At 41.4% G+C, this 240,558-nt stretch overlaps 6 protein-coding genes across 27 annotated transcripts; 3 read left to right on the top strand and 3 right to left on the bottom strand.

Moving 5' to 3' along the window:
• Positions 1-1,381: 1,381 nt before the first annotated feature.
• On the top strand, positions 1,382-67,654 carry MYBPC3 (myosin binding protein C3). The gene is made up of 34 exons (XM_054200455.1): positions 1,382-1,538; positions 10,511-10,777; positions 12,159-12,254; positions 12,520-12,606; positions 12,754-12,902; positions 13,884-14,001; positions 15,352-15,400; positions 16,633-16,677; positions 18,971-19,027; positions 23,940-23,963; positions 24,712-24,878; positions 25,717-25,849; positions 26,083-26,085; positions 26,528-26,652; positions 27,270-27,375; positions 31,377-31,543; positions 31,929-32,094; positions 33,035-33,141; positions 33,469-33,498; positions 33,661-33,797; positions 35,361-35,438; positions 36,680-36,839; positions 37,927-38,031; positions 41,640-41,828; positions 43,873-44,007; positions 45,233-45,400; positions 46,891-46,979; positions 54,612-54,807; positions 59,947-60,086; positions 60,853-61,012; positions 61,577-61,713; positions 64,324-64,510; positions 65,631-65,673; positions 66,280-67,654. The coding sequence occupies exons 1-33, from the start codon at positions 1,514-1,516 to the stop codon at positions 65,639-65,641; spliced, it is 3,813 nt and encodes a 1,270-aa protein (XP_054056430.1). The 5' UTR covers positions 1,382-1,513; the 3' UTR covers positions 65,642-65,673; positions 66,280-67,654.
• An 8,240-nt stretch (positions 67,655-75,894) lies between these two features.
• Positions 75,895-153,412, bottom strand: MADD (MAP kinase activating death domain). Of its 15 annotated transcripts, none has more exons than XM_054199043.1 (36): positions 153,333-153,412; positions 138,992-139,184; positions 135,587-136,201; positions 132,579-132,882; positions 132,108-132,239; positions 130,751-130,864; positions 129,965-130,045; positions 128,128-128,184; positions 127,228-127,406; positions 126,382-126,617; positions 125,851-126,007; positions 124,760-124,863; positions 123,694-123,887; positions 122,770-123,101; positions 121,976-122,115; positions 120,623-120,724; positions 118,630-118,689; positions 118,069-118,171; positions 116,883-117,069; positions 116,558-116,708; positions 113,928-114,134; positions 106,161-106,258; positions 105,740-105,823; positions 102,637-102,795; positions 101,743-101,851; positions 101,131-101,193; positions 100,624-100,744; positions 99,356-99,461; positions 95,998-96,108; positions 94,933-95,040; positions 94,681-94,845; positions 93,326-93,398; positions 91,317-91,423; positions 85,687-85,756; positions 80,730-80,776; positions 75,896-79,012 (listed from the first exon to the last, which is right to left on the bottom strand). In XM_054199043.1, the coding sequence occupies exons 2-36, from the start codon at positions 139,051-139,053 to the stop codon at positions 78,905-78,907; spliced, it is 5,046 nt and encodes a 1,681-aa protein (XP_054055018.1). In that variant the 5' UTR covers positions 139,054-139,184; positions 153,333-153,412; the 3' UTR covers positions 75,896-78,904. The 15 variants fall into 15 exon arrangements, with proteins under 15 accessions (XP_054055022.1, XP_054055018.1, XP_054055021.1 ...); XM_054199046.1 differs by having other exon boundaries at positions 122,770-123,050; XM_054199041.1 differs by having other exon boundaries at positions 124,760-124,867; positions 125,852-126,007.
• Positions 153,413-155,684: 2,272 nt separating this feature from the next.
• NR1H3 (nuclear receptor subfamily 1 group H member 3) lies at positions 155,685-185,077 on the bottom strand. 3 transcript variants are annotated; one of them, XM_054198727.1, is made up of 11 exons: positions 184,925-185,060; positions 184,224-184,319; positions 183,866-184,033; positions 167,744-167,991; positions 164,660-164,926; positions 161,564-161,772; positions 161,140-161,319; positions 160,643-160,742; positions 158,983-159,096; positions 158,033-158,127; positions 155,685-157,630 (listed from the first exon to the last, which is right to left on the bottom strand). In XM_054198727.1, exons 4-11 carry the CDS (start codon positions 167,859-167,861, stop codon positions 157,484-157,486), a joined length of 1,230 nt encoding a protein of 409 aa, XP_054054702.1. In that variant the 5' UTR covers positions 167,862-167,991; positions 183,866-184,033; positions 184,224-184,319; positions 184,925-185,060; the 3' UTR covers positions 155,685-157,483. The 3 variants fall into 3 exon arrangements, with proteins under 3 accessions (XP_054054702.1, XP_054054703.1, XP_054054701.1); XM_054198728.1 differs by lacking the exon at positions 184,224-184,319 and having other exon boundaries at positions 184,925-185,059; XM_054198726.1 differs by lacking the exons at positions 183,866-184,033; positions 184,224-184,319 and having other exon boundaries at positions 184,925-185,077.
• Positions 185,078-185,182: 105 nt separating this feature from the next.
• ACP2 (acid phosphatase 2, lysosomal) lies at positions 185,183-194,410 on the top strand. The gene is made up of 11 exons (XM_054201358.1): positions 185,183-185,355; positions 185,448-185,543; positions 185,614-185,700; positions 187,898-188,050; positions 188,387-188,485; positions 188,651-188,740; positions 190,982-191,114; positions 191,190-191,278; positions 191,903-192,009; positions 192,241-192,416; positions 192,499-194,410. Exons 1-11 carry the CDS (start codon positions 185,263-185,265, stop codon positions 192,633-192,635), a joined length of 1,260 nt encoding a protein of 419 aa, XP_054057333.1. The 5' UTR covers positions 185,183-185,262; the 3' UTR covers positions 192,636-194,410.
• An 88-nt stretch (positions 194,411-194,498) lies between these two features.
• Positions 194,499-215,018, bottom strand: DDB2 (damage specific DNA binding protein 2). Of its 5 annotated transcripts, none has more exons than XM_054201349.1 (11): positions 214,902-215,018; positions 208,713-208,896; positions 205,733-205,863; positions 204,550-204,741; positions 201,688-201,854; positions 199,872-199,971; positions 198,288-198,465; positions 197,461-197,606; positions 197,019-197,183; positions 196,657-196,702; positions 194,499-195,972 (listed from the first exon to the last, which is right to left on the bottom strand). In XM_054201349.1, exons 1-11 carry the CDS (start codon positions 214,905-214,907, stop codon positions 195,722-195,724), a joined length of 1,566 nt encoding a protein of 521 aa, XP_054057324.1. In that variant the 5' UTR covers positions 214,908-215,018; the 3' UTR covers positions 194,499-195,721. The 5 variants fall into 5 exon arrangements, with proteins under 5 accessions (XP_054057324.1, XP_054057323.1, XP_054057322.1 ...); XM_054201348.1 differs by lacking the exons at positions 201,688-201,854; positions 214,902-215,018 and adding exons at positions 203,569-203,714; positions 214,488-214,504; XM_054201347.1 differs by lacking the exon at positions 214,902-215,018 and adding an exon at positions 214,488-214,504.
• Positions 214,309-235,847, top strand: PACSIN3 (protein kinase C and casein kinase substrate in neurons 3). Of its 2 annotated transcripts, none has more exons than XM_054201356.1 (11): positions 214,309-214,470; positions 226,718-226,801; positions 228,333-228,433; positions 228,875-229,031; positions 229,531-229,766; positions 230,172-230,327; positions 230,886-231,061; positions 231,874-231,994; positions 232,465-232,601; positions 233,728-233,888; positions 235,532-235,847. In XM_054201356.1, exons 3-11 carry the CDS (start codon positions 228,380-228,382, stop codon positions 235,645-235,647), a joined length of 1,314 nt encoding a protein of 437 aa, XP_054057331.1. In that variant the 5' UTR covers positions 214,309-214,470; positions 226,718-226,801; positions 228,333-228,379; the 3' UTR covers positions 235,648-235,847. The 2 variants fall into 2 exon arrangements, with proteins under 2 accessions (XP_054057331.1, XP_054057332.1); XM_054201357.1 differs by lacking the exon at positions 214,309-214,470 and adding an exon at positions 214,750-214,774.
• The last annotated feature ends 4,711 nt before the right edge of the window (positions 235,848-240,558 follow it).

Genomic DNA, 240,558 nt, shown 5'->3' with positions numbered 1-240,558 from the left:
AGTGTTCAAGCCAAAGCAAAGAGCAGAGATTTCCTGACTCCCAGTGAAATGCCTCAGGCACAGGATAGTAGGTCAAAACCATATCACGCTAACTTGTGCTGCACTGGAAACAAAGGTAATGGAAAATGTACATAGGTCACATCCCTCCCATCTTCCTCACTCATATGTAAAAAATTCCTTCAGGGGAAGGAGAGGAAGTATTTGGCCCAAAATCAGGAGAGGCAGCAGCAGCCATTCTTGCATGTTCACATTTGTCCTATCGGTCTACCCAGAGAGTCAGATGTGAAAGAGAGATGCAAAGTACAGTCACTGATGGGTTTTTTGCACACTCTATTCTGAGCTCCCTGCCAAAAGCAGAAATCCTTTAGATTGAGGTATTTACAGGCTAGTAAAAACAGAAAAAATGAAACCCACATTTTTTTAAAATTCTTTTTTCAACACTAGTAGTAGCTAAAATGTGCTAAATGCTTGGCCTACAGAGATTCTCTGATAAAGCTCAAAACTCCAAATGAGATAAACAAAAGTGACAGGAAATGGACATACCACCAAGTCAATAAAGGGATGACTGTTCACAGTTATTATTTTGACATACGCCAAATGTATGAATGAAGCAATGACTAGAGTATGAAATGGCAATACCAGAGTAATTTTCTAGTGAGATTTCCCCCAGATCTTTTCTATATAATTAAGCAAAATTAAAACTTCTGGAGCTATCAAATAGAACTTTGGAACTAATTTTTAAATGGTACTTAAAAGAAAAAAAAAAAATACTTGCCGACTTGTCAGTTTTCAAGAAATGTTTGTTGTGGATCAAATGGGTGGATGGGGAAGGAGGACTGAAACTATTTAAGTAGTATCAAGCTTTCTAGTTGTGACTGTGGATGTCAGGAATATGTAAGTGTCTCTGAAAAAAAAGTTCTTTCCTGAAGGTACACATTTAGTTCTACAAACGCAGTCTTCGGTAGAAGAGAAAAAAAATGAAACAAGAAAAAAAGCCCTCTGAGAGTCTGTTCAGTTCTGACCAAATTGTAACAGTAACAAAGACTGAAATAGGTAGCAAGAATGCAAGCAGATACATAACATACTTAGAGTAAGTACAGAACCCGCATACCAGAAATGTAACTATCAGATCTACTTTGCTGAATGTGTTATAAACATGTCAGTATAGGAATTCTTAATCTAACATATACGTGAAGCTGAAAAATGTACTGTACGCATGTGCAACATCAGATTGTGCTCTGGTTTGTACCAACAGATCAGTGGTAGCCAGTCTTGGGTGGTTTGAGCTCTCTGGCTCCTGGAACTTGGCTATATTTATCCCAGCTGATGTAGCCTGTCAAGTGTGCCCTGCTGCTGATAAGGTGCCGTAGTTGACAACAGTGGGGGATCAAGGGGGAGGAGCAGGATGGGGGCTTCTGCTGAGAGTTTCTTTAGGGGGTCTCAAAAGCCCTGCAGTCTCATTCCCATTTAGCTCGGACCCTGCTTTCTAGATACAATTGGGAGCAAAGTGAAGATGCCAGAGCCTCTAAAGAAAACAGGTAAGGATCATAACAGATGGACAACAGCTTGACTGAGAAAAATGTGAGTAGCTTTTGTATGCTAGAAAAATGAGATGCCTCAGTGGAAAAAAAAATAGAGAGGAAAAAGAGACAGTATTGTGTGAAGTTATGAATATTTGAAATGTTGAGTGATCTTGCAGAGAAATCAGTAACTAGTTTGGCAACCCTCAGCCACAGAATTTTCTCAAGAGACTTTGGATCAGGAAAGAATAGAAGTGAAACATGTTTAACTCTTGGATTCTTTTCATTTCTCATTTCTTTTCCCAGTCACCTTTAGGACTCTGAAAAAACACTTACAGTCTCTCTCTCTTGGGCAGTTAGGCAGTATAAACCTCTCCTGGTTTGCTTTTGGTTTTTTTGCCCGATACTTTCAAGGAAGTGTAAGAGGCAAACTTTGATGGTATTTTTTGTTAGTGAAATCTCTGGGAAAATGAAGCAAATGGCACCTGGTTCAAAGCTTACTCTTTCTTATTCTTCCAGCCAGTGACAGTAGAGCTCTAGGAAAAAAAGAAGACATAGTACTGTAAAGAATATATGTGTATTTCTTTTCACTCACCTCCCTCTATCCTTTCCCTGTGAACCAGAAGATTACTAGCCATTTCCAGAAAGCCAAGGTCACGGTGCCCAGTGCAAGTCTTGCTCCACTAGAAAAACATCAGGAGAAGATTTCAGACTTAGGAAAGTTCTAATTTAAAATTGAGAAATAAGGAATCACTCAGAGGCTGCCCAAATAGGAAAGAAGGGAAGGCCTAGGATGGGGTGTAAGGTGCAATGAATGTCTTTGAGAAGGAGGAAGGGAGCTTGGGAAGCAGAGGCAGGGAGAGTTTAGCTTCAGGACACCTGTGTGTGGGTAGAGGAAGATGTCTCAGGAGCACCTGGTGTCCACAATTAAGTTTGGAAAAAAAGTTGTCAAAAGCTGAAGTTATGATTGTTTGAAAAGTGTGCATACATCCAATACACAGGGCTTGAGAAAACTGTACTAAATCTGGGATTCTTGACTTTTAGAGGTCTCACTTCACTGATCCCAGTGTACACCCAGAATCACCACTACCTGAATGTACAGTGCAAGGTGCATGCTTTTTTAAATACATGCAGTTTCCAGAGTTAGTCAATAATAGCTGTTGATACTTATTAATGTAGGTCTGTGTGCTTTGCAAAGGACTGAATAGGCATCAGTCTCCTGTTAGGCTGGTCGATGGGAAAATCTCCTGTGGTCACCACAACAAAAGAAGAACTTGTCAAGAAGAACTTTCCTTTTGGCCAAAATATTTGGAATCAGCCACTGCCAGAGGCAGAGCAAAATCCAGGCCATATCTCCCATTAAGAACTGCAAAGCACTAAAGCATGATTAACTCCAACAAGATTCAAGTTTCCTCTGTATGATAACTCTAAAGCAACAGTGCTATCACCAATCCTTCAGTTTTCTCACAACTATTGCATCATTTGATGTTCTTAAAGCTGCAGTTTCTGAAATCAGATGGAAGTAGAATCATACATATAAAAGTATATGCCAGACCTTGTAATTGTAGAGAAAACCTTGTAAATATAAGTTGTAAAGGTTCAGCAACCACCCCCAAATAAGACATTCATACCCATCTTCTGTTTTTAAAGCCACGTGATTTTGGAGATTCATTGAAATGTCTAATGCTTGTGATTGACATTGCTGGCAAAAAAATATATGATGGAGTAGGCAAAATTTGACAGTGTCATCAACTCTGCATTGTGATTTTTGATTTCTAATGGTTTAACTGCCTTTAAATTAACATTTTCAGTCTCTGTAGATGAAAGGCAACTTCTCTGTTTGTAAAGATGCCCACCTTTGCTGATAATGGTGAAGAGAAATTCTATTCCAGCTTATTTCTCCAGAGAAATCTAACAGGTGTCTAACATCACTAGTCCTACACAATTCTTATGAACAAACCAGCCCAAACACTATGATTATCACGGCAGGGGGAGGAAAAGCTCTTGTTACCCACCCTGACTGAGACAGAACCAGTCACATGCTCCATAACTTCTAGAGGGGATCTTCTCATTCTCCCAAGAAGCATTAATCCCTTTGGTTTTCTATTCCACGTTGTTTATATATTCAATCCATTTCAAGATGGAATAACATTGCGTGCAATATCAGAAGGGCTGAATAATCATCTAGCAATTCATACAAAGGAAAATGCTTTATGCCAGAGAATGATCAGATATATTCTGCTGTTTTAACAAACCTTTTAACATGTTATAAAACAAACACAACAAACAAACCAAAACCCCACAAAACGTAAAGCAGTGAAGGAAATTTTCCAACACTCTTTTACTTTAAACTGCCCAACTAAAATACTTCAGGATAAGGCACTGCCCTATTTATTTACAGGATACCAGAAGAACTGTCATAGCTTTCCAGAAAATGTATACACTCCCCAAGAGCAACAGGATTTGGAAGGCCTGTGGCAATTTAGTGTCAGAGCGAAGAATCAAACATTGGAAAAGATCACTTTTTGCAGGCTTCTGTTGCAGAAATTTTGTGTTCTTCTCCCTCTGATTTAAACATTTCATAGTTAATCTCTGTTCAAAGGCTCACTTTTTGGAAAGTTTTGGTAGCTCTTTTTGTTGTGAAAATTCAGAAAGGTTAAAAAAAACCCAACCATTTCCCTAACAATATTTTGTGACATTAAGAGGAAGCAGCTGACCTTTTAAACACCAAATTTAGTAGATAAATGGGACTTAATGGGAAACGTGTGCACTACTATATCTGGAAAAGGAGAAGTCTGGTATTACTCAACTTCTCTGAAAATCAGTCAATTTTTATTCACGTATTTTATAGATTGAGGAGTCTAGATTTTGCAGTTCAGATTAGGAAATTTTATCAAGAGTTTATAAATAACCTGGCTTGTAAGTACACAGAGGCCTTTGGCATTAATAATAATAATCGATGTTGCATAATGAAGAGTAGAGCGTAGAATTTTAGTTTGAACATAAGCGCATCGTTTTACATTTGCAAGCACCTAGCACGGTAAAGTACTGCTCCATGATAATGAACTTCTGTGCACTACAGTAATACAAAACCAAATAATAATAATTCATATAGATATATTTTCCTCTTTTGTAAGTTAAGATTCAAAGCAAGCTAAACATTATTATCCCCACTTTACAGAAAGTATGATGGATGCATAGAGAGAGACATGACTCTGCTCAGTGAAACTATTCCTCGCCTCTTGCTCATGTTACAGGAATTTACAATCTCAGCTGCTGAAGTAGGCAAGGAATGATAAGATTGAGTATTTCAATAGCTTTTGGATCACGGAATGATTAAGCTTGTAATTGCAAGAAGCCACTTAGGTCCTGACTGAGGAATGTGTAGCATCTTTATATAGTTCCTCAGCAAGGAATTTACAAGCTCCACTACTGAAGTCTGCTTATCCACAGTTTGGCTTTTAACTCAATGGAAGAGCAAATGGTATAAAAGGAAAGCCAGATGCCAAGTGTAAGTACTAAAGCAAAGATAAATTTTCAACATGAAGCCTTAACAAATTACGGAATTCCAAAAGCTAATACTACTTTTCTAATATTAATTGAATACACTGGACAGATACATATTTTAATACCAAATACACAGGATGTGCAGAAAGATAACTCAGCTTTGTGGGAGAAAAATTGTGACACTATTTTTTCTAATTACACTCATCAAAGATATCCGCTGGAGTTTGTAGCACGTGCATTGAACTAGGTATGTTAGATTCTCCTAAATCATTTATGCCTTTAACAGTTTTTATTTCAGAAAGGCAGAAATATCATTTGAAAGCCTTATCTAACACACATTCTCTTTAAGTGCTGTCATAGTGCTGGGCCAGACTGGCCACTAAAACAGCTTATCTCCCTCTCCTCCCTGTACAGATCAAAAATAATGAATGATGAAGAGCTGAAGTCAAAGCCACCACTCTGAAAAGCAGGATGAAATAAAAATAAAATAAAATAATAGTTAAAAAAAACAACAAAAAACAAACACAAAAACCCCCCAAACCAACAATAAAAGAATGGCTTTCTATCACTTTATCTAGTTAAAATCACTCTTGTGGAATCCTTGTTTCTTCCTCAGTTTCATTTCACATACTTCATGCATGCTTTGAAATTCACTAATTTTAGGAAAAGATTTTCACCTAATGTTTGTGATTCTTAACAAGCCTAATTATTTAGAGAATGTGGCTAGGAATTTAAATTATTCCAGGTATTTAAACAGTATTTTAATATACATCTCATCTCCATTTTTTCTGGCAATAATCAAATAGGAATGTCTCTTCTAGCTTCTAATACTTTTATTCTTATTAGAGATACAAGAGTACTTAGTAGCTACTTACTAACAATTTGAAGCTGTACAAAGGCAACAGAAAACCAGTCTGCCACAAAACACTTACAAAATAAAAGCCCATTAAATAGATAGATAATTCAACAAGAGAGGAAAAAGGAAACAATGATTAGTACAATAGATAGTGACCTGGGTAGCAGCTTAGCCATTTTCTAGGTTTTTGCATAGAAGAGTATGAAAAAGTTTTGAAGCAGAATAGTAAACTAGGTTGATGGTGGATGTCAGAAGGAGATTGCTTCAAAGCACGTCAGAAAGTAAGGGAGAAAGCATGAAGATGCTATGGAGATTTAATAAACGTCAGCAGTAGGAAAGCAAAACATTAGGTTTTATTATTTTATTTAGGTGAAAAGTGAAGGAAATTTGGTTTAGAACTTAAATTATTTCATTCTAGTTTAATGTGGCCAAAAGCAAATGTATTTTATATTTCTTCATCCTCCTGATTGAAAGACTTATTAATAAATTATTATCAAAATGCAATCTGATCATGGACCTCCAAATAAAGCTTTTTATTACTAACTAATGAAGCTGTAACTCGGGTACCATACATGGTGTATGGCGTATGTGTACATCTTCAGCTGTTAGAAGACTTTTAAAGGATGGATGCTGCACACGAGTTCTGGTAGCAGCAGCATTAGCCACCAAAAATATTTCTGCATCAGTACTGAAGACGACACACAGCCCGCTTCCTGTCTGTCTGGGGTAGAAATTTGCTGTTTTACATTACTCAGAAGTTAAATTAAGTTCTTTGCATTGTGGAAGTTTGAAGTGATTAAGAAGGTCTGGGATACGAGAAGTGTTGAAAAATGGGTTAGTACAAAGTGGTTCTAGCCTCATTTTCTTTCATTAGCTCTACATCCCTCTTCTCTCCCCATGTAAAAACTCCCCACAGCAATTCCAGTTACGTGCCCATCCAGTTCCATCCAGTTCCAACACACACACAGAGCACCTATTGCTCTCCTTCCCTTCAATAATTCCTGTCGTCATCAGCACTGATAACTCATGTGCATCTCTGTCCTCTCTCCAGAATTACCATAGTATGTTAGTACTAATGTCACCTTTTCCTCCCTTTATGCAGGGTGGGTTAGAAATTACTGGGAAGCAGAGAGTTAACAAAGTGGGAGGCAGAGGACATGGGCTACTTGGTCATCAGGTGCCTCAGCCCAGTGGCTTCTAAGTGCATGTTCAACTGGAGTCTGGATAAACATGTGATAGTGCCTGAGATCTGTCAATGCCTGACAGGCACAAGACCTGTAAGGCATTCCACAACATGACGAGAGGTGTCACAGTTGTTGGGTTTTCCACAGCCTGATGGTGGTGGTTGTATCCAAGAGTGTTTTGTGTATGGGATGGATATATGGAAATCAGAGGGGCATATCGGGGTAGAAGCCAAATGTTGAAGTGAGAGAGATTGCCAAATGGGGAATGAGTTTTTGATAAAGCAGCCAAAAGTGAGGTTCTCAGGACAGACAAGAAGTTTTGAATGGTGGTGTTTAGGAACATTCCTAGTGAGGAAAATAGCTGTATTAGATTGGTATAACTGCATGAGAAAAAAAATCTGCTGGTGAACTTGGATTTACATGTTACTTAAAGTAACAGCCACAATGAAGGAGACCGGGAATAGCCGATCTCTCGCTTTTTTCTGTTAAGCAGCCCGTTTTTCCCCCAGAAGGAAAAATGATGGCATTCTCTTCACGTGCTTATTCAGCAATCTCACTTCTGCAACAAGTAATTTCCTGTAAAATCTCCAGCTGTACATGGCTACTTTTCCTTTGCAAATACGAACAGTGAAAGATGAAAAGGAATAAAAATGCATACAGAGAGACACTACTGTGGACACTGTCACCCACTAATTCTGGATCTCAAGTGCAGGAAAATGACTCAGGGTCTCCTGTATCTGTGGAAAAGTGGGTTCTCAACAACTGTTCCTGCAGGCCTTTATTCACATGGGAGATTTTTGGCTTTTCCAATTTTATGCTTTAGTGATTCACAATCATTTAAGTCAGAACTGAAATAAGTCTTTTGGCAGGAAAGGGAGAGAGAGAAAAAAAAAGACAAGGACACTTACTTGTAAACTTCTACATATGTATTTGGATTTCCCAAAAGTCAGAAATATTATGTGGTAGTGGAGATTTCTCACTGTGCAAGTGGTTCTGGCCAACAATCTGTTTTTGTTGAGTCATCTAAAGTAAATGTAAGAAACTTAATCACTTTGCAGGGCGTGCAGCAGATCAGAGAGTTACTTCCAAGTATGCATGTCTTGAAACCCTGCCATTTGTAGGCTGGAACCTTTACAGGCCACATTGCTGTTAAGTAATTAGGATATTTATAGATTCTTTTGTGCTTAAATAGAAGAGCGATGATGATAGCACTCAGAGACGAAAAACATGCCTCTTTGCTGCTTTATCTCTAGCGTCATAAGGAGAGGAACCAGTAGTAGGTATTTCAGGAATGGGTTCCAGAACTGACCTGGCTCCATGCTGTGCGGTAACCTGGCCACTTCTACATGTCTTTTGAATTCTGTACATCAAACCTGGTGTCTACAATAACTCTTCTACAATTATTCATGATACACTGCATCAAAGAATACCCTGCATCAAAGAATACCCTGCTGTGTTATTTACTGAAGTACAATACTATATCAAAAGACGTGCAACTAATAACAGGCATTTAAGTATCATGCTATAGCATAGAGCCCTATATTCTATGCAGTACTATATTCTGTTTAAGAACAATTACACCACTTACAGGCCTGAGGCTAGAAAAAACTTAAATAAAAGCTACAGGGACATTCAACTCCCAGACAAAATGTCACACAGTTACATCTTAACATGGAAAAAAAGCATGCAGAATAATACAACAGGAGCTCAGTCTAAGCTACTAGGCTCAGTGAAAAACAAAATTGTTTTTTCAACAAATATGTAAAGTGCAGGGAAAAAAGAAAGAGAAAAATGTAATTTAGGTTTTTTAGAAAACAAAGAGAGGCAAAATACAATACATACTAAATTCTAAAAGTATTTGTAATTGACACTTTAATTGATGTTTAAGCAGGTTTGAGTCCTTTGAAAACCAATGGAAGAAACGTGACTTGTATGACTAAAGTCCAAAGGCCACCAAATGAAATCTTCACAGAGGTAGCTCCACTGAAGTCAATTAACGCCACAGGAATAGGGATTTTGTGGAATGAGCAGATGGTATTACCAGGAATATACCATTTATACTAACTAAAGCACCTGATTGATTGAACATGAGTGTAAACTACTTCTTTTAAATATTTCCATGTCATTTTCCCTTCATTTTTATAAATCAAAAGTTTAAAGCTAATTATAACCATCTTGTGGTGTTTGGAAGAGTTCTTGTTGCTGCCCAAGTAGAATAGCCATAGACAATTTGCCACAGAGGTGACAGATAATTAGATGTGATGGAATCACCAACATTTTATAAAAGCATGGTTATGAAGGGGTAAGTCAATAAAAATATGCCATAATGATGTATAAAAAACATTCAGTGTATAAATCATCATTTTAATTACTGGTATTTTTATAGATAAATGTAGCTCACAGCAATTAGCAAAAAGATAACAGATTTCATTAAGACCAAAACAGAAACATAAAATGAAAAACTTGATTCAAAATAAAACTGAAGAAATCTAAATAAATAAATCAGGGTAAAGAAATTAGTGAAATAAGTTACCTTATTAAAATCTAATCTTGAGAAAGATTAGGATACTCATGGACCAAAATCACAATACATTGCTTGCTTTCCAAATTCCTATCTCTTGTGCTATTTTGATTACATATGAACTGAAACATCATTTGGTTTATGGTTGTTCCCCCCGTATACTAATAATTTCATTGGTTCTCATTATAAGCATCATAAGTGCTTCTCAACACATAGAGGAAATATTTTGATGCACCTTGTAATTAATTAGAAAACTAGTTGTTGTAGAGTGCTACGTAGGGAAGTACTCTAACTTTTAATGCTGAACTAAATATTTGAATGCAAACAACAATTGGTATTATTTTAGCTTGGATAAAATTACAAGGGCCATCATAGGAACGTGCATCCCTTTCCACTAAAGCCTTGATCAGTTAAAACAGAAGCACCAAAATGAACCATTAATCCGTTGTAGTATATTAGGACACAGGTCACTGCACAAACTGTATTTTTAAGGGAGCTGTATTAAGCAACTGTTAGGACAGAATTAATATTTCTAAATAAAACTGCATGTCAAATTAATGTAGAGAGCTTGATATGTAAGAATACATTTCAGGCCATCGTGTCATAGATCAAATCATTAACTTATGAAAAATCAGAGCTCATTATGGGAGAAAGAAAGAAGATGATGGACAGTGAGATGAGTTTGCTATACATTCCATTTCATTGCATGACAATATGGAGAAGATATGACATCTCGGCGAGAGACAGAACTCGATAAACACAAAGACAATTAAACTACTTCTCTATGGAAAGTGTTGTAATTTATATCTTGCATGGGCAGAGGGGAGAGAAAGGAGACAGCTGTTGCAGCCACAACAGCTGACTACACTAGATATGCCACAACTGCAAAACAGATTTTAGTGATCCCTCTCTCTTTTTTTAGTTTCTGCATTTACCAAGAAGCCGAAGACAACAGAGGTGACAGCCGGAAGCACAGCTGTGTTTGAAGCAGAGACAGAAAAAGCTGGCATCAAGGTGAAGTGGCAGCGAGCTGGCACAGAAATTACTGAAAGTGAGAAATATGTCATCAAGGCAGAAGGAAACAAGCATTCACTGACAATCAATAATGTAGGAAAAGAAGATGACGTGACATATGCTGTAATAGCTGGAAGTTCCAAGGTGAAATTTGAACTCAAGGTCAAGGAACCAGGTACAGTGTTCCCTAAGCAGTACATCTCTGACAAGCACACATTGGTGATAGAGATACCAGGATACCAAAGAAGGGACAGTTTTCCTGTATACCTTATATATTGATGCCTCAAAACAAGCCTTTTCTAAACAGCTACACATCCAAGTTGGGGAAGAATATACACTACATTAGTTAGAATAACATTTAGTTCTTTCCAGTAAAAATTGACTTGAAATTTATTTGGATGAGATACAATGGGACACCTTTTAACAATAAAAGTGGTAGAATTTGATATTTAAGTATTAAAATAATACCAATTTAAAATCACGCTGTTTTCTTTCAAGACGCAAACACAGTTTAGGGTAAAAGGCATAAATTTTCTGAGAGCAGGGTTGACTCATGTCCATATGTTCACAGATACTGTCTTGTTTTTCAGACCTTACTAAGATTAGATTGTTAAAGAGTAACTGGATTACCCATTATTATTTTCACAAACAATAATGATTTCAGCTCTTCATTATCAAAAAAATGGAAGCTGCCCCCTAACCTCCCCAGACACAGCCACCTCCCTTTGTGACAGTGGAGCCACTCAAATTAGTCATCACATGACACAACAGGGCCAGAAATGCCTGGTGGAAAAAACATTGCAAACAGCTGGGAAATTGCATGTGGGACTTGTGTGAGAGGTAAGCGAGGCCCTTTGAAAGTGGCTCCACTACCTATGGGAAAAAAAATAATCTTGCTGCAACTGATCTGTTTCAAGAAATTCTACCTCCCTCCATCTGCCCCAGTTGCTCACTCCTACTCTCTTTTTATATATTTCTTTCTCCATTGTGCCAAACACATTTGCCTGAATTTGTCTGTGAGGTCATGGTTTAATTGAGAGGCCATAAACTTCCATGAGACAGAGGAAGGAATGATAGATGGATTTTTAATATACTTTCTCCATATTGATTACTAGCAGTGTCTAGAGCTGTTCCCAACCCACACACAGCCATAGCATTTGGAACATTGCATTCCAACAGCAGAGTTAAACAAAATCTCATGATCAAGCAAATTGTTTACAAAAATAATAATTGCATCGTTTTTCATTACCTTTTCTATTTAGGCCACTGAAGTTAACATCAAATAATAGCGTTACTCATCACTGAAGTTTCTACACATCAAGACTATAGAATTTAAAAATCCAGGCTTCAGTTCTTTTCAAGCTCAGCAAAAGAAAGAGCCTCATAATGCAGCTTCAGTAGGCCCCTTCTTCCAGCACATCCTCTAAGTTCTAGAAAAACATAGCTAATTTCTCTGCATTTCCTAACATATGGTAAAAGCTGTTCTTTTGCAAAACTTCTTCAGAAATGAAATAGAAACATGACTTTCTCTAATCTTGGCTTACATTCATTTCCAGAAAAGAGTGAGACAGTCACTCCTGCTGAAGCTGCTCCAGCCCCAGCTGTCTCAGAGTCGCCTGCTCCACCAGTAGAAAGCTGCCAAAACACAGAAGGTAACAGAGAACTAAAACTGTTATCAAGTCTGGTTCATTAACGGAAGGGAAGAACAGGAACAGGGAATCCTTAGAGTCAGTGAGGTAGAGACAGTAGCTGAAAGGAGACCACTAGTGATGAATGACAGACAATAAAGAGCAAGGAATCTCAGAGACAGAAGAAACATATTGAGATATTTTGAAATGACTTAACAAATTCACTATATAGGCTGTAACAGAAGCTGATACAAAAAGTTCTAACTCATAATTCTGATGTTTATTTCAGCTGCATCTTCTGTCACTCAACCAGAAGAGCCTGTGGACCCTATTGGGCTCTTTCTGATACGACCCCAGGATGGAGAAGTTACTGTTGGTGAGTAGAAAATGTGAGTCAAGTGATGTTTGTAAACTGTATCTGTTGCTTGACTATTTAGCTGGCCACGTACAGGATGACAGCACTGATATAACCGATAAATCAAACACTATTCATAATCTTATTTTAACATACTTCCCTTACAAGGTGGAAACATCACGTTCACTGCCAAAGTGGCAGGTGAGAGCCTGCTGAAGAAACCATCAGTGAAATGGTTCAAAGGAAAGTGGATGGACCTGGGAAGCAAAGTGGGGCAACATCTCCAGCTACATGACAATTATGATCGAAATAACAAGGTACGATTGGCAGAGTAAGGTTCTCAGTCTTCCAGACGCTAATCTTTAATCTGGGGAAAATATAAGATAATATAGGAATGCTTTGATATTAAAGTAGCCAAAGCTACGCACAATGTTGTACTTATGCACAGAAGTCTATGTTTTGACCATGATGACAAGAGACAAGCACTACTTACAGACTCTTGCATACCTTATCTATGATGAAGTGAGAAAATGTTTGGAGGACTAGGGGAGCAGTTTTGCACTATCTACTGCAGGATTCCCTCCATCTTCCTCTCAATTAACAGATACTTCTTATATTTAAGACAAAACAATAAATCAGACAGACATTTAAGTATGGTCTATCTTGGTTATAATAGATCAAGCGTTCAGCTATTAGTGTTGGAATTTATTGTTCTCTTGCATTGTCTAGACTACTTTAAATAGCTGAGTAAGACCCATTTTTACCAAAAATGCATTCAAAGATACACAAACAGGAATGCAAGAGAGCTTGTACCATGACTTCTCATCCTGTGCGGTATATGAAACGCTACCACCCTCTCCTGGATGGAACAGAACAGACTTGCTCACATTAGCCACTCCTTTTGTTGAATTTTCAAATGTACTGTATATGTTCTGGGTAGAGGCTGTACTTGTTTAATGAGCGCTCTATTTCTGTCTCCAATGTACATGCAATTAGTACATGTGATGACTGCACACACCAGTACACCAGCATAGTTTGCTAATATAACATTGTATCCTCTGGAAGACCTGTACTGATAATACTCTAGCTGTTCCTACTCAATTAGGGGAGCTATATGTAATTTTTATGACAGTAATGATTTACACGCTCAGGAGGTTCCTAATTCTAAAAGGACACAGAGGCATATTTCATCCCTTGTATATTTCTCTCCATGCCTTAATACGCTGTATTCTCTTTCTCTCTCTGTTTCACCATTTTATTTTCTAACTTACTAATTGTATCATTGGTGTCTTTTCTAGGTGTACACCTTTGAAATGGAAATCATAGAAGCAAACATGACTTTTGCAGGAGGCTACAGATGTGAGGTGTCTACCAAGGACAAGTTTGATAGTTCTAATTTCAACCTGACAGTCAATGGTAAGATGAATTCCTGCCACCTTCTTTGTTCCTGTTATTATTTTTTTACTTCCTGTATACCCACCAACAATTCTTTCTGGTACATAGGAGCAACTAGACAAACATAGGTACAGGCACACTTACAGAGGCCAGCAGGTGAGGACTGGGATGGGTTGGCAGAGACATATAGCATTAGAATTAACACTTGGATGACACTCAGGTCAGAACTGTGGTGCTCTTAAAGAAAGCACACAGAAAGATGCAAATCAGCCCAACTTTTCTTCTGATTTTAGATCCATTCTTTCCACTAGAATAAAAGTGAAGTCTTTGGCAAAAGTTCAGTATTAAAAATGGATAAAAGAAAAGAAAAAAAAGGGGGAGAAATGGAAAGATTTATACCAATGACACTATCATCAATTCCTTTCTTCCCGATAAATTCAAGTCATGCAGAAGCACCTTGTGATATAAAATTGTTTTAAGATTAGATGAACCATTTTACATAACACATGGTGCCACTCTCACAACTGCTATACAAAACCTTATCAGCAATTGAAAAGGGTGTACATTTTAGCATCAATTCCCCGTCGTGTGGAACAGTTTAGGTAAAACAATATCAGTACAGACTACCTGAAAGAGTTGAACGTTTGGACCATTTCCTGTTTCAGTGGCTCTGTTGAAGGGACTGCATCAGTAATTTGCGTCCAGCAACCAATGAGCCTGATATGCAAAGACAAAAGTTTATTGAAGGTACTCAATCAGCAGTGTTCATTTTTGAAGTTTCACTAGTTCTCTCTAGGACTCACAAGACTTAGGAGCTGTGACTGAGAACAGTTTTTCTCCCAGTAGCAGCAGTACTAGGTGTATTTCATACCAACAGAAGCTTAGAACAGAGTAATAAAGTTCTCTCTATGTAACATCCTCAATGGAGTTTCTGTACATCTCTACATATTTCCAGGAATTTACCTTTGCTTTCAGAAGACAGATTACAATTTATTAGTAGTAATTATTAAGTTGATATCCAGTGGTTTTCTCACTATGGTTTAAAAACCCTTTGAAGTCAGTACTGAAACTAAGATTTACAAGAATTGAGAAACGAGATAAGATGGTTCGTGATGCTGCAGGTTGTTATGAAGCATGAGACAGAATTAAGTTATACATGAAACACTGGATGTTGAAAGCTAGTGAATTAGTGAAGGCCACATGTTTCAAGATGATACTTCAATCTTTTAATATGTAATTGATCACAATTTACAATATAAGAACTTCAGGAAAAAAATGTCTGCAAAGGAAAAAGCTTTAGAAATAGCACTGTATTTTTGCATTATTTTGACTTGCTTTCCCATTCTTGTTTGTCACTTTTTGTTACATCAGAAGCACCAATACCTGCAGACTTGGACATTCGTGGTGCCTTCCGACGCACGTGAGTGTGTAGTACTTATGATGATCAGATTATACTTCCATGCAGAATTCATTACTTTTCTAGACAAAACTAACTAAAAGCACAAAGATATGGGTATCTACTAAGAAAATATTTCTATTAAGAAAATATTTTTACTGTTCAAATACAACTCCTAGAAATCATCTAAGACAGTTTAGACTTTGTACTAGCACAACAATAATGCTTATCTTCAATTATGCAATTGATAATGTGTAGAATTCTACCAAGAACTTCAGCACTTTTTATCCAGACCTGTAAAAAGCACTCCAGACGTAGAACAACAGAGGAAAAGAATCTGTGTAGTGCCTAGCCTTGATTTGGTCTGGCTTGAGGAACTACATGTACATTAATACAAACATTTGCTAAACAAAGAAGCTGAGTTTGATGTGAGCTCTGTAAGCGCATATCTCTGATAGCATTAATAAAAGCATTTTGATTGTATTTGTTTTCATGTTCTATAATTATATTAATTGAATGAAGACAATGATACTGTAAGTGTCTGTGTAAAAACTCAGATCTATGTAGGTCTTAGATATTAAAGATTGCAAGGTGTTGCACTGGTGTTGAAAAGGCTATTCTGTAATACAGTCTGAATTGATATAAGACTTAATGGAATAATGTTCCCTTCTATTAGTAAAATTTGCAAAATTGGTTGGCTTTTTTTTTTTATTTAGACATTAACAACATGTGGTTTTTCACTGTTGAGTATTTCTTCTCCCTTTGTGTAATTCAGTTTCTGATTTAGTTTTCATATATTTTTTGCAAAGTTAGTAGACCAAGAATATTCCTACAGACATATATTTCTCTAACATAGGACACAAATCGTCTGTGGCAACTCCTTGAGTTTTTCACTAACAGTGCTATTTTTATATGAGTGGTTTTTTATTTAACATTCTATCAGAAAGAACTAAAAAAGGCTTGCAGAATTACAGTCAAATCCATCTATAGGTAGCTGACCAGCCTCACTGTGATGCCTATTAAATAGAGGATACTCAGTACATAGCTGCATTGTGTTATTTCACTGCAGTGAAATTAAGCTTCAAGAGTTTGTCTTCTTGCTAGCACAATTAAAAGAATTTAGAATCTGTTTCAGAGTGAGCACAGTGTGAGCAGCTTCAGGCTGTTCAGATTTTCAGTTTCTTCTGTAAGAATGGAGCCAAATTTTGAACTGAACTGCTTAAATCTGAAGCTTTGTCTTTGATACCCTCACTCAGGAGCCTGGCAGGAGGGGGGAGACGGATGACTTCAGCCTTTCTCAGGTAGCCATTGTCTGTGTCAGAAGACAAATTCAAACCTAACAATGAACTGTCTCTCTCTGCTTAGGAAAAGGAAAACAAACAAACAAACAAATAAACGACAGAACTAGCTGCAGCTTAAATTCCAAATAAGTTATTGTTTATAGTATGAAGTATTTATATGAAACGAATACATACAAGTAAGCAGTCATATAAGATGAGTATAAATAATGAAAAGAGTAGTTTGACAGTTCAGTGAGAGGCAGATTCATCTACGGAGAAGGCATATGTTTGGCAAGTGGCATCTTCTCACCATTGTTAGAAGAAAAAAGTAACTTCAAATTACATGCATGTCTGCCCCCCCTGTTTTACATGTTTTCCTCTCTACTGAGCACATGCTGACTAAAATTGCAACTGCTCACAGAAACGTACCAACACACATGCATATGAAAATCTGTTGTTTCCTGGCACACTCTTTATCCTAGTATAATTAAATTTCTCACCCTATCCCTTTTGGTCCCCAAAGTCTTCCACCATAATGAAAACAGGAACTCTCAGATGAGACTTGGCTCTGTGCATGTTAAAGCAATTATTAGGGTCTCATGCTTCAGAAAAGCTAAACATTGATTGCTGGGCTTTCCGGAAAAGCTGATTTAAAGACCACCTGGGAAGCAATAAGGTGACTAGTTATTCTCCCAGCTGTAGATTTTGATTTCTTGCATATTTGATCACAAGAAACCCTTTTTGAATTTGGGATTATACTAGTGATTTTTTATGTACATTTTATGCCTGCAAACATTGAAAATCTTCTGAAAATTAGAGGGAAAAGTGGCCAAAAATACACTTTTCTGTTTGAGCATTATCCACAGAAAATTATCTTTTCCAGTAGTGTACTATCTTGAAAGTATTCACAGAAGTAAAAATGGTACTTTCTTTCTTAATAAAAAGATCTCTCCTCACAACACATTCAAAATTATACCAATTTAAAATTGTTACTTTTCTCACTAATCTTGCATTGTCAAGCAGCACAAGAAGTTTGGCACTCATTTCTTTTTCATTTTATTAACAGTATTGTTAAAATGCCCATCATTTTTCTGTTGAGGCTGTTTTCTTACTTTTTAAAATATTTATTCCTACAATACTGAGTTTTCCTGACATTCTACAGACAGACTCATTTTCTCTAAAGCAACTAGCACTGTGTATTGACAGAGACAGCATCATGGGCTACCACTACCACCAGTACAACTGAAAAGAATAATTTCTGTGTATAAAACAATAATTAAATATAAGGTGTTGCTGCTGGAAGAATCTGAATGCTGTGAGATGGCATCACCAGATTCATATACTCAAGACAAAAAGATGTCAAGGACCAGCTGAACATTGATGATGGGAGAATGACTGAGATGAAAAAAATACATTTTGACTTTCTAAACCCTGATGAATGCAAAAAAGACCTGTTTTGTTTTGCTAAGTTGAATATCAGTAGTCATGAAATCCAGTGTAACTCCCAGTACTTTTATATCAAGTCCCTGAAATGACTTTTTAGGAATTAAACCCAAAGAAGTGATTTTAGTGACTTTACACTAAGTTTTCAGAGTAGAGCTGTACTTCAAATGTTCAGAAGCACAGCTAAACTACATTTGATTCAGAACACCAAAAATAACATTGTGCATTCCATCTGAGTTCACCATACGTAACAGAAAGATTTACAGATCAAAAAACTCCTGCTTGTTGCTTCTTGTTCTCACAAATCAATTCATCATCACATTGCTTGCCATGATGCTTGTTGAACAACTGCATATTGAATCTTATCTCAAAATCAAAGCCAGATCACAGAACTCCTCTTTAGCTCTCTCAAGCACCAATGATGTGACACTTTTTTCAATATAATGAATTCCGGAATCAAAAAGAACCTTAAGAAACACTTACAGCTGGGACAATACTAGAAAATGAAGTGATTAGATTGTAAAAAGTCACGCAAAAAGGTTGGTTAAATACTGCCCCACACTGATAATTTCCATATTTCTGAAACTAGAGCTTTCCAAAAGCACTAATGATTCTAAAGGAAAGCTTCTGCAACACCTTTATGATAATGAATACATTCCAGATCAATATGACCAAGTTTATACCCTGTACAACTTCAGCCATAATCAGTACAGAAAGAATACAAGTTCATTAAATATATTTCTTAAACCTATATGAAGACAAATATGGACAAGGAGTCCCTACAAAAAAATATCATCTACATAATGATATAGTCTCACAAGCTATTCCCATTTCCTTCTGAAACTAATTGTGGTTTTCTGTTATTATACAGTACCGAGGGACATGAAGAAGGTGGAGAGTTTAATTTTAGTGCCTTACTGAAAAAGAGGTAAGAATTCATAGCCTTAGAGAAATAAAGTAACAAGCTTCTGTTGAACACCGCTGAAAACACTAGAACTAGAGTAATTGAAAGTTTCATAAATTCAGAATTCTTGTGGTTTTCCTAAAGCAGCTCTAACTGGAAAAAGGATGACAGGTACTTATGGCAAATTCCTCAAACAGTCAGCATTTACTGCATTTTTGCAAGGTTTATAATGGAGAGAAAAAAAAATATGAAAAAAAAAAGATTGAGCTTTCCCAAGACAGAAAAAGCTAGGAGCAGGGTGATTACATGCTTCCGCCAGCACTTCTCATTTAAAAAAAAAAACAAAAAACAAAACAAAACAACAAAAAAACCACAACAATTTACAACACCTGTCTATAATGCTGCCTTATTAAGAATTTTCTGTCCTAAGTTTTCACAATACTTCACATCAGAGAGCTGGGAGGACGAGTGTTTTTATTGGATATCTAAATGTTACTATTACACTACACAACCATATATTATGTATTACATAGCTGTTTATCACATATATAAAAAGATAGTCTATGTTGTATAAATGTTATGTTAATTTTTTTTTTTACTCTTCTGATTCTAATTCTTATTTCTTGCTTTTACTTTCACTTTTTTGGTGGAATTTCATCTCTCATTCTCATCCTTCCTTACCGCACCTGTTATCATAACCTGTCTACTTAATGTTTTTTTACCACCACCTTAATCTGGATGTTTTGGATTCCACTGTTTCCAACAGAGAGTAAGATTTCTATTTCATTTTATTATAAATGCATGGGTCAGACTGAATAGAAGAACTATTTAGTTTGAAATAATGCATGCATCTTTATCTTTCTTACATGTAGAACGTGGCAAAATTTAGATAGTATGAAAGAAAATTACCAGCCACCAATATGTGAGACAGAAATGCTTTTAAACAATTAGAAGTTAAAGATGGACCATTCAATACAAATCAATCTATTTCTCTGAATGTTCTTTGTTTTCCACCATCACTTTCTTTTATAAGCACTTTTAAATTGTCCTTGAATTTCACGATTTTCCCAATAACACACTGCTTTAAATTCCTATTGTCGCAGAAATTAAAATCAGAAAAATCCTTTGCATAATATGCCTGCTGGTGCCTGTCAAATATGTGCTGAAGTTTAGTTCCATCCATCCTTAAACATGTTAACTAAACGTATTACTGAAGTCACTTATTCCATAAATGTACAGGCTTCTCTGTTACAAACCATTTATTTGTGTTCCAAGTAAAATTGCCATTGCTCTTTATCATCCCATTACTCCAAGCATGCTTCATTCTGTTTACTGCCCTTGGCCATTCACTCTGTTTTTCCAGCTCCTGAAGTTACTATAAACACTTGTCACTAGACTCATGTTTTGCAAATCTAAACTTACTCAGTTTAAGTTTTCACAGTCAACTACTTGAGATGAATGTTGCTGTAAATCTGTGTTCAGCCTCTGCCCAGGTATTGGTATCACTATTTATAAAAAGTGTTTTATCTTCAGAAAGAGAACAGGATCATGCAGGCATCTGAATTAGCTCGGTTATGGCAGGTAATAAAGCCACAATAGCCTCATGTTTCACTCAGCTTAATTCACCCAAATTTCAGTTGGGCAAAAAAGGTCACTAAGCCCTGTATTATGCAATATGCAATGTATCCAACTAGAATTGAATTCTTGCTTTGCAGTAACACTACAACCAGAAAATTTTTGTAATTCTAAAGTAGGGAAAATATGCTCTCTGAATAATGGCAGTAATCAAAACTGTACAGGTTTGAGAGCTCAAATAAAGTAGTTGTACACAAGTTCTAATTTCTATAGAAAATGTAAGGCAAAAAAGAATTCTGATCTCTTTTTAAAAATTTCAAACAAATCGAGGCCAACATGAAAATATTTGCATAATTTCATACAGTGACTCCAGCTGGAATGAAGTGCTAAGTACTGTGAGCCCCTCTCCTAGTGCCTTTCCCTTCTGCTTCCATAATTAGTTTCAAGCAGTGACAGAACTCTAAAAAGTAGTAAACATGTCCAGTATTTCCAGAAATGTTCAATTTGTGGACTTAACTATTCATTATTCATTAGGCTAGAAATATAATCCATTAAAAGAATCTTACAGATTTCACTGTATTTTATCAGTGTTTTTGACCTTTCTTGACTTACAAATCTCTGTATAGTGAATTTAAGCATACTGATAAATTCACTGCTCCTAGTTGTTTTTCAAAGCCACTTTAGAAGTAATTTGTGGATCCTTCAGGCTTTGCACACCATAGGTTGAAGACCACTCCTATAGCAATGAGAATGGACAGGCATAAAAACTCACCATGGAATGAAAGTATTCTTCATTAAAATAGAACAGAAAAAGGGACCTCAGGCTGAGGAACTCTCAAGAGCCATTCTTTTACCACTTCTGCTTCGTCCCACCTCATTTACAACTGCCCCTCAATCCAGAGGTAATGAGCATTCCCACTATAATAAAGAGAGCTTCATTTAATACTGTATCTCCTATCACTGTAATTTAATTAACTGCTGTTGACATACAGATGTCATGGGCCAAGGAGAGGTCATTGGGAAGAGGAAGGGAACAGCTGTCACAGAACTATTAAATGGGATAGTGAGCAGAGACCTTGAAGGAGGTGACAGCTGACAGGGTCCAATCAGTTGACAGTAATGGGATAGGAAGGAACCATCTCTGGGATGTACAAAACTATTTTTAAGCCCTCCACATATGTTTAAAACATATCAGCTGCATATTCCATTTACAGCAGATTCACTAAGCTGCATCTTAATGCCCCCAAGCACATAGTTAACCTATGAGGTGATCAGTCCGAATAAGGATCCCCAACATCGGGGAGAGTAACATAAGGGTTAGAGAAACTTCAGGAGTCCAAGGGCTCTATTACTTTTTATACACTGCTTAGTTCCTGTTGGTAGTGGACGAGTACAGCTTAACTGTACTGACTCTCTGTTAGTACAGTTAGAAAGTTTTAACAAATACAAAATGGTGAAAAGGAGTCCTGGGATGGGGAAAGCTTTGCTCAGAGACAAAGACATTTTTTTCTTTTCTTTTGCAGAACTCAATTAAACACGATGAAGATTACAACCTTTAGCTTTTAGTACCATTTTACATGCAATTTACAAGCCTTTCCTTGTAATTAGAAAAATATTCGTATTTCCAAGGAAGAGACTATACTCTTGTTAATGATCAAATTTCTTGTATTTCAGCTTGCATACGCCAAAACAGTATTGACAGATATAACAATGGGATGACACTGAGTAATGGAAAAGCTAAAGCAAGAATTAAGGAAGTCTTCTCAGTAGTGACATATACTAGACTGTGGAATTGCTTCCAAACTGGAAGATTTTTCTCATGATGTATTTAAAAATAACTCACACAAAATATTTTTAAAAACTCCACAAATAATCCTACCCGCAAATTTTCAGGTAAAGGGGCGTATACAGATGAGCATATAAGTAGGCAGACAGAGAGCACACCTATATTTATATAATGCCTGAGGGAAAATAATAACATTGGAATCTGTTAAGTCTTTCTTATTTCGTATGATTTGATATTTCCTTTGAGATAGACAGAACATTAATTGCACTAGTACAAAGAACACAGCACGACCATAATATTACATATGCCTAGTTTTATGTATTTATGTATCTATTCCAATTTACATGCATTTAGAAATATTTTAGAGTTGCTCATCTTGCAACTCTAAAGAGTTGGTCTATTTGGCAAAAAATAGATCAAAAAATCTTGGTCTATGTGGCAAATCAGTTCAATTGGCCTGGCTTCTGCTAGGCAAAACTACAAACCATTTGTAGCTTCCCCAAATTAAATGATAGATATATAGAGAAGAGGAATCATGATTAAATTTGTGGGTGATGTTGATGCACCGTATGACAAACCAAATACCCAGTAGGCTGCAGTTATCGCAAGGAGTCCAAACTTCAGATACACCTATCAATTCAATGAGTGTCAGTGAGGTCTTAGTGAGTGCTAAACCACTCCAGAGATATAAGATATTGCATGCCATATTTCAGTTCAAACACACTGAGCTGAAATCCTCTTCTCTTGCTTCCTTTCTGTTCAAGAGCTACGAGGGTGCTGGAAATCCCAAGCCTGGACTGCAGTACTTTTATAAACATAGTACTCTCTTTACAAGCAAGCCTTTTTTGGGCAATAAAAGGAGTACCAGAAATGTTTGGTCTAGACTGTCTATACCTGCTGTCTAGACTGACTACAGCCATGCTTTTTTAAGTAGTAATATTCCTCACAGACTAACGGGGGACTGTTCTTTTCCTGAAAAAAATGAAAATATGGCCAATAATCCTCCACTTTTCTCCGCATTACCTGCTGCATAACTTGGGTGCATGATGGGTTTTAGCACTGAACATGTCTTCATTATAAGGGTGTGTTCTGCTGCACTGGAATCTGCTTGGTTCTGGTAAAGTCAGAAACAACAGCCACAGGAAGTTCCTTTTCCTAAAGAAATGTCCTAAAGAAAATGTTACTTCTGTCATCCTTTCTCTGATTACCAAAATGCAAACTATGACAGGCAACAACTCCATGACGACAGGACAAAGTAGAGCTATTTTGTAAGGCAATCAGCCATAATTAGGAATAAGCAGCAGTGCTTACACTTCTCATATAAGTTGCAGAGTAGAACTGTACAAAGTGTGGGAGTGAGTTTGGTTTCATTAGGGAACAGCGTTTTTCTTAAGCTTATTTTAGAGCTTTTGCATGAGCTCCTTCATCTCCCTACTAGTGAAGCACAGGCTTGTTCTGCTGAAGGTGAAGACGATATCCATGGCTCTTTTGTGTTAACACATGATGCCCTTTTTCTTTCCCATCGGGATGCTGCATGTTTTTCCAAACGGTTCTCTGCATCATTCTGGAGTACAGCAGCTTCTTGCGCTCAGTAAATCGGTAAGGTTACACTAATTTCTTTTTCTAGTTATGGCCTTTTAAATAAAAAATATGATGACAGAAAAAGAATGCCTTTCCCAAAGCCAGACAACCAAATATTCACTTGGTTTTGCTAAACCAAACATTAATTCTTCCATAATCACTAGTTCTTTGGTTAAACTATAAAATTAGTAGTCCATTGTAAATATTGTCTTGTTTGCCACTAGTCACCAATCTACGTGCCCTTACGTTTTATAGATTACTATAGCCAACAATTATCTTTACCATAGGTGATAAATATTTTAATAATCTGTGATTCATTTTAGCAAAGAGAAAATATGTCCTGAGTAGAAAAGGACTTGTTTCTTATTAACAGAAACCAACTGCCGTATTTCTAAAGCATTCTCCGGATATCAGTTCAGTTCCTTGCTTTGCCACGTTTTGTGTATTACCATGACAGGAAAATAAGTCTCCTCATGTTTCCACTACCCATTGTTAAAGAGAAGTTAATATTTATTTTCTTTGGCTATTAGAAAGTAAACCCTTTAGAATAGTGATTGGATTTTAATCACTGTATATAGACATATAAGTAAAACTAGTCACCAGTTTTATATCATTATTTTAGGCAATAATATATAGCAAAAAGTTAGACTGATAAATTTTTTATTAAGAAATGGCTTCCTCTAGCCAATATGTATCTCTCCAAGCCTATGGCTGTTTTTAAATCCTCTCAATAGTGGCATTCAGATACTGTAATCCTTTTCTGCAGAGGTGAAGCAAAATGTGAATCACAATCTGATGTTGATGTCTGGGAAATCCTGAGGAAAGCTCCTCCTTCCGAATACGAGAAAATTGCTTTTCAGTATGGTATCACAGATCTGCGTGGAATGCTGAAACGCCTCAAACGCATAAAGAAGGAAGAGAAAAAAAGTACAGGTTGGTGAGCTGTATTTATTCCAAATATATGTGTTCATATCTTCTTATTTGGGAGTTCTTCAAATATTAACATAAGCTAGACAGCAGCCAGATACAAGAGTGTGGGAAATAGGAGTTTCCTATTTCAACTGTTACACAGTTTTTACATGTGAAATGATGATTAACAAAGATTAAAGCTAGGCCCAAAACTCTGAGCTACCTTGCTTGGAAACTCTGGATATTCTGAACCTGCTCCTTTTACTAGTTTCTTTGACTCTGCCCCTTATCTTACTCTGAACATAAAACAACAACACTCCCCCCCACCCCCAAAACTGGTCAGTATGTCAGGCATCAGTGATACAATTAAAGAATTTAATTTCCATTGGGATGATACATTTGAAATTCTTGAGCCTTTTCTACTCCTGTGAAATAGTAATTACCTAATTTTAACTAATTTGTTTTAAAAGTCTGAAATAGAGAAGGCAAGCTGCCATTCATTAGTACTGAGAAGAGCGGTATCATTTTCCTACATGAGCAGATGTAGCTGTAACTCTGTTTATGATATGTTGAAGTACATATCACATCTGATTTAGAATATTCTACTTTGCTTGTTTTAGTTTATATCACGTGCTTTTCATCCTATGTTAAGTAAAACAGAAAACAGACAGGATGAAAAACAGACAGAAATGGCAGAAATGCAAACGGCGATGCAGAAAGTAGGGAAGGTTTAAGATGATAGTAAAAAACAGGAAAAGGAATAAAGATTTACTTTCCTGAGAGAGAACATAAAAAAAAAAGTATAAAAATTACTAAATTATTATTTAAAAAAAATTAAAATAAAAATCATTCTTCATCATAGCGTTCCTCAAGAAACTGGATCCAGCTTACCAAGTGGACAAAGGGCAAAAGATTAAATTAATGGTCGAAGTTGCCAATCCAGATGCTGATGTGAAATGGCTGAAGAATGGACAGGAGATCCAAGTGAGCGGCAGGTAAACTAGAAATACAGGAAATCCGAAAATAAATAAGCTACAGCTTGGATAAAGTGGAAAAACTAGCTTTTCTTAGAAAGCAAGCAATAAAATAGGGAGAAATAGGAGCTGAGAAAGAATCTACATAGTGCTTTGGGTCAGGGTCAGTTTGCTGTTCTCATGACTTTTTCTTTTTCTTTCCATTGCTCTATGTATCTACACGTGGAACTGGATGCTTACATCTACCTACTTAGCAAGTAAGTCTTCAGATTATATTCTGATCTTTATGTGTGTATCCAGGGTTCAAAATTATTTTCTTGTGATATGGGATATACTTCAGTGTAGCTTGTTTGTAAAAAAACATTTCCAGTGATTTTGTGCTGAAGCCATCACAAAGCATTTTTAATGGCAGTCAGGTTTGTTGTATGGCTAGATGTTAGAAAAGCATCCAGCACCATTCACAGCAGTTTTTATGTCTCACATTTGTATAAAGATTTCTCCGTAACTTCCTATGCTAGTTTTTCAAACACTACTGCTGCCCACTGCACCAGGACAGAGATATAGGGCTTGAATCTTAACAAACCTTGACACTGATGACAGAAAAAAAGTAGGAGCCTTTTTATCTGCCAGACAGGAGAAGACAGTGACTGGGTCCAAAAGAGTTACTCTCCGATAATTACATTTAGATTCTCTTTTCAGATATATTTTTGAGGCTGTTGGGAATAAGAGAATACTGACCATAAACCACTGCTCTCTGGCCGATGATGCAGCATATGAATGTGTGGTAGGGGAGGAGAAGAGTTTCACGGAATTATTTGTAAAAGGTAAGCAATGGTAGCAAAAGGAAAGAGATCTCCCCTAATATTTAGAATTACTGTCACCTTCTCTACTTTCAGATTTAGTTAATCTCGTAGGAAAGGAAATTGTCAAACACGAACAAGTTCTGACATCTATTGAAGTAGATATTTTTCTTACTGTTAAAGGAAGGAAAATTTTCCCTATAGCTGCAACTAAGAAAGCACAGGAAAACAGCACAGTAACAGTTACCATTAATTCTCATTTGGAAAGTGATTTACATCTTCCAACAATAGGTCTAGAAACTTACTTTAAAAATTTGATTCCATTCAAGATAAACATGTGCCTCAAGCTCTACAAGCAGATCAAGCAGTACAGAAAAGCAATGCCTCTAGTTTAGAATTTCAGAATATATATGAAAACTAATTAAACCTATGTTTGTATGATGTCTCATGAAGCAAAAACCAAGAAGTCATTCGATAATATTGATAATGTGATTCGGCATAGTAAATTTTCAGTTCCAACACAGAGAGCATCACCATGTATTTAGCCAGGGGTTCTTCCTGTGGAGTGTAGAGTGGTGAAATCTACCTCTGGTCTTCAGTCTCACAGAATACTCTTTTAATAAAAGTCTCTTCATTTCCAGAACCTCCAATCCTGATCACTCACCCACTGGAGGACCAGATGGTGATGGTTGGAGAGAGAGTGGAGTTTGAGTGTGAAGTGTCTGAGGAAGGAGCTACTGTGAAATGGTAAGGTAGTAGAAAAGGGAAAAAAAAAACCCAAACAATACGAAACCACATCCCTCCATGGGACATTCTAGGACGAGCATTTGCGGACAAGAGTTGTGGAATAAAAAGGAGGAAGGCATCCTACATAACTGTTTTCAGGAAAAGATTGATCCTCCTTCTCTATGTCAAACATTGAGAATCTGGCAGAAAACAAATTAAGTATAGATATTTCATAGTGTCTCTAGAATTTCTCGTTCAGTGTTTACAGGATGCTACTGAACTGCCAAGCTGTTAGCTTTAAAGTTTTCTAAACACTTGACAGTAGTGTCTAACTATTGCCCAGAGTAATCAGATCTGTACTGCGATGAGTTTGCTGTATTTTATGGAATTTTCTGGTTTTCTCAAGTGTAGTGACATGGGTTTTTTAAAAGTATTTTTTCTTAGGTAAAAAGTTAGCGTCTCTTGAGGGACAAGAGACAGCAGAGGGAGAGGGAAGGTCATTGACTTATTTTAACATACCTGTTGTGGTGATCCTGCAAAGCCAGCCATTATGCACACGCAGCGAGCAGGATTAAGAGACAAACATTTAGACCACAGAGTCCATTTTGTTGAGCGTTCCAGCTGAGCAGAAGCTGGAAGGCACACACTGCTTGGGCAGGCACAGCAAGCAGTGCTCACATACCGAGCCTTACGCACACTGTTCTCACTTCATTTTTCTACCAGATGAAATTCTCTTGTGCTTGTTAACAGCTTCAGGCACATGGTTATCAACTGTTCCCACAATGCCCATTACATTCCTGGAAAGTGCCAACCGCTCATCTGCTCTCCCAAAGGAAGGAACTGGGAATTTAAATAGAGCCCAAGAGCTAATACAGCATATGCATTACACTATTAAAGCCACATGCACAGGCACACACATGCTATTGTTGAGGAACTGCTTATAAATGCCTGGTCACAAGAGATGGGGACAATCAGATCTGTCCCTCTCAGAGCACAGTGCAGCTGCCACACTTTGATCCTATGCCTTTGAACAACTCCCATACATCTTGCAGAGCTGGTATCTGTGGGATGGGCATTTGGTGTGACAAGGGCAAACCAGCAGCTGTCTCAGCCTGAAATGCAGCAAGTGGTCAGAGAAACTCGTCAAATCATAGCAACATAATTAGACACTTACACTGTTTTATTAATTAAGACTCAGTCAATGATCTTTGGCAACAAAGGGAACATTTTGGACAATGGAGAGAAGTGTCCAATGGAGAGAAGTGTCTTCATACTGAAGCACAGTATGGAGAAAGAGTTCCAGTTTTATGGCTCATGAGGGAAATGCTCAAGAGTTTAAGCCAAGTAACAGGCACTAACTCAGGGCACCTGTTATATCTCTTGCACCCTTTAAGCCTGGGATATGAAATCACAAGCACACGAACAAAAGCAATTATGTGACTTGCACAAGACAGAAATAAGGCTTACAGCCTCTTGGGCACGGCCATCAGACTAGGGCTTGGAGAATTCATTATGTGGGTCTCTTCATAGTAATCAGGAAAGAATGTTCTCTTGATCACCCGGAAAAGTCTCACATTATTATTATGCAGTACTATGGAATAGTTATTTCTAAACTTCAGATGGTCTTGGAAATAATATAATTCTTGAAGAAAAATATGTAATAAAATACATAGTTTTGACCTGATTTTTCCATCTCTGAATGCCGGATGTATCATCTTATCAGCTCCCAATGAAAACAAACTATAGTAATGTAATAATAACAATAAATCTGTGTGTCCCCATTATCACATAGTACCTATATCAGTGGTATCTCAGAAGACATTAACCAATTTATCCTTAGAATCTAAGCAGGAAATAGGAAAGCATTTCCAGACAGAGGAAAGAGGCATTGAGTGAAAGTTGAGAACAGATATTTGATCTTGCAGATATTCGGGACTTGGATAGACTAAACCATGTCTGACCTACCTATTATCGGACTAGTTCTGCTTCAAGTGTGAGGCTGGACCAGATGACCTACAGTGGTCTTTAAACCAACACTTCCATGGTTTTTGTGGGTTTCTTTTTTATAATCCTGTAATATTACCTTATATGAAGTTTTTCACTTTTCACTGCAGCGGTGTATTATTTTAAGCCAAATGATATCTGGGAGTTCTTTTTTGAGGTTTACAGTTTTATCGCTCCACCATCTGTCAGTACACCCCTCTGCACTCTACTCATACACAGCATCAGCAATGTGCTAGTCAGTAAAACAAACACAATTTAAATATACTATTCCCTTCCCAGGGATTTAAGGCACTAGGCATTGCAAATAGTCTATTTTCATTATTTAGACAAGATTTCAAGAGATCTCTTTCTTATCAATGGCTGAATAGAATATTCAGATATCTTTCATGAGCCACATGTCGAAATACATCACAAAAAAATAAATTAAAAAGTTCAGCTTTGGAAAACCAGCCACAGTGCATGTGCCTGGTTTTGCCACAGCAGCATGTTGAACTTCTGGATTACAGTCAATTTTCAGCGTTTCAGCAAAAGTTTACGCATTGCATTGTAGCACTTGTTTCACAACTAATCTGCATGAATGAGATCAGTCTTAGGAGACCATCTTGCTTGTAGCCTCAAACTCTTGCCACTGAGCAAGCAGAGGAAGTATTATCCTGACATAATGTTAAGCCCTGTGTTTCATGGAGCTGTTATGGGCTTCCTCTGTTTCCTCCCTTACTAGTGCCGTAGTCCTATGATCTGGTAGAGATGCCAGTATTTTTCTAAACCAACTATAAATTACAATAAGTGGTGGTGTAAAGAACAATTAGGATGGAGTAACCTGTAGGTATGCTGAAATGCAGTTGCAGCAGGTACTAGATTAAGTAGGTACTTAGATTAAGACACAAGGTGTAGGATTCCTGTCCCTGCTTAAAGTTTTGATCTTGTGATTTACTTCAGCAGACTCTAACAGAGGCAAAAGGTTTTCTTGAATACATCTACCTAGAAATTAGAGCTATAGTATTTTAACGAGTCCCTAAATAGAATTTCAATTTGCTATCTTGTAAACTCATTTGTTAAACTGAATAGTCACTGGTAACAAGTAAGGGAAATAACACAAGATAGAAAGAAAATTCTTACTCTATTAAAAGCATAACATCTTTTCTATTTCTTTTTTCACATGAGTAAGTATGAAAGAGAAAAAAAAATTCATTTACAAACTGCATCAGTATTCAAATAACATAATATATTCAAATAATAATGAAAAATATAAAATATTACAAAAGGAATAAATTGAAGATATTACAAGTTATTTTCTTGTAGCCTGTTTATGTTATTTAGGATTATGAACACGAAATCTTTAAAACGTCTTATGCATTTTGGTGTGCCCTTGACTAAACAACATGAATCCTCTCTGCTTGTTTCCCTTCATGACGATTAGAAATTACAATAATTAAATTTCCTCCCAGGCTGGATGGCAAAGCTTAATTTAGTAATGTCTTAAATATACTATGGCATCCTTCAATGGAAAGGGCTACAAAATCCAAAATACATCTTCATTTAAATCCATCCTAAAATTTTCTTCTTTTACCGATGCCCATAAACCATTAATCTATAACAATTATAATTCAGATCAGGAAAATTAAGACTTTAGGTCATTTCCCAGCAAGTCCCATTTACCTTATGGCAGCTTTTAAGATAGTAAATTCCCTGCTGGTGAAGTGCGTCTTCATCCCTGTATCTTCTACAGCATTTAATATACTTTCATGTTTATCTATAGCGTATAAATAGTAACAATCAAGTAATTCCTTGTGAGTAAACTCTCCTGAACCAGAAGTAAAACACCTAGTGAAAATTAATGCCCAAGCTAGAAGCGTTTTGGTTCCACTAACATTTGTGCAATGGTGTCTTTTTTGCTAACTTAAACCCTACAGAGACTGGATTTATTTTGTGTTTTCCGATCTTTAGTAACATTGACCTGATTCTTACTCTCCTCTTCCAATCATAGAAAAATGACTCAACACTATTTGGCATTGCAGGGAAAAAGATGGAGTTGAGCTGACACGGGAAGAAACATTCAAATACCGATTCAAGAAAGATGGAAAAAAGCAGTATCTAATTATTAATGAGTCAACCAAGGAGGATAGTGGACACTACACCGTGAAGACCAATGGTGGGGTATCAGTCGCTGAACTAATTGTGCAAGGTAGGCACAGGTAATATTACAGAACCAGAGAAGCTGAAAAATGAAAACAGGCTGAAGGTAACCTTCTCCAGGATAGTTCATACGGGTAGCATAATCTTCATGCCAGCAAAAAAAGACGACTTAATAAGGGGCATAAGGTTTGATAAAGGCCTCAAGGAGAACTCAGACCTGTGTGCCGGACGTAACAGATACCCTGATAATAACAGGTGCTTAGCTCTCAGTCCTGTTAAAGCCTGCATGCTGTGGATTTCCCTTCATATTTCACCCTTCCACAAACACATTGCTCAGCACGAGCCTTTTCTACTCAGTAAATCCACACTAACTGTCTACTTAGAGAGCTATTCTGATTTGTTGATGTGTGTATCGATTATTCTCACAATATCAGAGAAAAAGCTGGAAGTTTATCAGAGCATTGCGGACCTGACAGTGAAGGCACGTGACCAGGCAGTCTTCAAGTGTGAAGTTTCTGATGAAAATGTGAAAGGAATCTGGTTGAAAAATGGAAAGGAGGTGGTCCCAAATGAAAGGATAAAGATCTCCCATATTGGCAGGTTAGTCTTGTTTAAGAAAACAGGTACAGGCTTGGGTATTGCATTACAATCCACAGGAACTATTTCTCAGGGGATAGGAATATAAGTCAAGACTTTGTCCTGGCTCCCGCTAAAGGAAAAAAATTAAAAACCTTCTCATACGCAATCAACATATAGTGACAGACTTGCTTTGGTATGTGTATAGTCTTTCTGTGTTGGTACATTTTGCATGTATGGCATCAGTGGTATATCAGCAGAATTCATTCTCCGTTTTCATTAAGATTTCATATTTTCTTGTTATTCAAACAATCTAGACAACATATTGTTGATAACTTTAAAATTAGCAGTAGTTTTTAAGGGAGATTAAGATAGCACTTATGTATAAACCCCTTCAGAAAAAATTAGTGTTTATACTAACACATAAGTTACACAATTCTGTGCTTAGCAGTCTAACTACTACTAGAAATGGAGATCAAGAAGATTCAGAAGATACACAAGCATTATGTGTTAAGTAAAGTCTTCCTTGATTCGCCTTTCTGTATCCTGTTTTGAATTTACAATAATACATGGAGTGAACATCAATTTTTAGCTTGTTTTTCCATAATTTATTGTAGTCACAACATGATCAAATGAAACCAGTCAGCAGTGTTACAACTGCCCCAGTAATAGTAAAGGACTTGACTAAAGCAGAGGAACTGCTTCCTCTATTCAGACTAGACTACACATCTACCTTGACAAGAAAAATCCATTCATAGACAACATGCTGACATAGATGTGCTTGAATACTGAAAGTAAAGCAGTCTACAGCCCTGATAGTTGTTGACTTGATGTTAGGGCAAGTGGAGAAGAAACAGTAATGTCTGTTAATAGCCTACAGCCTGCGCCTTGTCTCTTGAGACAGCCCTGTTACTCCTGGGGAGGTAAGGTAAGGGAGTGGAATATATTTTTTTCATGTTTCCAGAATCCATAAGCTAACTATTGAGGATGTCACACCAGATGACGAGGCTGATTATTCCTTCATCCCTCAGGGATTTGCTTACAACCTTTCTGCCAAGCTTCAGTTTTTGGGTAAGTTATCTTAGAATACGTAATGGGAATTCCAGAGGGATAAAAATGATGGCATTAATCATGGTTATACCAGGAAAGAGTATGCAGAATCACTTTCCTGATACCTCAATATAGGCACATTCTTTTCCCTGTTATTTTGTGTTATCATTATCACATTGTTTTACAAAGCCTGTTTTCCAGTTTATTGCATTGATTTGTTGATGTTTATGCCTTATGAGGTTTTAATGATGAATAGTTTTAAAATTACTCTATGGGTGTGGATGCTATGTAAATTCTGTTTTCTGATCTATTTCTCCTACATCCCTCCCCACGTTTTTTTCCCTGCAGAGGTCAAGATTGATTTTGTACCACGAGAAGGTAAGAATAGCCGTCAATTTATATGCAAGTAAACATGTTTTCAATATCAAAAGAAGCAGTGTTTTTTAATTTTTAATTTAATGCATGAATATTCACTTTTTTTTTCTCCATGCAGAACATTCAAACTATATCTAAAACTTATTTTCTCTGCCCTTGCTATAGAACCTCCCAAAATCCACCTCGACTGTCTGGGCCAATCCCCTGACACTATTGTCGTGGTGGCTGGGAACAAATTGAGATTGGATGTTCCCATATCAGGAGATCCAACACCCACTGTCATCTGGCAGAAAGTAAACAAGGTAATGTGTAACCTGACACAATGTCTGAGGCAAAGACGTTAATTTTCTTTCTCAAATCTTACTTTGATTTACAATTCTTAGTTACAAGTATTTTCATCTTCCTTTGAATTTTATATTTTTTAAACCTCAAGAAAAAAAATATGTAAATAGCTGCAATGCAGTTGTTTGGTATTTAGCTGTTTGTGTGAGAGTCATCCTGAACTGTTCTTTTTCTGAACTGTTGCCTGTTTTTCTATTCTAAAAGAAGGTACTGAATATATATGAGGAAACATACATACATGCAGACAGTAGGACACCATACAAGTTTATTCTCTTCCTACCTCAGAGAAAAGAAATAAATGATCATTCATCCCCATCACCTTCACCTGTTAGGATGGACATGTTCTGCACACGGCAGCTTCTTTTTAAAAAAAAAAAATTTAAAAAAAAAAAATCTTTCTCAAGAATTCTAGACTCTGTGAAGAAAATGTCTTCTTAGCAGACCACTGGTGTAAAACTGTATTTGATATAATAAAAATAGAGTACACTTGCTATTTGTGTTATCAAAGCAATTACAAAACATCAAAGAAAGAATTTAGAAGCTAGATACAAAATGTTAAGTGAGCTTCCTTTTTAGTTATCTCAGACCATCCCCACCCCTCACCATCTGTGGGCTCTTGAGCTATAACTAGCACAAAACACAGCAATACTTTGCATAATATTCTACAGCATCATTACACTGCCCGTAGGCGTAGATGTAGACAAAATAATATTGCCAGTTATATTAATTTCCCAGTCTCATTTCATCATTATTCTGACGCATTCTTTTTTCAGGTTAGCATATTTAATAATACTTGGGACATTTTTCTGCAATGCGGAATTATTGTGGAAACAAACAAAAAAGCCACTTGTCTCTCATTTGGGAACCACAAGAAATCGCCTCTCTCGTACACAAGTTTCTCTGATAAAATGACGACTGGGTATCAGACAACCCCTAGACAGTGTTATTTCTAAGACATGAGGTCTCAAGATATGAGTAAAAGAAACCAGTCTTGTTTTGAAGGATGTATAGTATATACTTACTAATGAAATCCTAAGCAAACAGTAGCACAGCTTCAGAATACTTTATGCGTTACAGACCTGACTATATTTCCTAGTGTTAAAACATGTACATCAACTTACTATCCAATTGCTACAGAAATAAGCAATTCTTTTTTTTTGTAGTTGTACAAGATGAGTAACTAGTACCACAGGACACAGACAGATTCACAACCAGTTACAATTCTACTTCAGGAATGTCACGCATCTTTGTTTGTTAAGCCGTAAATTTGGTTTTGCTGACTTAGCCTTCCCTTAATTCACTGCAGTCTGATACATCTATTTCTATTTCTGCTTTTTACTTTCGTATCAGTTGATTTCCTTCCCAGGCCTGCTTGCTGCCTCACTTTGCTCTTCGCTTTTCCCACACCTCTATATTCAAGCCCTCTAACAAACCTACGGACTCTTCTCCATCTTGCAGAAACAGCTTTATTTCTCTGCTCAGAAAGACTTGGCTGACTTTCTGCGGTTTCTTTGCTTATCTAGAAAAGTGACCTTGTTCGAATCAATGAGGATTCTGTGACTCCCTCAGAAAATGGCAGTGATTTAAATACTGATAGTAAGGTAAGATCCTTATTATTTATGCATACACAAAAATACGTTTAGTTTTTTCCAGATAAAAGGGCCTATTCAGAAGAAAATAAAATTAAAGTCAGTAGATACAAAAACTGGTGAAGCAAACAGCACAACACCTTGCCTCAAAATGAATGAGAAACACTTAGAATGGGCACAAGAGATTTAGTAAGATGCTGATCGAGGAAATCTCTTTTTAATCACCATCACATGGTGGCTGGATTACAAGGAATTAAAGCAGTTATTTGAAAACTCTTTTTAATATATTCATGAATGTTTATCACTCCCCCCACCACCACCCAGTAACTTGTAAGCTTCAATAATAGCTATAGGAAAAAAAAATGACAAAAATCTTACAGGACACAGAGAAAGATGACAATGGGTCAAGAGAGCGGACTACGTACGTACAAAACAGCGAAAGAGGATTCCTTTTCCAACAAGTTTCCTTTTTGTCATAAATAACTTTTTTTTTTGCTAAAGTAAAAATACATTACATTTATTATGCACCAATAAACCTTTCTCAGGGTTAGGATTCTGCTGTACTAGTCACTATTCAGGCATATAAGCTTTCTAATGGTTCCTGTTCTAAGTCTAAAGATGTGTGGGCACATAAAGAAGAAAGGAGTGTGTTATAAATTCACAGCAAAGTTGTGGTCATTATGTTTAGACCTCAGCTCAGAAAAGAGTAGAAAGTTACCCCATATGACATTCTTGAGTGACAGAAATCATACCAATGCCATTAACAGTTACAGGAAACATGGTAAATTTTTTAGAGGGAAATTATTCAAATCCATGTTATCTGATGCCAAACGTAGATACTGTTGATCAGGAAAGTTTGCTCAGCCATTTGAATTTGCAAACCTTCTTGAATTTATACAGTACCCAACTGTTATCCATGAAACTCTTTCAGTTGATACTAGCAGTTATCCCAAGTAGGAATTTGAGGAAGTACTTAGTAACTTTGAAACAGAACTGGGTATGTGTAACTAGCGATGAATCTTAATAATCTGCAGACATTCAGAACCAATTTTCCCAAATGTTATTTGTGTGAGCCACTTAATCTATATTTTCTCTCTTCTACATACAAATAGAACTTGAAATACTTTACGGCTTTTCAATAATTTTGATAATATTCAATGATTTGAAGTTTTTCACCAGCTTACATACATGCTCATCAGGCTGTCCCTGGCACAACTTACAATGACTTTATTTGTTACTTTCACTGCCCACAGCTTCTGTTTGAATCTGAAGGCAGAGTTCGTGTGGAGATGCATGAAGACCACTGTGTCTTCATCATTGAAGGAGCAGAAAAGGAGGACGAGGGAGTATACAGAGTTATAGTTAAGAATCCAGTGGGAGAAGATAAGGCTGATATCACAGTCAAAGTTATTGGTAAGTGAAGGAAGGAAACAACCAGAGCATGAAAGTATCTTGAGTTCACTGAAACTCACTCGTCTCTAAAACTGAGGCAAGTTCTGACTTTAGGTTTAGAAAAAATAGAAAAGGATCATAACGGCAGGAATACTACCAATCACAAAATTTGGCAGAAGTATTTTTCACAGGTAGTTGCCTTCTGTGTGAAAAGGTAAGAGAACAACTCCCAGTAGAAATCCATGTATTTCCTTTTTATGTATTTCCAGTTTCAGGTGATCCTATCATTTTACAGATGACATTCCCTTCTCAGGTATATGCTTCATGCTTGTCTGAGATAAGAAAAATTTCTTGTCATTTTGTTGTGGTTTTTGTTGTGTGCTTTTAAGCAAAGATTACTTCATCCTCTAAGCAGTAAATGGTTAATGGAATAAAGATACATAATGTATCTGACATAAGATAAACAGATTGCCACTGTGAGTCACAGAAGAGCTGGGGGGAATATGATTTTGAGTCAGTAATTTTTGTAAATTTTTTCATAATATTTAACTTGTTTATACCCTGCCACACATATGACAAAAGGTCAGGTTATAAGCAAACTTAGAAAAGATAAAAGAAAAATATTTTCACCTACAGAGTTAAAACTTAGAATTCACTGCTTAGGATTTATGAAAGGTGTAAAGAGACTTAGTATTCACCTAAATTAGGATATTTACTATGAATATCTCCAAAATACCAAAGTATGCGAGACATGCAGCCATTATATTCCATATAAAGTTTATTATAGAGAAAATAGGAAACCCTGGAGCAAGCCTCTTCTTTTTGTTCAGAATTACCTTGTAACCTTACATTTTTGCAAAAAGTTGATTGTGTCTGGGAAAAACAAAGGAGCTGAATAATCAAATGGTATTTAAAGGAAAACCGACCTAACACAGAAGCATCAAAGAGCAGGATTCACTCAAGACTAAAATAATACATCCTTGGTTTTACCTACTGTTGCTATCTGACAAAGCTGTATCAATACAATACAGAAAAAATGTTAAAGAAAAATATTTCATTGACTTGTACACAGAAACTGAAACAGTAACAACTCTCACACTTTCTTCAGATGTTCCTGACCCTCCAGAAGCTCCCAAGATCAGCAACATTGGAGAAGATTACTGTACTGTGCAGTGGCAACCTCCTAAATACGATGGTGGGCAACCAGTACTTGGTAAGAAGTGCCAAAATATAAAGTCCCCAGCAGCCTTGCCACATTTTTGCTGCTCCTTCAAAATGGCTCAGAAGGATTCTCTATGTTTATTCACTCTAGGAAGGCTGACCCTCAAAAACTAACTACTCTAATATGTCAAACCAGTCTAGATTCTGGCCCTTCAATTTTAGGGAGAGAGTGCCCCCTACCCGTGCTATTTGAATCAGAGAAATATTTCAGCAAATAAATGACCAAAGCACAAGAAGGCGATACCAAAAATAGTTAAAGCTAAATATTCTCATTCAAGACTGAATTTTTAGGTCAGTATACAGGCCTTTGGACTTACCTAGGAATCCCAAAACAGATCTATGGCCACCTCAGCCATTAACTCCAGCAATCTGCAATCTGAAACACTCATGCAATACATGTTTTAGAAAACTACTTCAGATACAACCACATACCACGAGTCACAAAATACTTTTCAATAATTTTAATTACCTTAAAATCTTTATTAAAAACTAGAGGCCAAATTTATCATATGAGGCCAGAAACTAGCAGAAGGAATCAAGAATATCACCGATACCATTTTACATTCTCTGCAGAGCACGGTGGTTTTTTAGAGAAAACTCCCTGTGATCCTCAAAAGGAAAAGAAAATAATACAGGATCTTGGCCAATTTTAGGGAAAAATTCCTCTGGACTCCAAATCTAGTAATTTGTTTAATAAACAAATTTTCTTTTCAAATAAATACACTGAAAGCTATATGGACCCCCATGGGGATGCCAGGGCTAGAAATGTTCTAAAAGTCTTTTAACCCCCTGCATAACATCTGGAAGAGAGGAGTTTGCACCTGCTTTTGGATATTTGGACTTCATTCACTTTCACAAGAATAGAGTAACCTCATTCAATTCAACAGAAGTTATCTGTGCAGGAATAAATAAGATACTACTGGTACAGTCCTTTGTGGTTTCATCTGTTCAGGAAGCAAGCAAGAAGTTAACAATGTAAACTTATGTACAAAGATACATACCAGTAGCTGTCTTGTTACCACGGCCAACCCACCCCCCATGCCACCCTTGACTATGCAAAGACCATGATTTGGTTTTGTAGAGTTTTCAGGACACATATATTGGAAAGTTCTTTGTTTTGTTTTCACTGTCAACGAAATGATTTTGTTAATGTTCCACTAACAACTCTTTGCACTACAGGAGGAGGCTTCTTCAGTTAACACAGGACTGTACTACTAATAGAGCTACAATAGAACAACGGGAGGGGAAGCCAGGAATAAAACAGTGGGGGGGGGGGGGGGGGGGAGCCAAGATGCAGCACTATCCATTTAAGTTTTAAAAGCAAGTTAAAAAGGTAGGGGAAAAAGGCATATGTGTTCTTATGTGTCTTCACATTGTTACAGATGGCAGATGGCATTGTAGGCAGTCTGCTACAGTCTTTATTAGCTATATCCAACAGATATAGAAAAGAAATTAACACCTCATCTTCACTGTTACGCAAAGCTTTCATGGGGTCTCGTTGTACTTTTTATATTGCTAAAGCAGTATCTTTATCTATGATACATTCTGTGCATTTTGTGAAATAATCTGCTTTACCAAATGTCACCAATAGTACCAGTATTGTCTTTTTTACCTCTTTTTTACTTCCGCCCCCACCCCAAAAAAAAAAAAACAACCAAAACTGGAATTCTGGTATGCCACAGTGAAGAAGCGTCTCAGTCTGACTGGAAACTATGTATATCTGAAATGGCAGAAAAGCAGAAACTGAGTTGCGGAAACTTCTCTTAGTCTCACAGACCCTGGTGGAAAAAAAAAAAAGCAAAGCAGGAACATGTCAAAGGAACCATAGGTTCTTTGCTTACAGCATTTAATCCCGTTTAAAAGCTACTGAAAACAAGCATGTTAGAAGGAACTTTATACATTAGAAGTGATGATACAGCCTGTCAGCTCAAAGGTACTTCCACCACTCATTTCCCAAAACATTCTATAGATTCCCATGCTCTTACAATTCAATGTAGACAGAAAAGGCTCCTGATGCATGATGTCTGTGCCTACAACATGTTAGCAAATGTGTCTGTTGTCCTCCATCTCCCTTTAGACGCTGTAAGTGTGAATCATACTTCCCAGGTGTACCAAAGGGATATCTGAAAGTTCGATAGCCTCAACCTCTGTGAGCAGCAGGGACTGAATCACTGACCTACACACCTCAATTCCTAAGTCTTTACAATATGTTTGCTATAGTCTTATCTTATTGTAGCTGACCACAGTTATAGTCTACATATCCTCTGTAGACTACGCGTAGAAACAGACATACAATACATAAAGATACATGGTACGTGTAAATCACTATTCAGTGTATTTTCTGATTACTCACTCCATAGTAAAAAAAAAGAAGAGCTTTCAAAACAAAATCTGTTTAAAAGAAGTCTACATGCTTCATATCCAGGCATACCATCTGCAACACAGAGAAGGAGCAGAAATTTAATATAGCTAGATGGAAAGAAACAGCTGATAACTCTTTTGTAACAGGTCACTGGAAAATAATTTATACTACAAGCATTTCCAATGTGATGTACCACCATCCTCCATATTAAGAATCAAGAATCATAGATTCCATTCGTAGTTTTGGAAAACGAACAGTTTACCTTTTAAACCGGTATCCCAACCTGACTTAGTTATTCTGAAAAACAGCGTGGTAGTGTGGGAAAGGCTGTGGATGTTGAGGGGGCAAGGGAGATGTACTAAGGACCTGGATTATGGACATACAGACTACACCTAAACTATACTACAGATTTGTTCTGCAGTGCATCCAGCTCTCTTGGGTCTCTATAATCATACAGGTTCACTTTCCTTCCCAAGGGAATTAGAGAAAAAAAAAATGCTGCATGGCCTGGACTCACTCCACTATAGGGCTGAAACAGAGCTGGGATCTGCACAATCTGGGAAGCCGTCTGCAATTCCACTTTAGCAATGGACCCAGAGATCTAACATAAGTTCTTTGATAAATAATTAAAAAAAAAAAAAAAAAAAAGGGAAACAACAAACTGTTCTTCCAACTATTTTTTTGCTTTGTGATTTATGCTGTTAGTCAAGATTAGTGAATTGCAGCAGAATATAAGAAAGAAATTATTTTTCTGACTCTGTCTCATCTTACGCATTTCAAGGCACTTTCTCCTTCACTGAAAGGGCTTTCTGTTGAACTGCTGTCTCTCACGCATTTCTCTGCCATTAGGAGTGAATGACCACATTCTGACCAGAAAGGATTTCCCATTTAAACCAGCTCTGCTATTATCTCTATTTTGCGTACATCTAAATACCTTAATAGTAGTGTATAGCACGCAAAATGTGTTTAAAGCCTAATACCAGACATAGACAATTCTAACTAACTTCTACTCTGAGAAGTACAATCGTTCTGGTAAGAATGTCAGGTAGAAGGAAAGTAATACAAAAGGAAACTGCAGGAAAATACCACAGTGTCACACTACTCGGTTATATACAATAATTGTGAATCACATTTGTCTCTTTTCTGCCATTGGAAAAAAAAAAAAGTTATTTTCTTTTTTCCTGCATGTAAGATAATAATTTGCAGTTCTTTTACATCATAAGAGCTATCCTTTCCAGGCTACATTTTAGAGAGAAAGAAGAAGAAGAGCTATCGATGGATGAGACTGAACTTTGACCTTTTAAAAGAGCTAACCTATGAAGCCAAGCGAATGATTGAAGGAGTAGTTTATGAGATGCGGATTTACGCTGTGAATTCTATTGGCATGTCCCGGCCAAGCCCTGCCTCGCAACCCTTCATGCCAATTGGTGAGTTTTACCACACTCTATATTATTTCTAGGACAAAACCAAGACAAGACAATTTTCACCCCTTTTCAACTGCCCTTATACGTAAAAAGAATGTATTAGGAAAGACCATCAATCACCGCAATATTCTATAATCAACCTTTCCCTTTGTAAACTTCCTCTTCGCTATCTCTCATTCCCCTTCCTGAGAAGCACAGAGGTTCCAGTTTCATGAAATTGCTGATGAATTTTTAGTTGTTATAATTAGAAGTGTGAGAGTCAAGCTGTATCTGGAAAGGAGGAGAACTAATTGTCAGAAATTTCCCTGTCCCTCTCAGCTTCCCCCATTCCCTTATGAGTGCAAATATCACAGTATCCCACCCAGTACTCCCTTAATCCTGGCCCTCTCCACAGCTAAAAGGATAGCTGATTAAGAAAATATTTGAGGAATGATTTTCTATAAATAATCCTTCCCAACACAGCAGTGCAGTGTCTCCTGCAGTCCCTGAGCAAGGAGCAAACTAAAGGAGTCCTCAGGAAGCCTGCCTGCTAAAAGCTTTAGAAAGAAGACCCACAAAAATACAAATAGCTGGAGATTAAAATGACTAGAGTTGCCAAATCTACAAATATCAGCGAAGGGGGACAGCCTGGTGAAGGAGATAATGTAAAAGCGGATGATGCAGTGAAGGGGTCAGAGGGAAAGGATGAACTGCAAGAAAGGTCTCTTAATTCTGGATTTCAAACACACAACGGCTGGTCTGCAACAAAAGAAGGCAAACAAAAACCATCAAGCGGAGCTGCTGAAAAAAAAGGTCCAAAGTTTTCATGGGATAGGCAGAGTTTTACTTGATGAAGGATAAAATTCACACATACTGCTTCAGAGAAGAAGTCTGGGGTTTTGATCGCGTACTGTGTGGTTGTGTATGCTCCCAGCTGCCTTTGCCTCCTGGGTGCTGTTCACAGCCCTTGCTGCCATTTGAATATGAAAAAATTTAACACAGCTACAGAAAGGAAACTGGGTGATATTATTATTTTTTTTTACAATAACTTTGGAAAATAACATCAATTTCAATCAGTTGCACAATTTATAAACCTGTATTTAACTTACTTTATATAAGAAATATTTCTAATATGTAAAATCCGTTATGTATATTCAAAAGATGTTCAGTTTATAATATGTATACAAAGACTATGCCAAACATACATTTCTTTAACATGACTACTTTTATGCCACGTAGACTAAATTTTATGTTCCAGCATTTCAAATGTTATTTTGAAAAAGTTATCTTTCTGTTTGCTTTTTGGAATCAATTACTTCACATCGGCATTTGTATGTATTTGTGATTCTCTAGTAAGGGCTCTTCTTGATTGTGTTTTAATTAGTAGACTACAGTCATGCTTAAGTAGACTGCATTTAACTAGTAGTCTTTCTGAACTATGGACTTAGAGAGCCATGACACTCCTGTTCTGAAAAGATATGAAACAGCTGTATCTAACTGAAGTGAAAATTTTTCAGCCCCAAAATATTTTTCTCAGGCATGTCTCTATTACAAATGTACAAATCAGAACTAGTGTTTCTGTAAACATGTAGTCAAAACTTTTGGTCATTTTCTCCACTGTTGGAGGAAAGTAAGTGAAGTCAGATTTAGCCACTGATCAATTTTGTCCTCTGACAATATGGAATTTGTCTAATTATAATCAGGGTGTAAGTACAGCATACAAATTGTACGCATTTTTATTTCTAAACTTTTCTGCAGACTTCTGCTGACAATTTCACTCCCTTCTACAACTTTTTTTTTCCGTTGGCTTTTACTTGTAAGGGAGCATATGGGAATAAGGACTACTATCTTAACCTCTTGTTCCCCTCCCTATTATAGGAATCTCATGCTGCTCTTTGTATTAAATGAAGTATTAGGTCTTACACCTTTTAACTGAGCTTCAGTTGAATTTATTTTATTAAAATAGATAGTGGTATATTTCAGCTGCTAATCACTCCTCCTATAGCCGTTGAATTCTCACAGTTATATTGCTATTCCTCAGAATTTACTTCTATGTATTTCTTTATAGCTCCTCCAAGTGAACCAACTCACTTTACAGTGGAAGATGTTTCTGACAACACTGTTACCTTGAAGTGGAGACCCCCCGAGCGGATTGGAGCCGGGGGATTAGATGGTTATATTGTGGAATATTGCAAAGAGGGATGTAAGTAAGCACTAGTACTAGGCAGCAGTAACTGAACGTTATTAAAATACTACAATTGCAATAGCTTCACTGCAATATCCCGATAAATTAACCATATCCAGTATCATTAGATTTGAACTCTAATCTATGACTAACATCCTTGCAAACCATCACCAGACTTACCATGACATGATTGTAAAACCATGAAAGTCACATCAACTGTAACATCACCTTCACAATCATTATAAACTTTAATGCAGAAAAGTACTATAAAAATACCAGTGCTGTTCTATAGTCACTACTAAACTTTTGTAGCATTCACAAATTGTGTATTCCTTAAAACCAATATAATAACATGACTGTAACCACATCAGTCAAACTTCCAAGTAACTGTTACCTTATCTCATTTAATACTTGTGGTCTGATAATAGAGAGTGCAACTGCACCATATCTACAACACTCAATTTACTGTGATGCTACAACATAACATTTATGCCATAAAAATCAAATAACAAATTTATAACCATGTCAATCACAAAATTTTCCCTGATACTAAGCTCAATTGCCATATAACCTAAACTAGGGTTTTTACAGGGTATAATTTATCCAGAAATAATTTCTAGTCTTTAATGAGATAGTCATGGAATTACCAGAATTCCTATGTCATCGTCATAGAAGAATGACTTTATCAGTCATACTTCTGTGTCATTAGAAGAACTAAGGAAGCCCTAAGAATTCTGTTACAGTGTCAATTGAGAAGTTAATAATCTCTACAGCTATGTGCTCTGTTATTGTTTTCAGCATATGTGGCTCTCACTAGTCTGTTTTGACACCCACAGGAGATAGAATTTTGGAAGTATTTCTAGCAAGAAAGCAAAGGCTTAATTTATATATATATATATATTTAAAATAAGTCTATCCCCTCACCTCTTGCTAATGAAAATAAATGTAGAGAAGCCCCACAGCTCTAAGCTCCAGAAAACAGAATGCCAAGGGAACTACCCAAAGATGATTCCCTTACCCTTAGCTATTTTGAATAAACAAAGTGCATACATTCCTTAACTCCATGTGTAAGCACATCTTCTAGATCCAGAGTTCTTTTTCCAGCTTAGTTTATTCCCTTTTAAGTGTGGTATGCCAAGTTAAATTCATTTTACCCTAATAACAAATTTACTGGCAATTATAGACAAGGCATCAGTTTGGAAAAATAATATAATATTACAACATGCAAACTCTGTACTTACAGCTACAGAATGGATTCCAGCTCTTCCTGGCCTAACTGAGCGCACATCTGCACTGATTAAAGACCTGGTTACTGGGGACAAACTTCATTTCCGTATAAAGGCTATAAACTTGGCTGGCGAGAGTGGAGCAGCAATAATCAAAGAGCCCGTTACTGTTCAAGAGATCCTGCGTGAGTATCTAGACTGAATAAATCTTATCTATCTATTTCCTCTGGTCAAAATTCTAATTATGTACACATGCAGACCCAGGGAAGTAGTTGAGGCACCATCCCTAGAGGTATTTAAAAGACGGGTAGACATAGAGCTTAGAGATATGGTTTAGTGATGGTTTTTGTCAAGAGTTAGGTTGATGGTTGGACTAGATGATCTGAAAGGTCCCTTCCAACCTAGGCAATTCTATGACTCTATGATTCTTCTGTGAATAACACCCAAACAGCTCTTTCACTTTGACTAGGTGCCCAAAGTCTTATGATTCTGAGAACATTACTATATCATCCAGGTCTTGCACTTCTAAAGCACAGCTTCTTACTATCAAAACATAGACATTTCACCGCTTGTAATGGCACTGTTAGCATTTAAGAGATGTATTTTTTTAATATTTAGCGCTCTGCTGCAAAAGCTGTTATATTACTGCAAAATTACCGTGATGGCTGTAGCAAGACATCTATTTAAATGAAAGCAGTTATTGTACTCAATTGTCCTAGGTTATTAATTAACACCCTGTGTATCACCCAACAGCAGTAGATCATAATTCACTTGACTGGAGTCCAAAAGATATCAAGAGCTGCTAATAGTGGATTCCTCAACCTTGACTCACACTAAGTGTCTGCCAGAGTCTCGCTGACAGTAAAATGACTCAGTGTAAATGAAACGAATTTGTAATGCATCTAAAAAGTAAATGGACATGAAGACAGATACTCCAACTGTACATTAAGAAAATTCTTTCCATAAATGACTAGGAAAAGAATAATGAACACATGGAGAACATAGAAAGCTTTCCAGTGTGGTAGAGGAAAGCAGGGACTAGATGAAAGAACATGCAGTAAGGTCCTCTTTTTGTTAGTGAGAAGTAAACTGCCACAATGTGACTCCACTCCTTCCACCTCAAAGAAGGAAGTATAACTGAATGACTGTAGAAAGGTAAACCAAATCCATTGATTGCTCCACTTTCTGAGTAAGTCCATAAAAATGTCCAAATGGCAATTTACAAGGAGCTGTAGTATCAATACAGTAATAGATTAATCATAGTTTATAATCACCCTTTTACTGCAATACCCTCTTTTGTCTCATCCCTTCTACTGAACTGATAAAGTTCTCCAAAGAAACAAAGTCCACATAGAAGGATTACATACAACAGAGGTCACCCAAATCTGGCATTTCAGATGTGACAGAGTTTCACAAGTCCTGCTGTCACTGTAACCTGCGTGGTTGTAAATATATAACTGAGATTTGCTACTAAATTTGTATCCAGTAGCTAAATACATTTGAAAGTCTTTAGAGAATTAACTACTCCCTAACTGTATAAACAGTGTTTGCACAATTTTCCTACGCTTACAAGTATCCAAGCCTCTCCTCTTGGGTGTTTTGTCTTATTTGTACTATAAGTAGTATTTCAAATTATTAAAAGCTTTGTATTTAATGTACCAATGCTTAACTGCAGAGCGTCCCAAAATCTGGTTGCCACGCCACCTCAGACAGACTCTGGTGAAGAAAGTGGGTGAGACAATCAATATTGTCATCCCTTTTCAGGTATGTATCGGTTTCTATTTTGTCATGGTTATTTATATTTACTTACCTAAAGCAGTTTCCCTTATGCAAGTTTCTATTGCTTCACTGCTTAAGCAGTATTACATAAAGTATGGCTGATGATGTAAAAAACCCTCTCAAAGGTTAAAGAAAAAAAAAAACATCACTCTCAGTCACAATTTTTTTTTTTTTTTTTTTTTTTTTTACAGTCACAGTTTCTTCTGTAATCCCTCCTTTTGGTGAAGGAGAAAAAGTAGGTGCTTTAAGTAAGTGCAAGCCCATTCTTGCTTATTGACTGTAGGATGCATCTTAAGGACAGAAGTATACAAAAGCATAAGAATTCAACCAACTACTCTTCCAGAGCCAAGGTACATGATCAAGGAATCATGGAATTTCAGAGTTGGAAGGGACCTCTTAGAGATCATCTAGTCCAACTCCCCTGCTAAAGAGGGACTGCCTAGAGCACATTACTCAGGACTGCATCCAGGCGGGTCTTAAAAGTCTCCAGAGAAGAGGACTCCACAACCTCCCTGGGCAGCCTGTTCCAGTGCTCTGTCACCCTCACCGTAAAGTTTTTTCTCATATTTGATTGGAACTTCTTATGTTCCAGCTTGTGCCCGTTACCCCTCGTCCTGTTACTGGGAACCAATGAAAAGAGTCTGGCTCCAACCTCCTTAAAACCACCTTTTAGATACTTGTAAACATTAATAAGGTCTCCCCTCAGCCTTCTCTTCTCCAGGCTAAAGAGTCCCAGCTCTCTCAGCCTTTCCTCAGAAGGGAGATGCTCCAGTCCCTCAGTCATCTTTGTTGCCCTACGCTGGACTCTCTCCAGTAGTTCCCTGTCTCTCTTGAACCGGGGAGCCCAGAACTGCACAAAGGATTCTAGTTGTGGCCTCACCAGTGCAGAGTAGAGGGGGAGAATGATCTCCCTGGACCTGCTGGCCACACTCTTCCCTATGCAACCCAGAATTCCACTGGCCTTCTTGGCGACAAGGGCACATTGCTGGCTCATGGATAGTTTACTGTCTACCACGACCCCCAGATCCTTTTCTTCAGAGCTGCTTTCCAGGAGTTCTACCCCTAACCTATACTGGTGCCTGACATTCTTCCTCCCCAGGTGCAGGACCCTACACTTGTCCTTGTTGAACCTCACTAGGTTCTTCTCTGCCCAGCTCTCCAGCCTGTCTAGGTCATGCTGGATGGCAGCACGGCCCTCTGGGGTGTCAGCCACCCCACCCAGTTTGGTATCATCAGCGAACTTGCTGAGGGTACACTCTGTCCCCTTGCCCAGGTCGTTGATGAATATATTAAACAATACTGGTCCAAGTATTGACACCTGGGGGATGCCACTGGTTTACAGGCCTCCAACTTGACCCTACTCCATTAATCACAACCCTCTGAGTCCTGTCACACAGCCAGCTCTCAATCCACCTCACTGTCCCCTCACCTAGTCCACACTTCCTCAGCTTCCTAAGGAGGATGTTATGAGAGATAGTGTCAAAAGCCTTGCTGAAGTCAAGGCAGACGACATTCACTGCTGTGCCCTCATCCAGCCAACCAGTTATAACATCATAGAAGGCTATGAGATTGGTCAAGCACGATTTACCCATGGTAAATCCACGTTGACCACTTCCAGTAATTTCCTGCTCCTGAACGTGCTTGGATATGACATCCAGAATGAGTTGCTCCATTACCTTCCCAGGGATGGAGGTGAGACTAACCGGTCTGTAGTTCCCTGGGTCCTCCTTCTTGCCCTTTTTGAAGACTGGAGTGATATTGGCCTTCCTGCAGTCCTCATGAACCTCTGTTCTCCATGACCCTTCAAAGATGATGGAGAGTGGCCAAGCAATAACATCTTCCAGCTCCCTCAGCACTTGCAGGTGCATCTCATCAGGGCCCATGAACTTATGGATGTCCAGATTGGCCAAGTAGTCTCTAAACTGATCTTCCTCTCCTGGGGAAAACTCTTCCTCTCTCCAGACCTTCCCCCTTGCCTCCAGGGCCTGGGATTCATGAGGGACAGCTTTAGCAGTGAAGACTGAAGCAAAGAAGGCATTCAGTAGCTCTGCCTTCTCTGTGTCTTCTACCACTAGGGCGCCCATCTTATTCGTTAGCAGGCCTACATTATCCCTAGTCTTCCTTTTTCTATTGATATACTGAAACAACCTCTTCTTGTTATCTTTAACCGTGGTGGCCAAGATGAGTTCTGCTTGAGCTTTGGCCCTTCTAATTTTCGCCCTCCATAGCTTCACTACATCTTGGTATTTTTCATAAGTAGCCAATGCCCTTTTCCAAAGATCATAAACTTTCCTTTTTTTCCTGAGGTCCAGCCAAAGCTCTCTATTTAGCCAGGCTGGTCTACTTCCCTGTCTGCTCATTTTTTGGGACTTGGGGATGGCCTTCTCCTGTGCTTTTAAGAGTTCCTCCTTGAAGTAAGACCAGCCTTCCTGGGCACCTTTGCCCTTCAGGACTGTCCCCCAAGGGACACTCTCAACCATGCTCCTAAGCAGGCCAAAGTTCGCCCTTCGGAAATCTAAGGTGGCAGCTCTGTTGGCTCCCCGCCTTGCTTCACCAAGAATCGAAAATTCTATCATTTCATGATCACTCTGCCCAAGATGACCTCCAATCTTTACATCCCCTATAAGACCTTCTCTGTTAACAAGCAGCAGGTCCAGTAGGGCACTTCCCCTAGTTGGCTCCCTCACCAGCTGTGTTAGGAAGTTGTCTTCCACACACTCCAGGAACCTCTGGGACTGCTCCCTCTCTGCTGTGTTATATTTCCAGCAGACATCTGGGAAGTTGAAGTCCCTCACAAGAACAAAGGCGAGCGATTGCAAGACCTCTGCCAGTTGCTTATAGAATATTTCACCAGCCTCTACATCCTGGTTGGGGGGTCTATAACAAACTCCCACCACGATCTCTGGATGTTACTGGGCAACTACTTTGCCAAAAGTGTGTATGTTAATTTCTGAAAGGCTGACTACAAGAACCAGAGTTTGTACATAAACAGAATACCACAATTGGCCTTATATAGAAACTATGTGTATACAAAGAATAGCTTTGATATTACTGTACATGAGCTCAAGGTGTAAAAAACACAGCATGCCGAGGATTATCAAGAGTAACTACACATGCCTCTACAGCATGCATAAAATTGCTAATATATACACACAGAATGACCTAACCAGTTACCCTGTCTTTGCATTTTCTACAACTGCATAAGCAACTATAATGACCATTCGTAAAACACCTGATGCATTTTTTTCAGATGCAAGACTATTATATCAATACAGTGAAAGAATTAGTGTGTGAAAGGAAAAGGTTTTCTGAGTGAGACATAGAAAAAGAAATTGTCAACTGCAGATTCTGGCTCTGACAGAGATATCCTCAGTAATAATAGATATATCATTTAATCTAGTCTTCATTTATAATTTGAAGAAACTAAAATTTCTTTGCTGTCCCCAGTTGATACTTACAAAAATGTAATCACTGTTATTAGTGAAGAGTTTTGAAATTCTCATGTAAAAGATGCTGGAGATATGTAAAACTTCTTTTCAGTAAGGGAGACATATATGCACACATTACCCATATATCCATATACTTTCATTTGGGCAGTACCATTGGGGGCAGGGGGGAAAATCTATATGAAAACAAAATCTATGTTAAATAAAATAGACGTGTCTTTTGCCGTGTCCTTACGGGGTTACATGAAAAGTTGCTTTTTCACAAAGACATATCTAATCAGTAAACAGCTGCAAACTAGTTGCTGCCCTGAACTGCATGCTTGCACTACTTTCAGATAATCACATGCTCATTCTTTTCTTTCATGTTTCTTCTCTACAAAATTGCTAAAATGGCCCCCTCACTGAAGTCTAGCCACATGCAGAATTCAAGGTTTTGCATCTGATATTTTTGAGTTATGTAAGTCTCAAAAAAAAAGTAATTAAACAGATATTTTTTCCTGCTTTGATGTCTGAGTTGAAGAAAAATTGCGCAAAATTGACAAGAGGTCCCATAAGAAGAGTAACTGATAAAGTCCTGCATTTTATAGATTTGTGCCTTATGTCCCCTATACCACCATCTTCTCAGCATAACCCCGCACCTCTTTTGCTTAGAGCAGCCTCATTGCAATATTCCCAGAGGTTTGGCAGTTCTTTACCCTGCTCCCCTCAGTAGTCCTAGCTGACATGTCCTCAATTCCCCGGGCCAGAGAAAAGTACATGTAGCAACTAATCCAGAGCTTCAGTTGTCCTGCCTGATCATTCAGCTGTTGCCAAACAAAACGGGTAAAGACCAAGTCTTCCCTGACTTTTCCGCTGTGGGGACACTAACTGAGGTTTCAGTATTTCACCCTGTCATCAATTTTCACAAAACTGTACTAAACTAATCTTAGAGGTTTCCAGTCCACTGTCGAATTTAGCTGAAATGAACCAACTGATTCAAAAGTTCTTTGAGTGTCTGACAGACAAATCGTGTTGGTATAAACTCTTGTCTCCTAAAGGCTAACAAAAAATGATAAAAATCTATCCATCAACACCAAATCTTAGCCTGAGAACAAAACCAGAGGATTTTAATTCAAGAGGTATTTTTTGAGTGAATTAAATTTGTAATAGTACTGAATTGCAGCTATAGCTACAATTCTTAATACTGTAAAAGCTATTTGGAATTTGCAAAACTGAGGATCTCTCAAAAAAAAAACAAACCAAAAACAAACCCAAAGCAAAAAGAACATTTCACTTTACATTTTGAAAAAGTTTAAATCATCAAAATCACTAATTATTTTTATTGAAGAAAAAGACTCTAAGTAGATATGATTGCCATCTTCAAGTTACAAAAAGGATACAGGAGAAAACACATGAACACTGCAATTACCATGAACCCTGAGCTAGGGAACTTGAGCAGGCAGAATATTATCTAGCTAAATTGTAAATCAGTGTCTTCTGCTATTTACAGTTTCTGTACAACCCTACCAGTGACCTCTGTGGTCACTACTTTGCCATTTAACACTGAAATTCTATTAAATACCTTGTCAAGTTATCCTGGGCTAATTGCTATTTGCAAATCTATTCAAATCTTTAGATTAAAATGTACTGAAAAGAACAAGTACAACATTATTACTAACCCTTTTCTGTTGAGTGCGTTAACCTGGTGGGACATTATGCTGAAAGAAGGGCAATCAGCGCATTCTTGTTTCAAAGTTAACCACATGGGCACATGATTGAAGGGATATTATGTCTTATTAGTAAATAAGAGTCAGAGTATTACGGAGCAGTCTTCTTGCCCATCATATATGTGGGAGTACAAACATCCAAAAGCCTTTAAATTGGTTCTTTGCTTGCAGTAAACTCCCTGAAGTTTCCCTGGTGTGTTATTTACCCACTCTGTCACTCACTGTTCTCTCTCAAATTACCTATCACACATTGCAGAAATACAATCCTCTGAGATAAGTATTAGGAACATGCTTTCTATCTGTTTGTGCTTTTCACAGTCTATAAATATAAGAGTATATGAAAACCAACACTTCGAATATTTGCAATCTTTCACTGGCACTCATAGCACCTCAAAAAAGGAGCTGCTGTGAGTGAACATATCTGACTAGCCACACTAGAACACCAGCAGTAGCAAAACTTGATTTATAGTCAAGATATTTCTTATAATAAAGATAATGCTATGGTATCTTATGCCCATTTTTACCCAGGTATTTAGGGCCAGATCCTCTGTTTGCCTCATTACTCAATCCATCAAGAACTATTAATTCTTGTAATCAGTCTGAAAACCTAGCCAGATATTTGCCTTGACAAATTAGAAATTTAAATAAAATTTCCATATATAATTATATAATTTTAAGTAGATTGGTTTTATTTTGAAAGCATCCCCATAGCCAAAATTTTCAAGCAGAATCCTGATATAATTTTAAAATATACATATATGTGGAAAGTAAAATAGAGTCAGTCAAGTTCACCAGTACTCAGACATGGACACGGAAAAGAAATCCACCACATCCTTTTACTTGTTCAAGAATTTCTACTCTACTTTCCTTCTAATAGGTTTTTGTAAGGCTTCTATGAAATGAGACCAGGGTCAAAGTACACTAGAACTGGACAAAGTAATCTTGTATCTAATATTTCAGAGCCACAGGCCTGAGGTGACTATACTCCTTGGCAGAAAGGAGTAAGAAAATCAGTTAGCAGATGGTGAAAATGGAAGATCCAAAAACATTGTTCATTCAAGGTTTATTATCAGCCCTGATGTATTGTAATTGATTTTACATCTGACGATTTAGATGCCAGAGGAAAGAGCATCTATTACAGAATAGCAATTTCATGTGTTTTACAAGTCCTCTAAGTGTAATTTTGGACAGATCTTGGCCTGACTCTTATATAAGTTACACAAGAAGTAGGGTTTTTTTCCTAATACCCCAGAAAAATAAAATGCTGCTGCACAGATTTTCTGAGCAAATACCAGACAAAACTGAAACAAAGATGCAGCAAAGCACAAAGATTTATTTTTATTCTGCCTACCTTTAGGCACCTAAACCAAGAGTCTGAGTAGCCTAATCTCCCACTGTAGCCTAAGGAAAAAGATACTCTTACACAGTCTAGCTCTAGACACCCAGTGAATTGAGGAGCCTTCTAGAAGCCCTTTGTCTGCTGTTTACTGGAGGCAGAGGGCAGTAAATGTCCTAATTTCAGTGCCTTAGACTTCAGCTCCAGGGCAGCCTAAGCAGACCTGGCTGCTGGCTTGGATGGTCTCCCTTTCCCTCCCCACCCATTTGAGCTGCTCCTAGCATTTGTCTAGCCCTGTGCTGCACTGTTTCACCATGTTAACCTGGCAGAAACTTAAAAAACACCCACCAAGTTATTTTCTGCTAGAGTAACTATAAATACAGCTAATAAATACGATATGACCATTTTCTGTTTCGTTGGGACTCTTGGTTTGGAGCCATACTGTGGAAGTAGTACTCAACTTTTGAAGAAGTAAATATTATCTACCAATTTTCCCGGAAATGGCTGCGTGGCAGTGATGCAAACCACAGATATCTTACTGATTCCACAACGTGATCTTCCATGGGTATAACAACACTGACTGCTTAGGTTGACAGTCACCAAAACAATTTTTGCAATGCAGAAAGAATTATACAGTAAGTTTCACATCCCAAGACTTGAAGATTATAACATTTTTTCAAAAGATTTTAAAAATGTCTGGGGACAGAGAATCAAATATTTTAAGAAACAGAGGAGAAGGAGGAAAAAGAACAAATAAAATCCTCAGATATTAAAGACTTCTGTTACTTAACCAGAGCAAGCCAGATCAACTTCACAGATGCCTGGGAAAGAGTACCAGCCCAGCAGAAGTATATTTTTTCTGGATTTGTTCTCAATATAATTTCAGTCTCTTCTCTAACTAAATGGCATCCTCAGGGCACGGTGCCACTAAACCACACAGACAGGAGCAAATATATGTCTGCAAGAAAAAAGAAACTGGAAAGTAGTTAGAGAGTTTACTATCTCAACTCTGCATATTAAATTAGGCTTTCTAGATTTATAGATCACTAAAAACCAGAAAAAATAAAAATGGAAATCTATTATAGCCTAAAAAAAAAAAGAAAAAAAATAATCTTTTTTTTCTCTTCAGGGTAAACCAAGACCCAAAATCATTTGGATGAAAGATGGTAAAACTCTAGACTCCAAAGATGTGGGAATTCGGAACAGTAACACGGACACAATCCTCTTCATCAGAAAGGCAGAGCTTCACCACTCAGGAGCATATGAAGTCATTCTTCAGATAGAAAACATGACTGATAAAGTTGCAATAACAATGCAAATCATAGGTAAGAATCTGACAACATCAAAATTAAGCATATCATACAAAAGAAAATAGTGGCCAATCCAAAGATCCAGCTACCTCAGAAGCCCTTCTTTGACAATGGTTGATAGCAGATGACTACAACAAAGCTTAGCACAGGGCTACCATGTCACTTTATTTTCCTAGTATACTTTCCCAGCTTGAAATGACCTGTGTCCTAGAGACTTTCTGAGGGGAAGGGATTATCTGTGTGTCCCATAGCTCTTGAGGGATTTTTTTATTGCATCGTTTAATCCAGTCAGTTTTATAATCCAGGTCTTGTTTCAGAATCCAAATAAACTGAAATTCCTTACAAAAGGGTAAGTGCACATACAACTTCCTCTTTGTTTTGAGTATCTCTCCTGATAATCCTATTTGATGTCCATACAGCTTTGTATGAGGGGAAAAAAAACAAAACAACAAAACAGGAATAGTCATTTATTCACCTTTTCCATGCTACTCATGATTTTATAACCTTCAGTCACATTCTCCTCAGTTAACTTCATCAAGTTTTAGACTCTTTATTTTCAAAAAGATGCCATTCCATATCTTTGATCATCTTTATCACCCTTCGTTCTATCACTTTGAGAGTGATAGAAGGAATTTGAGAGTTCTAGTGTTCTTGAGAATAGTCATATTGTTCTCAGGGTAGGAAATATGAACCTGGAATGGATATACTCTTATTGGGTTTCTTCAGCAGATAAGGACACTGAAGATAAAATCATTGCACTAATACACCTCTACTGTTCAGAGAATTAGGAGTGACAAGACACAGTCCTATGAACTTGGAAAATTCACATTTAATGCCTTACTCTGTTAAGAGCATCTAGTTAGCTTGAGGCTTAGTGAAGGTTTATTCTCTATTATACAATTTCTAGTCTCTTTTCTAGTGTCATTTTAAAGGAATGCACTGCCAAAGTTTCAGTAACTTCCCTTGGGCTTTTGTGAGATATATTCTGAGATCTTGCCTACTCAGATTTCATTAACGTTCAGCCAGAGCTCTTCTATTTCTCCTCATTACAGCTCTACGTAACATTCTTGATAACTGTTTTTATTTCTCTTTCCCCACTCTTTCACACTGTCATCCCAAATTTCTTCCAATGTATCAATACAGTTTTAGAATATGTATTTTGGCACAAAAAGAGTATTTAAACACAACTGCTAATGCTTTGGAATTAAAGATGTAATGCTGACTGCATTCTGCTTAAAGTTTTATAAAATAATGTTGGCAGAATGGGTACATAGTGGTGCCAAGAGCAAACAAGAAAGACATGATAAATTGGAGCAAATATGTCTTAATACCATCAGCGGCTTCTGCTCAAGAGGATGGCTGCAGTTCTGCAACAGCAAAATAAGTAAATGGCAGCTACAACAAAGTAATCCCAAGGGACTCGGATAAAGGGGAGCAGTGCACCCTACACACCAAAATACCTTTCTAAAATTGGTTAGTGACTCTAGATTCTAGCACATTGCTCTTACAGCATAGTACCAAGAATCTTCCACCCATTTTTTGGTACTGTAGAAAGGCATACAAATACATACATGCACTATTGCCAAAGAGTTATTTCATACAGAAAATGTATGTCTGAAAAAAAGCAACTGAGTTTATCACACAGATTAATATCCGTCAGAGTTGGAGGACAGGTAATAAACTTTTTACTTCTTGGGCAGCTTGCTCAACTGAAAAGGAATACACAAATTTCATTTAATTCTGGCCAAGAAGGGAAAGGGCTTGTAACAAACACAGGTACTTCTGCACCGAAGGCATCTACCCTGATTCTTGATTCTGACACTCTTTCATCAGAACTATGTCTTTTCAATTCTGTCAACAGTACTTCTTGCTCTCCAGATTTTACATTCTCTTGGCAGGAGAGAAATACAGGTGACTGAGGCACTCTTTCTATACTACTAGTAATGCTTTATGTACTGTAGAATGGATGTGGAAAAGCCAACACTGCTTTCAGAGATATAATAAATCAATCAGTGATCTTTTGAGGTTTCCGTTCATCAGCTAACTTCCTTGGCAAACGTCTACTTGATGAAGGAGTAATGCTTGTAGCTTCAGCCCTTATGTTTTTTGGAGTAAGGCAAGAATGCAGGTAACCAAAAGCTCTGCTGCTATGATGAGTCACCTGTCAGTTCCAAACAGGAGTCGTCACTTCTATTACTGCCATCACCTGTCCTTATTGCCAAAACAATTGCTGTGTTAACTCTAGAGATCAACCAAGTGTGGACTCTTACTATGGGAATAGAGTACATTTCAATTACTTACAGAAAGGTCTTCGATAACGAAAATATCTCCAATCTCTGAAAAAAATATGGTACCCTCAACATTTTCGCCCTCTACATGAATCAATAAACAGCACCTTCCACTATGCCTTCTACTGACCAAAGCAAACCTCAGTTCTATATTTCTGTAGGGTTTTTAACTGGAATTATTTATTGTTCTCATTATTTATTATTTGAAAATGTAAATGTAAATTTCTTTTCTAAAGATCATTCACATTTCATCTCTTCTTCCCATTTTATAAAAGTCAGTAATATGAAAAAATCCTCAGATGAGCTTGTGCTGAGGGTCGCCAAGTATTTCCGCAGAATAGAAATCCCCACTCTAACACAGTGTCCTACAGAGGAAAATAATTTGCTACAGATGCATCACTAGGATTGACTTTTCCCATCCTCTGTTCAAATTACCAGCTAGAGATGTACCAGTTAGTACTGAGAAAGGAATATTCCACAATTCTACAAAGGAATTTTGCATAGGTATTCTTGCAGATTGCATTATCCTATCAAACCACAAAGACCAGGAATATAAAAATCCATTTAGCAAATTTATCCATCTCTACCTTTTGTAAGATTATCCTTTACAAAGCCTTACAAGTGTTGAGGCTTTCAGTACACTACTCTTCTTTATTCCACCATGGGTAGATGTAATAATTTATTTAAAAGGGATTATTTAATACATCATTGAGTTGTTACCACATTAATCTCATAGCAGGTTAAGGCTTAAACTGTTTTTCTGTTCTTAATAAAGTCATACTCTGAAATTGTTCCCCCCAATCATATCTATATCTACGTACATAAACAAATATATAAGAATACACACATACAGACACATTCCTGAAGTCTAACTCTTCCAACAGATTACCGAATTAACAAATGACCTGCCATCCCATTGTTTTCAGTTTTGAAGAAAGGTTCCCAGATAATTGCTTTTAGGTAACTAGGAGCAATAAGGCTACAAAAATCTATCTGTTCAGTGAGGCCTCCCCAAAAGTGTACTTTTTCCTTTCATTGCACCTAAGACTGTGTTTTTCTTCCATTTATCAATCTCTTCCTGTAGGATTAAAACTAATTACCATCACCAAGATGTCCACAGTTTTTGACAAAGCATTGCGTAAGCATTCCTTTAAAAGAAAAAAACAACTGTTGTGTAAATATATATCTGTAGGTAAGCTCACAGGAAAAATACTTGTAAAATTAGGCGGATACTGTGGAGGGTTATAGCAGTAGGTAGACCTGAAAATAATTAACACATTATTAAACATCACAACATCTGTCTACTATTAGATTATAATATACTTACTCAGGGCTCATAGAGCTTTGCCCACTGATACTGTTGCAGTTTTCATATCCATGCAGGTATTCATCTCTAGTATCCAAAATTCTTATCTTCAAGTCAGAATAGATTAATTGATTTCTGTATAATGAAGTTACACATCTATAAATATATCTAGCTTTTTTCTTTTACTTTTCCACATCTTCATAAGCAATGCTGTTCTTTTGACAACACATTGCCATTCCCTACTTCAGAATCAGGGAAGAAGAAAGTGGGCTTTAGCTGAAATTGGTAGCTGTTGAGAAACACACAAGATGGCAGCTTTTTCTCTGAAGTGTTAGTATAAGAGAGGAAGGAAGAAGACAATAAATGGAACGAGCGCAACGCTTTCTATATTCCTTATTGAACTTCTAGCTGGCTCCAGTGTTTACGAATTTGAAGGAGGACAAAAAGGGTTAAAGCTAATTACAAGGCAGTCTTTGATTCCAAAGTGTGCCAGTGAAAGGAGAATTAGCACATTATGCTTTCACATAGAAAGACGCTCTTCCCCTAATAACAGTCAAAGGCTGGTTTATTACTGGTTTGCATATCCTTCTTTAAGGAATTAAATTACAAGCAATCTATAATTACATTCCTTTGTGCTTTGCTCATCTCAAACCTACATCTGTCAGATTGCTACTATTTTCTTCATTTTTCCAGCTTAGCTACAAAAAGAGGAGACAGTTTCCACACAGCTATCTAGAATGATCCTGAAGTATCCTTCACTAAATCACAAGACCATCTACCCAGGCCTAATGGTCACCTCCCCAATGTGCCCGGTAACTGCAAGCAACAATCTAACGTATCAAAAAGGAGAACTAGCACCTTCAAGTTAAAACATACAGGAATATTACTTAAAAAATCTAATTTAAACGTTACAGCATTTGACTAAACAGCAGCAGTATAAATATGAATGATCCTTAAAAGAAGGAAAAATGAAAATTATCATTTTATAATATATACTTCCAAGTATCTTAAAATGGACATCGATTTCTGTACCTCTTTGAGAGAAAAGTTATTACAGAGAAACTTCACTAGCAGGCAAGCTGACAAGCACCGAGGCAACAGGAAGAAGAGTCAGGTATAGTCCCAAATGGCTGGCCTTCTTTAATATACCCAGTTGCCTTTATTGTTTATATTACTCTCAGGATGCCTAAATGTCTGAGTTGTACTGAGGTAACAAAGTAATAAAACGGTAGTAAAATAGTTAATCATCACACCCATCCAAACAACACAAATTTCTTATTCCATTTTAAGGAAGAGTTTGCCTGGTTCCTCTGTTACTAATTCTACTGTGTTGTCTATTTCTCAGTAGGTTTCAGGCCTCCCAGAAAAGTTTTAAGAGGGTATTTGAAAATTTCCCAACTTTCCTGTTTACAGTTTCAACTTCACATAAATGAAGTGTACTGCTATGGAACAATTATAGATTGCTATCAAATTCTATTTTTTCCCCTGCACGGGAGGAAATGACAAAGCTCTTGGATCTTGAACCAGAAGCTATGGGTTTTTTTCACCTCTCCTCTGCAGACAAGCCTGGTCCTCCTCAGAATATAAAGCTGGTAGATGTTTGGGGATTTAATGCAGCCCTGGAGTGGACACCTCCACAGGATGATGGCAACGCACAGATCTTGGGCTACACAGTCCAGAAAGCTGACAAAAAGACAATGGTAAGAAATTGCACCAAGTCAGTGACTTTATATGGAGTTTAAACTACTACCTGCTCTGGGAACACAGAGACTTGAGGAAAACAGTTAAATTCATAACCCTCAGTTGTGTGTCCAAGGTGTCCTATGGCATATCAGAGGCAATTAGAGATTGAAGAATAGAGTCTAAAAAGAACCAAAAGGCTAAGTATAGTGCTGTAGAAAATGCCCGGTACAAAATGTAAAAAGAGAGACCTAGACTGTCCCATCTCTTGTGGTGACTGGACAGACAGCTTTAATCAGCAGGTGGAATTATATTTTTTATTTGAAATTATATTTTTCACAAATGCAGGGGAAAACTGAAGGGGAGGAAGGAAGATTTAGACTTGAACTCAGGTGCTGGGCATACTAGGGTATATACTGGGAGAGGTATGTGTGCTAGTCAAACTGGAAGATGTCTCTCTCATGGAAGTCCCCATCAAGTAGTCATGTTTTGAGGACACTTCCTATATCAGGTTCCCCAGGTATGAGTAGGGCTAAAATGTGAAGAGTATATTTTTTTTCTCAAAATGCAAGTATTCATACAACTATCATGCCAGCTAGAAAACAAAAGTAAGAAAACAGATCAGCTGATCTTCACAGAAAGCAACATAATATTCATTTTGCAGGCTAGTGTTAAATACCTGTCTACTTGTCTTTTCCTTGTAGCAAGAAGGATCTCTCTATACAAAAAATAGCACCATGTCTGACCTCTCATAGCATCTTTCTAAACAGTATAGTCTTGTTACAGGAATGGTATACTGTTTTTGATCACTATCGTCGCACAAACTGTGTAGTGTCAGACCTGATTATGGGAAATGAGTATTTTTTTCGAATCTTCAGTGAAAATTTGTGTGGATTGAGTGAAACTGCTGCAACCACCAAAAATCCTGCCTATATCCAAAAAACAGGTAACATATTCTTCAAAACAAAGATCACAAAAGCTACTAAGTACCAGAAGTAATACATTGGTAAATGGAAAAATGCAGTATTACTTAGATGCACCACTACAGATATTTTCATTACTTACTAACTAGCACTTATAAAGTATTTTAGCATCAGGAGCCCTTATCTAGGCAGATCTCCTGCACTAACACGAACATCTGTTCAAAAATATTTAATCACACAGTCTTCTTAAACTATATTATTTTCTTAAAATAATACAACTGGAGGGTTCTATTTATGCTCTGGGGTTAAAAGTTTAAGATATCTGTGGTGAAGACTTCCCCTGCAGACATATGGCTTCCATATTTTTAACAGAAGCCAAAAACCCATGATTGCCAGGACCTTTAACTAAAGTATTAAACTTGAGATGTACTTTAGAGTGAAATGAATTTAAAGATTTGTTATATCATAAATGCCATAGCTTTGAAGCTTCTCTAAGTCATACAGGAAAATTAAATGACAAATAGATTGTACACAAGTCAACAAAATTGAAAACACAGTTCTTACTATTTTGTTTCTTTGAATTGCAGGCACCACTTATAAGCCACCTAGTTACAAAGAACATGACTTCTCCGAACCTCCTAAGTTCACTCACCCTTTAGTAAACCGTTCTGTGATTGCAGGATACAACACCACACTTAGCTGTGCTGTAAGAGGAATCCCCAAGGTACAGATTACATCAATTGTCATTGATACTGTTGCAACACAACAAGATGATGCTTTAGAATTCATGCCAGTTCAGCGTGACTGGAGTGTAACATCACCATATTAAGTAAAGGTCACCCAGTTATCTCCCACCTCACTCATAACTGATGCTTAACCAGAATGCATGATGCAAGCATTGCTGTGGTTGTGCACAGCAGCAGTGGGTAGATACAGTAAAGGAGAAAGAGGACAGGACAGCCATGGCTTATGTTAACCACGAAATTGCCATTATGCAATATAATTGCTTATCTTAACCATGAAATAGCCATTGAAAATGCACCATGTGTACATAAAATCTACCCACTGAAGAAAGTAAACAACAATAACAGTATCTTCTCAAAATGTATATTTTGTTCTCTCCAGTCTTTCAAGAAAACAGCAGCTAACATAATATACTGTTCCATTAATCTAAATGATACATAGGAACACCAGTTCTTCTGTTATGTCAATACATCCACATAACTCTTTGAGAGTCTGAGTTACTTTGCAAAATTAACTAGAATAAGACCTGCTGTCATGTGTGAAGTTTTGGGGCTTTTTTTTTTTTTTTAATCTCACAGGAATATTTTCTCAGTCTAAATATATTTGTTGAAGTCTCTTCAAAGAGTACAAAAAGATGTACTTTTTTTGTCAGGGTCAGGAACAAGCAGTAAAAACTGTATCAGCTAGGAGCTAAATTTAGGTTTCTCAAAAAAGGGAAATAGGCTTTTTGTCTACAGTGAAGGAATTTACCATATTATGACATAATCTCGTCATAAATTTAAATTAGTACAATCACAAAAATTGCAGTATGCTTTTCCCTTCCCCTTCTTGCTGCTTATTTTCAGCTCCTCTCCCTTCCTCATGTCTGTGCAAGGATCTGATAGCTACACAGCAAAACACGCAAGATAATTGCTCAAAGTTCAAATTAACTCGAAAAAAAAAGTGAAAAAAAGAGATAATCTTAATGCAATCATTTGCTACAGTTCATTGGATGAAGGCGCCCCAGAAAAAACTCAAATATGAAATGGAAGCTTACCCACATAAATAGCTGCAAAATAACAAGAGCATTATAAAATAAATTCCATCAACAGTAGGCAAAACCCATCCTCCAGTAGCTGCTGCAGCTTAGGTTCATCATGAAACGACAGTGTTAGTAATGATGTTCCCTCTTAGTTAACTGACATTTTTGTGCATCTGTATCCACTTCATTCTGTTTCCACAGTTTTAAGAAGATTCTAAGATAAACTTTGTATTTTACAGTTGTTAAATACAGTAGTCGCAGGCTTTTGAATATGAGCATGCTAGCTCTTTCTTCCACACTAGCCTGAAGGATACAAACAGTCCTTATCCTTCAGTACGCCTCATAATCTTAAAGCAGCTTTTCCAGATACATTTTTGTACTTGCATTGCCCAAATTAACCTTAACAAACACTTTCTGTACCGACTGCAGAACTCTGCAACAGGTCTTTTTCACGGAGAGTTGCTTACATTGATAGAGCTTTCCAATTCTGAATAACTATAGGCTATCAAGTATACGTCAGATATGATCTGTATGGCAAGAAAAAGTTACCACTTCAAGCAGAGCCAATATTCATGCCCTGGTAGCAGTATTGAAATAAAAGACATATACCCAGAAAGATAAAACAGCTATAGAAAAAGCAGCAAAAAAATTCTAAGGCAGGAAAAAATCCAGCTGACGTCTTTAAAGAAAATTAAGCATGGCAACTTGGATGCACCAAATTGTGTATCACACATCAAAGACACAAGTGATCCAGTAGATTTGAACAGAGTCTACAAAACAGTACGGTAGTCTTATTTTTTTAATGGATGAAGAAACAGAAGATGTTAATTCTGGAAGTAAAACAGATGAATACAGAACTTCGTTTTCTACTCTTTAAAGCCTATTTCTTCATTATATGTACTAACAAGCCTGAAATAAACACAAGCAGTTTGCTTTATATCAGACTTCATTTTCAAAATCTCATCTATAAAAATTAAAGGCACATTTTCAGGTACTGGGAAAAAAAACCACAGTGGCTTGAATTGGTAGAGCGCCAACCCCTTTATTGCTCAGCTGAAGCTAACAGGAACTTTTTGAGATTCCTGAAGCTGTTAAAGATATGCTAAATGGTTTAGAAAATCCTTTCCCAGCCTAAACCTTGGCATCCCAAGTTGACGACCCAACATCCACGGACCTTTATGACACTTCTGCTGTAATAATCTGTGCAGTTTAATTCCCCTCCTGTATGATACTTGAATCATTTGAATATATTTTCATAAGCACAATTAACTCCTGAAGAAAGGAGTTTGTAGCTGGTTTGTAGGGTGTTTTTTTTAAATTGCAATAAAAGAGGGTACAGACCTACATTCTCTACGTGCTATTTGAGAGTAAATACTGAACATATGAATTATTAGTTTCACGAGTTTGCACTGAATGAGGAGAGGTTCCTTGAAAAATTATTAACACTGCTGTGTAATATAGAGGCCTTGTAATGCATAACTCTTTGATAGCTAAATTAAAGCTGTAAGATCAGCCGTAAGTCTTCGATTTTCTACCTTCTATTTTAAAATTCTTCTCTTGTTTCTTCAGCCAAAGATATTCTGGTACAAAAACAAAATGGATCTCTCTGGGGATGCCAAATACCGCATGTTCAGTAAACAGGGTGTGTTGACCCTGGAGATCCGGAAACCCACTCCATTTGACAGTGGCTGTTATACCTGTAAAGCTGTTAACGAGTGTGGTGAAGCTGAAATAGAGTGCAGACTGGACGTCAGAGGTAATCAGATGAATTGTATGGATAACACTAATACTCCAATGAAGAATAATGGATGAGCAACAGATAGATTTAAAAAAAAAAAAAAATCATAGTTCCCTTTTATCTAACTGTGACTTGTTTGGTGGTATACAAAAAGGTTGTTAATTACACTCACTAGAAAGGTTGTGTTTTTCATTCTAAACTGTTATGACAGAATTACGTTATTTACTATGTAATATAGGTCTGAAGGTAGACAGTTATTATACTTCTCACTTAATATTTCTAGAGAAGATACTTAACACTGGAATGGAGGTCTACCTACAAACACTGCATTGTGTATAATTTTATTATCCTTTGTGCCATACTCTCTAATTAAAAGTTTTAAATTAAGGTATTAGCCCTTAGACATATGTAAAACATAGTGCATGCTAAATCACACACCTTTTTCAAACATTGATAGTTTATTTTGTTTGTCAAAAGGGCCAGGAAAAAGAGAGTCACATGTTTATAGCACAGTAAGAAATGTTGACTAAATATTTTTGGTAAAGCCACTACTAATGTATCTATTTGTCAATATGAACCTATATAGCATCACTTTAAATGCTCATCAAAACCAAAAAAAGCTGTGAAAGTGATCTGTGTAACAGCCACTGATGGAGATCCATCTTCAGCACGGCAAGCCTGAAGGTATTTCTACACAGCACAGAGTTCAATATTTTACTCAGTGCTAAGTCAGGAATGTGTACACAGTATACCTTGCAGTGTTGGGCACCAATACCCTCACTGGGGTCTTGGCAGCAAGCAATTTAGCTGCATTAGTATGATGATGAACTCAGACTAAGAACTCTGAAACGTCTAGCTAATCTATGCAGCAGCTTATTAAGACACACTACTTTCAGTTCAATGGCTAGCTCAAGTATTTCTGTTCAGTGCAATACTGTACAGTGTAGACGTGGATCAAAGCTTATTATTAATCACCTTCTGAAACTTGCTTTAGGAACATTAAATCTCCTTGGAAGCATCAGATAAAAGCAATTACTATAAAGTTCCATATTTCACCTTCAGCACCCAGTCTCAATTTAAAATGAGCATCCTTCAATGTCTAATAATATCTTAAATTATTTTTTTTTTCATTCTCCAGCACCTCAGTAAAACCCTGAGCCTCAACTCATCTGCAAGTCAAGGTACGAATCAAAATAATTCAGCTGGATAAAGGAGCAATGGCTTTTTGGTTAAATATAAGGTTAACCAGTCATTACATGTTCATAAAATTTTTTAGATTGGAAGGGAACTTTAAGATCATCTAGTTCCAACCCCCTGCCACAGACAGGGACACCTCCCACTACACCAGGTGTTAGAGACTTTATGGAATTTTTGTAATGTTGGCAGGACGTACATGTGCTTGTTTTGATTTCTGTTTGTTTTTTCAAAAATTATACTAAGATCACATTCCTGCAAGGTAATTTATTTGGTTTATTTTAAAGTCAGGATTTCATGGGTCTCAACCTTTAATATGCTATGCCAGTGTAAAAATGTGCAAGAATAACATAATACTTTGTTGATTTTTTTCTTAACTCACTACAAGCACTCCCTCTAGGACACTTATTTATTAATACAGAGCTAACTAGCGTGAATACGTGTGCATTACTTCAACCAAGCCAGCACAGTTAAAATTACAATACATATAGAATTATAATGTACATTTTAGACTTTTAAAAAATGATATAGCTATAATAAACAATCAGGTAATGTATTTGACAACAAATCCTTCTCCCCATTCTCTGTTGCAGCATTGGAATGGAACTTGAAAAGAAGAAAATTGAAGAAACAAATGAGGGAAAAATTCAGTTACATTTAGGAGTCCTGCTCATCTTAAATGTCATTTAATATATGTGTACTAGGAGGCAGCAGTGTCTTGTAGTGTCCTGCTTACTCAACATATTTTCAGACAATATTTCCTGTTTTCATAGATACATCTGTTTTCATTACATTGCCCCCATCGCCATGTGAAGAAATTCAGGGAAGTCAAGATAAAACTTGTCCCCCATTACATAAATAAGATATGGCTGAAAAAAAAAATAATGAGTTTTGCGGTTACATGCAAACCCAGTCCATTCCTAATGCCTGACACAAATTCCCCACTTCTACAGTTCTCTCCATTTTTCTCTTCTCAGAATTCTGATATTCTTCATAAGAAACAAGTACCTCAGAATAATGAAACACTAAAAATTATTTCTAATATTTAATCACCTTTCATTATACTAATCTCTGCACAATAGAAAGTAACTCACTCCTACTGCTTTTACTGTCAGTGCTTGAAATATTCACCTCAGTACTCTTGAACAGATCTTTGCAGAAACACATCTGAAACACACCATTTTGGAATACCTGGCTAAAGCTACTGTTCTGCTTTATATAGAAAATAGTTTATTTGATAATTACTCACTACTGGTTTTCTAGCTTTTTAAAAGACACCAGCATAGACTTCCAGTTATTAGATGTTTCTGCAACCAATCATAGACATCATACTAAGCTACAGAGACAATCCTGTACCTTAGATGAAACGCTGAAAGATGCAGCCAGGAAGATTATTCGCACATAAATAGAAATTTTCAAAACAAAAAGCTTGTTATGAATGCAATAACTTACAGTCATCAAATATTACTGAAGGCTTTTGAAAGTCTATGAATGGTATGTATATATTTTTGCAGATAATTTTGTCTATCAAATGACACAACAGCATTTCTAGCTTCTCACCTAGTAGTTTGAATAGTATTTGGGGTGGGGTTTTTTTGGACCTGCAGTAGTTGTTAGTAGTTTCTGGCTGGAAAGTACTTTTTCACAATCACAGTACAAGAGATGGTGGGAAGATGAAATTAATCCAGGAAGCATCACCTTTTGGAAGAGTCAACACAAACAACCTGAAGTAACTCTACTCCCCTGTCTCAAGGGGAGTTGCGAGTTGAGACTGGAAAGCATGTCTGACACAGCATGTTAGTTGTACTAAACAAGCAAATATAGCTTCATAATAAAACCACTGATGATAATGAGATGTGTATTTTAATTACTTTATTATGGTATCAGAACAAAGAAGGGTACTCCTCTAAAACCAAAGTCAATGTATCCAAGGTTAACATTTGTCTGTTGCACATTGTTATTATTCAACAAATAAATAAAAAACAATGGAAAATGTGCAAACAAGTTCACATTGTTTTGTACTTTCATTTTCTGAGCAGCACTATTGTTTAAAAAATAAGACACATACAAGTCAGGAACGTCCTGTATTATAAAGAGCCTTTGACCAGAATGCAGTGGACTGAGAGGATCATCTCAGCATCTGTGTCTATTGAAAAGCAGCAACTGAATTGCAAAAGCTTAGATTACAAAGGGCAGTTTACCCTATGGAGAGTTAGGTGCTATACCAAATACATTCTATAACAGAAAGGTGTTTTGTGAGGAGAGTAGACTTTCATGCTGTAACAGGGTACAATACTGAAAGAGTACAAAAATCAAGAGTCACTAAGAAAATGGCATTTTCTGCTCAGTTCTTAGCAGTTCAACATGAGTAAAATGGGGAACAGAGTGCTTTCTCAAGTGAACATTTATTTCACCTCTCAGCTGTGAAATGCAGCATACTGCAAACTGATGCTTTCGCTAGATCTTAATCAATAATTTTTTCATGAAATTTTGTTGTTTAAATGGTCTTCAAGCATGAAATTCTACCATATATATATAAAAAAATAAGTTTCCAGTGCTCACAGATTTACTTCCTGTTGTTTAGAAGTCCTCATACTAATGACAATCAAAGAAATGCCTCCTCAAAAAAACTGGCTGAGACACTATTTCTGGAGTACTTCATGCAGGGTAGCACCAAATAGTTAGAATCAATTCTATAGGGTCTTCTAAGAAAATGCTGTGCTTCTACATGAAAAACACAAATCAGTTTTTAATTTCAAAACTTTCAATGACAAGAAGTGAGCCAAAACCAAATCTGAATACTTACAAAAAAGCAGCAGTCTCTAGTTAGGTTTCTAAAAATTATTCCTGAAAACATGAATTCTGAAAATTCAAAATGCTAACTACTCTTCACACACTGAAAAGGGGAAAGGTATGCCTGCAAGATCTGAACTTTCTGTGATTAGTTCTAGAAGGGTCTTTAGAAAGTTAGAGGTGTTTATTGATGTTTTGCAAGCATATAGTATTTGTTCCATGGGTGGTATTGATCCTGAATGTATAGTTCACTAATTGCCCATTAATTGCATGCTTTTAAGAAATAAATTACTTCCATTCCAATCTGTTTAAAACTACATAAATTCAGCAGTTTCTTCCAAACCTAGCAGGCTAAAACCACAATTTTTCCCCATCACACCTGAAAGACTACTTGACAAAAAAGTGGTTTAACTATTTTTTTTCTGTATGGGACCTCCTTTGATGCAAAAATCAAATGGACTTATCTCTAAATGTCACAGGAAATATTCTTACCCTGTAGTTGTTAAGTACTGTTAGAAAGAAGTGTACAAGGTAAGATCAATAGTAAAAAAATTATTAACATAGCTCACAAAGTTAAAAAATTCTTATCTATTAGCATTCTCTTTTAGCATATTAAGTGCCTTTCACAGCTGACAGCAACTACTATCAAAAACAACAGTCTTATTGAAGTCCTTTTAGTAGTTTTCCCCAAGACAAAAAACTGTTACTGCTCAAGTAGAAGATCCTTCCATATGATATCCTTCCAAGCATAACCTCTTCAGACCTATTATTTCTATCCAGTCAGATGTGAAATTGACTTTTACTTTTGATGCTACCATAATTTCGATTTAAAACCTATCAATTCAGCCTGCTTGCTGCCAGTTCAGTGTACGTGCCTTTCTGTCAAATAAGTTACTACAAACTATATAGCAGGAATGGAGATACTTAGATGCATGAAATTAACGTACCTAAGACTTAGCTGATACATTAGGGATGTTGCAGAGCATTACCAAAGGTACAGTATCATGCTGTACAGAAATAGTCAAGTTAGCCCAGTGCTTCACTTGAACTAAGATACCACTTACAAGGGAGATCAACTAACCCAAAAATATTAAAACAAGAAATATCATATCCAGTACTCCTACTAGCTCGTTCTCTCAGTACGGCACTACCTACTAAACAGATAATCACTCAGCTGACACTTTAGCCCAGGATAACACACATTTCACACCACAGTATTAATTTGTTTGTGTTTCATCCTGTATTTCAGCATGGTTACCTACTCCTGGCAATAGGAAGCTTCACTTAATATTCTTTATAAAAGCCACAAGATAAAATCAAACTGTCAAACACAAGCAAGCCTTACCAGAACTCCTCATTTCCTTTAGTTACTTGAGATTGCCTTAGTGCTCAAATCCTGACCATTATTCTATGAGCAAAAGATAACAGAAAAAGAAGTCAGTGGTTGACCAATGCTTCATAAAATGGAAGGAAAAAAACAGTGTATGAAACCCAGGAAAAAAAAAATAATTCAAAAGCCAAAGCATAATATACATTAGGAAAACCATCTTTTTCTTCAAGTACAATTCTAAAATTGAGTAAAATTCCCAAAGATTGTCACTTTCAAGCCTATATCAACTATTTTCTTACTTACTAATCTGATTTTAAAGCCTTACCCAAATCTTACTTAAAAGGCACAACACTGAGCTTCTCTTCAGGATGCTCACAGACTGAACTTCAGAGCAGTGACAAGGGTGGGGGAGCGTGCCTTAAATGCCAACACCTGAATTTTGCGTAGTGGCTGTAAGCAGGAGTTGAGCAGGATTTAAAATCCACACACATCCCTCACAGGTGGGTGCGGATTAGGATCTCTCAGTACCGCTGGCCAGCTGGCACAGCACCCCCACACCATCCAGCAGCCTCCCCCTCTCCCCGCGATGCCTGGCTTTGTCCCCCCCAGGGCCCAGGGACGCGCACATGGAGGTGTAACGGAGGACCCCCCGCGCAGGGCCGTACCCTGAGGTGAGGGCGCGGCCGGCGGTGCGCGATGGCGGCACCCCGTCACGCCGCTGCCCGCCCGAGGTGGCACGCGGCTGCCGCGCGCCGGCCCGGGGGCCGTTGGGGCGCCCCTAACGGCCGGCTCGCGCCGCGGCGCCAGCGCCCCTCTAGCGCCGGGAGCTCACCCAGCCGCTCGCCCGGCCCTGGTCTGAGGGGTGATGGCCCAGGTCTGTGAAGCCTGAAAAAAAACACTTCAGATGGCGGGGTGAGCACAGAGGATTAAGGTAAAGTGTGCTGGGTTTTGGCCCGTTCCTCTTCCAGTTTTCACTCGGCCGGTTTACACAAAAGCTGTCAAAGGCTGTGTGCAAATTTACTGGTGGTCCCCCACAGACATAATTAATTCTTCCTGTTAACAAACGAGAAGTGCATCAGTTGAAGCTAAAGAAGGGAATAACATGTATGACTGTATTTGGTGGAGCTTATCAAGTTGCAGCCTATTTTGTATTCTGCTGTCATAAATACGTGACTACTAGTTTAAAACTAGCAGGCATATCCATGGTAACGGCTGCAGAATAAACACGCTCATTGTTTCTTTCCTGAGCATTAGATTTCTGACTGGTTAATAAAAATGCATGTAGTGTAAATGCAGGTATATGCTCTAGTACTAGTGCTATTCTTGAGAAAGAGTGCCAGCTACTAAATAGATTTTTATAATATCCTCAATGCAGGTGGATCCTTGTGTGACCACCAAGGGAGGGTAATAAGAAAAAAGAATAATGTTTCCATCAATGTGAGCATGTTGTTGCAGATTAGGTACTGATGCATTTTACTCATTGTAACTGAAGGTACACTAGCATAATTATGCTGGTACAAATATCCTAAAATGAAAAAGTCCTGAATTTTCACACATTCGCATTTGCTACTAAATCACTGCTTGGAAGATCATTCTAATGTTAGGCAGAAATCAAAGTAACACAAAGTAAACTACTTGCATTCAGTAACATGTTTAGAACAATACTGCTTTCCTTAGTAGCTTGTAAACTCTAAGCATTGTTCCTGATGGATTGTTTCAGTAGGGATGAGCACTTCAGTCAATGCCTGACCTGATTTTAGCACAAGCTGAAGATCTGTGCCCCTGCTTTGCTGCTTAAGTTACAATACTTGAGTGATACAGTAGGGTGGAATGCAAATTAAATGGATTGAGCTCAAATTGTCTCAAGAGAATGTTTTAAATGGCAAAAAATGCCTTACCTGTCATGAATTTATCTTCCTGTTCCCTCTACAAGAAGGAACAGTTATGTTTATTCACCTTTTCAGGTTTGTCTAAGCTTATTGTATAAAATTACATATAAAAATTAAATTCTACTTGTTGAAAATTACAGTGAGAGGTCAAAACGTTCCCATTTACTACTGTAACAAAGCTTTTCAATTCAGGGCAAGACAGATACTTAAGACAGCTTCAGCAAAACTGACCTGCAGGTTTCATTCCTTCAAGAAAGGATTATTGTGCTAGCTATTCATTCCAAGGGAGATCTACAATTGAGTAGAATGAGTAAAACCACAAGAAAATACTAGGTGATAGCCTTTTTTCCTTAATTTAATCATACAATGGCCATTCAAATGAGAGCAGTGAGGACAAAGACATTTCTGGAAATCAGAAAAGCCATTTATGTTGCTTTTATCACAGAATTTCTTTGAAATAAAAATCCTATGTGTTTAGGAGAAAGGTTTGTAAGTAACATATCATCTTGGAGCAGGTTTAGAAACACAAGCCATTCCTGTCTCCTTACAAACAAATTTTTTAAGAACAGGCTGGTGAGATTAAAAATAGCCCCACTGATACCTTTCAAGTGCTTCCCAACCATAGAACTCTATTTTAGGGAAACAAAAGCTGTCAGTGAGATACCCTTTACTTGTCTTTGGGCAGGGTCCCCACAGCAGTCTGCATAAGGAACACATCATAAAACAGGATGAACTGGTGAACGTTTAAAAGAAACAGATAAGAACAGCTTCATTTATTAGGTCCTGATATGGAAAAAATAGTCTAGCATCTGCTTTCTGTGCCAGACAGAAATGTTGACAGTAGGCAGCCCTAAAACCGCAGATAACTGTCATTGCTATGAACACATTTCATTCTGTACGAGGATAGCTTCACAGACGACAAATAATCCAAAACAGTGATTAATGCAATATATATAAAATATCAGTGGATATGAAAATATATGGAAATTCATTAAAGGTGAAAAAAAAAAGTGGTAAGTGTGCCCCCTTCTTCTTCTTCACCACAGATAATCATCTGAACTTCATTTTATATTCATTATGGTTTATTTAACAAACATAAAGAATATCATACATAGTTTTCATTGTTCTGCTTAGAACCCTGTAGGACCCAAATGGATGAACCCAGTTTGTGGATGAAAGTAATTTAACCTTCAGTAAGGTTGCATTTGCTTGGTATCTGTCATAATACTAATAATTGCCCCAGTAATCCAGGTCTACTCCAGGGAAGTATGATCACAAAGACTAATTACTAATATAAATCTCAAATACAGCTTTGTTTACTGCTGGTTTTCATATGCCAAACTCAGAAAAAAAAATGCCTAAAAATCTAGGCTTTTCTTATGCTTTGTAGGTCAGTTCATGTATATACCTTAAAAAAACCCAAGTACAGTCGATTTTGATCATTGGAAAGTCCTCAAAAATTTCTACCTGGAAACAGGACTTGTTCTTCCTCAGTGCTATAAGTGTGGTGCTAACAGTACTACATATTTACAAAGCATGATATTTCCTCTTACGCTTTTTTGTTTCCTACAGCACTGAAAAACTATTAACAATTTAGACAATTTGTTAGGTTACAAGTCTGGTTTAGACAAATTTATTTTTAATATAGCCATTTCTAACAGCGTAGGGAAGAACTGCTGCTGGGAGCTATCACAGAACAGCAGAACTAAGGCTGGAAATCTTTTCTGTTCCCTCTATAGCACGAATGAGGCTGAGGGATGAAAGAAAATGGTAGAGAGCTTGGTAAGAACAAGAGAGAGGAAAATTACTATAACTGGAAGCTGGAAGGGGGGCAGGGACTGGTTGAGCAGGAGACCAGGGAAGAGCACAGGTCTGAACTGTTTGGGCAAAGCAGCTGGAGATGGTGGTCAGAAAGGTGAGAAGAATGTATAAAAAAAAACACTAAAGGAAACAGATGGACATGTGATGAGAAACTGTGGTGCAGAACTGAGCCTTACTGGCTGAAGAGCGCGTAGGCTAAGAAATTGTGAGGGAACAGTGAGGAATCCAAGCAGGGAGACAGGTAAAAAGGGAAGAAGAGAGCACTTGGATACCCAGAGCACTGTGGACAGACTAGCATTCACTGGAGTTAATAAGAGAAACTGAAAAGGCAAAAAAGAGTGGAAGGAATGGAAATACAGAACTAGAGTTTTCGTATACTTGAAGGAAGCAAATGTTTAGAATTTTACTGGTGTTTTTCCTGCCACCGTTTGTTCCTTTTTATGTATAGCTATTTTGGGAGAAGGGGATTTCTATTTCTATGTAGGTTCCTAAACCACGTTTATTACTATAGTAACTGTTGCAAATAGAAGCAGGACTGTTTGCCCTTGGCTGTTATATACGTGATTCTTTGTTGGACTGATGCTTTAAAACAAAATTAGTCAATGCTATAACTACTATGCCACAGAAGTTTCAAAACATTGCACACACGTAAACAGAAAATTAACTTATAACTTACAATTATACTCATCACAGGTGAACAGAAAATTAACTTACTATTTTACTAACCTTGATATAAATATTGAGCTGATTTTTATCATATCTGAGCACAGAATCTGCTTAAAAGATGTTCTCTTTAAGTCTGGTTTGTACTCGACTGCACTCAAACCCTATTTGTCATCAACATTAAGCTTTTAAACTTTCAGATACAGCAGTGGAAAGAGGAATCACATACCCACTATTATTTAAAGCACCATCACATTTCCACACTTTTAGTGAAATAGCCACACTGGGAACGCCTGTAGGAACTCAAAGCTGTTGCTCACACTGACCATCTTACAAGAGAGTTACAGCATTTGACTGTACATGAAGCCATTGCTGCGAGCAGAAGTAAAGTAATACTACTGAGCTGTTTGGAAATGTTTTGCCCTTGTGAGAAGCAGATGCCTCTGGCTGAATTGCGACTTTTGGAAGAACAAGAGGCTCTTTGTCATTGCCTTTTGTCTGGCAAGATCCTTGCACAAAGCTGCTGCTTCTTGGTCCTAATTCCCATTTCTTTAGGAGCTAGGTGGTGGTGTCTTTCACCAAAACCTGGCTTGTCTAAGAGCAGTGACTTGGAGTTCCTAAATACCACTGAAGTCAGAGTTTAGCAGAAGCCATTTTTCTCACAGAAGGAAGATGGCACCTCACAGGCAACAGCTTATGACTTTCATCCATTTGGCAATCAAAGGGAACTGGGATGTAAATCTTGCTCTTTGTTTAGCTATTTTCTGTTTAGTTCCGAATTCAGTGGTAACAGGAGTCTATGCCGGGCACAGGGTCAAGCAACTGGTTTGTTCCTGTTCTAGGCAACTGCTTCCTTTTTAACAACACACTCAGTGGGAATCAAAAGCCTTCCTCTGGCATAAACAGCATGATTCTAGAAATATCTTCAATATCTTTGCAACATAAAAGTTCCTAAGGAAGGTAGAATCACAGCCACATTTTTCCATTCACTTTGATCACTATGACAGAACTTTATCTGGAATCAAAATTCTTCATGATTTACATTTACTAGCAATTTAGCTTTTGAATGCCCAGAAGAACATTTTATCTTACAAACTCTGCTGTCCTCAGAGTGTCAAAGTAGGAAGGTGGGGACTATCTAAAGCTATGAATTGGGGTTTAGGAAGTTTTTACAATGGTTTTCTTAAAGTAATGAACCCCTTCCTTCAACAGACACCTTCAAAGTTTTTTCCAGAGATATCTTTAATAAATAACACTTAGTAAGTGCCATTTTTGTGACACTTGCTGATGTTAAAATCTTTAACCTTTAAAATCATAGAATACCAGGTTGGAAGGATCTGGTCTAAACTTTCTTGGCAAAAGCACAGTCTAGACAAGATGGCCCAGCACCCTGCCCAGCTGAATCTTAAAAGTGTCCAATGTTGGGAAATCCACTACTTCCCTGCGGAGATGTGGACCCACTCATATTAGAAACTGACACTGCATTCACAAACAAAACAAGGACATTTATTTGGAACATGACAATGAAGATACGTGATCCAGAAGACAGATAAATTAGTAACCTTAGTTCCACTTTGAAAACTGCCAGGAAGGCTGGTCACAAACCCCAGTGTTTGCAGAGAACACTTAATGGTCATTTTAAAAACCAACTTCCACAAGCAAGGAACTGAGCAGAAAACCAAAGTTGTTCAGGATAAGCGAATACCTTCAGTTTTGAGGCAAGTTCATGAATCTTTGTCATATTTGTGTAAATGCCTTGGAAGTATCGCAAGTGTGAAAATAAAAAGCTTCTAATCTTGAAATACTTAAAAACTAAGACACAGGCTCCTCCTAGTGGTAAAAACAGAAGAATTATTCATTTTGTTCTAAGAATCTTCTAGCACTATTTATTATTACTAATTATTCTCAGTTAGTCTTCCATTTGGTTCTGGGAGGTTTAGAAGCCTCTAAGTTCTTACTGCTGCTAAGGAATTCTTACCTAAAGATCAAAATAAGCTAAGCATGACAAAACACATGCAAATCACTGGTTATTTTTTTTCCTCCAAAGTAAAGTTTATGTACCTCTTAATGCTTAAGAGTGATGAAGTGAAGGTGGAAAGGATGGAAGACTTACGCTTTCACACGAATTTTAAATCCAACCTTCAGATCTGCATTAGGTATCCAGAGAATAGCACTGTATATCTAGTAGCGGAAATACTGCATGGCACGCCTTTGTCTCAGATGAATATGCTACATTCCCGCAGTTAGCAGAACATCTGCCAAGTCACCATCATCAAGTACAAGAAAGCCTTTGTGCATTTCAAAATTTCCTCAATTTTGAAGCCAAGTCAGTTACTCTCACCTGAAGGGCAGAAGCCCAGTGTCAGTCCGCTTGCTGAGGTTGTTACTGATTCTTCCTTGCCACTGAACAGCAAATGCTGTAACTATTTACCCACACTTGCCCTTTAAAAAAAAATAAAAATGAATAAAATCTGTCAAAATGGAGAGAGGGCTATTTTTATTATCAGGCCCTTTAGAAGTCTTATTCTGAACTGAAGTTTCTCATCAGTCTAGAGCATACAGCACTATGTAATTTATGATTTTAAGTCACAGATAAATAACACTCGCAAAAATACAACTTCTACAGGGAAAAAAAGAGCTGTATATAGTAAGTGATACTGTAGATTTAATTATTTTAAACTCCAACCTTCCCCTAATAATTTTAAGTTAACGAGTTTGAATATGTTAATAGGCCTGCTAACATAATATTTACAATTTAAAAATTAATACTGTATACCTCAGTGGGACCCAGTATTGCAGTAAACAGAACATCTGTTGTAAAGCAAAGTGATTTCAGTCTTACCTGTACTTGTAATCTAATAGTATCAAGAATACTACAATTGCTAAAAATTCAGATATTGCTATAAGGAAATTTGCAGTCTAGAAAAAAAAAAAACCAAACCAAACTAGACTAATTTCAGGGTTTCCCAATTTCAGTTTTGCATTTATATTAGGAAAGGATGAAAAATCCTTTACATGTTGCTTCGATCTGCATGTGTGCAAAAACAAATTCAGTATTTCAGATGTGTCTTATTTTACCTATTCATCCTTTTCAGACACTTTTTTTAAAAAAAGTTACATGGATGTTATGACAGAAGAAAAAAGAACAAAAACAACTTTCCTGCTTATATGGAAAGAAATGTAGATTTTCCACTTATAGTCTCTTTTTCATTATTTCATAGATGTATGATGTATTTTGTATATAATTACATTAATTTCAGAATAAGCTGCATCAATAGAAAACCACATGAGGATGAAAACCAGTTGCTGGTTGAATGACATTTTATTTTCACATTCAGACAGCTGTACAGTTTCTATAAATAGATGTTGTACTATAATATTTACATCATTTCCTCACCCATTACTATTGTATTCCACTCAAAATGGTAGATACCCTGACCAAGCCAAAACAGGGTTATTTCTGGGCGCATTTACTCAGAATGCTATGTCAAAACATACAATACATCAGGTTGCATCAGAGCATTTTTTCCAGATATTTTACATGTAACATTATTTTCTCTAGACAGTCTCTCCTCTCAGCATCCTAAGAGCTTTCTGGACAAGTGCAGTACAGTTCAAGAACAAAAACAGGATGCAAAAAACATTCCTATTCAGCCTACTTAAAATAAGGAATGTGATGGATAGTTTTAACTGCGAGAGTTTCATTATACATTAACACAGTATTTGCAAGATTCCTTGATACACAAATACGAATTGGAAAAAAGCAATAGCTTAAAAAAACTGGAGACAGCATAATCCTTTGGGCTTCCGAACATGTTCTGCAGATTGCTATAGAAATGCCTTGTGTATAGTTACAGACCTAAAAACACATGGGTCTGCCATATGCTTCTGCCAATAATGTCTCCAAGTTTTACATTTCCTTATTCATTTTCTAATCCCTGTGATTAACTGCTTTAGATAGTGCTCATATGCATCTGTTAACTCTACTGCTGGGTTATCTACAAGTGTGGCCTAACTCCCATTTGAAAATCCACACAATCCATGAGGTGTCAATGTTTTTCAAATATACTGCCTTCAAAGTTTCTCTCTCCACTTTTCCCACTTGAAAAGCAGTCATCTCCACAGATGGACCAATTTAATAGCCAAATTTCAATTGTCACCTGATATTTTTAAGACTATGGTAGCTAAATAGTTCATCTCTACCAAAAGGGTCTGAAGAACTATGTGACAAGAACTCCATGTTGGTGGGTAAAAATGAACAACACAGAAGGAAAACAATAAAAATACAACATTTAAACAAGATGCAGGACCAGACTGCTTCCACTGTGCACATACCAGAGAATCTGAAAGCAGAAGCCTGCAGTTGTAAAGTGATTCATCTGTAACACGTACCACTAGAAACAAAAACCAACTGAACTCAAGCTGTTAGTCATCTTAAGAAAAATGGAATTCCGAGGAATGGCCAGAGTAGGTCACTCATAGCTGGATGCTGATGCTCAAAACTGTCTGATTAACAGCTCATATAAAAACTCCATTAAGAATGAATTCAGAAGGAGACTGAGCAGTGAAGTCTTAGGTTTTTCTATGGGGAAAGACTTGCAGGGTCATACGTAAATAATCAAGTTCTCATAGAAGACAGTAAAGTGAGCTCCTGGAACTGCAGTAAAAATGGGAGTACTGCACGTCAACGTGCCAAACGGTAGGTATTTCCTGATATCGTGATCAACTGGAAACTGGCCGAGGTGGTTTGCTTTTGTTTTCTGCCTCTTTTCCACGAATGGCAGCCACATAAGAGAAGAGACACAGCACGGAGTAGCAGATCTCATGAGCCTACAGGAATTTAGAAAAGGAGATAATGAAAATCAGATGAGTTAGTGTTTTATAAATTTCACTGCAAATTTTGTATTTTGCTGCATATCTTCATGGGACAACTATTCTGGCTACAGACAAAATCAGGAAAAAGCATCCCATGCTACCTTTTAACTGAGATGGATAGATAAGCCTTGTAACAAATAAAAACCTCTTTTTGGATAAAAACATTAGTTGCGTGATGTATGATTCTAATAATTTTTAAGAACAGTATGCTAAGCTAGAAAGTTGGCCAGCTGGCTTTATAGAAAACATCCCACATATTTGCTTTTGGTCTGTTGTATGAAGCTACAAGAAATTCTCTGAGAGAGCTTGAAGGAACTAATTAAAAAGACTAAACATCCAATTCTGTACATTGACTCATGAGATGGTGGTATTCTTCCTTATTCACAACTATCATTTTATGCTCAAAAGTACAAGGACTAGTAATCCTTGTAATTTTTAACAAACACTATGAATGCATGGATAATACAAGCTTTTCTCTTTTTTTTTTTAATTAAAAAACCCCACAACTCAACATTGCATGTTTCATATGAATACCAAGCAATTTTCCACTACCTTAAAGCAGAGGATTCACATACCATTAGCAAGATTTACAATTATTGCTCTCAGCTGATAAAGTGTGCTATTATTTAACAGAAAATCCTCTTTTTAGCATGACTGGCAGCACAATTCAGTGAAGGTGAGACTTAGACTTAGTTTACATCCTAATTCTATTACTGTCTATTCTGGTGATCTTAAAAGTTCTTGTTCCATAAATTGACATTTATAATCTTTGTAAAGGTAATAAGCATAAAAACGTATTTTGTTGTATTATAGTACAAGTTGAAACATTTCTGTAAAATATAATTAATTTTAATTAAACAGGTTTTTCCTATTAAAAGATACAGCTATCTGCTTCTTAAATTACATGTTCTAAGCATTTTGTTTCTAAAACATTCTTAGCTTCTTCAAGTAATTTTTCTCTCTCCTCTTGAAGAACTGTGAGTTTCCATACAATCACCAGATGTACACACTGCACTTCAGACATAAAATAACTGAAGAAATTTCAGTTCTAATGATAATCATTGGCTTTTATTTCTTCCTCATAAGCCTGATAATTGAACTATTATGTCTAAAAGGACTAAGAATCATTAGCAACTGATGGTGTTCAAAAAATGTTATAAAAACTAAACACTAAACCATAGTAATAACTCACCTAACATGGCAGGGATCGATACTTAATACCATTCTCCTGAATCTCACTGCTTACTTTCATGAGGAAATGGGATTTTTTCATAAACTCAGTTAGCTATCATTTTATGCCCAGGAACTAGTCTCCCTTTCCAGCTGTCCTGTGGATTAGGGATTGTGTTCTGCACTATCTTCAATTTAATAGTTTCACTAGCTCTTATTGTGCTGAAGTTCATGCCAAACCGACTACCTTGCATCTCTATCTATCTTAACAAAAGAAACCACGCTTTCTGCACTACCTGTGAGTTCCTCTAGTTTCACAGAAACAACAATCACCAAGTTTTGTTGTCGTCTTTTAAGGAAAAGTATCATAAAAGAGCAGCTGGTGTTTCACTGCAGTATTAGCGTTGCAAATCCTGCAATCTCAATGTAATTTTTTTTGCCACATGAAAATGAAATGATACATCCTCTAAAGAACTACCAGAAGGCATCACAGTTGACTCACCATTGGCGTCTTGTACTTGTGGCTCACCACTTCTTTAGTTTCAGGAACTAAAACCGGACGGGCAAGAGACAAAACAAAAAGTTCAAAAAACGAGAGGAAAAGGGGAAAGAAATAGCACAATGTTCCCATGGGAAAGGGAAGGGATGCACACAGACAGCAGGCGCAGGTACAGGGCACCTCACTATCCCTCACTTTAGATACTCTTCCTTCTCTTTATTTACATTATATATGCCCTTGAAGATACTGGTAATGTAATAATAAATTACTCAGCTTGGCAAAAATATTTCACTGCTTCTGTTTGGAAAACCATAGTAGATATTTGATGGCTCTTAGAGACTCTGGCTTTTCTCATACTCCTTACTACTGCTAGACAGCAAAATTAATGACAAAATATGCTTCACAACAAAACATGCCTAATGTCTACTATGATAAAACACAAACCAACAATTCCATAGGAATTTGTCAGAATGTGATTCTCAAAGATTTTATCCTTTAGATGTTTGAATCCTTCTCTGCTGAATAACAGATCTCAAAAGAACTGTTGGACACACTGTAGTAACTTAGCGAAATCCATTAAAAAAAAAAAAAAAAAGAGCTGAGGGAGAAAAATCTTCTAAACTTGACGACTGTTTCCCAGTTCTATTTCGAGAGTTTCTCAAGACATTCTTTCTCCTGTCTAGGATGTCTGTGATGGTATTTACTTGACATACTCACTGCAAATGTTCATTGCTTTTGAACAAGCTGCCTTAAAATAAAATACTTCAGTTACATGTATTCTGAAAATAACCAGGCTTGTTGATTTCTAGAAGACTTTATATAATAAAGAGGATTAGGGCACTGATGAAAAAAAAAATCTATTATTCAGAAAATTTCATCATGCTCCCTTGCACTGCCCCAAACTAACAGAAAGGAAACAGGCATAATACAGCTAAAGAAAATTTGCCTTTTGTTCTCACTGTGGAATGCATAAAAAAGGAAGCTGTAACCATCCCATTAGTGTGCATTGCATCCGAACTGTGCCTTTGACCTACTCTTTGTCTACAATATTGTTGTGAACAGATACCATGGGAAATCACCAGGAAAGAACAAAGACCACACTAAGAACATACAAATGGCAAATTTAAAATGTTAAGATCAGTGGAATACCAAGACCAACTTTGAATACTTCCCTTCCAGAATAGCTGAAATTTGCCATGGAATTTCTGTGTCACAACAAAAAAGTTTAGAAGAAGCAATACAGAATATGCAAAACCAAATCATACCAGGTTCATAAAGGAAGGGTAAATGTTTTATTACACATAGTACTAGTGACAAGAAAAGAAAGAGAGGCAGATGAGTTCAGTATGAATAACTAGGAAAAGTCCACAACAAAACCTATCCATGCATATGTCATCTTTTCAACTATGATATGACATGGCTAAAGGCTGGAGAGGGAGACGGAGCACACTCTAAGGGGCCAAAATTAGGCAGTGCAGACTGGGTTTGAGAAAGGATTCTAAATATAAACCAGTGCCTACTACTTCTTGTATGTTATGGTATCGTCATTATTGAAAAAAAATCTAGTGAAAAGTACAGAATATGATTGTAAAACATAATATACTGTTTTTGCTTAATTTTTCAATTTTCTCTTTTCTTGGAGTTGGCAGTTACATTAAGGACTGAGAAACAGGGGAAGTGCACACCCAGGCTGCACTGCCCCAGTGATACCAGTGACTAGAGTTGGGGAGATAAGGAGGTGCACATCCAAGCTACCTTACCCGTTGGCACCAGATGTTCCAAATTAACTTCATGTCACCAGGGCATAAAGGTGGGAGTGAGGCTGGTGCACAGCCAAATAGGGTAGGGCTTTTACAGCTGTGTAAGTCTCACTGCCCACTGGATAGCATACAAATGGTTCATATACTCTTCAAAAAGCAGGAAGGGAAAGCTGTAAGGACCTTGTGCCACGAGGGAAGGAGAGAAGGGAAGCTGTAAAGTCCTGTATCATAATCGAGAATAGGAAGAGAGGGAACAGGAGAGCACCTAGGCAAGGTACTGTCTCCCCACTTCACAGTCAGTAAGTTGCCTCGTTTTTAAGTAAAGTAATCCTTCACAGTCCTTCCAATAGGGAAAATTCTCCTGAGAGGACTGAGTTAGGAAGAGTAAAAAGAGTGGGTTTGGATTTACACTCAGAGAATTCAAAGCACTACTGCTGCAGAATACAAAGAAAAAAAGAAGAAAGAAAAAAAAAAAGACCCAAGCCTCAAATGAAGAGATTAGCAGAACCACTTTTCTTCTAACATTAAAAGTTATTCCTGATGCTGTTGAACTAAGCAGATGAAGGGAGTAGATTATTAAGCACCATCCTGCAGCCCTTGGTCCTGTGAATGAAAATATGGCGCTAACATAGAATGAGTTTAGGGGACATCACTTTACCTGCTGGAGAATGAAGGTTTTCATAGCAGCGGCGGTGAAGGGGCCACAAGAAAGTAAAGCACAAGTACACAGCAGTAACTCAAATTCCAGAGGGAAGAGCCTTACATTTCCTCACTTACTTAAATCTCCACTTCCATTTGTGGGCAACAATTCCTGCACTTCTGCTTTCATCCTGCTCTGAAATCACAATTCCAACTTTCATGCTGCCATCTAAACCCAGCATTAACACAAACAAACCTTAAATTTTCTGCTGTGATATCACTGAACTTTGAGCACTCATGCTTGGCAAGATCAAATAAACAAATCTGCATTGAAGTACTTCCCACCAGACTGGAGTATGCATGCTTACCACTCTCTACCTTCCTACAAGGAGATAGTACTTCAGTATACTCCCACTATAATGAATCCAATTGCAAGGTGCACAATGTTTAAAACAGCTAAATAACTTCATTCTTAAGAATTCCACGCAAGTTTTTGCTGCATGCTGCTAATTTGCTAACAGTAAACTAACACATTAATTTCTCCTGAACAGGATAGATTGGCATATCTTCTCATCTTTGTAACAATTAATAAAAAGCAGCTCTGAGGTAGTCTCTAATCACTGCACAAGAAGAAAGCTTAGCTCCCCTGCAATATCTTTCTTCCTTTCTTCATTCTCTTTATTAGCTGGATGGGCAAATTGTAAATCTCATTTGGCACATTTAAATTGGTTCTCATCTGTGACCTCTATTTTGGGAGGAGGGTATTTTTAATTTAATTGGTTTAATTTCTCAGGTTTTGCTTGTAGTGTCCAACTCTCAGTTTATTTTTAATTACTTCTTAAAATTAGCCTTTCACAAGTTCCGTATCACAATTCTAGCTTTTGCAATAGGCCCTTGATTACAACATTTTCTGTAAAAACAAAATTATTTTTCTTGCAGTTATTACAGTCATTATTTAGGGGCTAAATGCTGTATTACAGAGTTATCAATAGAAGTTGTCTGAAAATAAGTTAAACACTGTCTTTCTTCTTGTGCAATATAAATAAACTATTCAAAAAAATACTTGGAGTTAAAACCGGTTAACAAATGATTGAAAATTCATTTCGTATCCAAGTAATTTTTTTAAGTTAAATATTTCAGAAGCTGAAGCCGTTCTTTAAGCTAATTTTATGGCTTCTGAACTCTCATCTTTGTAAAACTCATCAATAATCTTTTACAGCCTTAAGCAATTTCTGTAAGTAGTAAAATGAATCACGCCCATCAGGGTGAAAACATGGTATCAAAGGAATATATAACCATAAAGTGCAGACAGCTTCTGATCATCTAAACTATTAAAAAATTTTCAGGGTTTAAATACACTGATCTGATCATTTGAACCATGAACAACATTTTCAGAAAATGGGAAAAAATTGTTCACAAATTCAAATTCCAAATTTCTGGGAGATTAATTTATGGCAAACAACGAGCAAACTGTAATAGTCAGAAAGGCTTTATCATTGGAATACCGTATAACTTTGTATCACAGAAATGAGACAACACAGTAATATGGACAAAGACATCAATTCCAGCAATCTTGTATTAATTGTCTTTTATGTTCTTAGAGAGAATCTCTTAGCCAGAACATTCTATTCACAGCACCAAAGAACAGTGGAGAGTCTTGGTAAAGGGAGCTGCTGATTTAGATTTTGATGAACAGCCAAAGTATGGATGCTGATCTACTATGAAAGGAATGTTGTAAATTTTATCTTCTTTTTAAATGTTTCACACATACACTTAAGACCTAGACAAATGTCTCACAGATGGGTGGAAGAATAAACCAATACACGTTTGGGGACTATTTCAAGAGAAGTATGTGGATCACTCTTCCGGAGAGCTGCATCTGAAGTCACTCATTTTTTTTCAGACACTAGTTAAGTATAGTGCGACTGACACTAGCATTGAATAGTGACCCAGAATTCTCCTCAAACTAGACTGTAGGCAGATTATATGCAATAGCAATAACTGGCCAAAATAGCACAAATTCTCTATTCCCCTTAACCTTCACTTTTCCACTCTTTACCAGTCATGCTCTGAAACAAAAACCACAGGATAAACAAAGTGCAACCTGACAAAAACATCTTGTGTTCTGTACAAGAAGAATGAAATTCCACATAGAGCAAAGAGGAAACTTTGCAATTAACAGTAATTCTTTGTAATTCAGTGTGTTGAGAAAGACCAACTATAAGTCCTGCTTAAAAACGTGGTTTCTCAGATCAAAAAGGAACATACCAAAGAAAATGCCTACACACAGCCAAGTTTAACTTGTTTTGTTTGCTTCAGAAGACTCAGGACACCATCTTTGTCTATTAACAAAAAGCACCTAGGCCACAAATCTTAATATGATGAAAATTACTGTGTAAATTTTTATGTTAAGTCACCCGTCTCTCAGTTAGGCAACCTCTCATATGCAATCTACATTTCTCTCCCATCTTTGAAACTGCAGTGCAACTCTGAATCTGAAGACTGGAAATTTGAGTTACTGCCATGTGAGTACAGACCTAATATCAAAATAATGTAATTACCAAATTCCTCCAGGACAAAGACTCCTCGCACAGTATTGCACTTTTTAATGTGATTCAGCTCTATGAAAACCTACAAAAACAGGAGAAAAAGTAATATAAAATTAGTCAGGTTTGTTTGGTTTTTTTAAACTAAAAACCAAAACTAAACAAAAACATCATCACAGCAGATACAACCTGAAGTGTTGTAGCATACACTACCAGTTCATTTACAGTTTAATATATAAATAAAGGGTGAAATAAATAGTCAAAAGACAAACTTGCCACAATGCTAGAAATCAACAAATAACTTAAAAGTGCTAAGAAGCGAAGACAGCAGAAGATGAAGTACCTTCCGCTCCTTGCAGGAGGAGAAAGCATGGAAGAGAAACGAAGGAGTTAGTAACTCTGACATATCCAACATTGCTACCCCTTCAGGCACTCAAATGAGTTATTGCAAAAAGAATACCAACACACCTGAAATACAACAGAAGAGGGGGACGAGAAAAAAGCTGGCTCCCAAATTTGGCACGATTTGTAGCCTCTGATCCACCCCAGTTAGTTTCCGCCCCTCCATGCATCCTCCTCCGGCACAGAGGGCAGGTAAGGGGCACTGTACTTCCCACCCTGACACTGATCCTCCTAACCTATTCAGGAGTCGAATTTAATCTAAAGAGGAACCATTAATCTTCCTTCTCCCTGAGAGCCTTGCCGTTTAAGATTTTACTACAGTTTATGATATATAATCTGCATACTTACTCTTGGAACTGTCTCCTTTAACAGTCAGTACCAGTTTTCTGCTTTAAGCAGGATGGGAGAGTTTGGACCCTTCTCTATTGTTTGCTCAATTCACATATGGCTGCTGCCAGCTGAGCAGTCCTTTAGAAAGCAAAGCTGCTTTAAACTTATGTTTTACATACGTGAACCCCAAAAGGCAAAACAGTTGAACTACACGACTAGGTTTTTCAGTCTAGAATCTAGATGCCAAGATTGCATGAATAAACAAGTTCTCCGAGCATAACAAGTTTGTTCAATATCCAATCTATGTCAAGATACAAAACAGTTCCTTCTTTAATGCACATCTCCAAAAGGGCCAGAGTCAGTACACAGACATAAGAAGCTGTAGAAAGTACTATAAGGAATCAATTCCATATTCTGGTTTCTAATATACTTGCTTTTTCAAGGCAACAGAGACGCTAAGAGTAACATTGCCCTAAGATTCAGAATTAGTCTATGTCCAATACCTTAGAGAGACCCTTGCAAGACTATACTACAATAGTCTGGATTGATACTTTCAGTGTTTATACACTTACAGCACCATGATCTCGCGACCTTTTTAAAAAAAAAAAATATTACTAGAGAAACTTCATCGTCTTGGAAAGAAGGGAAAGGAAAACTCTGCAACCCTCTTGAATACAGTATTGGCAACACTCATGTAATCATAGATGATATGCTACGCAAGAAAAGCAAAAGAAGACAACACCAGAGACTGTTGTGTTTCTTTTTAAAGACACAGGCGTATCTGTACCAATAGAGATCAGTAAATGCACCATACATCTGACAGAAGTCAGGTTGAGGTTCAAGTCAAAGGGGTTTTATTACTATTTTTATTGGCAGAGAACTAGCAAACAGACCCAGGGTATTTTTTGCTCAACATAAAAAACTAAACTTCCACTCACTTAATCAGAAAATCTGAAGTGTGCTTTCTGCTTACATTCAAGGACTCAAGGGAAAGGAGACTTAATACCATCTTTTTTGTTTGTCTGTTTTCACCCATGTTCTATATCAGTTTAGTTGGTCAAAAACATTTTCTTTTTTGAGGAACAGTTACACAGTAAACAAGTCAATAACAGAACACTTTCTTTATTGCACTTAGTTTCCTTTTTCTGTAATATTTTCTGTGAAAAGTTTTTGCTAGTAGTCTAAAGTACAAAATTCAGAAACTCAAAAGAAAGACTCAGGTGAAACACTGATTGTTTTATCTGGTAACAGTAAAGCTGCCTGAAAGACTTGACTGCCCCAGGTGCTCGTGATCTGAGTATAACGTTAAGGAGTGCTGCATTCCCACAAGAATTATGAGCAAGATGAAAATTGAGTTTGTCACAATTACAGTAAGTTACCCATTTTCAGAAGACATACAAGTTGATGGGCAATTTCTTGCTATATTGTTTAAGGGATAGAGATGCTCTCCTCTCACTCAGTTAGAAAACAAGCATAAAGGAAATAACAGTTACTTACCCTAGAGAAACTGTGGTTCTTCAAGACAGAGCATTCAGTGTGGATCCTACTGTAGATGGGCATGTGCTTGCTGCATTTTATTAAACTTCCATCTATTTTTGACACAGATGAATTCATAACAGGGACAGAGTTACTGAGTCCCAATATTATAATGGAATTTGTAGGTATAAACTCAGAATACTCTGCCAATGCCACAAGTACACTTGATTTCTCCCTATTCCAAAGGACTTCCTCTGACCTGCTAGGCACAGATGGACTTGAACATTTTTTCTTCTTGAACGTATGTGCACTGCTGGCATGATGAGATAATTTGTGAACACTAAAGACAACTATCATGTATCAATAATAGGTCGGCCCACCATGCATCTAAGACATTTCCTGAGGAATTCACAAGGTGATAAGAAAGTATACACACTGCAAATCAAGAGCCTTCAAAAACAGTTTCATGAAAGCATTCTAACACTGAAGCAGTATGTTCAGTCTTCTCAAGTAGGTCAGAATAGACTCCATATATCTTTTTTTTAACAAAAAGTGGAAACCCCTCTTCCTATGTTCTAAATGTATTATTTCTATGACATCCAACCAAGCAGAGCAACAGAAATCCCTTCTGTTAGTAAGCTGCATTGCTGAAAAGAGTACTTGGAAAGAGGGCCAAGAACAGGGCCTGTATGTGGAGTAAGCAGAGGAAGATGAAGAGAAAGCTGTGCCTGATGAGGTCCTGTAGGCAACTTGTTGGTCAGTAGCCCCATCCAAACTCAATAGAAACAGAAAAAGCCATTTTCAACACAGAGATACGGCTGTAGGATCCTGTTTTTAATCATGCTCATATACGTATTCTGAAATCGACTGCCTTCGGGAGCAATTCATTTAATTTATATGAAAATTGGAAAGGACAATTCATCTATAATAGCAAACCTTTTATCAAGAAAGCAGACTGGTGGATGAGTGTTAGAATAAGAATGCAAACATCCTTTAGCTCCACAGATTATGAAATTGGAGGGGATTTTTTTTTTGTACGGTGCAACTAGTAGGAATCCTTTGTTGTTACAGTTGTCCATTCTATACAGACCCTCAAATGGCAGACTTTTGATATTTGTCTAGACACTTTGTTTTGAGAAGGAAAACATGGATAAGTCTTAGCTTCACTAAATGGTACTGAGCACCCTTGCTAGCTGGCAGTGTAAATCTAACAGACCAAGAATTAAACATATTGAATAAATGAACTGTATTTTCCAGAACTGTACTTGTTTCAATATCCATCTTCAATAATGGAAACTGATCTGGCTACAGCCTCATTGGAAAAGTGATGAAGAGGAGGAATATTCTTTCAGGTGTGGGAGACAGATGGCATATTTCCTGGGTCTGACCTGCACAGACTGTCTTCCAGAAAAGATGTAGTAATTTTCATCACAGACAGCAAATTAGAACACCATTCTCCGTAAGGAAGGATATGATAAAGCTAGTACTCTAGGAGTGCTGGTGGTAGCACAGGACTCAGTATCTGTTGTACAAAATTCAACTGGTAATGGTCCTTACAGTCATTTAATAGCAATCAGTACTATGTTTCCCTAAGGTTTCTTTCAGGATGTCATTCCAGTCTTTCAGAGAAAAAAAAAAGGCTTTGAATTTAAGGACAAGGGTACGTTCCTGGATTTGGAGTTCTGCTTTTGGACAGATGCGTGTGTGCTCACTATTTGCTTAACACTGGGTGTCTTTGTCTCATGAAGATGCCTGTTACACTTCAGAAACCATGATGATGATGATGAGGCAATGTCCTGGTCTAAGGTAAAACAGAACCAATTTTCACTAATTTTACTTTTCAGTCGTTTCTTCTAACTGAATTGTACTTTCTGAAATTAACGGCCTATTTTTCAGACAGTGTCTGCTTCTAACAGATAATGCCTAATGTTTCTAGTTAATACTTTACTCACTACAAATACATATATGCCTGGCTGTTTGTTTATGAAATGGAGTCATCTCCATAGACTGTTCAAGAAATGAGCATTTTGAGCTCAACATCATTTTTGACTGCTGGCAGAAGAAAAAACAGGAGAAGCAAACAGAATATTCCCTGTGGTGTGTCCTTACCTTAGGGCAAAGTAATTTCTACCACATCCATCTCTAATGGTATCAAACTGTTGCCAGGGTTTCATTTTCAAAGGCTTTAGACCTGCCATTTCCAATAACTACAAAAATCCATTCTGTACTACCGATGAGTTCCTCTTGCAGCTCTTTGTATTTCAGCATAGCCAACAAAAAGTTAAAATCTATTACTAAGTCAGGCAGACTGTTCCATCACAGAGTAGGTTTGAAATACTACAGCAGGCCAACTCTAGTCCAGATTCTACCCTGGTAATAGACAGGAAGAAAACCGAAGGAGGTTCACAAATCTCCACTCCTTATACTGGCACATACGAACTCAAACTTATGGTGCTGCTGTGACCTTGGGAGAAGTATTAAAGATTCTGAGCATGTGTGTTTGAGATGCACGTGCACTCCCAGTGGGATCTACACTGATGTATCCTCAAAGAAGAACAAAGCTTGCGTGGGGAGAAAAGTCTCGTCAGGAGGAAAGGAAAAAACACTCCACAGAGGACTGACAGAAGCTTTTCTTTCTCTCTTTCTTTCTCTCTCTCTCTCGCTCACACACACTCTCTCTCCCCCCTAAAAATTGATTCTACTGTCTAGCATAGCATGCGTTAAATACCATATGCAAAACAAAAAACACAAAGCAAAGTAAAAAACAAGGATCAAAGGAAGCAACAGAAACAACATCCAGAGAAAGGAAGAAATGACAATTCTAATTGTGTTTCCTCTATGCCCATAAGATCTGCTATTTGGAAGGAAAAAATAATCAGTAATTTTTTTCTTATTCTTGTGAATTACAGCAAAAACCACTTTCCCATTTTATTTTCATACTAAATTCTACAGATGATTCCTCAAATTTTAAAGCAAGACTAAATATGATGCAGAAGGTTGCCCTCTGTACCTACAATATTCAAACACTGTATCTTTAAGGTTGACTGCTTATGCCATCAGAGTATGTTCACAGTGTGATGCATTATGGCAGTTTAGATTACTATTGATCATTTTTTCTGTCCCTTAATACACTGCCTACCATTTGTTTTGTGCTTAGACAATTCAGACCATCAGAAACAAGAAATTGAAACCTGTGTCAACGTTTTTCTTCAGCTGATTATAGTTTTCCTGAGGATATTAAATTTCAGTGTATTTTTACATACATATATATGTATTTATATATGTGTGTGTGTTTGTGTGTAAATATACATATGGGTTTTTTTACCCTCATCACGCTATCCCTTGTCCTTGTTGATACTCTGGGAAGAGGAAACACATATACAGGCGTGCTGCAAAAAGCTTCATGCTCGCAGTTTTCTCATAGATTTCCCTCATACCTGACTGTGCATAAATTTCAGGTTAATTCCTTCCAGTGTGACCTGAAGAAGACCTCCTTCGCCAGTTTTCATATCCTGCACAGGGAACTCGCCACCCAGCTCAGGGCCTGTGATACGTTAATAACAAAAAAAAAAAAAAATCAAAGAAAAACAAAGAAAGAAAAATATCAAGAGAAAGAACGAATAGAAAACAGATAGCCAAGTCATGATATGTGTAAGGGAAATATAAAACAATAAAAACATAATTTCCATTTGAGGTGCATAATGAAAGAACACTACTAAGAATAGCAGGGAGCATTTCATAGAGTCTACTCACAAATGACAGCCTTCTGAGAACCACCAGACTTTTAAGTATCATAACAAATTTCATCCTGCTTACATGAAGGGACATCGATGTCAGCACAGACTGTATTTATTGTAGTTCATATTGGGGTTTTGTTTGTTTGTTTTAAATGCCACATTTCATTTCTGGTTGGCAGAACACTGCAATCATATAACACCACTGACAGCACAGTCTTAGGTTCAAACACATAAGCAAGCACAAACTAGGCTTTCGTTTGTGAGCTTGATGATTTTGTGTGATATTGTTTTACGCTTTCAGCAATGAAAAAGTCAACGTGGTTACAACAATGACAACTTAATAGAGGACATTAATAGATGACAATCTAGGCATTTTCATCTAGTTTCTTTTGCATCGTTCAGCAAGAAAATGCTTTCTTATAATGATTTTTAAAAAATTATCATTTGTGCAGAAACGCTGAACTCTGGAGAATGGCTTTCAAACACACTTTTAAAACTTCATTATTGCCCAATTCTTAAAATAGCTTTCAAAGACGCTTTTGCCTCCTCTACCCTCAGTGAAAGTCCAGCCCTTCCTCCCTCTCCTCAAATTTAACTGGACTAATGGTAGGAAAAAGAAAATGATGTCTCTTCCAAAGCTCCGACAGCTAACTGAGGGCTGAACACTTAGGATGCTAGATTTAAACACAAGTCATTTTCTCAGTCATGCTGGTGACAGTTATGAGTACAAAATGTAGATCCCTCAGATATGGCATTAAGATACACCTAAAATAGGCTTGTACCTCAAAGCATGGCTCCCAGAGTTCTAGAATCCACTTGAAAAAAAATAAATAGTTGCAACAAAAAATCAACCTTGAAAACGTGAAACCAGTCATGTCCCCTTGAACCTGCAAACAGACTCCAGCAAGGGAGAAACAACCATCTTATGAAGGTATAAAGTAAACCACCTTCATGTTTGTTACCCAGATACATGCAGCACCTGCTGCTCTGAGGACTAAGAAAAATGTAAAATTGCCTTCCCAAGAACTCTATCTCCCAAAACTGCAAATCCACTTTTCTAGGGTTTTTTTGACTCAACAGGAAAAGGAATGTGGTGTTTACCAAGAAAAGTTTCACCAGTATTATTATACTATCCCGTTCCAGAAGATGATGCAAAAATAAGAAGATTGTCTACACTGGAGAAGTTATACTGATACACGGACATTGGGTTAACTGCACCTTTTGACTTGCGACAGTATTTTCCAATACAGAAAAGATTTGTGCACTGAAGTCTACAGAACGCTGCAGATTCATCACTGTAGATTCACTAACACAAACAAGCATATTTATTAGCCTCCGTCTTCAACACAAAGTGGTCGAAATAGTTCTGTGTCTCAATCAGGAATATAAGGAGTAGCTAGCCAGCCAGGAAGAGAAAGTGAAGCTGAAGTTTCATGGTCTTTTCTAGTTATCATTTTATTGGCAGCTAGTCCTCCTTACATGTAACTCTTCTTTATACAGGTGTTTTGTTTTGGTTTGTATTTAGAGTGAGGTATATGGGGGCAAGCTGACTTTACCACTAAGTCTGCTATGCACACACAGATGATGTACAAAGCTACCCTAAGATTTTCAAGTAAAAGGAAATTATGTTCAAAAATGTGATTAGTAAAAAAGAATTTTGTTGATTGCAGATTAAACAACAAACATTCCCAACAAGCAAAATCTTGTACCTGGTTTAATGCTTTGCTGTCTTGCTGCTGCTCGCTCCATACTGTCTTTTACACAGTAGTATAATTCTCGACACTAACATATAAAAGAGTAATACAATGTTAATTTTCCAAATTACTAAGGGAAAAGAACAGAAAGATTCTAAGATTCTACAAAAAGAACAAGCCCCATGTGGTGCGTAACAACAAAAAGCCTATACAAGTTCAACCACAGCTAATTACTAGATGGTATTTATATTTATTTTTCAAGTTGACAGCAGAACTATTTCATAGCACAAGCTAGTGAAGAGTTCATGGCTTGGCACATGCTCATGAGCAATCTAAGTTTACTCAGTTTACTAGTGTAGAAAAAGCCTCAAAACAATATCACAATCTCTCTCTTTTTTTCAGCTTCCAGCAATCAATGCTACTGGTCATGCTTATATGATCTATCAATTTCCTTATGCCATATTCTTCTATTCATCTTCCTCCAGCTCCCCTCTCTAGTATCAAATAATGGTTAAGCCATAATCTCAGAGCAGAATTTAATAACATTTTCTATCAGAAGCTCAAGATACATATAATTAATTTTCCAAGTAAATTCTGTAGCACACTGCCTTTGTGCTCCTTCCATTTGTATTCACACCTGCATCATGATGACCTGGTCTGTGTAAAATGAACTTTTTGAAGCAAAAATCTAATCCTTTTGTATATCTCAAAGATAATAACCTTTCAATATATTACTTGCGTTTACAAACCTTCACCTTTTGTTTGCTGGTCATTGTGTAGGAATTACTGGAGTTCTAAGAGTTACTGGAGTTTCCGTAGTAGGTTTAAACGATTTCTTTATATGTGCAATTAGTCATAAGGAGAAGAAAAGGGCTTTCATATTAGTGGCGAATGTAGGCATATATGAAATAAAAATCAAACAAGGGCACATGGAGAGAAATTTTTATCTGTTTGTTCAGTTTGGGTTTGTCATTAAAAATGACATAATTAAATCAATTATTAAGACATAGTTTTATTTAGCTTTTCCCCCATGAATCTACCACAATATTTTTACTGCCTTTATAAGCCTGCAAGCTAACACAATATTTAGTTATACTGATGCTTTCCTCCTTCTAACTGAAAAAAAAACAAGTAGAAGCTACACATTTAATTTCTTAAATTACATCCTGCTGTACTATTGTCTTCAGGTAAACGACAAGGCATAATGCCAGCTTCAGATGTCATTGCTGTTAAGCAGCCACTGTAGTTCACTAACCAGTGCTGGAGAGAGAATGCTATTTTTTGATTAGACGTGGAATATGACACACCAAGGATTTGCTTGTTCTATGCAGTTTTCCCTGAGTATTGTGTGTATTAAAAACAATGCGTACCTTCTTTGTGTAGAACTTGTTCAGCTGTGTCTCCTGACCATTCCTCCGCCAGAGGCACAGCACTTTTGTTTTGGGACAGTAAGTCATGTTGATGAGTTTCTCATACCACCAACGTTCATACACGGTTCCAATGTTGCTTCTCAGCACAATGCAATCATCACATACCTGGGAGCACACAATATTACATAAGATTTCCAATGTTATTTATTGAATGCTATCTGTTGCATTAATATTAATTATTCTTGTCTCTACCTCCATGAAAAATATGTCTCCTGTTGTGTCTGTCCCAGCATGTACTACAAAAGTCTGCTTCTTGATGTGGCGGCTGCCGCTGGGTCTCACAGGGAGTTCCCGTCCATTCTAGATTAAAATAAAAATGCCATCATTAATGAACTTTGAAACCAGTTTCTCCTGATCTATAGGAAGAAGTCCATTAGGTGACACTAGAAGTATTTTCAACAAACGAAAGAAAAAAAGTATTTTAAACGCAGCTGATCGGAGGCAATTTTGGACAAAGCCTTAAGCAAGATACTCTAGAAAGTTTAGTTTCAACAACTGTGAAAAGTTTAGTTTCAACAAGCGTGAGTGAGTTATCACAGCATACAACAACGTTCACGCTGGTACCATATTCAGTATGGGACAGTGAGGGGTCTGGGTTCCAGTCACATTGCAGTGAACTGGTCTGCTTTTTCTCAATTAGTTATAAAATAGCTTTGTGTCCTTTCTGTGCATAAAATTAAGTTTCAAATGTAAAAATGCTTTGAAAAATTAGCTTCCAAAGGGCCTAACTTGCATCCAACCCGGTGACGGCTGTGTTAAAAGATGGTTAGTTTTATTAACTTCAGTGTTAACCTATATTCTTAATGAGCATTACAGGACATAAGGTTTATTCTGCACAGCAGCTGATAGTGGTAACAGTTTGTATAGAAACTGATTGCTACAAGTCTTATAATGACCTATAAACTAATGGAAAACTAAACATTTGTTACAGCCATAGCAAGAATAAAGGTTCCCGTCCACAAAAGTGGTATTAAGGAAACATTTGAGTTGCACAGAACTGTGGTACTGAAGTGTCATGCTTATATGTATTTGTATTGCAGTTCTAATTGATAACTGCATAACATTATAATATTATAAACAGGGTCATATAATCACAGTCTTTATTCTATACACACGAAGGCATATTTAACAATTCAATTTAATTATTTTTAATACTTTTAAATTAGTGTTGCAGAGCACTTATAGAAGAATTTTCAGATAGCTTTTTTCCTCCACTGTAGCTCCCACAGACATATCATTCATCACTGTTTTACTTACCAGATTGGCAAGCTTGTCTAGAATATCATTTATTTGCTGGCTGTGCACCAATCCAATATGTGATTTTCCCATTAGACGACGCACCTTTTTCCTAATATCGTTCTTGTTCACCTAGAAAGCAGACATAAAGACAATTACTTACTCAGGCTCTACAGAGGGACCTGGACAGGCTGGATCGATGGGCCAAGGCCAGCTGTATGAGGTTTAATAAGGCCAAGTGCTGGGTCCTGCATTTTGGTCACAACAACCCCAAGCAACGCTACAGGCTTGGGGAAGAGTGGCTGGAAAACTGCCCAGCAGAAAAGGACTCAAGCGTGCTGGTGGACGGCCAGCTTAACATGAGCCAGCAGTGTGCCCAGGTGGCCAAGAAGGCCATCAGCATTCTGGCTTGTATCAGGAATAGTGTGGCCAGCAGGAGCAGGGAAGTGATTGTGCCTCTGTACTCGGCACTGGTGAGGCCTCACCTCAAGTACTGTGTTCAGTTCTGGGCCCCGCTGTACAAGAGGGACATAGAAGTGCTGGAGCATGTCCAGGGGAGAGCTACCAGGCTGGTGAGGGGTCTGGAGAGCAGGTCATATGAGGAGAGGCTGAGGGAGCTGGGCATGTTTAGCTTGGAGAAGAGGAGGCTGAGGGGAGACCTCATTGTCCTCTACAACTACCTGAAAGGAGGTTGTAGAGAGGTGGCTGTTGGCCTCTTCTCTCAAAGTGAATAATGACAGGACCAGAGGAAATGGTCTGAAGTTGCGGCAGGGGAGGTTTAGATTAGATATTAGGAAGAATTATTTTACTGAAAGAGTGGTCAGGCACTGGAACAGCCTGCCCAGGGAGGTGGCTGAGTCACCATCCCTAGAGGTATTTAAGAAACGTCTAGATTTGTCACTTCAGGGCATGCTCTAGTGGCAGAGATTGTAGGTTGTTTGGTTGGACTCGATCTCAAAGGTCCTTTCCAACCATGAAGATTCTATTCGATTCTATTCTATTCTTTATTCATAGGCAGCAACTCCTATCTCCCAAAAATCAACATATCTTGGTTTCCATTGCTAAGACAGCAAAACAACTGATCTCCAGCTCAGTCATCCTAGGGCCTCTTCCGCCCAGCAGCAGCAGAAGTTGCACGGACACGGCTTTTCCCAGCTACTGGGCAAGTGATACTGTGCACAGCAGATTTCCTGCCTACTCTTGTGCAACAAAGTAGGCCTCACTTCACAGTTACTCTTCAACAGTTACTCCTTCACAGTTACTCCTCAACGCCACAACAGTTACCCTCCACTTCCAACTAACAACATCAAAAGCTTCAGTTCTCCATGGTGCCACTTATGGGATGGGTCTCATCTGCCAGGCTAGCTTTTCCACCTCTTCCTCTGCAAAGAGTTGATTTAGTCAACTGTTGATCCCTCAACACAAGAAATACTAACACAAAGGCATGATATCTTTCAGAATTCTCACTCTTTCACAATCAGTTTCCTGATTATTAGGCCAGGGCTCTAACAAACATTTCCAGATAGTCCTCAAACAGTACCAAGTTCCTCCCGAAGACGAGCTGCAAGGAAGCTCAGAAGCAAAACATTTCTGCCCCAGATGCGGTTTCCAAAAGCTATTATGTATGCCAGTCATTGATACTAAAGTCTTCAAAACAGTACACTCAAGTTTGATCGCTGATTTCAAGCTAGATCAGACGTTATTTTACCTTAATGCTATGGAGTGTACAAAACAAACTCAACCTGCTTCCTTCCTTTGTCCAGACATCTTTGTACTTGAAAGAAAATATTTTTCGAGAATTTTTTAGGTAAAAACTATTAGGCTCTGCTGTCCCAAAACAAAAAATAAATTAAAATACCAGGGTGTTGGGTTTGGAGGATTATGCTTCCTTTGACAGCTCAGAGGAATTCACCTCGCTAGTAAAAGAAGGCCTTCCAACTTAGTGGGTTCTACTATAAGCTGCCCTAAGATGAGATACTTTGATGCAGTCTTTAGTCTCGTAAAGCCTTCACTCTAACTGCTCGAAAAACTTCTATATGCAAATAATATATACCAAATTCTAGATCCACTGCCTTTCATCCCATTCATCCCAAAACTGATAATGGAGGGGGGGGGGGCAGGGAAGCAACCACAACAATAACAAAAAAAACCCAACACCCCACAACCCTTCTTTTGCTCAGTTCTTCATGCCATCCTCACTCTTGAGCATCTCTGAAGATGTACTGAAAGAAACAGTATTTTTATCACAACTCTTGGATCCCCCATATTCCCTTTTCATCTATAACCCATAGACCAAAAGTGATACCATTTCCAAAGGCATAATATCCTGTTTGCCTCCTTATGCCTTTCCACCAGAAAACTGTTTTCTTGGGGATCTGGCGATTTTCACCACACCAAAGACACTCTTTCCATCTGGGACTAACTCTATCAACATCTCTCATGAGACAGCCTTTTGAAATCAACGTTATTTGTTCTCCTCTTTTGCATCCTTTGATGACAGTTACTGCACTGGCTATTATTACTTCTGCTTTAAGTACTGCAGGGATGCAAGTCCTAATGGCCAAATCCCACAGTCATCTTCTGAAATAAACTCAATCCAAATATACTCAAATTCCATCTTAAAACTTACCCACACATTTCATTTGTATTAGGAAAAATCAATACATTCTTTCTCTCTGCCCACTCCCTTACTGTCAAGCTGCTACACTGGACAGCATAGTGCATCAAATCTGTTACAGGTAAAACCATGCAACTAAGCTAGTTCTAACCATGACAAAACTTTTAGAAGATTTCTTTTCCAGTGACTTTGAGGGAGGATTTGGATTACATAAGAAATTATTCAAATTAAAAGAAAGATATTGCTAGTAGCCACCTACAGCATTAAGATGCGTATGCACAGCCCACTGAGATAAAAAGCATTGCTTGCTAGTAACTGCAAATTTCGTATGGAATTATTGATATACATATTCACAATCTGCCCAAGTTCTCCTTTTACCTCTGACTTCTCTAAGAAGATTTGGAATTTGCACCTGCAAGGAAATCAGATTAGAAGGTGGTCTCTATTTAATTTATAACCCATACTCTTGATAATAAGAATGTCCTCTAAAGGTACTAGTAGGGCTAAAAAAAATTATATTTTAAATGGCAACGTATACGCATACCCATGGCATAGAGCTGCGTAAACTCAGACAACATATCTCAAAGAATTTCTAGGTACTGAAGCAATTTTTTTCATTAAGATCAGGAGATGTTTTGTAACATTTTTTTGTACTTCACTGTTCTGAGCTCTGTGAACAGAGATGTATGGTTTCAAGACACCACCAACAAAATATACTGCTTAAATCTGAACAGCGATCTATTTAAGAGAAAAAGAAGTCACCTTTATCATAAGCATATAAGCAATCATATTATGCAGCAGTGTAGCCAGCAAGCGGTCCTCGTCATCCTCCAAACGCTTTCGATCATGTTCTCCCAGGGAAAGATACCTGCAAGAAGAGCTAAATCTGAAGCAGACTCACAGGCATCCTTCATCCAATTCACTAAAGCACTGGCAGAGGACAGAGCACTATTTGTAAAGTGCATGGCAAATAAAACCTTCAAAAACGCTAAGCCAAATGTGCATTTTCCAGTAAAACACTATGATCACTAATCAGACATTTCCATTAATTATTAACTAGTTGAAGTAAATAACATCTGCTCAATGGGAAAGTTCTCAGTGGTCTGCTGGTCTTATCCATTTCCTCTTTTCTGCAGTCACAGCTCCATGACAATTACAACTGCCAGAAGAGGAACATACAACTCAGTACAAGAGCTACCCGCCTTTAGAGCTTAAATGCATCTGCAAGGCAGAAGTAAACTGAGGAAGGAAGCACACAGGCACCCTCTTTTTCCAGTAAGGTAGGTAGTTTGTGGAAAAAGAAACAGTTTTCAAACTAGCAACCCCAAAAAGCAGTTCTTATTTTGGCTACTAGATCCCATGTTACATGAGAGCAGGGGTGTAGGTGGTACAGCTGCAGGTGGTAAAGAGAGCAGAGAATGACCAGATATTAATAGAGTGAGGAAAAGAAAAAAAAAAGCAAGCAGGTAGTGAAGACTGACACCTTAGAAGTAGTTTAGCTTTAAGCAACCACATAGATATTTCTAGAGAGTGGTTCCCTCATGTTTTGTTTGTTTGTTTCTTTTAACTACAAACTGTAAAGTAAAAACACCTATAAGTGACTTTGCATTTTGAGAAAGCTCAAAATGCAGTTTCTGAAGACACTTAATTCTTTCATGTTACGTCAACACACCAATATCTTCCTTTATTCCAGAATATAGTCATCTTGCCACAGAAATCTCTTGCTTTACTACTGATCTAGTCTATTCCATCTATTCATAGTGTGATTATGCTTACATTACCCATTTCTCTGGAAATATCACTTCCCCACAGGAGTTAAAAAAATTATGTCACAAACAAAGATAGTATTTCAGTATCAGGAGATACTTGCCAGCACAGAGACAAAAGGCTCGCTTTGCAACAATCTGGTATAGTAACAAGGTTTACAAAGTGACAATAGCATATTCAGCAGAATTAAAATAATTTTGGTTTTACTATTTCAGCCCGAGGTGAAACAATGAGGAGGAAAGAGGTTTACTTAAGAACTTTACCTGTCAATCATCTCCTGAGGTCCCTGGTCCATCCCCATTCCTTCTCTCTCTAACATCACAGCATCCAAAAAAGCATCTTCCCAGAACTGCATCTGGTCCCACAAAGTTGAACGCTCTTTGCCTATGCAATGTATACAAAAATTGAGCATTTATTCCATTTACTCCAGTCAAATACTTTAAGATTAATTCTTGTTCCTTCCCACTCCTTGAAAATACCATAAGCCAACACACAATTAATCCATATTTAAAAAAAAAAAAAAGTTTACTTTTAAACCACAAGCAATATCACAACTGAAGAAAAGTATAAAAGAGAAGACAAGGCATATCTCATTCTAATTCATGGCATCATCTTTTCAAACCCTTACACAATAGTACCTCTCATCTCTATTGTTTAAGGAGTATATCTTCTTCCATATACTGTTAACCCTGCCCGAAAGAGACAGGAATATCTCACACAAACACAGATCATGGCAAACACACAGAGAAGTGGAAAGATAAGATTATTACTCATAGAGAACGTTTCCATTGCAGCATCCTCTAACTGGTCCCAGACAGATCCTTTATCCCTACCTGCACCATTCCAAGCAGGTAGGAACGATAAATGGAAAGGATGAAAAACAGAGGAAAAGAGAGCTCTTGATTAACAGCAAATCCAGATTAAATACATTTCAAAAAAGCCAATATACTCCTAATTCAAGGATACACTCAAAGGCCCTTGGTATTCTGAGTTTAGTAGCCCTCTGTTCAATGACTTAAGCTGAAGGATCTTTTTTCCAAGTCAGTCATACATTTTAGCGTTCCATGCATAGCCAAGTTCCTTCTCCCCTTTTTCCAACGGTTTAAAGAATTCATATTCAAGAACAGCAAAAGACTTGGACAAACTACCTTTTATGCAAACTACACCACTCACACTCATCTCTTACTCTAAATCAACGTCCCCAGCAAAATCTTCGGCTTTACTCTGAATGGCCTGATGCCCCCTCCTATTCTACCAGTATGAACAACAGTAAGTGGTTAAAAACAGTCTCTGGGAATGTAAAAATTCCAGTCTGCCCCAGATAAGACTCCACCTGAACTTCAATCTAAAAGATCCCTTCCCCACAAAAAAAAATAGTTTACCCAAAAGTCCTTCATAGAGATAGACACGTTGGTTCCCATCCTCTGGACCTCTCCCTGGAGTACTGCCTTTGCTCTCCTTCACACTCTGCTTCAGGTTGTGAGACTTCGCCTGAAAATAATACAAGAGGTGTCAGACAATTTAACTCTGTGCCCTGCAAGGCTGTTTCTTGCAGTCCACTGTTGTGCTTAACAGATGCAGTTTGCAAGCTATATTTCATAGATGCTTCTCCCACAAATGTTCACAAAACAAATAAATTACTCTGGTCAAAGACCAAGGTAATAGACTTAAAAGTCCAGAATCAGGCAAAGGAAAAATAGAGAGACAAATAGAGAAATCGAAACACAGAGGAAGCAAAATGCTTCCCTGAAGGAAAACTGAGACAAAACAAAAAATGCAAATCCCAGACTAAAGAAAAGAACAGTTAAACCTCTTCTGTCATTCCCCGTAAGTTTGCCCAAATTCTAATAGTAACTCTTTCCCACTGTTTAGGAAATAGCTCAACAGCACTGTCATTTTACAGATTGTGAGGAATGGAGGAAGAAACACACAGCCTTCTCAGGACTACACAGAAAATGAACATTCACAAGCAGAATAAGATTACCTGAGCTCTCTCACATTCAGCCTTTATAGGTTTTTCTTTCGTTTACTGTGAGAGATGTAAACCTACTATTCCCAAAAAAACATGCATTGCACAGGAAATGAAGAAAGGTACATGGATCCATACAAAATTACATCTTTAATATTTTAATACTGTAAGTCATTGCTGATTGACCCTTAGAACAGAATCAGAGATCCTCTTCCACACATACACACACATCAAACTGATTACTGTATAAGATTTAATTTAAAAAAAAAAAAAAAAAAGAAAAAAGGAAAGCCTGCAATGCCCTTACAAAGATAGAGCTAGTAGCGGAGTTTGTCTCAATTTCACTGTCTGACACAGTGCCCCTGGATCCTGTCAAATTGCCACCATTTTCCACACTTGGGCCATCACCAGCATTGCTGCTCAAGTCACTGTCTGCTCCTAATGTCTCTCCGGAACTGTTACTAACCTGTGGGGAAAAATAAAGCAGTTACCTTCAATGGACAAAGACACTGTGAAAACAAAAGTTGTGAAATGTTTTTTCTTAAGGCACAAAAAAAGCAGCAGTACAACTGAAGGCCACATTTGTCTTCTCTCCTTCAGTAACATCTTTTCCTCAAACCACACTCTGCAGAAAAAGATGGAGAGAGACTCAAAAACCCCTTCACAAAAATCACAGAACTGTTTAGGTTGGAAGGGATCTGTTAAGATCCTCTACAGATGAGGATCTTAAGGATCTTAAGATGAGGATCTTAGTTGACCCCTGCTCAAGCAGAGTCAGCTAGAGTACGTTGCTGAGGACCATGTCCATTCAGATTTTTAATATCTCCACAGATGGAGAACCCACAACCTCTCTGGGCAAAGTGCTCCAGCATTTGACCACTCTCAAACTAAAAAAGTGTTTTCTTATGTTCAGATGGAATTTCCTGTGCTTCAATTTTTTGTACTGACTGCCTCTTGTCCTGCCAGTGGGTACTACTGAGAAGAGCCTGGCTCCCTTGCCTTCAATCCCTCCCATGAGTAATTTATACCCGTTGATAAAATACTGCCCTGTCTCTTCTCTTCTCTGGGCAGAGTCCCAGCTCTTTCAGTCTCTCCTCTGACAAAAGATGCTCCAGTCCCTTAATCATCTTTGCGGCCCTGAGCCAGACTCATTCCAGTAAGTCCTTATCCTTCTTGTACTGGGGAGCCCAGAACTGAACATAATATTCCAGACGCAGCCTCACAGGTGCTGAGTAAAGCTGAAGGATCACCTCCCTCAATCTGCTGACATTGCGCTTCCTAATACAGCCCACAATACTGTTGGTCTTTTCTGCCACGAGGGTGCATTGCTGGTTCACAGTCAGCTTTGTTGTCCACCAGGATCCCAAGGTCCTTCCCAACAAAGCTGCTTTCCAGCCAGTCTCCAGCATGTACTGGTGTCTGGGGTTATTCCTCCCCAGATGTAGGACATGGTATTTTCCCCTTGTTGAACTTCATAGATTCCTCTCAGCCCAGTTCTCCAGCTTATTTAGGTCCCTTTGAATGGTAGCACAACCATCTTGTGTGTCAGTCACTTCTAGATTTTTTATCATCTGCGAACTTGCTCTGTACCGTCATCCAGGTCATCAGTGAAGATACTGAACAGTATTGGCCCCAGTACTGACCCCAGGGGTACACCACTAGTGGCTTGTCTCCAGCTGGACTTTGTGCCACTGATCACAACCCTCTGGGCCCAGTTCAGCCAGGTTTCAGTCCACCTCACTGTCCACTTACCTAATCCATACTTTGTCAGCTTGTCTATGTTACAGGAGACAGTGTCAAAAGCTTTACAGAAGTTGAGGTAAACAACATCTGCTTCTTTTCCCTCATCCACCAAACTAGTCATCTCATTGTAGAAGGCTATCATGTTGGTTATGCATGTTGCCCCTTCGTAAATCCATGATGACTAGTCCCATTCACCCTCTTGTCCTTCATGTGCTTGGAAACGTTTTCCAGGAAAATTTTCTACGTCATCTTTCCCAAGGACTGAGGCTGGCCAGCCTGTAGCTACCCAGATCTTCCTTCTTGCCCTTCTTGAAGAGTGGTATTTGCTGTCTTCCAGTCTTCAGGAACCTCTCCTTATCACCATCACTGTTCAGAGACAGTCGAGAGAGGCCTTGCAACAACATCAGCCAGCTCCCTCAGCACTTTTGGATTTATGTATATCCAGTTTGTTGAAGTGCTCCCTAGCCTGGTCATCCTCCAACATGGGTAAGTCTTTCTTGTTCCAGACTTTTCCTCTGGTCTCAGGGGCCTGGGATTCCTGAAAGCCAGTTTTACTGGTAAAGACTGAGGCAAAGAATGTCCTAAGTACCTGGGTCTTTTCCATCTGTCACCAGCTCCCCTGCCCCATTCAATGGCAGGCCCACATTTTCCCTAGTCCTTTCTCTTGCTGCTTATGTACTTGCAGAATCCTTTCCTGTTTCCAGAAAACAGGGCCCATATTGGCTCTCCTAACGCTATCCCTGCAAGATGAGACAGCACATGTATACTCCTCCTGGGTCACCTGCCCCTGCTTCCACCTCTTGTATACTTCCTTTTTACGTCCGAGTTCAGTTAGGAGCTCTTTGCTCATCCATGCAGGCCTCCTGCTGCCTTTGCTTGGTTTTCTACTTGTCGGGATGGACCTTTCTTGAGCTTGGAGAAGGACAGACTTGAATATCAATTCACTCTTCTAGACCCTTCTATCTGGGGGATAGATCTGGGGGATGCTATCCCATAGAATACAATTTCTAGGTCCATGAGAGAAAGAGAGGGCATTATTCTTGTTACAGGCTGGGAAAAGATCATGGAAAGCTAGATATTCACAGGTATGCAGCAGTTTTAAGACAAGAAAAACAACAAAAAGGAAGGTTCCTTGGGTTTTATCCCTGGAATATGCCATATCAGATAACATGGGATAGGGAGAATACACATGCTTTTTTTACTGAATGCATTCCTGCTACCTTTTCCCTCTAGGCCCTATATTTGATCGGAAAGCAAGCAGATGTTTTGATACAATTCAAGTGCTTTAAGCTAACGCATCAGAAAGTTTGTTCTTGGTTTTAGTGCATCAAACTATCTGCCTTTATAGATGGTTTATACACAACTAAGGGATATTTATAGAATTATTGCAATCCACCAGTTCCATAAATACACCAATATGTAGGAATACATAACAGCAACAAGCACCATATATGGAGGAGGCAATCTGCTAATAAAGCACTATGTATGTTCTGTCAGACACACATGCCTGCCTCCCACTCAGAGGGTCTGGAGAGAGAGCTCATAGACATACACTATGCATGCATGACAGTATGCACTCATACCACACAAAATCTAGGCACAAAATGCCCTCCCCCACTTCAGCAAGCAGTGAATCACATCAAGATTTCACTTTGGGCATATCCTACCACTGTGCTAACTTCAGAATCCTGGCTTGTACTTCGGACCATAACCGCTGGTCCTCCACTGGGAACAGCGTCAAAATCACTCTTCTGCAATCAAAACATATAAAGGACAGGAAGAAAAGTCACATTAGTTTTTATCATAAGGAGAGAACATAATTTCCTATTCCTTTGGGGTCTTGAATTACACACCTTATTATTTAGCCAGCCAAATAAATAGAAACTACTGCCTGCGTGTCAAAAAGATCACGGGGTCACACAACTGAGGAATTCGCAAAGATCAGTCCACTACAGGAAGGGGGGAAGAAATTTTACTGAATGAGCCTTTCAAGAATGCTCAAACCCTAGAAGTCTTCCCACAATTAAGCAGTGACAGAAGAATTCTCTCTCTTACCACATAAATAAAGCAAGCATAGGAGCCACTGACCTGAGAACCTGAGGCCAAACTGAGGCCACTGTCTGCACTGATTTGGGATTTTTTCTCATCTGTTTCTCCCAAATCGAAGTGTTTCACACCTTCTGGCCCTGAACAAAGGAAAAAGTAAATCATTACTGTACCAAGAAAAAACAGTCCGGAAAAAACAGTCCAAAAAAACACGTCCGAAAGCAGATGATAGACTGAAAGCAGGAACAGTACCAAGAAAACAAATTTGCTTTCTCATTCCTTTAACTTTTTTTTTATTCCTTGGTACTGCAAACAACAAGGACAGCAGGACACATCTGCCATTCTTCAAACCTGAGTTCAAATTTTAAATACACCAAAGGCACAGTCCAGGAGCGACTATCACTAAACTTGCTAGCCATTCAATAGAGAAAAGAGGACAGACAAAGGTCAAGGAGCTTCCAGTTACAATAACACATGCAGAGCAGTTGCCACTCAACTCTAGGAAGCCACCTCCTTTATTCTTGGTAACAAAGAATACTTATTTAAAGTTAGAATCCTGTTTTGAACAGCTAATTTGCTCAAAGTGTTAGACTGAGTTTGTTAGGTTGCCCCCAGCAACTATCTAGACAAAAATCAGGCAACACATGACAAGAACATAAACAGCAACAATTGGTGTTACACCAGTAGGAATTTCAAGGAAGAAGCTCGTATGATGCTGTACTTCACAACATTCCCCAATTACATTAACAAATGGCTCTCCAGAGTTGGCAATCACATAGGTCAGTAGTGAGAGAGGGAATCAGCAAGCCTTAGGTCATGCATTCATTAACCCACCAATCCAAAAACAAAAAAGGGGGAAAAAATGGATAAAGAACTTTATGTTCAATTTCCCATGCAGTTCTAGAATCATATCATCAATTGTCCTCTGATGGGATGGCAGAAGGAAGAGAGAATGATGGAGAGGTAGAGCCTGAAAAGAACAAGGTAAGTAACGAGGCAAGAAAAGAATGTGTTATAGGTTGTACACAGAATGTCACTACTCTCAGAAAGGGGAAGAGACTGAATGCAACACTTCTGCCATATCCATATCTGCCAACTATTCAGTAACAGGAAGACATGATCACCAGCTGGAATATTTGTATTATAGACCCATGACTATATCCAGTATCTCTGAGCAAACACTGCCGCTATCTCTTATAACCACTGATCACAACTACCTGGGAATTATGAGCATGTTTCTATTATATGTAATATTAGAGAGGGTAAGACAGCGAAAAGGAAAGAAAAGGGGAAGGGAGGAGAGAGAGAGAGAGAGAAGGATAATATACAAAGATTTGTGGGAGTGAGTTTGAGATGGTATGTAAACTCATGAATAGCAAAGCCATAAGCGGGCTGTGCAGACCATACTAGTTTACTACTCAACCATCAATTCTCCATGTGAAGTGTCTTACAGAAAGTGTTCTTCATTTGTTATAGCATTCCGCCTCTAAATCCGCATGCCTTAGTTACTGTAAATCAAATAATCACAGATTCTAACAAAGAGAAAGTATAAACAAGAAGAAAAATAACTAAAAATATCCTTTCTAAGAATTTGGAATCTTATTTTCCACTGAAATATACATTGCTCACTTCTAGAGGTTTATTTCCACTCTTTCACTTAGCCACCATTTCTAGCTCTGAATAACAATGCAGCAAGACGTTTTACATCTCATACTACAGCAAGAATACTAAACTTCAGATGTGTGTTTTAAGCAATTTAAGAGTTCCCTGTCCCAACGTATAATTCAGTTATATCTGACTTTTAAAGCAAGTGAAACTGACTGACGCAGTTCAGGTATTCGATAGCTGTGGGCAATACTGGTAACTGAGTTTAAGGAGCACAATAACAACCATCACATCGTTGTCACTATTTAGAGGCACTTACAAACCTCCTCTTCCCTTCTTTATGGGGTTGTATGTCTAATACACATAAAACGCTAAAACCTCCATTTATTCCTCCCAACGTAGGCACCCACCTGAAAGGCCCAGTTTGGGAGAGCAGGTGTGCGGGTGTGCTAAGCCTCTGTCTCACACACACTCCTGCCTCAGCAGAAAGCAATTCAGATCTTAAATGTAGGAAGCTGTACTGCAGAGGTGCCCCATTTGCCCCATTCTCTCTGAACTAACTCCAGATGCTTGCTTGTATTTAACTGAGGAGCCTAAAACTAATGCTGCAAATCCAGGCCTAGTCAGAATGTCGCAAACTTTCACTCTTTCATCTTAGCTATTAATCCCCCCCAACCTCCAGTCTGTAAAAGGGGCATCAGCTCTGCAAAGTAGAAACTACAGTTATGGTTAGGAAACATCTACCACATCATGTTTATTATAAACTAGCGATTGTCCTTATGTCATATGTCCCTATTTACAACAGTGATAACAAAAAGAGCAAAACTTTGTGCTACGCCTCCAAATAATATATATTCATTATCATATTTCAATAGATGTTAAGATTTGTGTAGATTTAGACTACTATTTAGACTCTGCAAACAGCCTCAGACTATTTCACTCCTTTAACATGGTACATAAAAACCAAAATCAGGTTGATTCCTTATTATGAGGCTATTCTCTAATAGCCATCAATAAATACAATTCTTCACATACACCTTCTCTCTCCCCCTCAGAGTCATTTCTTGTTGCAGGCTGGTTGGGGTCATAAACCGTTCATAAACAAAATTTGCCATCCCATGGCTTGAAAGAAGAGAGAATTCTTCATTCCAATAACATTCAATCAATCAATCAGTATAGTTATGTCAAAGACTTGTTAAACAAAACCCTCTTTAACTTTTAAGAAAGGAGATGGAATATCTTAAAATCCTTCCATATATGATACAGTGAGGATGCAGAATATCTGCTTCCTCTTTTTTGAAGAAGGCAACATTCAGGGGAGGAAAAAAAGAAAGAAAAAAAAAAAAAAGAGAGACATTTGAACAGAATTTCCCCAAGGCAAACTGATCTGTTTGATCTCCTTTATAACACAGACTTTCTTGATAGACGTTTGTTTTTGTGGGCATAAAAGCTGTGTGCCATAGATGCAAGCTCACCCTGCACCTGGGGAGTTGGCAGTTATGGGGAGGCTGGAGGAGTCAGTTTCTACAATTTTTTATTTCCTTACTCGTTTTTTCCAAAGATTTTTGCTTTTTCACTTCCTGGTGCTTGTTCCACAATTCTACCCAAGATGCATTGAAAGCAGGAGAGAAAGAGAAAGAGTCAGCGGCTGGTCAGACAGGTGAAAATGGGGAAAAAAGTTTGAAACAAAAACCCCACCCCTTCATCTCAAAAAAAAGAGGCAGAAATGTACGACAACTACTGAGTGAAGGGTTAATTAACACCATTTTACAAGAAATCAAAGTTAGGAATCGAGCGCTGCATCATCTCTCATTTACAGAATTCAAATGTTAGAGATGACTTCATACGGGGAACCAACTAAGGAAAAACAGCTATTATGAACACATATAATGCAATTAATCACCTTTCCTGAGAAAGGCCTTTAAGACTGTCAGATATTTATTCCTCCAAAACGTAGGCATCACAGAAGCTCCAATTAACGCAAACATTTTAATGTCTCTAGCTTATATCATTGAAAGGAAAAGGCACAAAACCAGCAGCAGCAATTCCAAGAAAATTAAAACTCTAGGTTAACACAATATTTAGCCGATACTATATTTTAAAAACTATCACAAAGTTTACAAGCACAAGTTATTTTTGACCTCACAGCATTCTCAATAAATGCTTAGCTCTGCCTATCAACCAGCCCTACGTGCAAAAAGCTGAACTTCTCTGCATCCACCTATTCCTATCAGGGTGTAAAGAATGGAAAATAGGGAAGAAGAAGAAAAATAAGCTATCAGTCATGCTTAACGCCAACTTCCAGAATTCAAATTAGGTCATCCAATCCAATCAAGTCAAGGAATTCCATAACAGAATACGATGGAGAGAAAAGGAAAAAAGTCTAAAGTCTGCATGTGCTCTTTTCATTTGAAGCTTAGACTTGCGACAAAATAGTGATGAGGCACTTGCACTTTTCTATCACTCACATTCCTCAGCCCTCTGAAATGCAGTCATCTTTTCTGCCTAGAAATATCAGATCTTTCCAGGTGCTGGCCTGTTGGCCAGAGGAAACATTACATGCTGACAGGCTGAACTCACCGAACGCTGGGCACCGTCCTCTCTCACTAGCATGATTAAAGCTGGGAACGCTACAGAGGAAGATACTCTTAGAAAAGCAGTAAGGGGAAAAGGAAGGAAAAAGAAGTATGGTGTTCTACTGTTCTTCAAGAAAACTTCCTGAGCAACTAAAAGGCCACTTGAAATACATCAGAAACCCATCCCACCCTGCAAATGGCAGAAATTAGGGCAAGACAGGCTCTAAAAAAGTTCTATTTAGCAAAATGCCTACTGGGCAAAAAAAAATTAAAAAGGATAGTGTTATGATTGTGGAGGAAGGCTACAAAATATTATCGTTAAACGTATCAGGAGCAAGGCAAATGTAGCAAGGGGAAAAAGCCTGAAAGACAGCTGTTAGCCAACTGATTTCTCTATCTGCTTCATGATTGATGGATGTTCCTTCAACTTTCATAAGTATACAGATGGATAGGATAAAATTGCTTATGGATCCAAACAGCATCCAATAGGCTTATCTAGTTGAGCACACACTGACACAGACAACAATCTCTTTAAGATGTACTGAACTTGTTAAAGGTCTTTGAAAACATCTGGCCTCCTAAGTGCTCAGTTTACATGGCTTTACTTTAAAAAATACAAGCTGCAATACCTGCCATTAAATTACTTTTAGCTGACTTTTTTTAAAAGTAGTAATGGAAGCTTCATTAAGTACTGACACTTTCGTTAACATTTACTGCAAGTATGCAATAAAACCAAACTAACATAAAGGAGGAAACTATTAACTATCAACTTTAAAGCCACTAGTGTCCTAACAAAAAGGCCAACACTACTGGTGATGACCATGGACCCCAGAAGACAAGAACCCAAGTAAGCAAATAATTGGTGATCTTTTAGGAAACAAAGCATCAGAAGCATCATCTTCATAATGAATTTCCTAGCTAAACAATTAGGTATTAAACCACAGCAAAGATCAATCCTCAACTGATAAAAACCCATCACTCTTCACCTCAGAAAAAAGAATTTTGAATACCAACAGCCTCCTGTGTTACAAGAGAGCATCCTACATACTTCAGAGGGTCACAAGAAACCATAAACTTTCTGAAAAGTGAACAAGAAAAGGGGGTCAAGCAGGAACACATCCACAGAAAACTCTGTGATCCTCCTGGCCGTTGTTCCTGCAGTACAATAAAACCGCATACGTTCAGCTACCATACCTCTAGATCTCAGAGATGCAGTTTAATCGCCACACTAACATACACTTTTAAGGATGGCTACTGCAAACATTGCCATACATAATCTTACTCCATCATGATGATGACTTACTTTTCATTCTAGTGTCTCCTCTTGTAACTAGGTCAAAAAGGTTAGCACCCCAAAATTTGTATTTTGTCTAAACAATACCAATAGATCCATTGAGAGTTTTATTTGCAAATCTGCAAACTGAGGCTCTAAGTACCTTCCAAACTTCATAGAGTCAAGGAACTGCTGAGGTTCAAAGGGACCCCAGGAGATCATCTAGTCAAACCTCCCTGCTCAAAGCAGGGTCAACTAGAGCAGGCCCGTGTCCAGTCAGGTGTTCGCTATCTCCACAGATGGAGAATCCACAACCTTCCCAGGCAACCTGCTCCAGAGTTGGATGATCTTCACATAAAAACATTTTTTCTCATGTTTAAATGGAATTACTTACAAATACTTTGTTATTCCAGCAACACGTAAATGTTTATCAAATGCTCTTTCCCTCAAGAAATTAGTTTGAATGAGAAAGTCTGTATTTCACTACAGAAGGAATTTCAGCCTAGCCATGACTTAACTCTGGTCCTGTATATCCAAAGCATTGTCTTGTACTGATGCTTCCATAACAGAACATAAAGGAACTATAATAGCCAAGCAGCTTTAAATTATATTCCTGTAACACAAGAGAAATACAGAGAAATACCCTTTACTTGTAGATCTCAAGAGTCAGATGAACACGGACACTACATTGTTTTTAGAGCAATTTCTTAAAGACTGACTTGCATATTATTTCATGGTTCTTGGTGACAGACAAAACCAGTTAGAAAAAAAGGCTTCATAAAAAGCATTAAAGTCTTCTGAACTTTGATCACTTTTGGTGAAACCATATACTTCTGGCAACTTAGTTCCATGGAAGACAAGTGGAAATCATTAGAGCATCAGAATCACTAATAAGAATTTACCTGTTGCCTGTCCTTGAAGACTGTGAATTGTTTAAGGCTAATATTCTGGCAACAGTAGTTAATGTAACATATTAAGTAGCACTTCTTTTGAAAAGCAATTCTTATGATATTTCACAACATGGACTGTCTGATCTCTATGATTTCCATTTCTATGAGGCTTTAATTTCATCTGAGGGAAAGGAGCAGTCTCAGCAATGCAATCAAAAGATCTCTCCTCATTCTTTAAAAGAACACTGGCCTAGCATCTGTTTTATTCTTAGTTGTGTCAGAAGCACAGCCTCTGTAGAAGCTTTTCTGCAGAACAGAAATTACGTACTCAGAGCGAACTAAACCACTAAACTGAAATAGTGGAAATCTGAATCTCTTTTTGCTCCCTGATACATTTTCAGATAGAGTGCAAGACTAGTTTCTGAGCAACTGCCTCCATAGATTACCTCTTGAAACGAGAAAGCAAATCAGACCAGAAGGGTTCAGTATCAGTTCAGAAGGACTCGACACCGTTCAGCCTGCAGCTATTATGCGGGCATAAGAATGAATGTCTGCACTCCTGCCACGTAACTGCCCAACACACACATTTTTTTGTCTTACGCCACATACTGCAGGTACAGCCTCACAGTAGCATGCTGCTTTCTGAAGATTTATCTTTCATGCAATAGGCTATAAGCAACAGGCTATAAGAAGCAATGGCTAAAATTTAACATGACGTATTTTTGGAGTTGACAAAGAATTTCTCTCATATGCTGATGCTACTTTTCTCTTGTTTACAATACCCCCCCCCCAAAATATCTGTAAAGCCCTTTTTAGGTAAAACAGTTTAAAGCCTACCTCCAACTTTTTCCCAGACACAGGGAAAAGCTATACCAGCTAAGAAATTATATTGAGAAAATTTCCAGTGGCCAGCCTAGCAGATGCTGTTTAGAACAAAACACATTCTATTTGCTATTACATAGAAGGAATATCCATCAGTCCTGCTCATTGAATCTGTAACACTACAACTAAAATCTTTTTGGCAATTTTCGTTATTAACAGCAGATCCTGGGTCCCACTTCTATCAGGACGCAACCTAGATAATCCACAGGTAGTCAGCAATGATTAGAAAACTTTTGGTTTATGTAGTCCCTTGCACGGTTGCCCTTTCCAAAGTCCTGCTGGCCCTGTTTCCCTTTTGCCATTTCCTGTTGCTTCAAAACATCAGTCACCGAGCAAAAAATAAAATTGTCTAAAGTGTAAAGAAATTCAGAAACAATGAAGATTAGAAAGCTTCTGGGAGAAAACTGCCCTGGATAGTTTATCCAAGAGTAGAGTGAAAACACACATGATTGTTCCTTGTGATCCAAGGTGTAAATGAAGCATGTTACAGCAGCAATGTAGTGTTAAAATGGAGAGAATGCAAATAGAACCTAATGCCAAAGTAGAAGTCCCTCCTGCACTTTACATGCACCGCAATACACACCAATGGAAGCAATAAAATTTTCTTCCTTTAGACTCCTTGTGTCAAACTCCCTTGGACCTTTGCCTGCAGGGCTCAGTGCCTTTGGCATCAGGTGAGGTACCGGCAGCTGCATCGCAGGTTTTGCCTCCACTCTTGGGGATGATGCAGGATCCTTGCCAACTGGGGTGACAGATCCATCCGTTGGACTTCGTTTTCGCTTTTCTGGTTCTTTAAAGAAAAAAAAAAAAACAGCATTGGAAAAAGGAATTAAAAAAGGAAATGAGACCAGGAAAAGGAAAATGAGACAGATGGTCTCACCTAAATCATTAAGCCTGACACTGAAACAGCTCAGTCCCACATTTATTCCCATAGGTCAGCATGGCTTGCAGATAGCCTGCCACACTGGTGGGAACAGTAGCGGAGAAAGCCAGAGTGCTGTTTTTGGGATACTCAAATTATGTCCTTCCTGTGTATTTGAAACCTAGGAATCTTCTTTGACACAGTAACTGTAGTATCTCCTCTGCCGAGTTGTGCAAAATTAAACAGGTCTGCCTAATATACCAAGAATATCACTTCTAGAATATAAGCAAGTTCCTCTCACAGTGAAAAGATGACAAATACAATCATCTTTGACGGGTAACACTAAATGAAACTTCAGTTAGGAAAAAACCTCAAAAAACCATCAGCTATACCTCGTCCATCATTCTCCCAGACTTCCTATAATCATGTGTCCCCAAAGACAGTTTGGATTATTTCTCTGTATCAAACTCCACAGTTTGAATTACAGCAAAACTTTCAGAATAGAATAATTAAAATTAGGTTTCCAGAAAAGAACCTCCTGCAATCCTGCACAAACTGTTCCAACAGTTGATGATGCTAATAGTGAAAATTTCATACCCTAATATCTAAACGTGTTGTACCACTAGACCTTGTGATACCTTTGTCCAGCAGATTAAAGATTCTGCTATCAGCAACACCTTTCCACTCAGATAATAATTGAAAACAATCAACACCTAACAATCAACAGACTGAACGCTTCCATCTTTCAGAGCAAAAGCATTTTCCCGATTCCTTGTAGGTCTTTTCAGAAACCTCCTCAGTTTTTCAAGATGTGGTGATCAGAACTGGAAGCACTACCTCAGCTGTGGGTCTTGTTAGTGACATATCCAGAGACAATACAACAGCTGCATCCCAAACCTATATTCCCAGGTTTACACAGTGCCCCCCTGACACAGTAAACAGTGTGAAGTTCACACAGAGCTGCCATTTTCGGAGACACTGCTTCCTAGGACATAGTTCCCAATCCCGCTATTATTGCCAACTATCCTTGCTCCTAAACTCAAGTTCTTAGTTTGGCCATATTAAAATAAATTAACCACAACCATGCTTTATTAAGATTCAGCTTCCTGTAGACAAATAACCTATATCCATCATGTTCTGTTCACACAGTATGCATCATATGCAAACCGAACCATTTAAGGATTACTAGATCACTACAGTATGTTAAATAACATTAAGATAAGCACTAATCTCTATAAAACATTTCTAGAAATATCTAGACCAACCCACTGAAAACAGCCAAAACATACTACTAAACAGTTAAAATTTTACTATAAAGCAAGATGTCATGCAATAATGACAGAAGTCCTTCACAGTTTATATCAAATTTTGTCTATTGTGACCACAATTAATTTAATGGGTAAACTCTACTTACCATGAAATTATGGCATCACATTAGCAAGACTTCACTCTCAAGCCACTGAGTTTTACATCAGCCACTCTACAGTTTTGCTTAGGATCAGTGTCAGACTAAAAGGCTTACAATTACCATGGTTGGCCCGTTCCCCACATTCAGGACTGTTACACTAGCACAGCCTTCCTTGCTTTCCTCAACATTCTAACAACGATTGGAAATGAACACCTGTAACCCACGGGGCACCTAAGCCAACTCATAAAATCCCTGATGCAAGCCACCCAGAACACCAACTATGAAGTGTTTCATAGATGTTACTCCTCTGCTACAATGAAATAAAAAGCTTTTCATAATTTGAGATTACAGCTGAGTCAGATATTAAGCAGAGAGGTAGCTTTTTGTCATCTTTTGCTCTTTTTCCTTATGCCTGCGTTTTCTTATTTTGCATTAAGGGTCAGATTTTTAAAAAAAGCTGAAAAATAAAGAGGTATTTTCAGGCTTTCCTCTCCAAGTGTACTTAGTGATATAAGAATCATTCTGTAATGTAAGGTGGTTGGTGAGATATAAGTCTCGTATGGTTCCACATTAGAAATATCTTGCTCCCTATTTAGGTCGTCTGCAGTAACTTTCCAAGACTTTGGGTGGGGGACAGTGCTAGATGAAGGTCCACACTCTCAGAATTTCCCCTTCATCTGTAAAAATCCCAGGTTTTGTATCTTGCTGCATAGTTTCCATTTTCAATGAAATATCAGTATGGCCATTATTTTGCTTTGGCCTGGTTACATGTGTGCATGAGAATGGTTTCAAGCTTTGTAAGGTTTCAGTAACAATGGTACAGTGCTCACCTGTTTTGAAAGTGTAAAACCCCTGAAATATGAGAAGCCACAAAACAGCTACCTTCATAATAAGGATCTAGTTTGGCTCATAACCACTGTATTCTCATAAACACTTTTCTTACCTTTGTTGTAATAGTGAGTATGTGCTATCTCTAGCAGGCCAAAAACACTGGCCATGCCCCCCAGGCCAGCATTTGCATATGACTGCTCCAGGCTCAACACGGTGCACTTCAGCAAGTCCAGCATGCCTTTATAAACCTTGCGGCTGACCTCCTGCAATGAAAATCCTATTAGTGTCACTATTTCAGAAGTGAGAAAGTAATTCAAGAACACAAATTCCAAAACTGCTGTAACATCAGCTTTTAGGAGGCAATTTAACAAAAACTTTCTATGAATTTAGCCTCATCAGACAGTAGGTGTAAGGACCCTGCCAAGTTCAGCACTGACCACATCCTGTATGACATCCTGTCGAGCGTCTTCTTCTGACTGGATCGTGCGATTCAGCTTGCTTAGTACAAAGACACGGAGCTGCTCGCTCTCCAGCAGACGTCGGACTCTCTTCATGTTCAGCCAGCCAACACCTTGCCCATCGAGAACATTATGTACCACCTCCTTCAGGAACTGCTGGTTCTCACTGATGGATTTAAGAGGAAGCAGGCAAAAGTCAGTCATCTACTTACCTTGGCTTGCATGGGAAGAGGGATATGGCCAGGACACACAGAGAAATGCATTTCCTATCAAAGCTAAGGTTACAAGAAAAGAAGTTCAAATTAGCTCTGCGTGCTGCTAACATAACTGCACACAGCCCAAGCTCTGTTCTACAGGTGTAGTATCAAATATTTTATTTTGTCCATTATTTCCGATAATAAGCAGTAATCAGATTTTCCTCTAGTCCCTCTAGCTTCTCACCTTCACAGCATTCCTCAGAATCCACAGGAATCCTCTATGCCACAACCTTCTCCCACAGCCGCCTTGTCTGACCTGTAGGTTTTCCTTGAAAGAGGGAGCGCAGCACTACTAATAGTGCTACTGCAGCAGCCTTGGCACATGTACTGCTTCAGTTTGTTTTGCCACAGGGAAGGGAATGGTAAGAAGAAGGGAACTCCTGTGCAACCTGCTGCATTCCCCAGTCTGAACTGCAGTTATTGTTCTCACTTGCCTCCCAACCCCAGCAGCTCCAAGTAAATTCCATTCTACCCATGACTGCTACATAAGAAAGGGAGGAGATGGCACAGGCACAGGTCAGGTAACGTTCTGAGTCCCTTCCCAAGGCTAAGAAAAATGTTTCACATGAATTCATGGAATCAAACTGCTTCATATGACTCAGCTGATCCCCTGCATGGTGCATTAAAAGTCCACTGGCTAGACTACCTTGTTCAGAACAGACTCAATTACAAAGAATAAATGCTGAGTTAAAGTAGGATTTTTTGTCTCAGACACAAAAAAATATGTATGTGCGCTATTAACTGTAAGACGATCTATACCAAAACTTCCCGAACAATAATACGTGCAAGCTTTGGGCCATAGAAAAGTGCTATTTCATTTTCAACAGCTAGACTTCTGAGGAAACACTGGCCAAGTACGAGACCACTTTAACAACACCTTATACTCCAAAAGCAATGAAAAATATTACCTGGAATTGCTAGTTCGTCCCTGAGGCGATGGAGATTCTCTTTTCACTGTTGGGCTGTGCTTAATGACTGAGGACTTTTGATCCACAAGGGCTCGTCTGTTTCCTAAACAGGAGAGGAATAAGGATGAGAGGAAGGGGTGGGAGGAAAACAGTCTGATCCCAGGACAGTAACAAGCAACGCTAAGGTTGGCTAACACACCTATTCAAATTACAGGTAACAGACTTTAAACAAAATGGAAACTCCAAAAAAGCAGCAGCGTATATCATATTCTAGCATCACACATCGGCAGAAAACAGTAATGGGAGTAATGCAGAGAGAAAAAGAGAAGATGGTAATGGCAGCAGGAGGTGAAGGCAGGTAAAGTTTGGCTGCTCTGCATGCAGTTCCACAACATGAACCATCTTCAAATTAGTCACTATATGTAAAAGCATAATGCATTGGGGGTGACTAGTACAGATCATGTGGTACTGGTTACCCAGTGAGAAAGGTAGCCCAAAGTCAGGCATAGGGAATGCTGGAAATTGTTATATCATGCACAGCTCATGCTGTAGGGAACCCACCTTCATTGCTTACTGGGCCAGCTTCAGTAATAATCTCCATTATAGTATTTAACCCAAATACTGGGACACAAAATATACAATTAGTAGTGTACTACAATATCTACACTCCCCACCATCAGCATCAAAAGAATACAACTACCAGCTTCTTCCCAGCCCTCCCTCAAAACAAAACCCAGATGACGCTAGAGCAGGAAGGATGCTTGAAAGCCCAAGACAACAAGGGCCAGTGTAAATAATCTTAGAGATAGTGCTTGACTTGAAATTTGGCATCGTGGAACCAATGTACTGCATCTTCAAGGACATTATTGCACATACTGTATTTCAAGGGCACTATCAAAAACATCCGCATCACTGAGGAAAAAATATCAATGGATGTGCATGAAATAAAAATTAAAAAGGAAGATGGAAAGTGGTCAAACAGCAGCAATGAGATGGAGTCCCAGCATCATTTCCCATTACAGTTAGAAACACAGGGTACCACACACACTTGGTAAGAACAAGTTAATGCAGCAATTTTGTACCTGTACAACAAAGACAAAAACACTTAAAAACCAGTGAAGTGCCCAGTGGGAATCCCAGTGAGCCAGCATGCACACATAAATGAACACAAACACGCACACACACGCGCACACTTGCACATGCATAAAACAGACTGAGCTACTCTATGGAAATCCCATCCTCACATCTGCATAGTAACATTAAAAGCCCTACAGGATTACAATAGTTGACAACAGAACACCAAAGTGCAGAAGATGAGGCGCGAAGCATGAACGTGGAATGGCAAACCCCATCACTGTTTTCTTCCAATGCATGGAATCAGTCATTAAGTTTACCCATGGAAATAACCCTCACATGAAGCAGGTTTCTTATCCAGTACAATTGGACATGAAAATGTAACCAACTGGTAAAAGGTTGTCAAAAACAGCTGTGCAGAGTCTGCTAGTGTTTTCACCATACCAGTCCTGTTCCTCCTCATTTTACACACAGGGAATGATTATTTGTCTCAAAAACAAAGTCCAAAGCAGAAACACAAAAACCAGCTTTTGGCCTTTGTTTCTACAAGGTCAAAGGTCAGCAAAACATCATACCAACCTTCATCCACATCCCTTCCCACTTCCAGATTAAAGTAATCTTTACCGATGAAAATGATGAGGAGGAAAAAAATAAATGAAAAAAAATCAACATATTAAAACAAAAGCAGTAAGTTCTACTCAGATAGAATAACTCAAAAAGTAAAATAAAACCTTTGCCCAGTTTAGCAAGTGAAAAGGTCTCAACACAAAAACACCAGCAGGAGCTCAGTCACCCTTCTGTTATTACATCTGGTACAAGGATGACCAGGCTGTCTAACTCCCCATGGTAAGAGGACCGTTTCTCTAGTGCCCATTCAGACATGTTACCTAGTAATACTGCATGCAAAGAGGAGATGTTCCAATGAAAAGATTGTGCACATAAGTTGTTAGGGATCGATCTTTACTCTGAATGAGATGAAGTATGGTTATAATTTCATTTTGATCAGAATTTTCTATTTAGTGAACTGAAAAGACTATAAACAGTTTTGAAATCCATGTAAACTGCATTCTCCATGGGAGGTTGGCTTTATCCCCACTTACAAATGCAGCATCGTTGCTCTAACAAGTTACCTAAGGCCAATCATGAAGATAGTGACAGTACAAAAGTAGGACCTACCTCTTGGTTCCCATTCTTTACATTAATATTTAAAACGAAACAAAATACAAACCAAAACCAACGTTCACAGTGTACCCGTTAACAGCGGCTAGACTGGCCAGTCCCCCATCCCAACATGGCCCAGTTGTTGGGACGAAGCCTGACCGAGAAATATCAAGACAATTTACTGCCTTGATACTTAAGACAGTTACTACCCAAACCACCAAAACACGTCACCCCCAGGATTCCTTTTAGGGGTAAGACCTCAGCCTGCCAAGTCACAAGAACCATAAAGGCTGTAAAAGACAAGGGGAAAAACGGTTACCTTTCAGGCTGGGAAAGGGAGTATTCTTGTCTCTCCCAACTTTGGTTGGTAGGGCTAAGTTGGACAGACTGAAACTTGTGCTGTGGTTTCTGTACAGGCTGCCTATAACAGAAGAAGAAAACAATTAAATGCCTAATGCTCACTACACACACCCGAACTTCCTAAACTGCCTGTAATTCACCTTCTTATTCCAGGCCCTTAATGATGAAGTTCTTTATTACCCAAAGTCTCACAAGCATAACATCGTCTCATTAAAATTGCAACCACATCTGTAATCAGATTATTCTAAATTGTACAAAAACATAATTCTTAGCTTTCATGTTACACTCATTGCTGTTGTATCTTTGAGTCTTAAATGTAGCAGCAATATCCATCTGCACTTAAAACAAATAACCTCATGTCAGCTGTGTCTTCAAGTTTGATTATCTTTTTAGAAGCAAATGAACAGTAGGGGCCACATTAGAATGCAGGATGATGGAAGATCTCCAAAATATGTAATTCTGAAGTGAGGACTGTGCATTGTGCTTGTGAAACACCTTAAATCTGCCACAGAAATGTCCCCTAAAATAGAAGCTTCCCATTTATTCAGAGAAAACAACGGTTCTTCCTAGTACAGACAGATCTTAAGAACATAATAATGCATCGTCAACTGGTTAAGCCTGTAGATATCCTGAAAGCATCTCATGTAGATCAATGAGATGATTAACACTTCAAGATGTTCATTTAAAATGTCAGCATACTATTTTGATTTGCTTTGGTTCTTTTTTTGCAGCCTTACTTTAGTAACAATCATTTTACCAGAAACATCCAATATACTTCTGCACTGCTGCAAACTTCTTGCACTGATCCCCACTATAGTGCAAGAGTCAACTGGCCATACCTTCTTTCACTCATTAAAAGAACTCTAGATTAGTTTTCCACACCTGTGGATTTTATGATTAAAATAGAATTAAAAGTAGGTGAGCCCAGTCAAGAATTTGAATTTAGCACCTAAACACACAACATGGTAGCATGGAAAGCATACTGTTGGTAAGATTTTTGTATCAACTTCATGAAATTGCACAGTTTTTTGTTTAAATGAAACTGAAATAATTTCTAATCTGTGCCCTAAAGCGCCATATAACTCAAGGGCCTAACCACATAACCCAAGTCTTTCTTACTGAAAAATACATAAAGCAGTAGTTGTCAGCAGTAGTAAGTTAAATAGGTCCTGTGGCTCCCAACATGACTTCTGGAGAGCTGGTAACAGTTTGCCAACCAAGTCATTCTCTTGACTAGCCATCCCTCTATTCCGTCTCCCTGTAAATTCTAACATTATAAATAAAATCAGCTTCATGAATGCATAGTACATACTTGCAAAAGACATGATGCCCCCAAAACCTTCACTGCTGTTGTTGGAGACAGTAGAGTTTGGGGAGCTGGCCCTCGAATCTGAATCTGCATCAGAATCATTGGCCAGTTTTAAACTGTTTGGACGGAGTAACTTCTGAGACCTTTAAAGAAATTACATACAACTGTTATTAGCTTTCCCTCTTCCCACCCCAAATCAACACATTGTACGATTGTGGGAGATCGATGCTAATCTCATTCCTCATCAGTTTTCACTACACTGCCCTTACCGTGTGGGAAAGAAAAAAAAAGACAACAGACAAAAAGAGAGAACTGAAGCATCTTTGCATTCAGGCTTTCATTACCTTTCAGGGCATGCTGAAAACTTGTCTGCAAAAGGGCGTTGGTGGATTTGGGCAGCGAAAGAGTTCTGCTCTGAGAGCAGTAACAAGAATACCCAATGTCATCAATCACTATAGTATCTTTCCCACAAAAGACAAAGCTTCACAAAAAACAAACAAAACAAAAAATCGCTCAAAGGTTTCCAGAAATCAGTAGGTGATGTACTAGAATGTTTCTAGGAAGAACGGATAATTCTGTTAGCTCCTACTGCTTATAGAAAAGCAAGGAACCGAGGGAACTGAGCAAGTGCCTTTACTCAAACCAGAAGGGTTTACAGAATTTCAATATTAAATGGAAGTCATCAACACTACATTTTGGGCGCTAAAGACATTTGAACGAATGAACATTAAACTACATGAAGCAGATGGAAACCCCAAAAGTGCTGTACAGAAGGACGGGAGACAAGGAGGACTTGCCTGCTTCCATTGAGATTCTGGTTAAACCTTGGGGTGTAGCTCTCTTCTTGCTCATCGTCTTCATCCTCCATAGGAAAACCATACTGTGGTTCAAAGTATGGATTGTCATACTCTCGCTTCCTCACCACTCCTTCTGAGGAGCTCATGCTGCCAGCTGCACTGTCGCTCTCACGACGATCCAAGCTTATCTTGGGAAAGCTTGCTTGCAGTGGCAAGGAAGGGAGGTGGTTTGAAAAACCAGCAACCAACTTCTCTTCCATTTCTGCTGAATCTGCTGACTCCTGTGGACCAGTCAAATCATTGATCTGTTCGCTAATTTGCGTTACATACAACTGAAGGGCAGGACAAGAACAATTATTTCAAACTGGGAAGTCAATAGGGTCCTTGTTGTTTGTTACTGGGCCCCCACCCCATCCCCATTATCTGTGGCTCTAATCTGGGATTTTATATACGCTGCAGTATTTGTGCATTGTTCTAGGGACTTACTCCCCTGTAAAACAGATCTTACTTGTAAGCATTAACTCAGGATAACAGCTCTCCATTACCCTGTTTTGTGGTTATGCAAGCAGCTCCCATTCCTAAATGACCACAGATTCCTGAGTTTCCCCACCCCACTCCTGTTCCTCTAACCTTCAGGTCTTTCCAGATTTTGTAAAAGCAACTCCTCTAGTCACAAGCAGGACCACGGCTCTGTTAATGCTGTATTTTTCAATACATGGGAGCTTTTATGTACAGGAATGCTCTGTCCCAGCATAAGAGGGTACCTGTAAACTCCACCTTGCCCAGAAAGAACATGCAATTTAATCTGTGCCTGGTTTCAGAGTCCTATTAGCTTCTGCCCTTCTCAGAAAGAACCACATGTATTCTCCCATTCTTTATATCCTAATACACTGATCTTGGGGCTGAACTCATCTCAGTACACACATGATTCACTCCATGGATGACAGTGCTGGGGCTGCTACTGGCTGTAGTACTGGAACTTGAACGAGGCTGGTTGTTCTCTTGGGAGTTTTCACTGTCCATGGCCTGTTCATCCAGATCCCCTGAATATTCTTGAAAATCATCAAATTCCACTTCACTAGCATCACCAAGGGCTGCGTGAGTCAGGGGGTCAACATCTGCAAACACATCATTTCGCATTAAAGAACACTGCCTTTCTCAGCTTTCTGCCCATCTAACTAAAGATCTCTAGCAGATGAGGACTGCTCAGTAGAATAAACTTGCATAAAAACTTAGGTTGTAAAGGGCTTCTGGAGGTCATCTGCTCAAAGCAGAGGTAACTTCAGAACTAAAGCGGCTTGCTTAGGGATCTGTCCCACCAAGTTTTGAAAGTCTCCAAGGCTTAACATTCTGCTGTGATCCTGGGAACCTGTTTAATTACACTAACCATAAAGATCTTTTCCTTATGTCCAAGTAGAATCTTTTTTGTTGCAACATACGATTATTACCTTTTGTCCTTGAGGACATAGGAAACATGTTGCCATTCCTAGATTTAGTTTATTGAAGAAAGTAAGAGTTTCCCCCTCTCACAAGAGCGGCTATTGCTGCAACCTCCATATAAGGCACAGAGAATGCATTTTCCTGTCCCCACTAGGATAGAAGGACTCATTAAAGCCAGCATTGAGAACCAATATGTTGGGGACAGGACAAAGCTCACACTCTGCTGCCCATATTGCACAGTATCTATCAGCAGCAGCAGGTTGTTTCCAGATCTAGTGAGCCACTTTTGTTCAGCAGCACCTATTTCTCTTCTTCCTCCTCCTAGTGTCCTTTGAAGGGCATTGTTTACAAGCAAGAGAAATGTCTTTTTTCAGCCTACCACTGGATACTGAAGAAGGAGTATAGAAGACACTTTTACCTCAGAGCAAGACTACAATAGTTCGATTGCTCTGATTCAGGGACTCAGGGCAGGTATTTTTCCCACAGTGCAGATGAACGGGGAAGAGGAACCTATGTGTCCCTTGTGAAAGTAAAGCTCAAAGTTACTCACTTGGGGTATCACCATTAATGTCACATTTCATCATCTCACTGACAAAGTCACCGAGGGAGGAGTAGGAGGAACTTGAGTCGTCATAGTCGACACTGTCACTGCCACTGCCACAACAGGTGAGAAAGAAAGATGAGTGGCAGCATAACAGCAACAGCAGGGCCCGATGTTTCAAAGATGTGAATCAGCACTGTTTTCATGTGTGTCTTAAAAACCTCATGATATTACAGACCATACAGACAAATTCCTGGCAAGAGTCAGAAGCCGGCTTCATGAAAGGTCAGAGCAAATGAAATAACTTTGAGGTACGTGAAGAGACAATATAGGAAGACATTTAAAGGCTCCCAGCAAAGTTAATGAGGTCAAGCGTAAGTGGGCAGGGAGTAGTGTATTAATTTGCAGTGTGCGAGTGTGTGGGATGACTTCAAGGGAACTGGAATTCACAGTAAAAGCATTCCTTTTTTGTACTAATGATAAATCCCACTCTGTCAGGACCACTCGTGCTGTGTAGAACATAGAAATGTGGCCTGAAAGATCTCACAGCCTAGCAGAGAATGAAGGATAATAAAACTAGATGCAAAACTCTGGGAAATATGGCAAAAACTACTGTAACAAAAAAGTTTACTCTCACTTTACTGAACACACAAGAAGGTCTCAAGTAGTAGGCAATACTAACGAGCTTCACAAAACTATGTGCACTGAGTAGCGATTTGAAAGAGTGGTAGGATGGATGTGAGTACTTGTAGTACTGCAATAGAAATAACCAGAGAAAGAACAGCATGGAAGAAAAAAGCATTAGGGCAGGAGGAAATAGCAAATGTCAAGTGGCATAGAGGTAGCAAAAGAAAACAGGAAAATACAAATGGAGAATCACATTAAATGAAGGCTTGAGAAGACCCTAGCAAAGGGTTAAGAGGTTGCTGTGATGACAGAGCAGTGAGACAATTTAATTTACTGTCAGTATTCTGCCCAGACAGAAGAAATGAAACAGCAACCTGGCAGGCTAGAGGAAAAGGCTGCAAACGAGAAGTAGGAGGAGAGGCCCAGCAATCTGAAGTAACTATCATGTGACTACGGTCATGCTCCCCACTAACCTGTCATCAGTGGGATCAGAATCTGTTTCTTTCTCTACTGGGACATTCAGTGCTTCAGCCAGCTGTGAATTACTGTCATAGACACGATAATGGATGGGCTGCAGCTGGTGCGCATACCACTTCGGTTTGTCACCAATCAGTGCTGGATCAAACATGTCTGCACAAAAGAACAAGGAGAGAGTTAATTCAACTCATTTATTGGTGTCAAAGGCTTCATTCACAGTGAGGCTACTCCTTACTAAGTCTTGCACAAAGAAAGGGACAATCTCTACTCTAAGAAGGCTACAAGACATCTTCTCCATAAGTTAACAAGACAAGAGGCAAAATTAATTGGAGTGAGTGGCTAACAGCCGGGCTAACTTGGTAGAAACACAAGAGGACGTACATAAAAATAGAAAAGTGTTCCTCAAACTGGATTTCCCTCCCCAGCAGGAATAATATGGTGTTAAACAAAGCCCTTCCCTAGAATCTCTCTGCTTTTTAAGCTCCTGCATTACATGGAAGTGCAGGAAAGGCAAGACCAAAACTTACTGTTATGAATTCTTTGGAAAGCATAGTTAGTAGGGTTGAGCGACCATTCTCCAAAGTATTCTACTGCCTGTGTCCTGGAAAGCTTATCTGCAAAAGGTGTTTGCTTAGGCCTAGAGGCAAGAAAAGAATTTGCCTGGAAGGCCACCACTGGTCGTGGGAAGAGACGAAGAGTACGAGTATGCATCTGGAAACCTTGCAAAACATTTGGCGAGTTGAAGAATCTCACCATAGCAACCCTAAAAAGAAACAGAGGACAATATATCAGATAAAAACACAGAACACAAGAGAAAAGACAACAGAGAGCCTTTAAAAGGTATGCAGTAGGCAATGTTTCAAACCTTTGAAGAATGGTAACCCAATACAAAAAACCCTAAGTTTTCTTAGAAAACAGTTGGGTTTTTTTAAAACAAAAAAAACCCCACCACCAAAAATAAGAAATCACTTTGTTTTAATTCAACACCTCAACACCAAGACCCACCCAATAAGGGACATCATTCTCATACCCACTAGCTAGGGTGACAACTAAGTCTCCAGCTTTTTTTGTAGTTCAAGGCTTATGATTTAAGCTAAGGATACAATATCAGACTAAATCCAGGTAAGGTGGATGATCTATAGGAAAATGCAAGAAACAAAACAGCCCCCTCAAGACACATAGTTATGTTCATACAGTTAATAGATCTGAGATAAACACTGTAATTTCTGTTCTTTTTTTCCCATGATGCAAAGTAGAACCTGCAGAAGAACGTGGAAGATGCTGCTTCCACCACAGGACCCGCAGAAGTGTCTGTGCTGCCTTCAAGTGCAAACTTTATGAAGACTCAACACTACCTTCCTGTTCAGCCTCACCTGGTAGCCACATCCACAGAGTCCACATCGTTTCCATAGATCAGAGGGTTGAATTCTGTGGAGGGAGTAGACTGCAAATCATTCTGCGGTCTTCCTAGCAACAGTGGCACCTCCTGCCCCTCATGGAACTTCTCTAGATTAAGAATGGGCTGAGTATTCAGGCTCATGCTGGCCAGTGCCTAACGAAGGACAACATTAAGCAGACATTCAGCAAGAAAAGTTATTTAAGGAATAAGAGAGAGATCAGAGCTACCCTGCCCTCTCGGCAATTGCAACAATTGTGCATGCTCCATTAGTTTGCCTTAAACCATCTCCTACACTGAGTCAACAAGTCTCCAGGCCCTTCTTTATGCGGATTGTCAAAACAATCTCCTCAATGCTGAAACAGTCCTAGAGCCAGCCAAGGGGTAGCATGGAAGTCCACTTTGCTAGATTGTTCATGATGTGAAAACAGATAGTCCAAATTGGACCACTATCTGTATGGCACTGTGTACATCTTATTGGAGTTTTTCCCATGTGTAATTTGAATACATCTTGGGACCTAGAGGCCTTGCAACTTGGCCATTCAACCAGTGAGTTTGATATCCCAGGACAATGTGAAGACACCTTTACCCAGGCATCTGCCTGTATGTCTGCAAACCTCCAGTTCCCATCTGAATGAGGTCTTCATCTCTCCATAAAGCTACCATCCTCTTCAACCCTTGTAACATCTCCAGGGAAATGCAAGTGGTAAATCAGTCCTGGACACCCAGACCTATCCTAAATCTTCCTCATTTCTCCTATTTGCCCACTGAGTCTTCATCTTTTTATTTCAAAAATATATAAAACAAAACAAAAACCAAAACTCAAAAGGAAAAGGGTAAAATGGAAAATCGAGGGGAAAAGAATAAAATAAAGAACCTTGTTGTCAGGAGTGAGCAGCTGTTTCTGAGTGATTGCAGTCATGCTAACCAGACACTGGAGACAAGATGGAAGATCATATGATAACACCAGCAGCCCATCAGAGCCAAGACGAACACATGACCACAGAGAAACAGATGGAAGACAAAAAAAATATCTATTACTACCAAATATCACAAATGAGAGGAAATAAAAGGGACCACAAAATAGGCAGATCTTGGGAGAGAGGTGTAACTGCCCCACCCCCAAACATTCATATCTGGCCACTTTGGAAAGCGGAAAGGCTGCTGTCCTTATTGATGCAGCTAAGAACTTTCTATTGCAGTTTAAAAGCAGTTATTTTGTTTTATTCATTGACACTGAATTTTATTCATTGACACTAAGACCCTAAGGCACACAAGGCTGTTAACCTTAGTGACATGGGACGCAATTTAGTCTTCTCTACTTTGTACAGCAACGAGCAGCACTCCTTTTCCTTTGCCAATGGTCAACTCTTAATGATAATGCCTATAGGAATACATTAGGGATGTAACCTGAATTTGGGTGAACACTCTGAGAATTTTAAATCCGTCTTCAAGGAAATTGCAGTGTGTTCTTCTGATATTCAGCTTTGCCTTAGTAAGACAGTTTTGCCTGAAATTGCAAGGGGGTGAGGCAGAAGTGGGGGGAAGGTGGATCTAACAAAACTTCAAGCAACACATCGCTTCCATCTGTGCTGACAGCAGGTACTGGGGTATCATAGAGGTTACACACTTTGCTCTCCTGCTCTACGAGGAGAGCGAAAGAGCAGACCTCATCACATTAGTAACACACTTTACCTTTAGATACTGCATGCAGCGTGCATAAGGAAAACAGAAATAAAGAGATAAAACCTGCTTGACATGATCAGCGAGGATGACCCAAGCTGATTAATGGCTTAGCAGGACCTGAGAGGAGAGACTGAGACCTCACACACAGATCTGTGAATGGAGGGGAAACAAAGATGATCATAGCTTGATGGATCAGGTCAGAGTTTAAAGCCTACATGGCAAATGTAAGCAGGAATCTGGAACTTTCTGCACCAAGTGGAAACAAGTTAGCCCCAAAAAACAGTACAAAAACAGAAACCATCTGTTGTGTCCAGGAGCATTTCAAATTACCCCTCAACTGGCTAAGAAATTAACTGCAGTTATAAGCCTCAGTGATCACTCATTTTTCCAAATTAACTTGTTCCATTAAGAGAGAAAAAGCAGCAACTGGATACCTATCACTTAACTTCTGTATCAACTGATGCCATTTTTCAAGCTCAAAACGCTGCTGTATTCTAACACGGAGGATGTTCTAACTGGCCAGCTAGACAAAACAGGCATCTTAAACAGGGTGACAGAAAATTACTAGTCCTGTGCTTTCCTTACAAGTGCCAAATGTGGAAGCAGCAGAGACAGCAATAGATGAAACAGGTAACAAAAGTCTGGAGAAACTACAGAGGTCTGAAACAAGGTAAAAGTCTCAGATTTAGGTTAGTCAGGAGAAGACATTGTTAGAAAGTCAACAGCTCAGGGAGCTCAAAAGAAGCTACCCCTACAACTTCATTTAATCAGCCACCCTATTGATTAGTCCACCTCCACATTCAAAGAAGTAGACCTCTCCATGACTGACGAAGGGGCACTTCCTTGAACAAGAGTATTGTAGTAGTCTGATATGTTTTCACATCCATCTGATGTGCCAGGATACACACCTGCTTTTAACACATTTTGCTTCACATTTGCTGACTTGCATTCTTGTCTAGAAGAGCTGTGCAAGACTACAACTGCTAAGTTCTACTGAATCTTAGTCCTTTCCCCAAAGTGTTTATTACCTGTTTCAGATGCTTTTTCAGCTCTGAAGCTTCTGGTTCTGGCAATGCTGGCAAAGCTTCTGCATTTGTGGGAACGATCACCTGCAATTAAGCACAGCAACAGACTGAAAACTCCCTAGCTGTAGTCATTTCCCAAACAGAATCTCCTGAATCTCCACCACTCCAGAGACCAAGGAATGAAAACCATAAATTAAAATAATTAATAAAAAACCTCCACACAGAGATACCTGCATCAAACTTTGATTTTCACTTCTTTATGCTTGTTATTGTTTACAATATCACAAGCAATAGAGGAGTTACTTTGTCATTTATGACAAAACAAGAGAAGTCTGAATGAACCCACACTCATTCCTTGGAATTCCCATCAAGTAGAAGATGTTATACACATTTCCCTTGAAATAGCCTTGCTCATGCCCACTAGAAAGCAGAATACATGGTCCCATTTGAATCATGACAACCAATGCTGCTGGAAGGCTCTTACCAGATTGAGTTTCTTTGGTAGGGCTATAAGAGACAGGGTCACAATTACTCAATAAGACAGCTTTATCATTTGTTTGAGGATTTATCTTCTAATGATATAGTCAGATAGATTAACTGAAAAAGAATGCCTTATGAGCAAAAGAAATGGGGACCTTGAGACACAACAAGGAGCAGAATCCTAAAGTTTAAGACAGGAGTGGCAAAGGCAGACCAAAGCCAGGCTTTCTTGAATTTCCAGTGGGTACATTGATGAAAGCGCACAGTTCCCTGGAAACAAAGCCACACGTCCTTATGGGCATCACTTACCCTATTGGTATCCAGGTCAATAAGCCATACATCATCAGGCATTTTAAAATCCAGTTTGTAAAGGAAGAAACTTGCTGGAACACCAATGATATAAGGTGTAGGGGCTAGAAGCAACTAAGAGAAAGAGAGACTTTAATAAGGACAAGATTGCATTTGATATCACCATGTTCTTCCCAAATATTTATTTATTTGTTAACTACAGTACGTTTATAGGGGAGGAGACAACACACAAGGCATTGATAAGTAATTAATTCCATATAATAGAAACATTAGTTTAAAAAAAAAAAAAAAAAAGGACAAAAGCTCCCATTCAGAGAGCTTCAATTTTCATCTACAAGAAAATAAATTTCAGCCTCCTATGCTCCCCTCCCCCCAGGGATGCAATTTATATGTCTGCATGGCTCTTTGGAAAAAACTTCGCTAGCCTAACAGCTTGCCATGTCTATCATGGACCAAAAAAAAAGATGTTCGGAGTTAGAGCCTAACTAGAGAAGCAGCAAGTCACAGATGAATATACCCTCAGCTAAAACTGAGTCTGTCCCATTGTAAATATGGTTTTACCATTACCCTTGTAATGGTAATTTGGTTTCAAAACAATAACATCTCTAGGAAGCAGTAGAAATAGCCACATTTTGTAACTGTACATGGAAAACCTAAGGGGAAATTCAGGTTGGTTCTGATAAGGGAATCAAAAGAGGGAAAAAGTCTAAACCAATAAGGCATGTAGCAGCTTGAGACCAGTGGCTTAGGAGGCTAATTTATTCCTTAAATCAAGAACAGTTGGTCACCTCCACGGGGCTGTGCAAGAACAAACCTGCAGCACAACACTGAAGTAGTAAGATGGCCTGAATTCTATCTTTCCAAGCAAAACAATGAGCTCCTGCAGAGAGCCGACTATTGGCAAAATCCAGGCTCCCAGCTGAAGAAACTCAACACTTCATATTTCTGAGGAGAATAAATTGCAGGCAATAGTTTCTAAACCCTGAATCAAGAGTTCAAGCATCCTTAAATATTACTCTGGACTCTCCCCAAGAAACCTTACTACTCAGTTGAGGGGGAGGGCAGGGAGTAAATACTCTTCATAATATTGTGGATCTATGGCCTTTCAAGTCCATTGCTTGTGAACTACAAACTACTGCTTCGAATCATACTATTCCCTAAGCATGCTTTGAAGATATCCTAAATAAGTGGTGTTACCCGCGATTTAGTTAGTGGTGCTCAAAGCACAGTATGTGCAAGACAGACTTTGCTACAATCCCTGAGAAAACAGTGGGAAAGGAAACAAGGACTACTTCTATCTAAGTCTCAGACATCACAGAAACATCCTTTGCAAAAGACCAATAAAGGAAAAATGTACCTGTTCTGCAGAGGCCATGCAGGTGGGAAGCAGTGGGATCACTGGGAACATGTATTCTAATGGATAGATCATAGCCACAAAGGCCATCACAGACATTGAGAGAGCATTGTAATCTCGGGACTGCAATACAACCTGCAACCAAAGAAACTCACGTTAGCACTGCAGCAACCATTCACTTCTAATACTCCCCTCAGGGGTATACAAAGATCACAGCCTGCCGGCCTCTGGTTTGATAGCCGTGAACTGGATGACCCCCCATTACCCTGTCTGAAAACAAGCTTCAGATGCTTTTTTGAGTGAGAGCAAAACTTTTCAAAATAGGAACCTCTGAAGGAGCTATTCCTTCCCCCTGCAGAAAAACTGGTTCCAGACAGTGCAGGAGACAGCTATTCTACACATCCAGCCTACCCTGGTTTCGAAGAGGGCAGAACTTCCTGCATACCTATCAAAGATCAGCTCTTCCCTTCTTACCTTGTGCTCCAGAAGGATGCAGGTCAGCACCTGCAGGCAAGCATCCACTCCCAGCAACTCCAAAGGCAGATGTAGTGGAAAATCCACCAAGGTGAAGCGGGATGGATCAGGAAGAGCAAAGGTCAAAGCTGGCTGCAACTCATGCGGTAAGACTTCCACATCCACTCGCTTCTGACCAGCAACAGGCATTGGTGAACGGAGCAGCCGGTATATCCAGGCCTCAATCTCACGCAAGTCATGGAGTAACGCACTAGACTTTTCTTCCACCAGGAGGGAGCCTGTGAAAATCCGCCACATCGTATCCCTGTAACAGGGAGAACAACAACGTTAATACTCCAAGAGCTTCACCTGACAGCCATTCCACAAGGCTCTTCCAGGGAAAGGGAAGATCCACTGAGAATTAAAAGATGCAGCTAACAAACATTTGGTCACATAGAGGAATGGGAGGTAGGGATTTAAGTGTACTGAAACAACCACGGTGGAGAAGCATAAATCTTTCTGTGATAGGAATCAACACAAGTATGTCACTTCCATCTAAGAGTGCATTTAAAGGGTTCAGTTAGGTCCAGATCTCTGAAGATCTCTCATTGCCTCGGTGCTTGAAATTCAGCATGCACATAGGATACTCTCGTATCTCATCCAGAATTGCAACAGACTGATTGATCGTAGGATTTTGCTTCCAGCAGTCCTACAAACCTTTGCAAGAATAGGAACTAAATCTGGGATAATAAAAATATGCCACATCAAGATCTCCCAGATGTTTTGGCATGATAAAATACTCTTTTTCATCCTATCCTAAATCGCATTGCATCATTCTCAAGGGCTGAATAACCCATGGCAGAAGTGGCTGCATTGCAGCTGCGAATATAGATTTCTGAAAGCCGTCTAGAAAGCATTTAGGTAACTTAGTAAAATAAGCAGCAATTTTTCCATGCCCTAAGATCACGGACAGGCTGGACTAAACACATGTACAGCATTGCTCAGGGCCTTCAGAGCTTCAAAACTTGAAACTGGGTCTGACAAGGGAAGCAAAGCGGCTCGTCCTCTTCAGCCCTTAATGTTGTAGCACAGTGAAAACTGCAAACCTGCTGTAGCCATTCTGCAAAAAAACTTCAGCCTGATAAATATCTTCAGTTACTGTAATAGATCCCTTAGAATGGTATGGGTTCAAATTAGAAGTTCTACCTTACAGTTCACAACTTAAAAAAAAAAAACAAAACACACCACACCAAAAACAGAAAAGAAGAATAAAAAAGATGAAGACACTGGAGGCTTCAGAAAGGAAGAAAAATTAGAGAAATTTGGAGGGGTCAAAAGAAGGGCAATTTGAGATTATGCTGAGGAAGTGATACACCTCTGAGGAACTGTGATGCTTCTCATCCCCCACTCTTCCTTCAGCCGCTTGTAATGCGCAGGACATTAGGTTCTTAATAGGCACGCTCAACGTTCTGAAAGCTACAAGAATTCACTTTTCGGCTTTATTCTGCCACCACTTCAAAATTATTCTACTTTTCCAGGTCATGGTTTGCAAACCACATGGTAATTCAAACCTGCTGCTTTACTTTTCCCAGAGATGTATGTTCAGTATTCCTTCTCTTGCCCTCCTCATCTGTCACTCAGCTCTTCTCTTCAAGAATTATGTCCAACAAGAGCAAATTTTTCAAATACCACATGCCATTCAAACACTTGAATACTTTTATCACACCTTTCAAAAATCAGATGAGCTCATAGAGCTGAGAAAAATCATGAAATCTAGTGTTTTTCTTCCACAGTAACTATCAGACTGAACCAAATGACAAAATAAGTTCTGTTAATACATGCTTTCATTAAAAAAAAAAAATTTAAAAAAAAAAGTTTAGTTCTGACAGAATAATTTTTTCCCCAACAGTCAGTGGATTCAGGTGATAAATCCATTAACGCAGGAGCCAGTCATAAGCCCAGGACACTCTCCTAGAACTATTTCAAGGGCAGTAACCCAGTAAGTAGGCTACTGCTCTGCGAATGGGACAGATTTTCCCTTTCATGCAAAAAGTCAAGAGCTTATGAAGATGAAAATGACAGATATCCTGTCATTTTTTGGTTTTGACAAGTTCAATTTAGAGTGTACCAAGCTACTTAACTCACATTATGAGCTATCTCACAGCCCCATCCCTCTTACTATTGAGATAATCCCCTCCTCTAGAGATTCATTTTATATTTTGTCTTTTTAGTTAGATTAGAAAGGAAAATATCATCGTGGAATGCAGGTATCAGGCAGAATAGCACAGATATACATCCATGACTGATACACATAAAGACATTGTTCCTTCCGTACCCTACAGTGCAACAGCTTTCGTTGCATACCCAACATTAGAATAGCAGATATGTAAAATTACTACATTACATTAAAAATACACCAAGTTCCTGTTACTTTGCTGTTACCAACCCCCATTCCCATAAGCTTCCTAGACAAATCCTTTGTTTTCTACCTCTCCTCCCGCTCCCCTTCAAATATTGTACTTTGATCTCTTTCAGCCGTTCCTGCTTCTCTACTCTTTTCTCTCCCAAGCTGAAGTTCAATTGTTTCATAAGCTCATTAAGCACACTTTCACAATTTCCTTCTTGCCCCAAGTGGAAATTCTCTCTGTTATTTCTTGGCTGTTTCTAATTTGCCAGAGAATCAGTCCTGACGTATGCTGCCACCGAGCTTTTATGCCACAGCAACAATAACAGCATCAGTGCTCAGCTTCAGAAAAGATCACGCTCAGTCGGTTGATAGCAGGATAGCGCCTCCTCAGGCATATCAAAAATGAAAATCATACCAGGTTACAGAATCAGACAGTTTTAAAGAAATCATTACCAAAATTTCCTTTTCCTACTGTGATCCTGGGTTAAAACAGCAAAAAGGTCAACCGTCGGTGTTTGGCTGCTTCTGCAACCACACCTGTAGCCACAATTTGCCATGCAGACAATTGCAGCCCTGGACACAACAGTGGGAGGAAAAAGTTCTTTCTTCCCCCTCAACATACCTCTGCACCCCTCGAGGAATCCCCAGCTTCTTGCCCAACAATCTCTCACTACAGCAGTCCACAAGTCTCTTGAGGGTGTACAGACATTCACGGAAGGTGGAAAAGAAGGGATAATGACTAAGGATGCACAGAGAAGTCAGGGTGCTGTTCCGAGAGCGATGGCTGCCTTTGGCCACACGCTTACTGCGCGGCGATCGATTCACATCTGGGGTAGACTCTGTACTTGGAGCCTGCAGTGAGGAACCACTCTCTGAGCTCTCAGTGCCCACTTCCTCCTGGGGTGCAGCTGCATCCCCTGATTTGGGGATTTTCTGTCCCTCCCGAGCTCGATGCCCTCCTGTGCCTTCTCCCTTCTCCTTGGGTACTCGCTTCTGGAAGGAGCGGTAGAAGTTGACACAGATTCCATAGCGAATGACACCTGTATCCTTGTCTGTGAGCGTGAAGACAAAAGAAGTGTCATCACGGAAGCTCATACGTTTTTGCCGCACGCTCAGGCATCCTTCCGGCTGGCAGAAGAATACAACATCAGGTGGTAGAGGAAAGTCCACATGGTCTTCTAAAGGGTAACGTCGAAGCAGTTCAGGAGTCTGAGCAACGCTATCGCTACTTGGCTGCCTACAAAAAAAGCAAACAAAAAAACGATACATAGTTAACTAATGCCAATAAAAATCTTTTGTGTCTCCCTACTAACATGCCAGGAGCCTGTGGACTCAGCTTCATCTTTCGTTCTTCTCTCCCCTAGGATCCAGGGAAAGTGCAGCTTCTCGGTCACTAGCCACAATGCCCAATCACTAGCACAAGGACACGGTTGCAGAAAGGATAAACAAAAAAGTCTATACCATCATTATCAAGGCCCAACAAGGAGCCTGTTCAAATTTGACCAAGAAAAAGACTTTCAAGAGTATGTTGTTCCCAGGAGAACATTGTATTGTCATGTTTCCATAGCTTTGATTTCCAAAATGAATTTAACCGCACAGGTCTCTGGGCAACGCTTGGGTAGGAAATACACTGTCCCTCCCCAAATATACAGTCAGATGAAAACCCCCTGGATTTCAGCAATTTATGAACAAGATGAAAAATTAAATGGGAAAATCCAGTATCAATTCCTAACTGGGAAGAACAAGATTTTACTAGGGAAGAATGCAGATAAATGGTGGAGTGATACGGATCTCATCCTGTAAAATTTTCATGAAAAAGTTCTAGCAACCATAGATATATATTTCTGTGTTTGATTTTCAAGCTGTATTTGAAGCATAAGTTACTATAAAAGCTGGGTCGTAATATGCAAACCCGTTTAATGCTGTGGCTCACCAACCTTTGTACCACAAATCACTAATGGAACACTAAGACAAAACAGCAATACTGTTTATTCCTAATCTTCCATCAGAAGAACAGATTCTTTCAAGGTATTAACTATTTTCCTACCACTAGCTTTCCATGAAAGTTACCAAATAACCGCCAGAGGAATAATATGAGATCCACATAGCAAAGGAAGAAAAAAATGTCCACAGAACAAGGTTTAACCCCCTTCCTATAAAGTCTGATCTCTCACCATTTTCTACAGTAATCAGTATTTACTATCACGTTTACTAAACGTAATGTAGAAGATCTGGCTCCACTATAACTCTCCTATGCCATCTCATACAAGACATTTTCTCACCTTGATACTTTGGATTTGCCCATTTCCAAATACAAAGGACATTAGCTTTTCTCTTACCTGAGACGTGAGAAAACCCAAACAAGTAGTAATAAAATGCCTTTAATTTACAAAAGAAAATCACTAGTCTAAATAGCTCTGCTGACTAATTCACCCAAACTAATACTTTAATAAAGAAAAAGTAAAAATGCTATAGAAATAAGGTATAAACTAGTAACAAAATTTATACTGCCCTGTACAGTTAAGTACCAAAATACTGCATGAAAAGAAAAAATAAACCCTAAAAAGCTTTTATATATTACTGGACACAACTAATGCATCACCTGCTGAAGAAGAAATGTCAAACAATGCTGGTACTGTTTAGAGAGTCTACTTGGCAGTAAATGGTTACAAAAATTTCATCAACAAAGTACCAGTGAATATATCATCAGTTCATGCCTTTGCAGTAACATTAGCTACAAAGACAGAGTCTTCTCAGACATTTAGAAAATTTGCATCTAATAAAAGGGAGTACTTCTGAAAGGCAATGCTATTTGTGCACTGTGGATAAGAAGATGTAATGGTAAAGGCCACATGGAGCTCCTAAGGACTTTGCAGTAGAAGCTACTTCAGTCAGCTCCATCTCTTATCACAGGCATTTGCTGAAGTGCCTAACGAGACAACAGACCCCTGAGCATTAGCAATCTAACTACTGCTGCCCAGCAAAAAGCAACAGAACCGCAGGAGTCCAGAAGTGATGCTAGCAAATTTTTAAGTGAGGACATCAGACGCTATAAGCGTCACTGGAGGAGGCAGCGAACGTTTTTCCCTCCTCCTTTTCCTAGCTGGTGACACACATATGGAAAATTTGGTTATTTTTCTACACACAATAAGAAGTAATTAAACTATCAAATTATTCTGTCCATAAAATACAATAATAAAAATAATTGTTACTTTGGATTATGTCATTTCCTCCACTCAGCCTATTTAAGTATCGCACTCAAAGCATTCTGAAAAGAAAGTGAGAGGTAAAGCAACATGCAGTGATGGACATAAATCACTGATATTTAGAAATGAAAGTAACATAGACTTTGGAATACACCCATTAAATAGACTGGCAGAAAGTTACTGCATAAACTTTGAATAAAGAAAAATAACACTTACTAAGCACCTGTGTATTTGACAAACAGCACACATAACAACCCCACGTTTCGTATACATCTTAAGTAAAAAAGCGTAACATTTTATCTAGTGATAGTTAATAAGACTTTAAAAAAAGAAAGCATTCATGTCACTCCTACGAGGATAAATGAGTATCAGAGGGAGAAACAGCCAAGTAAGGCAAGTTCCAGATTATTTTTTTTTAAACTGCCTACACTTCAAAAGCTAGAAAAGTAACCCCAAACCAGTATTTTACTAGCATGTGGTTTTCAGTATTTTCAATTTGTGAATCCTTCTATCCTGGTATCAGTAGAAGCAAAGAAGTTCAGACCCATAGACTACCACAGAGTCATACACTGGCTATTCTTAGCCACCCTTTGCAGACCCTTGAAAAGGAGTCTAAAGACCACAACTTAAAAACCTTTGGCCACGCTACTATCTTTCAAAAAGTGCCCTGGCCCAAGCAGATGTTCCCATTATGGAATCATTCCGCACATGTTCCAGACAGCACTTCAACACCAAGCAAGGCTTCATCAATGGGTACACCAGGCTATTTGGCCCCACTGTACTGCCCAAGCGAAAGCAGAACTGAGACTCTTTTACATTACCTGGCTCCAATGATCACAAGGTAGTCGAGTAACCGAGGGCAGATTTTCTTTTTCTGCACCATTGTCCTTGACACTCCTCCCTATGTCATCTCACTGAATTTCTGTTCATCGATCCAGTAGTCAGTTATCCAGTCAGCCGTGATCAACTGCCTTGGGGAACAGAATCTGCTTGGAGCTGTCTGGCAAGTCCAACCTACAATCAAGAAAAGCAAGAGTGTCAAATGCACAATCAGGAATACCAAACATATATAAGCAACTGCATGAACTTAATTACGTTTCAAAAAAGCCTCAGTGTTCTGTGCAGTCATGGCCATCCACAAATCTCTCTCTTCAAAAGTATAAAACCATAACCACATGTCCACAAAAATATAGAGATCTGAAAAACATACAAAAAAGTACAAGAGGATCTCAAGAAAGATCACAGACAAAGAAGCGTATCACTGGCAGAGACCTATTCATGAAACAGTTTGAGGCAAAAATATTGTTTAGGCAAATCCCTGGGATTCCTACAGTGGCTGGGAAAGCAGCCTTAATTGGCAATTCCGTACAGTTAAACACAACTGAAGAAAAGAACGCAACCTGAACTTTAGCTGTCTGATAAACTGAATAACTAAGGAAGGGGTAATATTAAAAGAAGTCCAACTAGATACAATGCACCTCACCCTCTCAAACCTGGACGTGGCCTAGAGCAAGAATGATCTCCACAGCCCCAAACGACTGTGACCTCTTTTTCTGTGAAGATATAGAGCTGCACACTGCAGTCGGCAATACCAAAAGTTTTTCTTGGAAGTCATAGTGTTTCTTTCACTGACTTTATTCAATTTCATTTCTTTTGCGTATCTTCACCATTTACTCTTGATACCCATGCCTCCTACTACTGCTACTTTCTCTGCTCATTTTATAACAGAAAAATCCTTTTGGCACAATTGGTATTTTACTGCAGCATTACTAATTGTCAATAACTATGCTTAACAGACATCCACAATTCAGTAAGCACTGTAAAATTGTTCTTTCCAATCCCATCACTCACACTTCATTGAATTCATGAGAGAAAAAAAAATAAATCTTAAAAAGTAATCAAGTTCCATATTACAATGTTCCCTACCTACATTTGAAAGCAATCCGAAAACAGAAATTTTCTGAAACAGAAAGTTCTCTAAAACTCTAAAATCAGAGATGTTCAAACCGCACTACAAGTTTACTGAGCATCCCAATGAAAGCATTAATAACATTATTTTATATTTAAAAATTTGAACTGATTGCCTTTTGGGGCATATTCAGAGTAAAGTTTCTATTTCAGTTCATGTTTACCTCCCAAGGCTACCACAGACATAGAGTCATAGAATGGTTTAGGTTGGAAGGTACCTTTAAAGACCACCTAGTTCCAACCCCCCTGCCATGGGCAGGGACACCTCCCACTAGACCAGGCCACTCAAAGCCCCATCCAGCCTGGCCTTGAACACTTCCAGGGACGGGGCATCCACAACTTCTATGGGCAACCTGTTCCAGTGCCTCACCAGCCTCACAGTAAAGAATTTCTTCCTAATATTCCTTCTTCTAAGTCTACCCTCTTTCAGTTTAAAACCGTTACCCCATGTCCTGTCACTACGATCCCTGATAAAGAGTCCCTCCCCATCTTTCCATCTTCCCTATATGCCCCCTTTAAGTACTGGAAGTTCACTATAAGGTCTCCCTGGAGCCTTCTCTTCTGAACAACCCCAACTCTCTCAGCCTGTCTTCATAGGAGAGGTGCTCCAGCCCTCTGACCATCATCAGAGAATTATTATTACTGTACTAAAATCTTTCAGTTCTGCAGCATAAAGTTTAGATTTTATTTGCATAAAAGTATAAAAGATTTACTAACAACCTCTAAATGTCAGCAAAAATTAGGTAGTTGTCTTGATGTTTCGCTCATTACTTCACAACCAAAAGTTACTTAAAGACACTGTAACTGTCAGCATCTGACAAACACATTCAAAGTCTTGCAACCTGTTTTTTTCCCAGACCTTCACTTTCCAGGTACAGAGTCAAGGAATTTTATTCATTATCCCTCCAAATACCAGTAAGAACACACACACACAAAACGTATGCATATGATTTATTAAAAAAGGAAAATCATACCAGTCAGTGAGTATTAATTATTGAATAATAAACTGAAAGAAACCTTAACTCTCTCTCACAGACACACACAAAACCCACACATTTTGTAAGACTTCATGGCATATTTTATTAGATTCTCAATTACAGTTGCTGTAGGTTCCTAAGTGACAGCACTATGAATTACCTTCTCTCAGCAGCAATACTTTTATAAATTATCTCCTCTGAACAACAACGAAAATACAGACACAGGAAGCAAAGCTCCTGTTTCTTCATTTTAACGATATCACTGAAAACATTGTAGAATCTGTCCTGCAACAGCTTTTGATCCAACATATTCTGCAAATATCTTGGTGTAGATAAACTTGAGAGGAACAAGATGAAATTGGGATGATCAAGTGGATCTTTTTGCCTTCAGTGTGAAGAACTACTTTATCTCTATTCTTTCCAAATAGCTTTACCCAGAATTTTTAAGGAACAGAGATATGGGCATAGGGATAAGTTACCATGAGGTAACCTAGAAGCATGACTTTGAGGAACTTCTGCTACTCAGTGGTAACCAAATATATGTTCTTCCTCTGCAACAGAGGAGAAAGTAAACTGCATATATGATGGAGTAAAAACACATGGAATGACTACTGAGAGGCTACAGGACTACAACCTTAGCTTACCTTTCAGTAACTTGTCCATACCCTGTGGTTTTTCTTCTATTCTCTAGCCTGGAGAACATCTCTTATGACTGCAATTCATTATACATCCTTCCCACAGTTCTGCAAAGGAGCTAGCGAGGTATGCAATATGAAGACCCCCATCAAAACCGTAAAGTTTTCAAAAGAGTATCCAAGCAGACCAGTACAAGGAATATACGCAGGGCTTCCAATATCCCTGGAACGGCTGAAGATGCACCCCAGCGATGCCATGCATTAAAGTTTCTGTCAGCTTTTTCTTAAACAAGATGTGAGCACTTTCTGAGAAACACCCCTGATTTCTACTGCAACACAGGGAGACCAGACTGAAGCGGGTAATTCTGCAGGGGCTTCTAGAGTCTCCTTCACTTGGTTATTTATTCTTAGCAAGGCCATAGTTACAGTGAGATATAAGAGGGCAAAGGCTTTCTTTTGAAAGATGAAGCTTTGTTGGATTGGAGCAAGAGGTAGAAGAATTAGAACCAAGTTTAGGTTTTTTTGCCTTCCCCTATTCAATCACTTGCTTCTTCAGAGATCTGGTAACGCCTGATGACAGCAATTACAGAGCATTAGATCAGTATTTGCTGGAACTCACCTTCCTGCTCTTGGTTGGAATCAGACACCACAGTTGATGGTCTGTATAAACCCACACAAACAGCCACTACAGTCCTGCCTCCCTCTATCTGCCAAAAGCTTGCTTTCTAGCCAGTGTCATTCCCTCCTCTGTGCTGGTAGAAGTGCTTGTGCCAGTTACATGGTGAACCAGATTGTGGAACTGATACGGACTAAAACTAACACCCTCCCTTCTCCTCCCTTGCCACTTTTGTTTTTACTGGGTTATTTCTATGACTTGGTTCACCAAGTGGCCACACAAATGCTTGTGCAGGCACAAAGAAAAGGCAGGAGCAAGCAGCTAAGGGAATCTGAAATACAGATGACAGCTTCTCTACAGGCAATAAAGAGGTAAAGTAGTTTCTTTCTCAGAGATTTGCTATTATCCCTCCTCTATCTCCTACATTTTACAGACTAAATACATTAGAACAGAAAGAGATCAAACAACTGAGAGATACTTCTGTTTCTCCTCTTACACGTTGGCATTTGGACCTGAACTGAGAGATTATCTTGACTCTGAGATGGTACAGGTTTTGACATTGATGGCCTCTTATCTCTCTCAAGCTGCTTTAATTTAAGGTTGTTTTTCTGAAAAAGTCTTGTGCAGTGTGCTTTCTATTTGCAAACATCTTGGAACCAGCCTTTTGAAGGCTGAATCCTCAAGCAGTGCTTGAGAAGAAACTCCCTATAACTTCAACTCAAGAAAAAGAGAAAAATAAAGTAGTGAAGGATACCACAGAAGCATACTGCACAAACACACCATGTATCAGAGAACACTATAATTTAATAAGCATTCATATGGATGGTGAACAGGTTGGGGAGAACTAACACTACCCACGTACTGCAGCAGCTGTCAGCAATACTCACGAACTAGTAGAAACTGGCACAGTAGCCTAGATGCAAAGACAAAGGCCAGAGCCAGCACTAACCCACAGCCTACCAGTAACTCAAGATAAAAAAGTGTTCAAAACAACATTTCTATTACTGGCACTACTCTACACTTCAAAATTCCCCAAACACCCACATTTTAGGTTGTAGCACAACTTCTCAGAGGACAATCTGCATGGCATTTTGCAATTTAAAATCCTCCCAGAAATAAAAGTCTATATAAACACACACGCGCTCATGAAAAGCACCACACCACAGAATGGATATGGCAGTGTGAAAGAACTGCAGCAAACTTTTTATCACTTTAGAGCCATCTGTGTCAGACTGATACCCAGCATTAGCCCCGAGAAACAGGAATTGTGCAGGACCCCTGTCTCATTTACCCCTTGGAATCTTCAGTCTTTTTAAAAGCGTCTTTTCTTTCTAGACACAAAACTAGAGGAACAAAGTAATTTAGTCAAAGTACAACTTGAACACAACAAACTGTTAACCCAACTTAGCTCACTTACAGTTGTTTTCCTCACACAGAAGCTTCCAGCTTTGGTAGGCCAGCCTTACGCTCAACTGTATGATAGCCAGCAGGTATTTAAATCATTGCTTCAAAAAAACAATACAAAGACAGCAGGAGATTATTTTCCAACAGGCAGATGTTAAACCCTGCTTTCCTTGCAACTCTTCCATAGTTCAGGATGGTACCAGAATGAGGACCCTCCTCCCATTATCTCCAGGTTTTATCTTGTACAAGGACCATACTGCACAGTTCACCAGTGCATGGATACCTTTAGAATCTAAATCTGGGTCATACAATTCAATTTACTAAATGACCAAGTGAAGAGCATACAGGGGGACGTGAATTTCTAAGAGAAAAAAAGAGTAAGACGTGAAGGAGACAGCAAGAATTGTAGGACAGAAGCCACATGAATTCCGGTTCTCTGAAGTCCCACCTTGCAGAAGACCAGATTTCCCAGCCATGTCCAAAAGGAACTAAATTTTCAGTTCTAAAACGTCCTTGGAACATCTTGATTTTCTATTTATTCTCAGCCAAGACAGTCTGTACTCAGTTCAGATCTATAGCCACTATGACTGACCTTAGTGCATTGTTTACCGTGAACTCAAGATCCATACCAATCGGAGTAAACTGCAAGCTGAAAACAAATACAAATAGGGCCAGGAGTTTCAATGCCCAATTTTTGGTTGATTTATGTTTCCTTTTCTCACATTACGCACCTTGAGTGTACTGAACAGCTATCTGCTAAACTATGAGAAATAGGTGCAAGTACCTTAGGACCAGCCAGCCTCAGCTGTGTGGCCAGGAACCCCACTTAACTCACTGTAGAACTGGAATCAACACAGTTTGCAGTACACTGTGAACTATTCGTGGTAGCTTTGACCTGTCTTTAGACATTTTACTAATCTTTATGCAATCTTTACCACTGAAATTTCGGCTACTTCTGATTCTGTTTCAAGTGATTCCAGCCCTTATCTCTGGTATAGCACATACTGTTTTTCCTTTTACTAAGCCTTGGAAGAAGCAGAGAAGCAGTCGCCATTTCACATAAGCCATTTTACACTTTCTCTGCTTAACAGCTATATTAACATTAAACACCACTAGTAGTTTTATACTTAAAAATACGTAACATTCTAGGAAACCCATTATCCCTATTATCCAGACACTACAACGGTTCCACTAACACGGGAAACACAGGTGACAGCGCAGATGAGTTGAGAACACCCCCCCTTCCCCAGAACATTGAACAAGTTCTGAAGTGAGACCTGGATGGACTTGCTATACTGGTGCAGCTGCTTTGTGTGTTACCATCCACCTTGGCAAGGCAGCAGTGCATGCCAATGCTGTGACTCCTAAAAAGATACTAGCGCTTTGGCACAAAAAAAAAAAAAAAAAAAAAAAGGAGGCGGCATTTTCAAAGCATTGCAAGCATGCCTAAAACAGACAATGGCATATTTATCTAGTATAGTTAGTCTATAATATAGGCGTGGTTCTGCGAAATGCCTAGGGATAGTTCCAAGCGTAAGAATTTACCCAGTAGAGAACAGGACTGCAGGCAGATTCTAAAAGCATCCTCCCTGGAGCACACGCATCACTTGAGTCAGTAAGAGTTCCTTACAGATAAAACGGCAGATGGATCCCAACTGTTTCCACTTGCCATCTATCCATAAAGCTTGAGAGAAAGGATGGACTAAATTAGATTAAAGAAAAATTGAGACTACATTGTGAAAACAGTTTTTGGTAATATAAGAAGACATCCTTGGAAGACCTGCAGAAGAATGATAATAATTTAAAGATTTCTTCCTTTCTTACTACAGAATGATATTATACCTTTGCCTTCTGAAAACTGTACCAACAAAAATATCTTTAGCCTCCACATCCATTTTCCAGAGCAAAATGGAAGTAGCACGGACAGGGACGCCAACGAATAGACGGAACATGACCAGAATTAGTTCACAAACAGAAGTATCATGCCACACAGACAGGAACCTTTTTACAGCATCACAGAGTGAAGCTGGCCCAATTCAGGTTCTCAGTTGCTATAGGAACAGATTTTCCTGTCCTTGTCATATGCTGGCCCTTCAGCCTTGCCTCCTCTCTCACCCCGGCTTCAGCCAAATGCTCAGCTAAAGCAGCTTGCTGTACATGCATGGCCACGGCAGCCGCCACACATGCACTCATGCTGTGAAAACAGACCCACAGGTAATCTGATTCAGATCAATCTCCATAGCAACCCAATCTTTAGTCCCTAGATCTTAGCCCGTCGGGTCTATTTATAGAGCAGCTGCAGCGCTCCACCCCCACGGCTCCACCACCGAAGCTCCCCGCGCTGCCCACACTACAAACAAGCTTCACCCAGGCACAAGGACTGCCTGGAGCCAACAGAGCAGAAACCGACCCCTCCTGGCACCCGCGGGCCCTCGAGCGAGATGACAGCATAGCATCTGCAACACCTTCCAGCCAGCAAGGTTTTCCATATCTTTGAACACCGCAAATATCGGAAGTCGCTATTGCTGACGGAGTGCTGAGTACCAATGGCCCCTGACAAAATCTGCTTATCCAGGTAGACACAGGATGCTTCCACAGACATCCACAGCAGCTGCTCCTTCAGTCTTGCGCAAAAAGGAGGTGCGATGTGTGCCAACACAAACGTGCAACCCTACCAGGAACTTGCAGGCAGCAGCAAACGCAGAGGAGTGGTCGCAGCAGTACCTGCCCCACAGAAGCACAGCTGTTTTCAGTGTACCTGTTTCAAGTACCAGCAGGTACTTGAAAACCATGTGGCTGGGACATTCATCTAGTGATTGTTTAAAAAAAAAAAAAAAAAAAAATCAAGATCTTGAATGAGCCATGAGAGATAAGCATGTGAGAAAGAACGGTATGCGAATACCGTTATCCATTTACTTCTACTACACTCTTGGGGAAAACCATCAACAATAAACTAATGCAGAAGAAGCATACACTGTTACAGTACTCTACTCGCTAATAGGAAGGAGATGATAGATTTTAGCCTCAGCCCCAGTTCATTTCACACACTTCAATTTAGGTTAAAGGCCTTATTCTCCTCCCCTCCTTTACTGCCTGAAATACCTCTCTCATGATCCTCCCTGCTGCTCCTCATAGTGCAGGGCACGCAGAGTGACATCTTCTCACAGACCATAAATTCTGGCACAAAAACCCCCTGTCAACCCAGCCAGTTCTCCTGCTCTACACAGTTTGAATTTAAATTCATCTTTTATTTAAAAATAATCCACAGGTTTTTGCACGAGAGAACAGTAACACAGGAGCTCTGGCTCCCTGCCCTTCACTCTTTTCAAGTCTGTCTTTTTTTCCCCTCCTCGTGCAATGCCACCATCGCAAAATACAAGAGCCTTCTCATCTATTTCTACCTCATCAGCTATTCATTGATCCTCAAAACTCCAGCAGCAGCCGCTCATACATTCTGCAAGGGGAAAGAGAGGGGAAGGCAACCCAAAACCTACACAACACCCCCAAACTGAATCAGCCTCATCTTCTGCAAGCCCTATGGCAGCACATTATTTTCCAAACCAGAAGTCCTTTCAGCTCAAGTTTTGAGCTGAGAAACTGTCTCGCTGCTTTTGAGCGCAGCCTGGACCCCAGTACCCATGAGATATTTCCATTCCCAGCACCCCTGCCCAGTTCCCGTTTGAGAAGTAGGACACGGTTCCCATCACGCAGGCACCAGCAGGTTTTTTTTTCTTCCAAAAGCCAAACACTGCAAATGTACAGCCATAAAAAATTAACAAGAAAACAACAAAGCATGTGACATTTAAATTGAGAGAACTGCTGGATGCAGCTGCAACTGCTAAATTATTCAGAGCTCTCCCTTGCCACGGTGCCTCCCCCAGCCACGGTAAGCAGCTCCCAGCCAGCTCAGAGAAGAGGCATGTACAAGAGGACAGCAGGTAGAAAAGACACACCACAGGGAAACAGCGAGGAGCACGCAAACAACTAGTGGCTTCTCCTCTCACACAGGTTTCCAGCTATTCACCTGCTCGTTAACAGGTGACATCGCTCATGGCACCAAATACAGACACATTCAACTTTCTTTCCTGAAGACCGGCCGCACAGGGACAAATGACGGGCTCCCTGGGATCCCAACAATAAACTCCAGCCAAGGCAGAAAAGAGGGACACTCACAAGCAGTGTGGAAACACCGCTTGGGATAATAAGAACCAGAAGATAAAGAGAAGTATTTGAAATAATCCAGTTATTTGGCTGCTGTTAGCACCACCGAACTGGCACTCAAGAGTCTCACGTCTATTTTGCCTCATCTTAGAAACACTCAGCCTCTCTCCCCACGTGTGCCACCTGCCTGTTATTCCTTCCCTCTACATGCCTTCCCCTTCTCTTCAGCAACAATGTGGAAGACCAGAAATTCCTACTCCCAAACCGATCCTACTATTAATTTTGGTGATAAATCATAGTACCAGCTGGTCAAAACTGAAAGGAAAGCAAAGAGACAAGCCCGTTTTCTCTCTGCTAGAGCTCTGGGACGTGGGAAGCGCGTGTTTGGCAGATTCACCCACACGTAAACATTGGAGGAACAAGCTCAGAGCAAAGAAGGGATTGGAACCACCTCAAGCGGCTGTTAGGGCCAGGGAGTGACAGAACAAGGGGTCCCAAGAGTACCTTCTAGTCATCGGCAGCCACCATGGCAAAGGAGGGAGAGAAGACACACCACCTGCTGGATGTGGCTGAAGACTCATGAGAGAAAGAAGGGAGAAACAGGCGACCTAGAGGAAAGAGCAAACATACCCAGCTCGCAGCTCCAGCAGAGCACGGTGTAAGCGCTATCAAGCAGAAACAGACACAGACCTGACAGCAGAGCGGCTCAGTGCTCTCGGGTAAAGCAATTTTGGTGAATACCAGTTTCAATTCTTAACCTTCTTTATCAGAAAAAGCACTCCCCTCCTCCCACTATCTGATGCAGAGGCAGAACTCCCCATCTCCTGACACAAGGGCCTTTCCAGAGCAAGTACAATATACCCCATCAAGCAGAGATCCAGGAAAGCTGGTGTCAAAACTACGGGCGAGAAGACAACCAAATATCTGATACTGCCAGTGGGAAACTCAGTTAGAATGTAAAGGGAAGCAGGACACAACCATGACTCTGAACTCGCAGACATGACAAAGAAAAGGAACAGATTTAGAAAAAAGGCTGCTCTGCTCATAAGATAACACACAGTTCCTGGAGGTTATCAGATACATTACTGTCATCTGGGTATCTTTGTCCCCTGTGTAAAAAAAAAAACCAAGGTTAATTTCCTGATTCTCACAAATACCACTTAGAACAACTGTTAAGAAATTAGTTAAAAACAAAACCAAAAGGCGAGATCTGACAAACATTACGGGATACATCAGAGGCAATGTGATGACCAGCCCTTTTTTAAGGGACGTCGGTGCTGTGAAATACTGAATGCTGTGGAAGAAACAGGAAACCATGAAACTTAGTTCCTTGCTGCTACACGGATGCATTATTACTCACATTGACCTGGAAACACAACAGTGTCTCATTTAACTGCAATGCCTAGGAACACAGCATGAGAACTGCCTCAGGACAGCTTATGTAGGCATACGCAAACTGCACTTCTAAATCATTGCAAGGGTCCTGCTGGTAGCAGTGATTAAAAGTAAACACAAGCTCTCACAATTCAGTGGTTTCTGGACACCAAAAGGAACAGCCTCCCCATTTGGGAATTCTGTGATATAGAGATTTTTAGAGCTCCTGGCAGTATGTGGGTAATTTCTTCAGAGTTTTTCTGGGTTTGCGGTTTTCAGTTGGTTATTCTAGTTCCAAAAGACAAATCAGGAGCATGCTTCTCAATCATCAACAGTAATTTTCATGTGGTCATGACAGGTTTAAAGGCCTCCAGTGACAGAATCTAATCGCTCTAAAATTATTTTCTAGCACAGGCAACAGAGGAAAGACCAGCTGAATTATACAGGCTCAGTTACAGAGAGCGAACAGCAGGTCATCGCAACAGTTTTTCATAGGTCTTGAGGTGGAGAAGGAAAAGCAGCAAACCTTTCTGTCATCAAAAGAAATACCACAGTTATTCCACAGAGTAACAGATTATCCCACTAAAAAACGTTCCCTTCTAATTGATGCCTCATGTTGCTCATTTTTATTTCACTTCGTGTCTCGCTAGGTCACTGACGATGCTTTTCCTTCATGAAAATGTATACCTTGAGATAGACGGAGATCTTTTAAACTGGGGAAGTGACATTAATCTTGCATATCAAGCTCTTTCATTCTTGTTTCTAAATCCTTTCCTCATTGCTGTAAATCCCCAATCAGTAGCTACATTCTGTATTTTCTACTAGTGTGTTGAATAACTACGTCAAAGCCCTTTTGCTAAGGGGCTGCCCAGAAATTTAATGCAGTATATCTGAAATGCAGGCACAACAGGGCCAAAGGACATTTGCAGGAATTAATCTGGGTTGTAACGTATGCATTGCCTGTCTCCGATTCCTTCCTAATGGAAAGTAAGTGAAACATTCAACTCCGTACTTGGTTTTACCAAAAAAGTATCTATTTCCATCTTGTGAGCGTGATGGCACTACCCACCTAGTTAAAAAACTACAATCTGAAATGACAGCCAAGTCCCTAAATTTTACATCATTTGTTATCCACTGTCACGCACTAAATCTCTAACTGTACTTTTTCCCCAAGGAAGAAAGTAATTCCTCTAAGAAACATTATCTGGGGAGAAGTATCAGAGAAAATCCACTAACTCAAGCGCTGTAAATTAAAAACTGTGAAAAGATTTACTCTCTTAGAAATCAGCACTATTTGTGACTTGCTAATTTAATACCAGAAATTTTCATAAATATTTTTTTCAACTGCCTCATTGCAAAAGATATTAAATAGATCAGATTGAACATCTTTGCAGAGATATGTCTAGTATATCCTGTCTACACATAATTTGAATATTTGATATGGCTTGAGGTGAGAGAGCGAAAAAAAGCTATAAATGACGAGCCTCTATGCCCCTCACCCTAAGCCAGATAAAATCAAAGACAATGTTAATTTCATTTAGGAAGATGGTTTGAACAAGCGTTTTAGTAAGACTTGAGATGCAGTGCTCCCTCTACCACTTCTACTGAACCATCAATCCTGAGACTCTAAAAACTCAAAATCTACTTTGGCTAGGTGGGCTTTCTGTTAGAAATCCTTGAAACTTTTATTTCTCTGTCTCCAAAATCCTCTGAAACAGACTTAAGTTGGGTACCCTGCCTGCTTTCAAAAGAATTACAGAATGGCATGAAGGCTGAAGAAGAGGTTTGCCCTCTAGAACATTTACTTTATGTTTTTCCATGAAAACTTTAAACTAGAAGACCTATTTTTTGACAGTTGCTACATGGCCTTTGGTTCACCACCATTCATGGCTTTGGCATATAACACATACAACATCAAAATATATCTTGGCCATATTACACATTGTGTACGGAAAACATTCTTTCAGTGTGGACATTATTTTCCTTTTTGCCCACACAGTAAAGCTAGAACTGTTTAAAAATTAGTAACGGTGTGGAAACTAATGCAAGAGGACTCTGAAGCTTACAGCTTGAAAACTGTTAATTTGGTAAAAACACAAAAGTCCAGACTTGCAATACAACGGCAGCACCACTGGATAGGCACGTATGAGATCTTTTAGTGCAGACAACGCTGTATTAGTTTTCCAAACAAAAGCGTTCTAGAGACCTGATGATGATTTTCCATTTTATTAAACATGTAGTAAGATGCTTAATGAGTGTATAATTGATTCTAGGGTATATTAAATTGGGTCCAAGAGCTATGCATTTTCTAATGATACAACAGTAAAGCAAAAGAACAATTTTAGACCTTGAATGCTTGATCAGTTCAGTATTATATAACCTGCTATGAGAGGATGGCCAGATTAGATCCTGCAAAAACTGCATTTTAGCTATGTGATATGTCCGAGGTGCTCTCTGATGTGTCAGGATTGCAGATTTTTCACTAGTGCTGAAAACAGCAAGTACTCCTTGTGCCCATCCAAAACAGCTCCCAAGATTCAAGCAGCATAAAGTCCAAAAACGGAGACACTTCCCAAATAACCTATATTTGGATGTCTTTGGTTTGGTTATGTGACCCTCAGGACACCACAATGCATCCTCCCTTCCCTTGCTTCTGTCTACCAGCAACGTCCTTTTTGCACATAAGTGACGCTGCAAAGAGCACAGCAAGGACACTTGAGAGCATGCCATCAGAAATGCTGACCCAGGGTTGCACTGAATGTAGAGAAAATGGCTGGCTTGCCCAGAGAAAGCACAACGTATTGCCAGACTCACAGTTCTACCCCATCACCATGCGGCTGCGAATTTATAATGTATGTTATTTCATGCGTGTCTGAAAACAGTGCGGTGGGAAAAAAAAGGGAGAGAAGAAAGCCAGACAACAAATCAGTTTCCTCCAAGGCTTATCATTTCTCTAAGCGCTTCTTTATCGCTACTCCACACAAACAGTAACGCAGACCCGGCTTTCTTCCCCTCCTCCGCCTGAAAATAAAAGTGAGCAACACAGCAAGGTGGTGACACCCATTTCTAAGGGGAAAACGATCGTGATGTATAGGTTACTTCATAAGAAATTGCCTAGCGCAAAGTGGATTTCCTATTCTATTATCTCGGGGAGTAACGCGATCTGCTGTTTACAAACCAGGGAGTAAAACCACCTTCCCAGCCACGTTACTGCAGCAGCCCCTCCACACACCTACCCTCTTTCCAAGGGGATCGCTCGGTCCTGCGTCTCCCTTCACCTGCCCGAACTGTCCCGCCCGCTTCCTCCCGGCAGGGAGCGAGGAAATCCCGCCGGGAGGCGCGGGCGCGGCCCTGCCCGCCGGGCGCCCCGCTTCTGCCGGGGGCGGGGGGGCAGACGCCGGGCCCCGCGCCCTCACACCCGCCGCCCGGCCGAGCCCCCTCCCCGGCCGGCCGCGCCGCCATTTCCACGCCCCGCGCTGCCCTGCTCCGCTGGGAACCCGCAAGCGACACCCCCACCCCGGCCCCGGGGCTGCTGCCCGTTCCCGCCAGGGGACCGCTCCGCCACCGGCCGGCTGCCGGCAGAGCCCCGCGGCGACAGTCCGAGGGGGCCGCGCCTCCGAGCGGGCCACCGAGGCGAGCGGCCCCGCGCACCCCCGGAGGTCAGAGCCCCGGGAGGATGGAGCGGCTCTCGGCTGGCCCCGCTCCTCGGCGCGGCGAGCCACCCCCTCTGCCCCCTCCTGCAGTGACCTTGCGGAAGGGCTCGCCGTACCCGAGCATCACCGGCCGGGCGGCTGCGGCAGAGCCGGAGGCGGGCGGGGGTGTGAGGGGGGCCCCACCGCCAGCTGCTCGGCTGCAGATCGCCTCAGGCAGCGCCAGCCGGGCTCCGCGCTCCCCTGCCCGACCCACGCGTAGCGGCGCCGGGGCAAGCTTCCCGGCTTGTGATATGCCCACGCACACGCACCCCGCCGCCTAAGCGCGGCCGGCACCGGCACCCGCTCCTGCGCCCGGCCGGGCCGCCCCCTCTCACCTGCCCCGCCGCCCGGCCGCTCTGCGCCGCCCGGCCAGTTCCGCATCGACCGCCAGGAGCGGAACGCGCCACCGCCGCCCGGCGGGGGAGGGAGGGAGAGGGAGGGAGGAGCGGAGCGGAGCGAACCACTCGCACGGAGGGCGGGGGGGAAGCCGCCTCGCCAGCCGCCCGCCCCGCCGCCCCAACGGGGCCGGGTCTGAGGGGCAAGGCGGGCCGCATCGCGGAGCCCCGGCCTCCCCCCCGCCGCCCCGGGGCTCTCACAGGCGGCGGGACGGCGAGGGGCAGCCGGCAGGCCGAAGGCCCGACGGCAGGAGGGGAAAAAGCTGCGCGGGCAGAGCTCTGCAGCCCAGGCCGGGTGGAGGTAACCTCGAGTGTATGATTCCACCGTTTCTGTGGTTGGAATCGCCATCCCTGGAGGTATTTAGAAGACGGTAGACGTGGTGCTTGGGGACATGGTTTAGTGGTGGTTTGAGCAGTGTGAGGTTAATGGTTGGACTCGACCGTAAAGGGCCCTTCCAAGCTAGAGGATTCTACGAAGTGTCAAATTTCTGCTTTCAGACCTCCTCCTGGAAGCAGAAGGTGAAGCCTCACAGCAAAGCCCAGCTCCAGGCAAGCAAGAGCCACACGGATGAGGAAGCGCCACCATACAACAAGGAGATACAGTGCTGCGTACCTGCTGATTCGCTACTGTCTTCATAACATTACAAGAGAATTTTGTTATTAAAAGCTTGAGATACAGCTCTTTAAATTCCTTCCAAGTTCATATAAGCCAGCACACTGCGCAAGAAAATCCATTTATTAACAAAACCAAAATTACTAAAATAAACCCAAAATGCAACCAAAGCTACCAGAAGTATCACAATGGATTTAAGAAAAAAAGAAAAAAAAAAAGAAAAAAAGGTGTAAAATGGTGAAATACTTGATTTGATATTGCACATCTGTACTCTGCCCATCATAGAAATACAGCCGTCTTCTTTTCCTCCTTCTGTTCATGAGCAAACACAGCAGTTGTATAAGGGTAGAGCCAACAGGGAACGCCTCCTGAGATTGTAGTTGAAGCACTCCATGATTTCTCCAGTGGCCAAGTTAGCCAAAATTAATTTGAAACTGATAGGATTCAGAGGCTGAGAGTGGCAGGGCTGAGTCTCAAGCTTAGGTAGCATTTTGTAAATATAAAAGTACAAATGGCCACCGACACCAAGGAAGGTTCTTCCCCACACCTGCTTACTTGAGCTCTCTGGGGTAAGCTAGAAAGCTGCTATAAAATGAGAAAGTAATTCTGTACTGATTTGCACTTTAAAAAAAAAAATCTATAAATGAGAACATGAACATGTAAACAAGCTTATATTTGATTACGTGATAATGAAAAGAGATGGAGCCAAGGAAAAGCACCGTTTTCCCCAGTGTCATCAACAGCAACTTTATGGTTTGCACCTTGAAAATCCCTCAAATTTCCACAGAGTTTTTTCTCTTCAAATTAACAAGATGCAGCTCAAAAGGAAGCTGCAGCTTCATTGCTGCTGCCTCTTCGGACTGTTGACAACCTCATTCTTTAGCAAATCCTTGGAGTAGGGCCCAGCCGCTCTCTAATCCACCCAGGGCTGGCTTGAGCTCTCAAGCTCTGCTCATTGCTCCCCTCACACCCCGCTGCAGTCTCCTAAAAGCCTATTCCTTCTTCCTTTGGTTTAGTAGTTTACAATTTAAATTTTATCCTCTAAAGTAATGTAGAGGCTGCAGCAGAATAGCCTGTGGCATGTAATTGACAATGGCTTTCCTTTCCCATTGCGCCAGGGGATCGTCAAGTGCTTCGGAAGCAGCTAACGGTGGGCAGCTCTCTGCACCCCCCGCTCTACCGGTTCCCTTGGAGGTACCATGTATGGACAGCTGTTCCTCTTGCTTCTCCTGTGCTGATCATTTCTGATTTATTCGCACCACGTATCCGCTAGGATCCCGTTGACATCCACTCGACAGCCAGGGGCATACCGGACTCCTATTTTGATTTTGAGGAGCCACAATAGGTAGAAAATGGAGTACAGCACATGGAGTAAGAGGGTTAAATTCTGCATGTAGCTGTACAAATCAAGATGAGGTATGTATGCATAATTCGTGGTCTTCATGGCATGCACTTAATCCACCTCTTTGCCAGCTCTGGCACACAGCAAGATGCGTAGCAAGCTACAATCTCATACTAGAGGCCAAAAGACACTGCACCTAGGGTTGCACTTCTATTTCTTTTTCAGCACTTCTTGCTTCTCCCCAGCCTACATACTCACTTTCTTATCAACTTCGGGCTTGTTACATCAAGAATTTGTTCCATCCTCCTCCAGTCTAATGACAGCACATCAGAGAATGTCAAAATCCTGCATTAGGCTTTATTCTTTTATATAAACATTAACATTTCTCAAACAGATTAGTTAAAAATACAGATTTAAACAAGAATTTTTGCAATTGCAATGAGTTATAAAAAACAACAGATTATTTTACAGATTGTTACAAGTGCTTTACAAAGGTGCAGAGTGAAGGCCAGTGGCAGGGGACCAACCTCAAGTGCAAAATGGACACGATACCCTCACCACGGGCATAGCGCTCAGATACACAGCCAAAAAAAAAAAACCAAAAAACAAAACAAAACAAAGAGCCATGTGAACCTAGGCTCTTGGGATGCTCACCGGGCAAGCAAACATAGACCCTTATGACAGAGAAGACTCATGAGACCAAGCTACCAGGATACTTAAGGTTACATCTCTGAGATCAGCCATTAAGATGTTGTTTCTTGGAAAATAAGGAACGTGTTTTACAACAGTATATTTCTCTTCTGTCAGACAAAGTATTGCTGTAAATCCTAGAATACTTACGGATGCAGATACTTAAGAACTTGGGGCATAAATCCAGTGTGGATCTCACAGTGCCCAAAGTGAGAAAAGGATACAAGATTCAAATGTCCTTCTAAAGCAGTTGGCACTCCTCATACTGGAGGGACCTCCATATCCCATGACCATCACTAAAACCTTGAGCAAATACCTTGGAAAGACTTTGGCAAAAGGAAGAAGACGCAAGTGGATCTGGTTACGCCCAATCCCAATACTCCTGCAGCCCATGATCTGAGAGTTGTGCGGCCCATAGCTTACGCAATGCCCACGTATTTCACTAAATGCAGTGTCCTCTCTCCTTGGCTGATACATCTTCACACCCACCTTGGAACACATGCCACATGCTCCAAATTCTTGGAAGTTTTTGAGATCCTTCCACCACACCTACCTTGCCTAGGTACCAGTCCTTCCCACCTATCCTTCTTCTATTCCACCCCTAAAGATAAAATCTATGCCCTGACTTGTTTTGAACTAAAGTTTTCCAGCTGTTAGCAAATCAAAGGTAAAGTGAACTGGCTGAGAACCACAATGAGAGAAAACCGATGTCTTACATTAAAAAAATCCACTACTTTATGCCTGACACCTTTCTGATGTATGAATGTTTCCTACCCAGAGGACCTCCTTGTTAGACAGAGGGCAACTACGCGTTAGAGGAGTCCTTTTTCCAAAGGAGGGCCAGAATGGAAGGGCAGCTCTAGAGATGAAGTCTCATAATAAAGAAATAACAGTTACTTCTCTTGGAATCATTGTAAAGGGTAGCACATACAAGAGATTTTATTTAGAAAACCCAGTGAAACCCCTAGAACATCCACATTGACTTCCCTGAGCTCCTCAGATCCAGGTACACTGGGGACCCTGCAGAAGCCTTTTGAGCTGGGTTACTCTCAACAGAGAGGGTTTGGCGAGTTCCTGCAAATTCATTTTCATAATCAACAAGAGAGGAGAGGATCAACGGGGAAACCCTCAGGACACGTTTAGAGAAGAGAAAGACTCTGAAGAAAGAGGTGTACGTGTGTGTGGGGAAGGTCTTAATTTCTACCGTTTTCAGATGTTTCATTTATTCCTCTGGGGTATGGGCACTACATCGAAACCAACCCCCCCATCTGATCTACCCCAGCTGCCTCCTGCATAATCTCAAGACAACATTGAAACCCCAGGCTCATCGCTCCCTGCACTGCCTAGCCCAGAGTTCAGTGCTTTGGAGAGGGGAGGCTGGCTTCTCATTAGCAAAGGCTGGGACATGGTATTATGTAGGTACATCAGTGCCCTGGGAGCATGCGGTCACTCATGCACATCCCAGATTTCTGAGAGCAGGGGAGGAAGTTTCTTGTCCTGCAGCCGAAGGGCAAACACCTGTTCAGAGTGGACACTACTTAGTGTCCGAAGACTGACCAGCTTCATTAACATCCGTGGAAACATCAAGCGGTCCTGCAGAGTCAGACAAATAGACAGCTGTTAGTAAATTCGCATTAAAGCTTTGTTTAGAAAAAAAAATTACCACACCAGATGGTGCATTGTAACCACAACCCTGACTTCCTCTAAACCCGGAACTCTCCAGGAGGCGGCAGTGTGGAGGGAAGACAAATACTACACCATGTCCCAGAACTCCAGACTTTCCATGCTGGCTAAACTATGGAACATGATACAGGACAGCAAGCTGTGACAGCTCACAAATCCTGCATTTACAGCTGCTACCAAACAGCCACAGAAGGGAAAAGCATGATGGTACAGGCAGCAAGAGGCCCGTTAGACAGTACTGCAGGAACTGTGTCTGCATAAACATAAAATCAGTTTGCATCATCATTGGGGATGTTCTGGTCAAGCACTTACATTTGGTCTGTTGATGCAAATGTAAGAATGAAGGGCTTCCACATAGGTGTGCTGCAGCCTCTCCACCAGGGACTGGTCCTGCACATTCGGTCGGTCTGCCAAAAAGCAGGTTAGAAGTAAGTAGGTCGTCACAGACAGCTTCACCTGGATTTAACATCCCTGCCTAATCCCAGTCCCTCAACACAGTCTCTCCCCAAAACCTCATCTAGCATTCACGCAGCACAGCTGGGAGTCATCCATGACTGCAGCAGCTATGTCAGTTTTCTGTAACTGTTCTTTCTCAGTCATGTCTACTGCACAGGTGGAGTCCGATTTGACTCCTATAGAGTTAGAAGGTTAGAGAGACCAAACAGCGCTATATAAGTGTGTTTGGTCTCACATTCCTGTCCCAGTGAAGATGAGAAGCTGCCCATTCAGGAGGGAAGGGGAAAGTCTCTCTAGCAGCTGAACCAGTTAGAAAACAGGAAGAAGGGGGGTGGGTGGGAAATGGAAATCACCTTTCAGGTCACAAGACAGAAAAGAAAAGTAAAGAGTAGAGGTGGCTTCTTTGCCAAGCCCTGTCTTGGCCCAGAATCACACTGGTCTCACATCCAGAGGACTTTTACTTCACCACTAGATGTCCCTCATGGCGCGTGACCTACATCACACCAGAGACGTGCCAAGTACGTTAAGGGGACAGTAAAATAGCAACTTCTAAATGAAGAAGATAAATATTGGCTGATTTTTCTATACACTTTTCCAGCAGTGGGGAATCTGATTTCCTCTGGAGGTGGCACTAGAAAATTCAGAATATAATGAATACCCTAAGCAGAAGTGGTAACACACTCCCTTTATCACTAGGCCCTATACAGCCTCTGTTACTCCTCTTCAGCTTGTGACCTTCCTTAACTCTACTTTCTTTGCACTCTGACTCACTGCCTGTAGCTCTTCAGATCTCCCTGGCTTTTTACCTGCAGAGAAAATGTTGATGGCGATTAAAAGTGCATATTCAGCATCGTTGAGCTGTAGCTCATTCATTCCCTTTGAGAACTCAAAGATGGGGTTAATGAACTCAAACTGCAGACCTGCAACAAACAGAAGAGAACAAGGTGAGGCAATGACAATTGTCTCCTCCCTCCTCCCCTCCCTCTCATGGAATAAGCTGCTGGAAACCCACTGCAGTATGCCAGGGAGTGAGGACAACAGGGCTGGCAGGAAAAAAGCCTTACATTATGTTCCAAGTGTGGCTGAAATCTCCTTTTACATCCTACCACTACTGGTGAGCAACAACAACAGTCAGGCTCTAACTGTAAAATGACACTATTTCTGGGTTTTCTTAGAGCCTTAAATGCCCCACAGCACCTTACTAGGCAACAGCTAAAGGAACACAATATCAGCTACCAGATAAGTCCGTCAAAGACTCAGAAGCCCACAAGCATCTACACTTTCCACTCTCACACCATCACTTCCTTCAAATCCGGCAGCCTTCTTGTTTTCAAATAAAAATTTAATCGCATGCTCCAGATTCATGTGAAGTCTGTCTGAGTTGAAAAAAATACAGTTCCAAGAAGTCTGAACTATGCCATTTCCTTCAGCTCAAAAAGCTGGGAGAGCTGAGGCGGAGCCTGACAGGCTTCCAATCACCTCCTTTGATAAACGCAGTCAGGCAGAAATACATTGCTATTTACTGCCACAACATACAGACGCCACTGTCAAATCAGGGGTCTCTGTGTTATCATGCTGAAAACTTTAAGCCTTTCACCCAAAACAGTATCCAAGTTTTAATTTCCTGCAGTACGACTGCATCAGAGAAGGGTGAAGAAGATGGAGGGAATCTTTCTGGCTGCTTACTTTTTGCCTTCCTAATAATCTGAAGAAAAGACTACCAGGAAGAACAAAGAGGAAAGCTTAACGTAAAAGCCATCTCAAGTATAAACGGTTAAATAGCTACTCAAGGAATCAAGAAATCACATGAAGGAGACAGCCAAAGTCTCATTTTCAGAAACGCTGAAGATACACACTTCGTGTTACTTCATCTGAAGTTACAGATACTCATTGCTCCTGGAAAAACAGACTTCAGAAACTACATCACCACAGACCACCATATACTGAGCTGACGACAGATCTAAAGCACTCCGTGGGGATCTTCAGTGCACAGTATAGACTTCGTATCAACTGAAATGTAATCACACTAATGTCATCGCTCAAAGCATTCATTTAGATTAGCAACTGATATACTTGCAAAGGAGAGAAGACTGGAGTTTGATTTGTTGTGATCTGATATGGCTCTAAAACCACATGTCCACGTCAGATCTCTACCAGCAAAGAAGTTCACACCAGCTGCTAGCCCTAGGTGCACTCTTACAGCAAGATTTTCATGCTGTTAGAGTCCAAATTTTCCAAAGCAAGTTCACACCTAAAAAAAAAGAAAAGATGACATGAACTGAGCTAGTATCACATGTTAAAAACAAAAAAGGGTTTGTGAGGCTATCGGTCTGGTCCTGTTCTAAACTTCTCACCTAACTTCAGCTTTAAGGCCCCACATGCTATTTCCAGCAGCCCACATTAAAAAGGAAGAGATGAAAGAACACAAGACACAGGGAAAGAAGAAACACCTGTCTAATGCACCACCTGCTTTGGCGAAGTCATCCCGATTATAGCTCAGGTCCTTAAGAAAGGTGATGCTCTCAATCTCTGGATTGTAGCGTCGAGATGTCTCCAACAACATCACCTGAAACCAGAAATAGATATACTTGATTTGAAAACAGGAAAGAATGTTACATTATTGGTAATTTGCTCAGTGTTAGAGCATCTCTGAAAAAACACAAGAAACAAAACCCCTTCAATCAGTTTCTCTCGGTGCTTAAAAATTCCAAGGTAAATTCTGCTGCATCCTTTGTAGTGTCTGCTTATGGGACGGGGGAATACCTGCTTACCACTACCAAGGCTCTTGCCTCATTCTCCTCCAGGGCCCTTTGCCAGTATAACCTGGCACTGCAGTAATGGTCCCATGGCTGAGGTCCTGCAGCCTGCCATCCCAAAAAGAGGGACGGAACCAGTTCTCCAGGTGGGTACTCCAAATTCTTTCATCTCTGCTACTATGTATTGTGGTGGAGCCAAACTCTCACCTCTATGGTAGATGTCTTCAATAAAGCGATCTGATCTTCCCTGGTGAGCTCCAGGAAGCCAGGTAGTTGCTTGGCAAAGTCCACAATCTCTTGCACAGAGATAATTGCAAGTTCTGTGAAGTGAGCAAAGCGCTGCTGCCTTGCTTCACGGTTATTAGGGTCAGGAACTTGGGGCCATGGCTGTGGGAATGGGAAGAGAGACAGTGTATGTACGTGAAAAATGGAACCAGGGCAGAAAGATGAGAAGATTAAGTGAACAGAAAGTGAGACACATTGGAACATCATTCTTTGCTATTCTTTACAGAACTTTAGCCCACAGATGCAATGCCTAAAGTATCTCTGTTCTCCCAAGATAACTTACCCACAACCCCAACTCCCCAAATGTCACATTTTCTTATTTTGGGTACACTGGTAGAGTTTTTACCGTCACTTTGAGCCTGTCTGTGAATGAGCGCTGGTTGCACTGCTGCTGAGCGGCCACAAGTTTTTTTATCATGCTCAACTGTTCAGGTGTCAGTTTGTGGGAAGGGCTTGGTGGATTCGGAGGGGTTGGACGCACCACAACTGTCCGAGCCTGATCATCTTCCTGCTTCTTCAGTTTCTTCAGTTGGATCTGTTCTTCAGAAAGAACATCTAAAACAGCAATAGCCAGAGATCAATCATGACACAGGAGCATGCTGGAAACCACACAAAACACAGGGTAACATGCTGTGGATGGAGAGGCAGAAATCACAGCTGCCCGTATGCGGTATATCAGAGCATACACAACACAGACAGCAGGCAGTGATACTTATTATTTGTTTCTCCCTCTTTTCCCCACTTTCTGTTGTTGCATTGCCTTTTTTTTAATCATACTGTCATGCAAAGTGTTCACAAAGGTCAGAAGCTCCCTTCATGATGCCCTGCAGATCTTCGGAAGACAACAGCGACTTTCCCCATTAAGCAATTACCCAAAATGTCATGTTATAACAGATTCCAACAGATGGTCTCTTCATATGCCATGGTGTGTCCATTGTATTTTATATTATCCAGTTGTTCTTTTTTTCCGATATTGCTAAATTAACAGCTTGTGCCATTTCATCTTCCTCTTGAGAGGTCAGAGTCAGTAACTGGATGGAGGTCAAGAGTCAAAGCATAATTTTCTACGCAGCCCATCTGCAGCAGGCTGTAGAGCAGTAACAAACCACAAGATGAATAGTGAAATAGCTTTGCATAAAACATACTAAGGACCGCAAGTCCTTCGGGAGTAGGGCTAGAAGTCTTCTTCAGTCGGCAAGTCAAAGGATATGCCATTTAGATGTAATGTTGTAAGGAATAAAACAACTCAGAGGCACGCGTTGTGAAAAATCTTATTGGACCAACTGCTCATTAGCTAATTTAAATACAAAAACCTGTTAACGGTCTGTAAGTAAGTTAACTGAAGAATTCACTGATTTGAATGTAGAGAAGGTTTGGCGTTAAACCTTTAAGTCAAAGCTGCAAAAACTATCTGCAAGCTGCATCCAAAAAAAAAAGGAAACTACCAGACATACCTGGATTCAAGATTATCTTCAAGAGAATCATCCTGTGAGTTAGTGATGAACAAACAAAAAGCAGAAAAGGGACTGATTGGAAAAAAAACTGTATCTTCAGGAACAAAGATTTAAAAAAATGAAGCTTGACTTTGCAAACAAGATTTAAAAGCGCTGAAAGATTCTTTGGCCATTTTTTATGCGCAGGTAACAAGGAAACACACAGAAAGGCAGGCCCCAAAACCAAACAAGTATATACTTGGACTTCTCAAAAAAATCATGTTAAATATGAAGACAAGAAATGGAAAACTACTATAAGAGAGCATTCTGAACGGACAGTCCAGGGGATTGGAGGGAAAGACAAAGAACATCGCACATTTAAGCTAAGAGTAATCTTTATCCCTGACTTCCAACAGGGAGGATGTGTGCACAGGTACACAAATGCACAAAAATTACAATTCTAACAGCAAAGACATTCAGTACAATTACTAAATTAAAGCAGATCTGTAAGATTAGAGAATGCTAGTCACAGCGTTAGTTTAAGAAGGGAAATAACTTATACAAGCAATTACAGTCCCTCATCTTGGGCCTCAGACCCACAAAGAATTTATAGCCGAGTAACAAGTTCCCATGTATTACTGAATCTTGAAAACTGCATATGTGCAAGCTTCTACACCATGCTAGATTCAACGCAAACCAAATTACTCAGTTTGCCATGAAGGAACTATTTAACCTCATGGTTCACACTGGCTTAAGAATAATAAACCAACCATGAATAACTTCAGTCTGGGAATTAGAAGAATGTTTCCAACAATCAGTAGAGGGAAGTTCTCGAATGAACTTCCAAGTGAAAGAGCTGGAGGAAAAAGCCCTCAATTTCTGTCAAGATTAACAAGGTGAATTTGCAGTACAGATTACACTGTCAACAAGAATTGCCAAGCACTTGATAACAACAACCCAAAGATGCCTTTTGGCCTAATTTTTCTGAGCTGTCTTTAACATAAGACAATGAGTAAATGCAGAAACACACTGAGGCTCTCTAGTGTCTACCTACAAGAGGGAAGTAGCAAGGTGCGCAAGTTGGCTTGCTACATAGCTTTTCAAATGCATCTCTTTTGCAGCTCTCAAGAGCAGGGGAAGTCGGGCAAAGACAGCATATGTAATGCTGATACAAACCAGTGTGACAAAGATACTGATTGCATATGTTAGGCGTGCCGCATTTCATGTTGAAAAAAACTGAACGGCATGTTTCCTTGGTGCAGCTCAGGGGGACTTACTTTTTGCAGAAGTATTTTTATAAGATTTTTCCAAAATACCCTCTGTTCCCCACTCTTCGGGGTGCTGGATGTCAAAAAAGGAGACTTCACACAGATTTAACATTTACCAAGCATCCTTCAATCAGAAACAGGATGAAACCCAGATGCCTTGGCAGAAGACAGCTGTTCCTGATATGTGAGCAGGAACACTGTTGAATATTCAGAAACAGCAGCCTTATGGCTCGTGTGAGAAAAATAGCAGAGTTCACAGGATCAGGTCTGCACAAACACAGCTGCAGTACTGTGGTGCTGCCCTTGACTTCTGTCACAAGTTCACAGTACAAGGCAAGGGAAAGTGCCTGTTGTTCAAGGAGCATGGTGACCAAACTTGCAGTTGATCACAAGACAGACAGAAGCCTGACTTTACCGACACGGCTGACGGCATACTGAATCTTAGTTGCAAGTCTTTCCTCTGAAGTCATATTCCACAAGTTCTTACAAAATGGCGTGTTCAAGGAATACAGCAGGGCTGGGGCTCTCAGCACACCGGTGGTGTTCCACTAACAGCCTCACCTCTCCACGTCATCCTTGCTAAGCCCTCAGTGGCTTCCCACACACATTCCACACGCAGCCTGCATGGCTCACATGTGCCCCCCAAGCACTCACATTGCCCCCTTCCTTACATCCATTGGTCCCCAGCCCACCCACCGCCCCCCCCATGCCTCCTGTCCCAGCACCATTTCCTGCACTCACACTGCTCCCGCATGCCCGCCTCCTGGCACTTGCGCAGCCGGCATTCCTGACACTTGCGACGCATGTACATGTCCATCTCACACTTGCCGCCATTCTTGCAGACGTACTGTGCACCCTTGATGACACTGCGGCGGAAGAAGCCCTTGCAGCCTTCACAGCTCAGCACGTTGTAGTGGAAGCCAGAGGCCTTGTCCCCACACACGCTGCACACTTCATTTCCCAGCATCTTAGGAGCTGGGCCCTTCTTCCGCTTCAGGGGGGGATTTTCTACCGAAACAAACAGTACCAAGGAAAAGGAAAAAAAAAAGAAAAGAAAACCCACACACATGAGGGAAACATGGTGTTTGCAGCTGACTGCCCCATTCCTTACAATAACCGATATCCCACTATCTCCCAAACACACAGATGAAAAGATCAAGTCTCCTATCTCACAGACTCCCCTTCTGGGCAAGCATACCTTTTGCAACAAACCAACTATTGACATAATCCAAACAGTTTCACCTCAACTATATAAGCAGATACAGCTTCACACTTGTTCCCCTCCAGAATAGAGTGAAAGAACTAAAACACACTCATCCAAATGTTCTTCTGCACTTTCCATCAGCAGCAATGACAGTTAAGTTACCAATGCGAGAAAGAGCTGCAAAAAAAAGTTGAGCTGAAATCCAAGACTGTGCAGAAAGTAATTTTCTTCAGAATTCACCTCCACTTCTCTTACTTCTATTCTCTGCCATACTCATGCATAAGGATAAGGAAAAATAGTTCAGCAGTCAGACAGACACAGGAAACCAGTGCTGAAACTGCGACTGTACAAAAAGCAGACTGAATAGGCAATCCCTGTAACTGGAACGCCTGGGGAAACTGTCAGGACAGAAACTTCATGAAGTTAGGGGCAATAAGCAGGCAAGCAGCACACTGCACAAGCTCTGAGAACCTCTGGAATCCTGAAGACATCATTTCTTGTTGAGGAAGAGTGCTCCCCACTCCTAAAACTGAAGCACTCTCATACTGACAGTTCACCTACTAAACCTTGTTATTCCACCTGAAACACAGGCCTTTCATTACTGCCTCACATTTCAGATGGTCTTGTGCAGCAGCTCCCAGTTCTTCCTATGTCATTCTGATGGACCTTAATCTTGTCACTGGCCGTGCATTCTGAAAACTTCTTTGGTCTATTCCAACACATCTCACCTTAAGCATTCCAGCCAAATTCTTGTCCATGTTATTTGTGTATTCCCTCCCTATTAGCTGTCTCTCTTCTCGTTCCATTTAATTCTAGCCATGTTGACATCTGACATGTCCTTCTGCACAGCTCACAGTGCAAGTATGTTCCTGTATGTCAAAATTTATAGATTCTTCTATAGGTTGTTCATAAAGATTACAAAACAGCATGTCTTGATAAGTCTCCAGATGATGTTTATATATGCCTGGAAAGCCTTTACGCTGGAACTGATTCATAGGGATTTGCTTACAGGAAAAGGCTGCTGCATTTCCAGATCAGCATCAGGGTTACAATAGTGTATCTCATTTTCATACGTATGGTTCTAATACTTCCATCTTTACTCTCAGGTACGCTTACTATTCTGCTTAAGTTCCTGAAATGGTAAATAGTGTTAGGTCAGTCTCAGAAACTATTAGTGTTCTTCATCACATATTGGTTTTCACAGTCTTAAGTATCTTGGTGTTGATTTTCAGTCCCATTGACTTTACAGAGGTCTGGAGGTCACTCATTTTGGCCTGCACTTCTCATTGCAGATTCGGCAGCAGGAAAATGTCATCAGAAAGGTTAAGTCTCTGATATCCTTCCTTCTTGTTCTACTGTATTTGTCTTCACATAAACTATTACCAAGAGAAAATTATGCAATGGCTACAGTTATTTCAAATTACTTAGTCTTCCATTGCATATATATTAGCTGGTATCATAATTTTGCAGAAGCCTCAAGTGATGTTCATACATTTCTGAGGGACAGGAGAATAATCCAATGACTTCCACAAGATGGATCTGTCCATCTTGTGGATTTCTTAGCTGTCTTTAAGAAGGTACATAAATGTTTGATTACCATTCCTATGATTGTTTTATTGACATAGATAGGCTTATTCTTTGATCTATGCAAATTATTTTCCACCTCTGAATACTAACCATTTCAGTTATATAGATTATTATTGCCATTTTCTGCAATCAAAGTTAACACAAAAGTAATTTGAGATTTATCAGGCGTGAATGCCATCTCTGCACCTTTAGCTCTCATTAGGGTCCTCCTTCTTTGGTAGATCCTCTATTTATTTTTTTTCCACATTTTGTGGCTTTTTTCTTGCATTTTTGTAAGGCATTTATCAATTGTTTTCTTTTCCTGCCCTCAAATCTGTTTTAACTACTTTCAGCTACTCTCTTTGTTTCTACCCTACTGATGAGTCCTAGTTCAATGTTTCAGGTCACCTCTTCTTTTTATATCAGGGATTGCCCATTGCCTCACTGTCCAACAAATACATTTATTTGTCATATTTTCGTTAAGCTGCTGATACTGTGCGGGACACTTCAATTGTGCTTTCCTTTTTTTCCTGTTACCTTTCCAGAGATGTTATACTATGCCATCTTACAGTTTGAAAGCATAGGATTGTCTGTGTCAGCAGCAATTATAACTGCAAAATCTCAATTTTATTTCCTGATACTCTTCTAACATCAGTTAACCTCAGAAACGTGTAGAGAAAACTTCTACTATCTTTCTATTATATGAATATATAAGAACCTATTATTTCTTTGCATCGCTAGCCCTTGTTGGAGTGTCACCTGTAGTAAAGCTTTATTGTCCAGCAGCTTTTGATAAGGCTAACAAAAAGAAATTCATTTTACTACCTTGGACCTAGCTTCTAGAAGGTCAAATAAGCAAAATATTCAACACATCATCTGGGTAAACCCAGTCATCTTCAACTATCAATAACTGATTCTGTTCTTAGACATCCTATCTGAGTGCCTCAAGCACAGCAGAACTCACCCTAAAATTTTGCCAAGTATCAATTCTGCTTCCTTCTGAAAGAATGGATAGCCTTTAGCTTGCCTAGGTTTAGTAAGCATTTTTTCCATACCTGCATGCTCAGGGGGGTTCTCTGAGCCAGGGAAGAGCGAAAGCCCTTGCTCCTCCATCTCAAATACACTTGCCACCCTCTTCCCATGATCCTGTGTGCTGAGTTGATTGGGACCCATGGAGGCCACGCAGGAAGGGCTTGCTATAATCTCATCGCTGCAGCATTGTTACTGCCAAGCAAGGGGCCGCAGGGGTCTTTCTTCAAGGTCTTTAGTTTCTCTCTGCTACTGAAAGTCAGAAAGGAAGTACCTGCAGAAAAAAAACAAAACACAACAGATGCAAAAGAGGCAAGAGTTCAACTACTGAGGCTATTAACTCCCAAAAATCTATTACAAGCTGCATCACAAGCAAGTTTCAAGGTTTTGTTTCCTTATGTATTAAAAGGACAATTAACTTTGTTTTATCAATGTTTATGCTCTTGAAAACAGAATATTTTAACAAACTGTGGTAAAAGGTACAAGATTAGAACACCCAGGCACAAAACCATCGTTTTATTGCCAAAATATTTATCAAAGCAGGATAAGTCTTCATTATTGCTAACACCACCATGGGACTTCAGCCCTGACCTCTTCCAAGTGTGTTAAGAGGGAAATTCCAGGCTTTACAGCTGGTGGCCTTTGTTAAAGCTTCCACTAACAAATAGCTCATTGCTGACAGCTGCTCTGGATTTTGAGGCATGTACTGCAGAGCACACAGAAAATTGTGAAAGACAATACGGTGATTTAGAAAAGACTACAAAACACCTAATTTCCCTCTTAAAATCAGTAGCCAAAGGCTGGGCCAAAGACCAATGATGTATCAAAGATGAGGATGACAAATCCTCCCCTCACCTACAGCAAGAAATTCAAAGCCAGCATCATACCAGGAAATGACCATTATGCTACCCTCAGGAAACAGATTCACCACCAATCTTCTGAGGATACCCTTTTCTGAAACCTGGAAACCATACTGAAAAGCATCTTTTTTTATACAGCAGTAACTCCACTACAGAACCTGAACCTGGAAAGCGAATCCAATCACTTTTTCCAAAAAGACCCACCTGCACAAAAAAAGGCCCTACTGGTTTGATTGCATAGACCTAGTGAAACTGATGCAAACTGCTAATGTAAACACCCCTAATCTGCTTGAGCATGCATTTGATCAGTTGATCTTAACTCAGTGATTTACCAATGCAAGCTAAAGGGATTAACTGATTTAAAAAGCAACTACTTTAAAGGCCTGTACCAGTTTAACTCGAGTGATTGAGTTCAGGACTGGAAGCCTGCCACTCTCAGAGAGATAAGAGGTGACAGAAAGCTGTGCAGCAGCCCAGATACAAAAGGAGCAGGTAAGCAGGGGGACACCTCACACACTGTAGTGCTGACTGGGAGAGGCAGAGGACCGCAGTCCCAAGTCTCTTCTTCCCTCCTGGGTATTTGGACCAGACAGTGCCATTTTACTTAGAATGCCAAAGGCAAAGATGAAAGCAATAGTTCCACAAACCACCCCCCTCCCAGCACTCTGAAATAGTCAGCAAGTATACATGTAGTCATACTGTCAAACCTGCTGAGCTCCTGCCATCTCCCATTACACTGTGGCAGATAATAGATGCAGGTGTTAAAAACCACAGGGCATATTAATTCACGTGACCTTTGTAAACACAGCCTCAGACTGTATAAGGAATTCAGAGCTCCCTCCCCTTTGGTGCACTGAATCACTGGAGAAACAGACTATCTAGGATAAAAGCAGTGGCAGCAAACATGAAACTCAGAGCCATAGAAAGGAAGAGTCCTATTGTGGGAGATTACAACCTAACTGATGTGATTTGCAGCCAATTCAGAGAGACTCACAGTCCTCAAAGGAACAATGTGGGTATCACAATCTACTTTCTTTAAAAAAAGTCTCCACAGTAAATCCTGCAGCAACTGAAAACCTTGGAGAGGTACAGATGGAGATACGAATGTCAATGAAACAAACCCAAACCCAATTTGTATTCCTAGTCCCATGTAAACTCCTCACTGATGCCGATATCGGATGTCTCTGGACATGTCTGGGCATGGAATAAGAAAGTTAAGTGCCCTGCCTCAGTGCATCTCCACATTCCTTTAAACCACGCAAAAGACTCACTCAAACATTAATTATTGTGCAGAATGAACCACTAGCAGCAGTACTGCAGTAATTTTTCAAAGGAAGAATTTGATCCCCCAGTTGAGGGACTGAGTGACAGCGCTCAGACCCCACTGCCTTCAGTTCAGTGACAGTCTTGCAGCATCCCAGCCACAACTGATATGTATTCTGTAAAGTAAAAGAGGACAACCTGATAGGATTTCAAAACTGTGTCATCCACACAACCACAACTGTCATTGCAAGAGCGAAACTTGCTGTCAGCAGGACATCTGGAGCCCAAAGGGGAGTTTCTAAGAGACTGCACGCTTCCTGGCAATGTCTGAGAAGCCTGCAGCTACCAACAGGGAGGGGAGTATAAATCCACGTGCACATCCAGGACACGGCGAGGGGGTAAGGCTTATCAGCCACTATCTGCGTGATGTAAAAACAACCCACATGTTCCTACTTTGCACACCAGCCTTCAGCCCTCCCAAAACCGAACAGGCCAGATAGCAGAGAAGACAAAGAGACCTCTCCTAAGACACAGCATTTTTTAGTTTTGTAGATTTGGTAACAGTTGCAGGCTGTGGAAAACTGACTTAACTACAAACAGCAGCACTCTGGTCCTAGTTTAGGTTTCTTTACCTAGTGCTTTCCCCACAGGTACGCAAGTGAGAGGCTCCATGACTAGGCCAAGGAGTTAGTTTTCACAGAATTACATGAAGATTGTTTTCAAATGACTAAAAATCTTGACAAGTTTTGTACTAATAATCATGTTATTAGAGGTTCACATCTTTCAATTTGCGCCAGCACTTCAACTAGAAATGTAGAAGGGTGATGCAAGCTGTAACTGCAAGAAGGAACAGAGTCTTCTTGACATAATCTGCTGTCCTGACTCCCACTGTCTGTCTCAACTCTGTCAGTTTTAGAAACCAGGACTGGCCAAGTGACAAAAGATGAAGCAATCACTTCTCTCTAACACAGTGTCTAGAATAGAGAAACCTGATGAGCAGATGTACTCCAGTGAGGAAGCACATATGGATGAAAGGCTAAGGGAAACCGACAGCCCTTGCAACTCATGGCTCAAACAAAACACTAAACAATTCTGAAATGCGTTGCCACCAGCTTCACCATTCTTCATTTCACCATTCTTCCATTTCTTCCCTTTTCTGAGGCAACAGAACAACTTGGATACCAATGGTCTCAAGATCAGCGCTCTTGCAACAGAAAAGTTGCAAGAACCTAGAGGTGGCAGCTCTGGCTCTTGCACCTCATGCTAACTGCCAGAAACGTTCATCGCTTCCTCCAGTAACGATCTCATTTCACCCCGTTCCCTCAGCTGAGTCCTCTTCCAAGCCCAGCTGAAGCACTTATGCACTCTTCTGGATGCCTTTGATCTGACCTGTCATCAACAGACACAAAGCTACAGAATATGCCTAATTTATGTCCCACATTAATTGAGATGAGTAAAGGAGATAGCATGGGTCAGCACAGCACAAAGAAACCAAATTAGCTAGATGCAGTTGCTGCGACACTTTTGCTGAACATGTCTGTCCTCTCCCTGGTATTTCTTGTTTGGATCAGTAACCAGACCAGAATCAAGCACATCTCTGGAGAAACTGTACTGCGGAGTGCAGGAATAATCAGAGGAATAGCACAACGAACCCTTTACTGGGGCTCCAAATACTGGATGTTCAGAGGAAACTGTAGCTTTTTAGGAAGTTTGTGCAAGTCTCCGGGATCTTTCAAAACAGGATTTACTGGTCAGTCCTGGTCCTGTAAATTACAAAATCCTACAGCCTTCTGCCAAGAGAAAATACATGGTTATGTTTCAGTTCTGTAATGAATCACAAGCATACACTCTGCAGCAAGTCAGCATCAGCAGAAGAGACCTTACATTTGTATACATGTTAACATGACTGCTCACACATCACACAGCTGTGTGTCAACAGGACTGTGCCTTTGTGCATGGCTCTAACAGACTGTTGGTGAACAAATGCATCTGATCTGAAAGATAGCTTTTCCTAGGTACCTAAAACAGGTATGTAATTTGGCGTTTTGGCTTCCAAGTGTGTTCTGACATGCAGTACAAGTCCCAGCACTCAATCTGAAACTACCTCTGAAAGCTGGGCTCACAACAATGCTAAGGGTCTCCACTGAAATCTAAATGCACAACTTGTACAGTGGTGATGCTACCTTGGATATCAAAAGCTGTCTGCAGATCTAAATGGCCAAGAAAAAAAACACCTTGGACCGAGATTTCACAGGACCCTACAGCACCAGCACAGAACTAAGCCCCTTAAGAGACACCACTGTTCCAATCCTTTCATAAGGAGTAAGCAGTATTTTGTGGCCTAACACTCTTCCTATACCATCTCTGGTGTAGCAGCCAGAGTATTTTCACAAACCTCCCCAAGGAACTTGGTACCACCTTGTAGCTGCCTCAGAGAAACGATGGCTATTCCCAGCTCATGTTGGCTCATTCCTCTTACGGCCCTCTGCATCGTTACATTTCTCAAGAAATGCTGGAGCAGCTAGAAAGTTTGCAAGCAGGGCAAAACTACACATGTAACAGGTTTAGATTAGGAAAGAGTTGCAAGAGACACTTGTACCTTTCAGGGCAGAAAAAGAATCCTATGCAAACCTACCACTTTGAAAGTGAAGTAATATTTACATATGAAAACTGTTAAAACTCATGAGGAAAAACAATCAACTTCGGATTGTCAATGGGAGAGACAAACCATGAAAATGCAAGGTGTGCAAAGGAGTGCAACAGGATAGCATAAAGAATGATTTTGAACAGTATGTTTACAAAGAATGGAAAGAACTGTTCTGCAGTGCTCAGGGAACAGAGACCACCTCTATGGCCTCACTGTAAATCCCCCCCCCCCCCCGAAAACTGCAGGGACACAGTTTGAAATTGCATCATCCATTTTGATCTCTAAGAAGCACAAAGACAACCACTGGAAGAGGTTTGCAAGCTACCATTAGTCCCAAGCTGATAAAAAAAAAAAAAAAAAAACAAAGCTGCGGCCTCCTGGTTGCTTTCATTTGCTGTGGAGCTCAGCTTCAGCAGACCATGAGCAGCTGCCCAAGCTGCAGCACCAGCCTGTGAGCCTTGTAAGTTGCTGACACCTCTGCCAACTATGCAGAAGAGTCTTACCAGTCACTCCTGATTGCACAGCCTGCTCCTCAGGAATGGGCAGCTGCATTCTGGTCTCCTGCCCCCAAGTTAAGAGTCTTATTCCCACCTCTGCCTCTCTAGCCTTGTTTTAGACTCCCCCCTCCCCCTCTTTCTTTGGCTTCTACTCCTGCTGCTGACCAACTTTATTACCCATGACTTTGCTGACTTCTGGCATGACCTTTGCCCACGCATTTGTCTCTTCCTTTGAACCGGTGCATCCCTAAGCTTGCTTGTGTTCTCACACCAGAACCCAGTTCTTATTGTGAAGACTTTCTTTGGGTTCTGTCTCCACCTTTGGCTTTAGTCTGGTCTCAACACACACCATGCCGTCTCCTACCCAAGTCAGGTATGGATGCCACAGCAGAGTTCAGAGAACAACCGCAAAAGTGACTAACAACTGAACAGATTAAAATAAACAAACATGTGTCACCTGGTTGCAAGAGTACTGGGAAGAGAAGCAGAAGGTGTAATGATGGTGTACAGCAGGATGAAAGGTGTTATTCTCAAAGATCGTGCGCCTAAAAGGAATAGAAGGAAACCGAGGAAGGGAAAGTCAGGCTATGGCAGAAAAACACCCTAAAGGTGAGTTCTCGGAGACTGGGGCAGTCTCCATAATTCTCCTTCCAAAAGTAGGCCTTATATTACAACAGAAATGCAAAGATGTCTGCAGACATTTCTGAATCTGAACCTATGACTTTGACACTCTTGACCCACAGAATATGCTATTATAAACAAAAAGTGGCAGCAACAGAAATTCCAAGCCAGTTCTACCCTACCTCAGGTAAGAAGGAATTCTCTCTCCATTGAACAAATTGGTTAGCAAAGTGAATTAGGATGGTAAGGCAAAACTGCACCACCAAACAGAAGACACTATTTCAGGGCACAATCAGCCCTTTTGCTTTGCTGCACATAAAAAAACCCAGCCAAACTCAGTCCTTGTCCTCAATCTTCAGATCACAGAATTTGTTTCTTTCTACACAGACTGTGGATCCCCGTTTTTGGAACAAGGCTGCCCAAATTGTACATCAGATGAAGATAGAATGTGCTGACTCCAGTCCCACCCAAGAACCTACAAGCTCTGCAAAGGAACTCCTCACTCCACCAGTAACAGTTTTGCAAGAAGTCAGCGCTCCTGTTCACATGCCTCATCCAGCAGGAGATGCTCCCTCCCCGCTCATTATTGCTTGTCTGTCAACAGCCCTTGTCTTCACCTCTTGGTTTCTGCCTGATCAAAGAGTGCCATGTCAACACAAGGAGCAAGAGGAAAAGAGAGTATATGTGTGACTGCTCTAAGGGTGGGCAAAATCCTGAAGTGGGCTGTGCCTTTCTGTTTCCTCTCTCCCAACTGCCAGATGCTTGGTCCTGCAACTGAAATGAGGAGAAAGGAGAGGAGGTTACCAGAGTTCATTCACACTGCGCACAGGGCTGTGCTCGCCTCTCTTCCTGTTTGCATGGAAGTACAAGCCCCTCTGACAAAGGGAGAGAGAAAGAGGCAGAGAGGGAGAAAGAGGAGATGACAGTAAGAGAGGATAGACTTTTCCCAGGTTAATGAACTGGAAATTAACAACAAGCGATACCAGGAGTGATGTGGCCACCTTGCTGCCATGAAATTCCTCTAAAGGCCATTGACACAAGTTCCTTTGAACTCTGGAAAACAACACAAGCCAGGTCTGGGTAACAAAACTCCAGTCCCTTCTAGGCTTTCTACCTTCACCTCAGCTTTCAAGCTTCTGTCTAACCTAGAGTATAACCACCTCAGGAATGGCAAAAACTAGGGCATGCACTGGGTTACAGCAAGGAAGATGTTACAGTAGCAGCACTCCTCCACCTTCCCCTCCCCTCCAAGCTGTCTTGTAAAGTGACGAGTCGCCCTTTCTCAGCTCTGGCCAGATGAGCTGTGAAGCCAGTGTCCCGACATGGGGAGCAGAAGGAGCCACTTCGGAGCGATACCAACTTCTGCAGCACTGCATGGACAAACACAAGCAAAACTTGCTGTTTGTAGCTGAACTGCAATAATCCCCCATGGCTGCCTACGAATCCAATTCATCGACCGCTCGACACCACTATCGGCACCGACCTTCAGATGGCAGGAAACACAACTGAGGCTTTGAAAGGGGCTTCCAACAGGAAAAATCCCATGTGTGCTCCTCCCAGGATGATGAAACACACAAAGCAGAGTAGCTGCCCCCTCCTGCTGACAGAGGGGCAGGGGGCAGCTCTCCGCCATTCCTTGGGAAGAAGGGGAAGGGAGGAGATTCAGCCTCGAGCCCTGTCTACAGAATATGTTTGTCGGCATCAGCTATAATAGCAAACTCGCCCTATGAAAACTCGCTTTAAAATGGCAACAGCATTCTTTTGCCACTAACACTCACAATTTCCCCAGGCAAATTAAGCTATCCTACCAGTAAGCCTGTTTTTCCCTTGCACATCTGAATGTATCTACGCAAAGGTGGTTTTGGTTTGGTGTTTGCTTTTCTTCCTAGGGCCCCTGTATTGGCTAATGGTGTAATTCTTTCACACTTCTAACCCCATCACCAGACACACACACAGAGAAAAAAAATGAATAAAAATCAAATGTGAAACATGTTCGAGCAAACTAGAAAATTTCCTACTACAAAACAGCCTGATAACTAGCAAGACCCTGCTTTGGAAAATTAAAGTTGAGATGTTTGCAGCTTATTATTCCTGCTGCTGACCAGCTCTCCTACATCCTACGTGCAGTGACAGCTCATCACATCCTACCTGAATGCTGAAAATGAGATCTGACCCCACCACCTTCGTTTCCTTATAACTGCCACTGCACGGCAGCACAAAAAACATGCCCACAGACTCAGTTTCTTTCTGGATTCCTTCTCTAGCTTTACTCAGACATCAATACCTTGTTCTACACAATTATACACAGATATCCAAAACACAATAACCAGCCATTCTTTGAAGCAACAGTTTTAAGACCCAGAGCTTCCTTAGTCTTTCCAAAAAACAGGGTTTAAGAGAGACAGGAAATACACAGTGTAATCCAGATCAGAGGTAATGGCAATAAAATGCTAGGTTCAAACAGCTATTTTTTTTCAAATGGGGCTTGCACAGAAGTGGGGAAAGAAAGAAAAAAAAAAAAAAAAGAGTTAGAGAGAAGCATCTCTTTCAAATCACTGTGAACTTCCACAGGGGTGCCACATCACAGAACAAAAGAAAAGAAAACTCTACCTTGGATCCTACATTCCTCCTTTATCACTCTCAGTCCCACAGATGTTACAGCCCTGCTTCAGGGAACACAAGTCTGACTCATGGCAGATTAAGAGATGTCATCCTAATGCCATTTCCAAACTGACACAAGAGATCAGAACTTTTATTAAAAAAAAAAGAGAGGAAAAAACCCCAAGAAGCATGAATTAATACTTAAAATAACATCTTGATAGTGGAGATGCCAGGGAAAAGGGTTAAACCTACACCTTAAGCAATAAGGGAACCAACTAGATTATGCCTAGAAAAGAGCACTGCGGGCCTTTTTTCTGCATGTGGAAAATGATAATGATAAATAATCACACAGCATGCTGTTTACCTGATTGTTTTCTTAAAAATAATTTCGTCTCCACTAAACTATGCAGTAAGGGAATAACATTTCATGACCCATGCCTATTCTAGCCAAGTGCTTTTATCAGCTGCCATCACGAAAGGGAAATCTGCTCAGCCCATCTCTTCAACATCAGTATCCCAAACTGCCGTTGACTCCTCTGAGCAGGAACACGGCCCAGTCCACTGTCGACACTGAACTACTCCTAAAACAGATAAAAGCGGTTAGAAGCAGCTGCAACATTTTATTAGAAAGACAAGATGACAAAGGACATATAAAGCTGTAGGATGTATCACAGCAAAGCAAGAAAGAGAACTTACAAGCCCTCAACTCCTAGCCCTTACAAGCCCTCAACTCCTAGCCCTTACAAGCCCTCAACTCCTAGCCCTTACAAGCCCTCAACTCCTAGCCCTTACAAGCCCTCAACTCCTAGCCCTTACAAGCCCTCAACTCCTAGCCCTTACAAGCCCTCAACTCCTAGCCCTTACAAGCCCTCAACTCCTAGCCCTTACAAGCCCTCAACTCCTAGCCCTTACAAGCCCTCAACTCCTAGCCCCTGTCCAGACCATCTTCTCTGTCAAACTGGTTGTCTTCATCCTCTAGCAGCTATGAAATAAAAGAACATGAAGAACAGAGGCAAAAGAGGAAAGAACAGAATAAAGGGGAGCACTGTTTACAGTACAACTCTTTGTTCATTTTTCTGGTTTCCTCCTTTCCTCCCACCCCAAGAGTGGTCTCATCAGCATGCTGCACATCACCATAACTGAAACAAGACTGTTTCTGGGAAACAGCCTTTTTTATAATGTATCTATATAGCACTTAGTATCCAAGCACCATCCCACCTAAAAGCATCAATCAAAACAAATACTACCGCTCACAAGCAAAACAGAAATACAGTACTGGATTGCAAAACAGGCAGGAAGCTCATTAAGATTCCCTTAAGAGCAGTAGGGGAAAAGTATCAATTCCCATTCATAGAAATATCATCCCTAGATGTATCACAGAGATCAGGAAGAAATGATGGTACTACAGAAATACCCATATAAAGAACACATCAGAGGGATATCGGAATGGAATTTTAAATTGCTTCAAAGTTAGCTTGACTGTTAGTCTACTCCCCATTCATCCATTACAAGGGATATATTTTGGCAGGTTTTGCTAACACTGCTCTTAGAAGAGCAAAAGAGAGGCACTGGTTCCCACCCTGCAGCAGACTTACATGTCCAAACCTAGATCGTCCAGAAGACTGCAGCAGACCAAGAAGAGAGATCAGAAGAGCTGCCAAGAAAAATAGTGAAGACTGGCATAGGGGTGCAGGTCAGAATAAAGGACTATTACAAGCTGTGTTGCAAAGTAAACTTGCCCTGCTTTTGACTTTACTATTCCGGATCCTGGCTAAACAGTTATAAGGTAAAGTAACAGCAAAATGAGGAGGTTCTTTTTTTTATAAATCCACTGGGTGGAAGCTAGGAGGGAAGGGTTAAAGGTCTGAAAATGAGAGAAAGAGGATCTGTGTGACAGGAAGGGAGCATGTGAGAGGGCGTGTGACAGGCTGTGTAGCAGAATGTGTGTGTAGATCTCATTCCCTCCGAGGCTCTTGGCCAAATGTGGAGCTGAACTTTCTGCAGACTTTGTCCTGCCAAGTCATGTTCCCTTCTCACACTGCCTGACATCACCACAAATACTCAGCTGGAAAACAGTCTGGAGCCGGACAGGGTCCACAGCTCACACACCGGCCAGTGAAATGTCTGCACTGATGGCACACCCACCAGATGGGAAATCAGAGCCACCAACTCTCCTCACAGGTTATGCCCAAGCGCCCAGGAGGCCTCACCCTCATCCATCCAGAAAGAGCCCTAAAAGGCACAAAGAGATTGGAGGTACTAACAGACAAATGCTCTTCTATTTCCTAAGTAATGTAGCCCAGAACAGACTGAAAGACACAAAGGCTCTAACAGAAAAAAGCAAAAGAACTTAACCATCAGATTGTCAGGGTTTGTCACAAGCAACGTGCTGCAAGGAGCCCACTCTGTTCCCAACTCCGGTGCAATCTTGCCACAAGGAGAAGGAAGCCATCACACACAACCCATGGACGAACAAGGAGCCACTGGTTCTGCACAGACAGGCCTTCTAGAAGGGTCTGCATGAAGCAAGCAAGCAAAAACTATACTGCCAGAGAGCTCATACCACCTGACTTCTCAGAAATGATTGTGAACCCAAGATCAGCACTGGAAAATGCAAGCACGTGTACGAGCGTGTGGGGGCAGGCAATGGGGCTAAGTCAACAGGTGGCCGGATTTCTTATTTTGATCCTTGTATAAGGGAGAAGGGTGGGGATGGCCCGCTGATTCTGGGACACTGCTAAAGGCACCACCCAGAGCAAGTATCAGGGAGTAGCAGTTGGATATGATACTGGAACAAGGGAGGACAAAGTCGGCAGTCTCTTCTTATTTTTGCTTCGGCCTTCACCCCCAGCCTTAAAAGTAGCATGATAGAAAATGTCCTCAAAGTACGGGTGACAGGGAGAAAATTCATGTTTTCTTCAGGCAAAGGTTTCTGCTTTCTCCTCTCCTGTTCTATTTTTAGAAAAACAAACAACAACTTGGGAGCTTTCTGCAGACCAAGGGAAAGTTTTTCTTCAGTCCCATATAGCCCAGAAAGCTAAGTCCCCTCTTCTCAGATACATCCAGATAACAGAAGCTACATTATATGATCTACACTTATCAGTATTTTACATTTTAAAACAGTCCTCACAACAGAAGTTCTCTCTTCCTTTGCTAAGGAAGGGAGTTCGACACCTTCCTTAAAGGTCTAGCAGTGCAACTTTGCCTGTCCACATATACATATGGACCTTAAATCACATCCCTAGGGCTTCCTGCCCAGAGCTGCAGATGCCTGAGAATCTGTCCCCCTCGGCAGCTGCAAACACAGAAGCTGTCTTTTGAACTTCTTCCTGGCCCTTTCACAGAAACCAGAATATTACTCCTCTCCTACAGACATCAACCAAGGGCGGAAAACAGTCAATGAGAAGACCAGAATCACAGAGTTGGTATTTGAAGGGAAGATGACAGACAGCTTCTCCCTCTACTCTCAGAGAGCGCAGCTATGTGAGCTGCCCTGCCTCGGTGGCAGTACTCACGCAAGCCAAAGCACACTGGTGAGGAGAGCTGGCCACAGGACTCTGTGTGTGCATGTCTGCATGCATGTCAAGGCAAACACCATCAGAGCAAGTCTCAAAGGCTGTTCCAGTACAACTTCATATGCCCACAAACATTTGTGCATGGGTTCCTGCTGGTAGGTGTGCAAGAAGCCACTACACATGGACTGCTGACAGCCTGACTGTGTAAAATCCTCCAGGAAAATTCACTGGCATGGCATGTGAAATCCTTTTTTTGCGCTGGCACATTTCTGCACGCATGCCGCTGACAACCAAGATACACTACAGAACTGGTGCAGAAGCTGGCTTCTTTGCCCTCATTTTATAGGGGCACTAGATGGACTATTTAAATACCAAACATTTTCCTTTAAATGGATTGTACATACATTTTTCAAGATTACAATCATTCAATTTATTTTCTAAGTTAACGACAACTTATGATAAAGCCTAAAAATCATTTAAACAAAGACACACGCACCCCCTATCCAAGCAGCACATGGTTGCTGGAGAACATTTAAAGAGTGTAATTCCCAAAACTTCAGGAAGTCACCAAGTCTGCAGCATCAAAATCCACTAAGTACCAAACAAAATCTTTCTTAAAAAGGCAGAAAGATTAGTTTCTTCAATTCACTTATTAAATTAGTTTAGTTCACTCAAAGCTGGGGAAGGCAGCATAGAACAGGGGGGAGGTGTTTCTCTCTTCCAATCTCTGAATAAAAACAAGACAAGGGAGGATGAGTTATGCTCATTCTAAGCTCTGGAAGGACACAATGACCAAAAATAAACAGTTCATTTTGCTAAGAACAGATAACACTACCCTGTTAAAATGAGTCGGTTTTAATAGCACACACTCCAGCAAGCATAATTTCTCTCATGTATTCAGTGTGTGATTTCTGTGATTACAGCCTAATCATTAAAAAATGTGCACATTTAATTTGACCTTTTTATTCAAATGCAGTTTTGTACAAGTCATGAGGAAAGAAACTATTCACCTAGTAAATACAAATGACCATTTTCTAACGTAAACATTTACTGTGATATAATAGCATAAATGGGTGTATGTAGATACACTGTATCATCCTGTTTAGCAAGAAATAGTAACAGATGAGCCTAACCAATTAGAATAAACCTTCCTTTTATATCAAATGCAAGAAAAAAGCTTAAATGAATTATTTAAATCACCAGATTTAATCATGATTTATATCAGCAAGTGGGAAGCCTTGATTTAAGCCAATTAACCTTGTTTGTTTCATAGTTGCAGTAGGACCAGTGGGCCAAGGCTGCCCCTCTCCCTGGAGGAAGAGAGGATAGAATTTCCATGCCCAGTTCATTTCTTGAAATTTCACAAGTATATTTGCCAATTTTTTTTTTTAAAAAAACCTTAAAACAAACCAGAAAGCCTTACATGCCAGGAGACACCTACTCGCTTGTCAGTCATCTGCTTTAGCAATCAGTCTGATACTCACCTAACATCTTTTATTTACATCTCAGAGAGGTTTCTGTGCGTACACAATAAAACCTGACTCTGCAGCACGGCTTTTAAATTGCTTCAATCCTCAAGTCCCACAAGACAGTTCTCCTCCTTAATCCTACAGACACTAGTTTTGGACTCTTCAAAACAAGAATTAGATTTCTCATTCTCTAACACTGTTCTCTTAATTTCTTCATCAACTTCCTGCTAAATAAACATTTATCTTTTCCCCTCCTTTAAACATACTGGAGTACTCTGCAAGTGCTCTGCTCTCCTCTGTGCAGTACCCTAATTAGCCTTTGCCCTCCCCAAATAAGACGCTTTGACTTAAACACTGTCAAGCTTTTAAGTGAAATTATACGAAAATTGAGTATATCACCTTAACATTCTCTGACACTCAATAAAGCAAGGAATTTTGCTTTACAGGAAATCTGGTTGCGAGATCTCCAGATCTAAAAGTGCAAGCTATGCTGGCTCCAGGGGTGTCTCCTCTTTAGTGAGGACACAAGAAAGGAATTTGTCTGTGCTCCAAAAATGGGGGAAAAAAAAGGTATTTTGTCCTGAGCAGGAAATCACAGAACAAAAACCACACAGGAGTGATAAAGTAACCCATCATACCACTTCTAACAGAGAAATTGTTAAGATCTGCCGAAACACAGACAGCTCATCTAATTTAACAATATTATACACATCTCAAACCTGTTTCGACTACAATACAGCTTCTAGCTGCAGCAACTCCAGCGAAAATACTAAGTCAAATGTTGTACTTGTATTAGCAGAAGTATGATCTAATGACCAAGTTCAACCTGTTTGCAGCCTAAATACGGACCTGTACCTGTCAGCAGGAAGCATTCCCCTGCATTCCCTCCCAACAGGACAGTTTCCACAGCCAAGAGAATGTGATTCTGCCTTCCTAAATTATTAGGCTGTGAAGAAAACAAGGTAATATATCCTTCTGCAGACCAGCAGAACATTTTCCCCTAGTGAAACAAGTATCTTTGTATAGAATCATAGAATGGTTTGGGTTGGAATAGACCTTAAAGATCATCTAGTTCCGACCCCCAGCCATGGGCAGGGACACCTATGACAGGTTTCACCTCAGTTCTGAAACACTGATTTTTCTCCAAGATCGTCAGATCTGTGAATCTTATTACTTGGGGGTGGGAGGGAAGGGAGGGAGAGTGACATACAATCCGATAAGCTTTCCTATTCAATATGCAAAGACCCACACATCTGCAACAATGAGACTTTCACAGCAGCTGCTTCCAGAGCAGAAAGCAGGATCACCCTTCAATGCATTTAAGACAAAGCACATTATATTCTATAGTCTTCCCTTGGGCAAACAGCAACACAACTTCTGAAAAACATCAACAGCTACAGACCTTAAATACAAAACTTAAAATTTTGAAAACTGTCGACCTTCATAGCCATACAATCACAGACCAGATACGATTACAAGACACATGACTTTTGAGACCCAAGACAATCACCACTGGATCAAACGCTTAACAACAGCAAAAAATTCATCCTTCTGTTTACCACAGAACAACTGTGCTGAGTTGTGAGGACTAATCCTAGAGAAAGTACGTTTCTTGGCGGGGGGTGGAAAAAGTCATAGCCATCAAATGCACTTTAACACACTGGGAACATGACTCTTCCTGCAGGTGCAAGATCAGGAGAAGGTAGCAAACTCATGCTCTGCACTTGCACGGCTGCATGCCTGTTCTTCTGCACACCCTCTGTCCGCCTCCTCGCTGCACAGCCAGCTGGTAAAGGAAAAAGGCTGACACGGCACAGAGAGCTGCAGCAGCAGTAACTGGAAACAACGGACAAGGGTTACCCAAGGCACACAGCCAGGACATACTAATTCTGCGATAAAGTTTCCCGTTTCTTCTTTTTTTAGATTAAGCAATTTATATATATAGTCTCTGCTATGGTACTTCTCCTTGCATCCCTTCACAATACAAGTAGCTGCAGGTTTCCTCCAGCAGCTACAGATCTCCCGAGCAGCTCCGCAACAACCCATGTTCTGTCCTACCTGAGCGGTTTATTCCCCTCACCTTTGATTTGGTGTGTGGGGGGTGTGTGTAAGGGGGAGGAGATTGTTAATTATTTTCACCCCTGCTTTTCTCCTGCAAAAGCTGGCCTTCCTGGATGAAGGAGGATGCATGGGTGCATGCACATACGAGAAAGAAACATCACTGAACTCAGTGCTAGATTTCAAAAAAGGGGTTACACCAGGAAGCCATGCAGTCAGTCTGCCCTCGCAAGTCTTGCGGCAGCAGTAATCTTCTGTCAAACATGCCGCAGATGCGATAGCAGAGAAGCACGGAACAGCCAAACCCCATCTGGTCCTGGCACAATGTGTACCGCGTCCAATGCCCTCTTTTCACAGCCCAAAGGAAAGAAGGGCTGAGCTCAGCAACACTTGGCTGAAATTTTCAAGCTGCATTTGCTTCCCTAACTGAAAGCTAAGACATTTTTTTCTGTTTCTACCTCAACAGGGGGGGTTACATCTCAAGACTCAGTTACTCCACAAACCAAGCCCGCCACTCACTAAACGAGGTGAAAAAAACAGCTTTTCCTTTTTCTTCTGTCTGTCCTCAAATATAGCCTTTTCCCTGACACCTGTGGAAGAGCAGATACTCCACGTACCTTGAAACAAGCAGCAGAGCTGAAAGGACTCTTCCCTACAGACAAACATAACCTGCAGTCATAGCCAGAAACTGGCTGACACGCAGCGATCCAAACGGTTAGTCAGAAACATGACTCAGTGTTGGAGACTCCCTCAAAAAAGCCTTGCAGTGAAGGGCCCAGCTGTGCCTTTAGGAAAGAGAAAAAGGGTAGGAAGAAATTTCAGGAGACAAAGTATTTCTCTTTCACCAACGGTCCAAGGTTTGCTTCCGGCCCATAAGGAAAGACCTGTTGTGACACATCTGCGGACAATCTGCTGCACAATGAGTGGCAGCAAGAGGGCACAATTAAGAGTCATCACCGATGTAAGCAAAGTTACCTTTTAACAACACCGTGCAGACAAGTTTGTGACCTAGAAAGCTCAGGATCTGGGCTGACAGGATACAACAGGTGAATGAGATACAGAAATGCAGAGCTGAGGAGACAAGGGAAGAGGAAAGCTGACGAGTTACCACAAAGCAAGTAAACATCTCCGTGCTGCACCTGGCAGCATCTCGGAGACAGCAAACCTAGGCTCTTTGGCTGCAGGGCAACAGTCACGAGTGACCGATCTCCCCTCCCAAAACGCCTGCTCCAACTCCCTACGTCCTTCCACCTGCTGTTGCCGCCCGTTCTCCGACCTCGTTAGTGGGGGGGACCCCCTCCAGCGCCACGGCTGCGCAGCCCGAGGCGGCACAGGCCCCGCCACCCGCAACACAAACAATGCGGGACCGCCGGATCTCAGCCCGAGGAACCAAACCCACTCCCGCCCACGGCGCAGGGGAGCGGGCCCGGCGGAGCCGCCGACCCACTTCCAGCCCGGCCCTCACCCCCACCAGGCCCTGGGCGGCTCGGCGGGACGCTCCACCACCTCCTCTCTTCCTTCCAGCACTTTCCACGCCGGCACCGGGCCTCAGGAAGCGCTGTCAAGGCTCGGGCCGGCGCAGGCCGCGAGGCCGAAGAGCGCGTCCTTGTCCCCCGCCGTGAGCGCACGAGCCTTCACCCCCCTCCGCCCCAGCCAGGACCGAGGAGAAAAGTTACCGGCGCAGCTCCTCCGCGATGTCCGGCCGCCCCCCGTGGCGCAGGTGCCCGAGCCGCCGGCGGGAGGGGGCGGCCCGACCCGGCCTCTAGTCCCGGCGGAGCTGAGGTGATGTCACGCGCAGCGCGGCACCGGGTCACGTGCAGGCACCGCCCGCCCCGGGCTCGCGGGGGGGCGGGGACGAGGGGGCCCCGCCCCTCGTCCCCGCCCCCCCGCGAGCCCGGGGCGGGCGGCGACCGCCCGGGCCTTCCGCTGTGCTCAGGGAAACTGTGTCCGTGCGAGCCCGCGGCCGCCGGCGGGTCGGTTCCGCGTTGCGGAGGTGTGTGTGGGGGGAAGCGCCATGGCGGCCGGTGCGGCCGCTGTCCTGCTCCTCCTGGCCCTCTGCCTGCAGCCGCCGCCCGCCCGGCCCCGCAGCCTCCGCTTCGTAACGCTGGTGAGGGGCCGGGGGAGGGGGAAAGGGCGGAGGGCCGGGAGCGGGGATGGCTCGGGGGTGTCCGGGCCGGGGTAACGCGGTGCCGCCCGCAGGTGTACCGGCACGGAGACCGCTCGCCCATCAAGGCCTACCCGCGGGACCCCTACCAGGAGGCCGCTTGGCCGCAGGGCTTCGGGCAGCTCACGCAGGTGAGTGCGGGGCCGCGGGGGGGGCCACGACCGGGGCCACGGCCGGGGGTAACGCCCGGTGCCGTTGCAGGTGGGGATGCGGCAGCAGTGGGAGCTGGGCCAGGCCCTGCGGCGGCGTTACAGCGGCTTCCTCAGCGACGCGTACCGGCGGCAGGAGGTCAGTGACGGGGCTCGGGGCGGGGGGGGGAGGGGGTGGGAGAGCAGGGAAGCGCCGGGCCTCGTCTCAACGTATTTTTGTTTCCCAGCCCGTTTGCGCCGCAGGACGCCGATCTGGAGAAGGGGGGAACCGGGGACAGGCCTTGTCCCGAGCCCGGCGGCGGGGGCAGGGTCGGGCGGCAGCAGCCCCCGGCTCTGAAGTCAGGGGGACAGAATAGGAATGCTGTGTGCTAGCTGGTACTTGCTTCTAACTGGAAATTGTGAGACACTGTTTGTTTTATTTTCACGCCAGCTGACAAGAATGCAGCCCGTGCTTGCCCTCCCCTCCCCAGGGCGCCTCAGGTATAGTCTTGTGGGAGTCTGTACACATAAGCAGCAGTTACTGCCCAAAAGTGACCCTCTCCTTTGTTTCCACCTCTAAAGCATCAAGAGCTTCATTTCGCCCAAAGCTATTAATTTTCCTCTCTCTCTTTCCAGAATGTTGCCACACCTTATATTAGTTCTTGAGAAACCGGTAGGTTTCTTCTATAAAAAGTTACAGCCCTTGTGGAACCACGTGCTAAGCACAGAGGAAAATTCGAAAGATTAAAAAAAGTAAGGAAATAGAAAATCCCCCCCACATACCCCTGCTGGCTGATCAAAGGGGTGTGAGTCAACTGGAACGTGAGCAAGCGTCACCATGAGAGAGGCATGCCGTGGCATGGTTCGGATGGACAGCAGGCAGTCGAGACCCCCTTGTGCTACCGCTGGCTCTGCATCAGTTCAGTTAGTTTATCTCAGCTCACTTCGGGTGATTGACCAGATGGGGCAGAGAATCCTCATACAATTTTTTGTCTTTGTTTTCCCCCTTTTTTGGCTCCCCAGTAAATACACAGCTTGTTCAGATGACATCCCTTCTTTGACATTTGCTTCATCAACAAAACTTCCAGCATCAGCTTAAACACAGATCCTTTAACCTTCCTCAGTAGTTCTTTTCCAAGCATACTTCACTCTTATAAAGCTTTTGCCAGATGAAACTGTTTTCCTTCCCTTGCTTGAGAAGGGAAAACAAACTAAGGCATATGCAAACAAAAGCCGTTCTGCTAACCAAGCCCAAACCCCTGCTCGAGTTGAGCAACCTTCCTCTTAGAAGAAGTGTTGCCTCTGGGTGACATATGACCGTTTGTCACCTGACTCAGCGACAAGCTGGAGCCCTGGCAAAAGGTGCTGAAGAAAGCATGTATGCTCAGGGCTTAATTGTTTTTTATGACACTTCTAGAATTAGATCCTTATCTTTTGAGACATTTCCTTTCTGTTTATTCAGAGGTTACCGAGGATGAAAGCAATCCTGTCTAATGAGTACAGGGTCAGTTGTTTTCAAGCCACAGTTAAGAGGTAAAAGTGGGTAGAAATTGTCAGAGAAAAGACAGCTCTTTTTTTTCCCCCTCATGACTGTTAAGTTTTGAGATACACTTCACATGGGAGCTGCTATACAGAGTGAGCATATGTATTTTTCCTTATGTTTCTCTCTCCTCATGTAACATTTAAAAAAAGAAATCTCAATCTTGACATTGTATTTCACTTTTCTGGCTTTTTATTCTTGTTTCAGATTCAGCATGCTGTTTTCTAGGACATTCTTTCATGATTTCTTCTGTGTTCCTCTTGCTTTATCACTGCATTCTCTTCAGTCTCCCCCTAAGTGTTTTCAGTACACAGATACCAGAATATCAAAGTTTTGCCATTTTGACGCTCTGAACTTTTCTATATTTTTCTTATTTCTCTTCTTTCTGGCTCAGATCGCTCTCTCTGAGCTCTGGAATGGTAAGTCTTGGCCCATTAATCCCAAGAGCCTGCAATGATCTGTAAATGTAGTGCATTTCCTATCTGCGCCCATTATTATCTGTATCTCTGTCTTGCCGTTTTCTGACTCTTCCTGATCTACTGACTCCTTTCTACCTGTAATCTCTGTACAGTGCATCTGGCTATCCCACTGGTCCCGAACAGACTGCTCCAGTATTACACACCACATTGTCTTTGTGTCCATCTTTATAGTTTTGCCCAGATTGACATCAGCAGGCTCGGTCACTTCAACTCCTGTTATCCTGTTGTCCCTGAGCAGCTGCAGGGCACTTGGCAAACGTTCCTCAGCAAGTGCATCGTCCTCCGTCTGAGCACCACTGTGTTACTAATGGTAATGTAGTCTGTCCCTGTCCTGGCAGATCTTCATCCGCAGCACGGACTGTGATCGGACGCTGATGAGTGCAGAGGCCAATCTTGCAGGCCTGTATCCCCCAGAGGGACAACAGGTGTTCAACCCTAACATCTCCTGGCAGCCCATCCCTGTGCACACAGTGCCTGTGTCCGAGGAAAAGGTAAGTTAGTCTCAAGTGCTGTGTCATGCTGACTTCTCCGAAAGTCTTTGCTTCAGTCTCAGTTCAGATTGTCTTGAACTTCTCCTGGGACCTGCTTAGCAAAGGTTCTTCTGTTCTCAGAACAAGAGGAGAATTCAGGGGCTGTGTTCACTCAACATGTTATCTGCAACACCTCAGCAGACCACACACCATCTGGAGTATGTTAGAAAGTAGTACTTGAGGCTGTTTATAGCTGCATCCCGCTAGTCAGGGTTTTATTACAGTTGCACGTGTCGACTGCAAATTTTGTACTTCGGTGTTCTCGGTGACGTAGGTGCCCTTCTTGTCTCTGCCCAGCTACTGAAGTTTCCTTTGCCCCTCTGTCCACGGTATGAACAGCTACAGAATGAAACACGGCACTCAGCAGAATATGTAAATAAGACCAAAGAGAATTGGGTAAGTGATTGTTTGCATGAGATAAGGTGGTCTTAAGCTCATAGTTAAAGTATTATCAATCACCTCTCTATATATACTCAGAGCTTTAAGAAAGGGGTAGAAATACCTATGCATGTAATACGAGATTAGAAAACTGAAGGGCTTTCTCTTTTCTCATACCTACAGCAATTCCTGCAGATGGTGGCAAATAAGACTGGCATCTGGGATGTCTCTCTCGAGTCTGTTTGGAGTGTGTATGACACACTGTTCTGTGAAGTAAGTTTGGCTATCATCTTACAGCCACGGGAATTTGGTCTTTAGGGCTCACTGGATTTGACAGAAAATTATTTTGCAAAATCCCATAAAACAATTTTTCACCATTCCCACCCTACAGTCAGAAGTAGTGTTCCAATTTCAGAATAACTGTTCCTACTCACTAGAGGCATGTGCCAGGAATTACCTGCTTTTGCACCCTATAACTTCCCACTTTGTAGCTTAGATATGTATCGTGTCAGAGCCAGAAGTCGTCCCACCTCCATAATAAGTATCTCTTTTGATGACTGCAATCTGAAATCTTTAGATCTCTGTGGACAAGTCTGAGTTAAGTAAAGTAGAAATGACATCTCTGGAAACTGAAGAGTATTAACTTTATGATTTAATTTGTGAGCTTAAATTAGGACTATTCCTGGTTCTACCTCTCTCTATTACTTTAGATCAATCACTTTTCTTTCTGTGCTTCTGTTAATGCCACGTCTAAAAGAAAATAATGCTCTTCTAGGTTAAGTGGGGTTCATCCACATCTGGTTTTTGACCTTTTCTAAGGTTTGCCAGAGAAAGACTCTACAGACAGATGTTACCCTTTTACTGTCTGGGGTGGGCACCAAGCTCTATATTCACATGGAGTTTTGTTGAAAGCACATCTCATGAAGGCCTAAATGAAATGAGAAATTGGGTTAGCTGTGCTGTGACAATGCTAAAGTAAAGGTCACGTATCCAGGCGACGTACAGTCATTGCACACCAGTTTATTTGTGTATAACTGTACACCTTGATGAAGTAAATTACAGAAATCTTTCATGTCAAACTAGCCAGTTGTGGAAGAAGCAGTAAACCCAAACATTCTGACACTCTGTCATGCTGGCAGGGGTATACAGTAGTATGTGCTCTTTTGGGGATGTACAAGATAAATCTGCACGGAATTGCACGTTGCTATATAAAATACCAGCTTGAGTTGCTGCAAGTTGAGAATATTCCAGTCCAGAGCTGCATTGCCCTATGTAAATTTGCCCTTTGCATCACAAACTCAGTCTTCTGTCTTGTAATGATCACAGTGAAGCAACTTCTGTCGGTAACAAAAAAATCCTTTGGTCAAAGAGATGAAGGATTTCAAATCCTCTTCTTTTTCTAGACTCACTTAAAGAGCTTGCAGATTGGGCCCAGGCGGCCAGCTGACAATCACTATAATCCCCGAGAACTTGAAGAATAGCTCAGTGTCCCAAAATGAAACCAGAACGTTTTGAGGGAGTTTTACCCTCAAAACTGTGCCCTCAGACTGATCAGTCTCTTCAGCTGCTTTCGGCTTCCTCCTTTTTTCTCACACTTACTAACAGTGCTGTGAAGAGAGGATTGTTTTTCTCACCTGAGCCAGTAGATTCATTCTACCATCTGGCTGGAGAAAATAAAAAAGTCCAAGAAATGGCTGAAATTACCAGCTATTCTCTTTGTAAATCATTGAAAAAACTAACTAAATATCTAAGTTGCTGATGGGAATTTCTCCAAACCACTCAGACAGAATGGGCGCTTAAGGATATTCAACCTCATCTTCTGTCAGTTTAATGGGATGTGGCAGAGCAAATTGCTCCGAGTAATGCCAGGGAACCACAACTGCTGTTTTTCTGCCAGTATAACTAATCCTTTCTTGTAATGGGTTGGCTGCAAAGCAAATTCTTCTCTTGGTTCACAGTTGTGTGTATTCTGGGTTTGAGTACTGGGCTTCGTCAGTGGTGCATCCCAGTATTACATCTGCAGCATGCTTGCTAACTTTCTCCAGTATTATTCAGTGTCCCTCAGAGCCTCCAGGGAAATTCTGCTGTGGGTACACCAGAAACCTTGAGTTTGTGCTTTTTCACGTTTTGGGTTTTGTGGGTTTTTTTGTGGTTTTTTTTGACTGCATGCTATCTACAGGGCAGAATCAGCCCCACATAAAGTAAATGCCCTAAGATTATTGTATCAGCATTAACCCTGCACTCCAGTTGTGCTTTCACAGAAATGTAGCTCCTAGATTTTAACCTTTATGCTTCTCTTCATTAGTTTCTGAAACAACATTAAAACCCACATAATGTTGTTTGTATGCAGCACAGCAGTGTGAGGACAGAAGCGCAAATAGAAAAGGGGCATATTTAAAATAATAGAGGAAATCAGTAGCAGTATGGGACGGGCCCCACACACCTTGGCTCCCATTCTCTGATCAATCTGCAGTCCGTGCTACCTGCGAATGAGTATTCTGTTTCTCTTTCTAGCAAGCACACAAAATGAATTTGCCTGTATGGGTGACACCAGATGTCATGACTCAGTTGAAGCAACTAAAAGATTTTGGTTTTGAATTTCTGTTTGGGATCTACAATCGGGTAGAAAAAGCTCGTCTGCAAGGCGGTAAGTGCACCGGGAAGGGAGCTTTGTGCAGCTCTTTCTAGTTTTTGCCTCTTACCAGCTGTTCCTTTTGATCAGGGGTCCTGCTGGATCACATAAGGAAAAACCTAACCAAAGCAGCAAATGTTTCTGCCCGCCAGAACCTGAAACTACTTGCCTATTCAGCGGTAAGTCAGAGCTTGGGGGCTAGCTTTTATCCATCTCCTCCTCCTCAAAGGGGACTGGGGCGTGGTGATAGTTTTAACCCGTTCTGGCTTCTCTACAGCCCACACAGTGACCAGGATGTGCATCTTTGCCACTGCCTGGGTGGGATGTGCAAGATCTAGCATCATTCCTCTGGGGCCCCTAAGGAAAATTCCCAACTTGTGCTTTGTTCCTGTTAGCTCAGGCTTGCGGATGAGACTGGCAAACTTTGGGGAGCCACTGCTGTATTTATTTAGTAGATGGGTTGATGCTACTCAGATGTGCTGTTTCAGCAGTGTAGATAGAGACCCGTCCCCCCTTTCCAGCAGCCTACTGACTGGAAAGTCAAGCATCTCTCCCAAATTGCTCCCTAGAGATTCATTCTTAAAAGAACAATGCAGGATATATATGGCTGCGTTTCACTTCCTCCCCTTCTCTGGCACCGTCACAGATCACCGTTCTAGCAGTGCAGTTCCTCTCCCTTCTTCCAAACAGAAGTTACAAAGGTGACATCCCCTCAGCACTGCCTTGTCCATTACTGGTATGGTCTGAGCTGCCCTGCCACATCCATAAGGGTGACTGATTTGGTTTTTTTCCCTCTTTCTCAGCATGACACCACACTTGTGGCACTGCAGATGGCTCTAGATGTCTACAACAAGATTCAAGCACCATACGCCTCATGTCATTTATTTGAGCTGTACCAAGAGGAAGATGGGTGAGGGCTGCAGTAAAGATGTCTGCTGTGATTTCACCTCAAGGGTTAGATACCTAGGCTAGGCTTCACCCTAGGAGGATGCCATCTTGCTCCTGGTGGCAGACTCGTAGGAGGAAAACTACCACCAGCATAAAGGAAAGGCTGTGCACACCGAGTGTTTGGGAAGGGATGACTTTAGCTGGAGAAAAATAACTCAAACCATCATCTAACTGTATTTTGTTTTGTTTTCAGTAACTTCTCTGTGGAGATGTTCTTCCGGAACGAGAGTGGAAAGGAACCCTTCCCACTGACAATCCCTGGCTGTCAGCATAGATGCCCACTGCAAAGATTCTTGGAACTCACAGATCCTGTTGTACCCCAGGACTGGGAGCAAGAATGCCAGGTAGCAAGCAGAGTGCATGACACAGGTGAGCCCCTGATGGACCAGAGCATGGCAGAAGGGTAAAGCTTGGACAGTACCATGTTGACCACTTCTTTTCTCCCTTGCAGAACTGTTTGTGGGTCTGGCTGTGTGTGGATCCATTCTTCTTCTCCTTATAATCCTCCTTTTGACTGTACTCTTTCGCATACAGTCTCAGCCCCCTGGCTACCGGCATGTTTCCAATGAGGGAGAAGAGCAGGCCTGACAGTTGCTTCAACTCCTTCCCCAGCAGTAGGAGGGAGCAGTGTTGCCCCTAAGGATGATTGGGCACCTTCGGTTACTGAGCATTCTTCTGCTTTGGCCATGCCTTCCCAGAATGAAGCTGGACGTGATTTTTGGATGCTTTCTAAAGGTGACATCCCAGGGAGAGAGGACTGAGCTACTCTAATGGAAATGACACCTTAATTCTGAAGCCCGTATACTGTGTGGTGCCCCCAGTCCTCATACACATTACCTAGTCTGGGATTCCCAACGTGGCCAGTTGGAGCTGGTCAAGAGTTTTCCTCCTTTCAGTGATTGTGAACGTTACCAGTCACCATGACTGTGGCAGAGGGGCTTGGACCTCCAGCAGCTGTGACATCCGGTGCAGTCAGGAGTTGCATCTCTCTTCAGGGTCAGCCTGCTTTGAGTGCTTTTCTCTCAAGCCATTGGGCTGCTGATGGTGGGAAGGCTGGGCTTGGAGCAGAAGGCGCAGTTCACCAACAATGCACCGAGACTCATCTATTGTCCACGCAGGGGGAACTGCTGCAGATGATGGCAGACAGTGAAAAGTGTTTCTTGAGGTTGCTGCTGGCAACTGGTCTTTTCTTCCCTCCTCACATTGTGGTTCAAGGGAGAACTGGCCTGGAATTAGGACAAGATTGAAAACCTGGCAGTAGTTTCTAGGATTCAGCTCAGAGTAGGTTACCTATTATCCAAAGAAGCTCTAAATGCTTCATCAGAGAGATGAATTCCTGTGACCATAGCAAGCCTGCACCCAATTTCTCATGCAATGTTGGCTCTAGAAAGGAGAGTCCCCATAGATAAGAAACTTGGGCTGAATCTAAAGATTCAGCCTTTGAATTTGACTTCCCCACCTCTGAACTTCAAGTACCTATTACAGGCAGTATAGTGTACTGCAGGTAGTCCAAATCTCAGCTATAAGCCCATTCTGCTTTACTAGTAGAATGTTTTTATGCTGTAATTAAAGAGATGTAGCAGAATTGTTTACCTAAGACTAGATTAAATGCCAAGTTCCGTAGTTTTTCTTCCTATCTGTCTTCCCTAATGGATGGACAACAAACAAACCCCATTAAGGAACAGAGTTTGCAGGTGACTGTGGATCCCTTTATTTGCCATGTTTCGGCATTTTGTCCAACGTGTGATTCTTTTTCCAGGCTGTCCTCTCTGCGCACTGCAGCTGCTGCAGGGAACTTCATGCCAAGTGCTCACCACCTGCCTCGTAACTTTTGGCAGAAAATGAGAGACTGCGGCAGGCACCAGAAGCACAGGCTCTTCACATGGTGATGCTGCACATTCACTTCTTGCTTTTACTTCCCTTTCTGCTGCAGTTCTCTTCCCCTCTTGGCGGCAGAAGCCAGTTCTTACGTTACAGACGTTTCCTTTTCTTCCCCTATGGAGTACCATGGGGACTTTTCCCTACACCATAATCGGCATCTGCCAGCATGGGAACTCTAAATCAGCAGAAGCAGCTTGCTGTTCTCAGCATCTTCCTCACCTTTTTGTCCTCTGAAGATATCATGTAGGTCTCCTGCACAGTGAGACAGTCATAAAGGAAAGGCTACTGCCTGTGAGAACAGGCACAAGAAAGACATAGAAAGTGCATTTAGGACGACCAGACCTATTATTTTTAAAGGCAGCAAATTTTGCACACGCAGAGCAAAGGTTTCTATGATGATTTAGACATTTTGACTGTGAATGACTTTCTGTAATTGCTCCAATACATTTCCTTTTCGTTATTAAAATCAAATTCGCACTGAACTCAACTCCTCTTTTTCTCTAAGAATTCACCAGGCTAGCACCAGTGTGCTCAGTGTTGAAAAACAGGCAGAACTTGCTGCAGTACACCCCCTCCCAAAGTAAATCCCTGATTTACAATCATAGCAGGGTGAGAATTGAGATAACTATTTTTGACTGCAGCAACCATGTGTAGATACAGCTTATAATGCATCCTGCCCAATGTGGAAGGGTCCACTGTAGACGCACTACTATGACTGATATTTACACCACTGTTCTAGGTCTCTTAGCCCTCCTGCAGAAAGGTCAATAACTTCTTCCCCCATACAGAAACAGTTCAGTGGAATGCTCAAAGCAGCCACTCTCTTTATCAAAGAAGAATTTCAGTTTAGTACAAAACTTTATTAATATCAATACTGCAAAACTATAAAAGTGAACATAGAGAATCTGAGCAGGCCTGGAGCCTGTCCCATCCATCAACTTCTGGGAGAGCAACAACGCCCCAGACAACCTTGTAAACAAACTAGAAAAAGCAAAACTTTTCAGTTTAACAGCAGTCTTAAGATCTGGCTCCGAGCATGGGTGTTTGGAAGAAATTCCTCATTTCTGCTTTACACCGCTTCTATCCAACATCCTGAAGCACACAGGCATGGGTGAAAAAAATTACCTAATCAGTGGCAAGAAAAAGGCTGGAGCTCTGAAAATAGAAACTACAGAATCAGTAGATTCCCAGCTGCATGCCACCCTTGCATCCCGAGGCAGATAAAGAGCTCTGGCATTGTCACGTTCTTCGTGGTCTAGTTCCATAGCTGCAAGCACAGAACAGGCTAAGCCTGAGGTCTTGACAGACACCCATTTTCCAAGAAGCTCACATATAGAAGAAATTGGTGTTCCCAAGGCGCCCATCACCTCACCCCTGTGAACATTCTACCTTTTCAGGACGTTAGCTTTGTTAGCAAAGCATTTCTCAGCTCAGTCTGACTAGAACAGGCTGGGCACCCTGTCATGAGCTGTTCCACAGCAGACTACAGGAGATGGTAACCGCTGATAGGTGATGACAAGCAGATGTGGCAGGCTGGAAGCAGTAACTTCAGCAGGATCTGAGAACATCTTTGAAGTTTTCCTAGCACCTCCAAAAATGGGTGGCAACTCCACTTGGAGGAGGAGCTGGGTACTGACACAACTTTCTAGAAGGGGAAGCACGGGGAATCAGGAAAGCAAGAGCAGATCCAGGGAGGAAGGACAAGGTAGACGCCTAATGCCCTGCGTGGCTTATACTGCCCATTGCCAACACTGAATTTGTACCCTGTGATCCGAAAGGATCAAAATACTAAATCATTTCTCTAGATCCTTCCCTTTTTGCTTCCTTCCCTGTGATTTAGAATCGTTGCTTTTTGTTCTCATCTCCTCCAGCTCCAAAGATAGTAAGTTAGCTTTGAGTTTGCTTGTCCCAGGGTTTGCCTGCCTGTGCCCTCCACGTCTGGACAAACTCCAGCTTCCAATCCCCTGTTCTGTCATGGCTTTCAAAAGATGTTCTTGCTTCTTGGCCACCATCTCCTCCCGGCTCCAGATCAGAATATTAAAGCCTGAGAGGAAAAATTAAACACTGTGCATCAGAAACACTACATCAAATATAATACCTTAGGCTATGCCACTAAAATGCCAGAAAATCAAAATGCTTTGTCTGTTCTAAGATATTTCCAAGGTACAGAGGATGCAAAGATACTTATTGCAGACATTATCTCCACATAGCCGTGGAAATTTGATCAAATTAAGACACATAATCAAGTAATTCCTAATCTCATCTGTCAAAGTTTTAAGACCTATAGGCAGCTCCCTTAATCCCATACAGCCTGCAAAAAACCGAGTAATCTTGGCTCTGCAGCCTAGGAAATGAGATAAATTAAACGAAGGGAGAGGGCACAGACAAGCAGGAAAAGACTTCCCTTCTCCCATCATTTTCTGCTACTGTTCCATGGCCAGCAGATGGCAATGGCTCCCTGCTGCGGGGAGGCTTCTCACTCGGCCGGATTCCATGCTCTCAGGAATGTTTCACAGATGACTAGCAACCTGTTTTCTAACTGTAGAGGTGAAGGACTGAAAAGAAGGTCTTGATCTCTTTTACAGATGTAGGAAATTATAGAGGACTACTAGCAAGTGGGATTTCGTAAACCCTCACTTGCTACTTGCTTTAGTCTGGAGAAACAAGCCTGCTCTTTTCTGGGACTGTAACCCCCCCACGCTTAGTGCCCTAAGTTCTCTTTACTTACCCATGCCAGAAGCCAGTGTGTCTCCCATAGGGTTAAATTTATTGAGCTGAAAAAGGAAACAATCAGAGTCTGTAAGAGCATCACTGCTTACGTAACAGTCGTAAGAGCACCACGGCTTATGTAACAGCAACAAACTATCTGGAAAACCCGATGTACCCTAAAGAGTATCCCTAAAGAAAACCCACAGGTGACCATGGACCAGCCCTGCTCGAGTCAGCAGCTTTAGCTGGCAGCCATGCCCCCACGAGAGCATGAGTCTGTCACAAGTAAAGAGGATACTCCTATTGTTCTAGTCCCTAACCCATATCTCTTGGCTGCTGTTCAATACACAGCGGTCCTTTTAGCTGCTGTGCTCAACTCACCGAGATGATACCAGAAGCATTTGGATCATGGAGCTGGCAAACCATCTCCCCAGTGTTGCCATCAAATACATCAACAGTTCGTAGCTCATTCACTGTGTACCCTGGGAACTTAGGGTCTGGGTAGCGACCTGCTACAATGAGGTCGTAGCGAGGATGCCATGTTGCCTAGTCATAAAGCAGAGGGATGGGGAGTTAAGAGAAAGGGACAGAGCTCGTATTGAAACACACCAGACAACCAGCATGTGAGCAACAGTTTGTACATCCCACCCACAGCCTGAGGAACATGGGTATCCTTGGAAGAGTGCTCTGCTGGGAGTTGCAGCAGTGCGAACCTCCACCCACCAATGTAGTATTCTGACCAGAAATCAGCCCGTTCCTGATTTACAGCTGGCTGCTTGCACCAAGCGTGACACTACTCTCAGACTGCACTGGCTTAACTCACCTTAATAGGTGTGAGGTGCTGAAATTGCCGATGTGGATGTGGGATCAGATGTTGCGGCTTGGTCCAGTCTGAAGATGAGTAAACCCTGATTTCACTGCGCTGATCTGTGCTCAGGAGCTTGGCACCATCTGTTGGGCTGAAGTAAGCTAGGAGAGGAGGACAATATGGCAAATAAAAGATGACAATGCTGTGAGTCAAATCAGCAAGAAACAAAAATCACATTTCTCTGATTGGAAACTCATTGCTATGTCTGTAATAGATGAATATGGTCATGTGTCCCAACAGACAAGACTTTACCCGTCTCAAACAAAATCAAAGCTCTTACAAACAGTAAGCTGAAACCTACAGTGCTGGGTTACATAGGAAGAATCATTATTCTAATTTTATAATCACAGAAAGAGACACTGCAAAGACAGGAACTTGCTCATTCAAATGGAACGTTAGTGGAAAAGCTGGAGACGGACACCGGCAGTTTGGACTTCCATGAACAGGTAAAACTGCACCCATGAAACAGAGGTCTGAGTCCCATGCTCTGTCAAAGGAACTGCACAAATAAATTCATTTTTTTAATCTCAGCCACTGCTGATGATTCCACGCTGACCTCTCAAGGCACAGTGCCAGTTTGTACGGCAAGTCTAAGACTGTGCTGCAGCTGCCCTATCCACCTCCCTGCCTCTGGCCACACATTTCCACTGCCTTCCTTGCTTTAACACTAGCTACTGTGCAACATCGAATCTTATCGAAAGCTAACATTGCCACAACAATAAAAGCTGAGCTGAGTGGACTCTCTGCAGTCATTCATGCAATAAAATCCCTATCCAACTCACCTGCATTGACGGGTTTGTCATGAGGAAGCACATGAAGAAAATTCATTTTGTTTTTGATGTTTCTGAGGTCCCAGATTTTGACTGTCTGATCCACAGACGCTGTGGCCAACAACCACTCACATCGGGAGTTAAATTCCACATGAGTCACTTTCTTCCTGTGCAATTTCATCTTCCAAATCTGCAGCAGAAGGAACAGAAAATCACACAGAAAAAAATAATCAAGGCTTGGAGTAAAGAAATGGAATAATCTACTAGTGCAGAGTAAAGTGGTTACACATTTACAGAGTAACAAAGCTTCGAAAATACACCAAGCGTTTATCCACTGGAAACAAGAAAGGAGAAGAATGACCTTGGGAACTAACTGACTAATTTTAGGAGAACTCTGATCCACCAATTTATTACAACTATGAGAAAGGAAAACGCTATCCTTCGTTCATGGAGGGAAGTATTAGTGCCAGTGTACAAAGCAAGATCACATCTGGAATACTTTATGCAGTGCCAGTCTTCCACCTGCAGAAAAAGTAAAACAAACTGGAACAGGTACAGAAAATGTGCTGCTGAGATAACAATAAAAAGGAAAGGCCTGCTTTGCAGGAGAAGACCAAAAGAGCTTGCTTTGTTTACTGTAGTAAAAAAGGTGAGAGGAGATATAATTGGCTTCTAGAAATACATCAGTAAAGCAGCATAAGCGTAGGAGAAATATTTCAATTAACAAGAACAAATGGATATAAACTGTCCATGAATAAATTTATATCTGAAGCTGGAAGATTATTTCTAATCAAAAGGGTGAAGCTGGCCCATCCTCCCTACAACAATGGGTATCTCCCAAGTGCAGAAAAGACCGTCACATTCTTTCAGGAGAAAAAAAACGAAAGGAAGCAACTAACCTTGAATAAGCACAAATCATTTGGAGCACTCCTGACTGCCCACTAATTTACACAGCTGCCTCTGGCCACAGCTCACTGGGTGGCAAACTCTTACAGACATTACCCTTACAGGCAGGAGAAATGGTAATTCCGGTGTGACAGTACAGCAGGCTCTTGAAAGCAGGGCCCGCTCCAACTGTTCTCGTAATATGTTTCTGTACCACTTCAGATTGGAAGGCGCAGCCTGCCTCCGCCTGCCCTCTCGTGTCTAATGGCAGTTAGTGCAATTTCTATCCCAGCATTTGCTGAATTCCACTGTGTCCCTAACTCCAAGGTCACAGAAGGGTATACATTAAAGCAGTATCCCCTAAATGACTCCCATCAGTGCACTAAGTTTCTGGAATTGTGAAGGCTGTTGGCAGAGGGTGCTCACATTTTCAGGTTACCCTATAATTACTCTGGCCAGTAGCAAATACTCTTAAAGAAGAGGCAGCACACAACACAGTCCCTGTTTGGGAATTTTTACCGTTACACTCAACAATGTGAAAATGTCTAACAAATGGCTGAAGTGGAAGACTTCTCACCACCTAGACAATGCGTGGACTCATCTCCTGAGCTGCAAGATACCTGCTCCTCTTTTCAGGGTCCCTGTAGTGTAGGAAAGCACATGAGCCATGAAGATTCCCGTAGAGGAGATGCTGCATGAAGCCATACAAACCTCTTCACCAGATGTGCTGAGCAGGACCACGTTGCCCACATTATCACCTGTCACTACTGCACGGCAGCTTGCAGAAACATCAACGCTGCAGTACCAGCAACTAGAGGGAAAGACAGAAAATCAGTGCTGCCTCCCACAGGCAGTGGTGCTCTGGTTCACATCTTGTCCCTGGCAAGGAAGGCTGCAACAGACTGTAGCTGCAATCTCCTGCCTGATGGTGTGGGCCTGAGTATCAGGAAGGGGGACGGCTTATCCGCAATACTTTCTGTTGGTGACGGAATACGAAGTAACTTTCTAGTCATTTGTGAAGTGCTCATTAGATGGAGTGTGACATATTGGGACAGTGGAAAGCCACTTGGTGCCTGGACATGGGACACACCTTGGGAAAGATCAGAACACCCTTTTGACATTGACAAATGTACAGAAACAGCTTTAAAATGTTTTCCACAAAACACTGAAGCAGCAGTAAAGAAAAGACAAAGGCTTTGGACTGAAAAGTTGAACATCAAACTGTCTCAACTTCATACTCCAGGAAACAAAAGTGAATAGAGACTTATATAATAAAGACATACGTCTTAACACCAGCTCTGCTGGGAGGGGAAAGGCAGTGAGAATAGCTGGGGTCCCTTTGGGAACTTGTTGGGAAAGCTTCACTTGCAAAGACAAACTCTTCTAGAATTCAAGGTCATGGAAGTTAGCATGGTGAGCCTGAAGCCTCCAAAAGGGCAGCAGGGTAAACTCAGTAACCTGAAACTCAGATTGTGCAGGAATGTTTTGTGGCTTTCCTCCTATGCTACCTGAGCTGCTACAGACAAAACAGAACACTGATGACAATGAAGAGGAGGGAGTTATCCTGCTCTTCCCACCCCACACGTTATGAAGTGAAAAGCTGTCTGTTATGGTTTGAGAAACCCACAACAATTTATTGTTGTTTAGACAATTATTCTATCACCCTATGAACCCTCCCCACCCAGGAAGGGGAACTGGAAAAAAACAAGGAAACCCGTGGGTTGAAATATAAACAGATCTAATAGAATAAGACTAGATAATTCACATTAATACTACTAAAGAACCAGTATTGATCCTGATACCAATATAAAATATACAAGGATTATACTCAGCCAATTATGTCAGTAGGAAGCTGTGCGCTCCCAGCAGTGGACAGCAAACATTGGACACTGCGAGCACTACGACTTTGGGAGGAAGGGAACGGCTCAGGGGTCTGGCACCAGGGCAAGAAGTTCTCAGGATCGCAGCTATCATAGCAGAGGGAGAACTTCCCAGCAAACTTCCTAATTTATACTGAATGTGTCATTCATGGAATGAAATAATCCTGTTAGCCAGCTTGAGTCAAGTGCCCAGGTCTCACTCCTCTTCATTCCTGTTCCTGGCTAACTCGAAAACACTGAGACCTTGAAACCCACATACCGTAGCTGACTATAAAGCAAATATTTTCACAAATTCAGACACTAGAGTCTTCTAAAAGTGCAGTTTTCCTGAACATTAGAAGATAAATTAGTCCTGTGTTGCTACCAGGACACTGCAAGACAGGAGATGACATCACCAGAAAGCAACACCAGAAGATGCAGGCAGCATGCTTAGCTACTGTAAAAGCGTAAGTACCCTGTTGCTGCCTAGCTTGTCACCCACCCTGCAGTGCTAGGGTCAGGATCAGGAGCCTGTCTCCAAGCTCCCTCACAGGACCAATTCATACCAAGAGTCTCCTAACGATGGCAAAGATGTTAGAGAGCACGAGAAGCAGCGCAGCATTAACCCCAAGGAACAGAGAATCGACCTTGCAGTGCTCCCTTCTCACCAAACATTATGGTATTCATGGCCACAGTCCGGGGCACGGGAGATCACCTGCACCGCTCTGCCCTCAAGGTCGTGCAGACTTAGGGTGCCATCCCCTGATGCCACATAAAGCTTCACTGCCTCATAAGGACTGAACTTGATGTCTCCGAGAGAATCTCCTGGCCCTTTCTGGAATACACACAAAGCCAAGAGGCATCAAGGTTAGAGTGGAAGACAAAATCTTAATACAACACTCATCTCCTGGAACACACTGCCAGTTTCCCTAAGTACAACGTACTGCTTTGTGACAGGGCTTATACATAAGAACTCTTTTTTCCTTATCTGTTTCCAATCCGAGCACATACATTCTGAGACTTCAAATTCAACCCCACCACTTTGGCCTGCAAACCTCATTAGCAGCATTGCCACTTCTGCGATGGGGGTAGGACTAATGTGCAGCGAACCTCCTGGCTCAGACCAGGCTTAGGAGATTACAAGCAAAATGCAGAAACCACATAAAATCTCATGACAGCCCTGCACCAAGCTTTTCTTACAGAGACTTCATTCACCAGTTCCCTAAGGCTGCTTCCAGTGCTGTATCTGGTCTTTCTCAAGGTACCAGCAGGCAGAATGAGAGGGGTGCAAGGAGAAATCCTATTGCTAACACCATAGCACAGGAATCTTATGTTCTGTGTTATGTTATATTGTTGTCATGTTGTTTTCCCCCAGTCTGTCTACTGAGGAAATGTGGAAATTCTACACTAAGACAGAAAAGAAGGATGCTAGCTGGGAGTCCCCAGACTGTTTGATACTCAAGTGCACTCCATCTGCTGCTCACAGAGCAACTACGTAATAAAGCCTCACTGTAAATACTAGACTTCAAGAAGACAATGAGGATAAAAAAAGGCCCGCCCAAAGAGCCTGCCTGTCCTCACAGCAGTAGGAGGAGGATGGCATGCCCTTTCAAATCCAGATGCCATCACTGCTGTGACAAGCATCCTGCTGGGATACGAGATCCTCACGTCCCAGGACGCAGTCTATCCCTCCTTGCTCACCTGGCCAGTCATCCCCGCACTACTTGGGTTCACCTTCTGCCCTATTACAAGGTTGCAGCTGGAATAGCCAATTTGGAAACCAACCATGAAAGTTGCCACCCCGAAAGAATCAGGTAGGGAAAAGTAAAGAGGAGGCTAACGCAAATTCCCTCACTTACCTTTAAGCATTGAACTGAAGTAACTAACTGAAGAGCTCAGGCTTCCTCGTGAGTCCACAGAAAAAGCAACAGTCTGACAGGGTGATTCTAAACATAGGCAGACAGAGTTGCCTCTAGCAATTCATCTCCTCTTTCTACTCATTAGCGAAGGAGCCCAGACTCTTAATTTTGGTATTTTACATAAGCCCCAAAAGTTAGGTGGGATGAACTGGGGTGATCCTTATGACACACACCACTTGAAGTCAGTGGCATTTGTGGAGAAGCACTGAGGGGACTATAAATTGTCCTGTATAAACCATTTGACAATGAGCAGCACTGTTTACAGGTTCCCCAGGGCACAGAGCTATGGGAGGTTTAAGAACAGAGAGATGAGGAAATCCACTGGCACCCCCACGCTCTCCCATGTATAACAGGAAGTAAGCAGCATCAAAGAGTCCCTCCCCTTCATGAAGAAAAGCTCTCTCCTACCCACCACCCCCAGTTCAGGGAAAAATAAAAAGGGAGAGTGAGCTTCCTTGCAAGAGAGAGGATCCCTGCAATTCAGAGGATAAAGGACATGTATGTGGAGAAGAGGAAGCCCAGCTCCCACGTATTAGAGACAAACATAATGCTCGCTTTCTCCCACTCGTTCTCTCTCTAGCACTCCTGCCAGCAGGACACAGAGGCCCAAAGCATTGCTGTATTTCTTACTCCCAGTCCTCGGTGCTGGTGAAGACCCGGACAGTATTGCCATTAAAATCCTGCAGGGTGGTAGTGCCGGCAACTGACGAAGTGTACAGCTGACTAGGGTTAAAAGGGTTAAACTTCATTCCTGTGATGGCCCCTCCAGCTCCCATCTACAAGGAAGGGGATGAACAAAAGAAAAATCCACTGAGTGATGGGGAAGGAGAAAAGTGTGTTCTGTAAGTCTGCATTCACTGCTATGTCCTTAACAGCAACAGTGAAACACACCACAGTGCTTCAAGGAGGCAAAGACAACCATGACTTCCCACATGATGGCTGTCTAGACAGCTGCCCTCCTGGAGGACAAAATAGGAAATCCTTCAGTCCCCAGGCAATGTACTCGCTGGCTGGCTGGCACCACACTATTTACAAAAAGAGAAAGATGACTCTAGAATTTCTGGAGGATAGACCTCCTCTCACTGTATACCTATGTCAATTTAGAAAGCGGATAAAAGTTACAGAGTCTTTGAGCTCCTGTCAGAATTGGAATGGCTGAATACAGCAACAAGGGGGCACGCCAACCATTCATTCTACCTTTGTTCTGGCTTTAGATAACGGGACTTTGTTTTTCCCCACTCAAAGATGTTTCCTCATCTGACAGAATAGAAGGTGAACAGAGAAAGATCAAGACCTAAACCAGACAGACCCACTCTGCCTATTTGTTTCTGGCATCCCTACAAGATAACTGTTTTGCCAGTTGCTGTATTATTTTTCCACTGAGCACATACCAAGTACTGCTTCATTATGAACTTCCTCAGTTCTCCCCAGCACTGTTCCTAAGTCTGGGATTTAGGAACAGACATGCTATTGCATCTTAGTCCTGCCCCATAGCTGGCTACTCTGCAACCCAAGACCCTTACGTGCTTCTCACAACAGACCTGTTTTGATCTGCAGTATTTGGTGGTAGTCATTTTCCCTCCCACCCACCCCATGCACCCAGAGGCTTACCCCTTTTATGAAGCAGGTTTTAGTAAGTACTTCATGGTCCCAAAGGATGATGTCTCCACCTTTAGAACCAACGGCTACAGTACTGGGGTGTGTTGGATGCCATTCCAGGCATGTCACTCTCCTGTCAAAGGGACTTGCTGTTCGAAAGAGGCGGTATGAGGCAAGAGAACGAAGAAAGGGCAGCTGCAGACACTGTCAAAAAGATAAAGAGAATTATGATTCTTGCAGAGGTTCTCTGAATGAGGAATGCTAACCATTTCTAATTGCCATCAGTGTTAGTACATTCACACAAAATTCAAAGCCTCTCTGTAGAATGAAGAGAACATGCTGTTCCCAAGAGAAACAGCCTGTGACCACACAAATTCGCATCAGCCACAGCACTCAGAAAGCAACAGAAAACTGAGAGATATCACACTTTAAATGATGTACAGGGAGCTAAGCATCAGGGGCTGAGCTAAAAAGGCAGGATATTGTTATTCAGATGAGGAATAGGTACTGCTTGGATGAACTTGGTGATTTATCATTTGGATACTTAAACATAGATAAGTCATCTGGAAAATAAAGCTAGCCCAGGTGCCTCCCACCTATGGATGTTACAGAAAAAGTTAACTTTCAAATGAAAGGAGTAGACTTGATATAATATATCAATATATATATATATAATCAATATCATATCAATATCTCTCTATATATAAAATATTGATATAATATATATAATATATAATATAATATATAATATATTATATATATTATATAATATAATAATATCAATATATATTATATATATGGACTTGATATAATATGTCTGTGAAGAGGAAAAATCAACACCAAACCTGGCATCATTAACATGGTAGAGTGGACACAAAAATAGTACAACAAAACAGGCGTAGCAGTGTGCGAAAGTAGCACTATGCAGTAATTCAATTGGTAGAGTGGGTAAGTTTAAATATGATTCAAGGAAGTACAAAATTAACAGAGGATAAAATGTAGAGTGACAGGGCCGGGTCAACCAAAAGGGAAAGTCATCCCAGCTCTTGCATTTTACAGGATTAAGAAACGTAAGGGTGTGCCACTGTGTATGTGAGAAACTTTAAGCCCCTTTAAAGTTTCCCTGCTTGTGTTGAAGATGTTTTCATGCATGGAATGGAGATGTCCAACAGGTCAGGAAGGAGAAACTCCTCACCCGCCGGAGCTGTGCCCGAATGGAGCCTCCTAGCATGTTCTGGTAGACGTAATGCACAATGCTGCAGTGCCGCTCCAGCTGATGGAAAAGGACTCTGTTATTTCTCACCACAGATCCACCTCCACTCCAACCTGCCGGAGAGAAAAAGAGTAACTTACTGAGAGCCAATGTCATGCTCATTCACTAAACAACATGGGATGATGTCTGCATTTGCTGCTACATTCACGAAAAGCTTCAGCCACAAGACAAAAGTCTCTAAATGATTCTTACAGGTCTAAGCTGCAGCAGCCATTGCAATTATGAAGTCCAGTGCTTCCCACAGCCTGACAGAGCTTTGTGTATGCTTCCTCTCGTTAAATCTTCCATCTCCTTGCCAAAGATTTATCAAAAAGATAACAGCAGAAGCCTATAGCAATGCCACAGGTAGTGCATCTCTTGAACTGTATACAATTTGAATGGTTCATACCCAAAACACAACGAAGCTATCCAAAGCCCCAACAACTTGGAAATACCCCATGGGAGGTGGTAAACTCCTGGGTACAGCAAAGGGAAGGTCAGACGTGTGACCAGCAGAAACGTTAACACCTGAAAATTCCCCAAGCGTAGCAACATGAGTTCCCACACAGTTCCTGAAACGCCTGCTTGTGAATCAGAATTTTCGATCTGCTTGTGCTGTAGCCCATACGGTCTGCCTACAGCACTGCGAGTTTTGTCTTTGATAATAGAGTTGCTGACGCCTCATCGCCTGAAAACCTTTCTGTTCGGAGTGATTTCTGCTGAGAGTACAGCATGCTTCTAAATTTTGCTCATGTTCCAAGTTTTTATCTTCAGGGACCTTTACATAAAAAACAGATCTGTTCAATACTGTGTCTGTGATCTAATCATCCCCACGGCGACGGTCTGCAACACCCCAGGGCATCTAAACATCAAAACCATTTCTTAAGAAACAAAACTGCTATTCTCATTTAAGGATATAAAAAAACCAAGACGGAAAACATAGGGATCATTCTGTATGATTAGAACTTAAACAAAATCTTTAATGCAACACTGGAGCCTAGAAATGCACAGATGTGAAACTAAACTTCTTTGTTCACATGCCAACATAGTGCCAACCCTTGTCACACCTGTTGAAATAGGTATAAAAGTATTTATATTCTAATTACTTCTTTTCACAGAAGAATTAGCATCCACAGTTCCTTCTTCAGAGGTGATGGAAATGGAGGTATTTTTTACAAATTCCATTACATTATGAAGGATAATTTATTAAGAAAGAAACTTTTTAGAAATGGCCTTTTTAGAATCTGCTGGAAGAAACCCTTTAAAACCCTTTAAAAAGGTGTTTCAATTGCAAGAAACTGCATCTGTCCCATATGGCTCAGGAGAATTTTTTTTTTCCAAAACACATAAAAATCAAAACTGGAACACAGAATGGAAAAGCTCAAATGCAAAGGTCTTCATCTTTTTAAAAAAAGGTTTAAAGGAAAAATATGATTGGTCTAATTTTTCCAAAGTACTAGCTATATCCAATTCCCTCTGAATCTTACAGGAGCTGCAGATGCTTACCAAATATAAAAATCAGGCCATGAAGTTACAATGAAAATCATCTAGCTAAATTAACTACAGAAGATGCTTTAACTATCCACAGTTAATGCACAGAACTCCTTTCAAACAGAGTATTTTGCCTCCGCATCCACTGTTCACACTGCCAACTGCTCCAAGTTTGAAGTTATACACCAGACAATGGAAATGTACAAAATCGTAGAACTCCTGTATCTCTGACTGTTGAAACACACTTCAGTAATTTCTGGATCCTTAAAGCCAAAATTGTACAGAAAGTGTGTAATATTTCCACACAAGGCAGTAACTCTAGCAATCTCCTAAAAAAAGATAGAATTAAAGGCTTTATCTGAGAAAAAGAGGCTGAGGGGAGACCTCACCGCTCTCTACAGTGATCTGAACAGGTTGTAACAAGGTGGGCGTCGGTCTCTTATCCCAAGTAACAAGTGATAGGATGAGCAAAAATGGCCTCGAGTTGCACCAGGGGAAGTTTAGATTTGATATTAGGAAGAATTTCTTCATCAAAAGGGTTTTCAAGCATTGGCACAGGCTGCCCAGGGAAGTGGTGGAGTCACCATCCCTAGGGGTATTTAAAGACATGTAGATGTGGTCCTTATGGACATGGTTTAGTGGTGGACTTGCTAGTGTTAGGTTAATGGTTGGACTCGATGATCTTCAGGGCCTTTTCCAACCTAAATGATTCCACGATTCTATGAAAATACTCCTTACTATAGCTGAAGCCTACACAACTTTCTTGATAATGCAAAGCATTAACTTTTCCAGTATCTTAGAACTTAATCACCTCTCATTGTATTGAAAATCTTTAAGAGTTTTTTAAAGTTACATACTAAAGGGAAAAAATGCACATGAGAAGTGATTACTGGAAATTCTGTCCAGTCTAATCTGAACATAGAGGTAGAAAGTATTCCTACTTACAGTAGAAAAAGTTAGAATATGCAAAGAATCTGCCAGAAAAGTCAGCTTAGACTGGGTGCTGTAGGATATCAACCTTACAACTAGGAAACTCCATTAAGAATTGCATGGGAGAAGAAACAATATGTTACCGAGATTGGCCTGTCCTACAATAAAGCAGACATCTGGTAATTCAGGAATTCCACATATCTTAACCACCCTCAAATGAGCTGTGCCAGCATCTTCAGTGAGCAGGCTTCTACCAAGGGGTATGGAGTCTCAAAAATGAAATGCTTGTCCACGCGTGCGCACACATACACACTCTCACCAGACAGATAACTGGAGGATGTACTACCCCGATACATGTCCGTGTATCGCTTCAATATATAACCCCGTCTGAACAATCATGTCTGAACACGCTTCTTGGCATTCTCCCTCTTCAACCAGTCGATACACGTCATTTAGGGTAAATCTGATTGGGAGAAACAGTAAAGATCTGAGGAAATGTTACCGATTTTCTCTGGGGGTTTGGATGCTTTTCTCACAAACAACCTCTTTGCTTGTGGCTCATTCCCTAGTTCCTTGTAGTCCGGTTTCCTCTTCCCAGCTGATTTTGCCTCTTCCAGCCCATGCTCATGTGCCCTCTCATGTTTCTTGTCCTTTGGCTGGTTCACTGGAGCCATTCTGTATGACCACTAAAAGCAAACAAAGCATGGAAGGTAAGACCGTCATATACTTTTAACTAGAAGACAGAAAAACTGTAATGAAACCTATCCCAGTGGTCTGAAAGTAGTGATTATACCTGTACCCTCTTCCATCAGCATGACACTAGCTTTTTGTTGTGCTCTGCTAAAGAGGGGAACAGGTTCAATAAACTCTTCTTTGTTCACATATGAAAATCAACGTAACCTAAAGCACTAGAATATGTTTTGACAGATGTGTTTCTACCGAACTTTCAAGCTTAAAACCCACAGATCTGCATAAAGTACATCTGTGAAACCACACAATACCCTAACTGTTTCTCTGGTAGCTCACACTGAGCTCTTTAGATTCAGCTAAGAAAAAGGTCAGAGCTTTTACGACGATGGCCAAGGCCGACTGGTCTTCCACCAAATCTGCTCAGAAGGTACTTCCTATTTAACGGCCACTTTTCCTTGTAACCAGGTATTTGGATCAGGCTCCTACACTGGCTGCCAACCACACTTGAGCAGCTCTTCTGACCCGCCCAGGGATGGATGCAGCGACTCGTGCCTCTGCAAACGGGGGCCAAAACCCCACCGGGCCCCGGTGAAAGGCGCGGGCCTGCCGCAGCCTTCCTCCTGCTGGCCGCCGGGCCGGGCCGGGCCGGGCTGGGCCCCGCACACCCTCCGCAGCCGCAGATCCCCCCCGCCCCGAAGATCCTCGTACAGGCTGATCCCAAGCTGGCGCTAAATTTATTTATAATTCGCGAATGGCTGTCGCGGATGTGTTAAATATAGTCCGGCGGGCACCGCGCAATCTCCAAATAGCGCCCACCCCGCGCCGCCGGGCCTCACCCTAGCCCCAGGCCCGGCCCCGGCCCGGCTCCCCAGCGGCCTGGGCGGGCAGGGCCGTCCCGCTCTCACCTGCGCTACAGCGGCCTCCGCTCCCCCAAGCGCGGCCGAGGACGGCGGGCGGCAGCCGGCCCCTCCCCCGCGGTTTCATAACCGGGGCGGGAAGGCGGGGGGAGCGGCTCCCGCCGCGGCCCCGGGGGAAAGGCTCCCCCGCCGGCCGCCCGCCCCTGGGGAGCGGCGCCGAGCCCGCCGGCCATGGCGGCCCCGCAGGGCGCGCCCGGCCCTTCGCCGCTGAGGGGCAGGGGGAGGCCGGGGAGCGCTCGGGGCCGCTGCTCCCCACCCCCGCCGCCGTCCTTACCCCCTGCCGGCTTCCCCCCCGGCTGCGCTGGTATGGGAGGCGGCCGCCAGGCTCACGCTGGGCCCGGGGGTCTGGCCCGAAACACGCATAGTCTGTGAGGTGTCCCTTTGGCAGTTTATCGTGTTGCTTTTTTGGTGCGGGTTTTATAACCTTACGTACTTAATTATTTTCTGGAGCACCAAATTGGCACGTTAAAGCTGCATTGGTGAGGGCCCAAAATACATCAACCAAAAAAAAAGACACTATTTCAAAACACAACTTCCACAAAAAGATGCACCTGGTGGTGGAACTCAACAGGAAAAAAAGTGCACTTTAAAGGCAGATAAAAAAAGTTAACGGACAGTCAGCTCAGAGACAACCAGATTTTACGCGCCGAAGCAGACAAGAAAGGGGAAGTAAGAGCCCTACCAACACAGCTGGTGGTACCAGCACATCCCCTGTCACCTGCAAAGGGGGCTGCTGTCTGCCCGCCATCTCGCATGGGGAACCTTATCTCCAGAGCTGCAGGGTCTCATGCTTCAGGCCTACCAGTAACCATGCTGAGTAATTAAGGTTTGGTCATCCACACAACAGGCTATGAACGCAGGTCCTAAAATATCTGTACATAACCACTCCCTTGAATTGTGGGGGTTTGGTTTTGGGTGTTGCTGAATGACATACACAAAAAATTATAACCGCTGACAACACAGTCTGGTTTTGAACATACATATCAACCCGATCAGCAAATCTTAAAGTCTTATCAGGCACTTCTGTAATACACAACATTCTTAGAACTGTATACATTAGCAAAAAATAGCAAGAGGAGTAATTGAACGTAGCACTTCCCTTCTTCCCTCTGAAGCCTTGATTTCCAGGAAGGGAAACTACGATAAAAACAGATTCTTCTTATCTTGACAGTTTTATCTATAGGTCTGCAGAAGTCATCACCATTGTAGACAGAATCTATGGAGTTCATCAGGAATCACTAACAAAACACAAATTACATAAATCTTACTGTTTTGGGTTTCATATGCTTTAAAAGGGGTACATTTCAAAAATTTTAAATTAAAAAAGGGGTCCAGGTACCAACCTTCTTAAAGGAGATGGAAAGACTTGTACGGATTTCAATGTTCCATGTATTAATCCCAAAGAAAACTCTGACACTATTATCCAAGTTATCTCCAGCAAAGATGTGCACTCCCTGACCCTGCTCCATTTCTTTCCCAGCAGTAGCGTCCCCCGTGCAGAGCACACACACAATAACCTGTGTGTTTCCCTCTTAGAGCTATCATGGTTAGCATTTTTTGGAATGGAATGGAATGGAATATTTCAGTTGGAAGGGACCTACAACAACCATCTAGTCCAACTGCCTGACCAAAAGTTAAAGCATGGTATTAAGGGCATTGTGCAAATGCCTCTTCAACACTGACAGGCTCGGGGCATTGACCGCTTTTCTATGAAGCCTGTTCCAGTGTTTGACCACCCTCATAGTAAAGAAATGCTTCCTGATGTCCAGTCTAAACCTCCCCTGGCACAGCTTTGAACCACTGCCCCGCATCCTATCACTGGATACCAGGGAGAAGAGCTCAGCACCTCCTTCTCCACTTCTTCTCCTTGGGGAGCTGTAGAGAGCAGTAAGGTCACCCCTCAACCTCCTTTTCTCCAAACTAGACAAGCCCAAAGTCCTCAGCCGCTCCTCACCAGCCCTTTCACCAGCGTTGTTGCCCTCCTCTGGACACATTCAAGGACCTTCACATTCTGCTTACATTGTGGGGCCCAGAACAACACACAGTACTCAAGGTGAGGCCGCACCAATGCTGAATACAGCGCTAAACACAGTACGCTAAATACAGTAATTTTATCAATTACTAACCCCAGGTTTGCTTTCTCTCTAGAGAATCACCAGATATTTTTGTAATTATTATTCACTAAGGACAAGAATAGCAGATAGTACACAAATCACACGCAGAAGAAATGCGACTGGCCTGGGGTGCCACATCCCAGTGTCCGTGCACTGAGCTGTCTGTACAGTACGCTGAGCAAGCCAGAGAAAGAGTAATTTGAAAAAATATTTTTATATGTATTTACAGTCTCACACTCTGAACTACAGTATGCAGCAAAGTCAGAGGAGTACAATTACGTGTGGGCAGGATATTAGGCTTATTTTTATGATGCCTTTTGTCTGATGTACAATTATGTTGAGGCTCTGCCTTAGTTATGGGACATGGTTCTCTACTGCAGAATAAAGCTGTCTTGTCACCAGGTCTGGTAAAGCTATATTGTGACTAAGACCATCAGCTTCACAGTATTTGTAATACCATTAGGTATTCTGCCTTCTTGTCGCCAGAATCTTTTTCCAAAGCATGAATATTTTTGGCTACTTTAGTCTGACTACTGATGTAAAGAGTACCATTACAGCAACCAGAGTTTGGCGTGCATATGAACACAAGCCTATATTCCACTAAAAAGAAGGAAAAAATACATAATCCTAAAGAGATTAATGAGAAAGAGTAAATATCATGCTATCTGACCTCCTTCTATCCCATGACCATTACTAAGCTGCCCCGCTCTAGGAAAATGAACAAAATTATCACTATTGTAATGACCTCGTTTACCGGAGTACCCTGTTTTCCCTAAGCCATTCCAGCCTTGGAGAAAAAGACTGCAGCAGCCACGCTATGTAGGACCCTCGCCTTGCCGTCAGTATTGGGGGCGGCCAGGTCCCAAACAAAAAGCGTCTATCTTAAATGCTCAGCACTTGGGATATCAATATCAAAATTGGCATGAAGACATAACCTAGGGCAAATGCTGGATATAGAGTATTAATGTATGACAGATGTTTGCATTTTCTGTACTTCATTAGCATATATAAATTAGATAATGGAATTAAAATCTCAGAATTTAATTGGAGAGTATCTGTGGCAAAGAGTTGGGTTTGGTTTTATTTTAGTGAAATACAAAGTTGATGCTTATATTCTCAACTATAAGACAAGCATCTTGCTGCTCTTTTTGAAAGGAAGCTTACAGTCACACCACACCCAGTGACTTGTCATGGATGCCCACCTTCCAGTGACCCCACACAGATAAAAGTGAACAGGATTGACCTCAAAACAAATTACATGGAATGGTTTCTAATGTCCACTCTCCAACACAGCAGTTCATCATATCTGAAGGGCCTCAGTACAGTTATATTTCTGGCTCCTATGAAACGTGGGGCACTTGTAAAGAGGGAGAGAAAACAACCCAGTACTGCTCCAGAGAAGCGGGAGCACAGATTTATGGCATACTCTTTCCTCTCTTCGTCCTGCAAGGCTCTCAGTCTTTCCTTTCTCCACTCACTGAATAAACATCACTGCAAGGAGCTGGTCCTTGGAGTTGTGTCCCAAGTCACTTGGAAGCAGCCAAGAGGAGGTGGGACAGCGCGGCCTCCCAGCGCTCCTCCTGCAAGCCCTGCCCCAGCGTCATGGGGAATCTCACCCGGGGCCTGGCGTTAGAAATGGAAACTCTGGCAGGCAAACTCCCTGGCATTTAGAAGGAGCTGGTTGCAGCCGAGAGACTCTGAGGTCTTAAAGATGAGGTCCGGATTATTCAGCTAAAGGTTTTCAGAGGAAAGGGAGAGTGACCGAACAGAGTCAGCGGGATCAGGCTGAAAGAGAAAGAAGGATGCAGGGCCAAGCTGAGGTGACGCCGCTCTCCGGCCCAGGGAGTGTGACCTGGGCCACGCTTAGAAGCGCGGGCACTGCTCTCCACTTGGGTGGGAGCAGGGCTCGGGGAGCCCGCTGGGCCTGCTGCTCCAGCACCCCAGGCTGGCTCCGGGCCCTGCAGGTCAGCTGGCCAGTACAGCGCACAAAACAACCAACCAAAAACTAACTAAAGCCCCAAATCCAGTGGGCAACACCGAGAAGCGCCCAACTCCTCGGGCTTGGTCTGACCATCACCCAGGGCCGCCTCCCTCCCTCTCCCGGCGCCCGCCATGACGGGGGGGCGACCCGGCCGGCGCGGCCTCCCCCAGGGAGAGTGCAGCCCCCCGACCCGCGCCTCAGGGCCGACCCCAGGCCCTCCCCGTGGAGGGGGAACCGCGGCGGGACGCGGCGCTGCTCCCCCAGCCTCGCCCCCGGCCCCACCTGCCTGGGCAGAGCCCGCTCGGCGGCGGCGGCCGCCCGTTAATTGGATCAAGAGCCCGGCGGAGGGGGCGGGGAGGGGGGAGCCTCGCCGGAGCTGCCCCGCCGCCACCGGAGTGCCCACAGCCCAGCCGGGCCCGCCCCGCCGGGAGCTGCTGGAGGCGGGGCGGGAGCCCCCGCGTCCCGCGGCTGAAATAGGGGGAGGGCCCGGCCCTCTCCCAGCCCAGGTGGCCGCTGCCCGCCGACCGCACCGCTGTGGCGAGCCGCGCCGCCTGCGAGGTAAGCAGCGGGGTCACCTCTGCCGGAGCTGTGGCTCCGCTTCCCCCGGGCCGGGCGCCCCCCGTCTGCCGGGACTCCTTTCGGACCTGTTCCCCGTGGGGTGCCGGGGGTCCCGGCGGCAGAGCCCGGCCCCCTCCAGCCGCCCCGCGGCGGGCAGCGCAGCTCGGGAAGCGCTGGCGGCTGCGAGGGAAAAGTTTCCTCATGGAAAGGGGGTGGGTGGGGGAGGCGGTGCCCGGCCGGGCGCTGCCTGTGGGTAGAAGGGGATCGGGAGGCGGCGCGGCTCGACTCGGCGCGGGGACCCCCGGTAAGCGCGGGGGAGCGGCGGGGCTGGGAGGGGCGGCTAGTTCGCGGTCCCCGGCAGGTTGGCTCGCAGGAGGTTGGGGGAAGCTCCCGGGAGGGCTCCGGTCACTCCGCGTCCCCGCCAGCCTGACCTTCATCGGGTGCCCCGCCGCCGGCCTCCCCGGAGCCGGCCTGCCACCGCCCCGTCGCCGGGGGCTGCAGAGGTTCCCCCTCCCTCCGGAGCCATCGCCTCCGCTCCGCGGCGGGGACAGGGGCCCCTTTGTGCCGGATCCGTGTTGAGCCGCTTCCCACTCTGAAACCGGAGCCGCGGGCGCTGGCAGCGCTGTGGCGGAGAGGGGTAAAGCGGATTCCCAGGACCCTCTGGGGGAAGGGGCCTGGCTGGGGCCCAGGCTCGGGGGGCTGCATCCCCTCATGTCGCCGGGGGGTCCGCGCTGTCAGCCGGGCTGTTAACGGCCGGAGTGCGACAAACGGGACGGTGCCGGCCTTGCTCGTCCTCTTCCTCCCTTCTGTCCGTCGACAGCCGTCGTGGTGTGGGGCAGGGCGGTGGTGTCGCCTGGCCCCTGGCAGCCCGCCGGGGTTACCGCGTCCTCTCTGGCGCAGGGCAGGAGAAAGCTGATAAACGTGGAGGGTATTAGTGGGCCTGAACATCGAGTGCTTGAGAAGACAGTCTATGATTTGTCACTGTGTGTGAGAAGACGGAGACGTGATCTCCACAAAGCTATCGATAAGTGAAGCTAGCGTGGCCCAAACGTGTTAACCGGTTTCACTGCTTTCTGTGCCAACTATGTGTTCTTTGCTTGCTTCAGTTCTTCGGGCCCGCAGAAGGCTCAGAGCTCGGTGGTGAGGGGCAGGTTAGGTGACCACCGCTGGGCACTTGCTCATGGCCCTAGGACGTAGTCTGGCCTTTTTGTTTGCTCTGCAACCCTCCTTATTCTACGTCCTGACACGAGAGATGAGCCTCTCTTCACTTCAAATCCACTGCTGGTCTAATTCGCATGAAGGAATTTCTGATAACGATGGTAACTGATTGCAGTGCAGAACCCTAGCAGAGCCTCCCACTCCACCCTGGAACTCAAATGTCACCAAGAAGTCCCTAAGCCTTACAACAACTCAAGTCATTCTTGGTGCATAATGGTAGCAGAATGCACAACTGGAGCGTGTGGGCTAAAATGACAGGGTCCAGATCCTCCTCGCCCCAGGTGTGAGCTGGTCTCTGGGTGGAGTCAAAGTGGAGCTTCTCCCCATGCATTGCATAACTGGGCACATTCTTTTGGCCAAGGATTCACCTTTCTCTGAAGCGCACAACATGCGCCGTGTGAGGCAGAGTCTGTTCTGCTTTGATGGTGTTTTGTGTTATTAATGGTATTTCACTAGAAGTTCCCTAAAATATTTACTAGATTGTCCTTTTGAGTTGCAGCTTGGAACAGAATGAATGTGTGAGCTAGATCAGCTGCTTGCTGCCTTCCCTATTCTGTGCCTGCTGTATTGTATTGCTTTATTGGCTTTTTTTTTTTTCTTCTGACCTATGAGTTTGAGCTTCTCTGGCTTGTCTGTGCTTGTTCAAGTGAAGACTGTCTTCTTGGGCGGTAAAAAGCAGTAACTTCAGTGTGTCAGCTATGTATAGGCTTGAGAACAACTGCCCACCTGGAACTCCACTATCAAACGTCAGCGCGTGAATAAGGATTGTGTGTGACTGGACTGTGCCAAAATGCCGCAGGTCCTTGGCAGACTGTGTGCGTAACCGAGTCATAAAAGCCTGAAAACCTTATGGACCCAAACTCATTTCTTCACAGGACAATGACTGGTGCTTTTAGCCAATTTAAGTTACTGCAGATTCTATAAGAGCTAGCCTGATTCTTCTGGGCATTCCTTGGATGTCACTGCACCAGTGGCAACATGAGCTTCTGTTAGGAACTCATACGGTATCACTGACTGTGGCAAATACTATATGTTCTTTATTCTGGCCATCTTGAGGGCTGGAGACTATTCAGTTGTTGTTTGAACTATATGGTCCGTGTCATGGCTGGCATCCAGTGATTGAACCAGGGACCTCAAAAGCTAAAAGTATCCGCCTGTAGACTGAGTGGAAAAAGCTATGCTCTTGATCAGAGAGCATTAATAAACTGTCTCTATTTTTGCCATCAGCTGATCAGTGGTGTGTGAATTTGGGCTGCTCTTGAGAGCTCATGGGGAAATGCCTAAACAATAGGAGAACTGTTTAAGCCCTTTGAGGGACTCTTATCTTTTTAAAACAGACTTTCTGATCAGGCAAGCTATTTTATCACTAGTTACTCAGCATGATGGGTGTAGAAGGTTCTGTATGAGAGGGAACTGTGTCAGATAGATTAAAAAAAAAAAAGCCTTAATATCTTAGGCTAAGGCCTTAGTGGACCCTGAGTGGGACAGAAAAGTACCTACTGTATCTGTCAGTTTTTGTGAAGAATTTGGGATTTTGCTCTTTGAAGAATAACAAAAGAGCTCTGCATCCTTGGAGCACTTAAGAAGTTGTTTCAAGAGGTAGCTTTTTGCTGATGACCAGTGTAATTTAACATCCAAGTGCACTCTGACTGTCTGGGCACAAGTTTTTCCAGCACAAAGTCTAACATCAGTGCAAAAAGCCTGGTGTGTCCTCTGCTGTAATCATCCAGCTTTGTTTCAGTGACTGGTACAATAGTTTCATGTTCCTTCAAGCTGAAATGTGGTCTGAAGCCGGGCACTGCAATGAGGCAATTTGTGTGACTGGCATCCTAATCATATTTCAGCCTTCAGCGATTTCTCCTCACTGTGGAGAAACAATGGCAAAGAGCCCTTCAGACTTGTGATAGTCAGAATTTGTGTGTTAAATCTAGTGGTTGTCACTGGGCATTGTAGTTTGTTGAAGAGGCATGTGAGAGATCTCCATGGTACCAGAGGCCTGGATCCAGAGGCATTACGCTTGTGTGGGATTTTATGTTCTCTTAGTAGGTGACTACTGATTGCAGCCTGTCAGTAAATTTTTTCCAGGCTAGAGATGTTAGAATTGCTGCAAGCAACGTACAACTAACTCTGTTATCAAGTCTTCAGCTTCCTTAGTCCTGTCCGTGCTATGAGCTTGCGCAAGCAGTGTCTCTTCTGTTTGCAGGAAGATATGGTACTTGTCTCCTGGGCTGTTGGGGACATGGTCAATCTTTTCAGTCACCTATAGGTGATTATCTGTTGCCAGTCGCTTCCTCTTCCCCCACAGCATCCCTCCTGCTGAGCCAAACCTCTCCTGTGAGTGCTGAGCTGTATCAGCTGCAGCACTGCTCTGTAGAGCTCTGAAGTAGGCTTGCTGCCTGTCTCTGGCAAGGGCAAGAAGCTTTCACGGAGGGTTGGGAGAAGATACAGCATATTTCACTTCTTGAATGATTCTAGATATTTATTTTTGTTTCTTGGTGTTTTCAGTCAGCTGCTCTTGCACAAGGACTGCTGTCCAGTGGAAACCTGTGTGAAACCTGTGGAAACCCCAGTGCAAGCAAAGAGCTAGGGGTTTGAGCTGTGGGATAGGAGCTGCTTCAGGAAGCCATTGTGCGGGAAATAAATAATCCCACTGGATTGCTCTGTTTGTGCTTTCTGTTTTTAAAAAGCCTCACAGTGTTCTTTCCTCACATGTCGGGTTGAGTCCTGAGGATTGGAAACTGAGATCATTGCTTTGGGCAATGGGCTGAGAAAGCAAATGACATTCCAATGATGCTGAACAGTTAAAATCTATTCTGTAATGTGTGCCCTTTGGGCTGACTGCCCCATTTGCTTGTGTTCTCCCGGAGTCTTGTGGATAACACCTGGGATATGAAGTAATTTATAGTCCTGTTCTTCAGCTTGAGATCCAAAAATTTATTTGAAGAGGCACTACTGATACCAAAGAGCAGATTCTGTGCAGATAGTATGAAAGCAGATAAAAGTTGTCCTCTGACATACAGGATAATGAACTTGAGGAGCATGCGTAAAGTATGAATATCCACGGTGCGGGACAGTTCCTACTGGCTGCACTGCTTCAACTTTGTTATCTGTGTGTATCTGCAAAATATGTTAGAAAGGCATATGGTTAACTTTAGGAATGGAGTACCTACAGAGTAACTGAACGTGCCAAACTCTTCTTGAACCAGGAGATGCTACGAAGGGAATCTAAATTACTGAATGTTCTCTGTAGTCCACAGAGCAAACAATGTTTTCTTTTTACATGCCTGGTCCCATAAAAGACTGTGCAAAATGACTCTGTAAAAGTTGTTCTATAGTTCTGCCAGTTCATGTGTCTGAAGTCTGCCTTACAGTTGTTCTTTATGTTTTGATTTTTCCTGTAAGGAAGCAGTTGAGTAAAGCAAACTCTGGTGACAAAAGGTAAACAAAGAGCCCTTCCATCAAAGTGGAGAACTGACCGCGACATGGAACAGAAGCAATGGGTGTGATGCTTCACCTTGTTCTTCTCTTTTACTAGAAGAGATGTCTTAGGACTCAATCTTATCTTATTCAGCTCTCATTTCAAAAAGTTGGTTATACTCCCTTCTACAGCCTGTTTGGGACTTGGATCTATGCATGGAACTGGATGAACTTCAGAAACACCTTGATGATGATCTTTCAGGTTCTTCTCTGCATTATATGAATATTTGGAAGAAAAGTATTCCCATAATAAACAGTTTTAGTAAATCGGCTCTTAACAAGTAAAACCAGAAACCTGTTTGATGCAACCAGAGATACAGAGATGCAGTGCTTTAAATTCATTGGCCATATGATTGCCACACACTTGATCTGAATGACAAAATATTTGCCAACTCTGTCTCCCATTCCCCCTTTCTCAAAAGACAGCTAATGGAAAGACAACTATTGGTAAAGTGGAGCCAGAACTTGCAGAACTGTAGCTGGGTTAAAAAAAACCAAACCACTGGAACCTCCAAATGGGAGGAAGGGGCAGAGAAGGCTGATTGGAGACATCTGACTACCCTGTAGCAAGAAGCCACCAGAAGCTCAGTGTTACAATGGAGCTATCTGGCTTATAGCTCCTCTACAGGAGTTGATTGGTTTGATTGCACTCTGCTTCCTTAAGACTTCTTAATGCATTCAAGTAAACCTGATCCCTGCTCTGGGGGTTGCAAGGTGATTCAATCACAGAAGAAGAATATTCCATTGACAGGGACTTAAAAGGAGTTTGCTTCCCTCCTGCCCTGGAAACAGCCCCCATCACCCACCCACCCTGTATTGTTTCTCTCTTCTTTGCTCAGGGTTGGTTGAGGCTGGGGCATTTTGTTCTGGCTGGATCACTGCTGTTCATGTGAAGGTCTGAACAAAACAAACTTATTTACTGAAAGCCTGGTTGGAAGTGGGTGGACTGGCTCAGCCTGCTAGTGTGATGAGTTACCTTTACTAAGTTATAGGCAACTGTGTTACAGGATGGACTATTGATCTTGTCTTGCCAGTCACTGAGTGCAGAAAAAGAACGAGCGGGTGAAATGTAGATTAAATCCTGGAAAAACTGTCTGCATTCAGTGCAGATTGAGACTGCTGAGGAGGGGTATAATGGCTTTGGCTGGAGCTTTAAACACCTGTTTTATCAGTGATTTAGGAAGAAATAACTTCCACTTGTTTGGGGTCCCTTCTGATTAAAAGGGAAGTGCTGATTGCATGTATTTGCTGGCAAGCTTAGTGTTTATTTGCAGAGACTGATGCAGCAGGGTAGGAAGTACCCAGCATGGAAGCAAGCAAGTGAAGAGGCTCAGGGAGTGGGACAGTAGGGATTACAGGTTCTCAACATCTGCATGGGTTAAAACCTTACCCTGGAAGAGGGGTAAGCCAGGCAGAGTGAGAACTCTGAAGTGGACTAGTGCGTGGAACAGGAGCTATGCTATTCACAGGACTAAGAAAGTAGGGTAGTCTCGTGCTGTTCCTGCTAGCTTGGATGTGTGTCCTTCTTTTTTTTTTTAAACTAGCTGCTGTTTGTAGCTCCCTGTTAAATACATAGACACAGCATACATGTCAAGATTATTCCAGCAACCATCTTGAATTTACCAAATGAACATGGCTTGTTGCCCTGTTAGAGTATGGTACCCCATGATCCAGTATTGATTTCCTCCCTTCTTTAACTCTGTGGATATTTGAGATTATAATAAAATTCTTTTATAGGAAGAACAAGTGGGGAAGAAACTAACACAGACCTTGATAGCCTAATACGTTCCTTCATTAACACTGTCTCATATTGTTGTGTTAACCAGGATAGTTCTGTGTTCCTGTAATATTAAAGATCTCCTAAATCATATTGGAAAAGAAAGCAGAATTTTTCCTTTTCTTGGTGAAACAATTTCTGCCCAGTAATGCTAAGTCAGTCAGGAATCCTAACCCTTAGATCAGCAGCAATGTGTTGGTAGAAGCCTGTCCTATAGCCTTGGCCTCTGAGAACCTGATAGGGAATAGCTAATAAATGTGGAAAGTATTTAGTTCTGAATGAACACTAAGAATATTCTGGAGTACTGTGTCCAGCTCTGGAGCCCTCAGCACAAGAAGGACATGAACCTGTTGGAGCGGATCTAGAGGAGGGCCACGAAGATGATCCAAGGGCTGGAGCACCGCTCCTACAAAGACAGGCTGAGAGAGCTGGGGTTCTTCAGCCTGGAGAAGAAAAGGCTCCGGGGAGACCTTATAGCCGCCTTCCAGTACTTGAAGGGGGCTACAAGAAAGCTGGGGAGGGGCTGTTTGCAAGGGCATGTAGTGATAGGGCGAGGGGCAATGGTTTTAAACTAGAGCAGGGTAGGCTTAGATTAGACATTAGGAAGAAGTTCTTTACAATGAGGGTGGTGAAACACTGGAACAGGCTGCCCAGAGAAGTGGTGGAGGCCCCATCCCTGGAGACATTCAAGACCAGGCTTGATGAGTCTCTGAGCAATCTGATCTAGTTGAAGATGTCCCTGATCAATGCAGGGGGGTTGGACTAGATGACCTTTAAAGGTCCCTTTCAACCCAACGCATTCTATGATTTTGAAAACTTGGAGTAACGCATAGGGGAATATGTGTCTTCAGTATGTTAACTTGGTCTGAATGTGGAGAAGACCAATATAAAGAGGTTGTGGTTTGAAATAGGAGAGTAATAAAGCAGCACATAGACTCAAGAGGTCAGCCCCTTAAGTGGAACAGGATCTTGCTTGTATTTTGGTATAATCATGGAGAATTCTGCTAGTGGACAGCCCCATGATCTCTAGAGAATCATTGTCTGGGAGACGGGCTTCTGTTACAGGCTTGCACGTAGCTCAAGTGACCTTTGTGTGTAGTTACTGTTTTGCCTGATGTCTCTCTGACCTCTCCCTGGCTGGAGAGATCAGCTGAAATCTTTCTCGAAACTGCATTAGGCGGCCCTGGCAAGCTTCAGTCCTTAGGGAGCGGCTGGGAAACACTGGCTCTTAGTCCCTTTCCCAGTCAGGTGACTCCACTAAGGGTGTGACCACAGCAAGAAGATAAATATCTCTAAGGGATGTTTTGGAGGATCTTCATGTTGCTTGGCATCCTCTCTAACTGTAGAGAACTGTCCCCTCTTCAGAAAGGTGAGTATACCTTAAATACCAGTCCTCCTATAAAATTGCAGTGGAGAGCATGTTACTGGACATCATTACAACCACTGGTTCAGAGCTATTGGATGTGCATCTCTAGAGATGGTGAGGCTGGAAAGGACACCCTCTTCCATGTCCCATTTCATTCTCTCCATCAGGGACCTTCCTAGCACTGCTGTACCAGTAGCAATCCAGTTCATTACGCTGCTGGAGTCACGTGTAACCTCCTGGCTCCAGCTCCCTAGTTCGATTCTGACAAGAAGTTAAAAACAACAAAAAAAAACCCACCAGGTTTTCATATCTGTCGTTCTGTAAGGGGAGGGGAGCTATCAGCCTTTTGTGTATTTGGATTGTTCAGATTGAAATGTTTATCTGCAGCCTACACCAGAAGTGCGCTGGGATGAATACCTTCACCACTGCCTGCTATGCAGAAAAGTGACTCTTTGGGAATCAAACAAATTGGTCACAGAAACCTCACACTGCTGCCTTGTGGTGTTGTCCTGAGGTGAAAGTCAGTTAGTAGCAGCCCGTTACTGATTCAAACTCTTGCTTAGCTTGACTTTAGCACCTATATAGAAATTGGTCCATCATAAAAATGTGCCTCCACCAAAATCCCAGTTACTGTTACTAGATAAATATAACTCAACTTGTTCCTGCATGCGTCTGCATCCAGTACTTGCTGTTGCACTTGAGAAAGGGGAGAAGAGTTGGGCAGAAGGCCTTGTATGGCACAGTGTACAAGCTCTGTTTGTGTGGATGAATTCCTGCAGGGCTGCATGCACCAGCCCTTTGAGCATTTGCAGAGTTCAGAGGCTTGTTCTTGGCAAACTTAGGAAAACAATTGCTCACAAGGAGTCTCAGGAGGCAGTCGAGCAATGCACAGAGGTGATGCCTTAAGCATTTGGAGGCTGGAAGTACTGGAGTGTGGTGTAGAGGGAAGAGGATCTCTGTGGTTTACTTGCCTTAGGGAAAAGCTTCTGAAGTGGAGAAGAGTGATTATTACTATTGGGTCTACAAGTTTTATTTGTGGATCAGGACCCTGTTGTACTCATGTTGTGCAAACATGAAACAAAAAGACATACTTTGTAGTGTGTTGCCAGAATCACACGTGTTTTGAAAGGGAAGGTTTTAGCCTGATGCCATGGGCTGAGGGCAGGGAGCTGTGGTCTGAGATGTGTGACTTGACTGGAGCAGGTGTGAGATTTAACAACATGGTTAAAGGTGGAAACAGCTCTGCTGTGACAAGCCCTCTGGCATTTCCCTGAGTGGAGTTCAGTACCAGTGAGGCAGTCATGAGCCGTTCTATGTCTCTGCAGCTAAAGACCAACAGCCATTTTTTGATAACTTAATAGGGAGTTGATAGCAGGTGTGGCCTAATAACTGTGTTGGTCATAAGTAAGCACAGGCATTTGGGGGAAGGAGGGGAGTATGGTTTTTTTTTAATACTACTAGCGAAAAGGGTTGTTGCTCTGCAGAAATCTCATTTGCATGGTTCAGTTTATCTACCTGACGTTGCTGGTTGTAGTGTCTGTAATGCCCTCGTCTGTAATCCTGCAGATGTGTGAAGTGAATAGAAATGTAGTCACTCCCTCCTTCAGAGACCTTGTCTTGCAGGAGCTGCAGTGAGGTCTCAAGTAGCTCTTAACTGTGATAGCTGAAAGAGGAAGGCAGAAAGGTAGGAATAAACATTCCTTTGCCCTGCAAATATGACTTGCTAGATAGGCCTCTCTTAGGAGAGGTGGTAGTGGCATCAGAAAGTCTTATGTGGTGCTGACCCACATATAACTCTAGTTCACCCAATATAATTCCAGTTATATTGCTTATACTTTACAGGCTCTGCCAGCTCTCCTGAATCACATGGTGGCTTTTGCTATATCAGGCTGTCCACAAGGTAGCCCCGTTGTCTCTACTTTGCTGTAAAACAACCTCCAGGCTTTGGCATGCATAACTCATACATTTGCTTTTCCTGGCAAAGTCAGGTTTTCCCAGTCTCAGGCTCTTGGTGGCTCACAACACGTGGTTTTTTGGGAATAACTAGGCATGAGGGGGTGGAGTAGCAATCTACTTGCTCTTCCAGGGCTCAGGGTGACAGCAGCAGCTGTTCTTCAGACCCTGTGTGCAGTGCTAAGTACCTTCCCTATGTCTGCATGCAGATCCAATTTGATCTGCTGACTGACATGGGCTCATGGAGTATATAAAGTCCAGAAAAAGCTTGGCAGAAAGGGGTCCTCCTTGTTCTCTGACCTTTTTGCTTCTACCAGACGAGATTTTTCTGGACTTCTATAAAGTCTATATACTGATATGGAAATATGTACTCAAGTGGCTGCTACTGAGGTCATGGAGGCTAGCCTGTAGGAATATTATACTATTCTATTGTATTCTCCCACCTAGCTACTGTGCCGATGACTACAGTATAACCTTAAGCTCTGGGACACTTTGCCACATGATATTGTGGGCGCTGAAAACTCATGCGGGTTCAAAAGCAGATTGGAGAAATTAATGTAAGAGAAATCCATTGAGTGTTACTAAATTCATAGGTGCCACATCCAGCTCAGGAAGTTCCTGTCAACAAATGGTTAGAGGCTTAGAGAGCATGCAGGGAGACATCATGTATGCTTGCTCTGTTCTCAAAGTGAGGGAAGGTATCTGCTCTTGGCTGCTGTCTACAGAGCCTATGAGAACCCTTAGTCTGATCCAGCACAGCTACTATTATGTTTCAGAGCCTGTTGATCTTAGTGATAGTAAATCCACGTTTTTGGGTTTGTAACTCCTGAGAAAATAAGTACATCTCAAATTTTAATGTGGAAACTGCAGAAAGAATGGATTCAGGGTGGGTTTTTTGTTCTCTTGCTTGACTGTCCCTCAAATGAAGAAGCACACTCTGACACACAACAGCTTCCCACATTTACCCCCAAATTCTAGCACTGTGTAGTCAGCCTGAATTGGAAACCAGAGATGGAAGGTATGTTTGTGATTCATTGCTTCCTGATAAAGTGGGGATGGGCCGTGGGATGGAAAAAGTGATACAACCTTTATGTGTCACATATAATTGATCTGTGTCTTCATCAGGAGAAAGACAAGAAGGGTCTGCGGCAGATTTAAGTATGCTTTTACATAACTATTTGTGAAGCTTTTTTAATCTTGGCAATTTCAGGAATGTGCAGTTTGGTTTTACCGGGGACCACTAGGAAGTCTTAGGAAGTTTGTGATGAGCTATAACTTTTTAACAACTGACCTGGATCATGCAAAAGTGTCCCAACTCTTCCCCCCAACCCCTTCCTCACCAGAGGACCCTAACTTTTTGCAATAACCCAGTCTGCTTTTCTTTCCTTCCTCCTCTTTTCCTACCTTCTTTTACTCCTTCTCCAAAATTGTCTTACTGTCTGGCTAAAAATCCCACTTCCTCCCGGGTTTTGCAGTTTCTGCTGTCAGCTGTATTAACTCTCAGTTGCCCTAACCTTCCAGCCTCAGCTGAGTGGATATTGATGATGGAGCAGAAGGTTTTTTTGCTTGCCTGTTTTATAAATAAATAGACTTTTGACATTGAAGTAAATCTTCAGGGAAGTGAATATGAGGTAAATAAAAATTCTTCCTTCATCCCTCGCTTCCCTTAACCTCTGCAGGCCTTTTACTTCCCTTTGTGGAAAGTTGATGACAGTTACTTGTGCCATAATGCAAAATAAAGTATTTCTGAGACTATGATGGGGATGGCTTACAGAACTAAGGGTCAAAAAAGCTCTGCTGATAGAGAGTCACATCCTACCAGGGCAGTTAGGTGCTTAGCTACTAAACGGAGTCCAGGCCTCTAAACCAGAACATGCGTTCATGTAGGTTTTATTTTTTTGTTTTCTTTAAATGTAGAGTTATCGAGTCCTTTGTCTTGTATATAAATCCTCTTCATCTTTAGTAAAAAGGGACTGGAGAAAGTGTATGCGTGTGTGCTTCCTTTCTCCCAGAGGAACCTATGTGTAAAAGTGTGGGCACCAGCACATGGGGGCAGTGGGATTTGATAAACTGGACACTGTACAGTGAGGGGGGACCAGGCCCCACGTACAGTGCCTGGGGACCGTGCTTATTTTAGGCCTTCCTGGCCATGAGCTGTTCCCTTTGCTCAGCTGTTGTGATGCTACCTTTCCTGCACAGTGCTGTCATGCCGCCCCAGTGTTTCTATTTTAACTCTCTCTGGGGTTAGATCTTGTGACACAAGGATTTGGCATCTCTCCTACGTGCTGGAATGTGGCATCTCAGGAGGCACAGTGGCTGCAGCTGCTGTATCAGAGGGTGCCCCTCCTAGGAACTGGCAGAAGGGGGACACCCCTAGGATTGTGATGCATCAGAACAGGCAGCATCCCCGCAAAGGAGCGGTGGTGTCTAACTGTGCCCATCTCTGTTTCCTCCAGCCTTTTTCAAGGAGTTTGAAGAGCTCAAGACATACTTGCCAGCTGCCCACTGCTCCCCTGCGGCATCTCACTTTAAGCTTTCAGGTATGTAGTTACTGGGGTCAAGACTAGAGTTGCATGCCCTGGAGGCACATAAGATAGCTTTGCAGCCTGCTGACTGACAAATGGTGGAGAGGGAGTAAGGACAGGGACAGCTGGTGGCATGAGTGGAGGTATTCTTCAGGTTTCAAGGTTTGTGCACCTGAGTGTCACGTCCCATTTAACAACTTGCTTCTGTGGCTGGAATTCAGCACTTTCAGCTTTCTGGAGAAACCCAGAGGAACAGCATTAATGTACTCCTGGCACTCTCAATGGGATGAGACTGGGCAAACAGAGCCAAACTGTTTCCAGAAGAAATATAGGAAATTCCTGCAGTCTGTGTTGGGGTGGTTCACTGTGTGGCTCATGCCACTGACAAGGATTTGCAGGAGGTGGGAGATGTGGACTCTTGACCTAATCTTCTTCATCTCTGCTGTGTGCTCTGTGGGCTGGCAGAATGAGCAGATACCTCTCTGGGGTGTGAGGGAAGCTTTTTATAACTAGGAATGTGCAAGAGGAGAAGTGGCAGCAAAGGACATCTATGCTGCATTAACCCAGTCTTGTCTAGAATGGAGTGGGTTGGTGTGCGAGTGACAGGGTTTGGGCCTTTTTCCATTACTCCCTCTCTCATTCCTGCACAAGAGCAACCCTGAACCTCTCCCCAAGGAATTCATAGTGTCGCACCACGTCAGGAAAAAACCGGCAGTGCAGGCTAGCACAGGGGAATGGGCGAAAGTTCTGAGGCAACAGATGATGAGACAAACCTTTTGCCTTGTAGTCTAGATTTTGAGCCAAATGTAGCGAGAGAGTTGAGTGTAATGAAAACACTAGCTCAACAGGGATGTTTCTAGTAGGGAAATAGTGCTGCTGGGTAACTGGCATGTGTGCTGCAGTGCCATTTGGCTGGCTATGCCCCAGCGTGTTTCTGTAGTTCTGCTCAAGCCCAGCTCAGCTGGTGGGCAGCTTATAGGGCTCCTCCCCATTCAAGACATGCCTGCCTGCTGACTGCTTAGCCTTGTTTTCTCCAGTCAGTTGTTGTAATCCCGTAATCCTGAGTCATACTGGGAAGCTGGAGTCATCTCCATTGACAGAAGACTTATTTAAAGCCTTTGAAGGCAGATTTCAAATAGCTTTAACTACCTCAGTTTCTGTAGCTTTTGCTACCCTCTTGAGGGCCTTGGTTAAAAACGGAATCTCTGCAGAGATGCCTGGTGCTGTTCAAGGGTGTTGGATTCACTAGCATCCCCAGTATCTGTACAGCTGAGGTCTGGCAAGATTGTCTTCTACAACATTCCTTCCCAATGGTCTGCAGGCCTGCCAGGGAGGCCATCTGTCTGCAGGGAAGGAGCAGGCAGGTTCAGTCCTGGGCATCTCTGCTGGATCTAGCCATCTGCTGCTGGAGGCGCAGTGATGCGAGTACTTGCCTGCAGGGCAGTAAATTGGGCTCCTCCAGCTCCAGGAGTCATGCAGAACTGTGCTCTCTACAAAGGCACAGCCAGTGCTATGTTAAAAAAAAATCACTTTTGTCTCTTCTCAGCTTAACTGAAATCTGCAAAAATTCTCTGCTGCAAGAAAACGGGGGTGATGTCGTCAGAAGATGATGCTGGCGGGGAGGCTCCTGGGGGCAGTTTCTGGGAGGTAAGGAAGGATAATCGGAGTGTGAGGGAGGTAGGAATGCCTTCTTACCTCCCACCTGTGGAATTAAGGGTTGAGTTTCAGGTTCCTGGGTGACATGTTGCTCTTGGGGAGTGGAAGGGAGGAACTGTGGGGAGGTTCAGTAATGTGCTGTGTGTTACTACATGGAGGAGGGGACCCTTTCCTCCACAGATGCTGTGGAATGAGAGTTCCTTGTTCAGCTGACACTGATCTGTGCTGTGAGAGAGGCAAGCAAAGCATCTCAGCTTCTTCCCTCCAATGCTGTGCCTCCTTGAGGGAGTGCCAAAGGAGGGACTGAGACCAGCTGCTGCCTTCAGAAGGGTCTGTGCTCCCTCCCTATGCAAAGACTGACCTGCTGCTGTCTATTCTGAAGGAACATGAAAGTCAGTACAGTATAAATGATGGCGTTATGTGAAATTTCAGGCTGGAAATTACAGGCGGACAGTGAAGCGTGTGGATGATGGGTACCGGCTCTGCAATGACTTAATCTCCTGCTTCCAGGAGCGAGCCAAGATAGAGAAGAACTATGCCCAGCAGCTAACAGAATGGTCTCGTAAGTGGAGGACCAATGTGGAGAAAGGTAAAGCTGTGTTCTCTGCATTTTCCAGTGTTTGGTTACAAAAAAAAATTGTTTAGTTTGGCAAGTCCTTGGGCTGTCCAAGTCTTAAATCAAGCTGCAGATCTCCCCTTTTACAGTTGGCTTGGCTGTCTCTCATCCAGTCAGACAATAACTACCAATGCTGTGATTTAGTGGCAGTGGGCTCAAACTGATTGTGTCTCACAAAGTAATGGGAGACCGGGGGAGGTGCCCCAAAGGACCTACTGGTCTATGAAGCGGAAGCTTAGCCTCAGTCATGAACTAGTGTTACTATCTGTCCTGAAGCTCACACCAGATCTGCGAAGAGGATTTTCTACAGAAACCTTCTCCTAGCCGACACCATCTGGGATGGCTAAGGCTGCCCAAAAAAAATGCCCGTCTTGGCCAGGTGTAACAGCCATTCTAGATGCTGCCTGTTGGGACTTCTTCCCGCTTCTGCGGTCAGGAGGTGTAAGAGCCCCTCTGGTGCTTGTTCCTTCAGGTCCACAGTATGGTACTCTGGAGAAGGCCTGGCATGCCTTCCTGACAGCTGCAGACAAACTGAGTGAAATTCACTTAGATGTCCGGAACCACCTGGCTGGCGAAGACTCAGATAAGATCAAGGCCTGGCAGAAGGAGGCCTACCACAAGCAGATGATTGGAGGCTTCAAGGAGACAAAGGAGGCAGAGGATGGGTTCCGCAAGGCCCAGAAACCCTGGGTGAAGAAGATGAAAGATGTAAGCAAAGTGTGAATGGGGAAGGAGGGATAAGGGCAGTTGAACTGGCTGCCTGACTGTGAGAGCCACTGGGCAAACAAACTGGGTTTAGCCAAGGTAGCAGAGAATGCCAGAGAGGGAGGGACGTCTTCATGGTCTCTTGGTGATTTTGTAACTTCCTTCCCATGTGGGAAGACTGGTAAGAAGCTCCGTATTCCTGCATGGCAGGCGAGCACTGAAAAAGAGATAATTTGGAGCTACCTTTTTGCTTTGGAGCATGGTTTGCTAAATGCCAAATTGGCATTCCTGTTATATTGTCCTGAAACAGTTGCTGCTGACTGTAACAAATGTTAACATGTCCTCTCTGAGTAATTGAGGATCAATGTAGTCAGGATCATGGCTTTCTCTGCATCCTCCCCCTTACAGGTGGAGACTTCAAAGAAAAACTACCATGCGGCTCGGAAGGAGGAGAAAACAGCCCATACAAGGGAGAACCATGCCAAGGCAGACTCATCTGTCTCACAGGAACAGCTGCGCAAGTTGCAGGAGCGTGTAGAGAAGTGCACTCAGGAGGCTGAAAAGGTGAGCATGTGTTGTATGGATGTGGGTCACAAGGATACTCCTCTTGAGGAAAGAGCACTGGTTGTAATGTCACTCAGTGAAATGGCTGCTGCTGAAGCCTGAAAGGAGGTGTGAGATCCCATTGTTTGAGGTTTTAGTGAGTTAGACTGAGACTTCAGTAACTGAGACTAAGGTCCCTCTATCTTTGCTATGGGGTAAGAAATAATTTATAGTAAATTTAAAAAAAAAAAAAATAAGAGGGGGTGCAGGGGGCAAGAGCTGCAGAGTTGAAGACTTGGCCACTGAAAGTGGCTGGTTTGCTTGCCAAAAAGAGTGAAAGTGCAGAAGGCCCTCTATGGAAGAGGGTAGCAGGGAAGAACAAGGAACTTTCAAGAATATTAGGAGAGCAATGGACTGGGATATCAGCTATGGGATTTCTTCTTCTTTCTGTGGTATATTTGTTCGGGGGTGCAGTGCAGGGGAAAAACTTGTCAGTCCCAAGCCAGAGCAGGGGGAGTGTCACTGGTTTGACATCAAGGCAACACATCTCACCATTGCTGTCTTCCTGGGTTGATACAGTGCAAGGATCAATATGAGAAGATGCTGGAAGAGCTGAACCGCTACAATCCCCGCTACATGGAGGACATGGAGCAAGTATTTGAGGGCTGTCAGGAAGCAGAGCGCAAGCGATTGTGCTTCTTTAAGGAGATGTTCCTGAATCTGCACCAGCATCTCAATCTCTCCACCAGTGAAAGGTACCAGCCCTGACCCAGGAGGGAATTCTGCCAGCCTGGGGTGCCCTGGGCTCTGGTGAAGGATGCCAATTCCGATGTCTGTGAAAGAAAGCTGCCTGCTTGCATCGGTGCTTCCAAGTGTGTCTTAGAACTGGCATTTGGTCCCTTTAGACTGACCAGTGCTGGCGTCTCTGGTCTTGGACAGTGCCAGGTTTCCCAGAGAGGATTCCTTCTGCCTCTGAACCCTTCCTCTTCCACTACTGTCCAGTACTGTCCTGTGGGTGTTTTTACTCTATGAAATGCCTCCATGTTGCTATATGTAATCCCAGTCTGAGGAATGCAGCTCTGTTGCCTTCTAGTATCTATAGCTATTACACCCATTCTGCCCTGGGTAAAGAGACCTTTTGTGAGATAATGATAACCATAAGCCTACAAGTTTCCATTAAGTAGGGGTTACATGGGGAAATGGGTGCAGCCAAAACTCTTCTGTGCTCCTATACTCTTAAGGTGGAGGCAACAAATCTGAGCCACATCTCTGTGTGCATGAATGTGCCAGGCTCTTTCAATGCTCACTTGATGAGCTGTACTGAGAGCTGGCAGATGTTAGCCTCTGCCACACCAAGCAAGCCTGTCCCGTTTGCCAGGCTGACTGTTCTGTAAGGGTGGCTCCCTTTTTCCTAGGGCTTAACAGGTGCTGCTCTAGCATCCTTAATCCCATGGGACTCGGAATGCTATGTAATTGTGCATGAGGTTATGCTCTTCCTTCCTACTTGGCTCTTGGGAAACTGCTGAGGGACTTGATTACTGATGGTTCTGTCTGTTCCTGGTCATAGCTTTCATGCGTTGTATCGAGATCTTTACCAAGTCATCATGGCTGCAGACAACCAGGAGGACCTGAAGTGGTGGCGCAACACTCATGGACCAGGCATGGCGATGAATTGGCCTCAGTTTGAGGTGATCTAGCATTCTAGAGTGTATTGTTACTATTTACAAACATATAGCTGCTTTACCGAAACTGGTGGATTGCTAGTCTTGGGTTGGAAAGACCATGTCTTTGCTTGGCAGGCTCAAGATGTTAGGCTCTCCTAAAATGTTTATTGTGTTGTAAGCTCTCTGGTGCCCAAAGGGACACATGCAACCCTGCCAAACTGCAAATACTCCAGCCATCCAGCTGCAAGGTCAAAGAACAGGGGTTGGTTCTCAGGGCCTTGGGACAAGTTCCTGTTAAAATTTTCTCATGGCCCCTCCTGTTGCACCTTGGGATTCAACAAGAGTGAACCCGATATGCCAGCAAGGCCATTTGGCTGATCAGCCCAGCCACAACTGAAGTATGACCTGGTGGTCTGTCCTATATTGGTCAGAAAAGATGTGCAGAGCTTTTCTATTTGAGTGGCTTGATGGTGTTATTGCTTTTCCCTGAACAGGAATGGTCCCTTGAAACACAGCGGGCAATCACTAAGAAGGAGAAGAGTGGCAAGATGGCTGATGATGTCACGCTGACGAGCATTTTGCCTACACGGGATGGTGTTGTCTCACAGACCCCTCTGCAGACAAGGCGAAGGTAAGGGCTGAAGTCTGGGTCCTTCTAGTGATGAGATTTGGCACGGTCATACTAATGCTGTGGGAGACTCTGGCGTGCGTTTCCCCAATTCCTCTTAGAATCATAGAATCTTCATGGTTGGAAAGGACCTTTGAGATCATCAAGTCCAACCATACACACACAAAAAAAAACCCCTACAATCTCTGTCACTAGAATCCCCTACAATCTCTGTCTCTTCCTGCCAGACAGGGTGAGGAGAGTTGGGAACTGGCAGCTTTGCCAGTTAGCTGTACTGTCTCCTAAATGCAGGCATCAGACTTTATTTATTTTTTTTTTCCCCAACACGGTGCTGAGTACTACCTAGCAAGTCTGGGTATAGCTGCTTCCCTTGATGGGAAGCATGCTGGAGAATAGGGAGAGGCTGAAGAGACTCATGCCCTGCAGTTCCAGTAGCCATCCTGCTTTGGTGAACTCTGGCCTAAGTAAACTGGGCAGAAAAGAAAGGGGATACAGTAGTGGCCATGAGACATCTCTATATTTCATAATCTATTGGATTCAGGGGCCCTATTTGCCAATCTACAGGTTTTCCTATCAAGACGAGCAGAACAGCCTCTTCTATGACAGCCTGAGGGCACCCACCCTTGTGAAGTTAGTATGGAACATAGCCACTTCAGGGGTTTTTGGGTTCCAGGTGCCTGTCCTCTGCTGCTCTTCCCTTCTTTCCAAGTTCCTAACTTTGAAAACAGCATTCCAGACATCTCTTTGGAACGGGAGACATGGGTTTTGCTGTCTTATTCTTGTCTGGAATAACTCTGGCACAGCTGGGCTCTCCAGTTAAGACTGGCCTTTCTTGTGTGAGAGGGTCTGCTGGAGTAGAATGAGGTCATAAACAGTGTGCATGTGTGAAAATACTTTGAGAATGAGTTACCCTCGTGGCCGTCAGGGCTCTAATGCTGGGATGCTTTCAACCAAATCTGTTATCTCCTGGGATCTCTCCTCTCTATTCACCCTCACTCTTGCACCTTGTTCTATAGCATAGCAGTCTCGGGATGGGGGGGACGTCAGGGTGGTGCATGATTCAGGAGGAGGTGCGTGAGATGAGTCTGCTAACAACCATCTTGTCTGCTTTCTCCTTCCACATACAAAGCGGAGGGAAGGAAGACATTTCGGAGTGGTCAGATGAGGACACTCCCAAGAAGTGCCTGGATGCCAATGGGCATGAGGAGGACATAAAGGTACCAGGTGTACGGGTACGAGCACTGTATGATTACACAGGACAGGAGGCTGATGAGCTGAGCTTTAAAGCAGGTACAGAAGCACTAATCTCTTACTAACCTTTTGCTGTCCTCACTCTGTCTGACTGAATGATTGAAACACTCTTTAAGACCTGGATGTCCCTTGGAAAACTGATACTTACTCTTCTTCTGCTGGCCTGACCCATTGTCAGCTCCTCTGAGGTGGATGATACACTGGGAAGTCCAATCTGCTCTAGACTAAGAGGCAGTGAGGCCACATAAAAAGAGACTGCCTAGGCCTTGGTCACAGCATAGGGAGAGCAGACACCAAGTGGTGAGAGAGATCCTTCCTGCCTCCTCTTAAGGCATTTATTCTGCATTGTATCTTGAGATTTTTATTAAGTGCTTCTCCCTTGTGCCATCGATTATATAAAAAAAAAAAAAAAATATATAGGTGGTGTGGATTGTCCTTTGAAGTAAGCAGAAGATAGATGTTTTGGGTGAAAGCTCAGCTGACTGACATGCACTACTGAAGGCAGAGTTCAACTGCCAAAAACCAGCTATGCAAACTGTTGCTCAAAAGTAGTATCTTGAGACTGGAGATCCTGGCTCACAGCAGAGGATTGAGTGAGACAGAATGCTGGAGCAAACAGACCCTTCCCCTTTTCTTCCTTCAGTTAAATTTAATTTGCATGTGCCATCTTCTCCAACTCCAAGAGGACATCCGGATCTTGACAGTGTCTCTAATCTTGCTTGTTTTGAGTCTTACATGGTATCTCCGTGCTATACATCTGCAAAATACACCTGTTTTGAAAAGGCACTGAAGTCCTTCAGTAGCAGGGGCTTGTGCCTGAGGCAAATATCTATGCTGTGGTGTTACCATACTAGTAAACTTCCTAACACTAACTTGTTGCTTTGAAATATCTTGCAACATGGGTGCTCTAGAACTTGACTCTTTGCTCTCTCTTTCCACTCAGCAGATGTAATGAGGCATGACTGGTTAGCTTCAGTCATCCCCTTTTTGAATCTGCTCTGAGAAGCACGCACCAGTAGGGCTTAAGCTTAACAGCAGATGACTATTTCTGAGCCTCTGCCAGTGTAAGATGTGCCTATTGATGCAGTCAGACCTCCCTCTGGCAGAAGTATGACCTCCTACTAGTGGAGAAATGGGACTTTTCTGCCCTTTCCCAAAGTAGATGTGGGAAGGTTAAAAACCTTTCCTGGTGATAGTCCAAGAAATGAGTCCGTGCGTTGCTGGCCAAACCAGATACTCCATGATGGAATAGTCATTTGGGGTCCTAACAGCCAGAGCTTAGCAGCCTCTTTCATTTCCTTCCCACCTGCTATGCAAGAGCCACTAAGAAAGAAATCTCTTGAGATTGTTCTGATCTCTCTGGCTTGTAAGCATGTTCTTCTGGGAGCAGGAAAGCAGGCAGAAATATAGGGCACAAAAATATTTCTAATGTTGAGAAGCAGAAGCAAAGGTCTGTCTCTAAGTTCCTTGCCCTAGGGGATGGTGCTGAGCACAGATACTGAAGAAGTCAGTAACTCTGACTTTGATTAAACTGTGTGGTATGATACAGAGCGCGATAAGGGGAGAAAAGTGTGGTGATTCACACCAATACATCCTTGCTTCTTATCAACTCTTCTGGGGCAGGGAAAAATGCAATGCTACCTTTGCCGAATCTGCTTCCTAATGACTCTTTTTGCTTTTAGGTGAAGAACTAATGAAGATTAGCGAGGAAGATGAGCAGGGCTGGTGCAAGGGCCGACTTCTCACTGGCCAAGTTGGACTCTATCCTGCTAACTATGTTGAGAAAGTTGGATCATGATTGCTACTGCCCTGCTAGTGTCTCACAGCCATACCAGCATCTCCTGCAGAGGTCACTGGGTCACTGCTGTCCCCAATCCACCTTTGCAGTATATCCAGCAACTTCTGGACTTTGAGGGCATGTATTCCATGTAACTAATGCTTCACTTTAAATGCCTAGACCTGTAGGGATTTTCTAATAAATAAACAAAGATGAGTAAAGACTTCTCTGACTGTGAGCACTATAGGAGTGGAGCGCAGAAGGGAACAGATTCTTTTAACTGCCACTCAGTGAAAGGAGATAAGTGACACACGCAACTCTTCAAAACAGAGAAAACAGACTTCCTTGGCTTCAGTGCACATGCATCCATAGGGTGGTGGGGTCTGCCCTGCCCCCAGGCTTCCTGTTCAAGGAACTTTGGATGTGCAGGGTAATAGGGAACTTTCTAGTACTGCTTCCCCTTTTTGGCTCAATCAAGCTGACTGGTGTAAATCTATTTTTTTCCTCCCACAACTTTCAGAAGTCTTCAGTGTTCTTCACCTGCAGGTTTGTTGGCTCTCTGGTAAGGCAGCTGGTATAAGTGATACAGCTTCAACAACCTTGATGGCCCCTCCCACTGCCCTCAGATTTATTGGGGTAACACCAGGAATGAATGATAGTATAGCCTGGGGACAGGAGAAAGAGGCTTCTATCTCACATGATGTGGCTAAGTAGTTGTGAACAGAACTGTCTGGCAGCAGGCTGGAGTTGACCAAACGTTCCCTGAGCTAGAATGGGTCTTGACATGCACTGAAGGCTGGTGATAACAAAAAGGCAGCCACATTCCAGTGCTGTTCTGCTTAGAACCCCTAAATGCACTAGTATATGTTGGGGTTTCTAATGCCTCTAGATTATTTTGGCTATACTGCTATTCATGAATGCTCAGTGCACAGCAGAGACCCTCTTTTTCCTTCTCCTGCATATTCTTGACTTACACGTGCTTTGTCAAAGAGCCCTACGCTGTGATGAAGGGTAGCAGAGTGTGGAAGCTACCTGCTGGCTGGCACACTAGCTGTAGAGGGATAACTCTTCTTCTGGTCCTGAATCGCTGCAGGTGTACTTATGCCCAGTTGTTAAGTGCCATTCAGCAGGGAGGACCTATCAGACCTCTTTACCTGGCCTGTCTTTTTGCCCTTGAAAGCCTCTGAGGCTGCTGAGTCAAAATGGGGTTCTTATCCTAGTGCTCTGCATATTCAAACATCAGGATTGATGGACATGTTCTGTATAGGATAAGCCCAAGAGCTTGAGGGGACCAAAAAAAATAAGGAAAAGCGACTATTTTGGGAAAAACAAACAGTTTAAAAATGGTTTACTTACTACATCTGCTTGAAACTGTTGTTGAGATGCACTGTGAGTTTGTAGTAGCCTTCCGTAGTGAAATTCTTGTTCAGGCTTGGCGCATGTGAGGAACTTGGTTAAGTCAGACTCACAGAACTTGGTCAAGCCTCCACCAACCATGCTGGGGTGAACCGCTTCAGAGTGGTTTCGAAAAGGGGTGATACAGATAAGGAGTTGTGAAGTCATAGGTGAGAATTTGGGATTAAATGACCGCAGAATGTTAACAGCAGCTAGTGAACCAAAATGGATGTTTAACAAGCATAGACTGAAAAGGAGGTGGGGATGGATAGATGCAGACACTGTTAACTTACGAGAGATTGAAGTACCGCAGCCAGCTTGTTGCCTGCCTGCCAGACAGAGCGGAAATTAACCTTTTACAGCACACTGGATGCCTTGAAATGTAGCCTGCCGTGGACAAAGAGATCTAAGACTAATGCTAAATTTGCTTTTGTGACACCACAGAAATGTATCAGCTGTTGAAAGGTCTTGCTCAAAGTATCCCTAGCACTGTAGTTCATGAATGAGGGGGAGAAGGGTGCAAACCAAATGAACAAGGCTAAAGCATTTTGTTCTGAATCAGTAATGTCATTTCTCAAGAAAAGGGAAAGTATTCCTAAAAGGTAATTAAAGATCTAAGCAACAGACATTAAAAATGCCCGGATTTAGCTATGAATTTACTTATTATTCAAAGTCCAATATTTGAAGAAACCTCTAAGCTTAGGCCATGTAATTAGAGGTGTTGGTGTGTAAGCACTTAGATTTATTTAAAGATACAGTACTGAAAGCAGAGACTAGATCTCAGGTAAAGTATCAACAGTGTTGTATAGTAATTGCAAATGCTCCACTTGCTGACCCACAACTGAATGATTTGTTGCTGCTTTGTCCTAACACTCATGAATGTGAAGAGAGCGTGCCTGCCAGGCCTGTGAGATAACAGAGACAAAACCGGATATTTTCAAACACTAATACTAGCCTTTCATGTGAGGTCAAAAAATTCTAGAAGGGAGTTACAAAGGATAACTGGAGGCTTAACTTCAATTCCTCTTCTGAGTTCTAGTCAGGCTATAATTAGGGATGGAGTTAGGTGTGTCCAGAACCTGCTATGAGGACAGAAATGTCCACTGGACAGGACCTCTGATTACAGTATAAACAACCTGAAATTCCACAGGACAAAGTCTGAACAGACTTGTTTGTTCTAGGAAAACATGACCACCTGATCATAATGGGCTGCTTGAAGGTTTCCAGAAACAGTGACATACTGCAGCTTATGTGATCAAGTCCCCTAAAGGAATGTTTGCACATCAGAAATTCCTGCCAAGAGCTGAAGTAATGGAGAGGAGACAACACATCGAGAATGAAGAATTGCTTGGCTGGACTGTACCTCATAAATTTCGGCATGGCATTTAGTCCTGGCTACTCAAAACCAAATGGATTAGTAAAAGAGAGCCGCTGTAGTAAAGAACCAGCTGGAGGGGTAAAAAAAAAACAAATCAGACACATCTAATGATCTTATATTAAACTAATAGCTCTGCCTGGAGACTTAGTTTTCCATACAAGCAAATGAGGTTTCAACCATAAAGGCTCTAGTTAAAACTTGTCATCCATGCCCTGCCAAAAGTTTTGTGTGTGAACAGAGACATGCACACATGAACTAATTGCTGTGCCTGAATTCCAGAAGGCCAGCAAAGCCTGTTCTTCCCCCATGGCTTCTGTAAAAACATACAGATGCATCTCTGTGCCTCATGGGCAACATGGTGAAAACATTATCTAGTCATATTTTTATTTTTTTTTAATAAAGCCACTCCTTGTGGAAAGCCTGTACACCTGTGGCTGGCAGATAATTAATTTGGTTCTGACATCTTCCTGGAAAATAATTTCTGAAGTATCACGCAAATCTTGGATTTCCTGTTGATCATTAATTTTCTAGGAAGAGGAAGTTAAAGATTCTCTATGACAGACCACACCCATTTCCCCAAAGCAGCAGCTGAGCTTGCTCAATCCATTAATGATGTTTATGCCCTGTAGGCAAAATCTGGGTCGCAGAACCCACAGGACAGCTGTGCTCTGTGATGGCAGCTGAGAGTTGCGGTTAGTTTCTAACTCTTGGTGGCTCTCCCACAGCCCTGTGTGGAGCTTGGGGCCATTGGTGCTTCAGTTTACTTTCCATCCTACTTCCCCATCCCCTATGTCCTTGTTGTGGCTGTTTTGCTTGGCACGAAGTGCTGAGGCAGGTACAAGTATGTGGCAATCCTGCATGAAGACCCCCCTCGGAGCTGTTAGAAACTGTCCCCTGCTCCCTTTGCTCCTGCCCTGTTTGCAGATCCAGCCCAAGGCTGCAGCCGTGTGGAGCTCAGATCTGCTATTTCAGGCAGGTTTTACCTGACTACAGCGCAGGCTGTGCATGAACTGGGGCTGCTTCAGTTTAATTTCTAGAGCTGACAGCGTTATGCTTATGGGCAGCAGGCTGCAAAATGCCCCTCTGCTTGTGAAGAAAGCTGGTGTTGGAGTTAAAATGGACTTGAACAATCCACTCAGGCCAGTAGGTGATCGTTTCTAGGGTAAACGCACAGAGACTGGCTGCAGACTGGTCATGGGGCTGAACCTGAGACAAAGCCACTCCACAAACTCCATCTTGACCCATGGAAATGTGATTGGAAAATACCCACTACAGACTGGCAGGAAAGACTGTGCAAAACAAGCAAGGCAAAGTGTCTTCAGAGAGACCTCGTACACACACACACAAAAAAAAAGAAAAAGACTGGCAACCAAGTGTTGCACCACTGCCCAGGTACAGGCTAGAAGGACCTGGAAAACTGAGGGGCTGCACAGGAGTGAGACTGTTTACCAAGCTGCCTATGTTCTTAGAAGATCAAAGAGGATGAATATGAGGAGATGTTTCTGGAGAAGATGAACAAATCCTTGCTGGGGGGGAAGGGGAGGGCGCACAATGGGGTAGGTTCTGTAACTGGAAGAAATAGGCTGGTTTTCTGTTGGAATATCTTGACTAAGCAACATGGCTCCAGTGAACTTTTCCAAACCATATTTCAGGCCAAATCACCTTCGATGCTTTCAGCACATCCACTTTACTGTCTGTCCCCTCCTGTTTTTCATCATACAGTAACCACGCTTGCAGAGGTTCCTGGTTTGTTTCTCAGCTTAAGGCAATTACAGCTGCAGCTTGAGACTTCCTTTCTCCATAAGCAGTGTAGTGGTGGTCGGTGGTGGTTCCTCTTTAGTGTGGGGGCAGATAATCTCTCCTCTTCAGTCTCAGCGCTTTCAGTGGGTCCAGCTATTTACAGATCCTATGGTCCCTTCCTCCCTGTGTTTCCTTTCTATCCTACCAGCTGGAAGTCTTCTTCCAAGCCCTGTGCTCTCCCCCTTTGACTTCACTACCTCTTTCCTTCCTGAGTCTATTGTTCCTGCTTTCAGCAGGAGGCCGACACCAAAACAGCCACTGCCCCCAGCTGTGACCACACTAGCCCTTTCTCTCATCCGCACAGGTGCCACACAGTTCCTAAGGAATGCTACACCCACAATCCTATGGATGTTTGTCCC

This window comes from Rissa tridactyla, chromosome 4 (assembly GCF_028500815.1).
Source record: "Rissa tridactyla isolate bRisTri1 chromosome 4, bRisTri1.patW.cur.20221130, whole genome shotgun sequence".
Lineage (NCBI taxonomy): Eukaryota > Metazoa > Chordata > Aves > Charadriiformes > Laridae > Rissa > Rissa tridactyla.
Note: the sequence above shows the minus strand (reverse complement) of the source record. Positions and strands in the feature narration are given on the sequence as shown.

Coding starts and splice junctions, on each gene's coding strand:
- MADD (XM_054199041.1), bottom strand. CDS start 139,053: ATGGTGCAGAAAAAGAAAATCTGCCCTCGGTTACTCGACTACCTTGTG. Junction 118,690..120,622: donor TCCCTTTCCCAGCCTGAAAG/GTAACCGTTTTT, acceptor TTTGTGTCCCAG/TATTTGGGTTAAATACTATA. Junction 96,109..99,355: donor CTTATATGCTTATGATAAAG/GTGACTTCTTTT, acceptor TCTGCTTTCTAG/GTGAACAAGAACGATATTAG.
- DDB2 (XM_054201349.1), bottom strand. Junction 201,855..204,549: donor AAACCTGCTTCATAAAAGGG/GTAAGCCTCTGG, acceptor TGTGTATTCCAG/AAAGGGCCAGGAGATTCTCT. Junction 197,184..197,460: donor AGCACCTCACACCTATTAAG/GTGAGTTAAGCC, acceptor CTTTATGACTAG/GCAACATGGCATCCTCGCTA.
- ACP2 (XM_054201358.1), top strand. CDS start 185,263: ATGGCGGCCGGTGCGGCCGCTGTCCTGCTCCTCCTGGCCCTCTGCCTG. Junction 185,701..187,897: donor ACGCGTACCGGCGGCAGGAG/GTCAGTGACGGG, acceptor CTGTCCTGGCAG/ATCTTCATCCGCAGCACGGA. Junction 188,051..188,386: donor TGCCTGTGTCCGAGGAAAAG/GTAAGTTAGTCT, acceptor GTCTCTGCCCAG/CTACTGAAGTTTCCTTTGCC.
- NR1H3 (XM_054198726.1), bottom strand. CDS start 167,861: ATGGGTCCCAATCAACTCAGCACACAGGATCATGGGAAGAGGGTGGCA. Junction 160,743..161,139: donor TGAAGACATCTACCATAGAG/GTGAGAGTTTGG, acceptor TTCTGGTTTCAG/GTGATGTTGTTGGAGACATC. Junction 157,631..158,032: donor TTTGCATCAACAGACCAAAT/GTAAGTGCTTGA, acceptor CTGACTCTGCAG/GACCGCTTGATGTTTCCACG.
- PACSIN3 (XM_054201356.1), top strand. CDS start 228,380: ATGTCGTCAGAAGATGATGCTGGCGGGGAGGCTCCTGGGGGCAGTTTC. Junction 229,032..229,530: donor GAGGACCAATGTGGAGAAAG/GTAAAGCTGTGT, acceptor TTGTTCCTTCAG/GTCCACAGTATGGTACTCTG. Junction 233,889..235,531: donor TGAGCTGAGCTTTAAAGCAG/GTACAGAAGCAC, acceptor TTTTGCTTTTAG/GTGAAGAACTAATGAAGATT.
- MYBPC3 (XM_054200455.1), top strand. CDS start 1,514: ATGCCAGAGCCTCTAAAGAAAACAG. Junction 27,376..31,376: donor GAAGGAGCTACTGTGAAATG/GTAAGGTAGTAG, acceptor TTGGCATTGCAG/GGAAAAAGATGGAGTTGAGC. Junction 61,013..61,576: donor TGCCTATATCCAAAAAACAG/GTAACATATTCT, acceptor TTTGAATTGCAG/GCACCACTTATAAGCCACCT.